This window comes from Equus asinus, chromosome 22, assembly GCF_041296235.1.
Source record: "Equus asinus isolate D_3611 breed Donkey chromosome 22, EquAss-T2T_v2, whole genome shotgun sequence".
NCBI lineage: Eukaryota > Metazoa > Chordata > Mammalia > Perissodactyla > Equidae > Equus > Equus asinus.
In genome coordinates, this window is record NC_091811.1 from 55,262,100 (window position 1) to 55,509,626 (window position 247,527).

The 247,527-nt window shown below is 50.4% G+C and overlaps 8 protein-coding genes and 3 long non-coding RNA genes across 60 annotated transcripts; 5 read left to right on the plus strand and 6 right to left on the minus strand.

Annotated features, from left to right (window-relative positions):
- Nucleotides 1–11,928: 11,928 nt before the first annotated feature.
- SMUG1 (single-strand-selective monofunctional uracil-DNA glycosylase 1) lies at nt 11,929–48,670 on the minus strand. Of its 30 annotated transcripts, none has more exons than XR_011496900.1 (12): nt 42,388–42,501; nt 39,636–39,791; nt 37,593–37,894; nt 36,462–36,581; nt 27,912–28,086; nt 27,693–27,777; nt 17,600–17,872; nt 14,742–14,868; nt 14,411–14,635; nt 14,153–14,221; nt 13,307–13,510; nt 12,287–12,991 (listed from the first exon to the last, which is right to left on the minus strand). XR_011496900.1 is itself a non-coding variant. In XM_070494285.1 (5 exons), exons 4-5 carry the CDS (start codon nt 37,881–37,883, stop codon nt 36,054–36,056), a joined length of 819 nt encoding a protein of 272 aa, XP_070350386.1. In that variant the 5' UTR covers nt 37,884–37,894; nt 38,937–39,093; nt 39,636–39,791; nt 42,388–42,501; the 3' UTR covers nt 33,908–36,053. The 30 variants fall into 30 exon arrangements, 5 of the variants coding, with proteins under 5 accessions (XP_070350386.1, XP_014691936.3, XP_070350387.1 ...); XR_011496901.1 differs by having other exon boundaries at nt 12,290–12,991; nt 14,153–14,208; nt 14,485–14,635; XR_011496911.1 differs by adding an exon at nt 16,463–16,646 and having other exon boundaries at nt 12,150–12,991; nt 13,307–14,635; nt 14,742–15,662.
- A 15,181-nt stretch (nt 48,671–63,851) lies between these two features.
- Nucleotides 63,852–65,979, plus strand: LOC106828192 (uncharacterized). The gene is made up of 5 exons (XR_011496942.1): nt 63,852–64,092; nt 64,198–64,243; nt 64,374–64,865; nt 65,227–65,551; nt 65,716–65,979. It is a non-coding gene; the product is annotated as an uncharacterized lncRNA (long non-coding RNA).
- A 9,250-nt stretch (nt 65,980–75,229) lies between these two features.
- Nucleotides 75,230–111,929, minus strand: CBX5 (chromobox 5). Of its 4 annotated transcripts, none has more exons than XM_014836517.3 (5): nt 111,656–111,929; nt 94,002–94,179; nt 88,688–88,874; nt 85,561–85,661; nt 75,230–83,912 (listed from the first exon to the last, which is right to left on the minus strand). In XM_014836517.3, the coding sequence occupies exons 2-5, from the start codon at nt 94,136–94,138 to the stop codon at nt 83,762–83,764; spliced, it is 576 nt and encodes a 191-aa protein (XP_014692003.1). In that variant the 5' UTR covers nt 94,139–94,179; nt 111,656–111,929; the 3' UTR covers nt 75,230–83,761. The 4 variants fall into 4 exon arrangements, with proteins under 4 accessions (XP_014692003.1, XP_014692012.1, XP_014692030.1 ...); XM_014836526.3 differs by lacking the exon at nt 111,656–111,929 and adding an exon at nt 95,999–96,165 and having other exon boundaries at nt 81,842–83,912; XM_014836544.3 differs by lacking the exon at nt 111,656–111,929 and adding an exon at nt 95,758–96,119 and having other exon boundaries at nt 81,842–83,912.
- Nucleotides 111,930–112,271: 342 nt separating this feature from the next.
- HNRNPA1 (heterogeneous nuclear ribonucleoprotein A1) lies at nt 112,272–118,826 on the plus strand. Of its 4 annotated transcripts, XR_006518452.2 has the most exons (12): nt 112,323–112,473; nt 113,017–113,133; nt 113,432–113,578; nt 113,669–113,879; nt 113,978–114,070; nt 114,157–114,249; nt 114,532–114,606; nt 114,809–114,967; nt 115,524–115,679; nt 115,900–115,965; nt 118,369–118,447; nt 118,683–118,826. XR_006518452.2 is itself a non-coding variant. In XM_014836475.3 (11 exons), exons 1-10 carry the CDS (start codon nt 112,459–112,461, stop codon nt 115,953–115,955), a joined length of 1,122 nt encoding a protein of 373 aa, XP_014691961.1. In that variant the 5' UTR covers nt 112,323–112,458; the 3' UTR covers nt 115,956–115,965; nt 116,196–116,902. The 4 variants fall into 4 exon arrangements, 2 of the variants coding, with proteins under 2 accessions (XP_014691981.1, XP_014691961.1); XR_011496941.1 differs by lacking the exon at nt 114,809–114,967; XM_014836475.3 differs by lacking the exons at nt 118,369–118,447; nt 118,683–118,826 and adding an exon at nt 116,196–116,902.
- Nucleotides 118,827–121,419: 2,593 nt separating this feature from the next.
- NFE2 (nuclear factor, erythroid 2) lies at nt 121,420–129,518 on the minus strand. Its single transcript, XM_014836559.3, has 3 exons — nt 129,228–129,518; nt 124,665–124,834; nt 121,420–123,483 (listed from the first exon to the last, which is right to left on the minus strand). Exons 2-3 carry the CDS (start codon nt 124,776–124,778, stop codon nt 122,476–122,478), a joined length of 1,122 nt encoding a protein of 373 aa, XP_014692045.1. The 5' UTR covers nt 124,779–124,834; nt 129,228–129,518; the 3' UTR covers nt 121,420–122,475.
- Nucleotides 124,238–134,033, plus strand: LOC139041558 (uncharacterized). The gene is made up of 3 exons (XR_011496943.1): nt 124,238–124,355; nt 131,175–131,390; nt 133,572–134,033. It is a non-coding gene; the product is annotated as an uncharacterized lncRNA (long non-coding RNA).
- A 10,398-nt stretch (nt 134,034–144,431) lies between these two features.
- COPZ1 (COPI coat complex subunit zeta 1) lies at nt 144,432–162,970 on the plus strand. 3 transcript variants are annotated; one of them, XM_014836577.3, is made up of 9 exons: nt 144,432–144,537; nt 154,236–154,304; nt 155,634–155,715; nt 156,337–156,428; nt 157,604–157,659; nt 158,972–159,049; nt 159,208–159,259; nt 160,727–160,765; nt 161,568–162,970. In XM_014836577.3, exons 1-9 carry the CDS (start codon nt 144,520–144,522, stop codon nt 161,613–161,615), a joined length of 534 nt encoding a protein of 177 aa, XP_014692063.1. In that variant the 5' UTR covers nt 144,432–144,519; the 3' UTR covers nt 161,616–162,970. The 3 variants fall into 3 exon arrangements, with proteins under 3 accessions (XP_014692063.1, XP_044611951.1, XP_070351145.1); XM_044756016.2 differs by having other exon boundaries at nt 144,452–144,537; nt 161,337–162,970; XM_070495044.1 differs by lacking the exons at nt 160,727–160,765; nt 161,568–162,970 and adding an exon at nt 160,106–160,150 and having other exon boundaries at nt 144,452–144,537.
- A 9,448-nt stretch (nt 162,971–172,418) lies between these two features.
- GPR84 (G protein-coupled receptor 84) lies at nt 172,419–174,455 on the minus strand. The gene is made up of 2 exons (XM_014836590.3): nt 174,319–174,455; nt 172,419–173,839 (listed from the first exon to the last, which is right to left on the minus strand). The coding sequence occupies exon 2, from the start codon at nt 173,818–173,820 to the stop codon at nt 172,636–172,638; it is 1,185 nt and encodes a 394-aa protein (XP_014692076.1). The 5' UTR covers nt 173,821–173,839; nt 174,319–174,455; the 3' UTR covers nt 172,419–172,635.
- Nucleotides 174,456–177,259: 2,804 nt separating this feature from the next.
- ZNF385A (zinc finger protein 385A) lies at nt 177,260–198,197 on the minus strand. 13 transcript variants are annotated; one of them, XM_070495052.1, is made up of 9 exons: nt 192,212–192,304; nt 191,405–191,465; nt 190,978–191,114; nt 183,570–183,680; nt 181,769–181,931; nt 179,688–179,930; nt 179,143–179,312; nt 178,804–178,899; nt 177,260–178,648 (listed from the first exon to the last, which is right to left on the minus strand). In XM_070495052.1, exons 3-9 carry the CDS (start codon nt 191,062–191,064, stop codon nt 178,418–178,420), a joined length of 1,101 nt encoding a protein of 366 aa, XP_070351153.1. In that variant the 5' UTR covers nt 191,065–191,114; nt 191,405–191,465; nt 192,212–192,304; the 3' UTR covers nt 177,260–178,417. The 13 variants fall into 13 exon arrangements, with proteins under 13 accessions (XP_070351153.1, XP_070351146.1, XP_044611508.1 ...); XM_070495045.1 differs by lacking the exon at nt 192,212–192,304 and adding an exon at nt 192,150–192,200; XM_044755573.2 differs by lacking the exons at nt 191,405–191,465; nt 192,212–192,304 and adding an exon at nt 198,079–198,197.
- A 9-nt stretch (nt 198,198–198,206) lies between these two features.
- LOC139041638 (uncharacterized) lies at nt 198,207–204,247 on the plus strand. The gene is made up of 4 exons (XR_011497148.1): nt 198,207–198,454; nt 198,717–198,919; nt 201,441–201,559; nt 203,928–204,247. It is a non-coding gene; the product is annotated as an uncharacterized lncRNA (long non-coding RNA).
- On the minus strand, nt 201,798–222,763 carry ITGA5 (integrin subunit alpha 5). The gene is made up of 30 exons (XM_044755571.2): nt 222,259–222,763; nt 215,920–216,050; nt 214,443–214,555; nt 214,205–214,325; nt 213,946–214,007; nt 213,810–213,855; nt 213,423–213,548; nt 213,171–213,215; nt 212,986–213,029; nt 211,175–211,231; nt 210,938–210,990; nt 210,416–210,624; nt 209,693–209,884; nt 209,426–209,471; nt 209,154–209,255; nt 208,901–208,956; nt 208,643–208,797; nt 208,208–208,345; nt 208,011–208,078; nt 207,485–207,635; nt 207,308–207,400; nt 207,086–207,165; nt 206,899–206,979; nt 206,683–206,788; nt 206,122–206,274; nt 205,174–205,260; nt 204,950–205,063; nt 204,244–204,345; nt 203,549–203,671; nt 201,798–202,903 (listed from the first exon to the last, which is right to left on the minus strand). Exons 1-30 carry the CDS (start codon nt 222,636–222,638, stop codon nt 202,820–202,822), a joined length of 3,318 nt encoding a protein of 1,105 aa, XP_044611506.1. The 5' UTR covers nt 222,639–222,763; the 3' UTR covers nt 201,798–202,819.
- Nucleotides 222,764–247,527: the final 24,764 nt, after the last annotated feature.

Below are 247,527 nucleotides of genomic sequence, written 5' to 3' on the forward strand. Positions count from 1 at the left end.
AGAGATCCTTATAAACCAGCGTGGGAAGGCCCAACAGTGGAGGTACACCCAGGCATCATGGGGCACCACACACACCTGAACCTCTCTGGGGAAAGGGGAGAGGAGAGGACAGGGAAGACGTCCTGAAAGGGGGGCAAATGTAAACTGTAAGCCAGTGGTACCCCTTCTCCCCACACCCCTCCCAACTGAAGGTCACCTTCCACCCCAAGAATAAACCAGTGACTTCTTAAACCAAGGTCACAGTGGGGTGTCCCAGCACACTCTCTCACCCATCTTTCGGGCAGATGATCCAAGTGCAAACTGGGATTCCAGCTGACTCGGGGGTGCCTCCCTGACCCATCTGCCCCACAGTCCATCCCATGCCAGCGTGGCCACTGCTCTGATTCCCGGGACTGGAGGAGCCTGGGGAGCAGGGAGGGAGGGGCTCCGGTCTCCTAGAATTTCCTGCCCTGCAGCCGTCCTCACTCCCGCCTTTGGGGAAGATGCCCCTGCTTCCCCCTCATCCTGCCCCCACAGCAGCTGCTCCCTCCTCCCCACCTGGGAAGAATATGCACCGCTCCCTCAAGCTCTCCCTCCACAGGCACCCGAGTGGGAGGGAGGCAGCACATGGCCCCATTTTCCTGGGCCTGGGCAGGCTATTTTGGAAGCGAGAAACCCCCCTTGCCCTTTCCTCTCCTCTGGAGAGCACCCTCCCTCCCCTCTCCACATTCCCCAGAAGTTCTCAGACTGGGATCCAGTCCTACGTCCTACGTGCTGTTATGTGGTGAAATCACCCTTTCCTGCCCTGGAGGCGCAGAAGCCTAGAAGGGAGCCTACTCGACCTTTGATGTAGGCACGTTTTCAAAGAGCCACCTGTCCCCTCTCGCTCCCCATCTCCCAGCCTGAACTGCTGGAGCCTCTTGTCCCACTTTAAATGCCAGGCTACCTGCACATGGCCAGGCTCAGGTCACACCCGCTCCCGCTGGGGGCCAGCGGACCCAGCCGCGCTCACGCAGGACGTCTGTCTCTGGTGAGTAAGAAGTGATCCCCAACTGGAGGGGTTCTGTGACACTTAAAAGCTTCAAGCAGGAGGATCTGCAATTTCTCTTGGAGCAGAGCCTGTGGGGAGGGTGGCTCGGAAGCCCTCGTTTGATGTTGAGCTTTCATGGCTGTGGTTTGATCCAGATGTTCCCCACTTGTGGGATTTTCTCCCTGGGAGGGAGGGGCCCTTCGCTGTGAAGACATTTCCATCATGTGCACATTTGGACCGAGGCCGGCTGGGCAGGGGCTCCCTTCTAGCTGATACCACACCCTGCTCTCGCCAACCCTGCCCTTTCCCCCAGGATCACATCCTTTTCCTTCAGATCCAAAGAAGAGAAGACATTCCCATTAAGGGGGCATTCCCAACTCCTTGTAGGTTTGCTGTGTCCCTGTCCAGAAATGGCTCTACCTCTCTGTGCTTCTGGCTCCATAAAATGGAGCTGGAGTCAGTTCCCAAAGATGGTTCCCAGATCAGGGGGAGACTAGGAGAGGGAGTTCAAGAACCAGATTTCTGGCCAAGGAACAAACGATTATCTAAGGAATTGTGAATGGGGTTGCACTGAGAGAGAATGGGGGAGCTCTTGAAAGAGGAAGTAGCAGTCCCTCTTTTGGGTCATTGCTATAAGGATGGATGTAAATCTTTCCAGACTCACAGGCCCCTCTGCTCCCAGAGAGCTTGAAACGTTCAAGGTCATCCCTCTCCAAAGGCTTCACTGAAGCCCTGGAAATCTCTCCTTCAACCTTAAAAGTCTTGAGACGTTCTTCCTGTTGTCCAGCCTCAGTCACTACTTGCAGTAGCAGGAGGTGGCTCCCCCAGGGGGAAGTGCATCAGTCACACTCAGCAGCCCTCTAAGTCCCCTCAGCCTCCTTCCAGACACTTCTGCCTCACGGAATCAAAAGAAAGGCTGTCAGATCTATCAGAAATCAGATTGCTCCTAGAGCTGTGCTGGTGACCGTGTAAACGCTTGGATCCTTGCCTGCATTGTGGAGTTCACAGCCTACATTGGACATGTGGATGTTGAGTGATAGAGGATGGACAGCAAAAAAAACTCCAAACCCGCTGGACCAAGGCACCTGCCCACGAGTGGATCCTAAAGGACTTGCATCAGCCGTGAGTTTGGGTGAGCAGACTTTTTTAGGGGGAGGGGCGCGCGTGGGGAGAGCCTGGAGGCTTCTTGCAGGAAGGTGAGTTTCAGAGGAGCCAAGAGAGGGTGGGAGCCACTGAGCAGACAAGGAGGGCCCAGTGCTGGCGAGAACCATGAGAGGCAGGCCAGTGGGAGAAGACCGCGCTGGTTCCCCATTGGACTAGAGAGAGGGGAGGGTTGGAGAGAGGGGAGGGCTGGAGAAAGGGCAGGGTCAGGGAAGGAAGGAGGAAGATGAGACAGCACCGTACCACCTGGAGAATTTGAGCGCCATTCCCAGCTCCCTTTGCTCCGTGTGACTTGGGGGAAATGCACGTTTTGGGGATCAGCTTTTCCCCTGGAGGCCCTGAGGGTCAGTTCTCAGGCTTCCCCCTCCCCTTGGACTTTAATCAGTCAAGCACAGATGGGTCAGGTTGCCATGGTGATGGGATGGTGGCGTTGGGTCTCCCTGGCTTGGAATTTTTTCTTATTCCCCCACATCCTCTCTCTTTGAGGCAATAATTTCTCATTTTGCTTGGTATTATATACCCCATATGTCTCTAGCTCAGAGAACTAAGAAGCACTCCATCATTCTTAAGCTGGGCCTTGCCACCTGTGGGCTCCTCCCCTCCCACACATATGTTCACACAACTGGGGCAAGTGGTTAGCTTCCCCAGGGCCCCTCCGGCCCCTCTCCCTCACCCACCCACCCTTCTCATCTTTCCGACTAGCATTAGAGCCTTCTCTCCTGCAGGGGGTGGGAGAGTCATGGTCAGGGATCCTCACAGCTGGATAGCAGCTGGAAGAGCCCCACCTGTTCTATGTACTCACAGTGGCTCTCTGGAGGGGACCAATGACAAGGGGAAAAGGCCCTGGGAAATTGTGCGGGGAGTAGGGAGAATGAGGGGAAGGCTGGGGCTCATGCAGTGGGATTCTCTACCTGGTCTGGGGGAGATCAGATGCTCAACAATGTGTCCTGCATCTCGGGCAGGGGCTGGCAGTGGTGGAGCACCAGGCTGCTCAGGGCATCTGAAGACCCATCTTCCTTACCTCCCTCTCCCCTGCCTCTCCCACTCACCATTACTGCGGAGTCCAAGTGAGGGGACACGCCTGTCACAAAAGTGCTGCCCTCATTGCTCCTTGTGACTCCACTTCTACCACCCTAAACCTTTTCACCCAAATCACCCCCCTGCAGGGTTACTAGAGTCTGACCGAAACTCTCTGCTCTGGAGACAGACCTGTCCCCCAGCTCCCACTGGCGTTGTGGATGGAGAAACTGAGATGGGACTAAGAGAAGGAGACCCCAGTCCTTTCCCAGACCGCCACTCCCAGGCTGAGAGGAAGACCTGAGAGGGGCAGGCCATCATGCTTAAGACCGGGACTGAGGGCAGCAAAACCCCCCACTCTCCTTATTAGAGCCCATAAGCATAGGCCTTCCCCCAAACGTTCGGGTTCTGCTGCGGGGCCATGGAAGGCCCCGCAGCCCCTGCTGCTCACCCTCCTCCTCAGCAGCCCCATCATTGCTGAGACAGAGTTGTGTGGGCAAGCTCTTCCCCAAGCCTGGGCTGAGAAGTTTGGTGGGAGGGCAGAAGTGAGTTTAGTGTCCTCAGTGTTTCCTGCAAACCCTGCCTGGCTAGAGGTGCCGTGATCTGGGCCGTGTCGCAGACCCACTGGTCACTCCACTAAAAACCTCCCCGAATGGATGTGAGGCCACTGGACTCATTGGAGCTGATAAATAAGATCATGGCCAGTGAGCAACCATCATAGAACACCCACTATGTGCTTGGCTGGACTCAGCTGGGGGAGACAGGGCCGGAAGGGCCGTTTTACTAGCCTTGCTCTCCGTAGACCATACTAACACACAGAGGTACATATTAAAACATGAAGACCCTCATGCTTGTACAGAACCCCATAGTCTTACTCTCACCCTGTTCAGACATGTGACCATATGTGGATCTCAGACCTACAAGCTAGACAGAAGAAAGAACTTCCCCGGGTGTGGTTGTCAATGCAGTACCGTAAAAGTATCAGAAGGCCTCTCTTCCTGGAAGGCGGTGAACCAGGAGGGGCCCCGTCTTGCAGCGCCAGGCATGAGGTAAGGCTCCTGTCTGCAGGCAGGGGGGTGGCTGAGATGATCCCTCAAGATCCTACCCGGGACAAGGCAGAGAGAGGGAGGTTCTCCTAGAGGGACGTGAGAAGGGGACACACAGACAGATAGACAAAACGGATGGAGGGACTGGAAGAGCTGGGGAGCAGGGTTGGAGATGAATTATCTCAGCCAGACTGATGGACGACGCCAGGATGGATGGACGGCGGCTGAGGTTTGTTTACTGGCAGCCGCCAGGCCGCCATAGCCGGGAGAGAGGGATGGCGGCCGGCACCTCAGAGGGCTCTTAGGGAAGCTCACGGAGATGATTTAGATGGGAATGAATCAGCTCCATATGGATTAAGTGTCCCTGCAAATCCCAGGATCTTACAGATGAGGGGACGGGGCAAGGGCACTGAGGGGTGGGGTGGGGACCAGTGTGGAGCTGTGCAGGAAGCAGGCCTGGAGCCAGTTGGAGGCACCCTCAGAGGGCACAGGGCCGGCAAGCCGGGCACAGACGCCGTCCTCTCTTGGTCTGTCCATACCACCGGCCCTCTGGCTTGGTACCAGGCTTGAGGAAAAGACGCTGTCTGTTGGAGTGTCCTTTCTGGGTAAGTTTCTGTCTGTCTCCCCTTGCCTCTGTCTCTTTTTCTCTCTGAGTCTTCATGTGTCTTTCCATCTTCACCTTTCTGTCCCTCTCCTGCCCTCTGCACTGTTCCTGTCTCCCTCCTTCCACACTGCCCCCACCCCTGTTTCTGTCTCTTTCCCTAGAGGTGTAACTGGCACAGAGTGACACGCAGTTCCTGTTTCCCACAGCCCTTAGCAACGCCCTCCCTGTGGCTGCACGCACCGTGTCTATTCTCTCACAGGCCCTCATTTTTCGAGCCGTTCGGGGAACTAGGAAGGTGGTTTGAAAAGTGACTGTTTGGCTACAGAAAGTTCTTTCTCTTCCTCTCTGCCCACCCTGGCCTCAGACCAGTGCCAGAGGAAGCTGGGATGGGGATGCCCACACTCTGAGGACTGGGCAGGTTGAGCAGACCGTTCATTCCCAGGCCACGGGAGGCAGTGGGTCATCTGCTGGCTGTGGGGTTACGGGAGGCCCCATCTCCCCATTGCCCCTGTCATGCCCCGTGTAGAGGCCCTGGACCTGACTGTGGTTATGAAGCTGGCTGCCATGTGGACGCCCTGGATCAGAGCACGGGGTAGTCATATATGACAATCGGTTGAAATATCACAGCCGCTCTCCCCCCACCCCCACTGGTGATCTATGGGCTGCGTGCCCTGTAAAAATTATTTATCGGGGCCTCAGAGTGTCCTGATTTAGTGCTGCTGCCTCTGGGGCCGAGGGGCCTGCCTGTCCGCTGGAGCCTAAGCGTTAAACGACGCTAAAAAGTTAAACGGCCAACGTTGGGGGCTCACTTGAGGAGGTGCCATAAAGCTGTCGGAGCTGCTTAAATCAGGAGCAAGGATTCCCCGGGACATCTTCTCACCATATGCCGCAAGCCGAGAAGGCTCTCCTCACCCCTGTACGCTCACCCAAACCCAGCGTCCACATGGGCCACGTGGGCTGGGACCTGGGGTGTAGTGGCAGAGAGGTCAAAGATGCCCTCCTCTGCAGGCATTCCACCAGCATCGCCTGGGCCAGGGCCCAAGAGCCTAACAGGCCATGATGTCCAGCCCTCTGCCTCTGGTCAGGGGTCTCCTTTGTCAGAGCCAATTTTTAAAGACTTCCAGTGACAGGTGATGCAGCAGTCTCTTCCAGGCCCCATGTGGGGCAGTGCTTCCCTGGTGTCTCATTTCAATCCGTGTTTCTGGACCAAATCCACAGGAACTCAGTGTCTTCCTGCTCAGGTTTGAGGAGGGTGTTCTGTGCAAGTCAGCCTGTGACTTCTCGTCTCCTTTGCACCCCACACACCCACTTGCACGGCTTTCTGAAGAACAGAGCCCCATCCTGTGATCACCACCCTCCACCAGGCACTCTGGGAGCCGGCATGATGCTCAGGCTTCACACGCAGTTTTCCCGACTGAACCCCAGTCCATGCTGCCACCGCCCGGCCGCCAAGCAAGAGGGAGGTGGGTCTCGGCAGGCTGTCTATCACACCTTCTTTCAGCAGCAGTAAAACTCGCCTCTTAAAACCTCCGCTTGGGTCCCTAATATTTGCCTGGCTATATATCTCCGGTGATATATGGACAGAAATTGCTCGTAAACGGCTATAAAACCTCGTAGTTGAGCTGGGGAGGAGGCGCGTGAAGGTAGGCATGGCCCAGGCTGCAGGAGGATTGGAAGCTGAGCCATTCCAGTGAGCGCCCCCAAACCTGTCCCCAGGTCCCAGGGATGAGGGCCTGGGTGAGGGGCCCTCAGGAGAAGGATGGCGGAAGGGGACCCACAGGAGGCTCTTCAAGCCCTCAGGTGGTATTATGGGGCTGTCTCACCTACCTGCTCCAGTGATGTGCTGTGTGGCCTCCGGCAAGTCACTCAGAGGCTCTGTACCACAGTTCCCATGGCTAGTGAGGATATGACACGCACCCAGGCTCAGTGAGGAAACACACAGAGAATCAATCAGTGCTTTGTAAACAAAACAGGTTGCATGTATCAGGCCAAACCCTCAGATGGGCATGGTGTCTTCTGAAGGCCTGCTACATGCTGGATACTTTACCTAATTATCTCTAATCCTGACAAGCCCCTGTCATGCAGATATTATGTCACCGTGTTACAGATGCAAAACCTGAGGTTCACAGAGGTGCACAGAAGGGGGCAGTGCCAGGAAGTGATTCCAGACCTGGTGCCATTTCCACACAACAGAATGAAATCCTGGCAACAGGAGGGATGACAGGAAAGATAATAGAGGGACTTCCGTCAAAGATGTGGGGGGGCACTAGAGCAGGCAGCTTCTCTCTGGGTCTCTTCCCTTCCCCAGAGGGCAGACCTCTCCCCCGCGACACTTCTGTTCCAGTCCCTGAAGGGCCTGAGAGTCAAGGGGTTCCTGCGGTCACTACACCCCATTGCCCAGAGGAACAGCTCCCGAAGTGGAAGGGGAGAGCCTGGGCCTTTGCCAGAGGCCAGCACCCTCACCCCGGAGACGGGAGGCGCCTTGGGAGGGAGAAGCCTTCGTGAGGGCAGGTCAGCAGGTACAGACTGAGACAGCTAGAGTCCTGGAGTCCTTGGCCCAACCGCCGCAAGCCCCAGCCCCTGGCTATCCCTTATGGCTATCCCCCGCCCTCTCCCAGCCCCGGCTGCCTCCAGGACTCCCGGCTTCCCCTGCTTCCCACCCTGTGACCCCTCTGGTTACCCCATAGCATCCCTCTGAGAGCCCCTGGCGCCCCTTCTGGCTATTCCTCCCTCCCCTCCCCCTCCAGCCCCTCGCTGCCCTTCCCTCCACCAGGAGCTCTGATTCTCTTCTGCCTCTCTCCCCAACACCTTTCATCCCCTGGTTGTCTCCTGTGGTTGCCCACCCCTTCCCTCCCTCCTGGTGTCTCCCCAGCCCCAGATGCCCCTTCCTTCCATGACCCCCAGCCCTCCCCTTCCCCTAGTGTCCCTCTAGTCTCTTCTCACCTGCTCTCTAGGACCCCAGCCCCAGTCCTGCCCTTTGTCTCCTTCTTGTGACAAAACAGGACAAATTGTAGGAAGGCCACCCTTCTGCCCCACATCTCCCCTTCCCTGGTGGCTCCCACCCCCCACCCCACTTTTCTTTAAGTTTCCAAATCAACCTTCCTCCAATAATAATGATAAAGCAGGAAGCCGGGCCTGAGGACAGAGCAGATTTTTCTTCTTGACACGGAGTTTCCGATTAAAGGCAAAGGGACATAAATCCTCCTGCGTAATTGCTGTGCTCCAGCTCGGAGCCACTCGGAGGGAGGCTCCGGCCCCCTCTGTCTGGCCCCTGGGAGCCCCACCCCCATCCTGAGCAGGGCTTGGTCCCCAGAGCCCGGGGCTGGGCTGGGAAGAGGGAAGGGCTGGTGTCCCCATGGCTGTGGGGAGGGGGCCTGAACCTGAGCCGGGCTCCCTGCATTTCCCCTGCAGGGCTCGCAGCCCAGGTGCGGCCCACGGCCCAGCTCAACACACCTTTGCCTCCCCAGGCAGCCCCTCCACTCCTCACACTATGAGCTGCTTTATATTCTGACAAAGCTTCTCGGCATTCGTGATCTCATTTGATTCTTGTAAGGACCTTGAAAATTAGGGAACAAATATCAGATGGAGGGAGGGGCTGACACTGTTTCAACCTATTAAACCAGGGGGCCCAGCTAGCCTCCTCCCAGGTGTCTTTCCACCCACCAGAGAAGCTTTATAAAAAATCAAGAAAGCTCAATGTTCTGATCCCCTCTTTACAGACTAGAGAAAGAAGACACTACAAGTATGTGAATTGCTCAAGGTCAAGGGTTAAGGGCAGAGCCTGGAGTCCCCAAGTCTCCTGACTCCACCGGCACACTCTACACTCTTTCATTCTCCTCAGAATTTTACACCTGACCTCTGGTGGCTGCAGGTTGGACTCTCAGTCTAGCAAGGAAACCTGCTTCGCAGCCTTAGAAGTAGCTCTCGCGAGGGCCAGAGTCCCCCCAGAACCCTCCCCAACTCTGTTCCTCCCTTCTTTTCTGATCCTGCTGCCCATTCTCCTCCTCCACAAAGCCCTCCTGAGTTGAAACCCTTGATTCCTCCTTCCTCTGTTTCTCCCTGCACTGAAGGACCTCCTCCAGCTATTCCTAAATGGGCTTCTGGGTGTGAGTCTCTTCCCTCTCAGAGACCAGAGAACGGGCCTGTGTGTCCTCCCTCTGGGGGGGCCATTTCCCAACCCTCCATCATCTTCCCCTCCCAGACCTACCCCTGATGCAGGCCCAAAACAGAGGTGCACCATAGACGTGTGTATGTACCTACAGCATATGGTTTCCATGGTCCTGGGACCCAGCAGTCCTGTCTCCTCTTCATTTCTGTGGAAATTTCCACCGACGCCCCAGGATTCCCACATCAGGTGTAAATTCTCAAGGCTCTGGGTTTACCTGGCTCTCTAGGGGACATGATGTCTGCTGTCCTCTCAGACCCCTTCCCCAGCATCTCACGTGACAGGGGGACTTCAGCTGGGACCGAGTGAAAAAAGCTACATCCTCATTCAGCTTACCCATCTCGGAATAAAACTGGACCAACCGATTCAGGCAGGGCCTCCCAAGGTCTAACTTCTAGGTCTTCTGCTTGAGCTCCTTGGACATGCTGACACAGTGGCAGACAACTGGGTCCCTCTACTGGACCCTGACTGACCCATGCTCCACCCAACCCACATCCTCCCCTGTGCACCGCCCTTCCCTCCGCCTTGGCGAAACTGAGCTGGGAGCAAGGTCCAGGGAGGGCTTGGAGTCCTGAAGAAACTTTTCCCGGGCCAGGAAAGAAAGCTGCTGGCAGAGCAGGAAGGCCAGCTTGGAAGGCACAGGTGCTCCTGCAGGGAGCCTGAGGAGGCCCCTGTGCCGTGCCTGGGGTGGCACTGTAGCACTGCCTGAGCCGGGTGGTTCTGGGTGTCACTACAGGGTTTTGGGGTGTTACTGTAGATTCCGGACGTTGATGTAGGGTTTGGGGTATTACTGTGGCATGGCCCTGGAGACCATGGTGGGGTTTTCTGGGCTTTATGGGGTTACTCTAAGACCACAGGCCTGTGCTTCTGCCTGTGCCCAGAGAGGGGAGGGAGCTTTCTGTGAAAGAAAGCATGGGGGCGGGGAGGACAGAGGTGGCCCAGGTGCCCAGAAGTGGCGGTAATCTGAGGCTGCAGGGCAGAAAGGCCCTGCTCCACCCCATCTTGGTATTCAGGTCCCAATCCCTGGCCAACAGCCTTGTTTGTTGATGGCAAAGGGCTGGGAGTGGAGAAGGATCCTGGCAGTGGTTGCAGGCCAGAAACTGCGCATGCCACCAGCTTTCTGGAGAGAGGAAGGACCAGAGAGAGGGCCCAGGCAACAGGATGGTCCTCCAAGGTGTGTGTCCCCAACAACAACCAAGCTCTGAGATCCAAGGTCAATCTTGGAGCCCCGCCTGGGTGTTGCTGAGGCAGGGGACCAACTGGAGGGAAAAGATATAGATGCTTCCCCCTGGAGACCCCAGTCTTCCAGGGATGACAGACCCTCATCTTGGACCCAGGAAAAAAAAATGGAGAATTGTTCTTGCAGCTTAACAATGGAAAACTGCCAGAGAGCTGGGAGTGTGGGGTGAGGACTGTGCAGAGGGGGCAAAGGGAGCGGTCCTGAGCAGGAACAGGCTGAGGACTGTTTCTGAAGCAAGGATGAGGATGAGTTCTAGCCCTGGAGACTTGAGGTAGAGAAAGAAGAGTCATTCACTCTTGTATCCATCATTCACTCAGCAAACGTTTGTGAGGGCAGCCATGGATCAGGCCTGGCACCAGGAGACACGGAGATGAATCGGAGAGGCAGGGACAACTGGGGAGGCTCCCAGAAACTCAGTTCCTCCCCGAAAACTTGCAAAGTCCTTCAGGTGCACACTAGCTAAGCTTCTACCCCCATGCCTCTCCAATCCAAAAGAAGGCCATTATCCATAATTCCAGCTTCCTTCTTCCCCACGGACCTACCCCCCTGCTCCAGCCCTAGCCCTTGTCCCCACCACTCAAATATACCATGCTCTTTCCCTCTGGGCAGACACTGGAGCATCTTTGGGGCCACAGCTACAGCAGGAAGGGCTGGGGCTAGACATTCGGAGGCCTTCCAAGCGTGAGGGAGGAGGAGTGCTGCAGAGTGCAGCAGGAGGCCGAGGAAGAGATGTGCGAGCCTACGCGCGGGACTTTGCCTCGCGCTGGGAGAGGCATCATTCATCCGCCCAGGGGTGGAGATGGGGCAGGGGGAGGGGAATGAAAAACACCCACAGCCCATTAACCTACTTTTGCAACTTCATTAAAACAGAGTCTCCGACATGTCGCCATAAATTGTCTTCTAAAGAAGAAGCCAGATCTAACATCCAGTTCTAGTGATGAAGCATCTGAGAAGAGACTGGAATCATGGGTGGAAGGGACACTGCGTACGGAGGGGCGGGCGCTGAGTGGCTTACAGGCTAGGCCAGTCTGGCTGCCTGTTGCAGGAACTCCTGGGTGGGCAGGCCACTGCGTGAGGGGCAAGGAGGGGATTTTCCATAATATCCTATAGTTGCTGCCCTGATCAAGAACCCTATAGCTTCCCGGAGTCCCTCATAACAAACCTAAAGGCTCCTCTCACTCTTTCAAAGGCTCCTTTAAGAAGCCCTGTTCTGCCTGGAAGCCCCCTTCTCCAAGGTGTGCGCTGAGCATTATGCTGACAGCTCTGAGTCCAGTGGACCCCAGCAGCCTCCAGACAGCCCGAGGCCTGCCCTGCCCTGGCCGAACAGGCAGCCTGGGCCCGTGGAAGGAGCACTGGCCCGGAGGTCAGGCAGCTGGCTCCCACTCGCCCCTGGCTGATCTGGATCCAGTCCTCACGTGGGGAGAGACTGAGGGCCCAGGCCCTGGAGAGGCACTGCCGGGGTTCAGATTCTGCCTTTGCCATCGAAGGACCTCAGCCAAGTTGTGTAACCTCTCTGTGCCTTAGTGATCTCATGGAATTAATGATACCTCATCAAGTTATTGAGTCTTAAAGAGGGATGACTTATGGAAAATGCATAGCCCCTAGGACGTGGCACATTCTAGGGGTCCATAAACATGGGCTGTGGTTGTCACTATTATGTACTTAGTTACCTAGTTTCATAGGCCTGAAAAGGACCTTGGAGTTCGTGGAATCTGATCATCTGGTTTTAAAGATGAAGAAACTGAGGCCCAGAGAGGGGTAGTGACTTGGGTCAGAATCAGAGCCCAGATTTCCTTTCACCCAATCCAAGGATGTTCCTCAGTTTCTTCGTTTGTGCAGTAAGGGATTAGAGTAGACCAGTGATTTCCTTCATCGTCCCTGCTACCATCAGCATCATCGCCTTAGAACCTCTTTTCAAACCATCGTCACTCAGAATTCTAATACATACAGGCGGACCAGCTTTGGAGAAAATACTGCAAGGGGGCTGGTCTGGAGCTGAGCAGCGCTCCCTCACTCTGTCCTAGCAGCAACCCCAGAGGCTGACCAGAGAAACCGGGGGTGTCACAGACCCCAGGCCAAGCCCCTGGCCGCTTCCACCACTGGCACTCCCGCAGGCTGGAGCCCCGGAAAGAGCGAGAACTCTCCAAAGCCCCACCGGGAGTGGAGGAAGGGCCTGCAGACGGGCTTTCTGGGGACAGGGTTGTTTCCACATCATTTCTGCCCAGAAAAGGGGAAGAGGGGGGGATGCAGGGAGGGGACCAGAGGGCCTCCATGCAGCACTAGCGGCCACCGCCTGCCCCCGTATCCACCACCCAGAATGCCTCCACCCTCTGCGCAGTCCGTGCTCTGAGCCGCCCGCACTTCCGCCATAGCTGCAGCCCAAGAAAACATGGCCATAAAACAGACATTTGCTTTAATTTTCACTTGAAGGGGCAATTTAGCACAGGCTGTTTGCAAGCTGTTGGAGTTCTTTATGAGGCTCTATCATGTTTTCCCAAAATGCTCCCCCCAAGCGGATTCCCGGGGTCAAAGTTCATACATAATTTTTTAGGGGGAAGAATGGTTGGAGAAAGCAGGAGAGATGGTGGAGAGTAGAGAATGTATATTTTTAAAAATCAGATCAAAAGTGGCTGGGAAACTACGAGCAAGAGAAAGCCAGGCCAGGACAGCCCCTGGTGAGAGGCAAGTGCTGTGTGACTTCGCCGAGCCCTCCTCCGTCTCTGGGCCTCCCGAAAGCAGAGGCCAGGTCCTGTTATAAAAAGGGAACATTGTGACTCAGCCCCAGCCTCTAGGGCCCTCTCACACTTACTATGACCCGGCTACTCCGACACTTGTATTCACAGCCACAGCCCTCTCACTGAGTCCCAACTAGCCTTCTCTGCTCTCAGCTCTCTCTAGCTCTCATACCCAGCAACTTCAGCCCCCCACAAACTGCTCCTTTCTCTGTCCTCAGTTTCCCCCTCTTGACCCCTCGACTTGTTTTCTAGGGTCCTTCTTCCCTAGGCAAAGTGCTAGACTTCACCAGGTCCTCCCAGCTGCTCCAAGGGGAAAGTCACCAACCCACCTCCTTCCAAAGCCGGGCTTGGTTCCTCTCCTTCCACTTTCCCACGGTCCGACGCCCCTTCCCTCCAGAGCCCTGGGCTAAGAGGCGTCAGTTGGAACAAACCTCCCACACTGTAAACAGAGCAGCCACTCCGCCGGAGTCTGGATGCACCATGGCCCTTGGAGATCAGAGTGGGAAGCAGGACCCTGGGGTACCCTCAGCTCCCTGCAAAGAAAGTTCCCTGCCTCTAAGATCTTGTGGAGGCTGAGGCAAAGGAATTTGGGGGTGCACTCTGCTGCCTGCTTCCACCCCTCTCCCAGGGGTGACGTGGGAAGCAAAGGGGAGCCAGGGGCCGGAATGTATAGGATGGGGCTCCCCTCACTCAAGCTCCCTTCCCCTCCCTCACATTTCTGAGGAATCTTCCAGGCTGCTACGGACAATTCCAGCCTCAGTATTCCCAGGGAAGGGTGATGAGGCAAGGGGGACATGTCTCGGGCTGGGAGAGATCCCAGAGGTCAGATGGGGGCAAGATGTCCTGGAGGCAGGGGAGCTGGGGATATGGGAACCAGAGTGGTGGGAAATCTCAGGACGCCTGCATAGCAGCGTTTGCACAGGAGACTCCACCCGAGGCGCTAACTGGAAGCTCACTGGGGAGTTCTGCAACCCAGACCCTCCCAGCAGGCCGCGGACCAGGGACCCCACCAAGGCCTGATGCCAAGCCCCTGGCTGACTAGAGGAGAGGTGAGTATGGGTTCTCCCGGGCAATAATCAAGGAGAGCAAAAACAGAACAGAGCCTGGACCAGGAGAAATGGGAAGGGAAGGGGACCCAGACACACAGCTCCCCAATAACTGAGTCCTATACGTACTGTGCGCATGAATTCAGCTTCCACCTACTTCCTCTCCTCTAATGCCCCAAAGGAGCCTGCAACACAGACCTATTTTTCATATGAATAAACCGAGAGCACAAGAAGAAAAAGTAGTCCAAGACCTCATGGATCTGTCTCGACCTGACATCAGTCTGCTTTCTCCTGGGTCAAGAACTCTTGAGTTTAATTTCTGTTGATCTAGTGACCGCCCCCAGCCTTCCTGCCCTCCATGTTGAAAGAGGCTATCTGTGGATCTACCTGAGCCTGTCTGTCTCCATCCTCATCCCCACAGAAACACAGAATCTTAGAGTAGTGAAGCCAAAACTCCTCACGATAGCATTGGGAAACTGATGCCCAGAGAAGGTGAGCTGCTTGCTCAGAGTCACACAGCCAGGAAGAGCCAGAGGAGGGACTTGATCCAATTCAGATGAATGCTCTTCCCCTGAGAACAGCCAGATTCTCAGCTATTCACACACACCGATGCTGTGTTGGCACAGGGAAAACAAAGATGAATAAATACCGGCCCCACCTTGAGAGACTCAGAAGTGGGGGGATAGGCCTTCCCATCCCAACCTGTAGAAAGACTTACACGTGTCGAGGTCCGAGCTAAGGAGGAAGTTGCTGTAAGCTGAGGCAGTCAAAAGGGCCTCCTGGAGGAGGCGGGCCTAACTCAGTAGAGATGTGAGGGGGAGCAGGCACATCCCCGGGTGACCCTGCTGGAAAGGAAATGTCAGTGCACACAATCTGTCTTCTTTAGGAAGACACTCCTGTGGGAGGATCACAGGAGACCAGGCTGGGAAGTCACATTGGGACCAGGTCAGAGAAGGCCTTGGATGCTAGGCTAGGGGGTCTGAGCCCCACCCCACGGGCACTGGGGACTCATGGAAGGTTTGCACCCAGGGTAGGAGGGGGACCTGTGCTAAAAGGTCTATTAGGAAATTTACCCTGGAAGCAGCTCCCAGGGCGGACTGTCTGGGAGAAAACCCGCGGTACCAAGCATGTCAGTGTGAGTCTCAGTGTGCTGTCTCTAGGGGGGGTGCATTTGTGCATGTGTGCACACATAAGTGTGATGCTAAGATCAGGAAAGCCTGGTTTCACAAAACCACCCTGGTCTGCTCCAGGGGCGGATGATGGATGGCCAGCTGCCCACCCCTTCTGTCTCCCTCTTATTACCAACCAGAATGGGCAGGAGCGTGGCCACCTCCCCCAGACAGTCTGCGGGCCTGCACCCCAGCAGGCACATGAAGACATTCTCCCAGAAGCAGAGATGCTCACCCGGGAGCAGAGTGGGCACCTCCTCACCTGACACTTCCCCCAAATCTCATGCCAGCAGTGACGGACACTCAGGCGTCATGAAACGGGGAGCGGGGCAAGGAGAGGGCTGACCACCCAGCAGCCCAGGAGCTCAGAAGGGCAGTGAGAGGCAGCTGGGAGGACAGGGTGACGCTGCTGGTGAAGACAGTTCAACCAACGGGGACCCATGTAAACTCAGAGAGGAGGGGAAAATGCCCTGGAGAGAGAGAAGTAGAGAGAGGGGAGCCACTCAGAAGAGGGGGCACTGGGGGCATTAGGAGCCCGCCTGCCCCTCGCCTTCCTGCTCACCACAGCTCTGCCCGAGGTGAGGGGAGACCTGCCTTACCTGGACTGCTGTCTCATTTTGTCCTCCTTTGGGACCCGGGGTGCCAAGGGGCTTAGGCCACCCCTCCCTGTCTTCCCTCAGCAGAGAAACCTCAAAGATGGGGGGACTGTGACTATGAATCCTGGTGGGGCTGTCATTACTGTGACCTCCAGTATCAATTAATAGTGATTAGCAATTATCACAGCCACTCCATCACACCCACCGACACAGGGAAAGGGGCCTGGTGGCCAGGAGTCCTGGGGCAATTCACCAGCTCTCTGCTCACTCCGCGCTGGTTTCCCTTCTTGAAACCCATGGAGAATCCTAACTTGGGGATTTATAGGACCTCGGAGTCAGAACAAATCTCGTAGAGGTCCATTCCCTCCATAGCCCCCATTTGCCCCCCTCCAGCCTGGGCACTCAGCCACCAGGCATCTACTGCGCTGGCGAATCATTGAGACGTGTGTCTGCCCCCTAAGACTCTGGGGCCCCTGTGGAGAAGCCTGGAGGATTCTGACATCTTAACGGTCCTGAGGTCTTCCGGTCCCTCCCCAAGCCAGCCCAGATGTAGAGCCTCCCATGCTGAGCTCTGACAACCTACTAGAACATCCAGTCCAGGTCCCCCAGCGCCACCCCTCCAAGAAGCCATTGCAAGTCCTCCCTCAGGTCCTGCTGCCCTAACTCCAGCCTACTTCTTCTGCGGCTGTCTGCTGTGAGCCTCCCACCGGGCAGGAAAGGGATGATCCGATTCGGCTTCGGAGAAGTCTTCCAAACCTCTGCCTCCGCACTGCTGTCTTTTGCTCAAGTGTATCTCGTCCCTGCTGCCAGGAAGCTCTCCTCCACATTTAACCTGAATCTCACGCCCAGTGGGAAGGACTTGGAGAAAGGTCATTTATTCAAGGTCCTATCCAGCTCCCCAGGCCCCTGATGTAGTAGCTGTGATGTGCTTCCGTTCCCTCTACCAGCCTTCCAGAAGCGCTCCCCCCATCTACACCCCAGGCCGGTGCCCCCGCATCCCCATCACCCCAGAGGAGTCCAAGGAATGCCTTCCTCTAGGCCTGGCCCCAGCTCAGGATGCCAGCCTCAGCCCCCGTGGAGCAAGGCCGGAGCCATCGTCCAGCCCAGCCCCCAGCCCCGGCTGGAGAAGGAGGTAATTAGGATCTGTGCAGTCCCTGTCCCCCAACAGGTACAGCTGAGCCGCCGCATCCATCATCAGGGGCAGTTGTCAGAGAGGGAGAGGGTCACGTGACTCAGCCGGACCAACAGGAGGGCGGGGGGAGGCCGTGGGGTTGGGCATTGGCTGGTCTGCAGCCGGGGAGAGTCGGAGAGGGCTGGAGGGGATAACCTGAGAAGGACCTTGTAGACACTTTAGCCCTGTCTCTGCTCCTCCCTAGACACCCTCCACCTTCCCCTAGTTCCCAGCCCGCAGCCCTACCAGCCACCCTGGCTGTGGCATTTTCTCTCCCCCTTCAATGCCACTTATCTAGGGTACAAGGGCTCCTCTTACTCATTTTTTTTTTTTTTAAAGAATATGGCCTCTTGTGTGCTTAATGGGTCTGAATAAGTGTGTGGGGCTGAGGGAGTCATTTTCCAGCCTGAATAGGGACTGGTGACTCCATGAGAAACACTGTGGTCAGGGTTGATGGGAGAAAGGAGAGGAGGGAGGGAGGGGCTCTGTTTGGAGAGAGGAAGTGTCGGTGCAGGTGCATTTTTCTCTAATTGCCTGTGCTGGTGCCAGGGCGTGAGTGTGAAGGAGCATGTGCTGGCAGTGCGTGCACGGCACAGAGTGTGGGTGCAGCCTGGGACGTGTTTTGCATACTCACACTGACCTGCGTACGTTACCAGGAGCTGCAGAGCACTTGGGCAGGGACGGCGTGTTGACCTTGACCTTCTTTCTGTGCTTGTGCACAGGCTGATGTTCACACACGTACACGTATAGTTGGGTCTGTCCCAGCACACTGACACAATGGGCTTTCACCTTGCCTGTTTCCGACCCAAGGGCAGGAACCACCGCAACTTCCTGCACCCAGGACTCCTCAGCACATCTCCCAGCTGAGTGGGCAGGGATCCCACACCCCCAAAGCCACAGGTCAGGGTGGCAGCTGGCAGGAGAGAAGAGAGGGAAATGAGAGGAGGAGCTGTTTCTCCAACACCTGTGAAGGTTCTTCGTTATATATGCAAATGTCCTCATCAGAGATGCAGAGCTAATAGCTGCAGCCGGTTGTGTGTGGAAGTGCTGAGCAGAAGGAGACGGGGCTGGGGGAGAGGGAGGAGGCAGGACCACTGCCCTCTGGCTGAGCACTGCCAGGGCTCTTATTCCCCAAGACTGGTCCTGGGCTGTCCTGGGGGTGGTGTGGAGCCCATGGTAGGGCGAAGGGCAGGCACAGCAGAATCAGCAGGCCACAGCTCTGACTCTTGGCTTTGACTGGGCAGGTAGGCCAGAGCAGCCCCCCACCCCAACCTGGGTCAGGCCTTGCCAGCAGGGTCCTTTGAGGCGGGTTGCAGCCAAGCACACACTCCCCTGCTCCCCAACCTCTCCATCCACCAACCCCAAAAGTCAGAGTCCCTCTGGATCTTGGAGCAGATGACCCTGGCGTCTGCTCCATAGGATGCTAGGAGCCTCCCCACTCCCACTGGCCCAGCCTGACCCAGAGACAGACTTACACACAGCCTGCTTCCTAGGCCTCGCTTCTTCCTCCTTCACCTCTGCCATGGAACCCAGGAAAAACAGTCTCGCAGTCTTTTTCGGTCAACCCATCCATAGAGGAATAGAGCCTGATTCCAGTCGCTGCTGCCTCTTAGCCCCACTGGACGTCCATTTATAGGCCAGCCATTCCTTGGGGCCGGCTGCCTTATGCTTTTTCAACCTCACTGCCACCAACATGGCACCAGAGACAAACACAAACACACACACACAGACAAGTCACATACGCCGTCGGATGCAGGCAAACACTCCCTCGTCACAGGGGCACGCGGTCCCGTGTGTATTAACTTGCCCTGAGACACACACCCACACTTAAACAGTCCTGCCAGCCTCTGCTGTCCTCGAGCACACACGTCACCCCATTTTTGGGACAGAGTCCACAGAGACCTCCCCTGTCCTAGCCCCCACCTCCCCTTTCTTCTCTTCTCCCTCCCCCTCCCACCCTCCTCCCTGGGCACCCGTTTGCCAGGGTTATTTATAGAAGCAAGCGATAAATTCAGTGTGTTTCTCGGCGCGCAAAGCTATAAATAATGGCACAGATCATTAAACCCCGAGAGCAGGCCCAGCCGCCCCGCAAACAAGATGAAGTACAAACCACCACGTGAGAGGGAGAGAGGGAGGCACAAGGCAGAGCCCCGGACCCGGGGCCAGGGGCCCAGCCTGCACCTCGCAGCCTGGTCCCAGTGAACTTGGGCCTCCCCAGGGCCTGCCTGGGCACCGGGGAAGGCGAGAGAGCAGAGCGGGGCCCCGGCTTACAGGCTGGTGAACAGCCCCTCACCCGATTTCCACACCCTGCCCCCCGCACCCTTTCCCATCTGCCCACCCTCTGCTGCTTGCTCCCTGTCCCTCACTGTTCTTTCATCTTTCCTATATTTTCTTCTTCCAAATTTCTCCTCTTTTCCACCTCCCTCCATCTCTCCATTCTCCTCCCTCTCTCCTTTACCTTCTGCCCTTCCCCTCTCCCTCTCCAGCCAACTGCTCTCCGCCCACCCTTCCTTCCCCCCACTCTGAATCCCCAGGCCCCAGGAGGGGCCCTGATCCCACCAAGGAGCCCTCAGAGGCAGAAAGTCCCCCGTCAGCAGAATGCGGGAGCCGGCTGCTGATTCAGTGTCTGTAATCTCCCAGGCGGAGGCGGCCGTGGCGGGTGTAGGGCGGGGGACGGGGAAGATGGATGAGGAGTGTGCACGAAATGTACGGACACCGGGGACAGGCTCCAGGCTGAGCAAGGTTCCGAGGAGTGGAACTAGAGCCCGGAGCTTCAGCCCAACCCCACCGCGCTGACTGGTCAGCAGAGCGAGAGAAGAGCCTTTTGGGGACAAAGAGACAGAGAGACAGGACCAGGGGAAAGAATAAGGTGAACAGGGGAAAGTGGCTGAGGGGAAGAGGTAGGGCAGCAGAGAGAAGATGCTGGAGGGATCAGAGGAAGGATGGCAGAAGGGAGCCAGGAAGACAAGGGGCACTGACAGAGGATGACCCTACCCACACTGGTCCCCCGAGCCAGCGTAGACCCCAAGCCACCATGTTGTGCTCCTGAGTCTGGACCACAGAGTGGAAGGTTTTGGAGTCCAGGCCACGGCTACAACAACCCTCCCTCCTTCACTTTTAGGAAGTAACTCTAATCTTTGGGGTTCAACCAAGCCAACTCTGGCCTGCTTTCTGGAGGTTTCCCTCAGCCCCTACTCGGGGTCACCTACATTCTGGGGTCTTTCACCCCTTCCTGCTGGGAAGTTCTTACCACCTCTTGCTTCAGTCTGATCCTCTCTCGGAGGGCAGAACTTATGTCCATTATGTGCTGTACAGGGCCCCAGAAAACCAAGCAATGCTCCACTCTTTGAAGCATAATCAAACCCAGGGGTGGCAGTCAGCACTCTCCTTCTCCAGCGACGCCAGGCAAATAGACTTCAGATGGGGCAGCGGGATAGGACTCAACATCACCCAGAACCTGCTGGTGCTGAGGGTTCGTAGACGCCAGGAGGGGGCAGGCAGCTAAATCCTCTGAAAGTTGAGGGAGGACCCGGTGGGCCTGAACGAGGCGCAGCCTGGCCCCGTGGCCAGGGGTGGACAAGAAAGCCGTGGAGCCTTCCCTGGCTGCCCCTGCCCTCCACAGCCCATGGCCAAAGCGGCCATCTGCTCCCGCTCGCACCCCTGTCGGCCACTTTGATGCAGAGCTCAGTTATTTGCCCCAGGATTTATAGTAGGAGCCGGGACAGCAGCTAAATCCCCCAGCCACAGAGGTAAATCAGCCGCCGCGATGGGCCGGAACGCGGGAGCTGTCGGGCTGGAGGCGGCACAGCAGGGCTGGAGAGGAAAACACTTGTCCCTGCTCCCTGGGGGTGGCAGCCAATAAATCCCCTCAGGCACCGATTAGGGCTGGCAGCCTGACCAGACCTCGAGAGCTGTCAGTGCTGGTGGCAGAGATGACACCACAGCGGGCAGTGCCCACAGAAACAAGCTGCAGCAAAGGGATGGGATGGCCCACGAGGACTTCTCAAAGCAGGTGGGCTAGTAATGATGGTTGGGAGACCCCAACCTGTGGTCCCAGGAGCCAGATGAAGCAGCGTCACCGTTAGGAGGGCAGGTTCTCTAGACCCACAAGGCCCGGGCTCAAATCCTGGCTCTGCCACTTATTAACTGTGCGACTGTGGGCAAGTTACTCCCCCGTGCCTCTACTTCTTCATCTGTAAAATGGCGATGAGAACACTAGCTAGTTCGCACAGTTATTGTGATGGTTACAGGAGATGGTGTGCATGAATTGCTTAGGTCAGGGCCTGGCAGTGTGCCCTTAGTGGCACTGTCATACAGAATAAGCTTATGAGGCTGTGTTAGATCTGTGTACAGAGAAAGGAGAAGGCACCAAGTGATCTGGGAGGGCTCTGGGGGCGCCAAGGTCATGTATAAAGAAAGAGGGCTCTCTTAACCTCACTGGGAGAGGAGGTGGGGACAGTCTCCCAGGGCCAGTGTTGATTCCTTAGTCAGACAGGCTAAGTGTCTGCATCCACGTCCCAACAGTCACTCACTGTGACCTTCTCAGGTTAACTTCTCTACGCCTACTGTCCTCATCTGCAGAATGGGGACGATAATACTCTGACCTCACAGGGCTGCTGAGAGGATTACAGGAGATCATATGTCAATGCAGTGTTAGTGGAGCCTTCTCCATAGTAAGTGCTCATTAAATTTTAGTCTCGTTATTACTAGTATTTCATCGAGCAAACAAGGGCTATGCAGTGGACCCTAAATCCAAGCAGAGAAGCTGACAGGGGAGTGCTCTTGCTGAGGGCCAGAGAAAGGGAGGGAGCAGGAGAGTGAAGTTGTGGGAGAGGAGCACAGGGGTCAACAAGGAGAAAAGGAGCCAGAAAATGGAGGAGGAAGATAGAAGCTGGCAGGTAGAGAAAAGATGGGAGACGGAGAGCCAGAAAGAGAGGAAAGAGAATGGCACAGGGATGAGGCAAAGGGAGCACTGCGGGGAGATGGAGGAGACCCCCCCCAAAGGCAGAGGAATGGGTGGCAGAGTGGGGGACACGACAGGAGATGGGGAGGAAAAATGAACAGAGCCTCAGAGCAGGAGTCAGGGAAGTAGCGGGGAGGGGGAGCGGGGGGCTGTGGGGAGGAGTGAGGGGCAATGAAAACGAGGCGAAGTGGCTAGGCGAAGTGGCTAGACCAGAACCACCAACCACCAGCTGAGAGACAAAGGAGGAAGAGGCTCCCTGGAAAGACAGCCAGGGCTGGGGCAGCTCCTCACACAAACGATTCCAGACAGGCACTGCTGGCGCCCCCTCCCAGGCTTTCATTTTCAGCACAGCTTCCCCTGGCCCCGCTCCTGCACCCCTCCTGCCAGTCTCTACCTTCTCAGCACTGCGGCCCAGGGCAGACTAGGCAGCGGGAACGTGAGGGGCTTGGACTCTGCTCACCCGGCAGTGAGAAACTGTCCCCAAAGCAGAACAGAACCCAGGGGTCCACGCCTCCTTCTGGCAGCTGCCCCTTCATCAGCACGAAGACAGGACAGTGGCTGAAAGCACTGGAAGAGTGGAATAATAAATAGCAGCTAAAACATTCGCATTCTGAGTCTCATGACAACCCTGTGATGTAGGCAATATTACCCCCATTTATTATTATCACTACCATCAAGCAATTATATATAATGCTTACTACCTGCTAAGCACTTCACACGTGTTAACACTCTTACTCCTGACAGCAACCCTATTATCCCCATTTTACAGATGACAAGCTGAGGCCTACATCCTATGCCCCTCCCCCTTCGCCTCTTCTCTGCTCTCTCATCTTTGCTTGACCCGCTTTCTAGTCTCTCATCTTCATCGTCGCTTGGCCCCTTAATTCTCCTCTTCCAGTTATGCCGCCCACCAAACTCCCAACTGGCTTTTGTTCGCCCTCCAGGCACTGCCCACGTGACCAGCAGCACCTGGTGTGACTACAAGTGATGGGCAGCCCCTTCATGTGGGGGCCACTGGCCGGTGGCAACCGAAAAGGCATCATCCAGGGGCTGAAGTGAAACATGACAGTATCTCCAGAGATGCTGTTTTTCCCCTACTTTCCTCCCTAAAAGATCTGAGATGATGTACCACATCAGGCACAGACAGAGTGAGAACAGCTAAGTGGAGGTGAGCAAGTGTGCCTGGAAAGGAAACCTAAGAATGCATAGTTACTGCGGGAGAACCCCAAACCCCACCCTCAGCTTCCTAACACTGAAAAATAAACGAAACCGGATCTGGTTAACACTCAGCATTAACCAGAGTTAATACATGAAACTCTCTCATGTGTTAAGAGAGCTAATACATGAGGAGCTAAAAAAGCTTCCCACTCACACCAGTTCCTTCCTTGGTTATCAACCGTGTACTGAGTACCTACCATGTGCCACGTATCAAAGACGTAAGCAACTCCAAGGACACAGACTTTTCCCTTCACCCCACGAGTTCGAGGAGATCTGCCTGAGATGTGCTGGGCACGTTTGCTGTAGAAGAACTGAAGGGCCCTGGGCTGAAAGAGCTTAAGAGCGGTGAGGATGTAAAAGTCGGAGGCCATGGGCCCAGGGAGAGGAAAGGCCCACACAAAGTCGCCCCAGAGCTGAGAAAGGGAGGCTGTGGCGTGTCAGGGTTAGCCCTCGGACCAGACCGGTTTCCTGCCCCCAAGCCCTGTCAGCCCCGGTTCCACTCCAGAATGGCCTATTTGGGACAAAGTCCCTGCTTGCCCATCCATCTATCCACCTTCCAGGCAAGGCTGGTGATGGTTGCTCCTTGCCCATCCATCTATCCACCTTCCAGGCAAAGCTGGTGACGACTGCTCCTGGCTGCTTCCGCTCGTTAGCACATCAGCATGGGGATCATCAGGAACCAAAATAAATCAGATGAAAATAACATCCCACACTTCCCCACAGAAAAAGAACCTGCCCTCTCTGTTGACACGATTTCCAGCCCACAAGAGGAGTGAGAACAAGGAAGAGCGACAGAGGACAGGGACATACAGGAAGGACGGACGTGGATCCTGGTCAGGGAAAAATCTCAGATTTGAAGGGGGACTCCCTCTCACAATCACAAAAATGCTACCCCTTCCTCAGCAGCTAGCAAAAAAGGGTCTACACCCATGTATGCCTGTGTGTGAAATACGTACGTATTAAACTTAAAAGTGGTTCTCAGGAAGGCTGACGCCTGGCCTGGCCAGCACTGGAGGCATCTCAGCAGGACAGCCTCCGAGCACACGGCACTGGTGAAAGGCCCAGGGGCACCCACCCCAAGGTCTTGAAACGCTTTGACGGGGGTTAGAGTGGTTGGTGGGACTGGGGACTGAAATACAATCCTGGGCAGGTAGGTGGGGCCAAGCGTTCACCAGCATGGACCGGTCACGCTCCTACCTGCTCACCTACCAGGAAAAACTGACCTTATTTCTTCCCTCCCTCTCCCTTTCCTCAAGCGGTTTACTTCATCAGGGCCCCTGGGTGAAAGAATCTGAGTGAAGGCAGAAGTTCATAAAACTTCCCACATAACAAAATCAGCTCTATCCCACACTGGGGGAAAGCACCCCTCCCAGCTCCTCCCAAACCCAGGCACCACCCTCTGACTGTCAAAGCCTGACCAGGCCTCCAGTGAGTACAGACAGACTGACGCAACAACTCAGAAGGGTCCCTTCCCCATAGGTCAGCTAAACCGCTAGATGGCAAAGCGTTTCCTGGAAGCACCTCTTCCAAATACCCACATTTCCTCATGGACCTCCCGTCTATGGCTCCTTAACGCACGGAGAATACACTCCTTCCTCCATCACTCCCCCTCACCCCGGCCTCTGGTCCCCTTATGGTTCAAGGAGCGTGCCCTGAGCCATCCTGCTTCCAGCCCACTCTTCCTGGAACGCCCTCTCCACGAGCTCTCGGGGCTCCCATAGGCTATTCGAAGCTCTCTCCATCCTCCAAGGCCCAGTTCAAATGCCGACACCTGTTCCACTCAGGCCAGTCATCTCTCTCCCCGCTGGACGGGCCTCCTGGCCCTTGTTCACCTACGTGCCTGGTGCTGAGAGGCGGTCTGGGTCATGTTCCTGGAATTGAAGGAAAATTCCAAACTTGTTCTCTGCCAAGCTTTTCTCGTGTGACTTACAGGATTCCCAGAAGGAGGCCAATCAGGAACACTGAGGTGGCAGACGTCTCCAGAGCCCCACTCGCCCGAGTCAGAGGGGGCGCCTGGAGGAGCAGGGGCCGCTGCAGTAAATGCCGCAGGTCCTCTAGGCTTCCTGAGACCCTGGCTCAGTACTTCTGAGGGGCTCTGGGGGACGCTAAGCCAGTGGAGGTGGGCTTCCTCTCTTCCTCTGAGAGGCTCCTCTCTCTCTCACTATCTCTTAGTCTCTCCCAGTCTTCATCATTCTCTTTTTCAATTTTAGGCTGGGGTTCCTTCTGCCTGCAAGACACCTCCCCTTAAAGCCTTGCTACACAAAATGGCATCTGAGAACCAGCAGCATCCGCACCCCTGAAACGCACAGTCTCTCAGGCCCCAGCCCAGACCTAGTCGATCCAACGCTCCAGTCTACAGGATCCCCAGGTGGCTCGTGTACACATTCAAGTCAGAAAGTACTGGCTTAAAGAACCAGAAAGGCCAGGCCAGGCCAGGGGCCCCACAGGGAAGCTGAACGCCTAAGACATCCATTCATTTAAACTTTCAGTAAATATTTAATAAGCACCTACTGGTGCAAAGAGCTGTGCTGGGCACTAGGGACAGAACGGTGCTGACTCAGCCGGGATGCCCAGGCTGGAGAGGATGGGAGCAATGTTCCCCAGCAGGTTGCCCCAGCCCAGCCCCGCCCCAGAGGGGCAGGCAGGCTTGGGTCAGAAACAGGGGGAACATTCGACTGGAGAATCTCTCAAGACCCTGAGGCTGGTGAGGGAGCCCTCTCAGGCCCCAATTCAAAGACAAGAGGCAGTCAGTGAGACAGAAGGGAAGGAGCACCGAGAACAAGGGAGAATGCCGAACAGGAAGAAACGAGAAGACGGAAATGAGGAAAAGTGGGTCCGACACAGATGCCCTGAATGCTCCCCGCCACTTCCCAGACACTCAGTCTTACTTCTTGACCTCCCTGTTGAGTACTCCCCTCCAGGACAGCACAATGTCGCCCGGGCAGATGGCTTCCCACAACAGGGGTCTTCCCACAACACCCCCATGAAGGCAGGACAGCCACAGCCCCTCCAGCACCCTCCAGCCTAGGGGCTGAGAGGGGAGAAAATAGGTCACCACTGAGGGAAAGGGGGCCAGCGCAGGGGCTCTGGGATGGAGGACATACAAATAGCAAGAAGCACAGATTCAGGAGACGGTGTAGGGGCTTCAGGTGGAAGTGACTGCTGTGTGAAAAACGGATGGTAGGGGACAAGCAGGGGAGACTCGTCCGGGGGCTGCTGTGGTCAGCAGCGCAGGCGGGAGAAACGGTGCCTTGGCTACGACTGTATAAGGGGGCATTGTGAGATGTGGTCAGGTTCAGCATATAGTCAGGTACTCAGTAAACATTTGTTTCTTATTGAGAAGTGATCCAAAAGGCACTGTGGTGGGGGTGGGGGTGGGGGTGGGGGTGGGGGGCATAAAGGGCACTCAGCTGGGGCCAGCCTGGTGGCACAGCAGTTAAGTTCACACGTTCTGCTTCAGCTGCCCAGGGTTCACTGGTTTGGATCCCGGGTGCAGACCTACGCACCACTTATCTAAGCCATGCTGTGGTAGGCATCCCACATATAAAGTTGAGGAAGATGGGCGCAGATGTTAGCTCAGGGCCAATCTTCCTCAGCAAAAAAAGAGGAGGGTTGGCGGTGGATGTTAGCTCAGGACTAATGTTCCTCAAAAAAAAAAAAAGAGCACTCAACTATGTCTTAGGATCCCTGGCCACCTTCTGGTAGAGGGACCTTGGGCAAGTCACTGTGTCTCAGGGCCTCAGTTTCCCTACTGGCAAAGCAGTAAAGGTAAACCAAGATCTTCAGGCCCTTTCTCGGCACAATTCTCTTTCCCCAGCTCTAATACCAGAATGCAGAGTTTCAGGAGCCCCTGAAGGTCTTTGAGCAAGGATGGCACAAGGTGGTCAGCTTGGCTGGTATGCAGAGTTTGGAGGAGAATGAAGCAGAGGCCTAGTGAGTGGGTTGGGGCCATCTAGATACTGCCCAATGAGGGTGTGCTCACCTGGGTGGCTGAGAACAAAAAAGAATGATCAAGCCAAGAGCCCCCAATACCCCATCCCCAAATCTTCCTCACTGTGATGTCTCAGCATTTTGGGGTTTGTTTTTTTTTTGCAACTCCACAACTTCTAAATATTGAAATGCCTGGACTCGGACATTGGATGTCCTTTATTTTCTATCTGTGTTCATTCCTTAGGCGATCTCATCCAGTGTCACTGATGACTCCCAAATTTCCACCTCCAGCCTGGACTTCACCGCTAAACTCCAGACCCATGTGTCCATCTGCCTACTAGACACCCCTACCTGGATGCTCATCAGGCTTCTCAAACCTAACACGTCCCAAACTGACTCTCCCCAAAGTCACTCCTCCTGCAGGACTCCCCAAATCGCTTCATGACGACTCCATGGTTCTGGTCACTCAGCACCGTGGTCTCAGCCTGACTCCACTCATTCTCACCCTCCATCTGCCCATCAGCAAATCCCTTGGTTCTCTCTGCAAAGTATGTCCAGAACTGGACCACTCGTCACCACCTCGACGGCCGCCTCCCTGACCCGGGCCACCATCTTCTCTTACCTGCCACTGCTATAGGCTCCTAACTGGTCTCCCCACTTCTGGCCTGGTTTTCTCAATCTATTCTCAACGTGGCAGTAAGAATTTTCTGTAAAAATACAAGGCAGATCGAGTCACTCCCCTGCTCCAGTGACTTCCCGTCTTCCTCGGAGTGAAAGCTGAAGCCTCCCTGTGACTTATTGTCCCTACATGGTCTGCTTCCCATCACCCCTTAGACCTCACCACTTATTCTCTCTGCTCCAGCCACATCAGCCTCATTGCTGTTCCTCCAACACGGCAGACATGCCCACATCAGGGCCTTTGCCCCGGCTGTTCTCTTTGTCGGGAATGCTCTTCCCCAGAAATCTGCATGGGCACGTAGCATCTGGTAAATGGCAGGCTCCATATGTTGAGGGGCCTGAGCAGGGATGAGAAAGGGAGGGAAGAGGAAGAGGAGACAATGGAGTTTGGTCCTGCGCAAGAAACAAAAAGGCTCATCTTGCTTTCTCTGTCTTCCTCCTTATGGGTGACTTGCCCCACCCTGGTTCCTCAGGAAGGACCCCATTCTCCACCTGACCCTCAGAAGAGCCTCAAGCTCTGACGGCATCACATCCCTCTGGGACTCTCCTGGACCTCCTGCAAAGGAAACGGCTCACTCCCCTGGCACTGAGTGTGGCGGTCCTCTCTGCTCTGCTCCTGAAGGATGCGGAGAGGGATGGGTCTCCGCCAGCCACTCACTGAGGACACACTTATTTCCACCATCGTCCAGTTGTGAGTACATAGTAAGTCCACCACTGCTCTCCCTCTTCTTAACCCACGCTTCCTCTCCTTCCTCTGCCCCTCCTGACTGCTCCCAGTCATCAGGCCCCGTTTACACACACTAGCAGTCAGGCTGAGGCGGGAATGCTGGAGCCCGGAGGCCCCAACAGCCCAGCCACAGGCCTCTGAGCCTTGGGGAAAAGGCCAGGAGATCTGAGGGGAAGAGTTTGGGGTGGGAGGATGCAAAGGGCAGAAAGACAAGGAAACTGAAGCAAAGAGAAACAGAGGCTCTGATGAGATGGCGATGATGGCACCAGCCAGCAAAAGGGGTCACAGTCAGAGGCAGAAACGGGAGAGAAGCAAAAGCTGACAGATGGCAAGAGCCGGAGACAGGAGGTGCAAGAGAGTCAGACACCTAGAGAGAGAGAGAGAGACAGAGAAAGCCCAAAGAAAGACAGAGAGACGGAGGAGCAGCCAGCCAGAGAGGGAGGGAAGCAGAGGCTACCCAAAGAGATGGAGAGACAGAGACAGAGACGCAGAGGGAGAGACACGCGCAGGGACAGACCAGAAAGTGCAAAGAAGGCGAGGGAGAGCAGAGCGGAGGCGGCGCGGGGCGCGGGGCGCGGGGCGCGGGGCGGGCGCGGCGGAGCGGGCGCGGGCGCCGGGAGCCGGCTCGTAAAAGCCGCGCCGAGCGGGGAAATTGCCGCCAGAATCGCTGAGCTCCACAAAACGCCGCCCGCGCGGCCGCCGCCGCGCCCGCTCCAATCTCCAGCCTCATCGCCGCGCGGGCTGGTTATGCATTTAAATGTTATTTAATTGGATTGCGGAGGAGCTGGGGGCCAGAGCGGCCCCCCGCCCCCGCCCCGCACGCTCCGCACGCCCGGGCTGCTCGCCGCCTCCGCAAATCTGTTTTCCAAGTCACAGATTGCAGCGCACCCCCTCCCAACACGCTCCCCCCACCCCGACGGCTCCCCTTCGTGTCGGGGCTCCTTCTTCTGTTCCCCGCTCCCAGACGGAGCCAGAGGACACTCAGAAAGACACAAGTCCCCTGAAGATGTATGAAAACGCAGAGGCTACATGAAAATACTACAGACACACAAACACAAAACAGCAGCAAAAATGGGTCACCCTAAATTACACGTGTCCATCTGAAAGATTTAAAAAATGAAGAGACAAAAGATACCCATGGATCACAAAAATAACCAAATGCATGTGATACACTGGAGAGCCACACTCCAGCGGGAACATGGCCTTCCCCATTGAATGGTTCTTACAGAGCGACGCTACCACACATGGGAACAAGATCATGCTAATTCAGTGACCTCATGGGTGACACAGAGACCTTCCTCAAAGCCAGGTAAGGAGCAGAACTACATTCACTCTCACACTCAGAGCAAAGCCATCACACTCCGATGGCGCAGCTGTGTGCCTTTCCAGAGTTTGAGGGCAAACCCTTCCTTCAAAGACACCTTGTTCCTCTCCCCATCCACAGCAGAAAGTGTCATCAGACGAGGTTCTGAGAGGCAACAGTCATCAAGTTCCTTAAAACTGAACAAAGAAACAAACAAAACGGAACCCAAATCACAACAGGTAGGCTAGAGGGTAGACACCAGGAAGGCCTTCCTAAGAAGACAGAAAGTTCGTGATCCCGAGGGGTGAGGCTGGGTGTCCGTGGGAAGCTGGCCTTCTCCCCTGTCAACTGCAGTGGGAGACCTCTTTCTGCAGCCTGCACTGGGAGTTAGCACCGTCAAGATAGATGGAAGGACAGAATGACCTGCTGAGGCCTGTCTCCCACACACTCCAAACCAGCAGACAGGAAATTGCTGGCCTGAAATGATCAGGGTCAAGCTGCTTCAATTAATGAAAATGGAAATGGCAACCCGGCTTGGCACAGGCCACCATGGAGGACTGTTCTGGGCTCTCAGCCACCCCCTTTGCGAACCAGGCCTAGAGGCTGCCGTCAGGCTGACATCCTTGAGCGGAAGGTAGGGGCAGAAGAATGGGCAAGGAGGCGTGCAGGAAAACTACTGCAGTTTTGTTTGTTTTGTTTTTGACAGAATGAGGAACAAAACAGGGAGCGAGAGAAAAAGGGAGAGAAATTTTTCCCAAATACATTATAATTCAACCTTGACTGGTAAGCTTGGGCTGGGGCCAGGCTGGCATTAAGGCCTCTGAAGAAGAAAGCAATTCAGCTTCCCCCAAAGCAATTTATTTCTGCATCACTTGATGGTCATAGCTGGGAAGTTTATCCATGTGTCTAACCTCAATGCTGCATGCTCCAGTTGAAATTATTTCCTTCTTTGGAGCATTAGGAAAAAATAGACAATAAGCTTACATTCTCCTACACAAGACCATCTGAGGAGTCAAGACTTAGTCTGGTCTGGGCCACAATCTCTGTTCCCTCCCTCCCTTCCACTTGTCTTCTCTGCCCAGCTCTGCCCAGGCTGTTTCTGCTCTTTTCTGCTCCAGCACCTGGACACCCCCTGACACAACCTGCTGTGGTTTTCCGTCCCAGAGGCTCACAGAACAAGAGATCAAAGAGGAAGCCCCACTTCCCATCCCCCATAGAGCCACGCCCAACCCTTGGTTCCCGCCATTCCTGGCTCCAAGCCCCTCCCCTCAGCCTGTGTCCTATCCCCTTGCCGTTGGGGTTGAGAAATCTTTGGCGATAACTGTCACTGTGGTCTCTTTTTTCGAAAAGCCACTCCATCGGAGGCAGCAAGATTGAGCAAGTGTCGAGAGAAGAACTCTCCGCTCAAGTCCTCTCCACACTTCCCACCTACACTCTGAGGGCTAATCGCCTCCTCGGTCAATGTGCCCAGAACGCTGTGTTTAGAACTTGTTCACAACACATTTTCCCTTTGATTTGTACTATAATTATATGCGTGTATCTCCTGGCACCAGACAGTGAGCAACAATGAGGGCAAAGAATCATCTAATTCACCTCTGTCACTCCCCACAGTGACAGCACACAGCTGACACCAGTAAACATTTGTTGACTTGAGAAAGGTAGGTGAAGGACCACATAGTGGTCGAACTCAAGACCCAATCTTCCTTTAAGCCACCCCGTTTCAGCACAGAGAAAATAAAAGAGTAGGAAGAGTCTCCTTCCTCCCCAACATACTCCATCCGTGTCTCAGAAGCACCCCACCCCAAGGACAGCCTTGGTGTCTTACCGAGTGTGTGAGAGTGTGTGTGTGCATGCCCAGGCATCAGGGTGGGACCGGGAAGCCTTCATCACTCCTCTGGACCAGAACTTGAGTCACCACCCCTGGGCAAAAGCAGCACACGCCAGGGACACCCATGTTACTGGATGGGCACCTTGGGGTAGATCTCCAAAACCTGGCTCATGCATCACTCGCACATTCATCCTGAACCCCCACTCTGTGCCAGGTGTGGGGCTACACACTGGGGAAAGGAAGTGACGAGACCCCTCCTTGCCTTCAAGGCACTCAGTGCCGTGCTGCCTTGACCTGGCTGCACATCCTGGCTCAAAGAGATCCTGTAAAAATAGACACCAGGCTGCCGTTCCAACCTCCCAAATCAAAATCTCTTCTCGTGGAGCTGGGATGCTTGCCTTTTTTAAAACCTCCACGGGTGACTTCTGATTCACAGCAGGGTTGTAAGCCACTGATGTCTAGATCAGTGCTGTCCAACAGAACTTTCCGCAGTGAGGGAAATGCTCCAAATCTGCACCATCCAGTCAGTAGCCACTAGCCAGGGGTGGCTACTGAGCACTTGACATATGGCTAGTAACTGAGGAATTAAATTTATTTTACTTAAGTTTAATTAATTTACATTTAAGTGGCTACTATATTGGACTGCAAAATTCTAGAAGATCCCAAATCCTTTCAGTTCAGTTAGAATCCCTCTCACAATATTGTTTTGTAGCGACTGAAGTCTCCGTTCCCTTTGACTCGGGAAATGGTGAGCCTCTTCTCCCCAAGGACGCTCTTACTGGCACTGAAGAACCTGCTCTAGAATGGGGGCGGGGGCAGTCTGGCGGGATTTCGTCCTGTCAGCTAGCTAACCCACCACACCAGCCTCCATCCCGACCCCTAGACTGGAGAAAAGGCACTCCTGAGGACCCTATTCTGTGAGAGGCTGACATTGGTGGGGGACAGAAAAAGCAGTGACATGACTTCAGGTGCCTGTTATGGACTGAATTGTGCCCCCTCAAATTCATATGTTGACGCTTTAACCCCCATTGTGACTGTATTTGGAGACGGCCTTTAAAGAGGTAATTAAGGTTAAGTGAGGTCATAAAGCTGGGCCCCTAATCCAGTATGATCAGGGTCCTCATAAGAGAGAGATACCAGGGAGGGGTGCCCACAGAGAAAAGGCCATGGGGCAACCACGAGAAGGCAGCCATCTGCAAGCTCAGGACAGGCCTCAGAGGAAACGAACCCTGCTGACATCTGCATCTGGGACTTCCGGCCTCCAGAAGTGTGACAATAAATTTGTCATTTAAGCCACCCAGTCTGTGGTATTTTTGTTATGGCAGCCCTAGCAGACTAATGCAGTGTCCTTGGGAAAATGCAGGCCCAGGACCCTAATCAGCCTCTCCCTGACAAGATGCACCCAAGAATTGAGCACAAGAGCCCCCCTAGAAGCCAGACCCAGCAGTGACTCTGCCACACCTCTGCCTTCAAGTCATCACCCTGGTCACTACTGTTCAAGCGCCTTTATGCACTGCCCAGCTCCAGCCCCACCCTCTCATGACTCTCACCCAATTCTAGGCTTTCACCCACCTCTGCTACCTGCCAGGACATCTGCCCCATACGCCAGTCCCCTCCCTTCCCATTCCTGACCCATGGCACTGCTCCGCCTCCTGTACAGCCTGCCCCTTCATCCCCATCTGGGCGTTTCAAATGTGTGTGTTCTATGCATCTCACTTCCCCACTGGACTTTAAATTCTCAAAGATTAGTTTAGCATTCCAGACCCTTCACAAGCTGGCCCACTCCCTCTCCAGCTTTTTCTCCCAATTGGGCCAAGTCAACTCTAATCTACTCACCACCCCTTGAACATAACAATGCTCTTCTGTAGGATCTCCAAAACTTTCCCAGTCCCTAAGGCCACCTGAAATGCCACCTCCTCCAGAGAGCTTTCCCTGACTACTTCAGCTAAATACATAAGGGAACAACGGCTTCTCTCTCTGTGCAATTATTCCACAGGGCCTAATCCAGGGCTCTGCAATGTGGGGCACTGACTAGCAGTGACAGCAGAAAGAGAGGAAAGGAGTCTGAGGCATGTGGGGGTGCAAAACTGTCAGCAATTCTGATGCTAACGACCTGGAGTTAGCACATACTCCACAGGTTTCAGGGCATAATCGCCAACAAGACTGCCCTCACTTCAGATGCCAGTGGCAAGTACAGGGGTCCCCTGCACTTCTGACCTACTGGTTACAAATCTGGAGGTTCCCATGATCCCCTTAGGTTCAATAATTTGCTAGGATGACTCACGGCACTCAAAAAAGCACTCTACTTACAATTAGTTTTATTATAAAGTTTACAAATCAGGAGCAGCCACATGAAGAGACACACAGGGTGAGGTCTGGGAGGACCCCAAACACAGCTTCCATGTCTTTTCTCCGTGCAGTCAGGAGACATCATCCTCCTGACGCATCCATGTGTTCACCAACCAGGAAGTCCACCAAAGCCTCAGTGTCCAGAATTTTTATTAGGGCTTCATTGTGTAGGCATAATTGATTGAAATCATTGACCATGTGGTGGAACTCAATCTCCAGCCCCCCTACCCTCCCTAGAGGTAAAGCTGATATCACCTGGCTCAAAGTCCCAACCTTCTAACCACATGGTTGGTCTCACTGGCATGGTCAGCCCTCAGCCTGAGTCAAATATTAGCATAAATTCAGGCATGGTCTGAGGGGCCCACCAGTGGTAACAAAGATCCTTCTATCACTTGGGAAACTCCAAGGACTTAAGAGTCTCCCTCCCAGGAACCAAGGACAAAGGCCTGTCAAATTCTTTATTATGGGGCCAGCCCTGAGGCCGAGTGGTTAACTTCACACACTCCACTTCGGTGGCCCAGGGTTTCACTGGTTTGGATCCTGGGCACAGACATGGCACCGCTCATCAAGCCACGTTGAGGCGGCATCTCACATAGCAGAACTAGAAGAGCCTACAACTAGAATATACAACTATGTACTGAGGGGCTTTGGGGAGAAGAAGAAGAAGAAAAAAGATTGGCAACAGATGTTAGCTCAAGTGCCAATCTGTTAAAAAAAAATCTTTATTATACACTTTGGCTGGAGGAGGGGGATACTTGTACTAAAAATCTTAATTTTGAAAGCTGGAGATCACCTGTCCCAAGAGATAGAGCTCGACCGTGTGTTCCTCAGGAAGGTGGTCTCAGGACCTGCTCTGCTCCCAACTCGAAGCACTCTCCTGGCCCCTACCAAAGGGGCCCGCCAACCAGTCATGCAGCAGACAGAAGAGACGAGTTAGCTGGAGATCCCAGGCTCCCATCCACCCACCCCTGCTCCCCGCAGTGTCCCCAAACTGCGGGACAGGCCTCTAACGGAGACCCTGCAGCTTTGGTAAGGCAACTGGTCTGTTTACATCAACGCCCTCAGCTACCCAAGAGAACCCTTTGCAAACAGTGAAGAGGTAAGAGAGAGGAACATCTAAACGACCACCTTCCATCCCTGACATGCAGGAGGGGAAAGGACCAAGACAAAGGGTTTAGGAGCTTTTAATGCTTAAGACTGAAAAATCATAAGCTGGGTTTTTCATAAAGTCATTGGTCCACTGCTGGCAAGGCTAGAATCTGCCCCTCGCCTGGCCAAGGAGGAGGCCCAGACCCCCCAGCAGGGTCTTCAGGGTGGAGGGGCTTCCTTTGTAGTGCAGTGACTCCCCAGCCCGGAGGCAAGAGGTGTAACGAGTACCCCTGTGCCAGGCACTATGCAAGGCACTCTCAAGGGTTGTCTCAGTTAACCCTCACACCAACCCCATGGGGAGGGATCCCTATTTTAGAGATGAGGGTCCTAAGGCTTGGAGAGGTTAATCAACTGGTCCCAAGTCATAAAGTTCACAAGTCTCAAAGCTGGGATGAAAATCCCAGTCTTCGGGCCTTTCCCACTCTGCCACACTGAATTCTTTCTCCCTCTGATCCAGCCTCAGTCTCTCATAAGAAGTTCACTCTTACCATCCTTGCCCCATGCTTTGTCCTGGTCCCTGTGAGGAAAGGGGTCAGCTGAAGCAACCTGTTCTATGAGGACAGGTGGGGATCCTGGCAGGATCTTTTCTCTAAAACAGCAAATATGACCTCAGAAGTCACTGTGTGGGTGACTCTCAGCTGAAGAGAGACTCCCAAGGAAACAGTGAGGTAGAGCAGTTTGCAGGTGCTGACTCTCTGTGGAGCTAGGTACCACAGAGCCAAAGAGGCAATGCTCAAAGGAAGGTGACGAAAGCAGGGATCAGAGGGCAAGCAGGAGCAGTGTCAAGACTGCCCGAGCGGGTCGGAAGACAGCTCCAATGATCAAAGAACGCGGTTCCCGGGAAGCGGGGAGCTGAGGATGACCTTGTTGCTTGTCCAGGAGGCGTGTAGATCTGCGTGCCCAAGAATGACGTGGGGCCTTGACTGTGTCCTATGTGCCCCAGGGGCACTCATTTTGTTAGCAGTGGCAGCAGCCCCAACTCATTCAGTCTCTCCTTGGCCACCGTCTCCCAGCCCCTGTTGGCCTGTGGGCTACGAGGTGAGGGGTGCAGGAGCCCCTCCACCTGGACCTCGGGCATCAGGCCTGCCAGAGCCCGTCGTGCCCGCTGCTCAGCCACCCGCCCCACTCCCACCACCAGCCGCACCCCCAGCAGCTGCACCTGCCGGCAGAGGGCCGTGTCACAGACCCCAAGAAGCTGTTCTCGCTGCTTGGCAGGCAGCTCAGCAGGGGTGAGGTTGCGCCCACTGGGAGCCAGGAAGAGCAGAGGACACAGATTGTGGACAAAGCAGTGACGGAAGAAGGCCTCAGGCTGTCCACAGAGGTTCCGGAAAAAGCCCCAGAATCGGGCACCGCTCACCTCTGACTGTGGACACTCCAGTCCCAGCACTGGTCGCTTAGGGTGCTCTTGGGGAGGGGTTAGCACAGGGCCCCCAATGCCCAACCAGTCCCGCACGACATTCACTTCCCCAAAGGGCACCTGTGGGGAAGGAGAGAGACATGAGGACTTCACACTGGAGACCCGATGCCTGGGCTCTAGACCCCTTTCCACCTTCCAGGAGGATCTAGCCTGCAGACACACACACACACACCCACCACCACCAAAGGCCTGAGACAAGGATTCCTGGCCCTGTGGTTTGATCCTGTCCGTCTCTCCAATTTTTCATTGTGGACTTTGGTCCAGAAGAATCTATTTGCCTCTACCCCACTAGCCTTTGGGACCACATACAGGAAGTACATAGGGATATCTGGCCCTACCCAGGGCGTGATGGGTAGTACCGGGAACAAACAGATGGTCTGACACAGAAAGGGAGCCAGGGTCAGAGGAGGCACAAGGACAGGGCTGACCACTGCTCTCTGGGTGTCCTCTCAGCCCCAAGCTTCAGGCTGTCATTTCCATCGATCATCATTGATCACCCTTCATCCCCCAGTTGAGGTCAATAAAAGCAATTGAGCCTCCTGCCCTGCAGCCTCTTCCCCTCCCCCACCTGCCGAGCAGCCCAACTGAGGGGCAGTCACTCACAGCGAGGTCTGAAAGGAAAGCAAGTAGGTCCTGGAACCTGGCTCTGCTCCAAACCACTCCTCAGCTAAGAAACAGAACCCAGGATGCCTGAACGCCTGGCATCTCTTCCAGACCCACCCCTGTCAAGCAGTCTCCCCTGAGGACATGGTAGCCCTGGTCCCTCTCCTGACCCCAACCACACTCTAGGGAGAGGGGAGATCCGGCAAGGTAAGGATGAGGCTGGCGGAAGACAGGGCTCTCAGAGGCAATTAGTGGACAGCTCACAGGGGAAACGGAACTACCATTAATGTGCTGGGTTAACTACGGCAGTGAGGCCAGGAGACTGTCTGAGAACACAGGAGCCAGTGTGTGTGTTGGGAGGGGATGGGGGCTGCAGCCATGCACATGCTCCTCCTCCACAGCACACGCAGGCAAGCATCCACCTTGGGGCCTCCCACCCCACCCGCCAGGAGAAGCCAAGCCCTTTACCCCAGTCTGGGCCATGCCAAAAGGTCCGGGGTTCATGCCCAGGAAGAGCACTTCCTTAGGACCCTGGCAGTAGCGGGTCACGTAGTTGCGATGTGGCTCCCACGCATACTCCACGGGATTGTAGATGATGCCCACAGGCTCTGAAAACTGCAGTTGGCTCAGCTCAGCATTAAGCCGAAGCTCCTCCTCCAGGAAGCCCTCAGCCAAGCTTCGAGGGCAGGGCTGGGGCTCCATCAGGCCACCTGCAGGCTCATGGAGGGGCCCCAGCAGGAAGGCCTGGGGCACAGCCATGTCACTGTCACCTGGAAAAGAGATGGACAGTAGCCCCATCAGTCCTCAGCCCTAGAGTGGGAGGGATCCAGGCTGGCCAGGGCCCCTAGTACTATTTCTTGAGCTCAAAAGAGACTGTGTCAGTCATCCCCCAACCTCCACGCAGGACTGAGCTCATCTCAGTTCTTGGTAACGAAGGGCCTGTCCTCTCCCCGCTTCAAATATCCTTCCTCTTCCTCTATCACCTGCTGAGAATAGCCCATAACCAGCAACCATCCCCCACTTTCCATCAGGCACAGGTCTTGAGTCACGAGTTCCTAGGCCATGCCAAGCACATGGTAGGCTCTCAATAAATATTTACGGGCGGCAAACTCTCAGCACCTTTACATCATCCCTAATAAAACGAGCCAAGCCAGGATGGCCCGTGTCCTGGAAACGGATGCTGAGGAATGAGAGGCAGGTGCACAGCCACAGCCCAGAGACTAATTAGAGGGCTAATTACAACAGCTTCCAGGTGGCGAGCAACGGCTCTGTGCCAGATACACCTCATTGAGCCTCGAAACAACCCCAGGAGGTGGGGATTATTGCTCCCATGTTACAGGTGAGAAGACTGAGGCTTAGCAAGATCGAGCCACTGGCCCAGAGTCACGCAGTTAGCATGTAATGTAGCTGGGATTTGAACCCAAACTATGTGACTCAAGGCTGTGCTCTTAACCACCCAAACCATCTTGCCTGGGAGACTTCGATCAGCCCCCTGCTAATTCTAAAACCCCAGCCCAGCTTCTTGCCCACATTCAAAAATCCTCAGTAGGGAGCCGGCCCGGTGGTGTAGTGGTTAAGTTTACACACTCCGCTGTGGCAGCCCGGGGTTTGCAGGTTCGGATCCTGGGCATGGATCTACAGACCACTCATTAAACCATGCTGTGGCCGTATCCCATACACAAAATAGAGGAAGATGGGCAAAGATGTTAGCCCAGGGACAATCTTCCTCAAGGAAAAAGAGGAAGATTGGCAACGGATGTAGCTCAGGACCAATCCTCCTCACCAAAAGAAAAAAACAACAAAAAAACCCACCTCAGTGGTGAGTGAGATGACCACCAGACACAGAAAAGACTCTTACAGGGCCGGCCCGGTGGCACAGTGGTTAAGTTTGCACGTTCCGCTTCTCGGCGGCCCGGGGTTCACTGGTTCGGATCCCAGGTGCAGACATGGCACCACTTGGCACACCATGCTGTGGTAGGCGTCCCACATAGAAAGTAGAGGAAGATGGGCATGGATGTTAGCTCAGGGCCAGGCTTCCTCAGCAAAAAGAGGAGGACTGGCAGTAGTTAGCTCAGGGCTAATCTTCCTCAAAAAAAAAAAAGAAAAAAGAAAAGAGAAGACTCTTACAAGCTGTGTAACCATGGTCAGAGCCTCAGGTTTCCTCAACCAAATACAGATCTTCCTCGACTTAGGACAGGGTTATGTCCTGATAAGTCCATTGTGCGCCTGACTTAACCACTAGGCCACGGGGCTGGCCGCCCTCCTAAGTTGAAAATATCGTAAGTGGAAAACGCATTTAATACACCTAACCTACCAAACATAGCTTAGCCCAGCTTACTTTACACGTGCTCAGAACACTTACATCAGCCTACACTTGGGCGAAATCATCTAACGTAAAGTCTATTTTATCATAAAGTGGTGAATATCTCATGTAATTTACTGACTACTGTACTGACAGTGAAACAATGGTTGGATGGGTCCAGAAGGGTTGTAGGCGTACCGGTTGTTTACCTTCATGATCAGGTGGCTGGCTGGGAGCTGCAGATCGCTGCTGCTGCCCAGCGTCACAGGCGTATCCTACCTCACATCGCTAGCCCAGGAAAAGATCAAAATGCGATGTACTGGATCTACTGAATGCCTATCGCTTTTGCACCATCCATCGTAAAGCTGAAAAATCATAAGTCGAACCATCATAAGTCAGGGACCATCTATACTAAGAATAATATCCACTTCGTAAGATTGATATAAAGGATGGAAAGAAATGTTATGTGTAAGTGAGGGGGGGAGAACAAAAGAGGGGAAGGGGGAAGGGAGGGAGGAAGGAAAAAGGGGAAGACAAAGAGGGAAGTAAGGGGAGGAGGCGGGGGGCAGAGGGAGCACTCCAGTGACCTCTGTCACCTGCAAAGGCCGTTCCTTCCAGTCTTCCTTCTCACCACTCCCATGCAAACCCAGTGTTCCAGCCTGATCATTCCACTCACACTTTCAAAATGCCTTTCCTACCCCAACTTCCGAAACTTGGCACATGCCATTTCTACAAACCCAAAGCAAAGTTACTCCTCAAGTCAACCAGGACAGACTCCCCAGCCGCTCCACACATCCAAATCGTACCCATCCTTCAAGATGCAGCTCAAACCGCTCCTTTGGTAATGCCTTCCCTCCTCAGGACACTGCACATTTGCCACAGCTCCTCAACCCCATCCCACACGAGTAGGTCTAGTGAGGCCTGGGAATCAGGATTTTAAACAAGTTTCCCCATGTGATTCTGATGGTTGGTGAAGGCTAAGAACCATCGCGTCACCATGGTTAGTGGCTTCTTCATGAATTCACACCTTGCCTGCCCAACTAGATTTGAGCAGATCAGAGGCCAGGCCCTGTTCGATTTCCCTCCATATCTCCAAGGTCCCAGCTCTTGTTAGTCAACAAACACCTGCTCAGCTCTGTCCATTCCCTTCTTTTTCAATCCTGTTTAAAACTACCTTCTACCAAGGAGCCCTTCCTGATGGACTCCTCTCCATTTCTTTTTTTTTTCCCCTAAGATTTTATTTTTCCTTTTTTCTCTCCAAAGCCCTCCGGCACATAGTTGTATATTTTTAGCTGTGGGTCCTTCCAGTTGAGGCATGTGGGATGCCGCCTCAGCATGGCCTGACCAGCGGTGCCATGTCCATGCCCAGGATCCAAACTGGTGAAACCCTGGGCCGCCGAAGTGGAGCACGCGAACCCAACCACTCGGGCACGGGACCTGCCCCCTCCTCTCCAGTTCTATACCCTGAGTTCACTCAAGGCTCAGCTGCCCACTTTGCACTCTGCCTGATTCCTTCTGAGGGCTTGTCAGGCTCTGGGCATGTTTCCATCACGTCTAGGCCGCCCCCACAGGGCAAGGACCATGGTTCTTCTTTCCTCTCAACCCCTTGCCCAGGTCAAGAGTAACCTCTTCCCCCAGGAGGAACTCCGGGCTGACCCAACAGCTCGATCTATCAACCTGTTCTCTGACCCTGGCCTGGGGGAAGTGAGAAAGAAAAAATCAGGGACCAAACTTAAGAACTCCTTCCTCAGACTGATCTCTGAAGCCTTTAACTGATCTGCCCAGGTGGTTATCCAGGGCCCACTGGACTCAAACAAGCTGAGAAGGGAGATGTGCAGAACTCAGATGTTTCAGGAGCCCTTGCTTTGCTTTGCCCAGGCCGTGCCAACATCAGTGGATTGGCTGCTCCAGCTCTGGGATCTCTCTCAAGTCTTAAGTTGGGCCTACATTTGATCATTAGAGACCTATGCTGCAGACAGCAAGGCTGGTGGTACACAAGATGACAAGGCCTTATTTCCAGTGTTCCAGAGTTTCAAAGCCTGACTGCAAGAGCCACAGGTTAGGTGTCAATTGACTCAAAGTCTAATCCTACTTTCATCTCTAAAAAGAATCTCTTAGCAAATCATTTACCTCTCCTCTCTATGAAATGAAAATAACAAATTCCATCCAACCTACAACCAGTTGTTAACTCATTTATTTTTTCTAATATTTATGAGTCTTTTGCGTGACAGGCACTGTGGCAGTCTCTTGGTAAGAAACAAATCCAAAATGAGTAAAAGGTAGGCCAGGCTCAGAGACTACTGTGAGATGACAGAAGGACAACTGTACATATACTGTGATTCGAGCTTTTAATGTCCTGAACAAAACACTATGGGAGCCCAAAGGAGGCACTTGGAAGTCCTACCTAGAGTGACCAAGAGCCAGAAACTCAAGAAATGTAGATACTTTATAAATCACAGTGTCATATTACACTAACTGCAAAGGAAGCAGAGGGTGATCCAGCGATTATGTCTGGCCACCTAGGTTCTCTGACACTAAACCCAGAAGTGAAGAAGGAATCCAGAACACTCCACACCCCTGTCCCTTGGGGGCACTCCAGGGATCCACAGGGACAATCAGCAAATCCTTAAACGAAGAATAAATAATACACTGCGAATAACAATAACAGCGCGTGGACTCAGAGACCACTACATCCCTCCTCCTGGTTCCGAGGGGGCCGAGGACTAAGGCTCCCTAAGAAACCGCGCCCGCCCGCGGGCTCCGCCCGACGGGAAAGCCGCGTCCTCGCAAGACTCCAGGGCAGTTCCGTGGGCTCGGCTCTCCTGCGCGAGAGAGAGTCCCAGACCGAGCGAGCGGCCCCAAAACACCGGCATTCCAGCTCCCGGCCTGCTGCCGCCCCGGACCCCCGAGGGCCCTCAGCTTGCCCCGGAGCCCCAGGCCTCCAGCCCCCTACTGCCTCACCTGGTCCAGGTCCGCGTGCGGTTTCCGGTTTCTTATCCCACCCACCCCTGGCGCGGAGGACAGTGGGAATCGTAGTCTACTTTGTTTAGGGAAGGAGATTGGCGTAGCCGAGGCCACTTCCGCCGGAAATGCTCAAATCCCCGGAAGGCGAGCCAAATGAGCACTAAGTGATGCTGGGGGTTGTAGTTTATTGTTTACATCGGGGTAAATTGAGAAGTCTTGGGACGAGAGGCCAGGCTCTGTGAGGACCTCGAAGATGCTGGGTTCTAGCTCTAAAGGTCATCACCCTTTCAAAATTTCATTCACAACACTTTTCCCAAAGTGATTGCTAATCAGGGAGCTTCAGCCATCCCCAATCTCTCACCCACCTGAGGGTATTAACAATGGCTGGAGCCTATTTCTGGCCCTCCTGCTGCCCCTGGTATAAGAGACTTCTCCTTTGCAGCCCTGGAAGGGCTGTATATAGAACATCCACGGAGGCACTTCTGGCATCTCCTAACAACTCTTCACTAATGGCTTTGAGACTCATACATCTCTGATTACTGTCCAAACCCCTGTCTCCACAGCTTTACCATTTGACTTCTCTCCCTTCTCTGCCTTGCTTTCTGCCCAGCCCTGTACTCTCCCATCCCCTCAAATACTCTGCCCAGGAGCCTTTCCTGACCATCCTAATCCCATGGCTGCACCTAACAGTCTGTTCCCTCCCTCTTCCTCATCCCAGTACCAATGTCCAAAGCTGTCCACTCCTAGTTTTGTTCTTGTCCTCTGTCTAGGTCTGTTTCTATGTCCTGGCTATAATATATTCGTTAGACTGGAAACCCCCCTAAGGCCAGTTATCTTCTGGCTTCTCCCACCCTCTGCACACCTCAGCACAGCCATGACTCAGATAAGAGAAAAGCAAGGTCTCCCTGCAGGTGGTAAGGAAGGAGACCAATGAACCCCAGAACAGGGAGAGGTGAGAGAACAAGGATGCTACCCTATCCCCAAGCCTCCCATGCTCTCCTACCAACAGACAAAAACTTCATGGGGGCAGCAGGAGCTTCAGGGAACTATGAACAGTGACCTTCTGACACCAAAGGTGAGAAACTACCTCCACCCTTCCAAGACTTTGGAAACTGAATTAATCATCCACCTCACAATGTCCATTCTTTCTTGAGGTTTAATTTGTGCCAGATTTTCTCCCTCTCTGTGTCTTTGCCTCTCTCTGCTTGTGTGAATGTATCTCTATCCCTAATCTCTTGTGGAACTTTCTCTCTGTGTCTCTGTCTCCCTCTGTGTACATCTATCTCCATGTCTCTGCTTCTTCCTCTGGAATGACTGAAATAAGAGTGTCCTGAGCTTCTAGAACCGACTCCCACCTCAGGCTCCTCTCTCTCCGTGGATCTATTCATTTGTGTGTCTCGGAACAAAAATTAGAGAGGAGGTGAAACCACACTGTGGTGTCATCTCATCGTTAAGACTTCTAGGAGCCTCACCATCCCTTGGACAGCCCTCCTGCCCACCCCACGCCTCCCCGCTTGCTTGCCAAGCACTTCCAGTTTATCATCATGGCAGCCCCTCCACACTCCAAGTCGGCTTCTGGCAAGGCAGTAAGGAGTGAAATGACTGACACGCAAGCAGAGATCCCCCAGGACCCCTAGCCCCAATTTCAACTTCCTGGAGGAGTTGAATAACTATTTCTGTAACTGTAAGCCCATTCGCCCCAGGGAGCCCAGAGATAGGGAATGCAGACATAGGAAGAAACCGAGTCTTGGGCAACCCACAGTAAGTCACTGTAGCTGACCCACAGGGGCCTGGGGCCTCCTCTCTGTCTGGTCCATGCTACCCCTCTCCACCTGGGGAGTCCCCCTCAGGGAAGATGGAGATGAGGAGCTCTCCTGAAGTGGGAGTGCTTAGAAACAGACACCCATAGACTTTCAAGAAATAGAGCCCGAGAAATGAAACTTGGGCTGGGGTGGGGCCGTCCCTCCCTGCCTCGTCCATGTCTTAGTCTCCTGGCCCTCTGGGAAGGCTCCGAGGGGCTGGCTGGCTGTGATTTATGGAGAGAACTTGTGGGGCAGCAGCAGAAGTGGACCCAGGCTGTGGCCTGGACAGAGCCTAGGAATGGGTCACTTTCTAGGGGCCAGGCAGGCCTGGGCCAGGGCCCTCTGCCACCCACCAGCCTGCTCCTGGGGCCAGAGCCAGGCGGGAAGGGGTTAACCTGCTGGCTTGTTTTCCTTTGGTTTCCGGGGGCTGCCGGGGCTGTATTGGGCCACGAGCGACATCTATCGGCCTCTGGAGGTCGTAACTCTGACTCTCAGCTTGGGCTTTTAGGTGGATCTTTCAGCCCTTCCCCTGCCTCCAGAGTTAGGGAAGGGGAACTGTCTAGCTGCAGAGCTCCAGCGCAGAAAATAGATACCGGGGATTGGAGAAGGCAAGGGCCATGTTTCCCCTCCCCAGGTAATAGGTGTCACCCTTGTCAGCTCCCACCTCTAGGGAACCCCAAAGGGCTTCTGGTGTTTGACCTTCAGTGTAGCCATGTCCCCCAGCTCCACGCCACTGGGCGTTGCCCTCTCTCAGTCAGCATCATAAGCATTAACAGGGCATTGGAGAGGAGATGCGACATAGCAGAGGCCTGTAGAATGTGGGCTCTGGACTCAGCTGCCTGAATTTGAATCCCAGCTCCACTACTTACCAGTGGTGACCTTTGGGCAAGTTACTTAACTTCTCTGTGCCTCAGTTAGCTCAGCTGTAAAATGGGATAATCATTGTAATCCATGTCTTCTTTTGTGATAATTAAATGACTTAATTACTTAAGGTGCTTAGCACGGTGCCCAGCACAGAATTGGTGCTCTGTAAGGTTAGTTATTGTTATGACCATGTGCTAGGGTGTCAGGCAGATGCTAGTCCGAGGACCCAAGATTCAGGCCATAGAGCTATATCAGACCCATAACACAGAGGACAAGATTGGGCAACTCATCCATGGAGATTTACATGAAGGCAGGCACCCATGTGGGCTAGGTTTGGGGCTAGGTTGAGGCCTGCAAGGAAAGTACTTTTCAGGCCCCTAAGATCAGCAGGAGAGGGGATGAGGGGGTCAGAGAAAGAAAGAACTTGAGGTAGATGTAGGAAGGAAAGGCATTAAGGAAAAGGCATTAACAGGCCCTTAGAAGGCCCTGGATTTAGGGAAGTGGAGAGGGGTCCCTGGTGTGTGGGGTGAGCAAGGGCCACTGCACCCCACGGACAAGCCCTCCTTGGTACAGGCACAAAAGTCTCAAGGTTTGACCAGGCTCCCCAAGCCTCCATAGAGAGATCATATCGCAGCTCCATCCCCACTCCTTGGGGACTTAACCCGCAATGTCTTCCCCCAGCCTGGTGGAGTGGGGACACACAATGGAGAAAGCAATCTGCAGGTCCTTCAGGTCCCACTCCCTCCTCCCTCCAGAACTGGACAACCACAGAGTGAGGCTGTGAATTCATCTATTTGTTTCCTAACGGGTTCAACCATCTTTTTGCCTCTGTGTCTTCAGTATCTCTGCCTTCATCTACCTTCCTGGGAAATGGGTACATAGGATTCTTCTCCAAGGGGTGAGAGTAGGGGGCAGAATGACACCCTATCAGTTAAGTCAGAAATGCACAGCCAGTGGAGTCCCTGGTCCAGCCTCCCCACCTCGGTCCCCAGGCAGCACAGACCAGCTTTATGGATTGATGGCCACTTAACTGGAAGCTGGTGACAGCTTCCAAGTCTCTCCAGCTCAGGTGTTCTCCCTCTCCTGGGGCCTGGACGCCTGGGTCCCCAGGAGAGGAGCAGGGACAGGCCGCATGGGCTGATTTGCATCGCTTACTTGGGAAGCAATTATCGGAGGAGCTGTCAGCTCAGCGCAGCTCTCTCCTCGCTAATCGGATTTCAGCAGAGCCCGGGGCTGGGGGGGGCTGAGTAATTTGGCTTGATGCAGTGGTGGGAGATGTCGGGCCAGGAGGCTGGACAATCTGTCTGAGTGGTGTTAGAGTTGTCCAGAGCAATTATCCTGAGGGGACCACCCAGACTTCAGCCAGCCAGCCAAGGGGACTGGACTGCTCCCCAAGTCCTGCAGTGGGAGGACAGAGGTTACACTTTTGGCAGAGCAAGAGGAACATCTCCCACAGGTTGAACTGAATTAAGCAACTGAGAAGAGGAGTCAAGAGGAGTCTGGAAGAGGGGCCAAGTAGCCAGGTAGGAAGGGGACCCAAGAACCCCAGCTTCCAGCCTACCCAACCCCACCCCGCCCTGCTCTGCCCTCTCCCCACCACCCCCAGTGAACCAGCAACAGAGCAGAGACTTGACGGGCTGAGGATGAGTCTTCCCAGCCCTGCTCCTCCCGCGGCAGTGCTCCCAGACCGCACTTTCCCTGCCCCTGTCTCTGGCTCTGTCACTTGCCTTCTTTTGTCCCTGCAGCCCTCTTGAAACTGTCCCCTCCTTCCTACCCACGCTGTCTCTCCCCAAGTTTTTCTGCAGACTGCTGACCAGTCGCCCTGCCCCTGTCCTCCACCCCACACCTCTCAGGACTGTGATAAGGATGACACCACAATAACTAACCTTGACTGAGTGCTCCTTCGACAGCAGCCACCGCCCCAAGTACTTTATGTGGATGCTCCCATCTAATCCTCACACTGACACTGTGGGTGACAGACTGTATCCCCATTTACTGATGAGGACACTGCTGCTGACCGAACTTCCTGAAGGAGGGACCACCTCTGAGCTTTGCATCCTGAGCTACACGGCAGCCCTGGTGCATGGTGGTGTACCAGAAATGTCTGTTCACTGAATCAATGACCGAATGAATGATTTACCCTATTTTCTCCTGCCGGCGGGCCTCCAGGTAACACGCACACCCCTGCCGTGGCCTCCCAGCCCTCTCATTTCCTGACCCCCACTTAGCATCCCAGCGTGACCTCCCTCACTCCTCCCCACACACTCTTGGCTCCAACACATCGGAGAGCTCCACTTACCCTCCTCTCCTGCCTTTGCACAACAGCCCATCTTGTCCCCCTCATCTAGAACATTCTTCCCTCCCATCTTTAGCACTGAACACATTCTACCCACTCCCCTAGGCCTGTGTCAAATGCCACCTCCCCTTGGAAGCACTCCCTGGCCCTCCCTTTGCTTGTACCTCCCTGGCGCCCCTTGTCACCAACTGTTCAGGGTTTCACTTATGGCTAGATGCCATATAGCCTCTGCTAGACTGTGCGCTTTGAGAGGTCAACACTCAGTCCTCTCTCTCCTGAGCACAGGCCCACTGCCTTATACCTATTAGGTGCTCAACAAATACTTGTCGAAAACATGAGTATCTGCTCTCTATCTTGGTTTACCTCATTCAGAGAAGCTTTCGTGGTGGGTTGAAAGGAACACTGGCCTCTCAGGGCAACTTGGAGTTGGGGGTCTGGCACTTACCAGTGGTGTGACCTTAGGAAGATCATGACCTCTCTGGACCTTGGCCTGATCATTTCATCCTTCACCTGGAAGATACGCTGACAATGCTTACCTTGGAGGATATAGGATGCGTCCCCATCTGACCTGCTCAGGGTCTGCCCCCGAAGCTGTGGTGATCTGTCTGTCTCTCTCCATCTTTCTGCCTCGCTGCCAAGCCTCTGCCTCTTCCACCCCATCAGTTCAGGCACGTAGCTCAGGAGTCCTGCCACTCAGTTCCCTCACTGTCACTCAGGCATGTCATTTTTCCAGAAGCTACCATTCGCGAGAAGGGGTGGCCTTGCCCTTTCCCTGGGAGCCCAGAGGACCAGCCCCACCTTGGCTCCCTCACCCTCTTAGCAAGTGAGACCTTGAGTTCTTCCTCTAAAAATATTAATAATAAAGAAACAACGCATTGGACATGCAACCAGATGCAAATTGGCCCCAATTCTCAATCCAAAATAGAGAATGCCTGAGCTGTGGACCCAGAGAATCCTTGCTCGTTTGCATGTCATTTGCATTATATTTACATGTGATCAATTTCATGTTCAAATGCCCAGTCCTCCCTCCGCAGTTTTTCTCCCCCAGGGTCCCCCGAGGGAGTGGCTGCCCCTCTTCCCCTAGCCCCTGCCCCACCCCTCCTCATCCTCATCCTTCTTCCTGCCAGGGTCCCCAGCCCGCCCCCCTACTTCCTCCCCTACCGGCAAGGACCCACTTGCCCAACACCCAGAATAGATTCCTGGGGTCTTACCCCTTAGTTCAGGAGGGGCATCCCTTCCTGCCCCCTCCCGCCCCGAGCCCAGCGGCCGCAGCAGACAGCAAGCGCGCCTCTCAGCAAATCCCAGCCCCATTCAGCGTGGTGATTAATGGCGCTGCCCTCCCCATGAACCTGCCTTTAATACTGAGGAAGTTATGAAACCGCTATACATCAGCAGCTCCGGCCCCACTGCCCCCGCCCGCCTCCTCCTCTCCTCCACCCCCCACCCTCCAGCTCCCTCTTCAAAATCTCATTTGGGCTCCTGCCGCCTGGGCCCACCCCTCCTCTAGCCTTTGCTGGGGGGAGGGGGGTGTCTGCCCCTGCTGCTGTCCCTGGTGAGGACCCACATCTCATTTTCCCTGCCTCTCTCCCCCCTGCTCCGCCCTCTCTCCCTCCCTGCGCCCCCCCCCCCCCCCCCCGCGGCTGCATCTCCGGACCCATTTAGAATTGCTGACATTTTATCTGCATTACATACATCACTCCGTCCCCAGCAGCCATCTCTCATGGATTGTCGGGGGGCGGGGGCCGGGTGGTCCTGAGCTTAGGAAGATGCTGGGGAAACAGGGTGGAGGTGGGGAGATACACAGCACTTCCTCCACACTCTGTTCCCCTTGGGTTCTCTCCTCAGCCACCTGGGAGGTTGTGCAGGTGGGACCCTCAGGTAGGTGATGGCAGGAGTTGGTATGCTAGTCTCTTCATGCAAGTCCCTGCTGCCTCACAACATCAAAAGACTGTTTCTTAGAAGGTCATGTTGCCCATCTCCTTCCCCTTTCCATGGGGCTCCTCCACAGGATATGATGGAGGTGGTTGTTTAATCTGTTTTAGCTGACTTGTTCTAATATTTCCCACACCGCCCTTTGGGGAAGTCCCTCTGAATGTCTAACCACTGTGCCTCATGCTGCAGTCACTATTTTCTCCTTGCTTTGTCATTAGAAGAATGAAAAGCAGTATTGCCTGTTAAATGAATTAAACTTTTTGTTCCAATGCCTGAGCAATCATAAATACAACCACCCACCCACACTCCTGAGTCTTAGAAACAGGATAGGACGCAGAGGGTGGGGCCACCCTAGAAAGGAGGAAACTGAGACCCAGATTCAGGAGGAGGAAAGGCAAGAACCCATCCGAGACCGAAAGGGAAGGACCTAGGGTCCCAGCAGGCAGTTTTCTCTCCTTAGAGAGATGGACAAGGCAGAGGGCAGCCAGAGATAGAAAGGTCTGGACCAACAGACAGACAGCAGAGGGGGAAAGGGGGAGCGGGGGAACAGGAGAGAGACAGGCGAACAAAGGGACAAACAAACAAAGAGCTAGACAGACAAAGGGACCGTCAGCCAGGGACAAGCAGACGGGCAAGAGGAAGCTGACGGAAGCGCTGGTACGGCATGTCCAGGGCTGGGCACAGGAGATGGGCTCCCTCCGTCTGTCCCTGTCAGTCAGGGGCTCTGCAGGAAGATGTCAATCAGGGTGTCTGGGGCTTCTGCTCACTCAGTCCATTTCTATGCATTTTCCTGGGAATCAGTGTTCCCCTTGGGCCTCTCCACACCCTGTCCCTCACCCTTTAGACTCCCTGTCTGCGCCCCATCCCTGTCACTCCTGTCTAGGCCATATTTCTGACCTGCCCTTCTCTCTCCCTGTCGGGGATGTTCAGACACTTCCTGTGGGCTTTGGGAAGTTCCCACAGGAACCAGGCCAATCCTCCAGGGATGGAAGGCGGGCAAGGGCTCCAGCTCTGGGGGGACAGCTCCCAGGCCTGCAGAAGGGAGAGAGCCATATAGGACTGTGTCCCCGCATCTGGCTGTCTGGCTGGGCTTAGCCAATGAGGCAGGAGGAGCCCCAGCAGGGAAGGTGAAAGAACCCTCTGCCCCAACCCCTCTCCTGTGGCTCAACCTCAGACAAAACAGACCTCAGGCCGTGGGTGTAGGAGGGAGTGGCTGATTTGCATACAGTTTACATCTCATTTGCATGTTCCTGATTCCCAGTCATCCCACAGACGCTGTCCTTCCAATTCCAGGTCTCTCCAGCTCAGTCTGGCCCCTAGGAGGGCTGGGGGCAGAGAGAGGGTTGGTAGGAGCGAGGCTGGGGTTCTCACGCTGGTGCCCCTGAGTCTTTCTCAGGCACCTGCTCCAGCACAAGTCACATTCCTAACCTGCCTAGGGGCCCCACCTCTCCTACCTTAGAGCCAGCCTCTCCACCCCATGGGCCAGCCACACACTGTCCTCCAGACATGCCTTTCACTGTCCAGCCTCTGACCTTTGTCCCCACGTTTCCCCCAGCCTTCCCCACCCGTCTCTGTTTAGCTCAACATTAGCCATCTTTCAAGGCCAGGCGCCAAGCTCTCCTCTTCCATGAAGACTTTCCTGATCACACAGCCCAGAGCAATAATAAAACTACAGTTCTCAATGCTGGAAGGCGCCTCAAGAAACCACCCTGTTTGTCTTACCTGTCTTCAGGTAGATGATGCATCACTGTCCCCATTTTATCGATGAGGCAACTGAGTCCAGGATCAGTTAGGTAAGTTTCCCAGCGCAGTATAGACAGTAAGTAGGGAGGAAGGGACTCTTCTCAATGTCCCCCATCCCACTCTCTCTTTGTCATTCGTTTGGCCAAGAGCAAAGCCCTATTCTGGACCCCTCTTATCTGGCCAGTGAGCTAACCATTAGATATTGTTGCTTAACTGGATTCTTCTGGATTGGGATTTTAGTCTCCCGAAGTTCCCTGGGCTCCAGTCATACACAACCACTGGCAGTTTCCTGAATTCTCCTTACCCTTTCTTAGCAACATGTCTTCGCCCACGGTGGTCCCTCTGCCAGGTCGGCATTTCTCCCCACCCTCTCATGAAGGAGGAAAACTCCAGCTCATCCCTCAAAACCTAGCTCAACTATCACCTCCTCTGAGAAGCCTTCCCTGAAGTCCTTTGGCAGCTCCCTGGCACCACATTTAAGCCTCCTGGGCAGCTCTTGTGACCCTGCTGCTGACAGCAAAGCCTCCCTCCCTAACCAGGAGTCCTTCAAGGGCAGGGATCACCATGTCCTGCTCAGCTCTTTCCCCAGAGCACACATTGTTTAATGGGACCAGATTTCATTACCACCTTCCTTCCCCATCCCAGGTGCACGGAACAGAAGCATCAGTTGGGGAAGTCAAGAAGAAAGACCAAGAAGTTGGTGCAGCATGCAAGAGAAGCCCCAGGAGATGATCCAGGGGTGCTGGGGGTGCATTTCTTGGTTTTCTAAATAATCCCTTTCACCTGACTTAATGCTGAATGAATGAATGAGTGAATAGAGAGAGAAAGGTGGAGGAACAGAAGGATAGAGCTTCAGGGAGAGAAAGAAGAAAAGGAGAACAAAAAAGGAAGAGAAAAGGTGGGGTGTGGGGCAGATGGGAGCAGAGTCAGAGGAAAGAATCAGAGAAGGGCATCAAGGACAGAGGGAGGGAGGAAGCAGAGAGGGAGGGGAAGGAGGGAGCCCAAACTTTCCTTCCTCGCACGCCCAGCAGAGACCCTGGCCTCAGCCTCAGTTCCCTCCTGCCCCCACTTTCCTGTCTGGGAAACGGGCACGTCACCCCCACTCCAAGAACAAGGGAGGCTGGGGATGGGGTGGAGGGTGGAAGCACCTGCCTGCTGTATACCCTGAGGCCCTGCCACTCACATGATCTCACGAAGCTCGCCTGAGACGGGAGATTATCATTCCCACCCCACAGATGTAGGGACTGAGGCTGAGAGGCAGGTCATTTGCCTCCATGAAGTGGGGTCTGGCTCCAGAACCCTACTCTCCCCGAAACCCCAGGGCCCTCTCAGCCGTGAAGACAGGCAAGAGAGAGGCAGACGACATTTCATGTCCCACTTGGAAAGTCAAGGTGCGGAGGACAGAGGGGGGCCACTCCGCCACACCCCGTGGAGGACAGTTAAGTTGTGGTGTCATCTCCCACTCCAGAAAGGCCCCCCTGCATGGACTCAGTCTTCACCTAGTATGTTGATGATGCTCAATCTAAGAATCTGAAGACCTAACAGGGGCTCTGAAGACACATTTGAGTGGATGCAGAAAACCGGCTCTGCCGTTTCATCCTTCCTCTGCCAATGCTCCCCAGCCAGGGGAGGGAGTGGCTCAGGTGTTTTCCTTTGAAAGACCCCACAGAGATCCCCCCCCATCCCCAAAGCCCAAGGATGCAGCAACATCCATGGTTCTCTGAGGCTCAGCGATGCACAGTGGCAAGTAAGTGTACCCAGCTCTCCTCTCTAACTCACACTAGGGAAGTATAGGTGGGGCCTCTGGACCACTGAAGACTCTCCCCACCCCCACAGAACCAGCACCTCACCCCAGGTGAACAGGCAACTCCCCTGTGTTCAGCCTCCCTCAGATACCAAACCCAGTGGCTCATGCTCTGCTCTATCTGGAAGTCCCCTCTAATGTCTAGCTTAAGTCTTTCCCGCTGCTGCCTGTCCAGTCCTCAGTAGTGATGGTAGAGAAGGATCTGAGCTCTAATGGTCAGGGCATGGGGAAGAGAATAAACACTCACTTCAAGCCTTGGGGAATGAGGAGTGGTGATGCAAAAAAAAAAAAAAAAAAGAAGAAGAAGAAGGAGGAGGATGGCTCACTCAGCCCCATCTCTTCCCCCTAGCAGTGATAGAAATGGAGGGTAGACAGCTAGAAGGACTTCCTGACAGAAAAGGGAGGTACTTCTGGAGTAGGATTAGGAAGGGCAAAGGCTGCATTCCGCCTCCGGCAGCTTCCCGGCCTGGCAGAGACCCCTCAGTGGCAGCTGCAGGACGACGGCCAGCACTTCCAGAAAAGCTCAGTGTGCTGGGGCTGCTGGGAATCCTTGCGGCTCCAGCGGAAAGGAGAAAAACCTGGTCCCGGAGCCCCCTTGTGGCCACGAGGAGGCAGGACAGGCAGCCCTGCCTCCCTCTGCCCCAGCCTGGGAGCCTGACCTCCCAGCCCTGGTGCAGGGGAGGCAGCCCTGGGGCCCCACCTTCTGAGAGAGGCCCCATCCACAGCCCCCAGCTCATCACACCTACCAGCTGACCCCAGGAACAGGGTGGAGACAGAGATCAGAAGGGCCTCTGGAGCTCTGGGACAAGGGCGGAGGCCAAAACCGAATGGGAACACCCAGCCTGCACACCCGCCTGGCTCCGCAGATGTAACAACACAGACTGAGGTGGCTCCTCCCAGGCTCTCCATCACCCCGGTCCTGAGAAGGTGAGGGACAGTGGAGTGGATGGTGAGGGCACAGGTCCCAGAGCAGGGACAATGGGCAAGGCCGGGGGGGAGGGTGCCCCAGCCATCCTTCAGCACCATTTGGGCACTGGGTAGCCCTGACCACTGCCCCTTCTGCCAGCATCCACGAAGGGGTCAGAGAACCAGTACAAAGTCACCCTAACAGGGGCCAGAGGGGTGTGCAGAGGAGGGTCTGGGGAGAGGAAGAGGGTCATAAACCTGGACAGAGACCGGGTTCCCCTGGATCCACACGCTCCTCTCAGGACTGCTTCCTTCCGCTATTTGGAAGTTCTTCCAGGCATCTAACCTGAATCCTTCCTGCTGGGATGGGAGAGGGTTTCTCCCTGGGGTTATTATGGCTTTTTGCCTCTCTTATAAACCAAACAAATAATTCTGAAACCTGAAGAGAAAGGAGCGGCAGAAGCTGGCGATGGATGAGAGGGAAGGAGGGAGGCAAGGGGGAGTCGGTAAGACAGGGGACAGCCAGAAAGGTGATGTTTATGACCCTCTCCCCTCCCTATCTATGAGGAAGGAACAGGGAATAGGGACTCCCACTTGGAGGAGGGATTTGGGGCAGATGACAGGGAGGACTTCCCAGAAAAGGATTGAGGAGAACATGCTCTGAAAGTGTTTTAGAATATTAGAAACTGGAGATGACAGGGAGAGGAAGGGAAGATGGCAGGAGAGGGAAAAGGGAAGTGTCTTATCCATAAAAAGAAGAGAAATCAACACAGAGAGAGTGCAGAAAAAAGCCCTAGACCTCAAGAGGCGGGGACCTCAAGCAGCAAACCCTCAGAATCGTTCACTTAGCAGCACTGGGCTTCCGTCTCCTTCCCAAAGTGGGGGTAACAGAGCCGTCTGGGGCTAGATGAAGGCAGCTCGTGCCTGGCTTCCTCCCACCTGCAGGCAGGTGAGTGAATCAGAGCAGGAGGTGGGCAGGGCCCAGGAGGTCTTCCAGCTTCCCGGCGCCACTGCCCATCCCCTGACTGTCCATCACAACCCTGTGGGCTTAGGGGAGCAAGGCTGAGTCCTGATCCCAGAGCTCCTGGATCACTGGGGCCCAGGAACCTGAATTCTAACCAGCCTCCAGGTTATTCTGAGTCAGCCCCAAGACTTGTTGACTTAGCCTCATGCTGTCATTTTTCAGGGGAGGGTAATGAGACCCAGAGAAGCAGAGCAACCTGCCCACGTCACCATCGGCACAGTGGACCCCACATGTGCAGGCAGGGAGGGCTTCTCACTTCTCCTCCGTGGCTCCTTGGCGGCAGACTCCAGGAAAGGTCTTCCTGGCCCTGCCTCTCAGTCCCAATGCAGCTAGCAACTCCCTCCCACTCTCTGGCCCGTGTACAGACCCCTCGTCTTTCTTCACCAGGACCTGAGTTGGGCTCGAGCATCTGATGTCCATCCCAGCCCCTAACAGGTGGGAGGTGTTCAATGGGCATTCGTCAATGAATGACTCATCAGTCAGTCCCTCCTGGCCTCCCCCCAGAGGACAGGAACTTCCCTAGAGTCCCTGGGAAAAGGACTGCTTGCTCCTTTTGCCCCCAGTCCAAGTCCTATAGGGAGCTGGGATCCGGATGCCCTGGCGCCCAGTCCTTCCTCAGCCAGCCTCACCTGGGGCCGAGAGAGCAGCAGGACCCAGCTCTGCTATGTGGCTTCCCTGGTGAGCAGCTGGTCTACTCATCCCGCAGATAAACATGTGAGGTCAGCAGACCCCTCGGGAGGCCAGGCAGTGGCGGTGTCATGAAAAGACCAAGTGTCATGGGTGCTCCACTGCACCCCCAGGGGAAGGCCAGGAGAGAGATCAGCCTGAATGTCGTCACTGGATGCAGGGGTGAGATCCTGGGGGCCCCCATCCAACCTGGCTCCTGCAAGAGGTCCACCTGCAGCCTGAATGGGACCCACTTTCCTGCTCTAGGCCCTCCCAGACAGGCAGGTCCCCCTCTGTCAGCCCCAAGGGGTTTGTCCACCCCAAAGGTCTCCAGCTGGAGGGCACAGATCATGGGAAGATCAGATCGAGCGGGACAAAGGGAGAGTGGAGCTGTCCGTGCAAATCGGGCAATGACCATTCAGAGTCACACCTGGGACTCCGAGTGCTGGCAGGCTGGGAGCAGGTGGGGTAGAGTCAACCATAGAGGGACAGGGATGGGGTGAGATGCCAGGGCATAGAGAGTAGGGACAGCAAGAAGCAGAGAAGGGAGGGGACAAGGAGAGAGAGACTAAGACAGAAAGGATGGCACCAATGAAAAGACGGCATCTTGCTTCCAGGTGCCTCAGTTTCCCCTCTGAAGCTCTTGCCCATAACAAGGTCTCATCAGGCAGCCTTTCATGGGAGCCCCCAGCCCTCCCATTGGCCAGCGGCTGGGCCTCCCTGTGGATTCCTAGAGCGCCCACAGCCCTTTCAGGAAGAGTGCATAGCACCTGACCAGGAGTCAGGCACGTGGGTTCCAGTTCCGTGTCTGCCACAAATGTGCTTTGTGGTTTTGAGGAAGGACTCGCCCCCACCAGCGCCTTAGTCTTCCCAGCTGTTGAAAAACAGGGGGCACACTGGGAAGTCTTTAAGATCACCTCCACTCCTCTGCTCGGAGAGACCAGGACGCCAAGGGATTAGAGATGGTATAAGGCAGTGTGCGGATGGAAAGATCCTGAACTGACAATCTGGACTCATGGGATCCTCTTCTTTTACAGCTGGAGACGCTGAGGACCAGAGAGCCCATCGTGCCAGGACTGGGAGGAGCCACAGACCCTCAGTGCTCAAAGTATGATCCATGCACCAGCAGCATCAGCACCAGCAGAAGGAGCTTATAGAAATGCAGCATCTCAGACCCTGCCCCAGACCTATGAGACCAGAATCTGCATTTTAACAAGATCCCCAGGTGACATAAAGTTTGAGGGCGCTGCACCAGCAGATGGCCAAGTGCATGGGTTTCATGTGGAGCCACACATAGCTCAGACAGAGGCCTGGCTCCTCTCCTCTTGCAACTTCTGTTTGCTCATCTGCCTTTGGAGATGATAAAACCGACTTCACAGGCTTATTGTGAGGATTAGAGCCCACACCGAATGAGAAGCATTTGGTGCAGCGCTTGGCGTGTGGCAAGCACTCAGTCAGCCGTCAGAGTGGTTCCCCAGGCCCACAGGGCTGTGTGATACATTACGCTGAGTGATTGGAGCTTCCTTGGGACAGCCTAGTTACCTGCTTGCTGTGTGATCTCGGGCAAGGCTCTTGACCTTTCTGTGCCTCCGTTTCCTCATGTGTAGACTGAGAGTAGTCAGTGCCTCCCTTGTGAGCTGGTTGAAAGATGAGGTAATTAAATGATCTGATGCGGGTGGCAATAACCACTCCACAAATGATCTTACTGTTGTTATTATTATGAGAGCTCTGATCTCCAGAGACCTAGATTCTAAGGAAGAAGGCAAATCTCCTTCATCCAGCTGGGCCACGAGGAATAGGATGGGGCAGAACCTTCTGGAAGGGGAGCCACAGAAAGGGAAGACAGGACTGCTTCCAGGAGGCAGCCACAGTGGCCAAGGACCGAGCAGGCACTTGTTCCGAAGCCCAAGCTTTTGGACGGATCAGCATGCACACCTAGATCTGGCTGACAGAGTAGGAGTCTGAAAGCTCTGCCACAAATTTGCTGTGCAAGCTTGAACAAACAGCATGTCCTCTCTGGGCCTCCGCCCCCTCATCTGAACAAGAGGATTGGCCCCTTAGACAACTTCTGAGTCTCTTGTGGCTGTAACATGCTGATTCAGTAGTTCTGGTACATTCTAAAACATACACCTACCTCCATACCTGTCACAACATGGGTAACCTCAGGACAGGACAGCCCCTGCCCACCTCCCCCTCACACACAGAGGCACAGGGACAGGAGGAGGCACGGGGGAATCCACCCGGCCTTGCCACAAACACATACCACTGGGTTCTCCTCATGGCCCTCCTGGGCCCCTTCCCCTCAGCAGGGCCAGGTGAGCTCGAGGACACCCCTTCTTGCGCACCACAGTCCAGGCATCTGCTGCCCCCTGCTGGCTAGAGAGGGGATGGCTGCCTTGCCTGCACAGCCAGGCCTCGGGGCCTGGACCTTGGGAGGTGGGATGTCCACCATGAACCCTGTCCTTAGGGCCATCCTCCCCTTTTGCTGCTTCCCTTCCAGGATCCAGAGAAGAAATGAGGAGAAGGAAGTCCGTCGGCTGCCCCGGACCCCACGGCAGGGAAGCAAACTGGAACACACTGATATTTATATTAACAGGCAGATGGCACTTACTATGCGCCAGGCACTGTCCTAAGTGCTTTACAAATATTGTTTCATCTGTCCTCTGAGAGGGGTACTAACATTATTCCCCATTTTACTGATGACCAGAGTGAGGCAAAGAAGTCTCAAAGCCACACAGCCCTCGGGCTCACGTGGGGCTGTACCACCCCTCAGAGGGGAAGAGGCTGAGAGGGACCACGTAGAGGTAGAGACACATGGACACAGCTACAGAAACGTGGGGGGGGGGGGGGGGGACAGGCAAGGAGTGAGGAGAGAGCAGCAGGATGGCAGGGAGAGGGAGGGGAAGGAGCGGAGGGAGGCGTGCTCCCCTTTGACCTCAGGGCCCCAAAGATGCTATCAGGCCAGACCCGGCCGGAAAATCCTTCCTGGATCCCTCCACATTCCAGCCTCTGCCGGGCTGGTTTTACAGCCTCGCGGTGCGGCCGGACACTGTTTATGGCAGCCCCATTCTCCAGCCCTTGTCTCCAGACCCCCAAGGCATCTGGCCAGGCTTCGGGAGGCTTGTGGGGGCAGAGGTCCCCCGCCCAGCCTCCCAACCCCTCCTTTGAACCCTGCTGGGAGCCGGAAGGACAGAGCTGGGTGGGCGCCGCAACGGCCCCTTCCAGGCTCCTCACAGCACGTCCAGGGGAAGGAGGCGGACCCCCAGGCAGGCGCCACCTCACAAGGACCATTGAATCCCAGCTCTGCCAATTCCTTGCTCTGTGACCTTGAGCACACGATTTAACATGATTTAACCTTGCCAAGACTCAGTGTACCCTTCTGTAAAATGAAAATAATAGTACCTCATGGTTATTTTGAGAATTTGACACATTATAAAGTGCCTGCCCCAAATTGCAACTGATATTATTAGCAACTACAGAGTTTGTAAATAAGGCCAAGAACTAGAGATTCCCACCCCATTTGGGGTCCTAGAAATTTTCCGCTACTTCTACGCGCAGGCCAGTCCCTCTGCCACAAGCTGCAGGGTCCCACCTCTCACCACCGGGGCCCCACGTCAGACCCCTCCGCCTCCACACACTCTGCCTGGGCTTGTGTGTGTTGCCCTCTGCTGGCAATGCACAAAACTGCACACCCCTCTCCCCTGGGCTGCTGGAAACCTGAGGCTGCGGAGGGAGAGGAGGCCCAGGAAGACGCAGAGGTTCTCCCCAGTGTCCCAAGTGCCTGGGAAAACCTCCATGGAATCCAGTAAAGCACCGTGGGCGATAGGACCCCAAGAGGTTTTGGAGTGAGAGTCAAGAACTAGACAGCCTGCATTGTAAGGAAAAGTGTGGGCAGATGAAACTGAATGGAAGAGGAGAGATGAAGGAAGGCCTTGATGGGGCTTCCCACTGATTCAGGCAGAGAGAGTTCAGGGGAAGGGAGCTAGGGAAAATATGACGCCTCCTTCCCAGGGATGTCCCAGCCACACAGAGACTGGGGCAGGGGAGGATATGGAGAAGGAGGAATGGCTGTGATGCCCCCAGAGACACACGGAAAGAGGGGTCACTAGGTGTGGGAGGAGGATGTCCCCCCCATGCACACCCGGGATGGGAAGAGGTTAATTGAGTCTGTCTGCAGGCAAGATAAAGACTCTGGCAGAGCTGGAGCTGGTTCCCTGGAGTGTCTTCCAGATAATGCTCAGAACCTGGCTGAAGATGAACAACTCCCGGGGAGAATCGCTAGGGAAGAGAAAGGAAGCTGGCCTGCTCGCCCTCACCCCCTCCTGCCCCACCCCCAGTCCCTTACGGAGGGAGGGGTGGAAGTTAGACCAGAGGAAGAATCTGGGACGGTGGCTGAGCCCGGGCTGCAGTCCCCTTCCTGACCCGAGGTGCTGAGAACTCCCAGATCTCCCCGTCCTCTGCCCACCCACCCATGCCCACCATTGAGTGATTTCATAAGAAGGTAGGTCCGGCTGGGGGGACTTTGGATGCTAGACCTTTCCTCAAAGTCATCAGCAACAAGTCCTTGAGCAATGTCAAGGCCTGCGGTCCCCCCTTTCTGCACCCCCAGACCTTCCAGGTGGCCTGCTCTCCACCCTCCAGTCCCTTTCCTGCCAACTGCCCCCTCCCCACACCCGACCCCACTCCCCTGGCCGTCAAGAATTCCAAACAAGAGGCTGGGTTCCAGGCCCCATGTTTGTGTTTATCTCATGACAGGCTCTGTCTTGTCAGAAGCTGCCCCTGTGCCTGACCCCCTGCCCTGGCCCCAGAGCTCTGCTGGGAGGATACACTGAACAGGGATGCCCAGCGGACAGGCGCTCCAGAGGCCGGGCCAAGGAGTGTGGGGGTCCATATTTTCACAGCAGCCCGAGCCCCAAATGGGTGGGGCTGGGCACCTGAGGACCCCTTCTCCTGAAAGGCCTTCTCCGGACCCAGGGGCCACCTCCAGCTCCCTCCTTTTTGTAGGTAGATGTCCTTACATCAGCCTCCCAGGCCAGGAGTCGGAGCCACCCGGGAGCCCCCTCTCAGCCCAAATGTCTCCTCAAGCTGCAGGGCCCAGGTGCTCCTAGCCAGGCCCTCCCCTCCCCTGAGCCCTCTCAGAGTGGGGGCTTAGGGAAGGGCCTGCAAAGAGGGCACCAAGAGGAGGAATAAACACACAGTGCATGAAGAGAAATTGGAGATACAAAAATGAAACTGACCCCAAACAGGTCATAAACAAAGCAGGACCTACTGTAAATAAAGAGTAAAATTCACCATAAACAGAAAGTGAGATGGGCCATAACAGAGGGGCCTGGGGTGGTTAAAAACATAATCACTGACCCCTCCCCAAGTGAGTAAGGGAAGGGGACCAGGGAGCTCCTGGCCCAGGGAGAAGGAGGCCCTGGGAAAGGGACAGCATGAGGGACAAGAGCTTACTGCTCTCTGAAGGGGACCCGCACAAGAACACGAGTTGATAGGATCTCCAAACAGCACGAGGGATGGAGGTGAGACTTACAGAGTGACTTTCTGGTGTCAAGGGCACATTGTCATCTGCCACCACTTCACCTTCTCTTTTTATCCTCACAGCTCCCCTCCCTCCAACCCCACAGTGGACAGAATCCCAGGAAATAGCCCAGGAGAAAGATTCAGAAGCTGGGGCCCACGCCAGACCTCAGGAGAGAGAAGGTCCTGAGTAGGGTGGGTTGTATGTGTAGAAAAGAGGGCACAAAGGAATCATCAGACACCCCAGCAAGAAAACAGTATGGAATACTGGCGCCGGCGGGACTCCAAACCCAAAGGTAAAGAGCCATTGCCACCCTGCCCTCCTCCCTCCGCTCCTCTCCTGACTCTGCCTCATCTTGCTCTTCTTCCCTCCTCCGGACTCTACCTCCTCTATTTCCCCTCATCTCTGGTAGCGTCTACACCATCCCAAAGCATCAGGTTCAAAGGCAAAAGTGAGTCAATCCTAGCATCGCTCTTATACGTCAACTGACAGGTCAGACTGAGATCCTGGGGACATCTGGCACATTTAGGACTTGCCTCGCTCTGTCTCTTCCCACTGTGTCCCACCCTGTCCTCACCCTGTCCACACACACACACACACACGTGCAAACCCTCTTCCTTTTCCTTTCACCTCTGTGCACACGTCCCTGCCTCCATCTGAACTCTAGAAGTCAGGAGAAGGCCAAAGCTGTGCCTGCCCTCGCCAAGGGATCCAGGTAGACCCAGTTCTGTCCCTAATCTAAGATGGGGTGTGAAGGTGGGGGGAAAGATGGGGCCTGTCAACCTTCCCGAACCTTCCTAGGACCAGAAGAAGGTCCAGACGCTGCCAGACCTTAGAGGCATAACCTGCTCCACCACTGCTCCCCCCCACCCACCACGCAATTACTATTCATAGTGCACAGCTGGGTGATTAATGACCTGATTAATAATTACTCAGGCTAATAAAATAATTAATTAATTTAGCAAGCCATTATTTATCTGTTCATCCTCAACCTGAAACTCTGCAACCAGGAGTTTGGGAATCTCCCCTCCAGGCTCTTTCAGAAATGTGATCGTTAATGGGGGCAGGGGAGGGTGGGGGTGGGACTTCTCCATCTCTCCATCCTACGACGCACCTGGGGCAGGAAGGGAGCGGGCCTGAGGCCTTTCGGAGAATGCAGATGGAAAGGGCTGAGACAAACCAACTGGCAACCTTGAGCCCTGGACGGGCTGACCAGGGAGGTCCCAGGGGGTAGGGGTGGAAGGCACTTTCCTGTGTGCAGGGGAGCATAACAGGGAGCTGGGGGGTGGGGCTGGGCACCCAGGTTTGGGGAATTCTTGGATGTGTTCTCTCCAGCAAATGATTGATGACACCATTTTCAACAAATGATCTTTATCTCGCCTCTTGTCTCCCAAATTTATGATTTTGCCCCTAAGCACCAGGCTAGACAAGCAAGGACCCGGTGAGTTCGGGGGTGGGGGTGGGCTGACTTGGGGTGGGGTCCAAGAATTAGTGGGGTGGCTCCAGGCCCCCACAGCAGGGAGAAGCCGCCCCTGCCGTCTGTGTCTGGGCTCCTGAGAAGGAAAGTTCTGCAAGGAGTTTGATTTGGGTCTCAAGAAGCTAGAGGGGCTGGAGCGCCCCTTCCCAGTAGGAAGGGGAGCAAATGCCAGGAGAAAGAGGGCCAGGCTGGTCTCCTGGGGGTAAGAAGGGAGGGAGAGGCCTGTCCCTGCTGTGAGGGAGGGAGATGACTGGCACGTCCAGTCAGTCTTTAAACAGACGGGTGTCTCTGCCACGCTCCAGGCCCAGGGGCAGACACAAGACACTGATCCCGCATGGCTGGGGCTGAGGCACTGTTTGGTCCCACTGAGCAGCCCTATATCACACTGCCAGGATGTGCAAGGACGAATAAGAGCCCGACCTTGCCCTAGAGGCACTCAAGTACTTGTGAGGGGAAAACAGACTCCCAAATAGATAATGCCCCAGGACAAGTGCCGTAAAAAAGAGGTGTGTATAAAGTCCATGGGAGCACAGAAACGTCCCGCCTGGGGGTGTCAGAGAAAAAATCCCAGAGAGTGGACATTTGAACTGGGCCTGGAGGAATGAGCGGGAATTTGCCAAGTAATGACAGAAAAGTACGTGCAAAGACAGGGAAGAGCAGGATGTGTGTGCAGAACCGTGAGTAGGGAGGCAAGGAGGCAACCTGGTGAGACGGGAGGCCAGATCAGAAAGGATGAGGGGGGCCGAGCAGGAGTCTGGCCCTTTTCTGGCAGGCAATGGGGAGCTACCAGAGGTTTAAGGAGGAGAGTGACCTGCACTGATTTTTGTTTTCGGAGGAGAATGTGGGAGGTGCAGAGGAGAGGCGGTAGGCCCCGCGGCCACTTAGAAGGCGGAAGCGTGTCCGGGCTGAGATGAGAATCCGCAAGGACTGACAGGTTGGGACCAGGCGGCGGCCAGGGAGCTGGGAGCTGGCAGGTTGAATCTCAAACCTCCATCGGTCTGGATAGAGAGACTCTAAGCATGAGGCTGCTCCGGTTTTCCTCACTGCCCAGCGCCGGCGGTCCAGCGTGGGTGTGGAGATGCGCAGGAAACGGGGGACTCTGAGTCACCCACATTTTTGAGGGGTGGGGAGGAGCTGGACCTTCCTCACAGAGCTGAGGGATCGGGGGAGTTAGAGCCAGGCCTGGCTGGAGGGTCGGACGTCTGAGTTGCGTGTGCCATCAGCAGGGGGGCGTGGCCAGGAGAACAGAGATAAGCAGAAACCCGCCCATTTGGTGGCCGAGGGAGGGGGCCGCGGGGCGGGGCCCCCTGTGGCCAGCAGAGGGCGCGCGGGAGGCGGGCCGGCCCTGGAGAGGGCTCCCGCGAGGGCGGCGGCGAGGTGGCAGCGCGGGCCCGGGCGCCCTCTGCCGGGCCGGCCCCGGAAGCCCGGACTCGCCGCTTCCGCAGCGGAGTCTCCCCTCCCGCTCTCCCGCCGCGCGCGCTGGGCTGCGCTCAGAATCCCCCAGGGAACGGGGGTCCCGCCCTGGAGAAGCCGTCTAGGTCTGGGACAGCCAGTTCTGGGGCCACCCGTCGCATTGTTGGGCTCCCTCTCCGGCTTCTCGGACCGTTGGCTCTCCAGCTTTTGCTCGATCTCCTCCGGCGACCCCCCAGCACCCTCAACATGCATGTGTGAGTGTGGGTGTACCTACGCCTGCGCACGCAGGGAGGGTGTGGCTCGAACTCGGCTCTCATTTGCATACAACAAATTGCTTTCCCTTCCATTACTTCACGCAGTCCTCCTTTCAACCGAACAGGACAGGAGTACGGCCCCATTTCACAGGTGAGGAAATGGAGGCTTCAAACGCAGGTCGCAGGGTTAGTAAGTGCAAGACTTAAACCCTGGCTTCCACCCCAAGGCTATATTTGGTGTCCCTACTCTGTGCTAATCAAGGTGTGGTCCCTGTTCACAGAGGGTCACCCAGTGGAAACAGAGGAACGAGAGGACTCCGGCCCGGCTGGCGCAAGCAGGGCAAGGTTCCCGAAGGAGCCCTCGGAACAGGAATAGGGGTACAGGAAGGACGTTTCTGGAAGTGCCCTGAGCGCGCCAAAGCGGGGGGCAGGCGGGCGAGGTGCCGCCGGAGCCCCTCTGCGGATCTTCGAGGAGGTCGGCGCTGCCCATGTGGGGTCCGACACTCGGACTCATCCAGACACAGCCCGCCCCATCCGGCTGGGGAGAGGTCCCCGGCAAGCCCTGGGTGGAGCCAGGTCCCGGGGCCACCCAGGCGTCTGTCCCGGTGGGCGGTGAGAGTGAGAGCACCTGGTCGTTCGCCGCCTACCCCTCGGGCCCCGCAGCCCCTTTCGTGCGGGAAGGACGGCCGCCTCCACCTAGGCTTCCGCCAACTTTAACCATATTATCTCTCCTGCCCCTACGAGTTTCCACAGTAAGGGGGCGGGGGTTGCAGGTAATTCGCCTTCAGCCCCCGGGAACGACGTCATCATTCCTTTACACCATCCCCTCAGGTCTGACTCCAACGGGGAAGTCCTTCCTGGTGTCTGACCACCATTCCTCCTGCTGCAACTTCAGCTAAACCTTACAAGTTCTGTCCTCAGCGGAGCAAGTCGGTGCTTTAACATTCCTTCTCTTAGCTAAATAATCCAAAGCTCCATTCCCTCTTCCACGCTGACATCCCGTTTCCCCATCCTGACAAGGCTTCCCTTTAAGGGCCCCTATCTTTGCTTTCTGCCGGCTTTCACCGTCAAGATAATCCAAGATTGCTTTCTGATTGGCTGCCCCCTCCCTTCCAATTTCCCCTTTCACTACAGGACCTCCCCGGCCGTACCAGTATCCAAGTACCACGCGCCTGGGCGCGTAGATGGACTCAGTTTCCTCGGTGGGAAGTTGCACTGCCTCTGTGGTGCCCCTCTGTTTATGGGAGTTCTGCTCCACCGCACCTAGGTCATCTCACCCACCCCCAGCTTCTGAACAGGACGCCGCCACATTCTGTCATTGATCTCAAAACTATTTGAGCGCCTACTATGCCTCCGGTCCGAGTTCCTCGCCTCAACTCCCAGCCCCTCCGGCGGCTCCCTAGGCTTAGAGGAAGGAGCGGGAGATCCAGGAGTGCCGATCTCCAGTCCAGGGCGCAGGGTAAGAGAGCTGAAGGTCGTCGGTGACTGGGTGAAGCCACTGGGGTAGGGCGGGGGTGGGCAGACGCCGGCGGGTCTGGGTGCTCAGGGGCCGCAGAAAGGACACTGCGCCAGGCGCCGCTGCCTCCCAGCGCTCGAGCCCAGCGCAGGATTTCCCATTCTTAGCGCAAGGAAGACCCCTTGTGGCTGTTGTGAGAAGAGCCGGCGAAGAAAGGAGGCCAGAGCCGGGAGATGACAGTCCCCTGCCCAGCCTCCCTGCTATCCTGCCTGGGGTAGGGACTTGTTCTCTAGGGGGCCTTCGTGGCTCGCTATGCCCCGAAATCCTCCACCCATTCCCATACCATCAAAACCCAATAACTGGGACTTCGGGAATAGAGTCTTCTCGCCAAACCACAAGGAAAAATAAAACACAAACAGTAGCAAGTGAAACTGTGGTTAGATTCCTGGAAGGACTTCTCTCGAAGCGGCTGGGAAGCAGGAGGATGGATTGCGATGAAGGGATGAAAGAAGACAGGCTTTCCGACCCTCCCCTTCCCTGGCAGTGGGGAGAGCGTTCTCCGAGTTCTCCGAGGAATCCTCAGCCCCTGCCCTGCGGCTCCTTCCCGCTCACAGCGAAGGAAGCTCTCCCCAGCCGGGGGCTCAGGTAGTGTCAGCGCCAGGGGCCGTCCCTCTGCCCACCCTTAGGAGGGATGGGGGGTGCGCAAGGTCATCGAGGACAGGGACGGGACCCCACGTTCGTCACGATAGATCGTTGCACTCCTGAGAAGATGCATCCCACCCCCACTCGCGTCTGAGCTCCTTTGGGGAGCGGAAGCGCGCTAACAGTGCTGCGCCCCTTCCCCCACCCTTTGACGCTGTTAGCTACCAAGCCCGGCCCGGGCAATGCAAATGTGCATACATTTGCATCCCCAGCTGCGCACAGCTGCGTCCGGCTTTGGGCCATAAATTCGTGGAGGGAGGCTCCGGGCGAGCGGGTCCCGCGCCGCCGCCGCGCCTGTTCGCGCCCCGGGGGCCGCGGGTTCTCACGCCTCCCTGAGCAGCCGCCGGCGCTGTCCGGCCCTGCCCCGCCTAGCGCCACCTTCTGGGCGTCTGTCTGCCTCGCATGCCGCAGCTGCAGCTGCAGCCGCAGGCCAGGCCTGAACCCCCAGATCCCCCTTCCTCCATCTCTCTTGGACTCGACCGGGTCATTGTCTCCTAAATCTATTCACGTCTCTCTGACGCCTCGGGCCGGGGGCTTCTGGTCAGATTTTCGTGCCAGGACTAGTGGTAGCCTTCTAGGTGGCAGTCCTGCCTCCGTGGGTACCTTGCTAGAAAACAGGTCTGATCATGGTCAACAGCTTAAAACACTGCAGACCCCCTAGGCTTGCAGAATAAAGCTTATATTGCTCACTCTCGCCAAGAAAAGCCCCTCACGTTCTGCCGCATCCCTCCTTTCTTTATCTTCAGTTTTGTCTCCTGCATCGTAGCCAGACCCAGGCCCACAACAGCCTGTGCTTCAGTTACACAAAATTGCAGGCGAGTCATCAGACTCCCCGTGAGCTCTCTCCCTCTGCCTGCCCTTTACCTGCGCCTCGTCTCCACCTGGACCGCCCCTCCCTCTTGTCTGTCCTCTGGGGAGATCTCCCTAATTTCTCTCACTTCGTTGCTGTGTCCCAGTTCCCACAGAGCTTGGTCCCAGGAGATGCTCAGAAATACTGAATGAGTGAGTGAATGAATGAATGAAGAATAAAGCTGCAGTTGTCCCAGGCACTAGGAATATGACACACATACAGACACTCAGGGCTCCACTGGTCCCAAGTGGCCTTCACATGACCTCTGTGAGCCCACAGGAGAGCCCCTCTCCCCGGTCCTTTTGGGTCCTCTCATACCTCTCCAGGCACCCCCAAGGGGGTGAGGGGTGAGAAGCCAGGAGGATTATGAGTGGGGGGAGCTGGCGCAGTGACAGAGCACCTGACTCAGAGTCAAGAGGCCTAGGTTCAAACTCTAGTGCTGCATGACCTTGGAAAAATTAACTTCCTCTTGCTGAGGCTGTTTCCTCAACTGTCAAAATGGGAATAACATTGACTATTAATAGGGATTTCATAATAATTGAATGAATTAGTTCATGAAATGTGTACTACCTGTCAAAAAGGGTTGGATTCCTTGAGGTCCAGACAGACGATTTGGGGATCCATCTTGCCCCCTTCCCCTGGGGATGAAAGCACCTCCACGAACAATCTGAGCCAAGAAGCTAAAGGGATTGAGGTTTCCAGGCCCTCAAATTTCACCAGTATGCCTTCTGCAGGAATGCATAGACAGCAAGGCATTCATCCAGTAGGGTAGAGGTCATACCTGTTTGTTGCCTAAGGGTCCTCACTGCTGTTCCCTCAATGGCTACCAGGGGGCAGCACAAACCCCCAAATCACCTCCAGCAGCTTAATGGCTACTGGCAGGTGAGCCTTCTGGGCCATCCTCTGAGAACTGAGTCCTGGTCGCCGACTCCCTCCCCTGTTCTTCCGGTTCCCTCCCAGGCATGTCTTGGTGTCCCATTCACAGACACCCTCACTCCCACCCCCTACCCCCACCCCTATGCCCCCTGTCTCTTCCAGTGGCTTTGTGCTCCCTTGGCTAATTTACAGCAGGCTCCCAGGGCCCCTAATTGGCCAGTGTGCCCTTGATCATGGCCAATCTTGCCATAAATAGGCATCTCCGGATTGGGAGGGGCACAGCCAAAGCCTCTGCAAACAGAACACAGCAGAGAGTTCTGGGGAAGACAGACCTGCGTTCCAGGCCTGGCTCTACCACTAATCAACTGGGACACCTCGGGCAGATCACAGAGGGCTCAGTCTCCTCTCAGAGTTGTGAGGTGTAAATGCATTCATCCATAGAAAGCTCCACTTTGCTCCATGCTTGTCTGATCCCTCTGACTTTGCCCAGGGTTTGCCCTACCCCTTCTCAGGTCAGAGCCTCCCTCATCCCAGCTCTATTTCCAGTCCGGTGCAAACTTCCTTGAGCTGGTGCCAAACTCCATCATCCTAACCCTGAAATCCCCTTGGACACACACACCCAGTCCTATCTCACCAAGAGATGCAGCCTGGACCCAGCTTCACACCAGACAGGGGTGGTGCCTAACATCGAGGGAACTGATACAGAGTTCCAGCCCACTCTCACCCATAGAGCCCCACCAGGCATCTTCTCTGAGTGAGACAACTGACTACTCAGTTATCTTATAGGAGGCTGACTTGTGTGTGTGTCAGGGATTATGACATCCAACAGGCTGGGCACCCCAGGAATGTCCAGGCCTCTCACCCCATCCCACAGACAGGAGGGCTTGGTGAGGTTGTCCCTGCTGAGACTCCTTACCTTCTTTCATGATGACAATGTCCAGGAGGCGCCCCTCCCTCGTGTGGTGACTTTTCCCTCACTCCCTATCACACCTTATCCTTCTCACCTTTCTTTTCACTCTCTTTTCTTTTCCTCTCCTTTTGTGCAGCCACCCTTTCTACTTCCGTTTCCTCTCCTCTTTCTTCTTGGGCTTAGTTTCTTCCCATCCTTCTCACCCTCTAGAAACCGTATCCTTTCTCCATCCCAGATGTTTTCCCTGGTCTCCCAGGGGAGGTCTCCATCATCTCCCTCGAATTCCCCACCTCTGTCCTCTCTGCTTCCCCTCCCAGGCCTGAGACACCACCAGGGCCATAGTGATTTGAGCCACTTTTTGGAGATCCCACTCAGAAACCAATACCTTCACTTCTTCAAGGGACGTAGATAACGTCTAACCTCCGCTGCTGGGGCAGCCTCACTGATAGGGTATCGAGACCAGGACAGTGCAATGCAGAAAGCAGGAGGGCTAGAGGCAGGACTGTGGGGTTGCGGCCAGAGGTGGCCAGACATTCTGGGCAGGGAAGGTCTTGTGAACTATTCATTGTTGGTGTTCTTGGTGAGTTTCACACTCGTTGGTGATGATGGAGACAAATCCAGCCTCCCTCGATGTCATATCATGTCGTTCTCTAACTTATGTTCACATCGTTGTTCACCGTCATCTTTCCGTAATGACCATCTGGTCATCTGTAATGACCAGAAAATCTGGAATGCCCATCCCCCAGCACCAACTGCATCTTAGACTGTGAGCTCCGGAAGGCAGGGATGACACGTAACCATCAGTAAAGCTCTTTGCTTTGAGAAGTCTCCGGAATACTCAGGAGGCAACAGAAAGCAAGTGGATACAGAGGAAACAGAGAAACAGCTGAGGCCCAGAGGGGTAGATTTGGGGGTCATGAGCCTTGTCATGAGCAGTGGTTGAAATCATCAGAGCAGATGAGCTATCTCAGGAGGAGGGAACAGTGAGATGGGAGCTGAGACTGGAACACTGGAACCACCGCTATTTCAAAGGTATGAGGCTGAGATGAAGCAGCCAGAGAGGTTGAAGGGGGCCTTCCAGACACCAGCTCCTGAGAGCATCCATACATAGTACATTCATAAGAGTTTTAAACAATTGTTGTCAAGAGTACTTAGTGCTACAGGACAATTTTATGATGCTAAGTTAAAAAAATACAAAATGGTACACACACTACGTAAAAACACGAATTTGAACAAAAAACAGCCAATATGGACAAAACCTAGTCAAGCACACAAACATAAAAATATGTATTATATTAATATGCTAGGATTATGCTTTTTCCAATTTTTGCTTATATCAATTTTTGTTATGATTATGAGATAAAATATTTTATGAAAAATTAAATAATTATTCAACATTTGAACTGAGTCTCCTCAGGAAACTGATACCCAGAGAGGCAAATTAATTTACCCAATATCACACAGCCTGTGAATGACAAAGCCTGACTTGAATTCTCACCTAATGATTCTTTCCCAGTGCCTGGGCTGTTCTGGGCTGGTGCTTTGGCTAAGTCTGGAGCAAGGTCAGTTGTGAGCTTATATTGTTTCCTACCCTCTCTCAATCCACACTTTATCCTGCCGCCCTGTGCCCTTGGCCTTCTGCTAGCATGCTGCCCCTGAAGCCCTCTCCGGCCTCCTGGCTTTCCACCTGAACAGACACATCACCTGCAATTTTCTGCTTCCGATCTGTATGGCTGTCCTGGTACAGAGCTAAGAGCAGCTTTCCTCCACCTTCCTTAATGACTTCTTCCTCTTGGCCCTGAGAAGCCCATAAGACATTTTCCACAGCCCATCCAGAGCATAGTCCAAAGCACCTTTCAATCATATTCATAAATGATTTGGGGATTATCTACTGCCTTGAATTACTGAGGCCATTGCTTCCCCTCTATTAGTGACTCAACTTGGACTCAATGGAATTTAATATATTCAAATGAACACAAACATGTATTCAGAGAGTGATATTCAAATTAACACATCCCTCCAACTCGCACACACACAGACCTGCCGTTTTGTGGGGAGGAAAGGGAAGCTCTTTGCCCCATCTCTTTTTGGAGAAAGCAACAGCGACTCAGTTCTGAGAAATCTCTAATGTGCATTAGGGTACCCCTCCTGCAGCCAATGAGACACCTGTACTGCCAACCCCCTAGTTTGCCCCCCTATATATGCTCCCCTCTCATACACTTCCTGGGACCACCTCAGGTGGTCTGGGGATGGAGGGAAGGAAACATCAGGATTCCAGGCCCTCCACCCCTACACCAGGGTGGAAATTAAAGTCATTCAGGATGCAGAAGGGCATCTTAAAGTGATCAGAAATGTTTTTTAGATTTTCAGGGGAGTCATGCAGTCCAGAGCAAAGACTATTCTAACTCAGAACACATGAGGGTAAACGCTAAGCTGATTCATTGCCCAGAGCCCTTCAGAAGTGAAGTTTCAGCCGTCTGTGTCCGGGTGAAGAAGACATTCTGCCTGGAGGCCGAGGATGCAGGCCCTCCGTGAGCTTCCACATTCCCCGCATCTGTGTCTTGGTGTACACACGCACACGCACGGGTCCCCTGCACATCATCTGTTTTTCTAAGCCTTCATCTCCCAAACGTCCTCGTTTCATTCCAGTCTCCCAGTTTTTGACACGGACAAGCTTGTGCCGCCTCCTCACTCTCTTCCACCTCCTTTATCCAAGCTTGCAACTTCGTCCCCAACCACAGCTGACCCACTCCTTAATCCAAACCAGAAACTCTCTTTTCTGCTTTGAGTGAAAGAGACATGGGGAGGGGGGTCAGCAAGATGGTTTCTACCTGCCCTCTGATCCCTTAGGCTGATGAATGGGGCAATGGAGATCTCCAAAGGAGGAAGTTTTTACTCCCATGCTGAAAGGCAGCAAAAGATTGAGGCAGAAATAAGGATCCAATTGTTTTAGCTGGACACTAAAGATGTGGATTTCTAGTCTTGTTACAAGACTCCAGTCATCTCAAGGAGGATTATAAAATTCTCAAAAGTGACTGTCTTGAATTTTTTTTAACAGAAAAATACCACAAAGAGAACTGACTCTGTTTCTGTGGGGATGGCAAGGGTCTCTTTCACATACAAAATCATGAAGAGCACAATAAAAATAGAAATTGCTTTTCAAGGTTAAGAATCCTTGTTTTAGACATCATTGCTGAGAGAATCAGGAGGGCTGAGGATGGGAGACGCTCCATCCCCAAGAAGAGAGATAGGCGGTTTTCCTTTCCCCACACTTCCAAAGGGGAAGAGGAAAATATCTGTGCTTTTCTTTCCCTCTCAACTTCTTCCCTCAAACCCTCTTATTAGCTATCTACTCCTAGAAACCAGGAAATAAAAAACGGAGAGGAAAAAGGGAGAGAGGAATGAGAAGATGGTAGAAAGGGAAAAATGGGAATGGAGAAAGGACGATAAGAGAAAAAGTCAGGAAGAGGCAAACAAAAGGGGAAGAGAAAACAGAGGGAACATCTGCGTCCTGGTCTAGAAGCGGGAGATGTGCCCGCACTGCACCCTCTGCAGCCGCAGATAGTCCCAGCCCTGCTCTCTCCTGGGAGCATCATAGTAGCTCTGTCCCCTCCACCTCCCAGCTCCCTGTGGAGACACGCCTGGAATGGTGAGGCAGGACCTAGAGAAAGGGGGTTCATGGCAGAGGACAAAGGAACACAGTCAGGCCAGGTCTCTGGGAGCTGGGCTCTCCTGGCTCCTGCCGGGAAGAGCTGAAACATAAAGCAGCAGAGGGTCAGGGGGTGGAGGAAGTAAGAGGCGAACAGGCTGCACAGGGAGTGCTGCATGGTTTACAAACAGCGGATGGAATGGTCCATCGCATTCCTACGCAGCACAGGCAAGGGCTCACCTGCCCTTCCTTCCTTGCTGCAGATCTCACCTGCCCCCACACCACCCTTGGTGCAGATGCAGAAGCAGAGGTTCATAAGCTGCAGCAGCTGTGGCCAAGACTTCAGCTTCCCACCGGCTTCCTTCCCCAGAAGAGAGCAGAGGCAGGAAGCGGGGCAAAAAAGGAAAGGGTGCCATAATAACCCCAAACCTTTTCATCTCAACAGCCCCCATATTTATCAACAAGCTCAATTTTCAGCATCTCTTCCTTTCCCTGGCTCAGAACCAAATGATCACACAAGGCTTTCCTGAGAAGAGGCATGAGGCTGTGGAGCCAGCACCGCCTCTTGCCGTCTGGGAGGGGGCATCACATTATACACAGAAAGAGATGCACCTGTTTCCAGAGGTGGCATGGGGTAGAAAGGGCTCGTAAAGAGTCCCAGATTGTTGCAAGAAAGATAATAATTTGATGGGGTGGAAATTAAATGTCCAAATTGAGGCTACTTATGGAATTTAAAGGAGGCGGAGAGAACATGGGGTGGTGAGGCCAGAAATGAGAAGAAAAAAGACAAAGAAAGAGAAAAACACACACGATATAGTAGACAAAGGGGAGAAACCATAAAAAATACAGACGCACAAATAAAGACAGAAGCTGAGAGAGGAGGGAGCTGGCACCTGGAAATCAAGATGTTCCAGCTGCAGAGGGGGTGTGGGAAGCAAGAGAGCAGAGTGGGGAGGAGGAGACAAAGGCCGAGGACCCAAGGAGCTGAGAACCAGACCCTTCCCCTCATGCGCCTTCAGCTTGTCCACGACTTGAAGCAGGTGAGTTCACGAGGTTTCTCACTCAGTCTTCACTCCCCGCCAGTCTGCTGCAATAACAGAGCCCCAGTCCTCAGGTGGCGTGCTCCACACACCAGCTGGCCCCAGCTTTTGCCTTGTTTGCACCCCTCCCCCCACAGGCCACACTCAAGGCTTGGGTAGCGCTAGCTTGGCATGTCCGCAGGCTGTGACAGGCACGCTCACGTGCAGCACACACTCCTGTGCAGCAGCCCTCAACACTAGGGCTTTCACCCCAGCTCACACTTCCTCGCAAAGGGCGGAGGCTGCCTGGGGGCTGCTTACTCCTAACAGGGCGGTTTCGAGCTGTGTGCTCAGCAGTCCAACTAAGCACAGACTCCCACACAGCGATGCTCCATTTTCCCCAGGCTGTCAGCGCTGCATCGATTTCACTAGCACTGCAGCCCTTTAGTGGAGACAAAAGGGGAGGCAAAATTGTCGGGCTCTGGCCTCCTCCAGCACACGGAGAGGCAAGATTCCTGGGAGAAGAGTTATGAGCGATGATGAGCTCATCTGAATGAGTGCCATGCAGGCATACCCTCTGACACACTGGAGGGAAAGAAAAACCAAGACACACTTGTTTAGGAGTTGGAGTGCGGGTGTCAAAACCCTGGAGTCTTGTTTTCCACTGGGCCTGAGGCAGAGACAAAGTGGCATGATGGTGAGAGAACTAGAAAGAGATCTAAAGGGAAAGGGGCAAGCAGTCCCAGGCTTCAGAGGTAGCAAATAAATAATGTCCAGAAGGGTCTGGCTCTGAAGTGGACCAAATGGCTCTCCTGTCCCATGTTTATGAGGTCATGGACCATTAAACCAGCCAACCTACAGATGTCTTTATAAGACTTTATGAGATTAGACTGGGGAGACCCTATAACTCAGCAGCAAGAAGCGACAACAGGGAGAACTGCAGGTAAGAGATGGTGGAATCAAGGGGGCTCAGCCTTCGGAGGAAGGCTGAGTAGGAAGACCATAGTGGGAAGACGTCTGGGTTCTGGGGTCCCTCCATCTTCCTCATTTCTCACTCTTCTGTGAATTTCTGCCCATCTCTGTTAGATTCAGAACTGCATCAGGCTTACATTACCCAATAAATTCTTGATTACCTATCTACATTCTTTCCCTCCTGATCCAACTTTCAATTGCCTGCCCCCTGCCTTATTCCTGACCCACAATAATTTGATCCTGAGAAGATAGTTTCTTTGGTATTTGTGTAGCAAATCAGATAGTAAAAGTTATATTTTAAAACTCTCATTTATTGGGATTTTCAAACCTGGTTTAGATTGTCAATGTGATTTTCCACAAATTCTAATAACCAGGAGCTGACTTTTCTAGGGGGCTCTGAAGGCTATTTATTCTCTGAGCCACAGGGAGCAGGAATGAGCATGGAAGCTAGGAAGGCACAAAATCTGAATTAAGGGAATAGAATACAGAACAGGATACATATTCTCTCATTCCCTCAGAGTTGTGCCACCCTGTGGCTATTTGCAGAAAGTCAGAGACAAAGGATCCTTATAAAAAAGCCTTTGTTCTCCAAGTCTGGCCGCTCTTTCAGAAATGCATGTGTGACTACTGACTGACAGTCCAGGGCCCACTTTAAGGAAGGGGTGTAAGACCTAGATCTTTAAACCACCACTCAGGATCCATATTTGAAAAGCAACCATTTATTAGAACCAATACAAGAGTATGAAAAGAGGGAAAAGAGGAGGGTGGAAGAGGGGGAGAGAATGAGGTCTGCGTTGGATGTCAGTTGTCGAAACACATAAATTGCCTACTTTTAAACATTTACATTTAAAAGGCGAACATATATATATATCACTTATCCTAAAAAAAATCAAAAGCAGACATGTTTGGCTGAAATAGAACCAAGAAACACAACCAAAACTCCCCCACAAACCAAAAAGGTCCATAGAGAATTCAATTTCTCATTTTTCCATTCAGAAATCTGGCTACCAAGTGTGATTTGTTTTGCTATTCAGGATGGTACAGAATGCTGAAAGAAACCCAGCCTCTCGAGTCTCCTAGATCCCATCCTGTGGGAAGGGGTGGGGAGGCCATGGGTGAATCAACTCCTGGCTACTTGGCAGGATGTCAGACTGTGCTCTCTCCATCCTCCAGGACTCCACAGAACCATCTGGTGCCGCCAGTGCTGGGTGAAGAGCAGAGCAGAGTCCACAAAACACGGAGAACCAGAATGTGACCACAGCAAGGGGCCAGGACCTTGTGCTTTTTCACGAGTTACAAATCTAGGGCCAAGGAGAGGGAAAGAGAAAGAGCCCTATTGGGTAGAGGAGCCAGATGAGCCCCTAAACTGAGATAGAGAGTAAGGCTCTTGAGCCCACACCTGGGCAAACAGAAATAGTGTCCAAAGTTTTCCAAAACCAGAGTGAAAAGACATCAATGTCAGGTTCAGACTGTGGACACTGAGAAAGAGGTGACAGATGCTGAATACAGTGAATTGGATGAAGTTTTAAGGAGTACCAATGCCCGATTCTGAGTGTTAAACATATATCTAGAAAAAAACTTCCAATGTGGCTCTTTTCTGGCGGGGGATGGAGGAAATGGTTATGTTTATCGAACCAGCTGGTTCCTCTGGGGAGGCGGAGGCTCAGGTACAGATATCACGAAGTGCTGCAGTGACCTAGATGTCTGGGGATCAGTTCGGGGAGCAATAAGCAACTACATAAGTCAAACCCACTGTGTTTGCTTTGCCCCTGAGACAGCCCCAGTCTGTCCCAAGCCCCTGGGGTATGGGACCTTAATTCCCAACCTGAAGAGAAACAAACAGTAGCATCCTTGCCTCATGATTCCCTAATCCAATGCTCTTGAGTGTGAAACAGCCTCTTTGTGGATGCAAGACATAGAAAATACTAAGTGCCTTCCTCCATAACATCCTACGTCTGGACTATTAAGACTCCAACATTCACGAAAACACTGTCAACATCTGGACTAGCAGCTTTGATGAGGGGTGGGGGGCAGAGATCTTGCCAAGGTCACTAAGTAGTTAAAACCTTGGGACAGCTCAGTGAGGACTAAAGCCTATGTCAGCCCTAGACTTCAGCTCAAGGCATCCTCCATCTAGGACCCTAAAGTATTCTATCAACTTTGATTTACAATGCCTCACAACACCCCTGTGAGGTAGGTCAGTATTATTACCCCCATTTGACAGATGGGGAACTGAGGCATTGAAAGGAGTGACTTGCCCAAGGTCAACCATTATGGATCAGTTGAGGAGGTTGGCACACACAGTCAGCACCCACTCAGTTCTTGTTCCACTCCTTAGAGCATCTGACTTCTTAGAGCACACTTGGGAGCAAAAGGCAGGCAGGCACACCTCTGCAAACTAGATGAACTCAATCAACCCCCAAGTATTAACTGAGGGCCTATTATTTATCTAGCGAGGAACCTTGGAGAAACAAACTGATTCTGAAAGTCATGTATTAACGGACATTTTGAAAATAAAATTATGTTTTAAACATTAAGGGCATGATTCTTTTATAAAGAAATATTCACTTTACCCTAAGAGGTGAAGGACTAAGTCACACCAATTCTCAAAGTTCTGCACTGAGTAATCCAAATTCCTAAAATCCAGAACGACACAAGACCACACTCCAGCAGGAAGGTAAGAACCATTTCCCCAGGGCTGGTGTGGGCAGTGCTGAGCTGCAAGGTTGGTGGGGAAAGGCCAGCAACAGCACCCGCAGCAGCAACATCCTCTAGAGGCTCAGCCAGGAGGTAGGAATCCTAGCACCACCGAACCCCTCCTGCTGCTTCCTGCCCGTCCCCCAACACCCAGAGGGCACCTTCCCAACCTTCCTGCCTCAGCTTGACTTTAGGAGGTGCAGCATCTCCACAGCAGCTGAAGATTAAAGATATAAATGGTGACCCCTATCTTGGCATTCAGGGAGAGGGGATGAAATGTTCTCTATCATTAGTCATAAGACTCTTGTAGTATTTTTTCCTCCTGCCAGAGGCATAAGTCCTTAACAAAAGAAAGGCAAAAGGAAAAACACTTCTTCACCTCCTTTGGATTTACACTGGAATCTGGTGGAAATCATTACGACCCTTATCCTAAAAGGAGAGGGAAAACCCTAAACCCACAGCCAGCCCTGGTTTGGAATCAAATCATAAAGCTACCTGTAAAACATTCACTTGAGACTGAAAAGTGCCGTAACCTGATTAAACTCTATCGTCTCAAACAATCTCCAGGCAGGACACCCTCCTGGCCCCCATACCCATCGGCAGCAGCCAGAGCAGGGTTCCACATACGCTGGAAGCTCCAAGAATGATTTATCAGCACACGATATAACATTCACCAGGGACACTCCAGTTCCAGGAAGGACCCACCATTCCAAGACCTAAATATAAACCTTTTTCCATGTATTGCTGATCACACTGAACAACTCCAGGTGATGAGAAAGTTCAAGACTGATTAAAGCAGCAATGACAGTTCAGCTTCAGTCTGTGGTGGAATTTCTGAAAAAGGGTGATGAACTGGCCACTGGGGCCTGGATCAACTGTGAGGGTCACACCTGCCAATGCCAGGGGACATCACAAAACAGGAAAAAAAAAAAAAGAGGAGAATGACAAGATAAAAAGTTCATTGCATTCAATTTGGCCTAATTTCTTGATAATAGTTTCCTATTAGATTTTCCGATTAATACTGATGGCTCTTACCTAGGCTGTGATAATTAGGTTTTGATCTATTGTGACATTAATGATCACAATCAGTTGACTCTGAAATTGTCTTAATTAATGGCTCTTCCCTTGTCGGTGCCACCAGTGCAGGTTCTGTCCCCTCTCCCACCACCTTGTTTTAACTCCTTCTCTCACTGACCTCAGAGACAAATAGCTTTGGAGGATCACTTTCTTCCCATAAACCAAATTTTAAACTATTTTAAAACACTTCTCTGATAGAGGAGCAATAGGAGATGATGTTAGGTGAAAAGAGGATCAGGATGAAAAGGCAAAAGAACATGCTGTCCATGAGCAGGAAAAATCCCATCTTAGAAAACAACCGAGTCAAGTGTGATGTTAAAGTAGCAATGACAAGGTGAAGCAACTCTAAAAAGACAAGATGAGGTAGTTTAAAATTCAAGAAATCCAGAGCAAGCAAAAAGAAACTGGAACTTTTTATGAAGCTAGCCAAAGAACCATTACACTTTAATTTTCCAAAAGTTACTCTAATTCCTGGGAATTCTGACTTTCAAAGCTAGTCAGCTCTCAATTATCCAGGCAGAGAAAAGCATCTTTTTCATGTCGTGGTATGGGTCAGAACTAAGAAGGCTTTTTCCTAACAAGGCAAGGCCTCACCCTAGACCTCCCTAGATTGACTAAATCTGAAACTCTGGGGGATGTGTATTTCTGGGCAAGGTTTCCACACAATTGACACAAGCATCTGCTTAGAAATTACCATCTTGCAGCGCTGACTAAAACTACTACACTGCCCAGAACAGATGCCCAGGTGTTAAGAGAAGTGCCCCAAGCCTTCTTCTTAGCACACCTGTCATTGGAAAGTATGTCCCTGTTTTAGGCTTCAAGCCAGCCTCATGTTAACTCCTCCAAAAAGGATGAGAAACTGAAAAAGATGTGAGCAGCTCTGATAAAATGTCCATGAGGAAACAATGTTACAGAACCCACAATAATGTAACAACACACCTGCAACACAGTTAATACTTCCCATAAGCAAGAATTAACTGGACCATTAAATTCTTAGGCAGAGAGCCTAAAATAGGGGCAGAAATCAGGTTCTCAATGCCCACTCACCTGCTGTTTCCCCTCTCAGTAACAGCATGTCTAACTAACCTTTAGTTACCTTTATTTCCTGGAGTAAAACAAGCCCTTGTTGTGGTGGATCTATAGCTATTTAGCTACATTCATCCAAGGTCACATGAGCCTTTTCCACATATGAACCAACTGTCACCCTCCTACTTCAGCACCGTGAACTATACCAACCAGTTGCCTCTGCCCCCAAATAAAAAATGTGTACCCATTTATAGCATTTATCACACTGAACTATTAATAGTCAGTTGATCCCACACCAGTATGAAAATTCTTTTAAGTCAGGGACTGCAGCTTTTTGAACTTTGTATCCCCAGAGCCAAAAAGTGTTTGTTGAATGAAATGCTGATGTACACTAAGGTGGCTGAAATATGAATGGCTCAATACAAACCCACCATTATTAATTGGATGGGGGGCACCCAATCCTGAGCATATACTCTTGGGCGCAAGGCTGGTAACATCTCTATTTTCGAAAACATAACTTTGATGACTAGTGATAAAGCCAGCATGAAACCGGAATACACTGGGTCCACACATTTCCTCTCCGTCTCACCACAGGGTATGCTTGCTTGGTGGTTTCATTACGAAGGTACAGACTTCAACACTGTAAGATTTACTCTAAAAATCTAAAGCAAAAGGATGGAGTCATGGTGCAAAATGAGCTTTTCCTGTGACCTAATTTGTGAGAAACAACTGCCACATTTCAAATCTAATGACACAGCTCTTCCTGGGGTTCTCATGTCACTGCAAAGTAGTATTTTAGGCCCTCAAATATGAACCCTAAGGGCAAAGACAATTGCTCCCCAGCCTACAGATCCTGCTGACCCCTCTCTATACCATAGGTGAGCGGGCCTAAACACAGAAGCAACAAAATCACATGATGAAAATCCCAAGCAACTTCCCCAAGGCCCTAGGATTTGGCTTGAATATAAGGAAAACAGACTGCAGGGTGGCTACAGAACAGGACTAACTTCTCATCAACAAGTAGTGCGTAGCTATGGCTCGGGGACAGCCAAGGAGCACAGAGACTTTTGAGCATTAAGGAGCACCACAGGCCCAAACATTTCCTTGTGCAGACAAAAACTGGACTGCAGGAGGAAAAATGATACGGCTCTCTCCAGGTTAAAAAAGGGTGCTTCCATCAGGGCTGACGTTCCCAACAGCTGATTTTAACAGGGGGGCATATGCCCAGCCCAGGGCTCAGAAAAGCAGCTACACTGACCTTGGTAGACTCTGCTGGGCGAAGTTCTGCTATATTCTGTGGAAAGGGAGATCCTTGAATGCTGATTACCAGGAGAAATTCAGCATGAGAAAGATGTTTTGAAAGAGGTCTAAACACAGGAAAAACAGACTTTGAGCACCTGAGACCTAGAGGTTTAAGAGTGCTTACTTAGCCTCCGGCTATTAACTTTTCTGAGAGGAGACAGCCCATGAAAACAGGTTTCTGTTTGAAGTTGCAATTCTCCAAGGGCCAGGACAGCTACTTGGCACTAACAAATGCTGGAGGCACATGCTTGCATCTGGTTTCCCTTCTGCTGAGGGCCAAAAGCAGTACTGGCCTCTGGCTCCCTTTATTCCTGGAGAAGAAGCTGTGGGTAGGCAGGGAGAGAACAAAGTTGTTTCGGTGGCACTCAGTACCAGACCATGATTCAATAAACTGTGGATACAAAAAAATGAGGTGAAAAGCAAGGTATTAAAGGGGTAATGAGTAGTAGATGATACTGGGGTTATATTGTTAAAAGGAAATCAGATTTTGATGAATGCCTTAAATATTACCCATAACCCCAACAACCACGTATCCCAGGTTTCTGAGGAACAATCTCAGCACAAGATATCTGTTGTGTTCTTCATTCACATGCTAGATTTTGGTTTTCAAAATATGGTCACTGTGGTTTACATGCCCACAGTTCCTGGGAGAGACACACTGGCTACGTGGATAAGCTGTCGTTTTCTCCACCTGCAAATTGAGACACAGATCACCTCCTCAGGGGCCCTGGCCTACTTTCGTCCTATTCTTGTCTACTCGAATTGATATCCTTGGTTACTTTATGACAAATCTGTTTCCTGACTATCCTTTCTTTTAGATACCCATCAGATGAAGAACTAACAACTGTCAATTAACTAGCACTTGATCTAGGCCTCTAATTCCTTCAGAGAGTAAAGGAAGATGGAGTTAAAACTTCTACCCACTTGAGGTGTGGGTTATGCATTCTCACCCAATCACATTCCCATTCAGAAGGATTTTCCTGGATGACTTAACCCAGAAGCTTCATTGTTCTAGTCTGTCACGTCACTGCAGCAACAGCTGTCTTCTCAACTGTGCAGTATAATTTCTGACATAATTTATACAAGCACACAGAATTCAATCAGCAGCTGAGCAGGGAAGCAATGTTAACAAATGCTATGAATGGGCATATGATTTGCATATTATTCGGCTCATCTGTGAACTGGAGCAATCTATCCATTCCCCTCATTACTCTGAATAATCCAGAAATGGTTGAATGCTCCTGGCCAGACAGCTATATGTTTTAAAAATCAAAAGCAACAAAAACCTCAATGGCTGGTGAACTCTAGAGTTAAGGCTATTTCAAGCATTTTATTCTTATTTCCTCAGCTTTGGGCTGGGACAAGGATGCTCAAAACCCTGCTATTTCCTTACTTTTAGTCTTGATCCTCTAGCACCCCCTCAACTACAAGATGAAAAGGGTAAAGAGAAGTAGGGCATTTCTTAGAGGACAAAGGCAGGATATGATGAGAAAAATAACCTCTCAGGATAATGGCAAAGCTGGAGGAAGCCAAAAGGGACATATTTTGCTGAGTAGGGAGAGAAGGTTGTGTCAACATATTAATGCCAGGGCTTGTCACTCTCTGAAGTGGTAGTCTTTAATAGAAATGCATTTTAAAAAATAAGATACAACTAAGAGTTTGAGGGTGGAAAAAAGAAAGACTAGGGGCCAGCCCCCTGGCTGAGTGGTTAAAGTTCTGCATGCTCAGCTTCGGTGGTCCAGGTTCACCAGTTCGGATCCCTGGCACGGACCCACTCCACTCATCAGCCATGCTGTGGAGGCATCCCACATACAAAAAAATAGAGGAAGATTGGCAGAGATCTTAGCTCAGGGATAATCTTCCTCAAGCAAAAAAAGAGGAAGATTAGCAATGGATGTTAGCTCAGGGTGAATCTTCCGCACAAAAAAAAAGAGAGAGAGAGAGAATTAATACTTTGGAGACTCAGTGGCAAATCCAGGAGTCAACAAAGCAGGAAATTTATAACTATGAATGTGATGAATACTTATGATATTGTGAACATCATAATTGATATTGTGGCCAATGGCTCCCCTGCAAGAATTCCCCACTGAAAATAACTGCATGGAGGGGAAACTTGGGTCCACTGAGAAGCGAGGGTCAGGTTTGAAGCCTCTTTGGTAACAAGAATGCTTTGGGAGGCCACAAAAGTTGGCAGGGTTGGAGGGTGCCTAGCACCTTGGCACAAGCAAGCACCAGGCAGTCACTCACACCTATAAGAATATATAGTCCAAATGCGAGGGGTGGAAGGAGATAATACATATATATCATACGTGATAATAAAGACAACTGTACCCTACCCCATCATCCTCATGTACCAATAGCTAAAAATCTCCACAGTTAATTATCTCGTCATTTTGTGACAGATTACACCGCCTTGCAGAAGCAGAATCAGGGATTGCTAAGAAAGAAGGCCAAAAGTCCTGGGGCTAAAAGAAGTGCCTTGACAAATTTGAATGCAAAAATTTCAAGTCCTCCAAAGGATGGAGCTATTCTGGGAGGAACAGTGAGGATGAACAACAGAGGGTGGCCCAGAAGACCACACCAGGAACCCTGTATCCTCCTGGGTAGAGCTGAATGAGGTTGGGAAAGCCCCGACAGGTAGGCAGTTGCTATTGGCTTTTTAAAAAGATGGGCCACATCTTTTCCATCCCAGCATCTCAAAACAAAGGCTAGCTGGTCATCAACATGTTCTAAGAATCAAAGCAAGAAACCTAAATTCATCATCATTGTGACAAAATCCCACAATCTAAAAAGTGACCAACCGTGAAAAGATCAAGACTCTAAGGTGGTTAAAAAGTTAAAACTCATCTTGAGGTCACAGGGGAGCAGAAGGAAGAGATCAGGGCAAAGGAAAAAACTGTAGGAATTACAAACAGTATGTAAATGCCTGGTCTTCACAGAGAGACACTTATCATGAATCAGACCACCAGTTATGTTACAAGAGAACCAATACCAACATTTCTCCTGTGGAGCACAGTGATAAGCACATTTTTTATGGATGTGTTTAGGATAGAAGGGGGTGGGTTGAAGGGAGAGGAGGTTGGGAGGTGAATGTATTATGTACAAAGAGAAATGACAGAGACCACCCCCTCCTTTAGCTCTTTGCTGTTTCTTTCTCTTTGTTTTCCGCGTCCTCAGGATATGCATGCCATGTCAGTCTCTCTTCATAAAAGGCTATCACAATCTGTGGACATTTGACGTTAGCTTCTTTTGCAAGAACCAGGTCGGCTTCATCTGTGTCTTTCCTGGAGAGAAAGAATATGAGACTTAGAAGGAGAGGAAGCAAGAGTGAGAGTCTGTCCAAGCACAGGTTTATGTCATTATATGCTTTTAGCTTACTTGATTTCCTAGTGAAAAGGACCCTAAGAGTCCAATATTTGCGAGGAGAAATTTAAGTAAATAAATTATTAGTAAATATCACTTTACTATATCAGATAGAAACAGAAGTCTTCAGCTAGAATTTAGATGGAAAACATAGGCTTAATCAAAAGGCTGAAAACTACATTATATAAATTCTGCTCCTGTAATTTTTATTTGTGTATGAGCATGTGAGTGAACACACAATCAAATCTACATTCAGCCCTATTGATTATGCATAAAGTAATCAATCCAGTTTCTAGATCATCTAAGTGAAAGGGTCCTAACCCTCCTCCTATCTTGTGGCCTTTTAAACACTCATTATCCTTTTGGTCAGAACAGTGGATTAGAACAATAGGAAAACAGAAATGTAAGTAAGCAACAGAAGTTATAAAAGGGAGAGTAAGAGAAAATGTAAAATGTAAAATCTAGTCAGTAAAACAAAATGTAGGAATTAGCTACAAATTTCAGTTATCCAAGTTACACAGACTATACTATCACATATAAAAGATCTAGGAAGTTCCTTAACCAGGATTCCAAATCAAAACAAAATATTTTAAATTAAAATTCCACTGAGATGTGAGCAAAGACAACTATCTCCTTTTCTAGAGAACTGAGATGTTCAATTCATAGAGGTAAGTATTATGGGTGAGGAGAGGAGGGGAAAACACACAGCTGAGAGCAGATACTCAAAAATTTGGACTGTGGTGGAGAGAGCTGGTTAATATATGAATGTAAATCACAAGTACACATATGGCTGAGTGGGAAAAGCAGTCAATATAGCTATACACTTCTGACAGAATACAGTGGCTTCAAATATAGGCTTGGGGTAATTTACCAGCAAAATTTCGATCAGATAAGATATTAAACCTTTTGATTATACAACTTTTAAGGTAATTAGCTTCTTTAGTGGCACTAGCACGAACCCTGTATTTAGAGACCAGATTTAAATCACAAGCCCATAACGCTTGGAAACAGAGAGGTAGCGAGGGCCATCCCATAAATCACCCTGTCTTTAAGAAACCAAATTGAGAGGAAATAACTACACTTTCCTCTAAGAGCCATTCCCTCTACCGGATGAAATAACTTGTGCTTTCGCCACTATGATTCTTAATGCTTTTTGTTGAGATAATTTTTCTCTTTTAGACATTATTCAGTGGTCTGGGTCCTCAGTGATGGCAGAAAGTCTCACTCAACTCCTATCCCACGGCCACAGGCTCACAGTCTGACGGTAAATGATTCCGAACCATGTAAATAAATGGTTAGGTCATGTTTATATGTTTCCTACCTCAAATCTAGCTTTTTCCAGTATATGGGCTAATATACTATAATTTGGCTTAATACCAAAGCTTGAGAATGTCTTAAATCCATTCTGAACTGTAATTCTCATTTGATGCTGACAGTTGGTATCAGTTAAAGATCCTTGGCGAGCAAATTTTTTGGGGGGAATACTCAGGCTTCCCTCCCTATCTTCCACACAAATTCAAGTCACTGGCAAAGAAACACAATCGTAGAGTGAGGCCCAATCTCTCTCACCATTTCATTAGGAACATTAAATCACCACAGGAATCTGTTGCCCCAATGATCTTTTCTGGTTCCAGTCCTCTCTCAAAGCCTCGAGCGATATCATTGCTCTGCTATAAAGAAAAGATGAAGAAAGGTTACAGCTTGGGGAAAGAGTACAAAACCTCCTGGTTTCTCAGCTCAACAAAGCTCAACCTAAGTAAATATCACCTGATACCATTTCTGTCACCAATTCATCAAATTCTTAGAACTTAACAAATACAATACGGGTCAGTCAATGGCAGTAATGCCAAGAGAGCTTTCTGCAAGATGCAGCTGTCCTTCCAGTATTCCTTCAAATGATTAGGAGCGGCCCCTAAAATCCTTTAATATCCCTTAAAATATTCTGGAGTCATCATCTAGGAACTCCTCTAATCTTCTAATCTCCTTAATATTATAAATTGACTACCCCTAAATTGTTGCTTCTGAGATAAGTCTGTTTACCTGAACTAATCCCTTTTCTCATTTTATAAATTTCAAATATACCACCCCCAATCTTTATTTTTTTAAGATTTTCAGTTTACCTTAACACTGACCAATATTTTTAGTACTTCTTTTCACAGTCATTTATATTTATGAAGGAACAGAGATAAGAATGGCTCAAGGTAGTGCCATAAAACAGCATATCTCTTTCAGCACTCACAGCCTACAGAGCCCACGCCCTTGGAGAAGAGGCCCTGGCCTGTGCCTGTCCCCTCCTGATGTGCACGAGGCATTAGCATTCGAGGACAGAATTGGACAGTGATTTAAAACAAACTGATAATTCCTTAGGGGATTATTCAAACTTGGTCAAAATGCAATCATGCCCTCTAGACAAGGAGCTCAGGGTCTGATTCGGGAGTGATGGCAATGGTGAGAGCAAAATGGAAAAATTTTATACAAACCAGGTAATTTAAAAAACTTATTATGAAAGATAATGCAAGCTTATCTAGTGGCAACACATAAAAAAAATTTAGAAAGACTGGCCAAATGAACTAAATCTCTGATGCCTGATTTTCATAATAAAATCTCTTTGATCTGACATTCATCTTGCCTTCCTCTGAGAGATACAAAGCATTCAGGGTCCAGGTGGTCCCCAAAGATACCAGAACCCACATTGAGAAGGAAATTCCATGCATGGATCAGGGGAGACACTGACTCAAAAACAGCGTCTTTTGGGGGCACTTAAGGGGAGGAGGTTCCCAGATGTGCACACAGCTGCTCACAGCTGGAATGCTGGCACTCGAACTGAGTCATAAATCATAGCTGGCGGCTGAAAACAGTTTGCCACATAGGGAGGGAAGGGAAGAAAAATGTTCAAGCTGATGAAAGGGAGCCGAGGCGAGGAAAATGCTAAAATCATCACACAGGCAGTAATCTTAAATCAGGCATAATGCCGACTAACAAATTTCTTCTACAGTGGTCTAAAGAAAGAAACGCAATCCCCTCCTGTACCTTTAAAGCATACAATCACCTATCTTCCCAGCTACCTACCTGACAGCTGCCAGCAGTGCTGAGAATGCTGTCAGGGGCCCCCGATGAACATTACAATGTAAGGGACATGTGGGGGTTGTTTTGAAGGTCAGCAGCATCAGAACCTGGCCTAGGAACGAACTCTCTGCGCTCGCCAGTGGCTCTGAGCCAAATTACTCCTTTTTAAAGAAACCTTAGGTTGAGGAAATACACACTATATGTCACAAATTGCTAGTCAGAAGTCTTATGCTGTGTTGCTTTTTGGTCTCTTTACTTAGCTAGAAAATGAATCAAATGACAAAAGCCAGAATAGACAATAATAATAAAAAAAAAAAAAAAAAAGAAAGAAAGAACAAACCACATCTTAGAGGAGGGAAGGCACTCTCAAATTCTTTATCAGTACAGTACACCATAATGATATACACACCTCACCAGAATAAGGCAGTTTTAAAAAGAAGGCTGAAATAAATAAAATTAATCAGGGAAACAAATAAGGAAATAGACACAAACCAAGTCCACTTTCATTTGCAGCCTCCAATCTTTCACTTTTATTTCAATTCTTTTAGGAAAGCTAGTTTCCCATTTTCTCTCCTATGGAATCACCTGTGTAAGTCTATATAAAATACTGATGCCTATGTCCAACCCACAGAAATCTGAATTTAACTGGCCTGGGGTGCATCTTGGGCACTAGAGGTCTTTTTAAAGTCCCTCCCTTTCCCTGGTGATTCTACGTGCAGCCAGAGCTAAGAACTAATGCTCTAGAAAAATAGGTATCCAAGTAGAATGAAGATAAATAGGGATGCTTATGGCAGTGATGCTAGAAGATTCAGAAGCAGACTTATGCTTTTATTTTATTAAACTTTAAGGATATGATACATCCTTCACCACAAAAGGCTTCACAAGCTTGAAATAAATAAAAGGAGTGGAAGCTGGGGGGAGAAGGGGTGTGTATGTGTGTGCACAGATGGAAAAGATATAGATGAAGAAAGAGAGACAATGACAGTGCTTTATGCTAGTTGCTTGACAGCTGAAGATCAGAAGGATTAAAGCAACCAAATAAAACAAAATTTCATAAACACACTTTCCAAACAGAATGAAAGATTCAAAAGGAAGATGAAAATTAATTTATTTGGAGTATGTAGAAATAATAGGATCAAAAGAGAATATACATGCCACTGAACTGTACATTTTAAAATGATTAAGTGTACATTAGTGAATTTCACCTCAATTAAAAAAAGAAAGAATATAAAGGGTTGAAAATAAGTGCTATTTTTGGAACAAAAGAAAAAAGGAAGTGAACCAGTAAACATTTTAAAGCCCTCTATCCTCAGAAAAATCACCAAAGACCTTCCCTGTCTAAGATAACTTAGCCTTCTATTTATGGAGAAGGCAGAGTGGCTGAATGTTTTACAGGGATTTACTTTTGGAACCTCAAAACAGTACAATCAGTGGACGTACACACATTACATTTCTCACTCAGCCAGGAGGGGGCACTGTAGTTAATCAACATACTTCCCTGGGAAGCTCTTTTGTTCAACAATTTACCCTGCAGGCCACCCTTAGAACAAAAAAAAAACAAAATAAGGTTCTGGGGGGGCGGCTGGTAGCAAAAGAATAGTTTGTGGAACAATGGGGAAAGGAAGCTTACCTCTCTCTTTTTTTTAGATTTGATATCATCAGCACTGTTTGAGAAATTGGATTTCCTCTTGTTACTTTCTGACTTCTCTCTGGGTTTGTTATTTTCACCCTCCTTCATCTTCTTATACTTTTTCATAAACTCAGAAATTAGCTCAGGGCAATCCAAATTTTTCTCAGGTTCCCAAGTATTGTGCTCCCTGGGCAGGAAGAATAGAGAAAAAAGGAAAAGAATGAGGGGGAAAAAGAAATCCAATGCCTTATTTTAAAGAAGATAAGTAGGCAAAAAAGGAAAGAAACCCTTTGCTTAAAGGAAATAACAAATCTGATCCTAGAATCTAAGTGAAATGAAAAAATACATCCACAAAAATACTTGCACAGAATTATTTACAGCAGCATTTCAATAGCCAAAGACACAAAACAAATTCAAATGTCCGTCAACTGGTGAGTAGATAAACAAAATGTGGTATATGCACACAATGGAATACCATTCAGCAACAAAAAGGAACACAGTGTTAATACATGCTACAATATGGAAGAACCTCAAAAACATTCTACTAAGTGAAAGAAACCAGATTAAAAGACTATATATTGTCTGATTCCATTCATATGAAATGTCTAGGAAATACAAACTTAGAGACAGAAAGCAGATCAGTGGTTCCCTAGGGTGGGGGTCAGGATTAACTACAAACGGGCTCAAAGAAATTTTGGGAGGTTATGGAAATGTTCTAAAACTGGAGTGTGGTGATGGTTGCACAGCTTTATAATAACTTACTAAATCACTTAATTGTACATCTTCAATGAATGAATTTTATAGTATATAAATTATACTTCAATAAAGCTGTTAAAAAGTCAAACATGAATTCTGCTTTATAAGTGGGAAAATACTATCAGTTCAGACATATAGTCATCTATGCAAATCCTGAAGAGATGACAATCTAATAAATCATGTACCCCCAGTTTACACTGTCTTAAATACGCTACTTATATTTTGAAGAAATGTCAACAAAATATCGGGAGATTGATAATAGTTATTTAGAAAAAAGGCATTAAGTAAGGGCTTATTTAAGATTTACTTAAAAGTAATGGCTTAACTCATTAGAATATAGGCAAACCATAACGAGAAGACTCAGAGTGGGATTTGGAGTGCCTTAATTCAATGCTCTGGATTCAAGTCTAATGTCACCAGGTAGTCAAATATATTTTTAGATTAATAAGCAAAACAACCCACAAAAAACCCAAACCCAAATTAAATAATTGGGGCTAATTAAACTTGGATCAAGGGAGTTCTACTATGAGGAAAGCAAATAGTTGGTATTCAAAAAGTCATTCTCGGGCCAGCCCGGTGGTGCAGCAGTTAAGCTCGCACGTTCCACTTCTCAGCGGCCTGGGGTTCGCCGGTTTGGATCCTGGGTGCGGACATGGCACTGTTTGGCATGCCATGCTGTGGTAAGTGTCCCACATATAAAGTAGAGGAAGATGGGCACAGATGTTAGCTCAGGGCCAGGCTTCCTCGGCAAAAAGAGGAGGACTGGCAGTAGTTAGCTCAGGGCTAGTCTTCCTTTAAAAAAAAAAAATCATTCTCTGTATTCGTGACATGGGTTTTAGAAAACCAAACCACCAACTACATCATAAGTTTATGGAATCAAAGCAAGAAAAACCTACATGGAAAAAACTAGACCAGGTACTGTCTTCATTCCTGGCCAGTAGCAGAGAGTTTTTTTGGTTATTTGGTAAGGACTAGTTTCTATTAAGATACATCTGTAAATATATCATAGAAGCAGTTTCTACAATCCCTTAATTGACTTGGGAAAATTTTTTTAACGTATGCACTATACATTTTAGGTGTTTTTTTTGCTGAGGAAGATTCGCCCTGAGCTAACATCTGTTGCCAATCTTCCTCTATTTTGTATGTGGGTCACCGCCAGAGCATGGCCATCGACAAGTGGTGTAGGTATGCACCCAGGAACCAAATCCAGACCACCAAAGTGGAGCATGCTGAATTTAACCACTAGGCCACAGGGCTGGCCCTGGTTTTGTTTTTTTGTTTGTTTGTTTTTAAATAAAGATCTAAATCTTTAGATAAGGAATGGTTTGAACACATGCCATAATAACTTGACCCAAGAAGCAGAATGATGGAAAAATCTGAGATATTTACTCCAGACTTAAATAACTTTCTGTAAGAGGACCTTAAGAATGAGGCAAAATTTCTAAATCATTTGAACTAAAACTGGAAAAGCCTCTCCTTCATAGCTCTTCTTTCAGCAAAAAGAAAAAAAGTCCTCATACAGCAACTTTCCCCCAAATCCACAGACCATATAGTTTACTATCCCAGAAGAAATTAAGGCACCAAAATCAAGAGGTATGCCAACATTATAACATAAGCAAGCAAGTGTCGGGGTAGGAGAGTCTCTGCTGATAGCAAGGAAAGCCAGTCCTGTAACAGGATTATCCCTTTTCCTACCATATGGGTATTCTGTTTCTACATCAACCAATTTTCACCCAAAAGACACAGCATGTTATAATTTAAAGAGCCTAGGTTTCAGGGCCAAAGAAATCTGATACTGGATCCTTCTTCTAGCACTTACCAGTTATGTTATCTTCAGCAAATAACTTCACTAATTTCGTCATCTGTAAACTGAAAATACCTCTAAAGGCTGTTACGAGAATTAAAGAGAAAACATGAGGTAGAATCTGACCACTGCCTAGCAAACAGCAGGTACTTCGTTGTAGACAATGCTGCAGGGGCAAAATTTATTCTAGTCTTTAATGAAATCCTGGGCATTTCTGACAAAGAAGAAATGCTTAATCTGTCTACCCCAAGCCTTGTCTTTCCCTCTTTTATCTATTAAGGTACCAGCAGCTCAACTGCAGACATAGTTTCAAGTACCTTCAAAATGCCCAAGACTTCCCAGTGGTGGTGATTCAGTGGGCCCAAGAAATACCTGTAAAATCTTTAGGTGTTATTTTAATCCCTATTTCATAGGCTCTAGGTCTCGCAAACTCACAGTTCCCATCTCCAGACGAGGCTGTGTTACCACTTCTCTTTAGAAACCTGAGGGCATATTCTGATTGCCGTGCTACCCATATCTAGTGCTCTGTGTACTAAGCATCCTGTAGTGCACAACCTGTCCCACCTACACCGCCAACAGTGCTCTGGATGAGAAACCTTCGTCCACGTAATGAAATAACCTTACGTATGTTCCAAATGCTCTTGATTCATACCTTTATCCAAAGGTACTGTCAAAACACTGAATCTTCTAGTATATTTAAAGCCCTACACTTTAAAGCTGTGATGTTCTGTATGGTAACTACTAGCCACATATGGCTGTTGAGCATTTGAAAAGTGACTAGTCCATGCTATAAAATGTAAAATATACATCAAATTCTGAAGACTTAGCATGAAAAAATAATGTAAAATGTTTCAATTTTTTGAAAATTTAAAAAATTTTTCCTTTTTCTCCCCAAAGCCCCCCAGCACATAATTATGCATTTTCAGTTGTGGGTCCCTCTAGTTGTGGCATGTGGGATGCCGCCTCAGCATGGCCTGATGAGCGGCGCCATGTCCGCGCCCAGGATCCAAACCTGTGAAACCCTGGGCCTCTAAAGCAGAGCACGAGAATTTAACCAGTCCGCCATGGGGCTGGCCAATCAGTCAATTTTTATGTTGATTAATGTTGAAACAGCATTTTGATATATCGTGTTAAATAAAACATATTATTAAAATTAATTTCACTTTTCTTCAATGTGGCCACCATAATATTTAAAATTACCTCTGTGACTTGCATTTTATTTCTATTGGACAGCACCAATCTAAGGAGCCTAAACCAGCTCCTCTCAGGTCACTGGGGTTCTGAGAAACCCATTCTTTGTTATTAGGCAATCATAGGAAGGGAATTAATCAGAAATGCCTAATGATTACAAAGCTGCATGTATTTCACCTTTCAAGCAACCTCTTTTATGCTTCAACGTGTCTAGTTCCATTCATTCCAAAGGAAAAAGTAATTTATTTTAGCACTTCAGCGCAAAGCCAGTTACTGCCTAACAGACATTCCAGTCAACATTTCAGTATCATTCTTAAAGCTCATTGACTTAAAAAGGTTTTTCAGGTCTTCAAAATAAAAAAAAGATTGATGGATAAAGAAACAGACGATAGATCATATTAAAATGTTAATTGTAGGGGCTGGCCCCGTGGCTTAGTGGTTAAGATTAGCGTGCTCCACTTTGGCAGCCCAGGTTAATGGGTTCAGATCCTGGGCGTGGACCTATATCACTCCTCAGCCATGCTGTGGTGGTGACCCACATATAAAGTGGAGGAAGATAGGCATAGAGGTTAGCTCAGGGCAAATCTTCCTCAGCAAAAAATAAAAATAAAAAGGTAAAAGTTAATTGTAGAAACTAGATAGTGTGTATCCAAGTGTTTACTCAATTTCTTTTGCCTCAGCTGTACATCTGAAATTTTTAAAAATACATACTGGGAGGAGCCAGCCCAGTGGTGTAGTGGTTAAGTTCATGTGCTCTGCTTTGGTAGCCTGAGGTTTGAAGGCCCACATCCCGGGTGTGGACCTAGCATCACTCCTCAAGCCATGCCATGGCAGCATCTCACATAAAAAATGGAGGAAGGTTGGTACAGATGTTAGCTCAGTGACAATTTTCCTCAAGCAAAAAGAGGAAGATTGGCAACAGATGTTATTAGCTCAGGCCTAATCTTCCTCCAAAAAAAAAAAAAATTGGGGAGAAAAAAATGTGGCCTTCAGATTTAAGTCTCTCATTAAGATAAGTGCTTCATTCTAGGATATTTCTGAGATCCAAGGATCATTTTGGAAAGCTATGGGCTATGGCATTGAGGATGATTTCTGCTGCTGCTGCTGCTTAAATGTATGTATTTCAGCTTAGTTATATCCAAAAGAACAGCAACAACAGTTTATACCTACACTGAGCTTATGTGTCGAGCTCTGTACATCTACCAACATCTCTATGACAAGTATTATTCCTTATCCCTATTTTTTTGAGGAGGAAAAAGGATTAAGGAACTTAACCAAGGTCGCCCAGCTCATATCATAAGTCATGGAACAAGAGTCTGGACCCAGGCAATCTGGCTCCCAAGTCTACACTCCTAACCAGTTCATTATACTGCTTCTCAAAAGCATTATTATTAGAACACCAGCTCCAAGAAGGGGGAGACTTTGTTTAGTTTATTGCTGTGTCTCCTGACTCTTAGGAAGGGGAGGTGGGGAAAGAAAAAGGCAAAGATGGCTGTGGTTCATAGAGAAGTAAACCAAAGGTGCCCACCTTTGCAGTCCTAAAGCCTAAGAGAAGGCACTTACTCAGAAAAACCTTTCCACTTCAGTAGGTATTCCACTTGCCCCTTAACCACGCGCCTGTCTAGCACCTTCTCCACAACATACTCCTCCTCATCCTCTGAAGAAGAACTGTCAGCTGTCCGCTTGGTTTTCTTTCCCATGTCGCACGCTGTTCCACCTGAAGACTAAGGCCACCGGGTTCCTGCAAATGGGAAGGACAAAATGGTCAGTACCCACGTGAGGAGTTAAAACTTCCTGTCTCTTCTTGATAGGATGTGGGAGGTGTAACACAAAGATGCCATGTACCCTTCTCTTGGGTCTTGAAGCATTCCACAGATGAGTCCTAAGAATTTAATCAAAAAATAGGTCAAGCCCCACTTTCCCAACCACAACTTTCTCTTCAGGTAACAAGACCAAAATTATTAGATACTTGTCTAACTCCTCTGATTTCAGATTCCCAAAGACAAGTAGCAGGGTATGCTCCTTCTGGCTACTTCTGTAACTGTTTACAAGCCAGGAACTCAACGAGAAATGTGGAAAACCTTCAGTTAAAAGAACGAAAACCTTTCCCTCCAAAGGGAATAAAGTTCTTTATGAAAATGAAAAAGCAAAAACCACCAAAATGCAACTTTCTCCTGCTCTGAGCGCCTTGACTAGTCTCTTAGAAGCACAAAAAAGGCCTGCTCAGGCACCTTTCACCACATTTTCAGCGACTCGGTACATTTCCCTTCAACAAATTGAGCTTGTCCCTTCAGAGCATCCATCAGCTCACAAAAGCAAGGCTGACATCTCAAACACACTTAGGCCTCCTTTTTCACTTAGGGATAGGAGGGAGGCAGGGAGAAGAAAACATTTTTTTAGTCCTAAAAATCAAAATTAGTCATTGGATTGTTCAGTAATTCTCCAAGTTCAACCAATCCAAATAGCTAAGGAGGTACCTCTCCTCTTAACTGAAGTTGACTTTGGGCCAAAGGAAGAGGAGGAGGAAAACGTAGTCTGGCCCCAGACTCACATCAACATGAAGCCTTGAAACACAGAGGAACCATTCATAGGCCCAAAGAAAGCTGAAGCAAAGCCACACAAATGGAAACTGAGTTAAGCACAGAAATATGCACAACCAGGGGGGACTCAGCAGAGAATCTAGTCTTTTAAATTCCCACGTTGTTGTTACCATAATCATTTTTAAGAATTCTTCCTTAACCATGTTAAATGGTGCCCACAGTCTGGATGATAGAGTAGCAGGAACTGTTTTCTCAGCTGAACTCCATTTTTACTTTGCCGTAATCTTTAGAGATTTTTTTCAGCACTCTCTAAAATATTTCCATCGTGACCAGAAGACCACTCTCAGGAATAGGGAAGGCCACTACTAATCTCAGAATTTTACTTAAGTCCAGCAGCATAAAAAATTGCATTTATCAATTTACTTCAAATTAGCAAAATTTAAGGAATTATTCCAAGAATATACAGTTGGAAACCATATCCCCAGAACTTTCTAGCAATACATCTGCCCTCCCAAAAAACTGTCTATACCCATTACTGTCCTGTAATAAAACTAAGTTTCTTTAAAATACTTTATTTGGAAGAAGGAGTGGGGGGGAAGAAAGTACCTTAGGTAAGGGGTTTCAAAATAATTTTTCCATGAATTTAGGAGACAGTCCTAAGCTTCAAGGAAAAAAAAAACCCTGATTTGATTTATTTAAAATAAAAACAGCCTCCGACCTCACCAGAGACAGGAAATGTCATATTCCAGGGAGAGTACCCCACCCCCACCCCCACTCACCTTGGAATTTCCGGGAGCTGAGCAGTTTGGGTCAGAGCGCTGGGGTTAAAACCAGCCCCGGGTTAGATGCATGCAGTTAAGCATTGTGGCTATGGCCTCCCCTGCCTCACGAGGAAAAACAAGGATTTACATATGTGTTTTTCAGTTTGAGGGAGGGAAGAGGAAAATCTCCCTTTATACCTTCATGCAGAGGAGAAGCCCCAAAGGTAGAAGATGAATGGGGGTTCCCTCCCTTACCTACCGGATCGCCCCAGTTCTTTCTTTCCCTCTGGGCTAACAGGAGGGGCCTCCCCTCCCAGGTCTGGGGCTTGGCGGGCTGGCAGCTCCCCCGCCCCCACCCAGCTGCCTGGGCGCCACTGCGCAGCTGTCCCAGTCCGTTGCCATGGCAACTGGCAGCAGTACTAGACTAAGGGGGGAGAGGCAAACGGAAAAGTTAAAAGGCTTAACTTTCTTTTTCAGTGAAGACTGGGTGGAGAAGTTGGAAGGTACCTCCCTTGGCTTCCAGGCCAGGCATTCAGAGCTCAAGGGAATTGGTTCTTGGGTTTTAAATCCAAAACTTGTGTTTATTCCTCCAAGAGCACTGGAAGTTAATCAATAGCATTTTAAGATCATCTAACAGGATTATAGCTCAACTGGAAAGGGGGAGGGGAAAGGCTAGGTCCTTCCACAACAGGATAAGTACAAACCACCTACCCCCTAATCCAGCCCACAAGAAGCACTTTAGACAAGGCCTTTTCTACCATCTGTCACTGAACAGTTAATTAAAATTGCTTGGGTGGAGGCTAACAGGAAAAGGGGGAAGGGAAGTATTTCAAAGATACATACAACTTTCCTTCTTTGCAGGATTATTAGAAACAGAATCCAGAAAATTGAAGCACTACCAAAGAACCTTTCAACTGAAATTACAGGTAGAAAAAAATTTAACCGTTAAGTAGTTTAAAAAAGGGGAAGGGAGAGCAGCTCAGCCACAATCTTTACTGTTAAATTAAAAGTAAAACCACTTCTCATTAGCTGTTCTTGTAATGTGATAAAACAAATTTTAAAAATAATTACTACCCACATGAAACATTAATATATAATAATTAAAAACCCTGTACATCAATAGTTCCTAATACCTGAGAAACGGAGGACTGAGATAAAGAAAAGAGACACTTAGAGGCTTGCAATCCCATAAATTCTCCTTTCTCCTGGCTCTACAGAACATTTTAGAGAGCGCCAAAATCCTGCTCTGCTTTACAGATAGATATGGGTCTTGAGAGCCAGAGGTTGGTGCCATAGGAGAATAAGAAAAAGGGGCAGGAAAAGCAGAGACTGGTGATTGTTTTGGTTATCAAACAGAAGAAACTACAGGGTATAAGAGCAAAGCAGACATTTTTCAACTACACAGGATTTCCTCAACTTTGAATGGACCCATCAGGAAATCTCTGAGTAAAAACTGCCTCTTTTGTCTCTTCCCAACTTTTTTTTTTTAACTCTTCGTAGTTAAAGGATAAAAACAATGCCAAAGGAATTAGATCAGGGTTCTGATTCTGTGATTAACCTGCCATGTGTGATCTGGAGTAAATAATTTTAGATCTAACCCTGGAATCACTAAAATGGGTCAAATAAATCCCCACTGCCTACCTCCTAGGGAATGAGCGAGTTTATGTCGCAATCAAAGAGCTGGTAAGTCCCCTAAAGAGAAGCTTTTGTAAAAATGTTATAGGGCCGAATACAACAGCAGTAGGAAATACGTGAGCTTCCAAATTCCTAAGCCGTTAAACCATATCACATGCAGTAACTCCTGCAGCTCACCCAACATGTTAGCAGGTAGCAAGAAAGGAGGAGCAGTGCCTGTTAGCTAGGCGCGGGCAAACTAATAAACCTTCAGAGAACAGACAGGTACGTTCTCTCCCAAGGTTAAAAATATCCACTCTTACTCCTTAAAACTCAGAAAAGCACTGAAGATGGCAGAATGAAAAAACTAACTGTAATTCTGTGAAGGGATAAAGGGCAGGAAAGAATGAGAGCAACACTAACATTTTAGTGAAATCTTTCAGGAAAAAAGCGAATTCAATGAGGAAAGAGACAAAAATATTCTGGTGCCCACTCCTCTCCCTAAAACATAAGGAAATAAAGAGTCAGATCAATTCCCTCTTTCCCACTCTTAAGACCTGCCTGACATGGCTGAGGTCCCTTTCTCTTTGGGAAATGGGTAACAGCTGACAAATCAAATTGGGCCTGATGCCAGGAGTCTGAGTCCAACCATAATATTCTGTAAAGAATGGCATGCAATTGTCTTGTAAATCTCCTGGACAGTCACAGATCAGAAGCTGGCAAGGATGACGACATAGTTCTGATGGAATGTGTCTTATCTTAACCTTGAAGTTACAGATCTGCTCAGGAGCAGCAGTAAGAAATGAGAAATGCACTCAGACACTGGAAGCAACATAATTCTCTTTGAGACAGTGCGACCCAGTGCATTAGGGTCAAATGAAACACAAAGCCAGACGGACAATTTAAGGGCTAGAGCCTGGACCAGATAAAGCATCAAGACTGGTGGTTCACGCTGAGCTTGGGAGGAGGGAGCATTCCTGTATGAGAAATGAGACAGGGCTGGCAGGATGATGGAGTGATTAAGGCAGAATCCCGATACCATGACGGAGGAAGAGAGGGTGAGCCTCTAAGCGCAACCTTATCCTTGTGGAAATCTCCATGGGAAGGGGTGAGCAGATTCTCAAGTTTCCAGAGTCTTTCAGGCATAACAGTCTCAGCCCTTTCTTGAATATACACAGGAACTCTCTGGTAAAGGCATCAACAAGTACACATAGATTCTGGCAATTAATTGACCATAAGGATAGAGCAGATCCCACCAACCCTTCATATCAAAGATATAGGGCAAATTCACTTCATAGGCTTCTGAGTGCTGGGGGAAAAACACCTAACCAGGGATCTGGTGAGAAGTCAGCCTTGGAAAAACATCAAAGAGCTCTGTGGTCAGGCACAGTCAGAACCCGCATTCCAAGTCGCTGACAGGAGACTTCTTTAACAGATGAATCCTCCAGAAAAAAGGGGGGGAAGAGGTGAGGAGGTGAAACAGAAAGAGGAGAGGGACAAAAAAATCCCACACATTATAAGGGTAAAAGATAAACATCTAAAACTGCCAGTCCCCCCAAATTACAGAGAGGGCACCTCAGAAAACTGGAGCAACCAGAAGAGATGGAATGATTAGCTATTCAATTAACCCTTCAATCCTGGAACCATGGAATCACAAAGCCACCCATTGGGGTCTCTGCTATCTGTCTGCTCTGTCCAGTTCAGGCTCTGCTCCAGTCCCTCCAGTCACTGCTTTTCAGTGCCAGCTGTCTTAGTGGCTTTTCTTAGATCCTGGTGTAGCACATTTTATTTTCATCACTACTTACGAGCGAAAGCATATATATAACATAATTCTAAATCTTTCTCTAAGCTTTGTGTTTTGTTTTGTTTTGTTTTTAGGAAGATTAGCCCTGAGCTAACATCTGCTGCCAATCCTCCTCTTTTTACTGAGGAAGACTGGCCCTGAGCTAACATCCATGCCCATCTTCCTTTACTTTATATGTGAGACGCCTACCACAGCATGGCTTTTGCCAAGCAGTGCCATGTCTGCACCTGGGATCCGAACCGGCAAACCCCGGGCCGCCGAGAAGCGGAACGTGCGAACTTAACTGCTGTGCCACCGGGCCAGTCCCACCTTTGCATTTTTTTTTTTTTTAAGATTTTATTTTTTTCCTTTTTCTCCCCAAAGGCCCCCAGTACATAGTTGCATATTCTTAGTTGTGGGTCCTTCTAGTTGTGGCATGGGGGATGCCGCCTCAGCGTGGCCTGACAAGCAGTGCCATGTCCGCACCCAGGATTCGAACTGACGAAACACTGGGCTGCCTGCAGCAGAGCACGCGAACTTAGCCACTTGGCCACGGGGCCAGCCCCCATCACCTTTGCATTTTTTAAAAAGTAATGAAAACCAACTGGTAAGTCACCTCACTGAACTGTCTGGAGGTGGATGTCAGACCAAATGTCAAAATGAGCTCTCTCTCCATTTCATATTTCTATATAAATTCTCTAAGTCCATTAAGAAGGCAAATCCTCCAGAAAGAAAACCAGGCTGAAAGAGTAGGAAAGGGTGACAAATAGTCAAAACAATCTTGAAGAACAACAACAGGGGCCAGCCTGGTGACGCAGCAGTTAGGTGTGCACGTTCTGCTTTGGCAGCCCGGGTTCTCTGGTTAGGATCCCGCGTGCAGACATGGCACCACCTGGCAAGCCACTGGCTGTGGCAGGCCTCCCACATATAAAGTAGAGGAAGATGGGCTCGGATGTTAGCTCAGGGCCAGTCTTCCTCAGCAAAACAGAGGAGGATTGGAGGCATATGTTAGCTCAGGGCTAATCTTCCTCAAAAAAAAAAAAACAACAAAGCTGGAGGATTCACACTTCCTGATTTTAAAACCTACTACAAAGCTATACCAATCAAAATAGTACTGTACTGGCAGTAAAGTGTGTTTCCTCATAAAGTTAAACACAGAATTATGGTATGACCCAGCAATTTCACTCCTAGGTATTTACCCAAAAGAATTGAAACCAGGGACTCAAATAGATACTTGTATATCAGTGTTCATTGTGACATTATTCGTAATAGCCAAAAGGTGGAAACAACCCAAGTGTTCATCAACAGATGAATGGATTAACAAAATGTGGTCTATCTATATAATGGAATGTTATTTAGCCATAAAAAGGAATGAAGTACGGATACATACTACACAACGTAGCATATTGATAACAACACGCTAAGTCAAAGAAGCCAGACACAAAAGGTCATATATTGTATGATTCCATTTATATGTAATACCCAGAACAGGTAAATCCAGAGAGACAGAAAGCCAATTGGTAGTTGCCAGAGGTTGAAGGAGGTGGAGGGTGGACAATGGAAAGTAACTGCTTAGTGGGTATGGGGTTTTATTTTGGAGTGATGAAAATGTTTTGAAACTAGATAGAAGTAGTGCTTGCATAACATAGTGAATGTACTAAACGCCACTGGATTTTTCACTTAAAATGGTTAGTTTTCTGTTATGTGAATTTTACCTCAATTAAAAAAAGAAAAACCCGACAGGAAAAAAAGCAGGAAAGGGTGAGGGCATGTGCAAAGCTCCCTAGCATATATATTAATTAAATATGCCACACTGATGGGTGACTTCAGTCTGTCCAGGCTTGAGAAATTCCTCTTTCTCCTCTAAGGCCCTTGGGGAGACCTGGTGGCTTAGGTGAAGATTAAATTGTCAGCTATGGCACTGTCTCCAAGGTGTCCTCTATACAGCCTTACTGTAGCAAATGAAACAGATGAAACGAAACTAAATTTACAGAACCATTTTAATCTGGTCTATGTTCTTTGCTCTTCATGAATCTAGAAGTACCAATGGTTTTAGGTTTGTAACACGTAACGGCATAAAACTAAAATACTCTCTATAAAGATGTTTTCTTCCATTAGATTTATGATTTCCAAAGTATTAGCCATGTGGCATTTTAACAAAAACACAGCATAGAAACGCACATTACAGCTGTCCTGGCTGTCTCAGGTTTTGTTAAATGGGCTGATAACTATCACTCCACCTCTACCAAAAGCCCATGAGCACCCAATTCAAGGGGAGTTAAAAGCTTTTTAAATGTCTATTTAAGAGACTGGATTAGGAAAGGGTTGAGGAGGAAGATTAACTGTGGTCGTTAACACCCCTATCATTAACCAGCCACATATAGACAACACAAACTGTATTAATAGAGAGGAGTGTCGAGAGAGGAAATATTCTCCCTTTGGCTAGCACAGCTCCAGCTCAGCAACCTTTAAAAATCAGGCCAACGCACTGCTTCAACCAGTCATAGAATCATTCTGGGGCAAAGTATCCTGTCTGTTGATTATTCAAGCTTCCTGCTCCAGTGAGCAAGGGAGTAAAGGGCCTTTTGTTCTTTTAGATTAAAACATATATATTATAAATGGAGATAAATGCTGCCTTATAAATTTCATTTGGCTGTACTGTCCTCCAAGTTCTGACCACCATTAAAAAATATAAATGAATGTGTACCACAGCCATTCTCAGAACTGCTGGAAGTTCAAAGTCTGCTTCACTGGTATATTTAGCAGTAACACACAAGTTCTTGTTATCTCATCACCAGATCACAATCCTACAAAATAATCTTACATGGGATTTGTTTTTTTTCATTTATTAAAAAATCTACTGAATTTCTTCTCTCTGGTATCAGTCTCCTTTAAATTTAGTCAGGGCACACCTAAACCCTTACTGGGCATGAGGTCAGATATCCAATTGTTCCAAGATTTATGAGAAAGTACAATTTGGCACCACCGTGGGCAAATGTCTTCCAGATGGCGCTTTCCAACAACTCTATCCTTGGAATGTACTGAACTCATCGCAGGCACCACAGTTTCAGGTGGGTGTTAATCTCACACCCACTCCTCTCTTAATTAAATGTGACGAAGCATAACTAGTAGATCCTGTCATCTTTCATGAAGAACCTGGCAACTTCACCATAAATAAATCTTAAGAAAAATGGGTAATAGCAATGTCTGAGTAGATTACCATGAATCACAGATTTTTACATATCACTTTGGCAGAGTATGTTCACAAAATATGGAAGGATTAAAAGAGAACTAAAGTGTCCACCCCCAAATAAAATTATGGTCATAAAGCATTTTTCAAACAGCCATAAAATTAAGACTCGGTGCTTACTCTGGCATCATCTAGTTTGTACAGATTTTGGACACCAGCAGCTTAAGGGTTACAAAAGCCCCTTCAGATCATTTCAACAATCCTGTTTTAAGGAAGAGCTACTACTATGCCAGACAATTTATGTTTTCTCATAGTCTTTGTTTAACGAAGACATTCAAGAGACATAAAAATTAATTTACATAAGCATAAACATCTCTAATTTAACTGTTGAGATGGTATTAGAATTCAAATCAATATGCTAAAATCTGATTAATACAAGCTAACAGAAAAGGAGTTTTTATATAATTAGAATAAGGAAGATATTTCAGACTGCAAAACTTCAGAGAGTCAAAGAGAGCATTCCTCCAACATATGGCATAATTTTGTGCTCTGCCATTACCTTGGTGTATCTGCAACATGAATTATATTGAAGTCATAGCCTACAATTTAGATAAATAAAATCAAGCCGGTATTGAACTTTTCCCATCCTGTACAACGGTATCCTTGGCAGCTCCTTGGCCATCTATTACTATCCTGACCAATTTCTCTCTGTGGCAATTTAAAAGCTGTAAAAAAATACATAATGGGTGATGACAGGAGAAACAAACCCACACCAGAAATTATTGAACCTTGTAGGTCTTTGCAAGTGTCTCTATTGACATTTAAGTGTGAGTTACTATGCCACAATATCATAAAAGTGTGCTCTACACTTCAGATATATTGATAGTTAAATGCAAAAAAAGGCCACCATCAGATAAACAGCTAAAGGGATGGCCAATTTCAGACCACCCAGCTCTTCCACTAAGCGTTCTGACGTGTTACTTAAGCCAAATAAGATGTTTCTGATTCTCTCTTTGTCCAGTTTCCAACTATAACCCCAACTCAAATTCTATGCCAAAGGGATGATTAATATAGTAATTCTTATCCTTGCTCTAAAATTGTTTGGTTGGTTATGGGATATTTATCAAGGGCCTAGTAAGTGTCAAGCATGGCATGGGCTCTGAATATAGCCCAGTCTTCAATTTAAGGGCTGAGGATTTAACAGTTCCTCCTTGGTTAAGTCAGCACTGGTCTGACCTGTCTCCAAAGGTTGTTACAAAAAAGCTACAAAATGGGTAACTTGTTAACAGTGGCAAGATCTGGACTAAGAACAAGGAGATGTGGGTCCTATCCCAACTAGATCACTGAAAGGTCAAATTGGACAGTTCACTTAACCTTAAGGGTGTTAGTTATTTGCCCTACTCATCTCATAGGTCTGATGTGGGGGAAAAAAACTAGAAAATGCTTTAAAAAATGTAAAGCAAACAGAAGTTAAATGTCTCATAGGAGATGAAGTTAAAAATAATGAATGCATTGGTAAGTGTTCCTTTCTCTTCTATTTTTTTGAAAGTCTGTGTAGAACTGATATTGTATCTTCCTTAAGTTTGGCAAAATTCACCAGTGAAGCCATCTGGGCCTGGAGTTTCTTTGTGGGAAGGTTTTCAACTACAAATTCCATTTCCTTAGTAGATACAGGACTAGTGAGACCATATTTTTTCTGAAGTGAGCTTTGCTAGTTTGTCTTTCAAGAAAGTGATTCATTTCATCTAAGACACTGACTGTACTGTCATATTTGTTTATGATATTCCTTTACTACCTTTTTAACGTCTGTAGAATCAGCAGTGATATCCCTTCTCTTATTCCTGAAATTAGTATCTTCTTTGCCTCAATCAGACTTGCCTGGTTTACCAATTTTATAGCCCTTCTCAAAAAATCAACTTTCAGTTTCATTGATTTTCTCTACTGTTTTATTTTATACTTCATCAACTACTTATACTTTTATCTTTACTATTTCCTTTCTTTGGGTTTAATTCGCTCTTCTTTTTCTAAGTTCTTAAGATAGAAATATAGGTCACTAACTTTAGACTTTTCTGCCTTTTTTTTTTTGGAAGAAGATTAGCCCTGAGCTAACATTTGCGGCCAATCCTCCTCTTTTTTCCTGAGGAAGACTGGCCCTGAGCTAACATCTGTGCCCATCTTCCTCTACTTTCTATGGGGAACACGTGCCACAGCATGGTTTGACAAGCAGTGCCTAGGTCCACACCCAGGATCTGAACGGCAAACCCCCAGCCACTGAAGCGGAACGTGGGAACTTAACCACTGCACCACCAGGCCGGCCTCAAGATCTCTCTGCTGTTTTTTTTTCCAGGGAAAGATTCACCCTGAGCTAACATCTGTTGCCAATCTTCCTCTTTTTTTTTTCCTTCCCTCCCCAAAGCCCCAATACGTAGCCGTATATCCTAGTTATAAGTCATCCTAGTTCTTCTATGTGAGCCACTGCCACAGCATGGCAAGTGACAGACAGGTGGTGTCGTTCTGTGACCTAGAAGTGAACCTGGGCCATGGAAGTGTAAGCACCAAACTTTAACCACTAGGCTACCAGGGCTGGCTCCTTTCTGTGCTTCAAATTGAAGCATTTAATACTATAAACTTCCCTCTAAGCACTGCCTTAGTTACATTCTACAAATTTTGATCTGTCATGTTATCATTTTTATCCAGTTCAAAATATTTTCTGATTTTCTTTGTGATCTCTTCTTTGATCCATGGGTTACTTAGAAGTGTGTTGTTTATTATAATTATAGATGTATATATTTCAGTTCTATTGTCTTTCTTCCATGTATTTTGAAGCTTTATTAGTTGTTGTGTAAAAGTTAGGATTGTGTGTCCTCTTTTTTTTTTTTTTTAAAGATTTTATTTTTCCTTTTTCTCCCCAAAGCCCCCTAGTACATAGTTGTATATTTTTAGTTGTGGGTCCTTCTAGTTGTGGCATTGGGACGCTGCCTCAGCATGGCCTGAGTGGTGCCATGTCCACGCCCAGGATCCGAACCTGTGAAACCTTGGGCTGCTGAAGCAGAGGGCACAAACTTAACCACTCGGCCACAGGCCTGGCCCCATAGGATTGTGTGTCCTCTTGATGAATTGATCCCTTTATCATCTAACCTGCTGTTAAGCTATTTGCCCTACCTACTTCACATCTATTATGGAAAAAGAACAGGAAAACACTTTGGAAAATATACAGAAAACAGAAGGTAAAATATTTGATGACAGAGGAAGTTAAAAATAACTTTAATGAATTTTCTGAACTATCTGTAAGTTTTATCTATGCTTGTCTCCAACTACTCATATAAACAAGGTTTGCCTATGTTTTATCAGATCCTTAAATATACTTTACTGTTGTGAAATACCGAACAAATTAGCAGTATATTAGCCTCTACAACTCGCTGTGAGGTAAGTGAGTCTTACAGATATAGGGTTGAGAAACAAGGCACATGGAGTTCAAGGATTTGCCTCAAAAACTAAACTTAAGATAGATTTCCCAGCCTGTTGGTTGACCTCTTTTGCACAGGGCATTTTGTTCCGACATAATTATGCCCACTGGCTCAGATATGAGCTTGCTTTCTTCTAAGAAATGTAGATTATGATCAGAGAAATACTTGAATTCAATTTAGTTCCTCCTCTCCATGGAAGAAATAAATAATGAGCTATAAAACTCGATCTTGAAATAGTCCTTTCAACAACACCATCTCAACCCCATGCTTTCTAGTGTCCTTCCTAGCAATGAAGCACAAGAGAACAGGCACTCCGTAAGTCTGAAGCACAAAACTGCGTGTGAAGATGAAACTAGGTCCATGTCCTAGTTTAAAGTAGAAAAATCCATCAGTGTTTAATTTTGACAAACTACTCTTACTAGAAAGGAAATCCAAACTACACAGTCCACAGTCTCATCAGGATGAGAGTGAGAAACGGCCCAGCTAGTCCACTATACTCTTTGTAGACAATTATACACAATTAACAAGTACAGGTTTGTCCTCCTGTGTTAATACCCCAAGGAGCTGACAACCAGCCAACAACTGTCTTCCGTCCTCAAGCCCTAGGTGAGACCATCACAGAACTCCACTGGCCCAAAATACTACAATGAGTTCCTAATCTGCATGTAGAATTACTGACTTCATAAATAAACTCCAAGACAATTTGGGAGTCATTTCATAAAAGTCTTAGGCCTAGACGGCTATCAGCTATCATTCATCCCATTCCTTTTGTATAAGATGAAGAAACTAAGGACCAAGGAGGTCAGATGGCTCACCCAAGGTTATATCACTAGTTAATCACAGAAGTGGGAAGAGAACTCAGGTTCCCTGAACGTTTTTGTTTTTCATTTGCCTCTCATTTTTAAAAATAACCTTTTCTTTTTTGAATTAAGTAAAACATTTTTGGATAGGGGTTAGAGAACCAAAGTGTAGTGGTCTGAATGATGCCCTCCTCCCAGAAATCCATGTCCTAAACTCTCAAACCTATGAATATTCCTTATATGGCAAAAGATGTAAAAGAAGAAATTTATCCTGGATTATCCAGGTGGACCTTAAATCCATCACATATATCCTTATAAGAGCGGAAGAAGGAGTTTTGGGACAGATATACAGAGGAGGAGACAATGTGAAGACAGAGCAGGAAGAGATGAGGCCACAAGCCAAGGAATGCTGACAACGACAAGGAGCTGGAAGAAGCAAGAAAAAGACTCCCTTAGGGCCTCCAAAGGGGGCTCAACAACTTGATGGCAGACTTCTAGCCTCCACAACTGGAAGAAAATAAATTCCTATTGTTTGAAGCCACCAAGTTTGTGGTAATTTGTTGTAGCAGTCACGAGAAACTAGTACATAGAGGATATCTAATTTCAAAAATCATAAACTAGACATACATAAAACCAATTACTAATCTAAAAAGAACCGTGCTTCAAGTGACCCAAAGAATGCTTAAAACCTTTAGTCCCTCATTTCAAGGGGTAAACTGAGGCAATCACAGGATGCAATGTACCCAAAAAGATATTGGCAGATCTGAGAAGACAAACTCAGAAAGGTCTAATATTTACATAGCTGCTAAGAAGAACAGTGTAGGTTTTCCCCCAAACATGCTAGCTGGTAGCTCCTGGACAGACTAAACATAGGCAACAGTTGTCACTGTGGGTGTTCTGCCAACACAAGTGTAAAGTTGTCATCAGAAATGAATATGTGGCTTCGAGTGCTTACAGAAATCCAACAAATCTGCGTCTTGGACTCTGCACAAGCCAGCTCTTCTCAGAATGACCTAGACTCCTTCCCATTAGTACAATGATCAGCTAAAGCTATCCTCTATAAGGAGGGAAGGAAAATCAAAGTTTATGTCAGGGAAAAAAAGATAATTGCCCAGAGTCCAAGTTCATGAATAACAATGTGTAAATAGCAGCCATACAAGTGATACCTTGCACTGTAATTTATTACATTTAAAATCCATATCCACAGCACAGAGCTTTAGGCCCAATTTCACATAAGGTGAACAGAAATAAAAATAGACCAAGTAAAAGAACAAAGAAGGACAAGAAATGCTTTACCAGGGGTTGTTAAATGGGCTATTCCAGTAAGACATTTAAATCATGCTATGTGCTTAAATAAAATACCTCAATAAAAAGCAAAAACTACTAGTCTTTGTCAGAAAGCTTTGTACTCTGGTACCTTTCTCTCTTTTCTAGAGCTACTGTCAAAGGCTCTGAAAATCACCAGAACTTTCCTAAACATAATAAAAATCCAGTCAGTTCAGAGATATGTTCTTTCTCTTTCCCCAACCACCATCCTGGTTACCTTGATGGCAGACTTCTAGCCTCCACAATTGCAAGAAAATAAATTCCTATTGTTTGAAGGCACCATGTTTGTGGTAATTTGATAGAAGCTTTCTATGTATTGGTTTTCAGACAGACCAGTGAAGATGCATTATTTTCCATTTTAGTGAACAATGTCCTTTTCTGGTTTGGTTGCAATAGCATGCCTCGAAGTTCTAAGCACAAGTGTCCAAAATTTAATTTATTCAATACAAACTCAACATTTTGTCTTGTTAATGGAGTGGTACAAGTTAACAACCAAACCTGGTTCTCCAAAGGCAAGAAATAAATCTAAAGTCAGGATTTTCAATGTGATCATCTCAGAATTTCAATGAAAAATTATCCACTAAAATTTCCCCACCAGAGAGAAATGTTCATCAGACCTATTACTACGACACTGAAAGAAAATTCACAATAAAACAAGCACTTTTTCCTTGTACACTACAGTAAACCAAGAAGTCTATGTTCAAATCCTGAAATCTTTCAAATTAAAATATATCATTAAAAACATCAAATAAGGGCTGGCCCCGTGGCCGAGTGGTTAAGTTCACGCGCTCCGCTGCAGGCGGCCCAGTGTTTCGTTAGTTCGAATCCTGGGCGCGGACATGGCACTGCTCATCAGACCACGCTGAGGCGGCGTCCCACATGCCACAACTAGAAGAACCCACAACGAAGAATACACAACTATGTACCGGGCGGCTTTGGGGAGAAAAAGGAAAAAATAAAATCTTTAAAAAAAAAAAAAATCAAATAAGGGGTAATTGAGTAATTTGTTTACAAATACAAGTTGCTGGGGCTAGAGATGAGAAGAACTGACTCAGAGAGTAATTTAACATGGCATGATTTGGTTACCTATTCTTCAGATCAGTTATTTTTCTTTTTCCCCTAAACTGTGGGTCTGTACACAGCTGTGAAATCATTTCAGCAGAAACTGATCTGTGTTTTTAAGAAAATGAAATAGTGTCCTGCAGATGAGAAAATATCAGAGTGCTTTGCACATTTATACTTATACCATATTTGTATAGTATATACATTGTTTCAACGTGTATACAGGATCAGCGTAAAATGTATTTCTTGCTGAGGGTCAAGGTCAAAAAAATTTGAGATGCTGAACCAAAAGAATTCCAGTAAAGAGGCTTAAATCAGCTGAAAACATTAAGAAGTATCTGAAGCAAAGTCTACCTTCTTCAAAAAGATATTTGCCATTATTTTAGGAAGCCAAATGAACACAAGATGCAATCAATCATGTTTAAATTGCAAGGAAAGGTAAAAATCTTAATGGAATTTCCCTTTTATCCAATGGAACAATTATTACTCTCTATCTGAAGAGATAATCATTAGGATTTAGTGATCCATTTACGACAGGCCACTTCTTAAACATAAACACTTCAACCATCTTCTTCCTCTATCTAATTTCCAACTAGTAAAATAAAAGATTTTGACAAGATAATCGACTCTAGTGTCTCTCATTTTAGGTCAATGATTTTCAACTGGGGGAGATTTTGTGGGTGCATGTGCGCACCCCCCCCCCCACCCCAGGACATCTGGCAATGCCTGGAGACATTCTGATTGTCGTAAGTCGGGGGGTGGGAGGGTGAAATGCATTTATCTGGCTCAAAATGTCAATAGTGCTGAGGTTGAGAAACCTTGCAGCACATCAAGATTGTATTCCTTTCAAACCTAAGCAAATTAGGGACAAACACCTTAACCTGTGTCACTTTAGTTGCTCTTATAAGGTAAGCAGCTGCATTATTAGCCTACCTACAAATAGTTTCTAACCAAATGTGAAATAGGTTTGTCCTTTGCAAGCACCAGAGAACATGGAAATCTCTCCTCTGTTCATTACAAGCTCAACTAAAATCATCTTCCTTTTGTACAATGTCAGAAAGGTCTCCTATAAGTCTCCTTAGTATGTAGTTGAACTTATTACACTATTCAAAAATTTTTCCCTTGACCCTAAATAAGTCAACAATAGAGAAGTATAGACTCTAAAACAGCCAATACATAATAAAAATTCCTGTATTTTATGAAGACATCTTGGAATAAGCAGAATGGACATTACCAATAGGAGACGGACTGCATGTAAAACAAACACTTTGAAGGAAACCTAATCAAAAGGCAAAGACTAATTCCCCAACACCCTAACGTATCATCACTCTCCTTAACCAACTTTCTTATTATCCAAATTCAGACATCCTCAAAGAACAGCAGAAAGAAGGGCTTAGAGACTCTTTAACGATGTAAAGAGAGAAACATACTAAGGGTTGAAAAGTTCTTCAAAGAGACTAAGATAAAAGGCATTGGAGAGACGGGGAAATTCTTGTAAAGTGCTTAGCCTGATGCCTAGCAGGTACTAGGCATGCAAAAAAAAAAAAGTTACCTTTTTAAATTAACATTTTTATAACAAGAATCACCTTAATTCTTAAAAGGAAAAAGAGTACTCTTTCGAGGTGTAAGGAGAAAAAGGGTGGTAACAAGTACGTGATAATGACTGGAAACAAGAAACGACTTTCTAACTTAATTGTAGTCACGAATTAGCATTATTCCTGAAAGGATTTTTGCATTACAGACCCCACCTTTTTCCCTAGAGGTAACATCCTCGGGTCTGTAGCTTTCCAAAACTTTTTCTATAGATTTACAAATATCTATTTGTCCGTGGAAATATGCATCATTATGATGTAGATTTTTTTCGGGCGCCTTTCCACGGGAGTACATACAGATTTATCCCATTCGTTCTAACATTTCAAGTCAGTCTTCCTAAAGAAGCGAGTTCTTAAAGTCAAAAGACCTCTCTTGCTTCCCGTAAAATCTAAAAAGTGGTGGACGGTGGGAAGCACCGACGTGGGAAAACAATGCCGAACTCGAGGCAGACAGGAGCAAACTTAGAGCTTCCGGACCCGGGAGGTCTGGGGATGGAGGCCGACGGGCTTTGTTAGAGAAGTCATGGTGGAGAAAACACCCACCCCGACGCGCCATCACGGGCATTGAACCCCCTTCCCTCAACCCCAAATCTAAGACCTCCCTCTTCTGGAGAGCTGATTGGACGGCCTGCCCGAGCGCCTTCCGGAGGCTGCCCGCCTACTGGCTCCAAACCGGGTCCATCCATTAACCCGCCCGACTCTCGCGTTCCCCATTGGAGACACACCGCGGCCTCTAGGAGGAGCCCAACCTACCGCGCGCTGCGTGCTCATTGGCTCGGAGAGACGCTGCTCAGGAGGGGAAAACCCGCCTCCCACATTCCGCCGGCCCAAGGACCGAGCAGAAGGCAGCTAAAGGCAGACCCAATTGGCCTATACACTCGCCAGTCAAACTCCTCGGCTGCAAAGCTCCACAGAACCTACGGGGATAAAACATCCCGCCCCTGTCCTTCTATTGGCTGCCCGGACCCACCGCTCCCCTTTCACTGGCCCCCACCTCGCGGTCCATTCATTTCACACAATAACGGGCCCAACTGGAGTGGTTCAAGACCTCGTATGGGTAGGCAAGGCTGTCAGCCACTTACCCGGGATAGAGACCGATCACTCACGCAAACGTCTTCCCTGTTCGTCTGTGGTGAAGCCGGACCACAAGCCACTGCTGCCGCCGCCTTCTGCGCAACGCCAACCGCCCGCCAAAACGGATCCTTCCCTGCGCCTGCGCGACCAATCCTGGAACCGGACCCTTTCTCCGCCCATTACGCCTGCGCAAAACGGGGCACAACTCCCGCCACTACGCAGGCGCTGTAGGTTCGCCGCCGTCTCCCGCCCGCCATTTCACGTGTTCCAAGCGCCAGGCGGAACTTCTTAATGCGTCTGCGTAAACTCGCCATTTTACTACACATGCGCTCACCAGGCGGTCTTCGTGGAAAAAAAAAAAAAAGTCACCCGCTAACTACCTTTTTAATACATAGTATTAATCATGCTTTGCTAAGAGGGCTGAATATAATATCCGGGGCGTGGAAGATTAAAGTTATTTAAATAGCCAAAGTACATTCAAATATGAAAGATTAACTGGCTAGCCAATCAGCCTGGTTAAGAATAATATTACTCGGGAACCAATGGCCCCCCAAGGGGTGGAGACTGCGTAGAACGCCCAAACGGATGACGTTAAACAGCAGTGCGGAACCGCACACCAATAGTAGGAGGAAGCTGTTTCAAATATCCAATCAGAGCTGCCCAGGGGCGGAGTCTACCAATGCCGAAAGCGAGGAGGCGGGATAAAAAAGCGAGGCCGAAGGTAGGCTGGCAGATACGTTCGTTAGGTTACTCCTTTCTGCCCGTGGACGCCGCCGAGTAAGCATCGTTAGTCTCCCCTCCCACTGCAGTCATGTCTAAGTCAGAGGTGAGTAGGACGCTCTCTCCAACTTCAGTTTTTTCCTCGCCCCTCCCGGAGTTCGGTAGGACGCGGCCTGGTTTGGCTGCTTGCACCAGCCCATTCGGCAGCTCTTCTGTCGCTGCCAGGGCCTACCCCTCCCAAAGTTCAGGTCGCCATTTTGTCCTCGTCGTCGCCATGAGGCCGCCGTCTTGCCCTTAGTTATCACGCCGGGCTCTTTCCTCCTGGCAAAACGCTTAGGCACATTCAATGTATTTTTCACCTTGTCTCGGTGGGCAAGTTCCTTAAAGAGTAGCTACGGTTGCTTACTGGCACGTACCCCGCCCGCCGGGTCCTTTTGTTGCGCGTGCGTCGGAGGGAGAGTGGGGACGCATGCGCTCGCGGCTCCCCAGCCCTTGGCCTAACGCCTGCCCTAGTGCGGGGAAGCACGTGGCCCGCTGCGGCCCCAAGGAACAATAAGTGCTGCGTACGTCGTTGTGTAGTTTTGCTTCTCCTAACCGGAAGATGGTTTGTGTTACAGCCCTACTTAACGCTTTTATTTCCTACTCCTAGTCTCCCAAAGAGCCCGAACAGCTGCGGAAGCTCTTCATCGGAGGTTTGAGCTTTGAAACAACCGATGAGAGTCTCAGGAGCCATTTTGAGCAATGGGGAACGCTCACGGACTGTGTGGTAAGGCTCGGAAGACACAAAAACAAAAGGCAGTAGGACCTAGTTGATTCCCTTGGCTTATCTTGCTGGAGTTCCTGTCTGAATGCTTGTGAAGGTTGACAGGATTTGAGTTGGAAACAACTTGGCAAGGGAAGGTGTGGCCTTGTTAACTTGTTAAAAAGCTTCCTCTTAATGGGTTTACCCTAGATGGCTAGAGGGAAACTGAAGAGCTTTGTGTAGTTTCTTTTTACGTTGGTCAGGTTAGAAATGACAATGGCTTCTGGGATCTCAGTGTGTATTAAATGATTTAACACCTCAGGTAATGAGAGATCCAAACACCAAGCGCTCCAGAGGCTTTGGCTTTGTCACGTACGCCACTGTGGAGGAGGTGGATGCAGCTATGAATGCAAGGCCACACAAGGTGGATGGACGAGTTGTGGAACCAAAGAGGGCCGTCTCAAGAGAAGTGAGTGGGTTTTTTTCCCCTTCCCTAAATATTGATGTGGGGATAGAGTTCGCTAATACAATACAACTTAATTGGATTTTCTCCTGTTAGGATTCTCAAAGACCTGGTGCCCACTTAACTGTGAAAAAGATTTTTGTTGGTGGCATTAAAGAAGATACTGAAGAACATCACCTAAGAGATTACTTTGAACAATATGGGAAAATTGAAGTGATTGAAATCATGACTGACAGAGGCAGTGGCAAGAAGAGAGGATTTGCTTTTGTAACTTTTGATGACCACGACTCCGTAGACAAGATTGTTAGTAAGTATCAGATGACTGGGATTTATTTGCTAATGGTTCTGAAGTCTATGTTCTCTAAAGCCTGAGATCATGTTCTCTTTATCTTTGAAATTTTTTAGTTCAGAAATACCATACTGTGAATGGCCACAACTGTGAAGTAAGGAAAGCCCTATCTAAGCAAGAGATGGCTAGTGCTTCATCCAGCCAAAGAGGTGGGTTTGTTGCTTAATTAAATCTTACAGGTTACTTTGAGTAATTCCAACCCGCGTTGCTTAACACTTAACTTTTATGTCTTAAGGTCGAAGTGGTTCTGGAAATTTTGGCGGTGGTCGTGGAGGTGGTTTTGGTGGGAATGACAACTTTGGTCGCGGAGGAAACTTCAGTGGTCGAGGTACGTATGGTTAATAGTTTACTAAGAATTAATAGTAAGCCTGTAGTTTAGTTACCCCCAGATAACTTAATCCTTTTTGCAACCTGTGGTAGATGGAACTACTGGCCCACATTTTATCCAAATGTACTGCTGGTTTCTCACTATCCAGAAGTTAAAATTTGGGGTATGGGAATCAGTTTGCAGTACAGGGAGTGCTTCCTAAAATTTAAGACTTAGAAGACTGATTTGTGTGTGCAATGCATATACTTGAGACATGGTTTATAAAACTCTTCTTTCTTTCAGGTGGCTTTGGTGGCAGCCGTGGTGGTGGAGGATATGGTGGCAGTGGGGATGGCTATAATGGATTTGGTAATGATGGTAAGTTCTTTTCAAGGAATACACAGGTGAAAAATTTCTTGGCAACCTTTAGAATAGGTTAGTAGAGACTAAAATTCTAGTGCATGACGAGCTCAATTCTGACTGTAACAGCATGCTGTGAGCAGGCTTTTAGCCATTACGCTTGCGCAGATTTTGACTGTTGAATACTTTTGTCTTATTGAGAAGAATTGTATTCTTGTAGGTGGTTATGGAGGAGGCGGCCCTGGTTACTCTGGAGGAAGCAGAGGCTATGGAAGTGGTGGACAGGGTTATGGAAACCAGGGCAGTGGCTATGGCGGGAGTGGCAGCTATGACAGCTATAACAACGGAGGAGGCGGAGGCGGCTTTGGCGGTGGTAGTGGTAGGTATCGAGTGATCTGAGTACTTGGTGCAGTAGCTAGATTAGTCTCTTAGAATTGATGCTCGTGTGGGGATTTGGTGCTCTTACAGCATTACATGGTGCACTGCATGGTATCCATTTTTAATGGGCTTGCTAATGCTACCTCCTAGCTTTAAGCTGGGGCCGCCTCACTCCCAAATAGATGGATAAGTGGATAGTGGCATCTTCGATTAGAATTAGATTAGCTTCTGGCAGGATTTAGTATCTTAACTCCTTTGGCACCTTAGGCACTTAGTTGATGTATCCAGCCTGTGTTTGCAGTGTCCCTGAATGGGTAAAGGCCTTAAAGGCTAGAGAGTTTTTGGTAAATTTGATGTTGGGCAAATTTTTACACTACTGGATTATTCAACTGAATGCCTTGCCCACAAAGGATGAAATAGAAAGATAATAATTGGAGCCACCAGAGTTTGGGAGGAAGGCAGGCAGATCATCCATCTTTTTTCTATCTGAATACTAAATAGAATGCAGAACTATCATCTGCCCCAAGTAACAGATGAGGCCCTCTTTCCATTCCTAGGAAGCAATTTTGGAGGTGGCGGAAGCTACAATGATTTTGGAAATTACAACAATCAATCTTCAAATTTTGGACCCATGAAAGGAGGAAATTTTGGAGGCAGAAGCTCTGGCCCCTATGGTGGTGGAGGCCAATACTTTGCCAAACCACGAAACCAAGGTATGGTATATGTGTAATATTGATAGGAATACATTAAATCTTTAGGTGATTTATGTGTAAACAATAAAAACCTAACAATTTAAAGTCTTCAGAAAACTTGAGTGACTGGTAACTTGTAGTCAAATTGGAAAAAAATCATGTGAGTTCAAACTCTTGAATTTTAGTTTTATTGCCCCGATTATAAAAACATTACTATTAAAGGAACACATTTTATTATTAGGTGGCTATGGCGGTTCCAGCAGCAGCAGTAGCTATGGCAGTGGCAGAAGGTTTTAATTACTGCCAGGTAAGTATGCACCTTTTTGTGTTTTGACTTAATTTTTATAATTTGATGAACCCAGTAACCCTAATGTAGCTGAGCAGTACAACATAGTTAACATTAATTGCAGTAAAATTGTGGATCTTAAGTTAATATTCAGATCAGCAAAATTTGTGGGAAACAAAACTTGCTATTGGATTGTAGCCTTGAGTCTTAATATGTTTAGATTAACAACTTTATTCCATATTGTTCAACAGGAAACAAAGCTTAGCAGGAGAGGAGAGCCAGAGAAGTGACAGGGAAGCTACAGGTTACAACAGATTTGTGAACTCAGCCAAGCACAGTGGTGGCAGGGCCTAGCTGCTACAAAGAAGACATGTTTTAGACAATACTCATGTGTATGGGCAAAAAACTCCAGGACTGTATTTGTGACTAATTGTATAACAGGTTATTTTAGTTTCTGTTCTGTGGAAAGTGTAAAGCATTCCAACAAAGGGTTTTAATGTAGATTTTTTTTTTTTTTTTGCACCCATGCTGTTGATTGCTAAATGTAATAGTCTGATCATGACGCTGAATAAATGTGTCTTTTTTAAATGTGCTGTGTAAAGTTAGTCTACTCTGAAGCCATCTTGGTAAACTATCCCAACAGTGTGAAGTTAGAATTCCTTCAGGGTGATGCCAGGTTCCATTCGAAATTTATTTATAACCTGCTTGGGCACAGAAGCCATTGTCTTCAGAAACCTTGGTGTAGTTGAACTGACAGTTACTGTGTTGTGACCTGGAGTTCACTGTTAAAAGGGTCACCCAAGCAAAGTCATGGAGTTCATTTGGTTATTAATATGATTGTTGGCACATCCTATGCAATATATCTAAATTGAATTATGGTATCAGATAAAGTTATAGATGGGAATGAAGCTTGTGTATCATCCATTATCATGTGTAATCAATAAACGATTTAATAATACTTCTTGAATGGAATGACAACTGTATGGATTTGGGACTGGCAGAGCTTTGGACTTTCCCTGCCCACTACCCCTGATCATGTTGACTGCTTCTATCACAATTCAAGTTCAAAACTCTGCCAGAGAATAGAAACCAGCTGCTGGCTAATGCCACCCATAAATCCACAGATTAGAAGCGTTTGGGAGACCTTTTTAAACTGGCCAGCACCAGTAAGAGTATCTTACTCTTAACACGGAAACAGGCTTACATTAAAGGAAAACTGCAGTTTTTATTTTGTTGTGGTTGGGTGGGTCTTTGGAGGTTTATAGATTAACCACATTAGTTACCTATTTGGAAATTAAAATTATTGGAGATGGTAAGGAACCACATTATATACTTCAGTGTTAACTGCAGCTTTCCTTTAAATATGACACAAGATAACACGACCATCCTAAAATGTTAATTGTATAGAAAATGATTTCTAAACCTTTTAATAGTTAATATCCAATCATTGTTATTTGTACATAGGTTCTTTTGAGCCTTCCCTTTGGTACCCTCAATTTCAGTAACAATGTACCTAGCAGCATAGAGATTTTGTTTATCACTAGGACTGTGTATTCCATCCCATGGTGTGTTACTTGGAAGTTTGGGGAGGAGGGTGGGTGAAGGTGGGTGGGAGGTGGAGGAGGGTGGGAAAGCATGGGTGATAGTGCCATGGGTTTGATATTGGCTGAGTTTGCAATGGCAGGTGGAACCTTAACTATTGAGGGAGTTTGCAGATACCTCAGGATTCGTGACAATGCCTTTAAAGATCCAGGAGAGATGTTCAGCTACTAGGAACTGCTAGCAAGTATAGCGCGAATGGCTCCGAGCTCAGACACTCTACAGCTGAGAGTAGACACTTGTGGTATGTGGAGTACAGATAAGCCAGGGGCAGGCCACGCACGCTCCATGAAAGCTAGGAGGGAGTGAAGTTTCAGGACCATCGCAAGGAAGGAGGCAGACGAGAGTAAGGCACACCTGACTCTTAGGACTAGCAGTCAGAACCAGGAGGAAAGGTTTTATTGCTATGCTGGTAGGTAAGAACAGATTTTACTTACATCCATATAGCTATCTATAATCCAGCTTTCTGTTATGTTTTCCTTAATATATTGAGCCAAAACTAGTCCAGTTAAGCTGAACTTGGTTTTTCTGGAGATGAATTGTTTTAAATTGACACCCTTGTCTTGGTGGCTCCCAATTGAAGGAAGTGAGCACTTTAATTATTTCTACTGTGATAGTAGTGCCTTTTTGCCCTTTAATTTTGATTTATTTCTTACCTTCCTTTGACCCATTTCCTTAAAACAATGGCTCAAAGTAATGCATTAGAATCTTCCCCAAAATGGTGGTGGGAGGGTGGGTGGACCATTAATGGGGGTGGGGGGTTTAGCCTGAAATGGGACTTGGTCTTAGAGAAAAGCTGGTACTAAAGGTTGTTTACTTTTCTAGGGAGGAGTCTGCCACTACAGGCTTATCAGCTCTCTTTTAAAAAAACAGAAACTCATCTGTCCAAGTTCATGGCTAAAAGGTAAGTTTTTATGAAGTAATGGTCTGCAAGAGTGCTTGGTATTGCCCAAGTAAAGAGAATAACAAACTGCCTGAGAACCAAAAAACATGGGATCTCATAATCTGGTCTTAATGGAAGACTGTAGCCAGCAAAACCAGTTATTAAAGCAGCTGGGTTCCCAGTAAAGGGAATGGATGTGATTGTAGAAGCTTCACTTGCTTGTGTAAATACTTCATAGACTTTTTTCTTTTTGCAGGAACATCCTTATGAGGACAACCTTTATCTGAGCCACTGCACTTCGTTTTCACTGCCATGCAGTTGTCATTAGCTGCTCTGCAGCTTGAGTTAATCATTCAATTTTGTGAATGGGCTTTTTAAATAAAATGCTTTTTAACTTGTTTTTTTCTTGTGCTGTTTGTGATACTTGTGCTAAATAACTCGATACTGTGTTTTTTGCCATTTCAAGTTTGAGAGTGGGAAATAGAGGAGTTAATGACATACCAGGTGTCTAGTAAACCAGAATAATTGAGTCAAAATCCCTCCCCTTCATGCCTTACCAGTGCTTCCCTGGATCCTTTTAAATTTAAAGGAGCAAGGTGTTATGTAAGTGTATAGTCACTGCATCTTGAAGCTAGCAGTTTAAAGAAGAGTGGAACAATATCAATGCTTTAAACCAAAGCACAAGTTGAAATTGTAAATAGGAAGAGGGCTGGCCTCGTGGCCAAGTGGTCAAGTTCGCGCGCTCTGCAGCAGGCGGCCCAGTGTTTCATTGGTTTGAATCCTGGGTGTGGACATGGCACTGCTCATCCAACCACACTGAGGCAGTGTCCCACATGCCACAACTAGAAGGACCCACAACGAAGAATATACAGCTATGTGCTGGGGGGCTTTGGGGAGAAAAAGGAAAACAATAAAATCTTTTAAAAAAAATTGTAAATAGGAAGGATTGGGTTGTTGGAAGTGGTTCTTATACTGTGTGACTATAATAGATTATCCCATCAGCGTCTTGTTACTATAATAGATTATCCCATCAGCGTCGTGCTTTAGTGAAATCAGAAACTAGCTCTCACTGCAGGAGTAAATCTTCACCCAGTTAGAAGTAAGCTGTTTACGATTGTACCATTTGACCATGTCCTAGCTTCCCTGGCAAGGGAAAACCAAGTTGTAAAACCCAACAGCTGCCGTTGAGCTCAGGGTGTCTCTGGGAGGAGAGCTTATCTGTGCTTATATGTTATGCATAAGCATAGCATAAGAGCCACACTTATCTAGTAGGTTCTGGAGGGACATAGTGCATCTGGTGAACAAGTATTTATTGGCCAGCTATCTCAGGCTTCAGAAAGCTCAAGCCAGGGATGATAACATGAACTGAATATGGAAGGGAAGGAAGTCTTCTCATAGGTAATTGGCCTAAAAATTTGTTTAGAAGCAATAATTTAACCCTTTGGCAAATGCTTATGTTTTTCCCTAGTATTTTCAAGAATAGTTCATCTGGCCTCAGTTTTCAACCTAGCAAAACAGTCATCTTATTGCTGTGATTCTGATTTAAGAATCTCATTTGTTACTTGAAATTACTAGTTTGTTTCACACAACCATAGTTTGGAGGGATAGGAAACTCAAGCTACCAAGAGTTTGCTAAAAGCGTTCCTATTGAAGAAAAGCAGTTATGCATCTGTTACATTCTATGTACTTTGTTAACATTCTTTACATATACAAGATTATTAGTAATTTCTGTTTATTTTAGATGAGGAAATAGACAGAAGGAAGATAATTACCTCGTTGGAGTTCTTGCAACCTGTGGGTCGCATAACCCAGTTCACTCTCCAAAACCGTATTCCACGTTTTGCTTTAGGTAGGCACATAACCAAACAAGGTGTGTGTATGTGATGGTTGGTCCTCACTACAGTGTATCTCCGTAAGAGTAGGGCTTTGTCTTGTTCATTATACCTCCAATGTCTAGAACGGTACCTTAAGCTTATTAGGTGCTCAGTAAATACTCGTTGAAGAAATTAATGTCTAAATTTGCCTCTGAATTTACCACCTTGGTAAATTAGAATGAAAAAATCTTCAGTGTCTGATGTCCCTTAGGTGAACTAATCAAGTTTCTCAATAGCTAACCCCAGGCTCTGCACTTTACAACTTGACCTCACATTTTCAGTTTTTTGAGAAATTGAAATTCACAAGTTGTCTAGATCTTCAGATCTGTTAGGAATAGGAAGCTCTAAGTTGTTTTCATTCCCTATACCTAGGCTAGAGACGATGTTTTTCAGAATATATAGGCATGAAGTTTCCACATCTCTTTTGATCACTTCTGTGCGCTTTTATGGCTCACAACTAGTGTCTATCAGAACTTGAAAATAAGGTTTCCCTGTTGGAATGGAACACGTAAAATTGAATAGAAGTGTATATAGAAGTAAAATACCCCAAAGAGGTAATTTGTGTAATTCAGTGACTGGGAAGGTTGGGAACCACCCAATTCCAAGCAGGAAGAGGAAGGTAATGGTGTCAGGGAGGTTTCACTGGACTTTGATGTGAAGGCTTCTGAAAAGCAATCATGTCTAGTTTCAAGAAAAAATATATATACTAATAAAGGCCCTAGATCTTCAAGGATCTAGAAAAGGAAAGCCCCAAAACATGAATTGGGTAGTGTCTGTTTGTCTGGTTTTTGTTTTTTTTTTTTCAAAGATTGGCGCCTGAGCTAACAACTGTTGCCAATCTCTTTTTTTCCTACTTTTCCTCCCCAAATGCCCCCTGTACATAGTTGTATATTTTAGTTGTGGGTCCTTCTAGTTGTGGCATGAGGACACGGCCTCAGCGTGGCCTGACGAGCGGTACCATGTCCGCAGCCAGGATCGGAACCAGTGAAACCCTGGGCCACCGAAACGGAGCACACCAACTTAACCACTCGGCCACGGGGCTGGCCCTTGTTTTGTTTTTGAAGATTGGCACCTGAGCTAACATCTGTTGCCAATTTTTTTTTTTAATTTATTTTTCTTCTCCCCAGAGTCTCCCAGTACATAGTTGTATATTCTAGTTGTAGGTCCTTCTGGCTGTGCTATATGGGACACAGCCTCAGCATGGCTTGATGAACAGTGCGGTGTCCACACCCAGGATCCGAACTGGCAAAACCCCAGGCCTCCAAAGCAGAGCGCGCAAACTCAACCAGTAGGCCACAGGGCCGCCCCCCTGGGAAGCGTCTCTCTTAACCAGGGAGATAGAAAATTTCACTGAAATGCATATTGTACTCCACTGTGGAGCTGGCTTTACCCAGACCAAGGTGTGAAATCCCCTGAAACTTTGTTGTCCAATCAAATTCTCTCATTCCAATCAAGAGCAGCTCACTCAGTCTTCTGAGAGAACTCTGGCACATCAGAACCCAGGCTGAGGGGGTCCTAGAGAAATAGGCAGAAGAGAGAAAAGGCCCATGGGCAATCCAGGCTTTTCTGTGCTCCAAAGATTGAGAAAGGAGAGGCCAACCCTCTGGGCCTTGCACATAGGATCTAGCCAGCTTTGGTAGCAATCCCAGCTCCATAAATAGGGGGCCACCAGAGAAGGTGGGGTTCCTCAGATCATCCATGGCCCCGGCTCTGAGAAGGAGTATGAAGATGGTGGATCACACTGCTCCAGCCCAAATGTCATGTGCACCTCTCTTACACAGAGCTGTAGGGGAAAGAAATGAGCTTGGCAGGATTCCCTCCCCAACAGCAAGCAGTCAGCTCTGAGGGGTGCTCAGCTTCATCACCCTCCCTTGAGAAGGAAGACACAGCGGAAGGTTATTTCTGTAGAGTGCTTTATATACCAAAGCTCAAACAAGAGGTGGACGTTGGAGACCTGGGAAGCTGAATCACAGAAGAGAGATTCCAGCCCTCCCCTCACATACTTCCCTCAAGGCAAGCCTCACAGAACACACTTTGGACCTTCCCAATGCCAGGTTTCCCACTGTCCCCTTCTGGTCTAGAGAACACAGCTCCTGGGCCTCAGGGTTGGGGAGTACCTTTATCACAAGGGAATGAAGGAAATCGCCATCACCAGTCCCACCCCTCTGGACCAGCTCAGTCTGTGGCCTCCACCTTCGGCCCCCGGGGCACCAGAAAGATGGCCCCATCGGCAGCCTGTTGCAGCACATACTCTTCAGGGGAGTAGTTGTTGCCTGCTTCATCCCGCAGGTGCTGGAAAATGTCCCGGTAGAGCTCCGTCAGCTGTTGGCGCATAACCTCCAGGGTCCGGTCGGCCTCCCCTCGGGCTCGGAGAAGCCGCTCCCGCTCACTGCCCAGCCGCTCCAGTTCCCGCTCCAGCTGCACGATGGTCTCCAGCTTTCTCTTGCGACAGTTCTGGGCGGCCACCTTGTTCTTGCCCCGCCTTCGGATGTCCCGGACTAGTGCCAGCTGGCTCTCTGTCAGCGGGTACCGTGCCAACAGCTCGTTAAAGTCATCTACCGGCAAGTTGACAATCTTGTCCGTAGGGAAGGGGATCTTCATGGCCAGGGCCCGACGTTCATCCCGACTCCCCGCCTCCCCCCTTGCAGTGGGCTTGGCCCGCACAGGGCCTGAAGAAGGCTCTAAGGCTAAGGGGGTCTCAGCAGGTGGCAAGGCATAGTTAGGGTGGGCCAAGGAGTTGGGCATGATCGAGTAGGGGTACTCCACTGGGTACATCTCTACATACTCGCCACGTCGCCGACCAACCTCTGTCCCCTCCAGCTCAAGAGATTCAGCGTCACTATAGTTGAGGGATAATCCTGAGTCAGATTCTGGATCTTCTTGGGGCTTGGGTGGCCCCGCTGGCAGCCCAATGTCCAGGAGGGCCAAGGGGTCTGGGAGGGGCTCACTGAGCAGACCTGAGAGGGTCAGTGGCTTGGAGACTGGTATGGCCATGTTGCAATAGGAGTATGGGGGGTCTTGGACATGAGATGTAGGTGCTGGGAGCTCATAAGGTGGTGGAGGAAGCGGGAAGCCAGCATCCGGGTGGATTGAGCAGGGGCAGTAAGTTGAGGGTGGTGGGGGCCCAGGGTATGGGGCTGGGGCTGGGGGCTCGAATGATGGCTCAGTTGGAGCATTCAGGCCCTGCAAGAAAGACACAGAGAGGCTGAGGAGGAGAACCAGCTCTCTCAGGCCCAAGCTGGGGCCTTCTAAAAGACCCAGTGAGATAATAACAAAGGGAAGAGAAAGGTGTTAACAATCACTGACAGCTTCATATAAAGTTGCAATGCAACTATTCCAAGAAGAAAGCAGCTTAAACAGGTATGGAAGTCTCTGAGGTCAGACTTCAGAAAGGACTATCTAATGTTGCAACAATTATGGAATCTCCTTCTCAGTAGAAATTCTTACTGGGTTGGGTTGAAATGGTTCGTGTTCCTTTATTTCCTTCAGGAAGACAAGGAGTGTTATCCAAGACGACCCCTGGGAACCCTTTGCTGCTGTGGTTATCTAGGGTCAAAGGGTCAAGTTCAGACTCTGGCCATGCCCTGGGTGCCCAGCAGAGGGAGCTGCTGTGTGGGAGGAGGGCTTAGGGCAGATCCTGAGGGCCCAGACATGGTGGCAGGGGAGAGAAAGGGGGCAGGCGCAGATCCAGGTCTGGGGGCTAAGAGGCACCTTGGGGAGCTAGCACAAGTGCTACCCTCTACTCTTCAGTCCCTCTGTCCCTGCCCAGGTGCAGAGAGGAGGAGAGAACATGCTGGAAACAGGGCCCCCAACCCATGTCGGGAGCCACCCTGCTCCAGCCCAGCTGGGGACAAAGGCATCATTGTTAGACCAACAGACACCCCTTTGTCCAACTAGCAGGAGGAGAGGACCCCGGCATAGTCTGACCCCCCTTCCCGAGGCCCCTTACTGCTCTGCTACCTGGGGGAAAGGGGCCCAGCTACGGAGGGCAGGGGGAGGAAATGAAGGAAGAAGATGGACAGGATTGGAGGAGAGGGAGGTCAGAAAGGAAGAAGGTGAGAAAGGGAAGGTGGGGACGGGGAGGTGGGGTAGAGAGATGTAGGCAGAGTAGCCGCTGAGAGCTTACAGCCCCAATCAGATCCTTCCTCCCCACCACTCCTCTCCCCTGCTCACCCACACCCCCAGTCCCTCAGCGTTCTGCTCATCCATTCAGATCTCCTTCCTACTCCAGCCCTTCCTTTTCCAGTGCCTGGAACATTTCCAACTTGAGACCCTGAGCCCTGCTTGTTCCAGCCCCCTGCCTCAGTCGCAGCCAGACTCTCTGCGTCTCTGTGCTTCCCTGCCCCTGCCCCAACCCAGCTCACCTGCAGCTCAGTGATGGACATGATCTCTTGCCAAGTCAGTTCCATCTCGCCCAGCTCTGGAGTGGGGAGCTGTGTCACCCTGTTCCTGCTCTGCTGGGGAGGACACGGGGGCATCCTACTGGGCCAGGGCCTGGTCCAGGGTCCCCCAAAGCCCAAACAGCCCCAGCAACCTGCATGGAAGGAGAAATTGGGGTTAGGGCCTTTCCTGCTAGGGGTCAGCAATTTTGTCCTGCCCCCATGGAGAGGCCCCCTCCAACGTGACCTGAGAGAAAGAAGGACCTCATCGCCCGATTCCTGCTGGACTCATCAACCAACTCCTTAAACTAGAAATCATTTTTCTGCGGTGCAATCTCCACCTCACCTGCTGTGGCTGTAGTCAGCTCCTTTGGGAGCACAGGAGGTCTTTACCTTTTTTTCAGACAAGATGCCTTCTCTTTCTCCTACTTCTTACTCCCCAAAACTATATCACACTGGCTGGAGGAGAAGTCATGTCTTCTGGGGTGGGTTTCCCATTTTCTGGGCAATATCAGGGACCACTCCTGCTTTCCTCTTCTGTCCTGTTCTAGGATCTGGGTCTTTTCTTTCCAAGATGACAGTGAGTGCTTGGGGATCCCCAAGGAGTGTGTTATGGGAAGAGCCAAGCAGACAGCCCCTCCCCTTCTCTAAGATATGGCCCAGGCCTGGTGGCTGATAGCAGCCCTGCCCTCTCCTATCCTGGCCCTGGGCTCCTCTGCCTGAACCAGATAAGAGGTTTATCAGCTGCAGGCAGCAGAAGAGGAATGGTCTCTGGAGACACTGGACCTCTACTCTGTGTCCCTGCAGGGTCATCTTGGCCATACCCCAATCCACACAGCCAGGAGTCTTCTTCCTCTAAGGTAATATAACAACCATAGCAAAGACTCATCAAGCAATGGTCAAGAACTGCACTGGTGTTTTCCAAGCATTAGTTTATGAGATTGATTTTCACAAAGATCCCATGAAGTCCATTCAGAAGTTGAGACCCAAGCTGGTAAATAGCAGGAGCAGGTCTGGAATCTATACTGGCTGACTCTACTAGCCTATACTGCCTTCCAGGTGCCTTCCAATCCCACTCCTGTGTCTCCATACTCCAAGCCTCTATTGGCCTACATCAGCCAATTCCTTCTGTGGAATCTCAGTCTCTTTTCTCTTTTTCTGGGGAGTATCTCTGTAGAGCCTTGAAGACACACTCCCCTCTAGCACCTTTTCTTCTGATCTGGGCTCTAGCCGCAGGTCAGCCACAAAGCAGCAGTGTGATGTTGGGCAAGCCATCACACTTCTCTGAGCCTCTGTTTCTTCATTCGTAAAACCAGGGAGTTGGACAAGTTGAACCCACAGGTCCGTTTCTGCTTGGACAGCTTAGCATTCTCAGCAAACTCTCGCCCCTGCTTTCATCTTCTCCTCTCTGGCAGTCCCTCTCCTTATCCTACCTCCCTACCTCCCTGACACCCAGCTCTCCTGCATCTGTTCACCCTGCCTCCAGCATGAGATTTCAAGTAGATTTGGCCAGGGCCTCCTGATCTCTTAGGGCCAGACACCACACCTCACCTCTGCCATATAAGTAAAGGTGGCCAGCTGAGAGTAGGAGAAACTTATGGAAGGACAGAAGACAGGACTGGATGACCTCAAATTGCATGACCTTAGATAATCACAAGGATGGCATATCACAGCTATTTAATATGGAATCCACTCTTTGACTTACCACAAAATTAGTGAGAATGCAAACTATCCTTTTGAAGGAGGATCTTCTCTAGCCCCTTCCCCCACCCCTTTGTCATACTGCTGTCCCCTGGGAGGGGTGTAGGCACAGGCCCTTGGGCAGTGGGCAGGGTGGGTGGGGTGTTTATGTCTGTCCAGGATGCCATTTCAACACCGGAACCCCACCCTCCCGCACCCAGGTTCTGGCGGAAATTGCCCAAAGGCAAAGTGAATGGAGAAGGGGTTTAGGGGGCAGGGACAATGACTCTTGCCTCATAGTCCTTCACACACGTACCCACCCTTTGTCCCTTTTTACTTGTTCCTGGATCTGACTCTTAGCTGCAGTACAAAGATCCTGCCCTAGGAGGCAGGAGACCAGGTTGTCTGGCCTTCCAGATTCATGACCTTGGGCGAATTGCTTCACATTCAGTCTCCTTCATTAAATGGAGATGGGCCTAGAGAACGTCCTTGCTGTGAGAGGCAGTAGATTACATCTGGCTCAAGCAGTCACAAACCTTACTGTGCACTACATTCCCCCGGGGGGCTTGTAAACACAGAATCCCGAAGGCCTCCCACTGCAGACCTACTGAATTGATTTCATAGGTGCAGGGACCCAGCATGCAGCATTTTAACAGGCACCCTGGTGTTTCCGATGCCAGAGGCCCACCCTGCCTTGAGAACTACTAAACTAGTCCAACCGTATGAATTCACAGGAAAGAACACAAAGCCAGATAGGAGCCTGGCAGTGCTCTCCAGGCTTCTCTTGGTTTCAAACCCTTGGCCCAGGCAAGGCTAGGTTCTTGGCTGCTCGTGTCTCTGAGACCAGATATCAGCCCCTTCTCATGAAGACCAGCAGCTCAATCTCTTCCTCATCTTGGACAGGGAAATGAGAATCCAAAAGGAGAGCAGGGGGAGACAGGAGGTTGGAGAAGGGGGAGTTGAGGAGAACTTCTGGATCAGCTCCAACCAGCTGTCTAGTGCAGTGGCAAGTTTGCACCAGGCCAAAGGGCAATACAGCCATGCATCGCTTAACAATGGGGATATGTTCTGAGAAATGCATTGTTAGGCGATTTTATCATTGTGTGAACATCATAAGAATGTACTAACACAAACCTAGGTTGTATAGCCTGCTGCACACCTAGGCTATGTGGCACTAATCTTATGGGACCACCATCATATATGTGGTCCACTTTTGACCAAAATGTCATTACACAGTGCGTGACTATAGCATGTTTTCCCCTAGACACTCAGAGATGGGTGGTGGTCTGTACACGAGGCATAGGCCCCTCTGTGTCTTAGGAGCCTATCTTCCTGATGATGGGCCAGGAGGCTGGCAGTCCATGGTATCAATCAGGGAGGAGGGTATAGCCAGAAATGGATCAAATAGAATATCACAGAGGGTGCAGAAACTAGAGAGATACTGGGAAAGCGGAGTGGACATCTGTGTTCCTCTTCTTTTATAATAAACAGTTCCCACTTTTCAGTTTAGTCCACACTTTGAGGTCACACAGCCATCTTACTCCCCAACGTTATGTATCAGGTAGGACTGGAATCATCTCCAGGGACTATAGTCTATCCTCTTTACTCTCATCCTGATAGGCCTATACAGAAAGATCTTGTCACAATCCCTGAGTACTCACAGAATGACATGGAGCTTTATGCTTAAGGATACAGGGTGAGGACCATTTAGGGAGGGATGCTGGGGAAAGGAAGGCATTTGGCCTCAACTGCTGCCCCAGGGCTCTAATAGCCTTGAGGAAGAGGGAAGTGGAGAGGGGGTTTGCCTCTGGGACACTGTTCCGAGGCTTATTAGACCACTCCACCTCTCCAAGTGTCAACAGAGGCAGTGAAAGGATGTGGAGGGATCAATGAAACTTGGGGTGTGGAGTGCCAGGTGAGCAACCTATTTAGAAAGATTAGGAAGAATCCCCAAAGAAGGAGGCACATAGAGGTGAGACAGAAACAAACAGAAAAGAGGAAAAAAGGAGGGGGAAGGAGGGAGAGAGAGAGAAAGAGAGAGATTTGACCGGAGCGAGATTCAGTCTCCTGGGGGCATACATGACTCAAACAGGTGTATGGGAACAAGAGAGAGAGGGACAAGTTTCTGCCATCCTGTCACTCGGTCCCAAGACCCCAAACTCCAGTCCTTTGGGGGCCAATGACTAGGGAATCCAAGCCCTAGCAGACCTGATGGCTCCCCTCTTCTCTTCCACTGCTTCCCAGCCCCTACCTTCCAAGCTGCCAAGATATCCAGTAGGAAGGAACTACACTGAGGGTGGGATGCCTTCCTCTCCCTTCCAGCCCCAGCTGATCTCTACAGCCGGGGCCCAGAGAAGAGAGGGGCAGAGGGAGGCAAGAACTGAGCACCCCCTACCTCCACCACCCATCCTGCTGCAACAACACTTCTCAGCCAGCCAAGCATTCAGTGCCTCCAATTCCTCAGCTTCCCCCAGACCTTCCCAGCTGGCTGGACAGGGCAGCATGAAGGAATGGAGTAGGGGAAAGGACAGTACTATACACCTGAGAGTCTACCATGTCCCCAGGGCAGCCAGCCTGCTGAAGTGTTACTCAGTGTCACTCCCCAGCCCCTCGAGGACCACACTCTCTGGTCCCCACCTACAGCCTTTCACCCCAAGACCCCAGAACGCTCAAGAAGCCATCTAGGTCTTCTCCCAGAGGAGTTCCCAGAGATGTCAAATTCCTAAACCAAAGGCACCCTGGGAAGGTCTGAGATCTGCTAGGAATGTGCGGAAAGTTGGTTATTTTCTCCCTCTACCTTCGCTTCCACGACCCCAGCCTGCCCCTGGATCCCACTGAGATCCCTCTCCCACCCCGCCCCTCAGGCACCTGTGGCAGGGTCCGAGCAGAGAGAGGAGAGAGATGAAGCTCCGGGTGCTGTCTCTGGGGAGGCTGAGCCTGGGCTGACACCTCCCGGGTGAGGATCCCTGCTACCTCTGAGAGCCGGGGAGGGCCGTGCCCCGCCCCCGGGCCATTGCTGAGCGCTGAGTGTGGAGGCTGGGCTGAGCGCGGAGCTCGGGGCGGCGCACCCGTCTCCTCTCTGAAGCCCTCGGCCTGAGTTCTCCGTCCTTCCTCTAACCCTCCCCTTTCCCCATGGCCCTCCTCTCCTCCTGCCCTTTCTGGCCAACAGAGGAAACTTGAGCCCGGTGTGGTTTCTGCCCACGCCCCGCCCCCACCTTGCTCCCGGCCAGCGGGGGCACACATGGCTCCGGGCCTCTCCCGGCCCTCCTTTTCTCCCGTGCTTATGATGAATTCCAACCTGATGGTCCACTCCAAAGTGACCTCTAAACTTCATACAAGTTGTAACCTCCTTCCCTCTGTCCCCTGACCCTCTTAGGGACAGGGAAACTGAGTCATGACAAGGTGGAGGGCAGCCGAAGAAAAGGACCAGGTGCCTGGCGTTCCGACTGTTTAGGCAGGTGGGCATTTAGGGGACCGCTTTTATCTAAGAAAAGCTGGATTCTGGGAAAGGGGTCGGGAGCTATTTTGGGGAGGAGGGGCAGCCGGCTGCTTTGATGTGTCCTTTCACCTGTCGCCTTCTCCCCTTCCCCGCAGCTTCAGATGTCCTAGGACAAAGGCCTCTTTCTTGGCCAGGTTTGTTGTCAGTGTGTGAGGGGAGTTGAGGTGGGGGGGGGGGGCACCCAGCAGGGACATTATTCACCTCCCTTAAAGGGGACCCCGGGTGCCCTCTGTCCTCCTTTCTTCCAGGCAAGGCACCCCAGCCACATGGCAGCCACATACCCTGGACAGACCAGGGCACGTGTGTAGGATATCAGGTCCATCCCCCAGCACCCACAACAGCTCTGTGTCAGGCCAATAATTACCACCAGAAGTCACTCATTCATCCCTTTGCCTCCAAAACACACACAACTCAAGTCCCAGGCCAAACAAATCTCTTTCCAGAGACCAGGAGAAAAGAGTCTTGCTTCCTCTTAGCTTTTATTTGCTTTCAGCTCTAAGGAAAGTCCTTCCTATGTCTAGCTTCAGTCCTTACAGCTGCATCTTATACTTTTTCTCTGTTTTTTCTTCTTACTGTGTTCAAGTTAAATTGGAAACAAAGACTGAGGAGGCAGACAGGTGCCCCCCTTAGGCAAGGCTGGCATTCAGCCAGCACTCTCTGATAAGATTGTGTTCACTGTTAAAATAATGAAAACCTTCAGTCCCTGTTGATAAAGAATAGCTGCTGGGAATTCTCCAAGTGTTCCCCACCACTACACCACTATATCAGCCACCCCAGTTCTCTCTCAGGACCCTCCACAACCCAGCAACACAACCAAGCAACTCAAGAGGGAAGCTGACACCGCTTCTCTGCAGCCTGTGTATGGGATTGATCAACGCCCATGCAGAACCCATGGCTAAATGTCTTGAATTTCATCTCTATCCCAGGAGGTCATGATTCTCCATGCATGATCAATGTAGGACAGGAGGTGACCCAAAGCTTCATCGCATGTTACATGTGGGTTCAGAATCTCTCAATGACCTGGGCATGAATCTGGGTCACATACATGGGCATTCACGTATAGCTCTCTCATTTGCATACTTATTTGGGCCCCTCAGAGGGGGATGAGGGGTAATGATAATCACACTTGTGGCTAAATTGTGATTAATTGTGATTAAATAATATCAGGTTACAGCTAGTAAACAAACATTTAGTGAATGAAAAACTACCAATTCAGGACACTGTTTGTGGCACTGCAGATATGCCAATGGATAACACAAGCCTCATCATTCATTCAGCAAATATCTATTGACTGTCTCCTATGTTTTACTTTCCAGGAAAACAAAGATGAATAAGACATGGTCTATGTCCTCATTCACAGTCTAGCTGGGGAATTACGTTAACAAAGGTCCATATAAAGTGCTATGGAGCTGAATTTCTGCCTGGTGAAATTCAGAGAAGGCACCATGGAGGAGGCAACAATGGAGCTGGGCTGTGGAGAATGACGAAGGGCTCACCAGGCAGAGAAGAGGAGAGGAGTATTCCAAGCAAAGGTGTGAAGGCACAGAGGCAAAGACACAGAGTAGTACTTTGGGTTTACTGGGTGGGGTGCAGGGGTAGGAAGTAGTAAAAGATAAGCCTGGGAAGTTTGACTGGGGCTAAGTTGTAAAGTGTTTTGAAAGTCAAGGTAGGGAGGTTGTATCCTCCCTACCTGTAAGCAATAGGCATTCATAGAAGTGTTTGAAGCAGTTTACTACTTATTTAGGGGCACAGATGTGGTCACGTAGGGGGAGCTAAGTGAACAGGCAGCCTTCACTTAGGTGACTGGCCAGGCGGAGGTGTCTCTCCCATGTCACCCCCACTCCCCTCCTGTAGGAAGAGGACTTTACTGCGGTTCCCAGGCTGTGTCCTGCCTCCAGAAGACCCTTTACAGCCCTCAGGGGCGGGAAGGTTCCTTTAGCCCCCTCCTCACAGATTCCTCGTGTCCAGAGTCAACAGCCTTCTACCTTAAGTCTCCTTTGTTTGATGTACGATTAGCCGGGCATTAGGAGCCTGAATGGGTTGGACAGTGCCTGTGGCTTGGCAAGGCAGAATACCTACGATTTTCCTATCCCCAAGATTCTCCCACTTCAGCAAAGGTAGCAGAGACAGAATCTGGAGAAAAACCTGGCCACACAGATTACTGTCATACCATTCTCCATGCCGCTCACCCACCCCTGCAAGGCTGACTTGTTGCCACCCCTGCTCAATCCACCCTCACCCTCACCCTCACCCCAACGCGTGTGCACACCACCACCAGCATCAGGTCAAGCCACAAGCAATGTTGCCAAACACCCCACTAGGTTATGCAACCAGCTTCCCGAGTAGGGCGGGGCAGGTAGAGCTGGAACCAGGGGAGGGCCTGGGTCCCAGAGGGAGCTGGCTGCCTTGCCTGCCTGCTGGTCTGACCACAGTGGCCCCAAGGGGCGGGGGAAGGGCTGGCCCTTTATCAGTGCCCTGCAGGGTTGCACCCGACACCCCCTGGCTTCCTCTCTCAACAGACGGAAAGAGGAGGCAGCCACAGGGGACAAGGGGAGGGCTGGGTGTTATCCTAGGCAGCAGAGCCTGGCGGTTACCCCGGATGGCTGGGGGAGGTGGTGAAGTGGGTCTGGGACGAGGGAATAGTGAGGCCCCTCTTACTAAAGTGAGGGAGTGAGAAGATAGAAACTGAGGCCCAGATGGTGGAGCCAGACCTCCTAAGCCATCCATTGTTTTTTCCTTATGTTCTAGTTTGGGTAAGGATAGGATGAGATAAAAAAGTCTTAGAGGAGCTTCCTTTCCACAGATAAGAATTCTTAGAGGATTGACTCAGGAGTTGTGGGGACACTGAGCCCCACCCTCAGGCCAAAAAGGCTTGCGGCTTTCAAGAGTCCAGGGAGTTGGGTAAGACTGAGGTTCCCAGACCCTGGCATTTAAGAGTTATGCCCTGCTGGCAGAGCCCCACATTGAACCCAAGATGGACGAGGGCTGATAGATGAGTCCAGAATAGCCCAGAAGAAATAACCCCTGGGGTTTAATTCTAAATCTAAAGACAGAAGTAGTTTGCCTGGTGTATGGTAGAAGGAGGGAGGAGGACCAGATCTTGAATCTTGAGTCCCAGCATTTACTGGTTATGTGGCTTTGGACAATGCAACCTTTCTGAGCTTTGTTCCCTCACTTGAAAAATGGAGATAATGATAATAATACTTCTTTAGCGGAGTTGTTGGGAAGATAAAATGAGATCAGTAAGAAAGTGAGTCTGTTATTATTAGGAAATGGCAGCTTAGAAACTTAGAGGCAAGAGTGTCTCAGGGGCTTGAAGAACTGAGAACAGTCTATCTGGAAGCCAGACTCTGGTCGCGAGATGCTTGGGACACACCTGAGGCCAGAGAGCAGCCTGGTCCTGGGAGAGAACCAGGACGAGGATGCAGCAGTGTTGGGTCGGGGGGCAGGGGGTGGCCAGACTTCCAGGAACAAGCCATCAGGCATGGCTCTCCCACCTCAGGACCATTGGGCGGGGCAAGTTTTAGCCACACAGTGGGCAGAGTGCCAGCCTTATGGGCTTCAGTCACCTTCCAGGAACCCCAGAACCCCTACCCCCACCTCACCCTGTTGCAATCCTCTGCAGTGGGTGGAGCTGCCTAGGAAGTCCCACCCTCTGTTCCTTAGAGGATGGAAGGCTTGGTGCCTGACTATTTATTTCCTCCTTTTCACAGGCATCCTGCTCATTCCAGCCTCCTCCTTTTGCTCCTGCTGCTCCCCTCCATCAGAATGCTCTCCTTGACCCTTTCTACCAACCTGAGGCAGGATGGAGTGGAAGAGACATCTGGATTTGAGTCTCAGCTCAACAATTAGCAGTGTGGACTTGGGCAAATTATTTAACCTCTTTGAACCTCAGTTTCCTCTTGGTAAATGGGGAGAACAGAGCTTCCATCCCCAGTTGTTGTGAGGGATCAGATGAGACAATGTACATACAGTGCTTGTTATACAGACAGTACATTAATGTTGGTTCCCTTCTTCTGACCAACACTCCGCAGCCTAGCTCAGGTCCAGTTCCATCTCCACAACACTTTTGCTGGCTACCTCAGCCATACACGTATTTCTCTTCTCTAACTCCTTTTGCAATTATTATATGTAATGGAAAATTAATAAAACCTCATTTAAATATTTTATTTTATAATTAAACCTTATGATTTTGTGTTTCATTATGTCATCCTGTAACAATGATTGGTGTAAACTATATTGTGCATAACTTGTCTCAGGCACCACAGTATAACGGTTAAGAGCAAGAGTTTTAGAGTCAGAAATGCCTGCTCTCAAACCTTGGCTCTGACAGTCACTTTGAGATCTCAAGTAAATTCTTTAATCTCTCTGAACCTAATTTTTCTCATCTGTAATTTGGGGATAATAAAAATATTTATCTTATTGTACAAGTAACTGAGTGAAACACTGAGTATGGGAGCCCACCCAGTGGTGCAGTGGTTAAGTGTGCACGTTATGCTTCGGTGGCCCAGGGGTCACCAGTTTGGGTCCCGGGTGTGGACTTGGCACCGCTTGTCAACCCATGCTTTGGCAGGTATCCCACATATAAAATAGAGGACGATGGGCACGGATGTTAGCTCAGGGCCAGTATTCCTCAGCAAGAAGAAGAAGATTGACAGCAGATGTTAGCTCAGGGCTGATCTTCCTCAAAAAAAAAAAAAAGAAAGAAAGAAAGAAAGAAAAGAAAAAAAGGAAAAACTGAGTATGTATGTTTAATTCAGTGATTCAGTGCCTGGGATATAGTAAACACTATTAAATGGCATACCTATGGTACATCTAATATTATTATTAAGTAATTAAATATTAAATAAGTTAAATTATTGTTAGTTAACTAATAGATAAATTTCTATCTATTCTTGAGAAGGATTGCATTTTATTTTTGTCTTTTTTTGTATGTACCTCAAGGTGTTTAGTTCTGAGTACAAGATACTGTCACTCATTCAACAAATATTTATAGTGTATTTAGCGAATTGCTAAATTTAGAGGATACCAAGATGATTAAGGTGTGATCCTTGCCTTTGGGTGCTCACAGTCTAATGGTAAACTATATTGCATATATTATACGTGCAGGCACATGTATAAACAGATAAATGGATGTGGCCAGTGATGTGAGAATAAATAAATTAAATTTTTTTGGAACAAAGAAAAAGGAGCAACTAACTGTCTCAGGGAAGGCCTCAGAGAGGAGGTAACCTTTCAACTAGTCTTGAAAGATGGAAGAATCTGAATTTTCAAGGGAGAAAAATGGGGCACTGCATTCCAGGCAGAGGAAACGATATATGTAAATGCACAGTTGTTGGGGAAACATCTATAAAGGTTTGATCGGTTATAGTGTATGGGAGTCCGATGGTTAGAAAAGGAAGTGTGGGTGGAGGGGAAGCTTCCTGCAGATTCCTGGGACAGCAGGGAAGGTCATGGTGACCAGACCACTCCCTGCCAGGAGTCTAGCTGCCTATCAAAGTTCCCAGATAGCCCTCTCCCTCCAAGCACTCAGGGGCAGGTGGGCTGACCTGTCCTGGGGAAACTTAGAGGGCTTGACTGAGTTGTTTCCAGTCTCTAGGAGTGACCATCTTGGCCAAAACTAACAAGGAGGGAGCCTGCAGGGGTTCTTTTCACCGTGGTGAGCCTGGGCCCCTTTGATTCTCCAAGTCTCACGCACCGCACATCAGAGATGCAGGATGAAGGGTGTCTTAATTTCCCCTGTGCCTCTGGCCCCCTTCCCAAATTCTCTGGTGTTTAAAGCTCTTCCCAAGAAGGCTGTCCACACCAGGGCCTCACACTCTCCCTGTCAGCAGTTCTTGTCTGTGTTCCCTCTGGTTGCAGCTGAAATCCTGCTCACAACCTGAGTGCTGCTGCCTCTGGCAACGTTTTCCCCAAAGAGACCTCTCTCCAGAGAAGGAGACACCCACGAGAAGGAGACATAGGGCTCCTGGCCTCATCTTCCCCCAACTATCAGCTTTCATTTTCCAGAATGAAGAGACAGAGAAAGAGAGGCAGAGGTCCATACTGAGGATTGGTGGAGAGCCAGCAGCTCAGTCACCCAGACAGAAGTCAAAAGCAGACTACATTGCTTCTTTTTCTCTGGTGGGAGAAGAGGTAGCAAGAAGAAATAAGGGAAAACCAAGAGTTGGAAAGGAAAAGAAAGCTGGAACAATTCAATCCTGATAAAATCCTCGGAAATGTCCAAGCACCTCACCCTCTGTTTGCTATTCTGTGCATTTCCTTCTCCTTCTCTAACACCCCTCCTGCCTCCTAACATCCCCCTCCCTCAAGGACCTCTAAACCATCGGTACTATGTTTTTATTTTATTTTTTAAATAATCCATTTACTCCCCGTTATATCCAGAACTATGAATTTACAGACACTGTTAACCTCCTTGCCCCTCTTCCTCTCTATTGAAATTTTCTGGGGAAAAAAACCCCGATTCTGGTTAAATCCAACAACTTAGCTTTTCCATGTCTAGACCCAGGCAGCTAAATTTTGATGGAGAAAATATCAGAATCTTGCTGACTGGATCACTTTAAAGATTTTATTTTTTTCCTTTTTCTCCCCAAAGCCCCCCTGTACATAGCTATGTATTTTTAGTTGTGGGTCCATCTAGTTGTGGCATGTGGGACGCTGCTTCAGCATGGCCTGACAAGCGGCGCCATGTCCGCACTCAGGATGTGAACTGGCGACACCCTGGGCCACTGAAGCCGAGCGTGTGAACTCAACCACTCGGCCACGGAGACGGCCTCGCAGACTGGTATCACTTTAAATTTATGTCCCCAAATCTGAATACTGCCCAATAATTCTATATTTCCCTGGTAAATTCTCTTTTCTACTCTGCTCGATAACTGTTTCACACCTTCTCTCTTCTGAAATCTCCAGTACTCCCTCCACTTCCCTCTCAGCAGATGACCTTGCCTCATATTTCATTGATAAAATAGATGCAATTAGATGAGACTGCCTTATTTTTCCAATGCCAAATCCAGCAGCTTACTTGCATCTATTCCCATGTACTTGGCCTTCTACCTTATTAAGCTGAAGGAAGTACCCCTGTTCCTAACTAAAGCCATCCCCTCTCAGCTCTGTGAAGAGATGAGAAATTAGATTTTCTGAGTACACAGCTAACATTCAACTCTGTACCACAGCGGGGCTGACTATGTGGATTCAATCCTGGGGAAGAGTGAGAGAACAATTCAGAGGGAGGGCTGAATTGCAAGGTGGCAGTCTTAAGAGTTCACCCCCGTGGCACTTCCAGCCCATCCCCTTGGATGAAAGCAGTAGCTATATAAGCCCAAGAAGCTTCCTTTTTGTGGTCTTAAGTTTCATCACAGTCCTGTGTTGGGGAGATGTGTCCTACACCTCAGAGATAAAGCCAGACTGCTGTTAGGTCAAAAAGATACTCCCTTCTTCTGTTGTCTTCCCAAGACCTGCTTCATTCCAAGGAGTGCCCCACCCACTGAGCACCCAAGACTTGAGGTGTCCTCACCAGTCATCTTGTGGAGGGGATGAGCCACATCTCCAGATCAACAGCTGTGGCCGCCAACACTGCTGTCTGTGATTACCTCTTTTTGCGCTGTTTCTCATTCTGCAAGTGGCTGGAGTAGAAGCAATGTATGATGGCTTTAGCAAGACGCAGAGCAGGCCCTTGGCTGGGAGTCAGAGTGCTCAGCACCTAGTCCAGCTGAACTGTGTGTGGCCCTGGGCAACTTGAATCACTTTTCTGAGTCTCTGGTTTCACTCTAAAATGGAAAAACAAAATAACAAAAAACTCCTCTCACTATCTCTCTAAGTACATGAAATAAGGCTCCTTTCACACCTGGGCTGATGTTAGAGTGACAGAAGATTAACGTTGTTAATTTTTCTTTGGATCCGAAGCTCACTTTGAAGGTGCAGAAGTTGATTTCAGTCAATTAATTCATCTTGGGAGAACTCACCCATGCTGACCAAACTTAAAAGAGCATGATATATAAGCGACATGATTGATTTACGTTGTTCTCCATAAAACTTACAGTGGCCAAGACAGTCCTATTGGCTGATCAAAATAGTTGACGACTTTTGGAAGACAAATATTATAATTAGAAGGGTGCTTAGTGAACAAGTGGAATTAGTTGGAAAATTTTAATGGCTAATAGAACTGCATCCATCTCCTTTAAAAATATGTAAGATATCACTTGTGTCAGCCAAACAGGGAATCCTCTTTCCTAAATGTCACTGGAGGAATATTGACAACATTTCCTGTTGTTTTTTGGTTGGGGAGGGGGGATTCTATCTCCCCCTTCTGTGAAGACCAGGTACCATTCGATTGATTGGGTTTCAGCTCCAGCCAAGTTAATATAATTGATTCAGCTTATGTTCACTTCAGCCATTTTATTATAATGGATTGGGTTAGAGTTTGATTGTGTTAGGGCTCCAGCCATTTTACTTTAAGTGATTAGGCTGCTAGAGCTTTAGATATTTTGATAGAATTATGCTTTCCTGAAACTACACCAGGTCATTTGCTACTTCTACATGTGGGTGATCTCATCCATTACTCTCTGACTTTTCCTAATTTCACCTGTGGCACGCAATCTTTGGGGGGGCATTTTCCTGTGACTATTTTGTGGTCACTGCAACCTGAAGAACTGCCATGGCTTCCTAGTTGGTCTTTCTGCCTTTCATCTCTCCTCCAATCCTTCCTACACACACAGTTGTCAAATTAATAATATGAAAATGTCTTCCACACAAACTACAAAACAGGAGGAAATACCTGCAACTCCTATATCTGATAAGGGTCTAGCGTGCAGAATATATAAAGAACTCTTAGAGCTCAACAACAAAAAGACAACCAACCCAGTAAAAAAATGGGTAAATTACTTGAATAGATATTTCTCCAAAGAAGACACACGAATGGCCAACAAGCATATGAAAAGATGCTCAAATCATTAGTCGCTAGGGAAATGCAAACCAAAACCACAATGAAACACTTCACACCAACTAGGATGGCTGTGGGAAAAAAAAAAAAGGAAAATAAGAAGTGTTAGTGAAGATGTGGAGAAATTAGAATCTTCATATCTTGCTGCTGGGAATGTAAAATGGTACAGCTGCTGTGGAAAATAGGCTGGTGGTACCTCAAAGAATTAAACATAGAATTACCATATGACCCAGCAATTCTGCTCCTACGTGTATGTCCAAAAGAACTGAAAACAGGTACTCAAATATTTGTTACATGAATGTTCATAGCAGCAATATTCACGATAGCCAGAAGGTAGAAACAATTCAAACGTGTCCATCAATTGAATGGATAAACAAAACAGGGTAAACTGAGCCATTGAAAATTATATGGCCACGAAAAGGAATGAAATACTGATACATGCTGAAAAATGGGTGCACCTTGAAAACATTCTGCTAAGTGAAAGAAGCCAGATGCAAAAGGTCACCTATTGTATGATTCCATTTATTTGAAATATCCATAGAGACAGAAAGCAAATTGGTGGTTTCCAGGGGCTGGAGGAGGGGGAAATTGGGAGTGGCTGTTTTACGGGTACCAGGTTTTCTTTGGTAGTGATGAAAATGTTTTGGAACTAGAAAGATGTGGTGGTTGCACAACATTATGAAGGTACTTAATGCCACTGAATTGTATACTTTAAAACGGTTAATTTTTTGTTATATGAATTTTGCTTCAATTAAAGAAATGCTTTCATAATCTCATGTCTCTGCTCAGAAGTGTTCAACGGTACCCAATTATTTATAAGATAATAAACAACAACAGTAGAGCATTTAACAGTTTACACACATTTTTGCACATATTATCTCACTTAATCCTCACTTTATCCCCATTTTGTTACTCACTTTTTGTTTATTAGTTTTTAAACATAAACACATGCATGTTGTAACAAAGTCAAACAATACCAACACATATAAAGAAAAACTTTAATAATCCACTTTTTCCATCTCCTCTTCTAGGGTAATATATATTAATACTTTTCTTCCACATTTTCCTCTATGTTCTATTTGCCTGGAATGCTCGTCCCCCAAATATCCACATGAGTCATTCCCCTGCTCCTTTCAGGTCTTTATCAGATGTCCACTTCTGACCACCCTATTGAACTTCCTCCCTGTCCCACAGTTCTCCCCAGTGTAAATCGTACCACTCTAAATTGTGCAACAGGGGCTGGCTCCATGGCCGAGTGGTTAAGTTCGCGCACTCCGCTGCAGGCGGCCCAGTGTTTCGTTGGTTCAAATCCTGGGCACGGACATGGCACTGCTCATCAAACCATGCTGAGGCAGCATCCCACATGCCACAACTAGAAGGACCCACAACGAAGAATATACAACTGTGTACTGGGGGGCTTTGGGGAGAAAAAGGAAAAAAATAAAATCTTAAAAAAAAAAATAAATTGTGCAACAGAGTGGAATTTCTCCCTGGCTTCCTTTTCAGTTTTAATTTCCTCCACACACTTATCACCTACCCTCCTAGATAGTTTCCCTATTTCTCTGGTTATTGTCTGCTTCTGCTCCCCAACTAGAATACAAGTTCCATGAGGACAGGGACGCTTGTCTGTTTGGTTCATTGTTATACACCCAGTGCTAGAGTGAGTGGCTGGCCCATGGCTGGCATCCAATAAATATTTGTTGAATGATGAATAGAATAGAAACATTTACAAACATTTACAAACATTTGCAAACATTCATGATTAGAGTCTTACTTTTTTAATGAAAAAATGCGGAATCGTATCACATAAATTCCTCTGCAACATACTTTATTTCACTTAACATGCCATTACCATTTCTCCAGGTTAATGCATATGGCTCTAACATTCCTTTTTATTAGTTTCATATTACTCCACAGTCTGGATGTACAACAATTTGTACAACTATTCCTCTATTGATAGACAATACTGTTATTTTTTGCCATCGTAAACAATGTTGCAGTAAGCATTCTTATATATGTATCATTATGTACTGAGTTGTGTTTTTATTTTCTAGGAGGGGATGTGCCCATGTTTAATTTTACAGGACATTGCTCTAACACTTTCCAAGAGAGTGTAACAGTTCCAACTCCCACAATCATCTGGTCCCACTACAGCAGCATTCGAGGCATTTCACAATCTGGCCACAAAGTACCTTTCCAGTTTTATCTCCATCCTCTTCCCTATTTCCTTATTTAAATCCTCTGTCCTATGAAATCAATCCCTCAAAGATTTCTTACACAACTGTGAAGACATTATGCTAAGTGAAATAAGCCGGACACAAAAGGACAACTATTATATGATTTCACTTCTATAGGGTACTAGTATAGTTAAATTCACAGAGACAGAAAGTGAAATAGTCGTTACCAAAGTCTAGGGGGGAGGGGAGAGTGGTGAGTTATTGTTTAATGGGGACAGTTTCAGTTCGGGATGATGAAAAAGCTCTGGAGATGGATAGTGGTGATGATTGCACAACAACGTGAACATGCTTAATGCCACTGAACTGCACACCTAAAAATGGTTAAAATGGTAAATTTTATGTTATGTATAAAAAAATATTTTTATTTATTTTAAAATTTAAAAAGTTTAAAAAAAAAAACGTTTCCTTACACATCCCAACCTCCATACCTTTATTCATCTCAAACTCTACCCGTCATTCCATCACTGCATGAATGAATCAAGGCCTAAATCAACAGCCTCTCTTCTCCCAGACCTCGACCTTCCCTGCTCCAATCCTCAGGGATCACTCCCTTCTCAATATCTGTACCTCTTATTTGACATTTAATCCTAAACTGCCCTTTGACACTGCTCATTCATCTTCATATCTTGTGCTTTTACAAATACTCATTCCATTCAGTAAATAGTTACTGTTTGAGAGTTTACTGTTTGAGGGCTAGGTGTTGAGGAAATAAAATGAATGGGACGAAGCACTGCCTCAGAGAGCAAGTCTGGCAAGTTAGATTGATGTGTTACAACATGATTATGACCTGAGACAACAACGGCAAAAGCAGAAAGTGTCCAGCTCCACCTGGGGACGGCAGAGAAGGCTTCATGGGGAGAAGATGTTGATTTTGTTCTTTAAAAAATAGGTTATTTATTATCACCTTTTAAAATAGCACCCACACATTTTAGAACGCCTGGAAAAATATGGAAACATTGAAAAAAGTCCTAGTACTTCAAAACAGCCACCGGTTACATTTTGGTGTATTTCCTTTCAGTCTTTTCCTCCACTCATTTTTAATAAATTGTTTGTAACCATATATACATGGTTTTATATTATGTGTGTATATACATATATATATAGAGAGAGAGCGAGCGAGAGGGAACATATGCATTTTACATTTGATTGGTTCTTAAAGTTTTCCAGGTGAAGGGAAGATGGAAACAAAAGGTGCAGGAATGATCACAGAACTTTAATGGTAGGTAGGGCCTTAGAAAGCCCTGGTCTGGAGCCGGCCTGGTGGTACAGTGGTTAAATGCGCACGTTCTGCTTTGGTGGACCTGGGGTTCACTGGTTTGGATCCCGGGTGCAGACACAGCACTGCTTGGCAAGCCACGCTGTTGTAGGCATCCCACATATAAAGTAGAGGAAGAGGGGCACGGATGTTAGCTCAGGGCCAGTCTTCCTCAGCAAAAAGAGGAGGATTGGCAGCAGATGTTAGCTCAGGGCTAATCTTCCTCAAAAAAAGAAAAAAAAAAGGAAACAAACAAACAAACAAACAAAAAGAAAGCTCTGGTCTGAGCCTCTTCATTTTCCAGGAGTGGCAGCTGTAGTCCAGAGAGGGTACAAGGATTTGCCAGAAGTCTCCCACCTATTAAGGCAAAGTCATGACAAGAACTAATGTCTCCAATCCAGCCAGTTGTCTTCTCCCTACAGTATAGTTACTCAATAAGCTGGAGAGCTAAGAATCGGCCATTTTCTGGAACAATGTCTGACTGTTAAAATTTGTCAGTTACTCCACAATCAAAGAAAGAGGAGTCCACCCCCACCCCCACCCTTGCAACCAACCACATCACACACTTTTCCTCCTCATGGTCCCTCTAGAACATCTGGCTCTGGTGTAGGGTACTTCAGGTAGGACTGGGATGCAAGAGAGGCTGTACCACAAGTCAGAGGAGTGGATTGTGGGTAAGAACATGGTTTCAGAACCAGACCGCCTAAGCTCAAATGTATGGCTGCCAATTAATAGACGTATGGCTTTAAGTAAATTATTTAACTGTTCCGAGCTCCACTTCTCTCATCTGTAAAATGGGAGTAATAACCATCTACCTCATAAGGGTTTTTAACATATATTAAAGAATGTTTTCAAAGACTTTGCATGTGCCTGGCACATAGTAAGTGGTCAATAAATGTTAGTATCAAACTGCCAAGCCAAAGACAACCTGGTGATGCCAGGCACAGTGCTAAATGTTGGAATAACTCCCCACTCAGAATAGATAAAGGCCAAGTCCTTACTTCTTCCAGATATGAGGCTTGTCACCTGGGACTTCACCAGAAAATCATATACCTTCCTTCATAGCACATGTTAGCTCTGTAATTTGTTTTGTATTGTTCTATACTTTTTTCCTTAGGTCCTCTAACTCTCCTGTGAGATTATTAGAAAAATTCCTGGGCAGGTTTTGATGCTGTTCTTGGAGAGCTCCTAAGACAGAATTGTCAGAGGTGAGAAAAAAAAATCCCTTTGGGGATAATATCAGGCAACAGAAGGGTCCCTGATCTAAGAGCGATCAGGGACCAAGGAACCGAGAGGTAGGCGAAAGTAAACTTCATCAAAACCCTTCCCTATTGTGAAATCCCTGCATTCGGTAAACTTCTCTTTTCTCGTTTTTGCAACGGCTTGTCCCTACTGGAAAACCGCAGACCCTGCTCCCTATACCCTTCCTTATCCTGGACCCTTTACCCCTTTGTCCCTCCTACTCTCTCCTCTCTGGTTTCCAAAGTTCTAACATCCCGTTTCATGTCCGGCCAAAGAAAAATCTGCTTTTAGAAACTCACTGGCTTCTTGTCTTTCCCTAGGCCCAGCAAAGCCTGGGACACCGCGCTCGGGAGATCCCTACTTCAGCAATCCACCTCTGCCGGCCTTAGTTTATCTACTTAACACGCTGGGCATCTCTTGGCTTTACTCTAAGGTCGTGCAGACTTCCTGTGAGGATGCTAAAGTGACCTGAGAGAATCTGACGGGAGAGCTAGCAGTGTTTGCCAAAGCAACCATGGCTATCAGGGACCTAACGGGGGCTCTTGGAATGAGGATTAGGTTAGGATTCTGTTGGGCGCAGCCAGTGTTAAGGGCTAAGGAGACATAGCGCCCCCTAAAGGGAGTGCGGATTAAAGTTACTAAATCAGCCGGACAGTATCACGTGTCCTTCCCCCAGCCAATTGAAAATTAATAATCGCTTCCTCTGTTCCCCATGGAAACAACCCCGCCCCACTGACCCTCCCGCCCCATTCAGTCTTAAGATTTTGGCGTTTTATTGAGTGTTTAAACTGACAATCAAATACTTGCGCCTTCTGGTTGGGCTCCATGCTTCCGCTAAGCAGCCTAGTATTCTGATTGGTTAAGAAAGCAATAGCTGGCATCTGGTAGTCCAATAACCCTCATCCTAGGCGGGGTCTCACGGGGACGTAGGGCCAATCAGCGGCGGCGTTGCTTTTGCTGCTCCACGTCGGCACCAGCTGCGGGGCAAGATGGAGGCGCTGATTTTGGTAGGAGCCGGGGGCGCAGCTGAGATACTGCGGTGTCCACAGGGGCCGGGAGTCGGGGTTCAGCCTGACTGGGAGAGGGGAGAAAGGGGAGTTCCGGGTAGTCCTCGGGGAGTGAAGGTTCTGCTGGCTCGTGGAATAAGCGTGTGGCCTAGCGCAGGAGCTAAAGCCTCGGTTTGAAGTAGGAAGCTCTGCCGGGGAGAGGGCAGAGTCGGTGGAAAGTTGAAGGGAGCACGTGGAGTCTTTGGAACACAGGATCATAAGCACACTGGATTGGGGTCCTTCAGGTTCCCCCTGATTCTAGCGTTGTGGATGATACCCTGATTTGAGTTTCCCCAAACCTCCAAACTCGCCCCAAACTGTAAAAATAGAGGGCAGGTGTTTGCCATCACAGGTTCCCCCTGATGCTTGTCACAGTTTGACTCTCCGTTGATAATTCCGTCACATTCCTTCAAAAACTTATTTTCTTTTTACTTCGGTTTCTGTTAATCCCTTTTATGTAGATTTGTCATGATAAAGAATCAGTATTCCATCAAAGTTCTGGAATACCTGATAGAATTAGCGTGGATTGTGGAATATTTTTCCAGACTCATTATTCTGTTCTCCTTTTCCCTCCCCATTTAAACTTTAGGAATTCTCATTGTAGGATCTGAGATGCTAACTCTCCTTCTGCTTACATGATAATTTTAGTGGCTAAAGGAGTGTGTTAGCTCCCTTGTCCATATGATCCTTTTTGCTTGTTTAAACAAATAAAAGAATGTAACCCCTTGTTTAGAACTGGACCACAGCATTTCTCTCAAAAGTGCCCTGTTTTGCGATTTGGGGTTGTTAACATCCGTGTGTGTAGGTCTTTAGCTCCCAGCTCCTTCCTTGAGTTGAGCTCCGGGCTTCTTTTTTCTCTTATTTTTCCTTCAGTTCTAATACGTGTACATATCCCAATCCTCATCAGGTTAAAGAGAATACAGCTTTCAATTCTCCTCTTTCAAAATGGCAAAGATAGAGAGAATTCCTTCTCATCCTGTGGGTTAGTCAAGTCTAGGTAGAAAGCTTAAAATCTGAGTAGTATCTACTAAGATATTTTCCGTACCAGGCAGTTAACCAGTATTCTTAAACAGTTAACAGACTGGGAGAAATTCTAGGGAATTGGTTTCTTTGGAAGTTCTTAGAAATTTTTAGACTGCTCCCTACATCTGTTTAGAAGGGAGCCTGCTTAGAGGTAAGGAGTGAGAGAGATGATGTTTGGGGAGCCCTTTTAACCAGGGATCTGTGTGTACTGATGAGTTGAGGAAGTTAGGTGTGAAAGTTTCTATTACATTTTCTCTTACCTCATTTCTCTGTTTCTGCTTCCTCAGTGAAGTCTGTTTTAACCTGCTTCTTGCTTATATTCATTTTGATCTGTACCTAAGATGCTGCATTCGGATTCTTGCTAACCTGGTCAGGTACCCCTGAACTTTGCTTTAAAAAACAGACTGATTCTTTGTCATGAGGAACCTATGTAATGGGTTAGGGGAAATTCAGATCTAGGGAAAAGAGCTTGCTCAAGGAAGCACAGTGTCAAAACTAGGATTAGATTCTGATTCCTAGTCCTCCCAGATGAAGTCTTTCTCTGATGTTATCTTCTCGTGGGCTTTCCACCTCTTCAGTATGCAAAACTGTACTTTCAGCTGTCAGTTATATAAAACTTTTGTTGGGGACAAAGTGCCAACATTTATCAGTTCTTGGGCTAGTCTCCAGGGTTCTTAGGATATTAAACTGGTATTTCCTTCCTCTGTGTCAGCTCTGTCCAACATATTTGTTTTGCTCTTTACAATTTGAATATATTTTGGGCCCCCAGAATTTATATACCTTTCTCACCATTCCAGCCCTTCTCAACTGGAGTTCCAGGAGAGAAACAAACCTTAATGCTCTAAGGTATTCATTGTATGTAATGAATCAACGTCCTTCCTCTGTATCCACAAATACATTCTTTGTACCATCCTTGGGAGAAGTGAGAAAATAGTTATTTAAATAATTTTCGGTATTCAGTGGTTCAGATGAAGAACCCTAGTTGAGAATCAGGTGATATTTCCTAAATTTTTATTTCTTTTCTCACTAGACTCACATTCTGGCCCACAAAATTTAGTTTCATCTGATTCATAATCACGCTTCCTCACTGCTCCTTTTAGTCTCATCCCCTCCTCTGTCTACTCAACTGCATCTCCTTATTCTTAGGTCACCATCTTCATTAGGAAAAGCATGAGGAATTCCTGGATCTTACCTTAGCTGTGTGCTGAACTAAGGCGTTTACTCTGGCCAGATAGTATTTAACAAGCCATGCTTTAGAGAGGACAGACACCTTCTAAAGTTCCTTTATGCTTCCTCCTTTCACATTTCTATTTCCTGGTTTGGTTGGACCTCTGAGGAAATCTGATCAAAGCATATTTTTCTGTCCTCACCTCTGCAAGACACACAGCCATATGATATTGAGAAGAAGAGAAGGGTAAGCTAGAGGGGGGTCAAGAAGAACCATCAATCGAAATTTGATCTGATTATGGGAATTTCTAAATATCAGTAGGTTCCCTTCATTTAGATACTTTACAGTGGGTCACATTTCTTTCTTGAATTAAGTAATCCGGTCCTAGCTTTTCAAGCAGATTTGTCTAATCTTTCTCAGATCTTCTTGTAGTCTCTAAGGAAAGAGACCCTTTTGTCTCTATTCGTAGTGCTTGATGATAATGCACCCAGCCTGCATTTTTGGACTCAGCTTCCTCTCTCCTGCTGTTTTCTGCTAGTTCTCCCTTTCTTTAGCTGTGAATGGAGAGGGATCTCTGCAGGCCACCATTCTCCATTAATAACACATGGAATCTTAAAGATAATGACTTATCCCCTTCCTCTCTTTACCTTTTTTTCTCAAAGTGGAATTACTCTAGCAGTCTAGATTCTTAAATCTTTCCTCGTAGGTTTCATTTTTTCTAATCCTCTCTGGATTCACTTTCTGAGTACTTTTCCATCGCTTTACAGACTAGACTTCTTAATTCTATCCTTTCTCTTCCCCTAAATAACATTTTTCTCCTAAAACATTGACCAAATCCAGAAGTCTAAGCCTCATTCAAAAACCAGGGCATCCGAAGTGCACAAGAACATGTGTATATATGGAGGAGGAAACTATGCAGAATACATCAATGACTCTTAAAACCTGATTTTGCTCTATGGCCTTCGCTTCCTGAATCATCTTAATGGGGCTTTTGTTAAATTCCTTTGGCACTAACAGTAGAGGTACTTGGCCTAAATGCCCCCTCCCTCTGCTCTGGGCAAAGGTATCAATTACATTAAGCTCCCAAAGCACTCCCATATCGTTCCTGGCAGTCCCCCGTGCCCCTCTCCCAGCTGCGTCCTTGCCGGTGCCTGGCCCTCCATTTCGTTAGGAGAAGCAATCTCCTCGTTCCTGCACTGTGGAGATATATTTCTCAGCTAGGGCGTGAGCATTGCCAGCACTGCCCCCAGTGAGGTCCCTGGCAGCCATAAAAATTTTTATTGTGATTATGTTGGTGTCGGGGTGTCCATCTGGGTTATTGCACACCTAGTTTAATTGATTGAAGTTTAATTTATTGACACTTCAAATTAAATGATCAGAATAAACTGTGCTGTTACTCTGGCTGGCTTGTTTTAATGGTTGATTGCTGGAAGCAGACCTCGGCTTGAACTAAAACCCCCAAAGAGCAATTGACGCTGCTTCTAACTCTCTCCATGTCTTGCCCTCCAAGAAGACCTCGTTATAGATTTCCGACGTATTTATATATATTTTTTCCCTCTCCTTCACAGTGGTGGGAAAGAGTTGGTCCCCGGCAAGGTATAAATTATATCAAAGGTCTAGGGGAACTGTCACATGGTCAGAAGAGGAGGAGGGGGCCTCCATGTGAAGAAAGCCAGACCCTTGAGAAGTCTTCCCTGAGAGGCAGAGAATGAATGCAATTATCCAGATATTTGAGGGAGCCTAGTGGCAGATTTAGGGTCTTTTTCATCTAGATATTTGCTACAATTTTTTATTTTACGTCATCGACATGAGTTGGTTAGAGTCAGGATATTGACAGGAAAACTAGTTATGGAAAGGGGAACTAGAGAAGAAAATAAAGGGTAGAACAGGAATAAAGAATCAGTGCCCTCCTACCCACTTCAGCTGGAGTAATTAGGGACGGAAGGCAGAGTGCCCATGGGCAGCTGATGAAGATGGATTGGGAGGTTGAGTCCATGTCCGTTATAAGATGCCCATATTGGCAAAGGCCCTCTCACATTCTGCCTCCCCTGATTCTTCAAAGAACAGGCTTTCTCTCGGATCAGATTGTTAGAGGAGTTCTGTCCTTAGATTCCGTAGCTTGTGTCACTTCTTCTGGTGTTTGACCACCCCCATCTCTTCAGGAAGTCTTTCCTGTTGTGTAACCTAAGTCATACATACTGCCCCTGAACCCTGTGTCCCTGTGAACCCTGAACCCTATTTGGCTTTTTAATTTTCCTGCTATCAAAGCAGATATCCTGTCCACAGCTAGTTGACCTGGATAGCTCTGTCTACTGATTTTCTCCAATTCCTTTTCTATTTATGTAGTTTTTAGAGGGAGACTAAAACTGGGGGAGAAGATAGCAATTCTGTCTCAGGGGTTGGTTTGAGGGAGCAAATAGACTGAAAAATGAACACACAGGCTGTCAATTCAATCTTTTAGAGACTAGCTTTTTTTCGTGGGGGGGGCGGCGTGGATGGGAAATAAATCATCATACAAATCATGACCAAGGACTCATCAGAAATGGATCTAGCCCTGTTTGATTTTTCCCTTTGCTGAGTGATATTAAAATGAGAGCTCTTGGATTACCAAACTTGGAAGACCGGAAGTTCTAATGTTGCTCTCAGGCCTCAGGTGTGGAGTACCCTGGTTTCTTCTTGTTCAGTTCCTCTCTCTTCCCAGCAATGCTGCTTGCTTTGTCCCACGTTTCTGTAATTCTTTCACTTCCTTAATAGTTGAAGAATTAGGGACTGTGTGACCCCTGGGCAAAAAATTCTCCGGACAGGCTTTCTGAATTTTAAGAAAGGACCTGAGACTTTGCATTCCTGAAGAGCTTGGGGCTTGGTTCTCTTTGTCCTGCCTATCTCATAGCCAGCAAAGTTAGTCATTGAAAGCTGGAGGGGTTTGGTGCTGACCTTTGCTCCCCCTGCTGGCTATGTTAGTTTTCTCAATCATACTTATTAATTTATGAAGGCCACACACATATTTATTGAAGTCATTTGGTGCCAGACAGGATGGGGTGATTTACAAAAGTATCACTTGTTTTCCCCTTTTTTCCTCTCCTCCTCATCCCATCCTATTATCCTCAGAGAGAATCTCATTTAATTCTTAACCTAGCTCTATGAACTCCTGGAAATCATAAGAATTTGTGAATGTGTATTTTTCTGGTAACAAGGTTGATAGATTTCATCCACTTATCAGAGGGGTCTGCTGCAACTCAAAAAAAGTATTAACTTTAACTGATGTAGGGCAAACCTCTCATTTCTCTGGTGAGGAAGCTGAGTCCCAGAGAAAGGTAGAACTTGAGTTAAGGACTGATCCAGACTATAAGGATTTTAGGAGTTTAGAGACCCATTTTCTCCTGTAGCATCATAATTCTTGGTGACTGTGCTTTCACGTTTTGTATCTGTGTCACATAGGAAGATTCTTTCTAGGTGTCTCTTCCTGCCATCAGTTCTTCCTTCCTAAGACATGTTCATTTTTCTCTTTTTAACCAATATTTGGTCTCATGTTGGCTGGCTAACGTTCTTTGGTACCTGTGGCTCCTTGTCTTTCCAGAGCTGTGCTTGAATCTAGGCAAACCCTGGGTAATATGTGAAAATTGTGCTTCCCTGTCAAAGCCCTTAGCTAATTCTTCTTTTTATCTGAAGTCCCTAGGCCTGTGGCTGGCAAATTGGAGCTCTCAACCCCAGAGGAGCTTTTTATTTTAAGGACATTGGCACAGTCAGGGAGCAAAATACCTGCTTAGCCATGTGGAGCTGGGAGTGGGATCTTGGAATTTCTCCTTCTAGTCTTTACTCTCTTGGTTTTACTTTAGAAATAGAGTTGAGGGAAGAGCATCTTGTTTCTTATGATCAAGTCCTATTGCCAAGCCAGGGTACTACTTTTTGGCATGTCCATAAAGATTTCTTTATAAGTGGAAAATGAAGAACTTTCTAGGAATCTCAAACAGATTCTTTCTTACGCCCTTTCAGCTCTGTGGATAGCATCCTCTAACTCCACAAAGGCTTCTTGGTCCCCTTCTTCCACCCCCAAATGAATCAAATAAAGTAATTAGTCATAGCCCCCAAATATCCTGTCTGCCTGCTCCTAACACTCCCTCAGTCCTCTTCTGGTAGCATACCGTGATCTTACCCCAGAGTGTCCTCTCACTGTATACAGTGTGAACAGACTTAATTCAGTGCTTTTTCAGAGCCCATCTCTCCTAGTTTAACTTACAAGACACACAAATAGCTTTTATCCACAGCTGCCTTTTTAATATTTTTGCTAATGCCTGTAATCCTGAGGAAGCTGCAAGTCATCCGAAGGCCCACAGGGGGCAGCACTAGGAATGACTCTTCCCCTCTGGTCCTCTGTGTGCTGGGGGAGGGCATACTGGGAGATGTTGATGTTTTTCACCAGGCTGCAGAAGCCCCTGATTGAGAGCAGAGATTCCCTTGCAGCAGGCTAGTTACTTGTTCGGTGTTGTTTCAGCTCTCTGAGGAGTCCAGTCTAGTTTTTTTGATAATAAAAATGTACCTGAAAATCTGTCTGAGCCACCCAACCTCCCACACAGCAATCTGCCTATACGTCATTTCCAGGCACAATTAGCATTTGAGGTGAAGTTCTGTTATACACTCAGGCTGTGGCTCTCTGAAAGTCAGTGCATCACAGAACTTTGTCTCGAAAGCTTTCTAGCAGCTACCCATTTGGGAGTGGGAGGGAAGAATAGACCTTTTGAATCTTTTGAACATGGCCCTAAGCTTATAGGTTCTTTCTCAATAATCATCACTTAATGTGTTACAAGTTTAAGCCTAGGCCATTGTCCAGGAGGCCTATTTCTCAATAGCTGGGAGTTGTTTATAAACTTGCCCTTTGCAAAAACTTAAAATGAAATTACATTATCAGTAATGGTTTCTGGAGCCTTTAAACTGGCTGGTTTTATGGTATGAGAGGAACTCCTGGCCCTCCCCTCTGCAGAGAGCTGAAGGCCTTAGGCCGAAGTGGAACCAGCTACAGTCAGGAGGTGGCAGGAGAAGTAAAGGAGAAGCTGCAGGATCCAGCCGCAGCTGAGTGGAGAATTAAGGCAGCATTTAAGCTCTTGCCTAAATTCTCAGCTTTATTTAGTGTGATTATTCTTTTGGAAGTTTTAAATGACCAGCCTTTTCTCTAGTCCCTTCCTGCCCCTTTAAGAGCTCTAATAAGTCAGATCTGGTCTTCTCCTTGCCTTCCTTTGCCTGTCTTTTATCCTTCCCAAGAAGATCCAGTGTTTCTATTTTGGGGGTTTCCTTGAAAACATCTCCTAGGAAGCCAATGAAAAGAGCCAGGAGCAGAACCCAGGAATCTGTTTCTCTCTTTGCCAGCTGTTTTAGGCACTCACAAAGGACACTGTCTCACTCTCCTATTTCGCTGGTGGCCATAAGTGTTTTTCTTTTCTTTGTGATCCTATTCTTTCTAGAGATGCCAGACTCTATGGCTGCAACAACCAGTTACCTCTGCCATATCAATGCCCAATATAAACCATTAGGAAGCTCTCTAAGATTTCTGTGAGTGTGGATAGAGGAACAGAGCCAAAGATTTCCAGGGAAAAGGTTGTGGGAAAAATGATTTCATCTAAATTTTCTTCCCTGTGGACTTCTTTTCCTCTTTTAAGGAGACTCATTCTCATTGGTGTCTTGCTTTTAGTGATTTGAGGATCCAACTTGCTATTGAATTGAGTCTGCCTTATGGGAAGATCTTTCTGTGGGGAATTAGGAGTTAGGAAAGATGCTCTATTTGTGACCTTTTAGATGGACGCTAGAGGACTTCCTGCTACTAGACACAGAGTCCCTTAGGTTGAGAGAGTGTTTATTCCAGAGAGAAAAGTATATAGGTTGGGCATCTCTAAGGAGTGTTTATCAGCGGAGAGAGAAGTTGGTAGTAATAGCACCCAAAGTGGCCACACCAGAAAATCTCCCTATGCTATTAGCGGACTCTAATTATAAGAGGGTCCCCTAGATGCTTACTGCATCAAAAAATTTTTACTTTCTTCCCCAACTTCATTTATTCTCAGAATCATTCAGCAAATATTGAGAGTTAAGTATGTGGCAGGCGTTCTGGAAACTTGGAATAAATCAGTGAACAAGACACAGAAATTTTTGTCCTAAAGAATTCAAGTGGGGAAAGCTTACAGTCTTCATCACCGTGTTGTCAAAAGACAAGGTTCTCTTTACTCTCATTCTTAGCTCGCCAAGCTAGGGTTGGTTCTTTGCATGGGATCATAAAGCTCCTGGAGGCTCACGGGACAGTTTACCTTTGTAGAGGCTGCAGTTTCTGGATCCTTGGCAGTGATTCTTTCCTCCTCACTCTTGGGTCTTTGTTAAACACATGCTTGGAGAATATGTTTGGCCCCTCCCCTGGGAGGACTGGCGGTTTCTCTAAGTAAGGCCAGGAAAGAGGGGTAGCAAGGCAACAGCCTTGTCTCATAGCACAGGGCAGAGATAGCAATGGTAAGGAATGTTGGTTAGAAAGTCAAAGAATGTGAGCCTGCAGACACCTCCCATCCACATACCACTGCCTCCCCCCTTCCTCTTCCTCTCCTGGTTCGCTGGCTCCCTGGAAGTTGCAGGAGTAGAGGATCTTTTGCAAAGTAATGTGCTCTGCAGTTGTTTGAGTTTGTGTGTAACGGTTAAGGCTGAGGCTGTGATTCCTTTAGAACACTCCCCTCCTGCTCGTTATCTCTAGGACCGCCCCCCCACCCCCACCACAGAGTGTTTCTTAGATGGATCCTCTTCTTACTGCTTAACTCTCCCAAAATTCAGATTGGTTTTTGCCTTGGCAAGTTGAGTGGTGGTGGTCGGGGGTACACTAGAGGAATTGGGATCATAGGGAAGTCCTGGAAGATGGATGTCTCACTGGGCTGCATTCAGAACTGGTGTGTCTGTGTGTGTGAGTGCGCGCGCGCACATGCGTGCTAATTTCCCTCTGCTCAGTGTGTGGGTGGTTTAGGGAAGGCTTGCTTTATGCCTCTGCATTACTACTGCATCCGGACTGCAGAAACTTCCAAGTACACTAGAGCATTCAACCCTGTTTTCAAATAGCCTCGTGCAGTGCCTCTTAATTAATCTGGTCATATTCCATACCCACCTGTGTATAGGAGACCAGGGAGGGAGGGTAATTTGGAAAATAACTGTCGCATAATATTTGGAAGTAACAGCATGACCTACCTTGATTAAGCCCTCTGTGAATCTGGCTCAGAGAAACTGTTGCTGCTCTGGAGTCCTTTGTTGAAATGCCCTCTCCCTTGCTTCAGTTCATTCACCACTTGGTCATTCTCAGTGGGAAATGTCAAAATCTAACCAGGTTAGGATAGGGGACGTACAGAGGCACCTCTGTACCCCCTTGCAGCCCCAGTGGGACTAGGGGAAGGTATCTGGTTTGCTAGTGGTGGCAGGAGCCTTCAGGACTGAAGGTATGTTCATATCTCTTCAGGAACCCTCCCTGTATACTGTCAAAGCCATCCTGATTCTGGACAATGATGGAGATCGACTTTTTGCCAAGGTGAGATTCCCTTTCATGTTAGTTAGGAACAAGACAAAGACTTATTCTGAGATTTGGGTCTTGGGACTGACTCTATTAACTCATATTCCTCGATACTGTAATTTTAAGAATTCTTCTACCTTCCCACGACTACTCCAGAGGACAATCTCAACTGCTTCTGTCTCTTAGTCCCCTGCTTCCCTCTTGCCATCCTCAGACTCCGACTTCCACTGTTGTCAGCAGCAGAGCAGGGAACAGGTTTGGAACCTTGGTTTCTGAACAAAGCAGTGTCTAGATTTGAGAAGCAGCCTGCCCATGCCCACACTCCCTTTCCCTTGCACCTTGTCACCCTGCCTGGGTTTTTCCAGGGAATTCTCTTGCAGTTCCAGGGTTCTAGCCTTAGGTCTGCAGTCACCACCAAGCTTGTTACCTCCTGACTTCCCCAGTGTGACGTTTCTAACTTTGGATCTATTGAAAGAAAGGAGAAAGGACACCCCTCTCCTCTCCCTCCATATTGCCCCCCTCCTGTAGAAATTTTTTCTGTCCCTGGTGTATTAACTCCGGGTGAGCATAGCATAAATCAATCAGCAGGTAGAGATTAGTTTAGAATTCACCAGCTGTTCCTCCCTGTAATTGGATGTAACTATGCAGGACACCTTTTGAAACAGTTATCCAGTTACTAAATGCCAGACCTGTCATAGGTCTTCAGCTGACTGCGACGGATTAGCCCCTAAAGAGCAGAGCGATTTAGCAGCCTGCATGTCCGCCCCTGTGCCAGGGAGAACTTGGGAGTGGGCTCAGCAATGTGGTAGATTGCCTCCTGCTTCTTTCGGTTTGCAGAAAAGAAAGCTAAGATATGAGAGCATCGGGGAGGGCTTGCCTTTCTTTAGATGAGGTTTTTGCAGCCTTTCCCCCTTCTGAAGCTTCATACAGTGAGTGAGGGTCTGAAAGAAGTGCTCTGTGCCTCTGGTGCCTTTTGTCTTCTCTAGCACTGCTCCCTGAGGGGGTAGCTCCTAGGAAGCACTTGAGGGGAATGGTCTCAGGATTGCTGTCCTAGAATGCAGACAGGCAGAGCCTCGTCACGTCACGGGGCTGGTAGGCCTCTGCCCTTACAGTCTTAGAAATGTGAGGTGGGGTTGCTTACAGCAGGGTCCTTAAAATTTTTTTTTTATATTTGATTACTCACTGCCTATTCTCTGCCTCTATAGTTCTTCCTCCTTCATGTCACTATTTCTCCCTCACCCCAAGCCTTGAAGGAGAGAAATCCAAGATCTAGGGCAAAACACAGTCACTAATCATTCTGGACTCCCAGCTCTGATGACCCAACCTGTCTTCTTTCCCTCTGATCAGTACTATGACGACACCTACCCCAGTGTCAAGGAGCAAAAGGCCTTTGAGAAGAACATTTTCAACAAGACTCATCGGACTGACAGTAGGTGGTTTTCCTTTCACTACTCCCTGTGTTGGGGGAACCGTGGTGGGGAACGGGTGGCGGCAGGACTGCGGAGAAAGGATAAAATGACTCTGCCTCCTTTTTCTCTTTTTCCCTCCTCCCCTCATATAATAAACTCTTCAGAAATGTAATGGGGAGGTGAGTGTACCTCACGCGGGAATACCGTGCTGGAAGGTTGGCTGTTAGCTACCTGTCTAGTCCCTGGATTTATGAGCCTCACTTGACAAATTTAACTGCAGCTCTGCTTATTGTACCGCATCCATTAGGGCAGGTAAATGGAAGTCTGTAAAGGTGACCGCTCTGCATTTTCACCTCTGAAGGATCGACTAGTATCCTGTCTCATATACAAGGAGGGAAATACGGGTAATGGGGGGAGGAGGGTGGTTAGAGGAGAAGATACATTTAGATGCCCCCAAATTTATTCTTCCCTTCTTCTGCTACCACCTGAAAAGAAAAAGCAGGTCAACTTCAGTCTTTGGGAGTCATTATGACCTACCTTACCTCAGCCCCAAATAGCTGGGTACCAGGAGTTCATGGTAACTCCTTCTGTCCTACTTCCTTGTCTCAGGCTGCCCACTGTTTCCACCTTTTCACTCCCAGGTGAAATTGCCCTCTTGGAAGGCCTGACCGTGGTATACAAAAGCAGTATCGATCTCTATTTCTATGTGATTGGCAGCTCCTATGAAAATGAGGTGAGAATCCCCAGCCCTCTTTGCTGTCTCTGATCCTACTTCCTAAACCACAGGCAGGACACAGTTACTGGTTCTGGGCCCTAGGAGTGCCATGTCCCTCTGGCTTCTGACTGAGCTAATGAATTTGTCAGACATCCCTGCTGGCCTCACAAACATGGCCTAGGCAAAGGAATCAACCTAGAATGGACGTTTTTCCAGATCTTTCTTTTATCTCCATGTGGGAGACACCAATATCTGTTTTAATACATACTAACATATAATATCAATGGCCTTCCCTGGATGTTGTTTTTTAAAATGGATTTCTGAGGTGTGGTCAAGGTTGGGGGCATGTTTGCTCCTGCTGTGAAGGGTCCACACCTGACTGAGTTTGGGTTGGTTAGCCAACATTCTGTGTCGTGTTGAAGCCATATATTTTGAATGGGTCACTTGAGAATACTGTTGACGTAGTCCTGACATGTTTCTTAAATGCAGGAAGAGCCATTTACCTCAGGTAGCAACCTCTAGGAGAGTAGAGAAGTAAAAATAAGTCCCTACATAATTTGAAGCAAAAGTAAAAGTTTGAGAGAACCAACTCTGAGCCTGAGCTCTTGTTGCTGTAAGTCATTGTTATTTAAACCTTCAGCAGTTCTATGAGTTGTGGGCATTAGTGCCCTTGTTTTATAGATGAGGAAACCGAACCATGAAGAACCTGTGAAATTACTTGTATTTGACCACTGATAAACTACAAAAGTGGCAGTTTCATGTGGTTCAACCTAATAACTTTCCCAGGTCACACATCTAGAAATGGCTCAGCTGGGATTTAAGCCTAGATCTGTTTAACATCAAAGCCCACGCTCTTTCAGCTGACTCTCTGACCTCAGCTATTGCTTGATTAATGATTTCTCTACCTAAGACATCAGGTAACACATATACAATTGGTAAAGGCACATAGAGGACTATGACAGGAAAGTTCTGTTTGAGCAGTCTGCCTCAAATTGTGGGATCATGTAGCAGAATTTATTTCTGTGAGAAACCACAGGTCCTCTTCCTGTTTTGCTCTCACTTCCACCCTATTCTTTTAGTCCTTTATGAAAGCCTGTGTCTTTTGATGCTTAATGAATTAGAGAGTTTTGTTTTCAGGTAGCAGCTTTCAGGGCCTTGAACCTTATCCTTCTGCTGCTTCTGTCTCCCAACAGCTGATGCTTATGGCTGTTCTGAACTGCCTCTTCGACTCATTGAGCCAGATGCTGAGGTGAGCAGGCCAATCTTGACATCTGTTTGGGAGAGAAAGTCACTATCTTTCAGGCCTAGGGATTTGTGGGGGATCAGCAGAGGCTCCAGGGAGTTGATTTACCTTGAGAAGTTGGGCTTATTATTTCATACTAATTCACACTGATGGTGAGGACTGGATGGAGAGAATGTCCTTCCCACGGAATAATTCTCTTAAGAAAGGGGATGGGAAGGAGCAGAATTTCACCTCTGTGTCTACTCTTGTATCCCCCAGTGGCTCTGCTGTCAAGGTGCTTTCCTGGGCTTCATTCTTTACATTAGAGGTGTGGAAAGGGCAGGCATGGGGAAATGTCCCAGATGAAACAGCAGTACCTTGGGAACGGAGGCAACACTCCTGATTTTTCACTTCTAGCACTTAGTTTTTCCCTTCTATAGAATAGGAAGAATATGCCATTTACCGTCTCTTTCCCTTCCACCTCCCCACCAGCCCTCTGTTCCCATGTAGATGGACAATAGAAAAGATATAAGATACTTTTCTGGAAAACATCTAGGGCCCTGAACTTCATTCCCCCAGCAGCTCCCCAGTGAACTCAGTACAGACAGCCATCCGGAGCAGAACAGCAGGCGCTCTCAGCCCAACAAAATCAGCAGGGTGAATGGCTCAGATTTCCTCAGGAAGGGGATGATTTATTTCTTAGCCAGGTGAATGAACAGACTTCATTTCAGTGATCTAGTGAAAGAGTCAAACTGACGGATGTGACTGGCCACATGCACCAACCACCGGATCCAAGGCTGGTGGATGTGGGCCATGACCGTTCCCAGCCCCCTGGTTGGGCTTCTTTTCAAGGCCTGAGCAGAGCTGGTGAGGGGGGCAGGAGGGAGAGCTGACAGAGGCTTGGAAGGTTTGTCAGAGCTTTCATACAAATAGAGTTTGCACTCAACCCCTCCCCACCTCCCACTACTTCCAGATTGAGTTTTAGCTCTGTTTATTTCCTTTTTCCACCCACTGATGTCAGTGTTTATGAGCAATATCATGAGCAGCAGCATGGCAGGTAGGAAAGAAATAGTAGCTCTGGATAATCAACCCTTGAATTGTCAGAAATTGACTGTATTTTTTGAATCTCTTTCCTGACATTCCTGATCCTTAGTCAGCAAATAAGAGTAGGAAGGGGTTTAGTGTGGATTAGTGAAAAAGTTCTTATTTTCTTATTTACTTCTTTGTCTTTGTGATTAGTGGAGACATTTATTGGTTTAGTTTAGGATTTCCAACTGAGACAGTGTTCTAGGATTCCTTTCACACACAGGCTGGTTTTTCTCTTCTCTTGGGGACTCAGGAAAAATGTAGAAAAGCGAGCTCTGCTGGAAAACATGGAGGGGCTCTTCTTGGCTGTGGATGAAATCGTAGATGGAGGGTGAGTTCTCTGACCTGCCCGGACCTCCCTGGATCTGGGGTGAGGGGCTGGGGTAACTCTCCCTGTCCTAAGGTAAATGGCCTGAGTGAGCAGAGTATCCCCATAGTCAGTTGGTCCTTCAGGACAGAGTGAACTATGGTCTCTTCTTGTCTTTTTAGAGTGATCCTAGAGAGTGATCCCCAGCAAGTGGTGCACCGAGTGGCATTAAGGGTAAGCTGGGGTTGCTCCCCTCCATCCCCCCACCTGCTCACTCTTCACAGCCAGACCTGCTAAATGTATCTAAGAGTTGGGGCTTATAGAATACATAGAGCTGTCTCCTTCCCTTTCAAATTCTCATTGTCTCAAAGGAGGGAAGCAGAAGGAACATATATCTGTCCCTAACCTGGTATCTCGTACAGTCCTTGCACAGAGTGGACATTTAATACGTACTTATTATTTTATTTATTTTTTTTTAAGATTTTATTTTTTTCCTTTTTCTCCCCAAAGCCCCCCAGTACATAGTTGTGTATTCCTAGTTGTGGGTCCTTCTAGTTGTGGCATGTGGGACGTTGCCTCAGCATGGCTTGATGAGTGGTGCCATGTCCGCGCCCAGGATTTGAACCAGCGAAACTACGGGCTGCTGCAGCAAAGTGCACAAACTTAACCACTCAGCCACAGGGCCCGCCCCTAATGCGTACTTATTAAATCAAGGATGAAGTAAAAGAAACTTTAATATTGATGGTTCTGAAACTATAAAGGAACTTGAGGCTGGCTTATTCTTCCTTTGGAGATGGATCCCAATCATCTGAGGCAGAGGAGTGTCTTCCTTGTCTTTTAAAGTCTTATACAACTGAGGACAACATCTCTCCATCAGGAAGTACTTATGTGCCATAACCTCAGTCTTCTTTGGTGCTAGTGATATCAGAAAGGGGCCTCTGCATAAAAGGCTCCAAGTCTGCTGGGGAGATAATGGTGGGAGAGGCTCCAAGTCTGCTGGGGAGATAATGGTGGGAGAGTCCACCAGCAAATTGTGAGGGTGCAGAGATGTCTAAGCAAAGCAAATCTCCCCATTCACAGAATGTCCCGGCTCTGACCTCCACAGAGTGAAGGCTGACAGTGCCGGGTAATGGGAAATCTTCTCCCTTAACTGCTGTGGGCTCTATTTGCATAGTTTAATCTTCTCCTCTAACATATGTCTCTATATGGCAAGAGAGAGGGTCCCCCCACCAACTCCCTCCTTCCTCTTCTCAGGCTGCTGTTGTAGCAGTTTATTTCTTCAAATTAACATGCTGTCGTTACCCATCAGGCCTTGCGGGATCCATTAAACTACCCCTGGCGCCCCCTCATCCTTTCCCTAGCGATATTGATATTCAGAGAAGGTCTTCTCTGACTAGGGAATCAGGTCCCCCACCCCCAAGTTGAGGATCAGATAACCTGCTGATTACTTGGAATGGAATAAATCTTTTAAGAAGACCTCCTGCCTTAAAACAGAGGATGGATGAAATGACCCTTTTTTGCTCACAGTCCCTCTGGCCAAGTAAAATTATGGCTGTTCTAGTCCTAGAAGGGACTGAGAAGTTGAGGGCATCTGTCCTTTGCTTCAGTTTAAAGGGCCACCTCTTCCTTCTCCACTACCAAACTTCAATCAGGTCTTCCTCCAGCTTTCTCCCACGCTGAATATTTGTCTCTCCACTGTAGGGTGAAGATGTCCCCCTTACAGAGCAGACCGTGTCTCAGGTATGACTTTCTCTTCCTCTCCAGATGGACTGGGTCACTAAAGAGGCTAGAATAGCATTCCATCCCAACCCACCAAGTCTGAATGAGACTAGGGACTGAAGACACTTCTTCCTTGGTTCCCTCTTATTCCAGAGAACTGGGACTCATGCAGTCAAATGCTGCCTACCCCACCCCAACTCCTATCCCAGTTTCCTGTGAGCAGCGGCTGTCAGCCTTGCTCTGTACCCTTCAAACCCTCCCTGGCTGATGCCTCATTCAGTGATTTATTCCCCAGCAGAGGCTTGCCTTAAGCAGATGGTCTGTGTGCGTGTGCACGCACATACTCTCTCTCTTTCTCTTATTATTCAAATGAGGGCTAAGCTGGAAATGCATTTTCTAGAATATGCAGGTTTTGCAGATCCATCCTGCTACTTTGCAGATAGATTGTCTACCTGATGCGGGGGCAAGGGAGGGATTCGGTTTTCTGTTGACTTGGAATTCTCACCAAGAAGTCCATCTAGATGTGATAACCGCCCCCCCCCCCCTTTTTAACATACGCCCAGTAACCCCCAGTTTTTTTCTCTCCTCCCAGGTATACCTCTTCTCACTTCATCCCCCCAGTGGATTTGAATTTTTTTGGAATTTCCCAAACTGACAATCCTCTAGGGCTTTAGAGAGCTTCTTCCCATCCCTCTACCCTTGGGGATTTTCTATTTGCCATTCTTCTAAGGACAGGGAAGGCAAGTGAGGGGAAGGAGAACCCCCATCCCCATCCCCACCCTGCCCCCCAGCAAGCCCCTCAGTGCCGCCCTTGTCCCTGCAGGTGCTGCAGTCAGCCAAAGAACAGATCAAGTGGTCACTCCTTCGGTGAAGACCTCACTGTTCCCGGCTCCTCACCCCCTCAAAATCCACGTCTGCTGTGACTTCTCATCCAGTCCCCCAACTCATGTTCTCAGGGTCATCTTGGGGATCACAGTAGATCCTTACATCTTCATCCTGTCTGTGGTTCCCCCCCTCAAACTCCTACACACTTCCCATTCCTTCTCACTCTTTTTTTGCAGTTCTGGGAGTAAAGCTCCCAGCAGGTTTGGATGCAGGGCAGGGCAGCCCCGTCTTCCTTTCTAGAATGGACTATACTCCCATGCTTTCCAACCCCCCATATTTTCTCCTCAACTTCTGTGCCCTTTGCTGCAGCTACACTTCAGATCAAAGCAGGAGAAAGAATGTGCTGAGTGTTTTCCTCCCTTGCTTCTTTACCCGGCCTTCATCCCCACAGCCCATATGTGCAGCAAGGGAGGAAGAGAGAGAATTCTTTTCTGTATGAGTGTGGATGAGGAGAGGTATGTCCAGTCTCATCCGCAGCCCCACTTACTGGCCTCAGCATTTCTCCCATTCCTTCTTCCTGCCCTGTTCTCCAGTCCTGGAAAAAAGACTGGGAACGGCTCATAGGCACGGGACAGAGTGGAAGAAGCAGTGATTTAAATTTTATGGGCTAGAGCTTATAAAATTCTGTATTTCAGTCACAGCTGCATTCCTTACCCTGATCCTGGCTTATAGCTTCAAAACTGCTGTGGTCTGTGGAGTGTTCATTGTGGGAGTGTCCATCTCTTGGTCTGCTACCTTAACTCTCTACCTTCACTACCCGTGGGATATTTGCCTAGCTTGTCCTCTCTCTACCCTGGAGCAGAGCCAGTCCCTGAACTACAACTCCATTCTAGTCTCAGGAAGAAGAGTTTCTGCTCAGAACTGGGGAGGGGGTGGAATTTATGACTTGGGCCCCTTTGCTCCCTTACATGCATTTCACTCCTCTGCCTCGGGTCTGCAATCTCTGCTACTTAACCCTGTTTTCTCTCTGCCTCAGCCTTACATCCAGGCAGTAAGTAGGTCCGGGCTCTTCCCCTCCCTAGGGCGCTGAGAGAAGTGCCTTTCTTCAGAAAACCTTTGGGATTGGGATTTCCCCAGGCAGGAGGAGGATGGAACACCCACTCTTGGATCTAATCTTTCCCTTTGACCCAAAACTTCCCACAAAAATGTCTCAGAAAATGTCCTGAGACTTAAGCATTCTGCCCTACCCACTAACTGCCAATTCTCCAGGACTGAAGTGGGGCGGATAACAGGGCATATTTGAGGGGGCATTTTTGTGTAAGAGATGTATGGAGTCAGGAGGTAGCCACCTTCATATACTGCTCTGTGCTAAGAGAAATAAAACAGATTTCTTTTTCCAAACTGCCTTTGTGTGATGTTTCTGTTCCTCTTCCTCTCTTTTTGGCAGCTGCTCCTATTCCTCTAGCCCCCCCCCCTCACTCCCCATCTTATAATATTTCTTCCCTCCTACCTCAGAGACTCCCCAGCATTCTCCCCCACCATCCCTAATTTACGGGGCTGTTTGCCTCCTTGGCATCTCTCCGTCCCCTCGCCTGGAAATTGGCGCCAGGGGTGGGGTGGGGATGGTATTTTCTCAGTGGGAGTCCCAGGGAACTGAGTTCTCCCCCCCCACACCCCCAAAGCCAGCTGCCTGCTCCTGCCTCTGCCATTAGTAACCCGGAGACGCGCACCTGCGTGGGGGCTCTCCTCCAGCCCCTGCTCCCTTCCTGCACCTCCCACTCCTGCTCTGAAATGGCGCTGAGCGGGTTATTTATCGGAGCCAGCGCTGCTCCAGAAGGTCAGGACGGTGGTGTAAATAACCTCTTCTCGCCATTTCCCCATCCCTCCAGAGCCTGCTCCCCTCCCCCTCCCCCACCTTTATTCGCACAAATGAATGTGGCTGGGCTGGCGCAGAGCCTGGCCCTGCATCTTAATGGGGCGGTGAGCTCACAAGATGGATTTAGCTGGGGGTTTTATGGTTGCCGCGGCGACAGGAGAATGCTTTGGTTTTCTTTCCCCCTTCCTCTGCAAGATTTTAAGGAGGGGGGAGTGTGGGGAGCCCTCCACTGCACTGCAATTTGAAGGGTCTCCTCAGTCACCTCTACTGCTCATAAGGTGGGCCTGCAATTCCAGGATTAAGAGTGACTGCATTAGGACCTCAGATAGGACAGGATAAGAAAAGGAAGGTACAGGAGTGGAAGAGCCTCTCCCGCGTCCAGATATGACACTGAGAGTTACCCAGTCCTGCCTGCTCTTCTGTGAGAACCTGGCAATTCAGCTCAGCTACTGTGGGCACCTGTGTCCGAGATCCCCCTCAGCAGATAAGAAAAAAGAAAAATGCTTGGGTATACCACCCCTGCAGTCCTGCATTGAAAGTTGGGGTCGAGGGGGCTAGATATCTTTGACTGTCTGAACTGGGGGAAAGCAGTGTGCACACTTACCACCCTAATCTTCCTACTCATCACCCAACATTGACCCTGGGGTAGGGGTGGGGGGTGTCAGTGTGAGAGCTGGGGGATGCTGATGAGTGACAGGGTGGAAAATGGAGTTCTATCCTGTTCTCAAACTTGGAATTCTCTGAGCTTGTTTACCCAGCCTGGCCTGGTTTGAACTTTTCCTGCCTTCTCTGTTTCCCACTAGGAATGGAACTCTGGTGTCCTGGCCTACCAGTCCTCTGGCCAACAATTTTCTTTCAGCACTATGAGCAGACCCATCCCCAGCACCAACTGAAGCAGAGATGGGGAGCAGGGTCTGATTATCTCCCTCCCTTGGTCTCCTTCTGTCTGATTCTGGGCCTCTGTCTCTCTGTTTGTGAGCCTTTCCCTCCTCCCCAGGGGACACTGGGAAGCCCCTCCTCCCCTCTCCCCCTTCCTCCCCTTTGGCTGGGAAAGTGACTGCAGCCTGAACAGTGCCAGACACCTGCCTGCCAGATGTGGCGATTCCCCATTCTTCTCTCCCGCCTCCCCAAATGTCTATCCTTTCCCCACCCCACTGAGCTCAGGCAGACAGCTCCCCCACAGGGTGATTTAGTGCTGCAGCCCCTCTTCCTCAAGTGCCCCCCTCCAGCTCCTCTCCCTCCCCCTAGTGCCCACCCCACCCCCCTTTTTTATTCCACCCTGTTCTACAGAGGCCTTCCTGGTACGGCCTCCTCCCACTCCCACCCCGGGGTGCTGGCTTATGTAAGCCCCAGCTCCTGGAATAGAGAAAGAATGGGTGCAGCAGAGGTGATTGACCTCTGTTTCACCCATGGGAGAGTACATCAGCAAGGCTGAGGACAGTAGCAGCCAGAACTGATGTCATTCTCTCTTGGTAGGGAGGGCAAGTGGGAGGGGAGGAGGAGGTGAGTAAGGACTCCAACTGTCTGCAGAGAAGGAGGTCTGTGAGACCTTCCCAGGTAGGTGAGAGAGCTCAGAATTGTGGCTGCCTGGTGGGCATCGCATCTTTGTTTTTTTGGCTGGGTCTCCAGATGCTGTCTCTGGATCTCTGTCTCAATGTGACTTGGTAGATGCCCCTCAGCTCTTCCTCTTCAGACTGACCCAAAACACACTCTTAAATTAGGAAACCCTTGGTCCTTCCCTTCTCTCTTTAGTGTTTGCCCTTCTGTGTCTTTTCTCTATCAGTCTCTGTTCCCTCCCATTTCAACTCTCCTCCCTTAGTTGAGCTTCTCTCTTGGTCACTTGGCCTCCCCCCCCCCCCGCCCCATCCCATATCATAACACAGTATGATCCCAGCCCTCTCACCAAAGCAGAAACTGATTCAGAGCCTCTTTCTCCTTCCTGTCCCTCCTTGTAACCCTGCTGTCCTGGGCCAGACAGAGGGCTCGGGGTAAGTGGTGAGGTAGGGAGGTGGCTGGCTGCAGAGCAGCAGAGGCAGGACAGATGGAGAGTCCAAGGAAGTAGGAGAGGGAGGAGGAGTGGGACAGAAAGACAGAAAGAGAAGCACAATGAGAGAGAAAAAGTGACCGAGAGACAAAAGGCAGAGGCTGAGAGTTAGCAGACAGCCAGCATAAACTGGGAGAGAGAGAAACCCGCACAAAGAGAGCAGCAAGGCTGGGAGCAGAGAAAAAGAATGGAGAGATGGAGACAGGAAAGTCACAGCAAGAGAAGGCAGCTGGGGATGGCCCAGGCCAGGGGCTGGCTAGCTCTCCTGGGCTCCCTCATGCTGATGGGCTGTAAATCTTGGGTGTGTGTGCGTGTGTGTCTGTCTGTCCGTCTGTCTGTATGCATACGTGCACACATGTAGGGGTCTGTGGTGGGGACAGGGATGATTTACACAATATTCTCATTCTCCCATTTCTTTCAGCAGCCTCCTTCCTTGAGGCGCCCCACACCAACCCCCATCCTGCAGTATTCCTGATGCTCCAGGGGCCATTTCCAAGGGATTTCCATATCTCAAGAATCCTGGCTTTCTCACGTGGAATGCAGGCCTGCTGGAATGTGCAGTCAGGGTCTGTAGAATCAAGAGGCCCTATCCCCTCACTACCCACCCCCCATGCCTGCTCACCAGCTGCTCCTGTCCATCTTCTCCTCCCACTCTCCTTGTATCTCTCCCTCCTCCACACTGACCCCTCCCCAAGCCTCTGACCCCCAGCCGCCTGGGGCCAGGGTTGGAGGGAAGACAAAGGCAGGATTTATCACCAGGATAGAGAAGCAGCCAGAGACCAGGGCTGAGGGCAATGGCTGACCTCCTCAGGATGGGTTGCAGTGCTTGGCCAGATGCTGGGAGGCTGGAAGCCTGGGTTCCAATGGCCCCTGCTCGCAACCCCCACCTTTTCCCACTCCAACCTTGCTCTCTCTCTTGTCCCTGAAGACTTAGGAAACAGAGAGAGTGGCTTTGAGGGGATTTTAGGCCTCTGAAGGAACCTCTGGGAGGAGCGAAGAGATGAGGTTGATGTCTTAGGGTCATTCTCTTATGGTTTCTGAGGAGGATTCAGAAACCAGGGAGCAATCAGGCACCAACTGTTTCCAGGACTAGAAAGGAGTTCAGGTTTAGCACTGCAACAGATAAGATGGAGAGGATCTTCCTCTAATATAGAGGGACTTCTCAAGAACAGGCCCTGATTGCCAGTAAAGGGGGAGAAAAGGGTGATTACAGGTCCTGAGAGATGGGAGATAAGGTCTCCTTTAGAAGCAAAGGAAGAAATGGAAATCCCCAAGAGTTACTAGCTCCAGCCCTCTGAAGGCCTTCTCTGAGATCTCCCACTGCCTCTGGAGAGCTACGAGGAGCCGCGGGACCCTGCCTTTACAGTAAATAGATGATTGGCCAGAAATTGTCTCTGCTCAGCAGGCAGGGTGTGTGCTCGGGAGAGGGAACGGTGTGATCCAGGAGTTTCCGAGAAACCAGACCATATATCTTTCAGTGGACAGCTCCTGTAGCTTCCCTAGCTGCCCTTGGAGGCCCACTAGCCCCTCAAGAATCTCAGTGTCAGGCCTCCGCAAACCCAACTCTGAAGCTCTTGTACCCCTTCCAGCTCCTGGAACTCAACATCCTGCTTCCTGCCTTCACTTTCCTGTCCTGGGAGAAGGCAGCTAGAGTTACCTCCAAGTGAGAAGAGGGTGGAGGGAAGAGAAACTGAGGCAACTGGGAGCTTCCAGGCTAGCAGTCTCTCACCATAATCCCACCAACCCATTCCCACCCGGGCCTGGTGAGGGAGACTTTCTTGTGGTTTCCTTTTAAGTTCTTCTGCAAGCTGAAGCCATTCCCTGATGGAAAGCCAAAAATTGGAAATATTAGTGGGAAGGGGGTCATGGATTTTGAAGAGAGATTGGGAAAGGACAAAAGAACTGGAGGGGTGGGGGTGGCACAGGGTAAGGAAAAAACAGGAAAAGGGAGAAGAGAGCATCTCGTTTTTCCTCACTCCCCCTTCCCCCAATTCAGAAGGCAGATTTACGGCCTTGGTTTTGGGGGGGGGGGTGGTGGTGTGAGCATAAGGAAGACAGATCTGCAGTTCTGCCCTCTGAGTGTCTGGGTACTTAGCTTTAACTCCCCCATTAGCATCAATCCCCATCTTGCTGCCCATCCGTCTTCTGACATCAGCTCCTTCCCCTCTCTGTAGCCCAGGCTTTCTGACCCTAAGTGGCTCTTAAAGGGCCAGTCTAGACCCTTTTCTCCCTCCCTTTTCCTCCCACTCCAGGCAGCACAGTCTAGGGGGTGTGTGTGTGTGCGCACACATATTCACATGTACTCTGGCCTTCCTTGCTAAGGCCATAGTGTGTGTGTGTGTGTGGGGGGGGGCGACTCTTCCCCAGCTCTCTCTGTTCTCTTTAGACACTCCTTCTTTCACGGACCCCCACCTCTGTTCACTACCTACCCAGGCCCAGAGCAAGCCCTCTGACTGGGCCAGGGGTCACAGACACATGGCTGCTGGAGCTGAGGGCTGGAGAAGGCATGTGGATCCCCGGGACAGATCCTCTCTCCCTCCCTCATTTCCTGGAGGCCCAGGAAGGGCAAGGAGTATCCAGAACTCCTGGCAGTTTTTAATTCTCAGCCAGCAGTGGGGGTGGACAGGTTGGAGGTTGAGGCTCCTAGGAGATGCCCTGAGCCTCACATTCCTAGCCTCCTTTCCCAGGGACCCAGGCTGTGGTCTGCAGGGGGTGGCAGATTTCACATCTTCCTCTCCCTGTGAGGGAGGTGACATGCCAGAGAAACCTGCCTCTGAATTTCCTGGCTTCTCTCCCCTATTCCTCAGCAACTGAGCTTAGACGGACAGAGGGGAAACTGGCTTCTCCTCATTTCTCCCCATCTTCTGCAGAAATGCTGTAACTGCCCTCCAGGGGCTATCAGACTGCCAGGATGCTTGGAAAGTTCCTCCCCCTTCTGCCTTCAATCCTTTCTGCTGCAAAGCTCTGCAGTCCTCTGAGGGGCCCTCCAGGATAGTCAAACCCTCTTCCTGATACCTGAAACCCATTCCCCACCTCCCTCAGTGCTCCCTCTTCAGGCTCAGGATGAGAGGGAATTGGTGGGTGGGGGCCTTGGGAAAGTGGCCACGCTAAAAATAGGAGCCCCTAGCTGCACCCCCACCCCACGGCCCCTTATTTATCACCTTCCAAACCTCACTCTCAAAGAAGCATAAATATTCCTAATTCCTGAAGGCCAGCCCTGAACTCATAAATTTAACCGGGGAGGTGGGCAAGGGGGAGGAGTGAGGTGCAGGGAGAGCGGAGCCCAGTGCAGCCTCGACGAAGCAGAACATCTCCTGGGGGAGGTGCCTGACTTGTCCCCACTGCAGACGCCAGTGGGCCTCCACTGACAGGAGGAGTAGCCGTTTCTCTCTCCAGTTCCGCTGGGGATGAGTCTTTTCTCACCAGCCCCCAAACAAAAACCAACCTGAGTTCTGTCTTCTCCCTTAGTTCTCTATCCTGCTCCCTCCCTCTTATCTTCGCTGTTACCTTCCAGTTCTTCCCTGCTCCTCTCAGCTCTCCCCTCTCTATGGCGCCTCTCTCTCTGGCTTTGCTCCTCTAAGCCTCTCCCTTTTCAGAGCCATTGTCTGAAGAGGACATTTCCGTCTCTCATTCAGTCTAGAGAGAGGTTGGGAAAGTCTCTCTCGGTGCCCGGACCTCCCGCCTCAGCCCCTCAGCCGCGCCCTTTGAAAGTCTCTCCTTCTTCCTTCTCTCAGACCCCCACCTCTTGCTCTCCCTCAGCCTTCCTTTTTTCCTCTCACCCCTTTCGCCCCGTTTCCCCTTCTCTCTCCAACCTCCTTTTCTCTCCTTACTCTACCCCCACTCGGCCCCTCGGACTCTTCCGCCCATGTGTACCCCTTCAGACCCCCCTCGGCTTCAGTCCCCCCACGCACCCCATTTTCCCCTCCCGCTGGGTGAAAGAGAAGGGAGGAGGGGGGTAGGAACAGGTAGAGGGAGCGCGGTTCCTCGTGGGGAGGGAGAGAAAGAGGAGAGAAAGCAGGGGAGGGGAGGCGGAAGCGGCGGCGAGGGGAGGGCGGCCTCACCCCCCAGCTGCGCCCCCCTCCCCGCAGCCGCCGAGCCATCAATCAGGGCCAAGGCCGTTCGGCCAATGGTAGAGTGACTCGTAAATCGGCCTGTCAAGCTCAGCCAATGAGAGGCGGCGTTAAATCAAGTGCTGTCAGCGCTTGGCCAATGAAAGGCCCTGGGCTGACCATAAATCTGCCTGTAAGAGACAGCGAAAGAGAGAGAGTGTGCGAGCGAGCGAGCGCGGCCAGGGCTGGGGGCCGGGCGGGGGGCCGGGCGGGGGGCCGGGCGGGGGGCCGGGGAGGGGGCGCGGGGAGAGCCGAGCGCGGGGGGGAGGGGGGGGCGGAGAGAACGAGCTTAGGAGAAAGAAAGGCGATAACAGAGGTACCAGAGATGAAGACAGCCTACAGGAGAGACGGACAGATGGAGAGAGACAAAGAGAAGCCTTGAGAGGGAGCGTCAGAAAGTCGGGCAGGAGACTGACAGAGATGGAGAGCCAGAGCCAGACACTGACTCACGCTCAGGAGGGCCTCCAAGTGCAAACACTTCCCCGAGACACGCGTGAGCTCCTCACCAGGAGGGACTTCGTGCGTGGACACCCACGCGCCATGCACACCTGCAAGAGAAAGCCTGAGAGATAATCTGCCGCCCCTTTCCCCAACCCTTATCGAAATTAGGGGCGGGGGTGGGTGTGTGGGCTGTGGAGGGTGAGAGAGGAGGGGGTTGCTTTCTTGCTCAGCTCTATCCTCTCTGGTCGCAGACTCTGGGGTTTCCTCCTGTGTCCCCTGAGTCATTTTTTCCAGCGACTGATAATTGGGAAGTCCCTCCTGGTGTCTAACCTCAATCCCTCTTGCTGCTCCTTTCTACTCGCCAAACCTTTTGAATTCCCTTCAAGGACTATGAAAAGTGAACCCTTTTACAGCCCTTCAGAGAATTGTCAACTTTCAGAACCTTAGAACGTCTGAGCAGGAAGGACTCTTAGAGATCATCTGGTCATTTGATTCTAGTTTTACAAAGGCTGCTGCCCTGTAGTGGTTAGACGTGTGTGCTGGCTCTGGAGTCAGACTCTCTGCCCTCAAATCATGGTCATGCCACTTACTAGCCCTTGACTTTGGACAAATTGCTTAACCTATTTGTGCTGCAATTTTTTCACTTGTAAGCAAGAGATTATGGTGAATACTTCATGGTAAATTCTGTGGGGATTACATGAAATAATATATTTACAGGAGTTAGGACAGCACTGGGTACAAGATAAGAGTACCCCCTGCCCCATCTTTGTACAATTGATAAAACCTGAGGCCCAGAAAGGTCTAGGGTCCTGCTCAAGTTCACAGAGCTAATCATCAGAGAGCCTTAGCTGCACCCTGCTGTCTACACTCCCAGGCTGATGTGCATTGTTGGTCCTCCTGTTCACCCCACCCATCAGGGCCCCTGCCTCAGTCGCCTGGACTTGGCTCAGTTTAGGCTGCTGTGATTTTTGTGGAAGGAGGACGGTGGGAAGCACACGTTCCAGATTAGGAGGCAGGATTCCTGGGCCCTGGGAGTGTGTTGAAGGTGAGGGCATCCGTCTGTCCACCGTGACTCTGGTTCTTTCTGCCCTTGTCTGAATCTCTCTGGACTTCACTTTGTTCTCTCCAGCTGTGGCCTTGAGGGCAGGGAAGGGACAGCATGCAGCCAGAGTAGCGTCACTGTCAACATGACTATCACATTCCATCCCCAGTGCCAGCACAGTGCCCACCCTGCGCTTGTGGGCTCCCTCCACCCCGGCCAAGTAGACAATAAATATCTTATGAATAATAAATGTCTAATTCATTTTTCTTCCTAAGCTTTGGGCCAAAGGGAGGGGTGCAGATCCCTGGGTCTCCACCCCTTCTGGCCTGGAGGGGGTGGGTGTCTCTGGATTCCCAGTCTCACTGACACCTTCTGTCCTCAACAGGGAAGCCAGAAAGGAAACACAGAGAACCAGCGCCACCTGGTGGCCACAAGTGCTTTAAGTTTGCTCATGCGCACGCGCAAGGGCACTGGCACGTTGGTCATGCTGGAGGAAGGGAATGCTATGATCCCCCTCAGCCTGGCCCCTGAGCACTCTCTCTCTCTCTCTTTTTCTTTTTGGTGAGGAAGATTCACCCTGAGCTAACGTCCGTTGGCAATCTTCCTTTTTTTTTTTTTTTGCTTCAGGAAGATTCCCCCTGAGCTAACATCTGTGCCAATCTTCCTCCATTTTGTATGTGGGTCACCACCAGAGCATGGCCACCCATACAAGTGGTATAGGTCCATACCCAGGAATCGAACTGGGGCTGCTGGAGCAGAGCACACTGAACTTAACCACTAGGCCACGAGGCCAGCCCCTGAGCATTTTTAACTGGAGTTTCTGTTCTGCTTTCATAACCCAGGATGACAAGAGCAAGTCTAGGGGAAGTGGGGGGCCAGGCCCCAGGTGAATTAGCTCCAGCCAGTATGACCCAACTAGGACAGCTAGAAGTCCTGCCTGCCATTGCCCCAGCTAAGGTCACTTCCATTTCCACAGAGCAAGGAGTCCTTTCCATGGCCATTCTCTTTGGGTAGGGTGAGGGCCAGGGGGCTAGACTCACTGGAGTGGCTGTCAAAGCTGGATCACAAAACTTTTTTGAGTGAAAAATCCTGTTTGTAGGGATAGGGGATCCTGGCAGCAGTAGTTAGGGGCAGGGGCTATTTCAGGGAAGTTAAACAAAAAGGCAGGCTGATCCTCTTAAACCAACTCACATGTTTTAGACCTGGAAACCACTCAGCTGAAGGCTCTGTCCTGGGCCCACTGCTTACGACCTCAGTTTCCCCTAAACCTTCAACTATTAGGTTCTAGCTGCAAACCAACCCTGGCCTGTTTCCTTCTTCCACAAAGACCACATATGAGCATTAAAAGGAGGAAATTCATTTATTAATAATTAGTAATGCGCCTTGGGCAGCCTAAGGCTAAAACATTGAGCAGGGGATGGAGATGCCTGGTTTGGGGGTTACTGGAAGGTTGTCTGTAAAAATGTCCACAGACATTTCATGTACTCCCACAAGAGCTGGCTGCTTTAGTTCTGGAGGAGACAGTCCCAGATTCTGGTGACTGGGGACACAGTTCTAATGGAACCGACGGAAACTCTGGGGCCCTCTTTTTAGGAGGGAGCCATAGGCTTGGCGGAACTGGCGGTTCATGGCTGCATAGAGCACAGGGTTGATGCAACCATTGAGCCAAGTGAGGTTGGCAGCAAGCATATGGACAACCCGGGGGGCCTGGGTGTTGGCATCCAGGATGTTGAGCACTAAGAAAGGGATGTAGCTCAGGGCAAAGCAAAGGAACACAGCAAAACACATCTGAGTCACCTTCCCAAAGTCTGATGGTGAGTCCTGAGCTCTCTGGGCTCCTTTAGTTGGCCTGGCCTTGGCAGGTGCTCTTGGAGAGCTTTTCTCTGCCTTCTGCTTAGCTACCTTGCTGTTGCTCTGGTCCCCCACTTCTGAGGAGTCCCCTTCCAGGGTAGTGGCAGCACTGACTGGCTCAGAAGAAATTCCTTCGCTGGGCCCTCCTGATGCCAGCCCGCTGTCCAGCTCTTGGAAACGACCAGGAATGGCGTAATCTGTCCCAGCCACATGGTTGGAGCGGATGCTTGCCTGGCGCAGCTTGTACTGGTCCAGAGCCTGTGCTGCTCGCTTCACCTGGCGGTGGATGAGGCAGTAGAAGATGCCGATGCTGCTGAGCCCAAGCACAAAGTAGATGCCCATGAGGATGGTGGTGTAGGGCCGGCCTCGCTTGCGGTCAAAGCTGCAGGTGCAAACTACGGGCACCAAGATATAGATGGGCCAGAGAGGGGCAAAGCTGGCCACACCCACCACCCAGGTGCCCACCAGTGCCAGCACTGTCCCCTTGGCACTGAAAACTTTGGGAAAGAGCTTAGGGTGGGCAATGAGGAGGTAACGTCCCAGGGCTATAAGGCAGAGGGTGAGGATGGAGACAGAGTTGGATGCAAAGAGGAGGAGCCCAAAGACTCTGCAGAAGGTGGCGCCGGTGCGCCAGTACAGGTGGAGGTAGGTGTCCACCGAGAAGGGTTGGAGAAGGGTGCAGTAGAGGAGATCGGCCACTGTGAGATTGGCGATGAGCAGGTTGAAGCGGGTACGCAGCTTGGGCTGGATGGCCAAGGCCAGCAGGGTGAGCACGTTGCCCACGGTGCCTGTCACAGCCACCACCACCCCCCAGCTAACTGCAACGTAACGATAGCCTAGCACAGACTCGTGGTAGCAGGAGAAGTTGGCATCAGAGTTGTTCCACATGATGCAGGCTGAAGCGGGGCTGGTGGAAGAGGAAGAGGGAGTCAGAACCTGACCTTGAACTTAGATCTCTTGAACAACTCTGGGCCCCTGGACACTTGATCTGCTCCGGGAGCTCACCTGCCTCCCAAGCCGTTCCCAGGGCTCTTGATCCCAAGATCTCCAAACCCCTCCCTAGATAATCTCAGTCCTTTCCCATTGTCAAAGATTTCCCCAAATTCTTATCTAAATATCTCTTAGTCTCTGTTCACTGCAAACTCCAGGCCTCTTCAACATCCATCCAAATACTCTCAGTAACCCTAGTGCCCTCCAACCTTTCTAGATTCTTCCCCTGTCCCCTAAGACCACCCAGGATTCCCCTCTCTGTATTCACCATGCTGTTATAGCCCCCTCTGCCCCTCTCCACTACACACACATACACACTTCAGTTTTTTTGTTTTTACCACCTGGGAGATGAAGAGACAGAGAAAGTAAAAGTATGCCCACCACAAAGGTACTCACCGGAGTCTGTCAGCCTTCAGTTCTCTCTCCAGGGGAAGAAGTCCAGCTCACTCAAAGAGCAGTACTTTCTGTTGGGCAGTCAAGCTTCAAACAGGAGGTCCCCTGTTCTCAAGTGTCCTATTTTAATAGACTGTAATAATAAGAAACTCCCCAGTTACCCAACCTCAGCCACTTCCTCCCTCGCCTCCGGTCCTATTCATTTTGCTTTGGCTAGTGAAATCTGGGCTTCTCTGTTGAAACTCCCCCGCTACTTGCCTCAAAGTCGTCTCACTCTTTCCTTTCTCCTTCCTGAGACCCAAGCTCCCTTTCCTTCCTCTCTTTGCGTGGCAGACACCTATAAGGTCATTGCTGAGAGGTGTCGAGACAGGGGGACAAGGGTGTCCGACTATCTGGGCCACTTCTCAAGGGGCCAGAGGGCAAGACCAAGTTGCAGGAGCAACTCTAGGCACCCCAGAAGCCTTGAGTTTGTCTTGGGGGAACACCACCTCCCCTCTCTCCAGGACTTGGAGGTGGTTCAAGTCAGAGGGTCCCATGTGATACTTTAGCACGTCTGAGAAAAGGAGTCAGATGAAGGAAAGTGGGAAATGAAGCCTCCAGGATTCTGGCTCACTTCCCACAGGGGCTCAGGCTCCTGTTCAATCATTCATTCATTCATCCATTCACTCAACAAATCTGTACTGAGTGCCTACTACGCACCGGGCTCTGAGCTAGACACTGGGGATACAAGAAGTTTTTGTTTTTGTTTTTTTTGGTGAGGAAGGTTGGCATGTCTGTTGCCAATCTTTTTCCTTGAGGAAGATTATCCCTGAGCTAACATGTGTGGCAATCTTCTTCTATTTTATGTGGGACACCACCACAGCATGGCTTGATGAGCTTGTGTGTAAGTCCATGCCTGGGATCCGAACGTGTGAGCCTCAGGTTGCCAAAGCAGACTGCACTAACTTAACCACTATGCCACTGGGCAGCCCCAAGAAGTTTTGATACCCGAGCTTGTGCATCGTTTAGCAGAGGAGACAGATATGTAAATATATAAATGCTTAATTGGTTCTCTAAAGTGGCGGGGGGGGGGGAGGGTGTCAGCAAACTTTAGCTTTGGGCCAAATCTGGCCTACCATCTGTTTTTGTGTGGGCCATGAGCCAGGGATGTTTCTTCCAGTTTAAAATGGTTACATTTTGGGGCTGGCCTGGTTGCACAGCAGTTAAGTTCGCATGTTCCCCTTCAGCGGCCCAGGGTTTGACAGTTCAGATCCTGCGTGCAGACCTACACACCACTTGTCGAACCATGCTGTGGCAGGCATTCCACATATAAAGCAGAGGAAGATGGGCACGGATGTTAGCTCAGGGCCAGTCTTCCTCAGCAAAAAAGGGGAGGATTGGAGGCAGATGTTAGCTCAGGGCTAATCTTCCTCAAAAAAAAAAGAGGGAATGTGAGAAGTGCAGTAGGCTTAGGGAAAGAGTTTCGTCGTGAATTCAGTTTTAAACCAGGTTTGAGGTACCTGTGGTGCATGCTAGTGTCTCAGCCCCTCTAACCCCAATTTCTTTCTTTCTTTTTTTTTTTTAGTGAGGAAGATTGGCCCTGAACTAACATCTGTTGCTGATCTTCCTCTTTTTGCTTGAGGAAGATTGTTCCTGAGCTAACATCTATGCCAGTCTTCCTCTACTTTGTATGTGGGATGCTGCCACAGCATGGCTTGATAAGAGGTGTGTCAGTCTGTGGTGCCCTGGATCGTAACCCCAAAACCCTGGGTCACTGAAGCAGACAGCATGAACTTAACCACTATGCCACCAGGCTGGGCCCTAACCCCAGTTTCTTTCAGCCCCAACTCTGTGTCAGACTTCTGGATCTCTAGTCTCTGCCTTTTTTGGAGCTAGATTAACCTGAAAAAAACCTGAAAACTCCTTGTTCCATTTCTGAACCCACAGTGAACTCCCACCCCGCACTTCACAGTTGAAAACCCAGGAGGCCCCTATTCCCTCCTCCTTCCTCTTTAACAGTCCTCATCTCACCTTCCCTCCCCCTTTCGTCTGCAAGATTGGGAAGTGGGTACAGAGGGGGGAAGTGAGCAAACAAGATGCAACTCAGGAGGACCCCTTGGGGATGCTGGGTTCTGGTCTGACCTTTCTGTTTGAACTTCTTGCCACCCAGTGGCTAGAGGGAGGGGGTCACAGAGTCACTGGCTGCTCTTGGGATTGTGTAGTTGAACTGAATTCTGGAAATAAAGAGACTCCTTCCCGCCACATCAGGCGAGAGTCAGCTGAGCAGAGTGTGCTCCCCTGTCCCACAGACCATTTAAAGGATCAGATGAGAAGGTATGCTAGCTTATCTGTAAATGGCACGGCCCCAGTTCTTTAGTCTTGGATAAATGAAGTCTCAATGAATTTTTAAGAGAGACCCAAACCTGCTCATTTTGCAGATGGTGAAACTGAGGTCCAGAGAGGGGAAGGACTAACCCAAGATCACTATGTACATGAGGCCCAGCAGAGCCTAGAACCTAGATTTCCCAGTCCCTGCCCCATTTCTTCCCATGCCTTGCGTGTCTTTGGCGTGGGTTTCCCACCAGAGGCACAAAAGCCTGGATTCTTTCCTTTGTCCGGATCTGGGTCTAGACCTGTCTCTCTAGATCGAGACACATCACAGGAGCGCCTTAGCCTAAGGGAGACGTCTTTTCCATGTCGTTGGCGCCTCCTGGTGGACTCGCCCAGAATTATCAACAGCCCTGGCTGCGATCCGAGACCCGGACTCGAAACAATTCCCCAGGGCCAAGTTTACACTTGAGCTGGGCGGGAGGGAGGGAAGGTGGGTGGGGCCGGGAGCCTCTGCTCGTTTTGCACAAGCCTCGGGTCCCCCTCCTCCTTCTGGCCCCTTTCCTGGGTCCCGGCCCCCCTCACCATACGAATACATCTCCCCATGGAATTGCTCCCAAAACAGCGGGCAAAGTTGAGAGTCTGAGTCTGGGGGGCGGAGGGCAACGAATCCAGACTTTATTGTCAGGGAGGGGGAAAAGGGAAAGACGAGGATGGGGGGCCGGGGTTGCTACATCGTCAAGCAGAAAGAGTTGATGGGGAGGGGAAGGCCAGTGGGGGCCCGTCCCGCTCCCGGGTCGGCGGCTGGAAGGGCTGACGATACGGAAACCACAGAGGTGGGGGGTGGGGGGGAGGTCACGCCCCCGCCCGAATTGTGCAGTGGAGGTGTCTGGTCGGAGGGGACAGCCATGAGGTCTATAGGATCTGGGATGGGGGAGGCTACAGACTCTGCGAATCCTGCGGGAAGGGGAGGGGCGGGGGCGAGGGCGAGGCTTCTATTGCTTTTTGCTCACAGTTTTGCGGAAGGCGAGGCGGGGGTGGGCTTGGACTGGACACCCCTTGCCCCCCTCGGTACCCCTTGGGCGATGGGTGCTGGTGAAAAGAATGGAATCCAGACTGGGGAGGAAGAAGGTGAGGGAAGGGTCTATAGGGGCATCTACTTGGTCCCACCCAAGTGCCAGAGATGCCCCCAAGTACTGCCCCCTGCGAGGGGTCCGGCTAGACCTGGGGCTGGGGCATGGTGCGGGGCGGGCACAGTGAGGTTGCAGGCGGTAAAACCAAAGTGCTTATGAGGGACCGAGGATCCCGCCTGCTCCCCTCCCCCTGCGGAGGACGGGGGTGTTCACGGAAGCGCTTCAGTTTGGGGATAGGGGGCCGGAGTCCCAGAGTCCGCTTATTGCCAAGAAAATCCATTTCTGTCCCCCGGACCCCGACCATGGCTTGTGAACCCCGTTTTGTGCTAGGTTTGGGGGGGAAGGGCTGGATGGACATGGCTTTTGGGAGGGGGGGTGTCTCCAAGGGGACTTGGGGGTGAGACGGCCCCCCCTTTTCTAGGGAAAGGGAGAGGGAAAAGGGCAGGGGGCGGGGTTCCCTGAGATCTGGGGTGTTCCCCCCCCTTCTGAAGCCCCCCTTCCCCGCTACCCCTCCCCTTTCCTGGAACCCCGTACCTCGGGGTGGGGGGGAAGGAGAGAGATCATTCAGGGAGTGCCGGGAGGAGGGGCGGGCTGGGAGCCCGGAGGCCTGGGTCCCGGCTGGAGGTGGGGGGGGTTGAATGGGAGGGGGTTCATGGTTCAGGTCAATAGGGGGAGAAGAGGATGGGTCCATGCGCAGTTCGGATGGGCCCGGGGGCCGGGTGGAGCAGGGGGTGGGTGATCGGCGGTCCCTGGAGGAGAGGTGCGGCTGGGGCCGGGCGCAGGGACAGCGGGGAGCCTGCTGCGGCTGCCATCACCGCAGCCACCGCCAGGGGGCTGGGGAGCAGGCCGCCGGCCAGCGACTTGGGGAGCTCCTTGGAGAAAGTCAGCGTGCCCTGCAGGGGGGAGAGGGCGGGGAAAGAGAGAGAGGGAGAAGTCATTCTGTGGTCCTGCGAACCGCCTCCTCTCCTGGGCCCACTCGCGTCCGCTTCGCCTCCCCGCTCCAGTCCCTCTATTGCCGAGTCCTGGTTCTCCAGCACCCAGGCCTCACCGTCAGCTCCCCGGCGCCCCTAGGCTTCTTGTGACGGCTCAGTAGCGGGTTGGGCTTCCCGGCCACGCCATCTCGGTGCCGCCGGCTGGAAATGTGCTGCAGGGGCGAGTGGGTAGGGGGCTGTGAGCCACTGGGAAAGGAGCAACAGCCAGAGGGCAGGGCCATGACACTGGTAACTGGTAATGCCCCCCGCCCCCACCAGCCCAAGCACCTGGCCCCGCCCCTTCTGTGGCACCAAGGGAAGATTCTGAGGAAGACCCCTCACCCAAGTTCCCTGTTCACCCTCCCCCCTTAGCTGGTGGAGCTGCCCAGAATTCCTGGGAAGGGCCTTGCAGCCACCTGTTTCAGTTGGACCTCCGAGTTGACCTTGACATTGCAGATCTCACAGTGGAAGGTTCGGTCCTGGGCAGGGGCCTCGGGTTCCCCGGGAGTGGGAGGCCCCAGCCGAGGGTAAGCTTTGATGGGGCCCAGCCCACTTCGGGCCTCCAGAATTGTCTTGTGCTTGGTACCTGAAGCCCACAGAAGGCAGGAGATAAGGGGTGGAGGAAAAATTCTCCAGGCCTATTAGGCCTCAATACCCACATTCCCACTTACAATGGCGGGGGGGGGGGGGGGGGGGGGGGCGGGCATCTAGTGTGGGGGTTCTCCAAGCCCCTTGGGATCCTCCCAAACACAAGGTGGGTCAAGGGAGCGAAGTAGGTAAAAGAAGTAAGGTAGGGGGACTGAGGAAGGAAGGGGCTAAGAAATGGGGGAGATGATTAGGGAGGGAGAAAGGCAGGTAGATCTTAAGGGTCCAAGGATTGTGGAAGCCAGGGGAGTTGGGATGTAGGGAGCAGGAGTGGGCTGAGGACAGGGGCAGGGGGTGGGGGCAGGGGAGTCCATACCTTTGTTATGTGCCTCGAGCTGGGACAAGGAGTTCACTGCCACCTTGCACAGAGCACAGTAGAGCAGCCGCTTGGCCTTCTCCTCCTCTTCCTTGCTACCACCAGGCAGGGAAGCTGGGGCTGGAGTGCCCCCTTCCCCCTTGGTTGCACCCTGACCAGTCTCCGGAATGCTGGGAGGGGATGGGGAGCCAGGCTGTTTCTCTGGGGATCCTGGGGCGGGACCCAGTCCGTTCTCCATGGAAACTGTTGTTGGGGGAGAAACACAGGGGTCACCCCAGATGGCTTTTGGAGAAGATTCTTTATGTGGAAGAGACCCACCCCCATTTCCTGGAGGGCAAGGGCCCAGGGATCCCCACCCTGTGACAACATGCATGCTCTCATGCCCTGGGCCAGAGCCAGATGTGGTCCAGCTGCCATAGGCTGGGTGTGAGACTCTTATGCCTTGCTCTTTCTCCATAAGCTGGGAATGCCTGAGGGGTCCAGCCCCACCAACCTCCCTTCAGGGTAAAGCTGGCAGCCAGCCTAGCCAGGGGGAGAGGCATGGAACAAGGATTCACCCCCCAATGGCCTGCCAGCCAGCCCCTTCCCAGAGTCCTGCCCAATCCCCAGGGAGGCATGCCAAAGAGCTCTAGGAAGGGGCAGAGGCAGGGTGAGGAGAGGCTGGGAGAGAGACAGACACAGACATGGCAAAAGGGAAACAGAAACAGCAGAACTGGAGAAGGAAGAAACAGGGATGCAGGCTGCTCTATAATTCATGGCTCGATTAAAGATGCACAGGCCCCAGGCCTCAGCACTGGGTTCTGGCCTCTGTACAGGGGAAACTCTAGCGCTCCCATTCTTGCTCCAGCAGCTGATCCAGTTTCCGGGTCATGGGGAGGCTGGCAGTAGGGGTGGGGAGCTGGTGGGAGGAGGCCTCCTGACCCCTGCAGGTGTCCATTTGCTTGTCCATCCTGTGATCTTTCCTTTTAGTTCTCTTACTCATTTCAGACATCCTTTACCTCCATCCTGATCCAGACAGCACATTCACATCTCAATCTGGACAGGACTTCATGGCTTACAAAAGCAGGGCAGGTATTATTAACTCCTTTGAGAGATACTGTGAGAACTAAACGAAGTAACATGTGTACAGCACCGAGAACAGTGCTATTCCAGAAACGTTAGCTACAACCATCATCACCATTTCCAGATACATTAACAAGTTAATCCAAGACGATCAGGCTGAGAAGCAGTCAGAGTACAATTAGAACTCAGCCCGCCTGACTGCCGTGTGTATGAGTGTGTGGTGAGAGTGGGGGTCTGGTTCCCAAGCTGGTGGTGCGTATGCTTGGTTCTCATCCTACTTAGGGTGGGGCAGGGAGGACAGGCAAGGATAAGGAGGAAATGGGGATGTTGGGTCTCTCTGGAATTGGCCATGACTGACATCTGATGTGGCAATCCCAGGGTGGGAATGGCTCATATCTTCTTGTCTTGATATTCCTTCTTTCGAGTTTCTTGGCTGGGAGGATGGTTGAGGATGGCCATCAGCCATGAGAGAGAAAGAATCTCAGAGCTGCTTTTTGTAAACCCGGAAAAGACCTCAAAGATCTTAAAGGCTCACTCCCCCATTTCCCAGGAAAGAACACTCAGGCCCAGAAAGGTCAAAAGATCCACCCAAGATCAACAAGGGGTTGCCTGGGTTTTTGGACTCTCGGTCATCCTTGAAGGGAGCCCCATTGGGCAGGCCCTCAGATATCCTGATTCCCTCCTCTGTCCCCTCCCCAAGATGAAGGGGCCTCTCCCTGGATGTGATGGCTCCCTTTTTCTTGAGGAAGTTTGCCAGGTGGCCTCACCCTAGCCCCTCTCTGAGTCACTGGGAGGTAGGGAGGACAGACAGTGGGGACTCTATTGAGAGGAGCTGGGGTGGAAGTGGGGGGTGACAGGATGGAAATTTTGCATCGCTGTGCTTGGTCCCAGGACTTACCTCAGAGGGGGGTGGGGTGGGGGATGAGGAAGGAGAGGAAAGCAGAGGAGAGTTCTGGGAAATGGAGGAAGGACAGAGGAGACAAAAATCAGTGGAAGAACATGGGGGGAGTCAGACACACCTGGACGGGGGGCTACACCATCCCCATTTGGGGTGGTGCTGCCTGGGGGAGCTGGGTCTCCAGGTTCCCTGATGCCAGGCTCCCTGCCCCGGGTCTTGGCAGCCTCGATGCCTTTAACTCTTCGGGCGTGGCGATTACCCTTGTAGTGCGCCTCGGCCTGGCTCTTTAGGGATGGAGGAAGAGAATGGAATCTGAGATCACCTTTCATCTGCCCATTCTCCTCAAGAGCTCCTTCAGGTCCTGGGGTGGTCCCAGCAGGCTGCAGTGAATCTCTCCGGACACCAGCGAGATGTAAAGCCCCATGCGAAGGAGCCCTGGTTGTTCCTAGGGTTCAGACTAGCTTCTCAAACTTGAGTCGCTGGGAACCTGGATCCCCACTAGCCAGCTCCACCGCACCACCCACCCGGGGCCTGGCTGCTGTCTCAGGCTTCCCACCTAGTCCTGGGGTGAGGGAGGGGCACCCCAAACCTATAGTAGACTCCTAAATGGGTAGGGCCTAGCAGTACAGCCAGTCAGCATCCTCTTAGACCCCCAGCCTCTTGGATCCCCTGGCCCAGGATACAGCCTTCTCTGCTTCTACCCTTAGGCTGGGCGTCCCAGGAGCTCTGAGGCCCGGGCTCTACCCTTATTACTGCCCCCTGGATCTCATTTTCCCTGAAGCCTCTGCGGACACCCTGGAGGACCCTGGCCCTAAGCCCAGCTCTGGAGACAGAGACAGCAGCAGAGACAGCTGTCAAAACAGAGCTGCTTAGTGGGGGAGGGAAGGGGGGAGTACAAAAAGCAGGGAGGGCTGCCTGCTGTTGGCCCCCCACCCCTCCAATCTTCCACCCTCCACCAGTGTGTAGAGCCAAGGTTGGGAGAGGGGATGCCTGCGGTTGAGTTAAAGGGAAGGCCTAAAGCTGGCTGGTCCTGGTTCCACCCCTCCCCCCCCCACATATGCACCCCCTGCTGAGAACATACAATCCTGGAGCCACAAGGTCACCCAGAGAGGGTAGAGTAGAAATAAAAGGTGTGGATAGGCAGGAAAAGAAGAGTGACAGCCCAGGGGTGGGGTGGTGGTGTGCAGAGCCTGGCAGCATGGTGTGTGTGTGTGTGTGTGTGTGTGTGTGTGTGTGTGTGTGTGTACTGGGTAGAGAAACAGAACATGCTTTATTTTCCCCTACTCAGCGGAATGAGGCTCTGCTGTTTTTCTCAGAACCTACACCCCACAAAGCCCCCTTTAGACCCACACAGAAGTCCCAGGGGAGCCTCAGAGGGAGGAAATCTTGGAGGCCAGACACCTAGGTTCTGAATTTTGGGTGGCTTCTCCCCATGTGAAAGTCCCATGGGAAGGGAGAGGGGCCCAGGCCTTGTGTGTGATTTGGAGGGAGAAGGATGGAGAGAGGAGGAAGCTGGGAAGTTAGAGGGAAGTGGGTGGCAGAGGGCAAGGAGGGCACAGGCTCTGTGGGGGGGCCAATGACCTAACTCAGCCCTGCACCCAAGGACCAGTGGGCCAGAGGCCACACTGCCACCCAGACACTGATGGCCACCTATATTCCAAGAAGTTCTGAGCCAGGGATGCCCCAGTCCCCAAGGAGGGAAGGGCCAGCCTGAGAAGACTGGTCTATTTCGTGTCAAAATCTACAGCCACCTCTTGTCCCTCTCAGGTGCCTTCCCTCAGCTCCTGTGCTTCCTGCAGTATCCCCATTCCCTGCTCTTCCCCTGACACCCCCTTAATCCCTACCCCTCACCAGAGCTCCCCCAAGATCCCCTGGCTGCCCCGGCCCCACCTGGTGGGTGGGTGAGCAGGTGGGTTTCTTACCTGAGAATTGAAGCGGATCTGACAGACATTACAGGAGATGATGGGCCGCTTGGTCTTGAGCAAGGGTCCCCCAAAAGTGTGGGAAAGCACAGCCTTCTGCACAGGGTCCATCTGTGGAGGCAGGCTGGGGTGAGCCAGGAACCCCAGCACAAGCTCATGTCCATCATACCCCCACTGGCAGCAGCTGGGTTGAACCAAAGTCCCCAGAGCCCCCTCCCCCTGACCCCCGCATGCCTCTGATTCCTTATTCCTTCCCAGCCTAGTCTTCACGGCACTGAAAGGGACCTGAGGGATCAACTGGCCCAATGCTCCCATTTGACAGTAAGTAGAAGTGGTTTGCCCAAGGTCACACCATGAGTTAATAGCAGAGCTGGAACTTGAACTGGGACTGCTGTCTCTGTTCATCACACCATGAAGATCCGACTCTGTCCCCTTGACCTATCTCCTATAGCTGGGCTGACCCGCTAGAGGCCCACTGACGGGAAGTCCCAAAGCATTCCAGATTCTAGGGCCTTCAGTTGAGGCCTTTGAACTCTTTTGGTCCCCACTCAGGCAAGACTGTCTACCAAGCCAAGCTCCTGGTCCCAGGAGACAGATGTTCCCAGCTTCCCATCTCTGGGCCCCAGGTTGCCCTAACACACTCCCTCCCTGGACTTCTTTAAGGCAACAGCTTCTAAAGGGAGTAAAAGAACTCAGGAGAGAGTAGGTGGCTCTAGCGAATAATGGGGAATTAAGTAGGGGGAACTGAAGAACCTGGGCTGGCCTGAGGCAGCCCAGAGATCTTCTGAGCTCTCTCTCCCTGATCGCAGGGCTTCTGGGGCAGGGCTCTGGGGCTGGGCGGGATTAGGAACAGTCTCTGCCCCCACCCTGGGTCAGCAGATGTCTTTGCAGTCTCCTGCCAAGAGTTCACACGAGGAGGGGAGAGGATGGGAGTTTCTCTCTGAGGCCTTCTGCTCTCAGGGGATGACGCCAGGGGCCAGAGGCAAGAAAACTGCCTCCCTGCACAGTCCTCCTCCCTTCTGGCCCCTAGGCGGCCAGGGAGAGGCGAGACTGGAATGCAGCTGAGGCTGAGGAGGATTGGGTGATGGCTGGGACCTCTCATAAGAAGGAACCAACTTAGAGCTGAAGCCTTATCTTCCAGGTGGAAGGATCAAGTGAAAAAGAGTTTCTGGGGACTTGGGGGTCCTGAGATCCTCAGCTGAGCTCCTCTCTCTACCCTAGGTCTTCATGTTTCCCAGTGAGACACAGGAACAAGAGGCAGGGGGAAGAAGGTGGTTGGAGGCTGGAGAGCCCACACGTCCTGGCTCTGCTCTGCTCCCCTGGCTGGTTGGGGCTAATGTCAGGAAAGGGCTTTAGCATCCTGTGACATGGGCTGCCTCAGTAGGTAGTAATGGAGGCAGGAGTCACAACCAGCTTCAGGTAACTGGTCTGGCTGACAGGTGTCCATTTCTTGGCCTGCCCTTGGCTGGAAGTAGCCCCTCTCAGTGACTCACTTTTTACCTCCTGGAAGCCCAGGTCCTATTCAAAGAAAAGCCAAACAGGGGAAGAAGGGGTGTGTCTGTGTGTGTCTAGGCAGGCTGTGATCAATCTGTGCATGGGTGGAGTGTGAAGGAGTGTCATGTGCTGTGTGTACATCATTTGTGTATCAACATTTCTGTGTCGGGGGCTTTGCCGACGCCATGAACGGTCAGGTTGTGTAATCTTCAGCTGTGTGTTTATCTGTGTGAATGTATGATGTATTTGGCAGAAAGAAAGACAGACCAAGTTGGAGACAGGCTTTAATCAGAAAGGGGAGACAGATGACTGCTCTCAGCTCCCAGTCTCCAGGCGTCAGTCCTCCCTTCCAGAGACCCCGAACTCTGTTCCAGGGCTCTCCTCAGCCCCTGGGCTTCCTCACATGCTGGGTGGGGAGTAGAATTCAGCCCAAACAGAAACCCAATCTGGGCCAGGAAACCTAAGTCAATGAAAACAGTAGGGAGAGAGGAGTGGGATGGAGAGGGGAGAGCAGAGGCCCCTGGTTCTCTCTGTGCCCCACCCCATCACCTCAGCCTACTGCCCAGAGTGGCTGAGGACCCAATGCCCTGAGGTGACTCTCGGGCTGACCATCCCAACATCCATCCTCTGGTAATGGTCCCTGCCTCACTTGGGTCCTTCCTCCAGGGCGAGAGAGCCTTTTCTCTCGCACACCCCCCTCCTCAGGTTTAAGTACAGAAATACCAACTATGGGTGGGGGTGGGCGGGGAAGAGGGCAGTAACCTAGTCAAGTGGGTCCTCCCACCCTCTCCTCCAGGAACTGAGGAGACTTCAGGCGGAAGGTGAGTGCTCCTGGGCCCAATCCCTGCGCAGGTGGAACGTGAGCTACTAAAGTGCCGCTCCAGGCCAAGGTCAAAAGGCCCTGGTGACCTAGATGAGGGCTCTCTGGGGAGGGGTGGAGGCCAGCATCTCCCAGAGCCCATCTCACTCCAGAGCCCCTTCCCTAGGATTTTGGCCTAGACACTGCCTGGAAATGTCCACAAAACAGTCCCCTCCCACCTGCCCTCCAACGGCAGACGTGAAGGGGAATCGTCCCAGAGCTGGGGCAAAATGAATCAGGAAGGGCAAGGGGGAGGGAAGGGGGGAAACCAGATCAGGAACAGAAGGGGGGGATGTGATTATATTTCCTTCCATTGCCCTTTATCTGATGGAACCGGCTGCCCCTTGTCTGACCACCCCACTTCCCCATCCCCCCAAAATAAAGGCGAAAGGGAAGGGGGTGGAATCTCCGGGGTAGGAAGACCTGAGGGACAGGAAGGATTGAAATAGGAAAGAGGGAGCTAGGGGGTGTCTAAAGAGCAGGTGGAAGCTGGTGGAGGAGGGATGCTGGGAAGGGGAGAGAGACTGGGATGGGGTCAGGGCTGGATAAGAGGGATCTGAGCGGCATGGTAATTTGAGGGGCGGTGTAGGACCTGATGGAAAGTCTGAAGATTTGGGGGAATCCAGGGATCTGAGAAGCAGAGGCAGGGGTATCCAGTATGGTGGCAGCAGTCTCGGGGCGCCAGCTGGGATCCAGAGATTGCTTGGGGCCGTGCCGGTTGTGGGGGATGGGCCGGATAACCCAAGGACCGGGCGAAGGGAGAGGTCGCCAGCCCGGCAGGGGCGGGCGGGGATGGGGTTGGGGGTGGGGGGCGCTGCGGCAGCGGCGGGAGCCAGGGAGAGAGGAGGGGCCGGGTGGCTTACCCTGCGGGACCCCGGGGGCCGCGGCTCCATGGCCCGGGGTGGCGGACCCGGGCGGGGGACCCGAACCTGGCCGGGCCAGGCAGGCCGGGGACGCGGCGCTGGTTGCCCGGGTGGCTCGGGGCTGTGCGGCCGGGCCGGGTCCGGAGAAGGGGAGGCGGCACCGGCCAGGACCGGAGCCCGCCCCAGAGGCGGGGCCGAGGGCGGGCCGACGACGGGGGCGGGGATAGGGAGTCAGACGGATGAACGGGTGGGGGCTAGGGCGAAAAGAGGAGGAGGGGGTGTCCCTGTCCAGACATTCGTTCCAGGGAAGACCTTGTCCTGGCGAGGGGGCGCTTGGCCCGGCGACGGGGCATTGATCAGATGTCCTCGGCTTCCTCCACTGGGAACCCTTGATGGGTCCAGCGTCTCCACCAATCCTATAGACGACCCTGTTTCTCTAGCTTGGACATTTCTCCTTTCTTTCATCCCTTCCTCCCTGACCCTCACTACCCTGCTGACAGCCTCTCTTCCGAGTTCCCAGACGACCCTTCCCCTGCTCCCTCTGCACCCTCTGCACACGGCTCTTCTGCCCCTTTTACATGTCACTTCCCCTACTAGGGAGGCGAAACCGAATCTAGGTACCCGGGTGTCAGGCACTGCTCTCTCAGTGACTCCTCTGAACGGTGGACCTAGGGGCGCCGTGGGCAGAAGCGACCTCAGATTGGGGACATCGTCCCTAACTTCTTCCCATCTCCTCCCGTCGCCCGCCACCTGCTGGAGAACCAGGTTCCCGAAGCGCTTATGTTTCGTGCACTTGCTGCCCTCTGGCGGTCGAGTGGGGGCAGCACTGGGGGACGATGGGCCGGAGGCAGAGGACCCCAGCCCACTCCCCCAGACGCCTCATTCTCTCTGGACACGTCCGAGGATCCCCACCCTCCCGTCTCTAGATCTCAGCCCCTCCCATCCCATCTCATCTAGGCCAGAGAGATGACGGAAGCAGGGGACTGGATGTAGAGGGGGCTGTCTTTGGGAGACAGTGAGGGACGTCTAAGGGCAGTGGGAAGCATAGTGCGGGGAGGGGTGTAAGGGGTAGGAACTGCCCAAGTAGGAGAAAGATCGGGAGGTATTAGTCCAGGGAGGGAGAGACTCTGCCATGAAAAATGCCACCACCACCACCACCTAATGCTGACTGAGCCCTTGGGAAGTGCCAGCCTCTGTCCTGAGCTCTTTGCATGGATTATCTAATTTAATCTTCACAACCACTATTCGAAGTAAGGACTATTATTATCTTCAGTTATAGATGAGGGAACTAAGGTTTACAGAGGTTAAATAATTTGCCCAAGGTCATAAGCTAGTAAGTGGCTGAACTGGGATCTGAATTTAAACCTGGGCAGCCTGACTCCAAAGCCGTGTACTTAGTGCTGCACAGTTCTGCCAAAGGCCGTCTGCAGCCTTCCTGCAGTCCCCGTTCCCCTGCAGAACTTGACACTATTGATGCAGCCCGCCACACTCTCTCCCTTGGCTTCTCCAACTCTACAGGAACCCAGTTCCGTCCCCACTTGCTCTGTGTCTCCTCCATTTCCTTTGCTGGAGCCTCCTCCTGTTCCCACTGCCTGATTTTGCTTAATCCCCAAGGCTGAGGCCTTGGCCATGCTATCTTTCTCTCTCTGATCCTCCCTTAAATAAAAAAAAATAAGCAATAACATGACAATCACAGCAGCCAATGCTGACTGAACACTTACTTTGTGTTAGGCGTTATGATTATGTAATATGATTCTCACAGCAGCCTGTGAGTTGGTACTATTACTTTCCTATTTTACAGCTGGGAAAATTGAGGTTCAGAGTGGTTAAGTAATTTGCCTAAGGTCACACAGCCAGTACTTTTGGAACATCATTTCAAATTCTGCCAGTTAGAGGCCAAAGTTGGTGCTGCTCAACACCCTGCTGCACTCTCCAGGCTTATCTGTGCACATGGCTTTAAATAGCTCGTCCCCACCTGAGGCGGTGGAGCCCTGAACCCTAGGAGAGTCAGAAACCCTGGATTATCCATGTGAATTGACTAAGTAGCTTTGTGACCTTGCGCAAGTCACTTCACCTCTCTGGGTCTGTGTTTCCTCATCTATAAAATGGGGACAATGATGGGACACCTGAGGGTAAGTGTCATTCAGGTATGTAGATGGGGGCAAGGTATTCCCAGTACCTTCTGCTCCAGTCACATCTAATCAATTGCACTTTCTCCAGTGTTCTTTTCTAGCCCTTGTTCATGCTGAAGCCCTTGCTTCAGTCTGGAATGTTCTCTAAGGTAAGGCCCCTTTTAAAATCCAACTAATAATTCTTCAAAGCCTAAATCCTATGCCTCCTGCTGCAGGGTCAATCCCTCTTTCCTCTGCTCTCTTCTTTCCCTGCTTAGCTTGGGCTGAGGCACCTGGCATCCAGCAAGCCTTTGTTGATGCCCCTTGGGCTCCCGTGCAACCTCAATGCCTCTGACACGGCTCTGCTCACCCTAGAGGGTGACTGTTAACTTAGCTTTCCTACTAAACCGTGAGCTCTCCCAGGGCACAGACTGAGCCCCGTGTTCCCGACACCAGGCACAGTGCCCAGTGCCGACTAGGTGCTCAAAAAGCTTTTTTTGACAATTGAATCTTAGTGTCTCTGTCACAATATTGATCATCCTTCCTCTGTTTTGTATTATGATCGCTACACACGTGTCTCTATTTCTCCCCTAAACCTAAGCTCCTCCAAGATGGGACCATGTCACATTTACCCTCATGTCTCCAGAACACCGCCTTGCTTATAGTCAGTACTCAATGTTCTCACTTGCAAAACGAGGATAAAACAACAGTGACCGCATGGGGTTGCTATAAAGATTGAGCTATGAAAAACACTCTGTGAACTTCAAAGTGCTGTGCAAATGTTGCTTTGGATTCTTTGGGAGAAGTTTGGAGGAAGCAGCTACGGTATGAAGAGAATTCTCTTTGGAGTCAGACGCTATGGGTTCAAATCATGCCTTAGGCACACACTATGTCAACTTAGAATAGTTTCTGTCTTCCCATCTGTCCAGCAGGAATAATAATGCCCACCTGGTTGGGTTGAGGTGAAGATTAAATGAGATCATGTATAGAAGCGTATACTGCCGAACCTGGTGCATAGTTGATGCTCAATACACGTCTGTAGCTGATATGGTTTGATAGTGGATTATTTGAGTTGAATAAGACTGACTTTCCCCAAACCTTTAGCTCTAGGCCACTCGCCAGGCCCCAACTTCCGACTGTTGGACATTTTTGGCTCAATGTCCCACTGGTATACCAACTCACCATGTCCAAAAGTGAGTTCAGCAGCCTTGCCCCAGACCAGCTTCCTCCTCCAGCCCCCGGCCCCGTCAAGGTGACTTCTCTCACCCAGGCACAGAGGCCTAAGTGCTGGAGTCATCCTCTTTCTTCTCCCCCACCCCCAAACATCAGCTGGTCACCATGGCCTGTCAATATTTCCTTGGAAACACCTTGTCCATCCTCTCTTCCTTTCCATTCACACTGCCACTGCCACTGGCCTGGTCTGGCCCTCCAGGCTTCCCTGTAGGCCTGCATGGCTGGGACAGCCTCCTAACTGGCCAGCCTCCTCCAGCCTCTGCTCCCTTCCATCCAGCGGCCCCACTCCTCACCTTCCCAAACACTGTCCTTACCAAGTCACCCCTGCTCAAGAATGGGTCATGGCTCCCTATTTTATATTGTATTAAATATAGACAACTTTGCCAGCTCTCCAGGACCTACCCCACTGACCCTACCCACCCAACTGCAGGCTCCAGAGAGCTGGGATTTACAAACAGGCATGCTTATGCCCCTGCTTGTTCCCTTTTTCTAGATTCAGTACCCATCACCCCTCCCACTTCCCTGCCACCACAACCACCAATCTAGGCCTCGTTGCTTCCCGAGATGGTGGTGCGATTCATTGGAGGACTAAATGAGATGATGCCTTTAAAACGCCCAGCACAGTGTCTGGCCCGTAGCAAGACCTCAGCAAATACTAGTTATTGTTGTTATTGCTAATAGTATCCCAGATAGCCAACAAAACTTGTAATTGTCTAGAAGTAAGGGAGATGGGGTCCTAAGAAGACATAAGGAATCAGATACAAGAGGAGAAGAGGACATGGGGGTCGGAGGGAGAGACGGAGTCCGGGTCACAGGAGGGTGGAGAAGGCAGGCTGGCTGCTACTCACAGTGCTGTAGTTGCTGAAGAGGCCCAGGGTGGGGGCAGGTTCCAGTGGGAAGGGCAGGATCTGCTTGAGGTCCAGCGGTGGCTGCATGATGGGGGGCTGCCGTAGCAGAGGGAGGGGCCCTGCCCGGCTCAGGCTGCCTGAAGGACAGAGAAAACATTATGTGGCACAGAAAGATGGAAGCTCGGGAGCCCCATCCAGCCCTGTCAGTCCCACTCCCCAGCTGGGCCCCCCACACTTGGTAGTGTGACCCCCATGCACACACACTTCCCCTGCTTGCTGGCTCCGGAGCAATGGAGCACGGGGCCCTGTGGGCCTGGGGGAGGGTGCAGACCAGTCCTTCCCTTCTGGGTGGTTTTCACTTCCCCCTTTTCCAGCCTCCCTCCCCCTAGACCTTTAGGCATTTTACAGACCCAGGAAGAGCACAGACCTTCTCTATAGGCTGCTGGCTGGAGCCCTGGCCACTCCCTTCTTTCTGGTTTTGCTTTCCCCTAGGGAATCCCAAAAGCTAGGTCTCACCCCAGAGAAAATAGTCAGGTGGGTGATTCATCCCACTGCCCAGAGGAGAATATTGAGGCCTAGATTTGGAGGAGGGCTACTGAATCTTTCAGGCTCCCCAAACAGTTATGATTTTGTCCCAATCACAACTCTTAATTAACTGTCGACATTTGGTGGCGGTAGGGGGTAGGTAGTAGGTAAGCCGCATTTGCTCTGGGAGGTAGATGGCCTGGGGCCATCCTCAGAGCCCCTTCTCCCAACCTTTCTGGATCCCCAGGCCCCTCTGGTGCACCAGGAGTGTGTGGCTCCAGCTCTGCAGGGGGAACCATGCCGGCCTCTGGGAGGGGAATGCCTAGGTCTGACCCCAAGGGGAAATGAAAATTCAGGCTAGCCACTCCACTACCCTCCTCTGAAACCTTTTTTCCCTCCCCCAAGAAGCATGGGAGGAGCCCTGCCAGGTTCTAAACAGGTGGAGTGGCCGGGTGGCCCAAAGGCCCTCAGGACCCCTCTGGGCTTCCACTGGCCCAGCTCCCTTCAGCGACCTCGCTGTCCACCAGTCAGGGAACTCTGGCTGCCCTTCACTGCTCTAGCAACCCCCCCGCCAGCAACAGCAGTTCCCAGGAACAAAGGCAAACCCAAGAGGCTGCAAGCTTGGCCCCGTCCTCCCTTGACCTTACTGGGCAGAGGGTCCTCCTGGATCCTTTCCTGCTTCCTCCATAGAGACTGCCCCTTTTCATACCTTCAGTTTCTGGTGCCCGCTGCCCGCAGGCAGTGGCCTGGCCCTGGCCCCCCAGGGGCCTGGGCCTGACAGCGTCCCCTTCCCTTGGTTCTGCCCCCTGCCCCCTCCCTTACCAGCCCCCTCCCCCCAGTCCAGTCAGTAGTATCAGCCAATCAGAGTCCTGGAAAAGTGGGGCAGAGGGGAGGGCGGGGGAGCAGGGATTAGGGGAATCGGAGGAGAGAAGGAGGGGGTGGGGAGGGCTCAGGCACAGCTGGGGGCAGGGAGCTGGTCCAGAAAGGTCTGGAGGGGTCTGTCTCTTCCACCCAGTGCTAGGACTAGGTGGCCAGGGTGCCTGAGGCAGAGAGGGGTCAGGGCTGCTGGGAGCTCAGGCTCCAGACATCTAAGGGTGAAGGAGAGGGCAAGATGCTTGGCTTTGGCCTTTGGGCAGCTGGGGGTCTGTACGCCCTGTGTCCATTCCCTCCTCTGCCACCTCAGGGTTGGGATGGGGTAGGGGAAGAGGAGCGAGCGAGCGAGTGAGAGAGACAGACAGACACAGGTGAGTGAGAAAATGGGAAAGACTGACAGAAGCAGGAATAGGCAACTGAAAAAGGGACATAGACACTGAGAGAGAGGATAGAGAACAATGGAGAGATGGAAGACAGTGAAATGAGAGAGAAAAACAGAGACACTGCAGGAAAGCTGGACACACACAGAGCTAGAGACTACGGTAGAAAGATCAAAGGACAGAGAAGAGAGAGAGCAAGACAGGGAGACAGAAGAGAGGGACAGACGGACTGATGGGACAGTCCAACCATCTCCCCTTCCTGGTCTGTCCCCTCATGGCTTCTCCCCTCTGTGCTCCGCCCCGCTCCTGCCTGGCACACAAGACCAGGGCAGCCTTAACGAGCCCCGGGCTGCGGCCTCAGGAATGGTGAGAGAAACCCGAGCGCTCCCAGAGTCCCCGGCACCCAGCACCCACTCCTAGCAGCTGGTTTGGGGCTGGCACTTGCCCTGCCCTAGAGCACCAGAGACAGCAGCTCAGTTCCTTGACTCTCTCCCCGGCTCTAGACCCTCTAGGCCTCCAGGCCTCAACCACCCATCTCAGAGGAGAGAAAAGGCAACAACAAAAAAAAGGGTATGGAGGAGCCGCTATGTGCCAGGTAATGAATTCTAAGTATTACCACATTTCATCTGTGAGGTAGCTATGATTCTATGGGGTAGCTGATACTATTTTTTCCATCTGACATATGAGGAAACTGAGGCTCAGGGCAGTTAAAAAACTTGGCTGATGCCACACAGCCAGTAAGTATCAGAGGTGGGATTTAAATCAAGATCCAGGGGCCTGCCCGGTGGCTGAGCGGTTAAGTTTGTACGCTCCGCTTCGGCGGCCCGGGGTTTCGCCGGTTGGGATCCTGGGTGCAGACATTGCACCGCTCATCAGGCCACACTGAGGCGGCGTCCCACATGCCACAGCTAGAATGACCCACAACTAAAATACACAACCATGTACTGAGGGGCTTTGGGGAGAAAAAGGAAAAATAAAATCTTTAAATCAAAATCGTTCACACTCTGTCGCGAATCCTTTCTCTGCTACATAACCCCAAAGGGCTCTGAAGCAGAGATCTCAGCACAGGCTTCCAACTTGTTCAAGGAGAGGAAGGGGAGAGCAGGTTCCATGTACTTCCAGGGGCTGGAGGAAAACAGGTAGCAGCCACTCCGTTGCCTGTGGCCAGCAACTCATCTTTCCCCCGCGACATGAGCCCTGGTGGGGGGGGCGCAGGGAGGGAAGGGACGCCGGAGAAGGAGTGAAATGAGGAGAGAGTGAGGCAAGGCAGCAGGGTGGGCTACGGGAGGTTCATTTGTCTCCTTCTGGGCTCCGAAGTGGGGACAGGGGCAGGGGGCAGCTTATGGGCTGAGTGGACAGAAGCAGGGCTCCTGGTTTCAGGTGACCCCAGCCTCAGTCCCTTTCCCCCTTTTCTGAGAATAATGATAGCTGTCACTTTTTTTTTTTTGAGGAAGATTAGCCCTGAGCTAACTACTGCCAGTCCTCCTCTTTTTGCTGAGGAAGCCTGGCCCTGAGCTAACATCTGTGCCCATCTCCCTCTACTTTATATGTGGGATGCCTACCACAGCATGGTGTGCCAAGCGGTGCCATGTCTGCACCCGGGATCCAAACCGGCGAACCCCCCGCCGCTGAGAAGCGGAACGTGCGAACTTAACCGCTGCACCACCGGGCTGGCCCCAGGTGTCACTTTTTGAGGCCTTACTATATGCCAGGCCCTTTAGGTACACAGTCTCCCTGCTGATGGTTCCACTGCTCACGAGCTGGGTGACAAGCCAGTTTCTCAGACTCTCTCAGTCTCATTTCTCATTTGTCAATTGAGAACAACAGTACCTGCCTCATGGAGTTGTTGAGAGGATGGAACGAATCCATGCAAAGTGCTGGCGTGCCACGAAGGGAGCTCAATACATGTTCGCTAAATAAATGAATCCTCATCTTATAGAGGACAGCAGTCTGCTCAGAGTGGGGTTATTACCTGACCAAGGTCACACAGCTGCTGAGGGATTTGAATCTGTCTATCCAGCTCCAGAGACAGGCTTGCAAGCACTATACTCTTCTGGGTTGACTAGGGGTAGGAGGGGGAAAGGCAGGAATATACTTAAGGGCCAGGGAAGCAGGAAATGAGGGATGAAATCCAGGGCTTCTGACATCTGGCAGGTGACGGCTTCAGGGGGTTTTGGAGGAGGGGGTGGAGAGCAAACTGGAGTGCGTATGTGTGTTTGCATATGTGTGCGTGCGCGTGGCACACATGTCAGACAGGGCAGGGAGGAGCTGGGGCCTGGCTAGGGCAGGCCACTCCAGAGGGAAGCTCATTAGAGTAATTACCTCCAGCAGATAGAGCCCCACCCAGCTCTGTGGGGAACTGCTAAACGCTGTGTTACAGACAGTTCCCAGTGTACTTTGGAGGGGGCGAACTCTCAGACCCTCGGGTGGCTGTCCATCTGGCCATTTCTGCACCCTACCTAGCCTACCTAGCCCTGGGCATTTGGATCCTGCTCGGGTTTCCTCTCCAGCACCAGGCCACAACCAAGCCACATCTGACTCCTTCCATCCCACTGAGGTCTGGTCTTTTCCTTCCTCTCTTCCCCAGAAATTCTGGGCAGGTCAGAAGTCCCAGCCCCTTGGCTATTTTGGGTTGGGTCTGGGGCCTGAAGCCCTTGTGGTAAAGAATGGGCGTGTCGGCCGTGAGCTGGCTCAGGGAGTAGCCTTGTCAGGGTAGGGACAGGATCCAGGAAAGGTCTTAGGGTAGGGCTGTGGGTTAGCGTTGGTCTGGAGATTGGGCTAGCGTGAGATTCAGATCAAAGAGAGTTATCGGGGTTAGAGTTGCAAATAGTGTTCTCGCCCAAGATGGTGAAAAGCACAGGCTCAGCACTGGGTGAAAATGGGAATTAGACTCTGGGTTCAAGGGAGAATTGGATTGGAGTCTGGACTGGAATCTAATCTGTCTCTTTTCCTCTTCAGGCCTTTTGCCCTCTTCTCCCTCCCCAGAAATGCCTAAAATTGGGGGTTGAGGGGAGAACCTTGAACCCCTGGGTCTCGTCTTCTTGACCAAGTCCCATGTATCTGTCTCCTTCTGCCTCAATTTCCCCCACCTTGGCAGGAGGCAGGCTGGAAAGGCTTTGAAGTCAAAGATGAAAGCAACAAGGGGATGATTATGAACAGCTACTCAAAACATCATCCCTATTAACCCCAGGGTGGATGTGGGTGGGGGCATGGCCTATAGGGAGGAGGCGGACAGGAAGGGAAGGCCCCCTGGGAAATCTTTCCAACCTGACTGAAAGGGAAAGGGCCTCCTCATGCCCCTTCCCCTCCCCGCCAACTGCTCCCAGCCGCACAAACCAGGGCCCAGTTGGAGAGGATGGTAAGAAAGGCCCAGAAAAGGGAACCTGAGCCCAGACCACCACCTTAAGCCTGGGCACACAGTCTAGATCTTGAGCAGGAAGACTGGTCATTCCCTGCTGGGCAGGGGCCCCATGCACATGGACTCAGCATGCCGCACGCACCTGCAAACCTTAGCACAGGCCCTGAGGGTGAGTGCTGAGCCCAGGCTAGCAGTTTCCTCCCTCTCTCCTTCTTTCCTCAAAGAGGGCTAAGGTGTGTGGGCCTCTAGGCTTCCTACTCCTCTGGGGGCTGGGCACAAGGAGGGAGTTAATTACAGTGTCCTCTAGGGAGATGTGGTGGGGGTCCAACTGGTAGATCCAGGCATTTTTCCTATGGTGGGGTCTTGGTTGGGCTTGAGCAGGTCCCTGAGGTCCTCTTTAGGACCTATTGACCAGGAGAAGTAAGTGTGGCTCACAATGGCCTGTTCTGGAGGAGCATGATGCTGTCTCTGGGGCCTGTGCCCAGGGTGGGGCCCGTGCCCAGGGTGGGGCCAGCGTGCAGGGACTGCACAGGTTGGAGGAATGTGGAGCCTGTGCTCTGGGGACCTGCGTCCAGGGTGTGTTGGTGAGGGTCATTCAGGGTAGGGACAGTCTTCACAGTGGGTGGGGAGTCTCTTCCCTGCTAGGGATACTCTTGGGAAAGAGGCAGGCCTCTTTTCCCTCATTTGTTTAATAGATCCGTGGAGTGCCAGGTGGAGGGAGCAGACAGAGTAGTGAGAAAGTGAGGGGACATCGGAGGGGAGAGAAAGAGATGGAAGAAAGAGGGCAGAGGGATGGAAAGACGAGGAAAGTCAACAGGGGTCAAATGAAAGAAGAAAAGCAAAAGAGCCAAGGAGGCAAACAGCCCAGGGCTGAGGCGAGGGCTGAGGCGGGAGCCACGCAAGCCCTCAGGCGCCAGCATGGAGCCAGGTGTCCCCAGTGGGGGGCGGGGAGACCACAGGTGTCTCAGCCTGGTGGGGGTCTCCCACCATAAACAGGGCCCGGGAACCGGCCTAGCCAGGGTAGAGGTCAGAGGTCGGAGGACAGAGCTGGCCTGCGACTGTTTTGGAGGCAGGGGCCGGAGCGAGCAGATGAGGAGTCCAGCGCGCAGCTAGTCCCTGTCCTCCCCCACCCGGGGCTCCCTTCCGATGTAGGTCATGAGGATGGGGTGGCTGTGGCTGAAGGGCTGTCAGAGCCCCGCGAGGGTTCCCCTCCCCCATCCTTACTGTCCCCGTTGCCCCTTCCTCTCCTGGTGCCCCCGGCCCAAGGCAGGGGTGGGGGTGGGGGTGAGGGAAGAAGGAAGAAGAAGGAAGCCGGGAAGGGCCCAGGCAGCCAGAGCAGGGAGAGAGAGGGGCAGGTCCCGGCGTGTTGAGGCAGGATGGCTGCGGAGACAGGATCCAAGCCGCAGGGGCCCTGGGATGGACAGTTTCCCACCCCTTCTTCTCCCCAGCCCCCTTATCTCCGGCCCTCAGGTTCCTACCTCCCACCACACACACCTCGAAGCTCCACTCCCCATCTTCTCCCCCCGCCCGCCCCCCACTTCCTCCTTTCCCTCTTATCCTGGGCCCAGAAGGATGTCGGAGAGTCTGAGCTAAGGGTGGGGGAAGGCGCTGGGGCGGGGGGTCAGAACCTTTCCCTCAACTCTACCGGGCCAGGACCAGCCCCCTCCCCCTGCCTCTCTCAGACTGTCATATAATATTCATGAGCCTCATGAATACGCAATGTTCTCCTTATGGGTCTGGGGTCCCACTCGGCACTGCCTCCCCCTTTACTCCATAGATTACAGGGAGAAGCGGCAGCCTGGGGAAGAGGGGAAGCAGGGACCCCAGATGTGGAGCCAGAAGAAGGGGGAGGGGGAACCGGTCGCTCACGGGCGGCCGCAGTCACCGCGGTGCCGGGAGGTTGGGGAGGTGACCTACTGAGAGGGACCCAGGAGCCTGGAGCTAGGAGCCGCAGGGCCCACTCACCGAGGATCATGCTGGGGACCCAGGCGCCCGGGGTTCCGCGTCGCTCTGTCCCGGGGGCCGTTCTGGCCGGGCTGGGGGTGCGGGGGGAGGAGTCGGGGGAGGAGCAGAGGCCGGCCGAGGCGGAGCGGGGGCGGAGCCCGCAGCAGGTGAAGCCGGGAGGAGGGGGTCCCGGGCGCCCAGGGCTCCAGGAGGGGGCGGCCTGGCGGCTCCTCGCCCCCTCCCTCTGTCTCTTCTACTTGTTGCCCCTGGGTCGCCTGGATTTACGGAGTCACTGCAGCCAGGGCTGGGAGAACAAGACATCTAGAAGAGGTGTTAGAGGAAGCTGGAAATTAAAATGCCTGGGTTCCGGAGAAGGGCTGAGTCTGAGGGTGGAAAGGTCTGGTCATGGGCCCACATAGGGTGGGGGATGTCTGAGTACTCTGGGGAGGGATGGGGCCTGGCTTGAGAGGGACACCTGGGTCCTCTCTAGAGTGATGGGCTGGGCTTGGGGGTGGGGGTGAGGTGGGGGCAGAGAATGTTTAGGGCCTAGTTGTTTCTCTGATTTTGGAGCAGGATGCCTGGGGGCTGGGCCTGAGAGATGAAACGTGGGTTTGAAGATGGATCCCAAGTTGATCTCTGGCTGGGGTCCAAATGCCCAGGTCCTTAGGGAAGGTCTGAGTGAAGAGATTGCAATCAATGGACCCAAAGAGGTGGGAATACAAGCTTGCAACTGAGATCAGTATGGCGAGCAGAAGATGACAGAAGATCCAGAACCGAGGCTCACCCTTGCAGAGATGGCCTGGATTAGGGTGGGGAAGGGAGCGTCTATCCAGGGCCTGAACCCACGGCATTCCCCACTAAGGTGAGCTTGGATTGAAGAGGATTGGTGGGGGTGTTTGGTGAGGTGGAGGGGAAGATGGAGGATGGGACAGAATATACGGGCTGAGGAGAATGTCAGGGGGTGTGGGGTGTGGGACATATTCTAAGGACCAACGGGGGGCTTGGCTGGAGGTGGGCAACTGGGACCCCAGAATGAGGCTGGCGTCTCTGAGTCTGTGAGGTGTCTGGGGAAGGTGCAGCTGCTGCGGCCTGGACCTGTCTGTACCTGCCCCAAGAGGGAGGGCGGCAGAAAGACTTCCCAGAATGCCAAGCAGCCAGCTTTAGGCCAACCCCAGCCAGAGGGGAAGGAGGTATGACTGGGAACTAGAGCACTTGGGATTTAGGGAGGGTGGAGGCAGGGAGGAAGAGGTCAGTGGAAGGGTGGCTGGACTAGAGCCGAGAAACAGTTTAGGAAGGGGACTGGGGACTGGCATTCCTGGCTTCTGCAGGGAAGTTGGGACTAGATGGCTAATTAAGCTACAGGAAATTCAAGTTCCTGTTTCTGGACCTCAACAGTCTCTTGCCCTCACCCCACTGATTTGGGTTGAAGAAAAGATCTGTTTTTGCACCTGTCAAGATGCTCCAGCTCAAGGGCAAGAGAATGCTGGGGGTGCCAAAGCCTTGGTCTTGTTCTGATCTAGAGGCCCAGAGAACTCAGGGGACTGTGGCCTTGATGCTCAAGTCTGGCCTTGGGAAAGAAGGTGAGGTCTCTGAGCCCATCAGAGGACATCTTCTTGTTCCAGATCTGACCTATCACTACACCATTCAACCCTAGTACCACAAAACCTGCTTCTCCTCAGACTCTGTTTCCACCCCCCCACATACACTCCTCCTTGCCTCTGCCCATTCTTTCTCCTTCTGGGTGGACTCCGAGAACAAACAGGAGTCAGCATCAGGAGTGGCTGATCAGTTAGAGACCCCTTTGTCTTCAGCCTTGTCCACTCTCCCACACTGCCCCCAGAGGCTCTGAGTTAGGGAGGTCTCAGAAGAGGGGTTGCTTAGCCTACCAAGGGGAGGCAGCTGGCTGGAGGGCGGGGTGACCTTGCAGGCAGCTGGGCTGGGGCAGTGTGCGGGGCGAATTCATTATTGATGAGCCCTGCACCCTAGGCTACTAATGAGCCCAGGCCGGCTGCTCTAATTGATGTCAAGAAATTTGAGACCCCCAGATCAGCTTCCCGCCTGCCAGCTGCCTCTCCTGAGCCCCCTCCTCCTCCCTGCACCCCCAGCTGCTCTGGTCCCTTCCCAGGGCCTCCTATTCCTCTCCACCGACACAGACAAGGAGAAGGCTCAGGCCTTCTAGCCCCCATCCTCCTGTCCCTCTGGATGATCCAAGTCTCAAGATGGGAGGCAGACTCGCTCTGGAGGCGGGGGAGATTTGGGAGGGCAAACAGACCAGAGCCTGAGAATTATGGCTCAGGGACAGAGAGCCTGGTGCTAGATTACCTCTGCGGCATTTCTGAACCCAAGGAATTCCTTTCTTATATTGTGCATCCTTGGGAGAGACCTTGTCACACTTGAGACTCAGAGGGACAGGCACTACACAGACACACCCATAACACCAGCCAATGTGCACAGCCCACTTCCCCTCCTTGTTTCCTCCTCACAATAGTGTAAGAAATCTCAGACCTGACCCCTGGAGTTTGATAGATGCCACTCTCGCCCCTCCCCCAATTCTCCCTGGAGAATTCCCAGTGCCTTGTTAGGCCACAGCTGCCAGCCTTGGAAATACTGGGTGGCTCACTGCCTCCTCAGGGCTCGTCCTCCCCATTGTCCCTCGTCATTTATGGGTTCTGGACAGAAGTTCCTGAGGTACAGAATTATCAAGAAGTCACAGACTGGAGTGCAGAGCAGGCTTGGTCTCCCAGGAGAGATATTTTGAGGCGATGCAGGTACTGCTAGGCAGGAGCCAAAGTTAATAAGAATAGCCCTGGTGATGGAGGAGGGTGAAGCGGAACTCATACCCTCCCTTCCCAAAATTCCCATAAATTTGTGGCTATGCTGCCCTCTTGTGGCTGAATTCTGGTCTAGCATGACATGGACTCTGCCTCCAACAAACCCGTTAGAATTTCAGCCCTTGTCTGCTTCCTCTTGGGGTACATTAGGACAGGCCTTGAGGAGACAGAGGACCTTGAGGGGCCCCCTTACTTTGATTTCTATTCAAAGATATGAACCCCATGGCATGTTGGTTAAGCAAGACATGGGCTTTCACAGTCAGACTAGGGTGAATGTGACTCTGCTAAGGCACTCACGGAGTGACCTCGGGCAAGTTACATAACCTCTCTGGACCTCAATTTCCCCTTGCGTAAATGGGGCTAACTCTGTACCTACCACACAGGATTATTGATAGAAATTAACTGAGATAAGGTGTGTAAAATATTTAACACCCCTTCTACCCACCAGCATACAATATACAATAAAAACAAAACAAAACAAAAACCTAACTGGCTTCCTTCTGACTTAGTTCTGTGGCCTTCTGCTCAACCCATTTCCTTATTCTGATTTAGGGGAGCCCGAGGAGTCTTCTGGACCATCTTCCCCCACCTTCAACTTGAACATTCCCCTGTGTCTTCCTCCCTAGTCCTCAAACCCAAAGAGAAGAGATTCCTGCCCTTCTCTCTTGGAGGTGAGACCAGATCTGTGGGGCTGGGGGATGACAGGAGTCAAGCCCTCCTTTCTCCCCTTCCATCATCTCTTCCACCTAGGAGAAGGGAACCCAAAAACTAGTTCCACAGTTCCTGGGGGGGTCACACTTCTGGCTCCCAGCGGAAAGAAGCTGCGAGAAACACAGGCATTTCCTACCCACCAAGCTGTCTGGTTCCGGGGTGGGTTTGGAAAGAGTGAGGTAGCACACAGATTCCAGCTCTGGTCAGTGGGGGCACCGGGCCGGGTTTTATTGCACTTGCAACAGAGTTTAAATAAGTCCCGGGGGTCCGGAGCCGAGGGGAGGGGAGGGGAGGGTTGGGGAGGAAGAGGAGGGGCAGCATCAGTGCAGCTGGTAGGCAGAGCCCAAATCCTGCAGGCCCAGGAGGTGGGCTCCCCTTTCTCTGGGGGACTGGGAGGGCCTGCATCTGGCTAGGCTGAGGTTCCAGATCTGTTGCCATCATGGCCCCTTCATGGTCCTGGGCAATTCTTGACTTCTCCCGAGTCAGAGGTGGATTGGGCCTCCAGGCCCAGGTCTGGAGCAGGCTCAAATGTAGTCCTGGATCTGCCCGGTTAGGTTACTAACGTCTGAGTCTGGGTCCCAGATCAACCCCAGGCCCCAGGTTCGATCTGGCCCCATTACAGTTCTGATTCCCCTTGGAGCTGGTTCTGGGCCAGCGCTGATCTTTGTGTGGGATCTGTCCTGAGCTGGGCCTGGGGCACCATCCACGGTTAGTGTTTCTTGTTGGCCCTCCAGGGTGGGGGCTGTCCAGAGCTGCCAGGTCTTACTCCCCAGGTTCCAGGTTCTTAGCTGGGGGCTTCTTGTGGATCTCCGGCAAGGCTGAGGACAGATTTTTGCAGGCTGGAGCTGGATAGGAAGTCCAGAGAACGTCTGGCCCAGAGAACTGGGACTGGACTCCCCAGTTCTGGTTCCAAGTTGTTTTCAGGAAACTCTCTCCAAAATGCAAAGGCTGCAGGGAGGCTGGGGCCTCTGTCCCTGGATCTGGGTTCCCCCATCCATGAGGAGGTCATGTGTAAACGAGGGTCCTTCACAGTGCATGGGGGGAGGAGATCCCCAGCTCCTCACCTCCCGGCTCTGGCCCTTCAAGTATGTCTCTGGGCTGGGGAGAGGAGCTTCTCCCTGGCCCTCAGCACCTTCAGAAAGCGCCCAGCCCCTCCCTGTCAGTAGACTGAAGGTGGGGGGACTGGGCCTTCAGGATTGGGAGTTTGGGATCGGGAGGAGTCAGGCATCAGAGGTGGCTGGAGGCTTGAGCTGAGCTTTTTCCATGGCGGTGCCGTATGGGAGGGAGCGTTTGAAGAATCCGAGCTAAAGGGGGGGAAGGAGGGAGAGTTGAGACACTCTGGCTCCCATTTCTCCCCAGACCTTATCCCAAGAGGGAATGAAGAGGATCCTAGTGCTTCCAATCGCCCCATCTTGCAAAAGTGGCCTAAATTCAGGCTGTTAAGACTACCTCTCCAAGAGGTCCAGTGGGCCAGGAGGACTAAAGCTGGGGGTGCTTTGGTATAAGGGGGCCTTTCATTAGTGCCATCAAAATGCCCCAGTTAAGCCAGGGATGGCACATAGGTTTGAACTCAAGTTCCAACTCTGATTGCCTAGTAGTGGCTGCCTCTTGAGAAGAATTCTGAGGCCACTTCTACAGTTAGTGATGGCTGCCGGTTTTTGGAGGAAATGACAGCACAAATGCCACATATTTGCCACCTGTGAGTAACATTAATTTTGCAAGTATAGGCAAACTTATTAGCTTGCCTCAAGAGACTCTTTCTAAGCTAGAGGCTGTAGAATGAAGGGAAAGATCCTATAGGTAGGGTCAGAATGGGATGCATGTGGCCAGGGCAGAGGTGGGGGCATGTGGCTAGAGAATTGGTCTGGAGGTAGATGCTTGGGACTGTGCTGGGTCAAGGGCAGAACCTGATGAGAGGGTGAGCAAGTCACGGTTAGGATGTGGCTGACCTTGTAGAGGATGTAGATGAGCAGACCTAGGAGCAAGAGGCCAATGAGGATGGCTAGGATAATGATCCACAGTGGGACACCATGGCTGCCTTCTGCCTTGGTCCACTGCACGGCTGTGGCCACCTAGGGAGCAAGTCAGGAGAGGTCACTGAAAAGCCATTAGTTCTTCCCAAACTACACTTGGCCCCAACTTTCCATCAAACCTAGACCCACCTCTCACTTCCCATCTTGGGCTAACAGAATTCTGAACTTCAAAATTTAGATTCCTAAAATGTGCATCATTGTCTTGACTTTGGGCCTTCACAACTGCCAATTCCCTCTCCCCAGAGAATATTCCTTTCCTGACTGGTTAGCCTGGTAGTTCCTATTTATTCTTCAGGTCTCGGCTTAAACATCACTGCTTCCAGGAAGCCCTTCCTGACTCTGCAAGACTGTGTTCAAGTGTCCCTATGATGTGTTCCTGTAAACATCCTGGCACTTGTCGCACTGTGTTCCCATTGCCCACTCGACGTGAACTCCAGGCATGAAGGTACCCTGTCCATCTTGTTTATCATCATATCCCCAGGACCTAGCACAGTGCCTGGCACATAGTAGATGCTCAAAAAATATTTGTTACAATAACAAGGCCAGCCTCCCCCGTGCTCAGCTGTGTCCCAGCCCTAGCGCCAGGCCAGCACTCTGAGCCCTGGACTCACCTGAAGTTCCTTCCGGGGAAGCTGCCGAGGCAGGATTCGGTAGGGCATCTTCAGGGCTTCGTACACGGCTTCACACTGCAGGCTAAATGGCTGGTGCTCTCGCTGTGGGTGGGGGAAAGGTGTTCAGGGCAGCCCCTCTTGGGACCTAGGGGACACAGGGCTCCCCACGGTCTGGCTCAGGTTATAATCTTTCCCTTTTTCAGACTCATTCTCTCCTGAATCTCTGTGTTCCTTATGTGAGATAATAAATGTGTAATTGAATAGTTATAACTAAATAATGTATAATTAGATGACTGTATGTTCAATAAAACATTTTTTTTTGAATCATTAATGTGGGTTGGTTGGGCACCCAGGACAGTGCCTGGCCCATGATATGTGGTCAATAAATGACTGCTCTTTACTATTCCTCCGTCTGCTTGCCTCTCCGCTACGCATTCATCTTCCATCTCTGTTTTTCTATCATCCTCTGCACGCTGGTATGCAGTTTTCCCTCCTCCGAACGGGCCAGGAAAGAGAAGCGGTCACCCCCAGCCTGGCCACTAGGTGGCGCCAAGGTCACAAAGAGCTGCCTGAACAACGGCGAGGAGGGGAGCAGGAGGGCCTGGGTCCCACTTGCCCAGGAAGGTGGCTGGGGCAGTGGGGAAAGGGAGGGACGGCCCAGGCAGGCCAGAAGGTGGCGGGTAGGGGCCGAGGTAAAGCTCCTCACCTGCAGGAAGGTCTTGGCCCAGACGCGGAAATGCAGTTGCAGACTCAGGCTCTCCTGCCGGTGGAGGGGCCCGAGCTCACAGCGCAGCCGGAAACACTCCGCCTCCGGGCATTTCTGGGAAGAAAGAGGAGGCCTGAACCCGGGATTCTGCCCTTCTGGTGGCTCTGAGAACCCAAACGGGTCCTCAACGGTTGGGCCCAGCCCTCATTCCCAGGAGGGCTTACCAGGATCTGAGGCCCTGAGGAGGCAGGGCTGCGGCCTGGAGCTTCCCGTCTTTGTAGTTGGTGGCTCTGGGAACCCTCGGGATCCAACTGGAAGAGGAAAGAGACCGTTAGCTGCCTCTCCCACCTCGTTACAGCTTCTAAGCTGGCCAGCACCTGGCTCCAGAGCAGCTTCAACCTGATGTTTTTATCCATCCAGCTGACCACCTCCTATGGCAAAGCGCCAGGCTTGGCGTTGAAAGACAGAAACAAACAAGAGTTGGTCCTTGGAGTTTATTAGGAGGAGATGTGTAAATAAATAATGAGGTCCTTGCCTTTTAGGGCCTTTGCACCGGCTGTTCCCTCTGCTTGGAATGCTCTTCCCCGAGTCTTCACAAGCAGGTTCATTCTTGTCTGTCAGGCCTCAGTTCAACTCAGTTCAGCTCCTCAAGAGCTGTTCCCTGAGGACTCAGTCTCCAGTCCCGGCCCTGCCCCTGGCATGTTAGCACTGTCGTCACTTTTCCACACTTGCTAATCTCCCTCTCTTTTTAATTTTTATCATCTATTACCCACCACTAAAACGGAAGCTCCACGAGAGTGGGACCTTGCTAGTTTTGTTTGGTGCAATATTTCCTGAGCCTATAACAGTATTCAGTGCAGATGCTCACTTAATTAAATGTTAATAAGTAAACGAATTTTAAAACAGGCATTGGGGCCCAGGGGAAGAGGTCTGAAGAAGACTTCCCAGAGGACGTGGTGCTGAGCAGGGCCCTAGGAGTCTGCTAGGGCAAGAAGTAAGAGTCTTCTTCCCTCCCAGGGCCTCGAGGTGTCTGTGGGCCTTCTGACCCCCTTCCAGTGGCCTAAGTCCCATCTTCAGGCACATGCTCATTGGCTCTTCCAGGCCCCCAGCAGCCTTCTCCAACCTCTCAGGCTTGGTTCCCCCCACCCCGGGTCAGTCTCCAGGCCCCTCACCTCCAGGCCTTGTGGGTTGGGGGGGTGACTGGTGGTGCAGTTGCTGAGTCCTGTAATCCTGGTCACGTAGAGGAGCTGCTGACCTTCCAGAGCCTGGGGACAGCTGAGCTCCAGCACGCCCCGGCTAATGGAGCTGGGGCCCAGGTTGATGAGCTGAGGAGGGAAGAGCACAATCAAAATGAGAAGGAAGAGAATGATTCTGCCCTGCGAGACCCTGGGTCATTGTGGCACACACACCCTGCTGTGAGTCGCCTACCTCAGGAGTGAAGGACTCAATTGGCAGAGGTGAAATCCTTTCCAGCCAACGCTCTAGGAGGCAGCTCCAGCCTTCCTTTCCAAGTCACTCAACTGACCTGTCTCTCGTCTGGCCGTCCCTCACACTGACCCTGCCGGCCTTTACCTGTCACTCCCCACTCCTCCTCGCTTCCTCTCAGGCCCTTCCTTTGGTCCCAGCCATCTGTCACTCACACTCACTCCTCCTTCTCTGTCACTCACTCTGGCCCTGCTTGTCCACTCCCCTCACCTGCCGGGACGGCCCTCCCTGCCTCTATCCTTCCTCACCTCATAAACATGGTGGACAGCAGGGCCCACATCCGCCTCCTCCTGAGGCTGGTCTCGCGGGTGCCAGTCGCTCACCGGGAATAGCACTGCCTCAGGCTTGGAGACACTGAGGAGGAGGGGGGTTTAGAGGACAGTGGGACCCCAGGACCCCGTATGCATCCTTTGCTTAAGTCCGTCTCCCCTCCCAGAAAGGCCCCATTTTGCCCAGGCACTGACCCGTTAAGGGAGACCTGGGCCTGAGCCTCTACTGAGAGCCGGAAGGACACCACGTCGCTTTGCGAGTTGTTGAGATTCTTGCTGTGGGATGGAGGAGAGACTGAGGCCGTGCTGGAGCCGGCGAGCATTCCCCAGCGCCAGGCCCCGCCCCCACCTCCGCCGCAGCCTGGGCCCACCCACTCCCTACCTGAGGATCTGGAAGTCGAACTGGATGGTTTTCTTCGTGTCCCGGAGATGAGGGACTGTGAACCGAAGGCCACCCCAGAGCTGTGGAACAGGGAGGGAGGACGGGGGGCTGTTGGATTGGGCATCTGCCTCACGCCACTTCCAGCCCTCCTTCCCTCTCCCCCAGCTCCGCTCTGGCCGGCTGGCCACTGTCCTCTCAGCCCTCTCTCCCACTCAGACTTACACTGGCGCCTGCCTTCATGGGGTTGCCCAGGTCACACACCAGCAGGCGGCTCTGGTTCACAGCAAAGTAGTCACAGCTCAGGCTGGAGAAGTTCTGCAGGTGGGTGGGTGCAGGTGAGGTTTTGGTGGGTCCTCAGCAGGGTCTCCTCCCAAGCCCCGCCTGGGAATCCCCTCTTACCCCTGGGTGTCTGACGAGTCCTGAGTACTCAGCTTCCGGAGGGGCCGTGACACGCAGCTCTGCCTCGTAGGCACCACCCTCACCCACATTCTGGGCGTGGAAAGTTAGGTTCAGAGAGTTCTTGTCGCCCAGGTACACGTGGTTCTGCTCCCTGGAGGGGGCACACAGGGTAAGGGACAGTGGGGAATTAATCCCCAAACCAGGACAATGGGCCATAATAATGATAATCATATAATAATAATAGACACCATTTACTGAGTTCCAACTCTGTTTTACTAGGCTAGATGCTGTATGTAGATTATTTCATTGAATCCTTCCAAAAGCCTAGAGAAACAGATGTTATTATTCTCTCTATGCAGACAAAGAAGCTGAAGCTCAGAGAAGTTGAGTAACTTCCCGAGTTCACACAGCTGGCTAGTATGTCTCTATTCTACTTTTTCAGTACCAGGTGCTTCCAAGCTCCACGTGTCCTGCTATGAGACCTTGGCATCTGGACTCCCCCAGCTTGATGTCAGCCTTCACTTACCCAAATACTTCCAGCTGCAGGTCTGGCACACAGATGTTGTCTTCTCCACAGTCCAGCAAGATCTGAGCCTGGGGAGCAGGGCAGCCTTGAGAGGGGAGTTTAGATCCCCTCGCAGGCTGTAGGCCCTCTGCTCCAGGGCCCTGTCCCTGGTGCGTGGGCCCCTCCTCTCAGGTCCCGCCTCCTCGCCCTCTCCTCACCTTGTCCTCTATGCGGCTCTTGCTCTGGTAGTGTAAGACTGGCTGGAGGCCGTGGCTGTCCACAGGGGCTTGAGGGTCCAGGGAGAAGTTGAGGGCGATGTGAATTGGGGAGAGTTTATCTCGGAACTCTGACTCATTCTAGGGGCAGGGGAGAGGGATCAGATCAGGGGACCCTGGGGACTTGGTGGCCCTGTTCCTCAGCCTCTCACATCTCCCTTTGTCTGCTCAGGGCCCTCAAGAATCCAGATGTCCAACCTGACCATTCTTATTGCTTCAGAGGCCCTGGCAGCCTGGTTCCCAGCTCCTTCGACAGAAGTTCCCCCAAAGTCCCAAGTCCTTCCCTGGAATCTCCCAATCTCTTTCCATCAGGAGGGGCCCCCAGTTCTGTGTGGCCACCCTTCCCAGGTCAGCCCATAGCCCACACTCAGGCCATACCCGGAGATAGATCTTCATCTCCCGGCAGTCCTCCCGAGCCCCGTTCTCAATGAGCAGGGTCTGGGTCAGGGCTGCCTGTCGGGAGGCCAGGAACAGTGCCCGCCGGACTCCCCCCTTCTGCTTCTGCCAGTCCAACTGGAGCTCCACGGTGAAGCCTGCAGCCGGGGATGTATGTTAAGGAGAATCTGCCTCTTGCTCTTCCTCTATTCAGAGAGAAGGGAGGTACTCTTCCATCCCCTGTACCAGTGCCTCACTCACCAATAGAGTCAGGAACATGTTTTCCAGAAGCATTGAGGCAGAAGCTGAGGTTGATGCTGGAGGAAAACCAAGATGAAAGCTGGTATATCCAAGTGGAACAGGCACCCTATCTTCTACCTACCTCCCGGAGAGTCCCAGACTAGGACAACCCCATTGGTCCCCTTCCTAAGACAGGCCTGGTCTCCCTGCCCACCCCAGGCACAGACTGATGTATCCAGACTCGGTCCCTCCAATGTGCTGGGCTCCAGCTCACCAGGCCACAGGGTTCCCCTCCAAGCTGCAGCTACGCTCCTCCGGGTTGAACATAGCAGGGAAGATGGTGAGGGAGGCACTGGCAGACACGATGGGGCGACCCCTGTCAAGAGTGGGTGTGGGTAAATAGAGCTAAGACTCTGGAACGTGGGCACAGGAAGCTGATGCCCAAACCCTGGATCCCAGGGGCCTTTGTACACTTTCCCAACCTCAGCCCTATTGAAAAGTTCCCCAGTTCCCACTTCTCCCAGGCTGCCCCTCAGGAGTTCATACCTGTACACTACAGCCTTGTCCACACCAAAGGACCCCACAATCAGATCTGTAAGAAGTCAAGAAACTACCCATTAGAGCAAGCCCCAAATCAGGGTCCTTCTGTCTCAACCCTCTGTTTTCATTGCTGGAGGCTGAAGTGGGGGAACAGTGCCACCTGGTGACATTAGCTTAGACCTGCACCCAGGAGCTTAGGAAAGGTGCACAAGAGGGAGTAGGGGTCTGTGACCAGGGACTTCTAGGGTGAAAGGGGCCTCGGGCGCAACTCACCAGGGTATCCGTTGCCATCCAGGTCTCGGCCTCCTCGTAGGGCAGAACCAAAGAAGTCCGGGCTGTGGCCAGCTGCCCACAGGGGCAGCAGAACCTGGGAAGGCTTAGAGCCCAGCCCCCTTGGCCCCCCAGGGAATACAAACACCACTCCCTGCTGGGTCTCCCCACCAAAGGGAGCTCCAATGGCTACATCTGCAAGACACACAACACAGGCAGTCAACAGGCCAGGAATCCAGGAGTCCAAATCTCTACCACCAGCCCCCAGGACCCTATTTTTTTCATTTGTCATTCCCATATTCTAATCTCTTCAAGCCCCAAAACCTAGACATTGGGATTAAAGTCTACATACCTCCTTAGGAAGTCACTGAGGGTCTGGGTATCTTAGTTGACAGGCACCCTGCCCGCCCCCCCCCACCGTTTTTTTAAGATTGGCACCTGAGCTAACAACTATTGCCAATCTTTTTTTTTTTCCCTACTTTTTTCTCTCCAAATCCCCCCAGCACATAGTTGTAGGTCCTTCTAGTTGTGGCATGTGGGATGCCACCTCAGCATGGCCTAATGAGCTGTGCCATGTCCGCACCCAGGATCTGAACCAGTGAAACCCTGGGCCACAGAAGCAGAGTATGTGAACTTAACCACTCTGCCACGGGGCCGGCCCCTCCCAATCCCCTCTGACTCAGGCCCCCGACTCCTCCGCAACTTCAGTCCATCCATGATACTTACCATTGTAGCCATCCTGGTCCAGGTCCCCCAAGGGGGTCAAGGAGCTGCCAAATCGGCCAAACTCATCATGCCCAGTGAGGGTGAGGGTGGGTGTGGGCTCCATGCCAGCTGGGTGCTGCAGGTAGACATAGACCCTGCCTACCTCCTGAGGCCGCCCGTCAGCTGTCCGCTCCATCAGCAGGGGTGCCCCCACCAGCAAGTCATCCAGCCTGGGGTAGGGGAAAACCCAGGCATCTTGAGACCTTGTCTTGCCCCTCCCTTCCCCAATCCTAGTGCCAGGAAATCCCAGGCATCTTGGATTGCAGGCTGCCTCCCACCCAGGTGAGAAGACCTGAGGTCTCCTGGTCCTCAGCTCTCAGCTCTCTCCTTGTCCCTCAGCCAAGGACTCAGGGGACATGCAGGCAGGAGTGAGGATAAGGCAGAGAGAGAGCCCAGAGAAAAACTTTCCTTGCATTTTTCCATCCCCCTCCTTCCCTCCTGGATCTGGGAAGGGCATCGTGGTGCCTCCTTCCCACTACTCACCCGTCCCCATTGACGTCCGTGGCAGCCACTGCATAGCCAAAGTAGGAGGCCATCTGGGGAGGACAGAGGGGCAGCTCTGGGTCAGAACCAGGGGGCCAATAAGAAGGATCAACAGGGGCTGTCTGGGGAGGTCAGGTACTCCAGGGAGCCTGAGAAGTCGGGCTGAGCTTATTGAGTCAGGGTTGGGGTTTGGTTGGCAGAGGGCTAAGCTGGGTTTGGGGGGGGGGCTGTCCTCACCTGTTCCCCTGAGAAGTTGTAGAGGGATCGGATGTCTGAGCCGTTAAGGATGGTGACCTGGGGATGAGGAGACATGCTCATTGGTCCTGGACTCCCAGACCATCCCATGGATGGAGGGCAGATGGGCACAGGATACCCAGGGGCAGGCATTCCTTGGAGACACAGACCACCTGTCCTTTAACTCTCTCCTGAGCTTTGCCCTCACATTCCCATCTCTATGCTGGGTAGCTCCATCCTACGGCTTCTTCACTATTTCTCTCCAGATCACTTATCAACTGCTGACAGATTTCATATTTATCTGTCTGTCATCCATCTCTACCCACTAGAATGGAAGAGCAATGGAGGCAGGAGCTTGGTTTTGTCCTTTGTTTTCTCCCCAGAGCCTACAGTAATGCTTGGAGAGCAAGAGACACTCAATAATTATTAGCCGAATTACTGAATACACGCTGAGGCCTCAGCCACCCTTCATCCTCCAGCCCTTCCAAACCAAACACTGATGTCTCCCCTCTAGTCCTCCTTAGCGGCTGGCCCTGCCAGTCCTGCCACTCCTTGCTGTCTCCCTGCTTCTCGCTGCTGTTGCTCTGGTGGGAGCCCTCTCCCAGGCCTGCTGGACAGCCCCTAGCCGCCTTCCGGCCTGGCTCTGCCTTCCTCATCACACCTTTCCTCCGTGGCAGCAGACCAATCGATCGTCCCAGAGTGCATGTAGCAGGGCCCCCTTGGCTTGGAAACCCGCAGTGGTTCCCTGTAGCCACTGCCTGAAGTCTCCAGCTCTCGGCCATCCTTCGAGGCCCTGGAGAATCTGGCCCCAACCTTCTGGTTCTGCTCAGCCTTTCCTTATTCTCCCCACCCTCAACCAGCTCACATGTCTGCTACACTGGCCTGACTTTTGTTCCTTTTCTTTCATGCCTTTTTTCATGCTCCTGCCTAGGGTACCCTCTCGCCTCGTCTCCCCTGATCCTTCATAGAAACTTCTCTGATCCATCCCTGCCCTAGAAAGGAGGTTTTCCTTCCCCTAAACTGCTATCTCATCTTAACCACTTTTCTGAAATTTATTGTAGTGCAGAAAGAATGCTGGCTTTGGAATAAGGCAGATCTTGTTTTAAATTTCTATCCAGCCATTTACTAACTGGGTGATCTTAAACAACTGCCTTGGTCTCTTAGAGCCTCAGCTTTCTCACATGTAAAATGTGAATGGTAATATCTAGCCCAAAAGTTTGTTGTGAAGAATAGAAATCACGAGTGGACAGTGCCTGACACATTGAGGGGCTCATGAATAGCAGTTCGGCCTTAGATTATAATTTATGTGCATCTTATCTTACATCCTTGATTAGAGGCACCTTATGAGATGGGGTATGATGTCTTATTCATCTGCTTATCTCTTACCTTGCCTTAATATATGTTAATTGACCAAACTCCTAGGGCATTCTTATCTGTCTCCTTTGAAAGCACTTGTCATGGTCTAATAATAACAGCTCCCAGTTGTACAGAGCTGAACAGTTCACTAAGTGCTTTCACGTGCGTTATCTCATTGCCCCTCACAAGAGCCTTGTGAGGTCAGACCTATTATTATCCCATTATACAGAGAAGAATGAGGTTCAGGGGGTGAAGCAGGCTCAAGGTTTTTAGGGAATGAAGTGGGAGAGGAATCAATAACAGAAGTTCCCATCCAGAGTGAGTGTCAGAAATTGAACCCAGGTCTGACTCCAGAGCCCAGGCTCTGACCCACTTTTGAACCCTCACAAACTGCCAGGTGTGGGTCTTGTGATTAGCCGGGGGAGAGGGGAGGGAAGGAAGGTCAGGCTGGGTCTTACATAACCGTAGGTGAGGTTCCCTTTGGGCACGCCTGCAACAAAGTCTGTGAAGAGAAGAGAAAGTTGTGGGCTGGAGGCAGGCAAAGGGGAGTGGGACAGAAATGCCAAGTGTCTGGTTCCTGTGGCCCTAGGCCCTAGGTCTCCACCTGCCCCCACCCTTGGCCCCAGCCTGAGGATACACTCACCTTCTGTGTCGTCGCCACTGAATTCACCCACAGCCACAGAGTATCCTGGGGGACAGGGTGGGTAGACATTAGTATTCCTACTTTGAGGACCCCTCTGCCCTGGCCCACCCTTCAATCCCTCCCCCCAATACTGGGCCTTCATAGACAGCCTGCACATGACAAGTATGGCAGAGAGGTGGGGGTGCGGGACTCGGCAAGGACAGGCGTGCCTGAGATTCCCCTTGCTATTCCAGACCCTCTTTGCTGGCTCACCCAGGTAGCTGTCATCATAGATGGAACTAGCCTGGCGAGTCTGCAGCTGCCCCTGAACCAGGTTGATCAGGTACTCAGGGTAATAGGATTCTGCAATCTGCTCCTGGGTGGCAGACAGGATCTGACCTGGGGAAGGAGATGAGGAGGGGATGGATGGAAGAGGAGGTATGGGGAGGGGGCACTGGGGGCTGATGGGGTAGGATTTTAGAAGTCTGGTCCAAGGAAGGGAAGCTTATGGAGCGTGGTGGAAGAGGACATGGAAGTCTCAAGAAAAGGAAAGGGGAATTGGGACAGGGACAGAGAAGGCAAGGGTGACGATTTCAGGCTGGGAGCGGGGATGAGAGGCCGCATGCTAGGGGACTAAGGGACAGAAGAGGAAGGACTTACCTTGCCAGAAATAGCTCCCTGGCCCACCTAGGACCACACGCCCAGTCTGTGGGGGAAAGCAGGTGAGTTGACATCTGGTCCTGATCCCCCTGTGTCCCTCACCCACAGCCACTTCCCTCCTAGATTGCCCTCTCACCTTGGTGAACTCGGCACTGAAGCCCCCTTGGCAGTAACCCTGTCCTGCCGCCCAGCTGAAATCTGTGAGGGGAGAAGGTGCTGAGAAGGAGCCTGTACAGATGGACCCCACAGGAAAGAAAAGAGAGCTTGGGGAGGGAGGTGGGAGAGGGAACCAGAGAAAGAACCTCCCTGGACCAGATGAGGAACATAAAAGCTGGGGGATGGGGGTGGGGACTCAGAGAGAGCAGATACAGGGCACACGCCCCCTCTTGCCCTACCTGAGCGGCAAGGTGCATACTCCAGAATTCGGGTGAAGTTGTCTGTGGAGAGGTAGCAGGTGCCTACGGGGTCGCTCAGCGGCTCCTTTTCTGTGCGCCAGCTGTAGAGTGGAGCACAGGCCTGGGAGAGCCCGGGAGGAGGGTGCTTCAGGTTGAGTGCAATAGGGCCCCTCCTCCCTCCCTCGAGGCCTGTGCCCATCCCCTAGCCACGACACCACCGAGCCTGCTGGCCCCTCACCAAGATGGAGGAGCCATGGGCTCGAACCGTTGCCCCGAACCATTGCAAGGACTTGTATTCCACAGGCTCCTCTCCCTCTGGGCTGGAAAGGGAGGAATCCAGGATCCGAGAACCTTGGGGAAGTAAGAAAGGGGAGTCGTGCCAGGCCCTGGGCAGCTGACCCTAGAGCGGTGCCCACCCTCAGCCTAGGGGCACCCAAGCACTTGCAAGGCCCAAGCCCCTGTGACTCACTGGGAGGGGGAGTGGCGAAGCGTCTTTAAAGTATGCTTTGTGTAGCCGGACTTACCCCTCCCCTACATACACACACATGCACACATGCATGCACACATGTGCACACACACAGAACTTGGGTTTTTAGAGTTGCCTTCCCCTGGTCCCCTGCCTCCTCACTCGGCTGGGACAAGGATGCTTGTGAGGAGGTGGAGGCAGGAGGGCGGCGGCGAGGAATGGCTGTTTCCCAAGAGGGTAGTCCTCTGGCTGCACTTCTTGGTCTGTACCTGCGCCTGCGTCTCTAACAGCATCTTGTTCCATCTTTCTTGACCTTTCTCACATCCCTGAATACCTGTCCCCTTATGTATCTCTCTCTCTGTACATCTGTCTGTCTGTCTCTTTCCAAGCCCTATCTCTGCCCTCTGTAGAACAGCCTTCTTTATTCCTCTGATTCTCATTTGTCTTTCAGGTTTTTAAAAAAACCAGTCTGTTTCATGATTTTTCCCCCAATGCTCCATCTTTTTCTGCTCTCCTCTCTTTGTCCCTTCATCCCAGTCTTGATCTCTGGAGCCAGATTGCTTGAGTGCACGTCCTTGCTCCACCATTTACTAGCTGTGTGACCTTGGACAAATTACTTAACCTGTTTCCTCACCTATAAAATGAGGATAATAATACCTCCTACAGTTGTTGAAAGGATTAAGTGAGATAATATATGTAAAGTGCTTTCAGCAGTGCCTGGCACAGAGCGAGTGCTCTGGAAGTGTCAGCTGTTATTATTGTTTATCTCTTGTCTCCATCTGTCTCCCTCCCCTCCATCTCTGCACTGACTCCAGACCTTGAGCTCCTTGAGGGTGGTGGCTTCATCATGTTTCAGTCCCCTGTAGCACCAGCACAGGGCCTGGCATGCACTTAGTCAGTGCTTAGTTAAATGAATCAAATAGTCTGTGTGACTCTCCCTGTCTTTGTCTGTGTTACTGCCCTGGCCTCCCTGAGTTGTGGGTGATTCAGGGGAAATGAGAGCCACATGTTTCTGAATCATGCCCGCCCTCCTTGGGCTGGGCTGGACTGGGAACGTGGTGTGAGTGCCACGGGAGCTGCTGCTCCGCTGCACGGCGCTGGAGCACCAGAGCACCAGTGTGCTGGGAGGGCACGTGGCCATGCGGCTGGGCAGGCTCCACTCCTCTCCAGGCACCACCTGGGCCCACCCCCAAGCCACCGTCCCCCTCCAGGCCCTCCCTGAACTTCCCCCACCTAGCAAGGGGGTTACCTTTGCTGTCAAATTCAATGGGGGTGCACGGCGCGGGGCTGGCGCCCCAGGGACAGAGGTAGACCTCGCCGCCTTGCAGCACTCCCGGCTGGCTGGTGTTAGCCTTGGGTGCTCCCACAAGCACGCTGACCCTGTGGAGGGGAAAGGAGAGGCAGTTCAGGGTGGCTCCTAGCTCTTTTCCAGTCTCCCAAGGGAGGAAGGACCCAGGCCTCTGGGCCAGGGGCTGGCTGGGGGTGGGGTAGATGCCCCCTTGCGTTGTATTTATATCTCAGAAGATGCCACAGATGCCAGAGGCACAGGCTGGAGTCAGGCGGTCCCCATGTGCCGCTGTCACTAACACAGCCCCTCCCCTCCTCCCCTCACCCTTTCTCCTCTCCTACCTTCCCATTATTAAAGAGAGGAGGAGCTAGAGTCAGTTCTGGGAAGGGGACAGGAGCCAGAGGGCCTGGATCCTAGCTTCTTCTATGGACCTATGGACCTGCCAAGATCAGATGCGCAGGCTCTGGAACCCCAGGGTCCTCTCACCTAGCCTGTACTCTCTGGTCCCAAGCCAAAGCCCTTCTTGGGCCAAGACTCAGGCGACTGGCTGCCTGGCTGCCGAGCCCTGGGGCGTGTAGGGGGAAAATGTGAGTCTTGGAAATCAGGCAGTAGGAGTAGAGAGAGGAGCTGGGAGGATGGTGAAAACAGCTTGTCCCCTAGGCCCAGGCCTGCCTCCCCATCCTGGCTGGGTCTGTCTCAGCCCCTGAATCCCTTTCCCACACACCATCCCTAGGGGTCTGAACTCGAATTCTGCTCTACTGTGATATTAGTTCCGGACATGGTGCTTCTATTCCTCCTGAGATGAGGAGGCGAAGGTTGCCTTTGCTGGGGGTCCTATATAATGGGGTGGCCATAGTTAAGGTCCTGGGCAATCTCCCTGCCTTCGGCTCGATCTCTACCGTTCCTAGCTCCCTTGCCTCCAAGGCCTCTGTGCAGCTGTCAGCCCTCTTGGCTTTCTCCTCCAGGGTCTCCCATGAGGACTGTATCCGGCAGTGTGGGCAGTTGGACCCAGCCCCTGGGCCAGTAGATCTGGCCCCTGCCAGCCTTGACCTCTGCTCTCCTCCATAGCTGCCTCTGGCATGCTTCCCAATCTCTCTGTCCCTCTGCCCCTTTGACTACTTGCTCTCTTGGTTTTGGTTTTGGGTCCTCTCTCTGTCTTGATCTCAGATCTTGGGCTTCTCCATCTCTATGGGTTTCTGGCCCCTTTCAGTTTTCAACATTCCCAATATCACCCCTTCCCTGATATTTGGATACCTACCTCAGCCTGTCTCACCAGGCAAGAGTCCCAAGTCGGGGATTATGGTAGAGGTCACAAAAGCTTGGGTGTCTTCCAAGAAGACCAGGTAGGGGAAGGGTGAGAGGTTTGGGGTCCAAAAGGAATAGGGGATGGGAACACAAGGCAGCAGGGCCAGGGGGCTGAAATAGAGAGTGAGGAGTGGTTTAGGAGGGCCAGAGGGTAAGAATGGAGGAGGGAGAAGGCAGGGTCCAGAAGAACAGGAGGGGGCCAGAGACTGAGAGTTCCTGGAGTGATGGGGGGTGGGGTGCCAGCCTGGTTACCCTGGGGACAGGAAATGTTTACTGCCTGTGGCTTCCTGTCTGTTTCTAACCTCTCACTTCTCCGCTTGTCTCCCACCCGCCGGGCCCCACCCCTCTCACTCAGGCCTCACATCCAGTTGGGGGGTGGGCACTAGCTATTCCGAAGGCACAGTGACCTGGTCAGTTGTCAGGCCCAGTAGCTGAGGCTAGTGGTAGGGAGCGGTTGCATTGCTCCAGGGCTGGGTGAGGAGAGAGGGGTGCAACGCTCCCTTAGCAGGGGCTGCCCCAGAGAACAGCTGTGGTGCAGTAGGCCGTGAACAGAGCCCTGGACCAGGAGTCAGGAGTTCTGGGTCAGGCACTAGTTCAGTGTAGCCTTGGGCAATACCCTTCCCCTCTTTCTCTGAGTGAAGAGGTTGAACAGGTTATCTCAGAGTCTCCTGGAGCTCTGATACTCTATTTCTAGGAGAGGACAGGGCTGCAGCCAAGGGATCCCTCTCCCCTCCCAATTTTTCCAACACCCTCTGCTCTTGGGGAATAGTTGAGCCTGAGTGCTCCTGGGATGGCCTAAGGAAGAAGGTTGGAGTTTGGCAGGGGTGGAAGGTGAGAGAGAGGCCTTACAAAGCTTGTAAAGTCCACAAGCTCATGGGCCAGTGCCATATGCATTGTGGCTGTGTGAAGTTTCAGGAGATCTGGCATGCAGGCAAGGGACACAGACCCAGACCCAGACCTGTCCCCCACTGCCCACGGCCTATACCTGAGTGTTCAGTGGCCCTTCCATCCCAGCTCCCCTAAGTCAGTCCAATAAACGGTGCCCTCTCCCATGTACCAAGTGAGGCACCTGGTGTCAGGGATGGCCTGTCACATAGTTTATCCTTCTTCTTCCACTCCTGGTTCCTGCTTCCTAAATCCTGCAGCAGTTGGGCCTCATAAGGATCCAAGAAGGTAACAATGGAGGGTTCTTGGGCTATTTTCAATATTTCAGAAAGCCTAACGGAAATCATGCATTCACCTGATAAGACTGTCTGGGCTAATTAAAACCTCGAGTGTATTTTCTTTTGGCTGGAATTATATCAGCTCATGTGAGAGCCTGGTTATCGCATACTGGTCAGAAGCTCTGATTGGCAGCTATAGATGTCTTGTTCTAACTTCCAGTTGACAAAAAATGGGAAAAAGGAATTAATTATTCCTTACTAAATGCAGTTGGGCAGATAAGCTCTTCCAAAATATCGAGTCCAAGGAGGAAATAACTGCTGTAATTTATTTTGAAGTTTAGATCCCTGAAGTTCTGGGGTTGGTTCTTGGAGACCTGGGCTGCCACAACTGGCAGGCGCAGCCGAGAGAGCATCCACTGGTTTGCAGACTTCCCTGCAGACGCCTCAGGGCTGCCACGTGGAGTAAGCGGAGGCTAGTTTGGCCCTCACATTTTTAGAGTCTTCTGTTAGAGCAACTTCTTTTCTCTGTTTTATATAGAATGCCCTGGTAAGATAGCATTTGAATTTAAACAAAAATAATGAAAAAATGTTAATAAAAAAATTGCTCACCTAGTCCCATGTCTTCATTTTACAGATAGGAAAACTAAGTCCCAGAGAAGTTACGGAACATGTCCAAGGTCACTCAGAATCCTTTCCAACATAAGAACCAGAAACCAGGGATTCTGATTCCTCGGCCAGAGTTCTGGTCTACCCTGTTGCCAATTTATCCCCTCCTCTCCTCTCCATTGTCTCCCCAGCCAGGCTTCTGATTAACCCAGCTCCTGTTCAATACACGTTACTGTTTGACTCTGCTGGCCTGACAAGGTCTGGGGTGGAGAGTAGCAAGTGGACCAGGGCCCAGCCCCTGTAGGTCTTACAGCAGCCTTGGCCAGGCCAGAGGAGGACACCGAGTTTTGGGTCTCCCAGTGTATTCTCAAGAGATATGCCTGCCTGGTTGGGGAGGAAGAGCTGCCTCCACTTGTGGCAGCACCGGAAGGAGATAAGGAGCTGGGCTGAGGCTGGTCCTCCTTTCAAGCTCCTGTCCTGGACCAACTCACGTCCCCTCTCCAAGCCTTGGATTCTCTACCCAGCAAATGACGGGGTTGCCCTTGAATGGTCCCTAAACCGACTTCTAGTTCTCGACTTCAGTGACTCCTGAAGCTTCAGTGTATATACATATAAAACGAGGGCAATAATGCTTCCTCTACCTAATGCAAGGGTTTTTGTAATGATCCAATGGAAAAACTGATATAAAAGTGCTAAGGAAAGTGAGGGACTATTATTACTATCGCTGCTATAAGCAAATACTAAAAGCAAGAAATGGGGGAAAACCTAGACAAAGAACCAGGTGGCATCCAGGGAGGAGAGAACTAGAAACAGAAATAAACTCCTTCATGAAAACCAGGCCTCCCATGTATTGATCACCCCCTGTGGACCAGGTGCCTTTTGTATATACTGTCTCATTTAGTCCTCAGAATAGCCTCAGAAGTTAGGTGTCTGATTTTCATGAGAACACCAGGCTCCCAGAGCGTAAGTAACTGGCCCCAGGTCACACAAAGAACAAGTCGGGGGCCAGGACACACACCCAGCTCTGCCTGACTTAAAGGTTGGCCCCTTCCTACCATGTAACCTCTTGTGCTCACCCTGTCCTGTGATGCTCTTTCGGGGTCCACCGTGAGAGGTGATGCAGGGAGACCAAGAACACCGAGGCCCTCCCTCTCCAGTGATGGCCCCAGGTGAGGGGCTATGTTTGTCCCCTGCAGGGAGCTGGGGTTGAAGGCCCAGCTGTGGGAGGATGGGGGTCACTGGGGAGGTAGAATGTTCAGAGTCCTGCTCTAAGACTGTATTGTAAAGAGAAAATGAGAGGGGAGGAGTGCAAGCTGGACACCTGGGTTCTCTTGGGAGGAGAGATGAGCAGATGGGGAGGGGAAGGGACGAGAATGCTGGGTCCTGTTTTAGAAGAGAGCTTTAGGGGCTGAAGGACCAGGCCAGGGGCCAGCAGACACCTAGGGAACTGGGAGTGTGTGAAAGTCCAGATGTTTTAGAGGAGTGTCCTAAAAGGGAGATGACACTCTTGCTGGGTGGGGGTAGGGTAAGAGGAAGGTTAAGAGCCGGCTAACTGGATACCCTGATGTGGGGGAGGATCCCATCCGCTCCCTCCTTCCCTCTACTCCATTTGGGTTGTGGTAAGCAGTTTGAAGGGGCCTGGGGGAGGCCAGGCCTGGCAGAGGCTTCAGGCCAGGGTGATGCAATGGGGTTTGGGCAAGAGGCCAGGGGGGTGGGGTGGGGGTTGGGTGGGGACCTTGAAAAGCCCAGAACCAACAGCTGGGACCTAACCATCTTTCTTTTTCCCCATCCTCAGTCCTCTAGACAAAGGACAAATTTGCTCCCCCTCCCCAATTGAATTAGCTAGATTAATCCTTCTTCTCCAAAAATTAGAGAAAACGAGTACAGACCAGTTAACTATATCATGTGTAAAAACTGCTCACCTCTGACAGAGGTCCCATCAAACCCTGAGATACTAGGGGTTGGGGTGGGGGTGGTGCTGGGGAGCAGCGGGAAGCTCAGAGCCCAGAGCCGTCGGGGAAAGAGGATTACCCCAGTGATTGTGGAGGATCAGGAATCTGGCATCTGGGAGTCCCTGTTCCAGGCAGGAGCAGCTACCTTCCTCTCACTTCCCAACCCCCCACCTTTAAACAAACACCCTTGTTCTAATGTTGCCTCAGCTCTAACTCCAGTTCCCCCAAAGCCTGTGGGCTCCCTATTTTCCAGGCACTCAGGCTCCAGTCTGCTTGTCACCCTGCTGAGCTGGGAATGAGGATCCTCCTTTGAGACGTTCCCAGTCTCTGCTGTCTGTGTTCTGCTGCTCTCGGGCCCAGAGAGCCCGCGTCTCCCCAGCTTCCGACCCCAGCCCCAGAAGTTCCAGTCTCCTTTCAGCTCCAGCCGACAAGCTACAGGAAATAAGCTTTTCTCTTCCTCCCAAGAGCTAGAGGAAGAGGGAAACCGCCCACCCCCCTTCACGCGCGCACACACACCCCTCCCGACACATCCGAGCACCCGCCCTTGGCTGAACCCGCCCCCAGCCCCTGCGCCCCCGGGCCAGGGTCCCGGGACAATCCCTAGGTTCCCGGATCCCCTTGTCTGAACAGAGATGGGGGTGGAGGGCGGAGTAGGAGACGGAGCAGAAAGCAGAGGGAGCCGCCGTCCCCTTCCCGGGTCTTTCCCGGTCTGAGTTGAGGGGGGAGGGGAGGATGAGGCAGGCCCCCATGTAACCTCCGGACCCCCCAGTCTCTGACTCCTCTCTTACTACACACAGCTCATTCTGCTTCGACCCGTTCTCTCTCCACACAATGGCCCTCTGGGGTCCCCAGGTCCCCCGGCACTCCAAAACGCCCTTCCCGGCCTCCGCGCCCCCTCTCCCGCCCCCATCCGCCGCGGGTCCCGGCAGCTCACTGATCTCAGCCAGAGATCCTCCGCTCTCCATTCACGCGCCCTCCTCTCCACTGGCCCCGAGACCCCTGCCCAGACTTCTCCAGCTTTCAGCTTCGAGTCCTCTCCCCACCCCACACATGTCTCCCCACGGATCTCTCTCAAACTCCAGGCCCCCCTCCACGCCGGCCACTGTCCCCTCCCTACTCCAGCGCGGGCCCCCAGCTCTGGCGTGGGCCCCCAACTCCAGCCCTGGTCCTTCCAAACTCCGCCTCCCAAACTCAAGCCTTGGTCCCCTCCAGACTCCAGCCGCGCCCCCGTCTCCAGGCGCCCCCACTTCCCGCCGCCAACCCTCTTCACTCACCCGTCTGTCCCCGGCCGGTAAAACTCCACTGAGAAGCCGAAGAAGGAGCCCGGGGGCCCAGAGAGCACTGCTGGGGCCTCCGCGTCTAAGTTGAAGCCCCCGACCCTGGGTGGCGGCGGCAGCAGCAGCAACAGCAGCAGCGGCAGCAGCAGCGGCAGCAGCGGGGGTCGGCGCCGGGGGCCCCAGCGCAGCTGCACCGCGTGGAGAGGGGACCCTGGCGTCCGGCTCCCCATAGCGCCCGCTCTTCCCTGTCCTGGGGCCACCGACCCGGAGCCGCTTCCTAAACCTCCCAGAGGCGAATGACTCAACGCGGGGAGGAGTTTGCCAAACTCCCGGCTGAGCCCTCCCCCCGCCTGCAGGGGGGGCGGGCGGGGGGGCATTCCTGGGTCCTAGGAACGCTGAGCCCGCGCCCCCCACCCCGAAGGGGCGTGGGGGGGGCCGCACCTCTCCACTCCCCTCTCCCCAGCCCCAGCTGGAGGCCGGTTGTCTGGACTGGGTCAGACTGGACGGGTTTGGGCTCTTCCCCCTCCTTCTCTCTGCTTCCCCCTCCTTCCTCCCCCCTCCTTTCCAGATGTACAACGTAAACGCTCGGAAAAGGAGTCGGAAAAAGGGAGCGGAGAATTTCCTAATGAGGAAAGGAATCACCTCTGGAGGGCGGAGGGAGTCTGTATACGTGTGTGGGGTCTTCCTCACTTCTTCAGGGAGGAGACTTTGGGGTCTAAAGAGGCAGGAGACACCTCTGGCATCTGGCCAACTGGGATTCCCCCTTGCCTTCCGGTGCCACCGGGTGCCTGGGTTCCGGCCAGCTGGATTTGGGACTCAGGAGTTGAGGTACAGAGAACTCAGTTAGCCTGATCTGATGGAGCGCCTACATGGGCTCCTCGAGTCCCACTGCCCTCACCCAAGCTGCTAGAATCGAAAACCCTGGAGTCTGGGGTCTCTCACCAGGAGGATTCTGCTCCAGGCCACCCCCTTCTTGGTTGTAGGATATGGAAACCTCTGCCGAGTCCCTTTCTGGAATCTGGCAATTGACCAGGAACGTGGGGGTGGTGGGGAGGGGGTGTTTTGGCCCCTCAGTGTCTTCTTGATCAAACTGGTTGGATTCCTACAAACCTGGAGAATTATAGGGTGAGGTGGGGAGGGGGTGGTGGTGGTGTCTTGCAAAGGGGCCAGCCTTTAGCTTCTATTTTGTGTAGGCTCTGGGAGCTGGAACCCAGGACCCCATTCTCCCTAGATCCCCTGTGGAAGTAGAGGAAGGGACTCTAGCCAGGGAAGGCAGTGACCCCCTGCCCGCCCCTTCCCCCAGCCCTGGCTCTGTGTGATGAGATCACCTTTCAGGATTCTAGCCTTTATCTTAATCTGGGGGAGGGGGACAAGGGGCCTAGATTGTCTCCTAACTTCTTTCCAGACCCTTTCTTGCCTCTTTCCTCCAGGACGCCTCCCCTTCCAGAATAATAATTTCCCAAATCAAACCCTGCCCCCTCTCTTCCCCAGTCCCCTGCCCCACTCTGGTCTGGGGGACTCAGAGTAAAAGTGCCCAGAATTGATGCTTTTCCTTCGAAGGCTGATGCTCTACTTCCTGTCCCAAATCACCCAGCTGTTTTTTTAAAAGCCCCTCTCCAGAGCCAGCTGCAGCCCAAGGGAGCTGGTTAGACTGTGGGGTGATGCTGGCCCCCATCCCACTCTCACATCTGCAGGTCCTGACCCTTTCTTAGGCGAGGAACCCGAGGAATCTCTGGGTCAGCATCTTAAGCACAGCACTGCCGCAAAGGTAACCTCGAGGAGAAAACTACTCAAGCCAAGGCTGAGGAGCCCCTTGGGGAGGAGAGGAGCTGAGGCATGGCTGCTGTGTAACCCAGAAAGGCACATGTGTGTGAAGCCAACTCTCTCCTTTTTCAGCCCAGGCACAAGCTCTTTAGATTTTCCCAGGATTTGGGAGCTGGGGGTGGGGGCAGGGAGGGGTACAGGGAGGGAGGTGTGTGACTCAGCTCCTCCCAGGAGCCTTGGTGGGGGACAGGGGACATAGCGTCCTGCCCCAGTCCTCCTCCCCACTCCATCCCCCCCAGTCTTGGCCAACTCAAACAGCCCCCTCCCTGTCCATTCCCTGCTCCTGTTTACACCGGGAGCCCCTTAGTCATTCTCTGGCTAGCTTTTCTACTCTCCCCAATATCCCTCCTCTCTTGGCTCTGTCTGCCCTTATAAGTCCTCTCCCAGTGGCCCCAACACCTCCTGCCTTCCCTCTCACCAGGGCTGCCTTTGCCTGGCCCTCCCTTCCTCTGCTCTGAGCCAGGCCTGAACTTAGGGTTCCCTCCTAGTTGGAGCGGCTTCAGCACAGCCCTCCAGGTTGGGAAGCTTCTGGAAGCTGGCCTAGAAAGGTCAGCCAGGAGGAACTCCCTAGAGGTCATCAGCCCAACCCACTCCTTCAGAAGAGGAAATGAGTGTAGAGAGATGAAGTGACTTGTCCAAGGTTACATGGCTAGCCAGTTAGTGGTGAGTCTAGACCCTAAGCGTTCTGACTCTAAACCCATGCCCTCTGCTCTCAGCCAACTGCCCTCCAAATGCCCTGTCTCCTCTCAGATTTTTCTGTGTCTTGTGTGTCTCTCAGCGTGTCTCTGGCCCAGCCTCTGTCTCCAAATGTCTCTGTTTTCTCTCTCAGATCTGACCTCTCTGGCACCCTCTGCGCCTTCATCGCTCAGTAGGAATGATTTGCTGTGATGACTGACTATTATTAATCATGGTCTGCTTGATGGAGGGGCAGAGGGGGTGAAGGGCAAGGGCAGATACTCACCAGGCTCCTGCTGTCACCAGCCTGCCTGCCCTGGAGGCTGGAGCTTTTGAATCAGAAGAGTGAGTTTCCGCAGAGGCACTCAGGATACAGGTGCAAAATCTACAGCCACGAGCCGTGGTGAATTTCAGCAGGGTGGGAGGGGGGTTGGGAGAATGGGTTTATTTAGCGCATGCTATATGCCTGGCTCGGGGCTTAACTTTAACTCATCTTTATCCCATTTAATCTCCCCAGCTCTCCAGCACTGAAGATATTATGATTGTCATTTTACTGTCAGGAAACTGAGGCCCAGAGACTGAAGCAATGAAGCCGAGATCTACAGAAAGAAAGGGGCAGAGGTGGAATCCAAATTCGATCTCAGCTGATTCCAAAGCTGTGGCTTTCCCTTGCACTGTTAGTTTAGCCCTCTGAACTGGGCTGGGTTTCCACAGGGGGAAGATTCTGGAGTAGGGATCTTTAACCTGGGTCCATTGTCCCTAGGGTGGGGTGCGGGAAGATTGGGTACACGATTCATTAATTCTCTGAAACTGGAGGGAAGTTTTTTTTTTTTTTAGGAAGATTAGCTCTGAGCTAACATCTGCCACCAATCCTCCTCTTTTTGCTGAGAAGACTGGCCCTGAGCTAACATCCATGCCCATCTTCCTCTACTTTATATGTGGGACGCCTACCACAGCATGGCGTGCCAAGCAGTGCCACGTCTGCACCCGGGATCCGAACCAGCAAACCCCGGGCCACTGAAGTGGAACGTGTGAATTTAACTGCTGCTGCCACTGGGCCAGCCCCTGGAAGGAAGTTTTCGTGTGTGTGTATGTGATTTCTCTGTGGCAGGATCCATTGTTTCTTTCATTTTTTTCTTTTATTTTTTTGTTTTTTGGTGAGGAAGATTTGCCCTGAGCTAATATCAGTGCCAATCTTCCTCAATTTTGTATGTGGGATGCCTCCACAGCATGGCTGATGAGTGGAGTACATCCCCGCTAGGGATTTGAACCCATGAACCTGGTCCTCCAAAGTAGAGTGTTCGGAACTTTAACCACTAGGCCACAGGGCCAGTCCCAGCAACTCTGTTGCTTCTTTTAGAGTCTCAAATGCCTGGAAGTTCTGAGAGCACTGAGGCTGAATGTTTTGATTTCAAGGAAGAGACTCGAGCCTTGCTGAGCCTGTAAGAAGCCTGGTTGGGTGGCACAGGTTGAGTGAGGTCTTCGTGAAATAAAACTTCCCAATGTGTGTGGTAGCACACACAGACGGGTTGTAGGTGTGCTGAGACAGAGGTCTATCCCCTCAACCCTCAAACCACCCCAGGCTGGTGGCTTCTGGAGAGAGTGACCTCTTTTGCTCATTCCAGGGGATTGTACAAATATAATGTTCTCAATGTGATACGATGCCAAAAAGAGTGAGAAGAGTTCTCTGGACACAGGGCCCAGAGGGGCTTGTTGGTTTGTGGCTCCTGGATTTGACGTCGGGGCCCGCTCCTCATGCCCCGTGGTGGGGTGAGGAGTGGGAGTCAGATCTCAGAGGGAAGGAAAGAGGGATGCGTATGAAGATGATGGAGCTACAGGGGGATCTCTGGAAGTAGAGGGGGAGCCCGGTTACCCAGAAGTCTGGGTCCAGAGCTTGCTAAAGTTGGGGTGTGGATGTGTGTGTATGTGTCTAAGAGAGAGAAATCAAAAAGTACGGGAGCAGACCGTCTGAACCCTCGGGCTCTGTCGTTGCCCTGACTCAGGTCTTGGCCTTGGGGAACTGATGGCTCCATCATCTGTGAGTCACTACCCACCACCCCCACTTCTTGTCTGACCCAGGAGAAACCTCTCCTCCATGTCCCAGACCTAAAATAAACCTAGACTCCCTTCCCCTTTCCACCCCTACTTTGCTCAGCACAGAGGAGGGGTGGGGTGGATGAAGGATGTTTGCTAGGATGACGAGACCAGTCCTGGGAGATAAGATGCTTGGGTTCTCTTGGGGCTCTGGGGCTCTGAAACTAGGGATTGAGATTATGCCCAGATATCCCTGTAGGGACCAAACTGAGAGTTTTTCCAGGCTGGACTAGGTTTGGGAGGGGCAGAGGGACAGGGATGAGGGGAAGGGCACTGACGGGAGAGGGACAGGGCTACAGGGACGCTGGGGAGAAAACTATAAGGCCCAGGGTCCAGAATAAGCAGACCAATCGGAAGGAATTTCCCCTACCCGGCTAGTGTCTTCTTTGCCACACCCTCTTCAGTTTTTCTATTCTTTTTTGGGGGGAATTTTTTGAGGCAATAGAATTCTACAGAGAAATGTAACCACCCCAGATAGGAAGTTCAAAGGGAAATAAGTTCTCTGGGGTGTCCTATACATTGACCTCATTTTATTTGCTCCTCTACCCCACTTCCGTTACTTTCCATCTTTTTCTCCCTTTTGCTGCCAGGTACCTGTCTCTGGAAAGGAAAGGAGTGGCTGAAGCTTCTGGGCTGAAGGGCCTGGAAGCTGGAGGAGAGATCCATCCGGGGTGGGAGCTGTAGGCGGGAGCATCAGTTTCCTGGGATGGCCTTCCCAGATGTACACACATCTGGAGCCCATCAGGAGGGACCTGGAGCACCAGGATTCCCAGTGCACATCCGACTGGGGCTGTGAGGGCCTGAGGATGAGCCAGGCGTTCCCTCCCACCCCCACAAGTTTGCCTGCCATTTCTAGCCCTCTCTTGAAAAGGATTACCAACCCCAGACAGGAAGTTAGGGCACCGGAAGGGGCTGGGAGGAGGGCAAGAGGGCCAGAGATTACACTCAAAACCCAGACATACTGTTTCACCAGCTTCAGCTCTTTCTGGCTTGATAGAGATGACAGCATCTCTGGTCAGTTAGGAATCAGGCTGTGTGTGTGTACAGCATAGGTATGCTATTTGTCCTTGACACAATAATAAATTTGCTGTGTCATCAGTTTAGGGGTGAGGGCCAGCCTGTCCCCCTCCTTGCTTTTCATGAAAAGGCATGAGTCTTCCCCATGAGTTCTCTGGACCTCTGGCACTCCTCACCTCTCCACCCCTAAACAAACACACATGCTCCTTCCTTGGCTGCAAATTCCTCCCTGTCCATCGTCACCTTGTAATGAGCACATTTGTTTTCTAGGGATCATGTGCAGGGCTAAGAATAGGTCCATCCCCTTACCCTTGCCTTCAGGGAGCTCTGACCTGTTGGGGTGCTGATTTAGGGGGTAAATACAGTGATCCCTGCAAGGAATCCAGTTGTTCCCAGCTGCCAGCCCCTGAGGGTAAGATGGAAAGTCTCTGGGGCTGAGATTCACGAGCTCAGTGATACTGAGCACTCCTGGGTACAGAGCTCTTTCCCTTTCTTCCGCAGCTATAGCTTGAGGAGAAACCGAGCCTTAAAAGATTCTTCAACAACCTCTGGTCTCCAAGGTTGTGGCTTACTAAGTTAGGATAATAACATAAAAGAAGGTAGTGTTGTATGCAATTTACAAATGGTTTATTTGTGGATTTAATGTACAAAAATGTATTGGGTTTCCTGTCTTACATGCAGCAGAGGTGGAATGGACTATGCTCTTTGAGCCTCCACCCCTTCTCGCCTCTGGCCTCAACCCTTCATTGGACTGCAAAGCCCTGAGAGAGAAGCCAAGGGGAGGGGCTCCCTTCAATAGCTCTCCAGCAGCTCAGAGGCTGGGCACCAGAGACTTCTTGGTCCCAGTCTCTGTTCTAGGTTTGGCTAGAGGGTCCCAGCTGACAGAACTGTGGGGCTGGGGGGAGGGGGAGGGCTAGGGCCCTCAGGTCCCTAAGATAGAGGAGGGATGTGTGATAGAGATTGACCTGGGAAAGGAAGTTTGGGGTTTGGCTAGCAAGCTGAGTGGCTGATGAAGGGAAAGGTGGGATGGAGCTCTAAGCTTTCACCTCTTGGGGATCTGTCCTTCCTTCAGGCCACACCCTCACACCCAGCCTGCCAGGGCTGGCCACACCCCCACAGCTGGCTGGGAGGAGATCTCAATCCTACCCCCCTCCACAGCCGATTGCTTACAGATGTTCTAGGAAAGGGGGGTTGAAAGGAGGGAGGGTGGATAGGAGGTGCAGGGAAGGAAAACTGAAGAAAGGAGGGGTAGATTCATGGAAGGGAGAGAGGCAGAAGTTGTGGTCAGGTGGGAGGGCCTGTGAAGATGAGGAAGAGTCAGAGGGAAAGAGTTGGAGAAGGAGAGAGGAAATTAAAGAGAGGGTCTCATTTCCAAATTAGTCTTCTTAAATCAGGGCTCTGATGATGTTCCTTCTCAGGTCAAAACCTTCCATGGCTCCAACCTGTTAACCAATAAAGATCTGTCTACTCTAAAGTGCCTAGAACTCTGCAAGGCACATGGTGAGTGCCATTGACCCAAGGCAGCATACATTTTTGAGTGCTAACTATGTACAAAGCTCTGTGGGCCATGCTTGGGGGAAGACAGAGGGGGAAGAAGGAGGGGGAATTGAGCTAGGATGGAGCCATAAATAAGGGCAAAGAGGTGGGCAGAGAGAGAGAGGCCTTAAAAAGAGAGAACACGCAGAGTGACTAGGGAGGGAGAGCCAGCAGTGAGGAGTGGAGAGTGAAAGAGAAGGGGGTAGAGGAAGCAGGAAGGGGGTCCTGGGAAGATGGGAGGAGAGAGGGAAGGGGAAAGGAAAGGAAGGAGAGAGAGAGGGAGAGGAATTCAGAGAGAGGGAGGCAGGGAATGGAGTTGCAGAGAGTGGGAGCTGGATGGAAATGGAGGGATGATTCTTTCCTCTTCCTGGGGCAGGAACTCCCCACTGGCCAATGAGAGGCAGTTTGGAGTGGGCAGGAAGCCTGCAGGCCACCTGGTCTGCTCCCCACCCTCTTCTCAGTTAGGAGCCAGCTTTCTACGTCCTCTGCCATTTTGGGGTTCTTGAATTGACTCTATTCCTCTAGTTGCCTGCCCTCCCCACCCTCACTTCTTGAGTACAGGTTTCTGTAGTCAACTTCCTCCCCACCCATCACACTGCAGGCCAGTCTCCTGTGTCCTTCTTCTCTGGGTTTCTGTCCCTGAAGTGGGTGGGCAGGGATGAAACACACTGGAGGTGCTTCCAGCTCTGGTCTGTTCTCTACTCTGTGTCCCCTCTCCTCTGCCAAACCGATCCAGGGCTAAGATGTTTGCGTCAGAAGTCCCTTTGGCCCCTTTCCGGCTCCTGAATCCCTGGGGTGGTATTTGGGGGTGGGAGGAGGGGTAAGGTCCGAGGTGGAAAGTCTGACGCTGAGTCCAGGCCCCCAGCCCCACTCAGACTGGCTGAGCTCATCTCTCCAAGCAACCACAGCTGGACATTTTCCATGTGATCACCTCAGGGAGGGGGGGCTGGTTCCAGAAACCCAGACAGAGTGACTGAGTTTTACAAGCAGCAGGCTTGGGGATGGAGCACCCTCAGGTACCCCCTTCCCACCTCTGCGGTGCTATGCAGGGAAAGCCCTGGGGGAAGAGCAGGGCAGAGGAGAACCAGGCCTGGAGAAGAGCCAAAGCTGGAATAGATTCTGGGCCCATGTTGGCCCAGGTTTCTTTATCCCTGCACGTGAATGTTCACCATTTGTGTTGGCCAGGCTGGAAAAAGATCCTCTGTGATGTGAATGTTTATGTGAGGTGAACACTTGTGTGTATGTGTATATGTGTGTGTGTGTGTGTATCAGTGTGCATGTATGCAGGGGTGGGGCATCTATGTCCTGAGTGGTCAGTAGGCCAAAGCTGGGAGGTGTGTGTGTGTGTGTGTGTGTGAGGCTGTGCCAACACCATCCCTTTTCGAACCCACGGTCTTCTCTTTCAGTCACAGATAACTGGAGGCCAGAGTAAGCAAGCCATAGAACAGAGAGAGAAAGGGGTCACTTTCCTCCCCAGTGGAAGAAATTGGGGTGAGGGGCTTCTGGGACTGGCTGGAGTGGGGTGATCACCCAGCAATGGATGCAGGGCTGCTGTCAGAGTAGCCCCTGGCCTGCTGCCATGAAGGCTGCTGAGCTGGAAGCCTTAGAGAGTGTCCAGTGTGGGTCTCCACACCCCTTTCCTCCCTCTGCCCCCTCCACCTCCCTGAGGCTGGGGCAGGCTGGAGGAGGTTGGTGGGGAGTGTTAGTGGGGAGCCAGGGAAGGGGGTGGGCAGGAAGCACTTGGCTGTTTGTTCCCTCTCTTTCCTGACTCCTTTGTGGCGGCAGACTGGCTTCCTTCCTCTCCTCAGCACCTTGGCTCCCAGCTCATTTCCGCTCTTATGCCCTAAGCGCAGCTCTCAGCCTGGCACAGTGAGTTTTTCCAAGCTGGGTCTTCTGGGAATGGGGACCCCTGGATGAGTGGGAATACGGGCTGAGGGATGCAGATAAGATGCCAGCATGTCCCTCCCTTAACCTGGTCATGGTCAGTAGCCCGGATTTGAGCGAACTGTGGGAGGGGCTCATTGGCTAGCCCATGGGAAGTCTTCTGAACAAAGCAGGGACCCAGGTGTTCAGTTACCTGGGGCCTGCCTCTCCTTCAGCCTGGGATATGGAAAGGGCAGGGCTGAAGAGACACCCCACCCCCACCCAGCCTAGCTTCCTTCTCTGTGTCCCTACTTGGCTGTCCTTGCCTCAGTCTGCCCCTGCCCCACCTCCCACCTCCATCCACTGCCCTACAAGTCAAGGAATGTAAGTTTCCTCTCTCACTCTCTCATTGATTAGTCATGGGCACCCCGATCCCCGCGGGAACCGTTACTCACCCTTGGGCCCCCCCTCACCAGCAGTCGTCTCCCCAGAACTGGCTGAATTCCTGTAGGAGGAGCTCACAGTGTTGGACTTGGGAGGGAGGTAGTGGGGGTTGTGGGTGGTGGGCAGTGTCCTAGAGATAGCCAAATCGGGAGCCCTTCCCTCTCCCCAACATGCATACACACATGGGGAGGTTATACTCATGTTCTAGCTACTTTAATGGCCACGGAGGTTTAGGCAGATGGAGTGGGGTTGAGGTAGGGACTGTGTGCTGTGACTGTGAAGGGTCCAAAGCAACTGAGCATCTAGTCCCTTCACTGGTGCTGGCTTAGGGGCCAGGATGAGGGCCTGGGGCCCGCTCTTTGGACTTGGCTGAGTGCCCAGGCCTGGCCTCTGTCTCGCAGAATCAGACAGGGGCCTTTCCCAATAAGGAGCCTCCCAACTCTGGGTCCACTCTCCTGCTGCCCCCACTCCCTCTCCCCTCTAACAGCTCCTCTGCCCTAAAATGGCCACATTTTCCCTCCCTCCCGCCTTCCCTCCCCACACCCAGGTTTGGGCCCCAGGGGAGAGCAGGGGGCTGGATAAGGGTAAGACTGCACAGGGGCCAGATGGGCAGGTTTGGAGGAAGGTAACAGGATCCAGAAAGAGAAGGGAATCAGGCCACATGACCAGGTATGTATGAGAGTGGGGTGGAGGCACAGCTTCCTGGAGTTATGGTCTTTCCTATAATAATAATAATAATAGCTTATGCTATTATTATACATACTCTATTATATATGTATACATATACACACAATTATATGTATTGTAATTCATACTATGTATTCTAAGAGCTTTACATGTATTAACTCATTTAATTGGCACTCCCACTCTATGAGGGAGGTTCTGTTGACCTCTCCAGTAAGATGAGGAAACTGAGGCACAGAGAGGTTAAGTAACTTGCTCAGGATAAGTGGAAGAGCTGGGATTCAAACCCAAGCAATCTGGCTTCACTTTAGGAGAAACCGGCCCACTCACTTTGTCTATGGAACACTTGAGCCTCAGTGGCAGAGGCATAAGGAATGCCTCAGTGGCTTATGGGTGGTGATGTTCACAGAAGCTGCCCATCAGATGTGACCCACTATAGACTCTTGGGTGTTTACATGGATTCAGACTAAACACTTCTAGAGAGCCACTGATCCATTGTCTTAAAAAACAAAAAAATTTTAAACAATACTATTCTCGAGTGACATGCAAATGATATGCAGGTTAGCACAGAAGCCAAATAAGTGTGACTGGAGAGGGGGAGGGGATGCAAGCAGGGACTGAAATAAAGAGTTGGGTAAGAGCTGGGAGAATGAAGAAGCCACAGGGGGTGTGTGGAGGGACTTCCTTGAGCCCTTTTCCAGCCTCTGCTTATGTTCCAGGCAGTTAAAAATAGTGATTTATTCTACCCACTGAGGGGGAGAAAGGAAGAAGAGGATGAGAATTTTTCTAGCCCCAACAGCAGAAAGGGACCTCCAGGTATTTGCCTTGGAAGTTCCAGCTTGAGCAGGACTGCCCTTTTCTGGCTCTCAATTTCATCTTTCCTAAACCCAGGGAACTGAGTTGGATGATCCCTGAGGTTCCATCTCCAACACATTCAGATTCCTACATGGGAACTCAGTGGGGAAAACCAGCGTGGGGGCTGGAGTCCTTCGTGTGGGGGCCAGGACTAAACAAACACTTGGTAACTAGGATGAGCTCAGGGCTCTGGGGAGAGGCTCTGCAGGGGGTGATGGGAAGGAAGCCAGGCCAGGCAAGGCCAGACCCCAGAAAAGCGAACAGAGGACGGACTCATTCATTCATCCTACTGTATGCCTTCAGAAATTAAAACCCAGGAATCTGAGCTTCCCATCCACGGAGGCTGCAATGATAGCATGGGCTCTAGATGTCTAGGTAGGACAAACTCTCAGGTCCCTCCTCAGTTTTTTTTTTTTTTTTTGAGGTATTATGGGAAAAATTAGCTAATAGTTACAGATCTAAGCATTTTACATATATTACCTCATTTAACCTCAAATAATCCTATATAGCAGCATTTTATATCTTTCAAATTGATTTCCCAACAAGCCTCTAAAGTTAACAAGGCCACTTGATTGATGAAGAACCTGAAAAAGTAGGAAAGGGGAAATTAGATTTCTAACAAGACTTTCTAACTGGTAAAGGTGAGACACCCTGGAAGGAGTTGGGGGAGCCTCACTTTCTAGGAAGATTTTTTCTGGCTCTGGGTTTCAGGATTGGCTTAACTGGAGGGAGGGTGAGGTGCACTTTCCAGCCCTTGGCAAATGGGGGAGGAAGATATGCACCAACTTCACCTGATGTGTTCCTGATTAGGAGGGAGAAAATGGCACCCTGATATCTGTGAGAATGTTTCCGAGCTGTCTTTAGAGTCAGAAACAATCATAGGGTTGGGATTACCTTAAATCTGCAAAAGGACCTTGAGAGGCCAGAGGCAGAATTCTGCCTGAACTAGCTGCCCTTTGTTTCCAACAAGTACTGGTCTAACAGCAGGAGAGAAGGGAATTAGATATATAGAGGGACTTCCCTATTGTTTGGGGCTGATAGGGGAATCTCGCCTCCTGCGGGTGATTGTAAAGTTAACACGTTCTTCCATCACCAGTCGGCAGGAGGTGGCGGTATGAATCCTGGTGGTGGAGAGGGGGGATGGTAGTGGAGATGGGATGGTTCGCTTGCATGACCTCTGACCAGCTAGAAGAGCCTGAGATTTCAGAGGAGGAGGAGGAAATTTGCCAGAAGGGCACTAGCGGGGAGGGTCCATGTTTTTGGGCTCCAGCCTGGGGTGAAGTCAGAGGCATAAATCACACCTCCCAACTGCCCGTTTCCGTTTTGTGCTCAGTTCCCAGCCAAAAGCTCAGCTATCCTGCCAGAGGAGTGAGTGTGGGGATGGGGGAGGGACCAAAGAGCTGGAAGCCGGTATTTAGAAAGGAGAATTAGTTGGGAATGCGAATCTGGACTCATCAGGGTCATGAAATGGGCTCAGGGTCAGGGCTGGTTGGGCTGGGAGCCTGGAGATTTTCACAGAACTGGGTTGCAGATCTCTCATCCCATTTGGGATACACCCACAGCCACACCCAGTCTGCTGAATTCTCTTCTCCCACAAATAAAACCACTGGGGCATGCCTGGAGGTATAGACACCTGCAAAGACAACCATCCCCGCCCCCCATTCTTCCCTCATCCAGCTGTTGCTCACTTCTGCCAGAAAACCCCAGGTCTTCCAGGGAGCTGCACTAGGACAAAGGAGTGGGGGTTGAGAGAGATAAGAGTATCCCAGATCTTCCTTCAGATCCAGAAACATCCTCTTCTAGTGCTCTCAAAGGCCTGTGCTTTGTCGTCTCTTTTGCCCTTCCCCACTGGGGATAGGTCTGGATGATCTCCCCTCTCACTTTAAGAGAATCTTGGTGGTCTGTTTCTTCTTGGTGTACAGTGCCTTCTAACCACAGCGTTGGAGGAGGTGGAGCAGGAGGCAGCAGATTGAGTATGCATGTTGGGCAGGGTTGGTGTTTGAGGGCAGGAAGTTGAGAAAGCAACTCAGACAATGGCCTTTTCCGCTGGCTTGGGTCCAGGTTGCCCAGGTCCTGTCTGACCCTAAGAGCACCTCCTATTCCCTCCTTTGCTCAGCTTCCCCTCAGTGCTCATTTAGGGGGAAAGATAGGAGAGGCAGTGTCCCTCTGGAGGAAAGGCACCCCTTCCATCAGCCCTTTCCAGGTGACTGTTCTGGATTGACCACAGGGATTTGGGGGCATAAGTAACCTCACTAGCCTGGGACCATCCCTAGTGCTCTATCCCATGCATGGCCCTTCTGTGGTGTAGCTGTAAGCACTTTGACATCTAAGAGGAATCATGATGCTTTTAGTTTGGAAAAATTTTGCCCCATTCTGTTCTCTGAATTGTCTGTTTGCATCCCCATTAGACTGGAAGCTTTTATGGAACAAGGATTGTGTGTTTGTCACTTGGAACAGCCCCTAGACCAGCATTAGGAAAATAGTATATGCTTCCTGATATGCAAAGTGACAATATGATAATACTGGAGGAGGGGAGATCTTGGGGATGCTGGAATATATTTTTTCCAAGAAAAGGGGAGGGGGTAGGGCCACAGCTACCAGGGCCACTTAAATGGGGGAACATTGACATGGAGGCCTTCCCCCTTTCCCACCCATGAGAACCAGAAAAAGCATCCTTCCAATACATTCTCCATTCCAGTCACTGGGGTCTCAGTGATGCGGTACTGTCTCACTGACGTGCCCAGTTTATCTCTAGCTCGACTCCTGTGATTCCAGTGACTGGAACACATTGGCCTCTGTATCATTCATCAAGGCCCCCCCAGGCCCTGCGTAAGCTTCCCAGCTCATTCTAACTCTCAGTAATGTCCCACTCTTCTGAATTCCTCCTCTCATAGTCTGGACTACACAGTCTAGCACTTAATTATACGTATTTATAAAGTCCTTGTGCAACTTAGAAGTTGAATACATTTGGATGTACGTATGATAGAAGCAACTGTAAATATTTTATGAAAGCATATTCCATAGAATTTTTAATGCTAACGTTCATTCTTTGTTAATGTGCTTTTAATTTGCACAGGAAAGTGTATGTTATACTGCAAAGAAGACCTAGGTTTGAATAGTGCCTCTCTCACTTAATAGATATGTGACCTTGGCAAGTTACTAACTGTCCCTGAGTCTCAGTATCTTCATCTGTAAAATGCAGACAATACCTTCCTCATAGATTTGTTGGGAGAATTAAACTAATCTACTATGTGAACAAACACCTACCCCAGCGCTTGACTGCCAATCTGAGAGCCTTATTCATTCTGTCTGATGCATCTGAAATCTATTCCAAGGCTGATGTGCCCTCTGAATGAAATGTATTTTATAGATCAGGTCTCAGCACAGACATTACTTCCCCCACCCACTACCCCAGATTTCACTAGTCATAGCACTTACCACACTTATTCTATCTCCTTGTTTAATTGTTTCCCCCACTGGATTCAGTTCTGTGAGGTAAGGATCTTGTTTACTTCTGTTTTTCCATTTCCTAGCACATTGCCTAGATCAGTAAATATTTGAATAAAATGACCCTTTTAAAAAAGCAATGGTAAACATAACACAGTGATATTACAAAACTAATTTCTGAACTGCATGACAAATAATTTAAGATATTTTTCATAAGATAGTTTTCTAGCAAGATAGCACTTCTTGCTATCATGGTTTTTAATGTGCATCCAATTCCTGAAATGTATCTGCAGATGTGGTCCAATTACCTGTTAACCTCGGTCACCTGACCTGTCCCTACAGAACTTTATTTTGTAGGTGTGGCAGAGACCACTGTCTCCTAGCATCCAGCTCCCTCTTCCTTTTAGTACTATGACCCCTCCACCCTGCCACCCAAACACTGAGTTTTAGCGTGGTACATGGCTTCCAGCTAGATGCTCCTCTGCCCAGCGCCTCTGGTAGTAGGGGGTGGCCACATAACTAACTTCTGGTTAAGAGATTGTGAGTGAAGCAATGTGTGTAACTTCTAGGTCATGTCCTTAAAAACGTCCTTAAAAACGAAAGCTGATTGCCCTCCACTTCCTCTTTCTTCCTTCTGCTTGCTAGGAACTAGGCAGCTACTTTGGACCATTTCATGCAAGCCTTCTCTACCAGTCAAGGACTATCTACCCCATCTACCTCTATTAATTTATTTTAACCACTCTCTTTGTGGGTCTCTTTGATACAGCAGCACAGCCTACATTCTTTGAATAAAGATTAATATCACCAGGCAATCATGAAATCTCTTAGCCTACCCTGAAGAATGTTTTCAAGGAGTTCAAAAATAGAATTGAATGAAGTTTCAATGAAAATAGAAACTGCTGAAGTCTAGTTTATTTAATGGTTTTTTGAGAAAAACTAGGAAATTTGCTCTATTATGAGCATATTCAAATTTCTTACAGGTTTGTAAACATCCTACCTCTTCTATTTAGCCTAATATATTATTTATGATAACCTTGAAATCCCAGATGGATTATGTGGTAGCCAGCTTCCAAGATGGCCCAGTGATCCTCATCCCCTGGTATTCATGCCCTTTCTGTGTTCCCTTCCTACACTGAATCATGGCTGGCCTGTGTGAACAACACAATACCATGGAAGTGACATGTGTAACTTGCAAAGCTGAGTGATAAAGGACATTGCAGTTTCCACCTTGGTCTCGCTCTTGAATCACCTGCTCTGAGGGAAGCTAGCTGCTATTGTCATGGGGACACTCAAGTAACCCTATGGAGAGGCCCATGCGGAGAGGAACAGATGTCTTTCACCAAAAGCCAGCATGAACTTCCCGGAATTTTAGTTCACCCATGTGAGTGAGTCACCTTGCAGTACAACCCCAGTCAAGCTTTCAGATAATTGCAGCCCCCGTTGACATCTTAATGGCAACCTCATGAAGAGATACCAAGCCAGAGCCACCTTGCTAAGCTGCTTCTGAGTTCCTGACCCACAGAAGCTGTGCGAGAGCATAAATGTTTATTGTTGTTTTCAGTCACTACATTTTGGGGGTAATTTGTTACGCATCAATAGATAACTAATATAGACTATTAATTCCTTGAAAGTAGGATTCATGTCTTATACTTATTTTACTTCAAGTTACTGTACCAACCACCTCTCTGCCCCCTGCATACTAAAATATCCGGTGGAATATGAAAGGTGAAATGACATTCCCCTTGAAATTCAGCATAATGCAAGTGGATGAGGAAAAACAAGATGTTAATCAGTCTGACTAGTCTGACCATTCTTTCTTCCCTGATGGTATTTAAGATTCCCCAGAGTGAAGGTGAGGACAAGGGAGTAGAACTCAGGACTCTGGTGAGTATTGTCATTCTGGAATTTCCTAAAACTCTGTTCTCAATTCTTAAGTGGGATATTTGCTTAAGCCTGAGTCTACAGGGAAGCTTTAATAAATGGGGAGTTTCCAATATTCTGTGGAAACTCACCTGGGCAAAGGAAGTGAGACAATGCCTGGAGGGGGGAAGTAAAGGGACGCCTCTCTTCACAGAGTAAGGTCAGGCACAGGTCCTTTCCCAGGGACCAGGTGAACGCTGCACAGGCAGCCAGAACCAACAGTCAGCCCACTGAGAATCTGAACGGTCAGGAAGGGACCTGAAGGAAGAAGGGCAGCTCTGGGGGCATCAGAGATTAGAGACAGACCTGTGTTAGACCCAAACTCAATAGACAGCAATACAATGGATGTTACCCAAATGAGCATCACTCTCTTTTTGACACAGTAGCTGTAGATTCTCTTAGCAACAAGGTCGACTAGAGCCTCCAGCCTTATCAGTATACAGATAAGGAGGTCTGGATCTCTGACCTTCAAATCCCTGTGGTGGTGGGTGCCTAGTGTGGGAACAGAGGTAGTGGGGGTAGGGACATTGGGAACTCAGAACTTTCACTTCCCTCACTCCTCTAGTACATGGTTCCCTGAGCTTAGACATAGCTTATGCCTGGGGTCACGTCATGTGGGGTTCTGTGGGTGCAGGAGTGGTCACTTTTAACAAGGGAAAGTCAATCACTTCTCAAAATTGAATAGCACATGTTGCAGGAGGAAGATATTCAAGATACCATCCAGCCCAATGTCCTCGTCTTACAGATAAGGAAACTGAGGCCCAGGGAACAGAAATGACTTGCCCAAGGTCATATAGCTAATGTGGGAGGGAAGCCAGTGTCCTTCTTCCAAGTCAGCATTTTCCACCATGCCATAGTGCCTTCACTCTACTCCTATCACATATTCCATTTTACCCTACTAACTCCCAACTTCAAGTTCTGAGTCATCTTCAGAAAGGTCCAAAGACTTCTTTTCCAATGGAAAGATGAAGAGCCTCTGCCACCGTTTTTAGGTAAAGTAGGGCATTACCTCCTTTCCCTGCCTCCCTTTCTCCTGTTGCTCTGGTGAGGAACTGAGTCTATTTCTCCATATGCAGGAGGGCTCTCAGAAGTCCCAGGCTCCTCTCAGTTTGTGGCAGAGGACACTGATGGGCACAACACCTTGGGATGCCCTCCACTTTGGCACGCTGATTGTACCCAACTGGTGGTCATGGCCTAGTGCCTATTGATGGGCAGGGTACCCACCCATACATGTCAGACAGCTGGCTGGGTACCTATGCTGCATCTTGCCTGGTCTGCTGGTCCTAGTTTGTGTCACTTTTAGATGTGTACACGTGTGGGAACTTTAGGAGGGTGGTCCTTCCATGGATTTAAGATACTGGCATTTCCAGATGGGCAAGAAGGACACCTCACTGCTAACCTAGAATCTGTGTTCAACAGCACAGGACCTGGACTTCAGGAAAGTCCTTCAGTGTCTCTGACATCCCCCTCGTCCCATCTTTCCCCAACCATAGAGTTCTTAAATTTTTTTTTTTTTATTGTGGTAACATTGGTCTATAACATTATGTAAATTTCAGGTGTATATCACTATGTTTCAATTTCTATGTCCCCCCACCATAGAGTTCTTTGTACCACCCCTTCCTAGCCTGACACCAGAAGCTGACATGTCAGTCTCAGGCCAAAGTTTCTAAGAAAGGGAAGGAAGAGAAACGGGTTGTATGTGGGTCAGGAGGAGTGGGGACTGGAAAGCAGCAAAGGCACCCTGCTCACTTTCTCCCACAGGCTTCAAAGCTACCTATTGCCCGATCATTTCCACTGCAGTCCCAGGCAGCCTTAGACTGCATCTCCACCTGCTGGACACCAAGGAGATTGACAGCTCCGTCTCAGCTCTTCTTTAGAACATAGAGACTAAAACTTCACTAATGGTCCATCTTTATTCCAAGGTTAAATTCTTCCTTTTCAGAATCTGTTGAGCCTACAATTTTCTCTCTTGGAAGATTGCCTTTTCAGGAGACTGGATTCTAGGGAGACCTGGCTACAATTTCCCCCACCTGCTGTCCTTTCCCTATCAAAAAATCTCTCAGGGGGCCAGCCAGGAGCATAGTGGTTAAGTTCATGCACTCTGCTTCAGTGGCCCAGGGTTCACGGGTTCAGATCCTGGGTGTGGACCTACACACTGCTCCTCAAGCTATGCTGTGGCAGCGTCCCACGTAAAGTAAAGCAAGATTAGCACAGATGTTAGCTCAGGGCCAATCTTCCTCACCAAAAAAAAAAAAAAAAAAAACCCCACCAAAAAACCCCCCCAAAAACTTACACAAATCTCTCAGAGGCTGAATATGGAGCTTCGTCTCCTTGCTTCAGTTGCCCTACGTATAGTGTGGTTGAAATCCAGGCCCCTCCTCACAGCGGTTAACTGTGTCCACAGACAGAAAGCAGCAGGTAGGTGCAGTTATACTTGGGCATAGATCACAGCGTTCCTGTTAGCCTTAGGGGCAGGGAGAAGGAAATCCTAGATAAAGAATTGCCCTTATTTGTCTCTCTGCTGCTTACCTGATTCAGATGTGGGAGAGATTGGGGTGTCCTCTACTGTTCTCTCCATACTCACCTGCTGTTCTCCTCTTCCCATGCCCACCAGCAAAGACAACGCCATTAGGACCCATTAGCAATCAATCAGTCCATGTTGAAACTATAGGTGAGCTAACCCCTAGAGTCCCCAGGTTACACCTTCAGAAGTGAAGGTCATTTATAAGTAGAGACAGCTCTCAAACGAATCCTTTATTGGTGAAATGGGACAATGTCAATAAATACCCTCAAAATTGATCAGGATGTACAATAATATACATCCATAAAAGTTACAGGGCTAGGAAAACACCACAGCAGATCCAGAAATCGACTCTCCTTTCCCATCTGATATTGTGATCTACCCAGTTTAAGTAAAAAGCAGTCATTTTTAAATTTTTTTATCTTTTGGATGCCTGACTTTGACTTAAAAGATACCGTTTAAGTGTCTCTCAAATTTTTGTTTTAAAAGAAGAAATCAAGGAGTTAAGACAATGTATGGGGATAATGTTGTGTTGCATGTACTTCCTGTCATCAGGTATCCTCAGCTGGCTCATTACAGCTAAGATGCATTGAGTGCCTCACTGTTAACTCTTAAAAACTTTAGGGGCCGGCCCGGTGGCACAGCGGTTAAGTGCGCACATTCTGCTTTGGTGGCCCAGGGTTTGGGGGTTCGGATACCCGGGTGTGGACATGGCACCGCTTGGCAAGCCATGCTGTGGCAGGCGTCCCACATATCAAGTAGAGGAAGATGGGCACGGATGTTAGCTCAGGGCCAGTCTTCCTCAGCAAAAAGAGGAGGATTGGTGGCAGATGTTAGCTCAGGGCTAATCTTCCTCAAAAAAAAAAAAACAAAACTTTAGGGCATTTTCCCTTATTTATACCTTTCAATGATCTTATGATTCAGATACCTTTATTATTCTCATGTTCTTAATCACTACCATGCTATACTCTTTACTTTGTAATCAGTGTGTGGATTTTTTTTAAGGACCTGGGTCCTTAAAAACTCAAATAGTGTAATTATCTTCCTTGTAAATTCTTAAAAAGCCTTTATTCAAAGTAATATGTGGTTTCAGGAACTTTATTGTACATAAGAATTACATGAGGTGTATTGTGAAAAATAGATTCCTGTATGCTGCTTCCAGATATTCTGATTCAGGAAATCTGGACCAAAGCCCAGGAATCTGCATTTTAAAATAATCACTCAAGTAATTATGATGTAGGTGATGTTTGGATTATGCTTTGAGAAACACTGCCTTTGACTATAAATGGCCTGAGGGTAGGGCTGTCATTAGAATATATCTTCATGTGTACGTCCCATTTCATTTGGCTGCATGTAGTGAGAGATGTGACATTGGGGTTTGTATCATCTTTGGCTAAGGGCTAAAACCCTGCTGATTCACTCTTCTCTTTTTTTCTGCACCAAGGAGAGGCAATCCTGGGGCCACCGTCTGTCTGTCAGAAGCCCTTGGAGAAGAGGCTGTGTTATATGTTAAGTGGCTTTTTCTTTTGCTAACCTGAAATATCTCTGTGCAGAGGTTTGGTGAAGGCTATACAATTTGACATATTGGCCCTGGTGAGTCTGCAGTCTTCGCTGGAGAGGGCTGCGAAGAAGCTCTTATTTTTCTCTACCTTTTGAAATGCACAGCACAGGGGGCGGGGTGAAGGGAGGAGAGCCGAGGGACTAAGCTGGAATCGGTAAACAAGCTTTGAAGCAAATGAAGAAAGCATATTAGCAGGGGAGGAATGAAGGGCTCCTGTAACACCACAGCGTTCTCTGAAGACGGCACCAGTCACTGCCGGGTGTCTCCTATTTTGAGGGAAACAACAAAAAAAACAGTATTGGCAAACTGACCCTTGGCTAACATCTGAAGGTTTGTCTGGAAATAGTGTTCTGAAAAGCAGTTTACATCAGAGAGGCAAGAGAATGAAGCACAAGTCTTGAAGGGAAAAAAAATAGGCCAAAAAATACAGCAAGCACCTCAAACAGCCCAGAGGAGGTTGCAGGGACCTGGGGAATCTCTGTTTAATCTCTGGCCCAGAGGACGCTTTTAATGCATTTTTATCACAAGCCTGGCTTTTGAGGTTGTGATGGGCCCTTCTAGCTCCTAGAATCAGTGATGGCTCTTTGAAGAACTTCTTTCCCCCTTAACTCCTGGGGACAGATTAACCAAAACCTCAAATTGGGAAATAAGGGAACTCCGAAGCTGCTCTGTGTGTTTTAAAAGACATTTGCTTCAATATGGTGAAGGCCAAACCCCTCCACTTTCTAGGTTACTTTCTTCCCCCACAGCTTCTCTTACCTCATCTGAATGGCCTCAGAGAATATTTTAAGGTTGACAGGAAAATTTTACAGAATGATCAAAAGTAAAGCAAGCCCTAGAAATGGTTGCGCAATCTTCCTCCTCTTTGCTTTAATAAATGCTTTTTTTCAACTGAAACTAAAAAACCAAAATTTTAGGGTTGGACCGAAGCTTGAAGGTCATCTAGTTCAATCTCCTCACTTCATAGAAGAGAGGAATGAGGCACAGAAAGTTGAACTGATGTTTCCAAGGTCACAGGGCTGGTCTTGGACTCAAGATAAGTCTGTACTGACTCCAAGTTCAACGTCACCTCTCTCAACTGCTTTCATAACCACTTTTCTCAAGTAGTTGTTGCCTGCCCCTGCCCACTTAGTACTCAAGTACTGTACCAACAAACTTTTGGCTTTTTTTTAAGGAGCAGGGGGAGGTTGGCATGTGGTACCTTTTTCTGTGAATTTTGAAAGTAACTCATTTCCTTAAAAAAAAAAAACTGACCTCAATCTTATAAAAGCAAACATTCAAAAACCCCAATATACCCTAGGGTAAACTCTCAATGCTCCAGGTCCTGATTACCCAGTTTCCTTTTTCCTTCCCCTGCTGACTATGCATTTGGATGTTTACATTAGTCAGTAGCTCTGCAAAAAGTCTGATACTCTCTATGTTGCGGAGATTGTGGCAGCTTCCGGATCCCTGCACTGTAGGCCTGGTGCTATGTTCCTAAACTCAGCATGCCAGTCGTCCTCAGAGGCTGTAGCTCCCTTGGTGGGTTAGCTTGGTAGTGTTCTGGGAGTCATTCCTAGAGGCCCCAGCTTTAGCCTGCTCTTCAAGCTATTCAAATGATTCTGTAAGCACTTGATAATTCTCTGTATTAAATTTTTTTCTTAAAATATTGAGATATCAAGAGCGGTTTCTGTTCCTGTTCTAAACCCTGATACGGGCATTTAGAAGATAATTACAACACAACTCAATAAATGCCATTAAAAATAGCATGAACAGAGGACAGTAGGAGCCTAAAGCAGAGAGCCTGGAAAAGTTACCCAATGAGATAACATTTGAGTTGCAACTTGAGGGTGGAATATGCTAAGCAGAAAAGCCTTGGGAAGGGGAGGGAACAAGTGCACTTTAGGAAACAAGATGTGCCAAGGTATGGTCGTTAAAGAGCACAATGTGTTAGAGAGATGGTGAGTTCACCATGGCTAGACTATGAACAGGGTGGGGAAAGAGGGGGCTGGAGCAATTGTAAAATACAGCGGGATTAAGAATACTGCCTTTGGGGGTAGCAGACCTGACTCCAGTTCTGGTTCCTCCATATAGTAACTAAGTAACTCTGGTCCAGATCTTGTACATTCTATAATCTTCAGTTTCCTTATCTACGAAATGGGGACCTAATATCTACTTACATGGAATTAAATGTGATAATGCATATAAAGTACTTGGCACATACCAAGTGCTCAAAAAGCCTTTGCTATTACTATTCGGTAAACTGGGAACAGGTTACTAAATATCCTGAATGCTGTGCTAAGGGAGGTGGGGGATAAACTGAAATGGGGAAAACCTGGTGGCTGAAAGACTGCTTAGGAGGTTGCTGGAATCGTCTAGGCAGGGATGACTATCTGAAATAAGACAGTGGTAGCGGAGATAAAAAGAACTGGTTAGCTTCAGAAGTCATCTCAGGTATTGAAATGCCAGGACGTGGTGACTGAGGGTGAAGAATTCTGACAAGACAGACTGAAAAGCGACATCAGTAACCTAGGTTATGTATGAGGAAGAGCAGGCCTAGGTGAACCTACCGAAGCTCAAGGTTCTAAGCACCTCCAAGGCCTGTTTGAGGAAAGTGGCCTGGAGAAATTCTTTTGTGCCTAACATTGATATGGCTCCTACCACAAGCACAAGAAATAACCTGCTTCTCCTCGAAGGCCCAAGGGAGTAGGACTAAGATCGCTGGTCCTGCAAATGAGGAGGTTGAGTGGAGACAGAACCGAGTGGGCAGGCTGCGATGGATTGAGGAGGAAGCAGGAACTGGAGACCAAATATAGACAATTCTGACAAGAAATCTGGCACTGAAGGGAAGCAGCAAGCACGCAATAGCTCGAGAGGGAGTGTGGAGTGTTCTACGTATTGGTTTGCTCTATGTGTACACTCTTCGAGCACGCAGAAGCTGAAAGCTAAGACTACATTTCCCACATTCCCTTGCAGCTAGGGTTCAGATGTGATTTAATTTCTGTCAACCAGATGCACTACTCTATCACTTCGATTCTAAAGCCAGCAGGGATTACGACAGGTGCAGCGCATGCATTTAGGGATGCTGACGGTGGCAGAGGAGTGTGCTTCTTGAAGTGGCAGTGGCAGCTTCCTAACTGCAGTAGCAGCAGCAGCTCCCTGAGCAGTCTTTGGGAGTTATTTCTGTGCATCCAGCCTAGTTTGTATCTTCAGCCTTCCCAACAATTCTGTGATTCATTTAATGCCCTATAACAAAGTCCCCACCTGTTTAGACTAGCTCAAATGGATGTTTTCTGCAACCAAATCCTGATCAATGTGGGGGACAGAGTACTTGCTTTTTTAAATAATGAAAGGAACCTTAGCATTTTTGTAGCTTAAAGAGTTAAAGATTAAAGACAACCTATTGGGGCAGGCCGAATGATTTAAGTTTGCGTGCTCTGCTTCAGCGGCCCAGGGTTTCGCCAGTTGCGATCCTGGGTGCGGACATGGCACCAATCGTCAAGCCACACTGAGGTGGCGTCCCACATAGCATAGCCAGAGGCACTCACAACTAGAATATACAACTACATACTAGGGGGCTTTGGGGAGAAGAAGAGAAAAAAATAAAGACAACCTATTTACTCAAGAAAAATATAAAGAAAAAAAGATTTAAAGACAAATAGAATTAAGGTAAAGAGAAAAGAGGGAATAACTTACAGAGGATATCGGAGGACAGAAGTTGGGTGTGTAGCCAGCCTTCAAAATGGACCCCAATGATTCTTGCCTCCTGGTATTCATGCTCCTAAGAAGTCCCCTCCCACGACGAAAAGGGCTCACCAGTATGTAAGCAAAAGCATACTGTGGAAATGATAGAGTGTGACTTCTGAAGCTAGATCACAAAAGAATTTACAGCCTCTACCTTGCTCTCAACTTACTCTGGGGAAAGGCAGTTTCATATTGTGAGGACACTCAAACAGGCTGTGGAGAATCCCATACGGGGAAGGACTGAGGCCTTCTGCCAACACCCAACACTGACTTGCCAAACATGTAAATGAGCCACCTTAGAAGCAAATCCTCCAGCCTCACTCAAGTCTTCAGAAAACTGCAGCCCTGGCTGACATCTTGACTGCAACCACGTGAAAGACCTCAAGCCAGGATTACCCAGTTGAGCCACTTCTGAATTCCTTACCCATAGAAACTGTGAGGGTAATAAATGCTTATTATTGTTTTAATTCACTATGCTTTGGGGAAATTTATTATGCATTGATAACACACTGGGATATAGTACAAGGATAAGGTTAGCCTTGGAGAGGAAGTATACCTCTGTGATAAAGGGAAACACATATGCCATAAGAGTTAAGTCCAGAGATGGAAAAAAGAGGAAGTTTGATGACAAATATTTTCTCTAGAGAGTAAGAGGCAAAGCCATCTGCTGAAAGTAGGGGTGTGAAGGAGGGACTATAAAGTTGAGGAGAACAATAAAAACGAGTGTAAAGGTCACCAGGTAAATCTGAAAAAGCGAAACAGGAATGAATGCCTGAGTTTAGAAATCATACATCTTCAGTGGAGTCAGCTGGCATATTTATAGAATTTTTCTATCATTCTGCTGAATAACCCAGAAGAAAGTGTGTAAGAGATGGTGGGTTTCACTCGACTTGCGAATTGGTGAAGCAGAAACAGTAGAACGACTGAGTTCAGTACTCAGAGAGGGGCCCCTCCGTGGCTGAGTGGTTAAGTTCACGCGCTCTGCTTCAGTGGCCCAGGGTTTCGCTGGTTCGGATCCTGGGCATGGACATGGCACTGCTTATCAAGCTATGCTGAGGTGGCATTCCCACATAGCACAACCAGAAGGACCTACAACTATGTA

What these genes read in the sequence shown, in the direction of transcription:
- COPZ1 (XM_044756016.2), top strand. An exon ending in GCAGCTCCTATGAAAATGAG is followed by an intron (nt 156,429 to 157,603) that starts GTGAGAATCCCC and finishes GTCTCCCAACAG; the next exon opens with CTGATGCTTATGGCTGTTCT. An exon ending in CAGAGCAGACCGTGTCTCAG is followed by an intron (nt 160,766 to 161,336) that starts GTATGACTTTCT and finishes CTCTCCTCCCAG; the next exon opens with GTATACCTCTTCTCACTTCA.
- ITGA5 (XM_044755571.2), bottom strand. Translation starts at nt 222,638, where the DNA reads ATGCCCCCCCGCCCGCCCCCCCTGCAGGCGGGGGGAGGGCTCAGCCGG. An exon ending in GAGGGGAACCCTGTGGCCTG is followed by an intron (nt 208,957 to 209,153) that starts GTGAGCTGGAGC and finishes GTTTTCCTCCAG; the next exon opens with CATCAACCTCAGCTTCTGCC. An exon ending in ACATGTTCCTGACTCTATTG is followed by an intron (nt 208,798 to 208,900) that starts GTGAGTGAGGCA and finishes CCCCGGCTGCAG; the next exon opens with GCTTCACCGTGGAGCTCCAG.
- GPR84 (XM_014836590.3), bottom strand. Translation starts at nt 173,820, where the DNA reads ATGTGGAACAACTCTGATGCCAACTTCTCCTGCTACCACGAGTCTGTG.
- SMUG1 (XM_014836450.3), bottom strand. Translation starts at nt 37,883, where the DNA reads ATGGCTGTGCCCCAGGCCTTCCTGCTGGGGCCCCTCCATGAGCCTGCA. An exon ending in TTGGCATGGCCCAGACTGGG is followed by an intron (nt 36,582 to 37,592) that starts GTAAAGGGCTTG and finishes CCTTCCCCACAG; the next exon opens with GTGCCCTTTGGGGAAGTGAA.
- NFE2 (XM_014836559.3), bottom strand. Translation starts at nt 124,778, where the DNA reads ATGCCCCCGTGTCCTCCCCAGCAGAGCAGGAACAGGGTGACACAGCTC. An exon ending in TGTCCATCACTGAGCTGCAG is followed by an intron (nt 123,484 to 124,664) that starts GTGAGCTGGGTT and finishes TCTTTCTTGCAG; the next exon opens with GGCCTGAATGCTCCAACTGA.
- HNRNPA1 (XM_014836475.3), top strand. An exon ending in TGCTTCATCCAGCCAAAGAG is followed by an intron (nt 114,071 to 114,156) that starts GTGGGTTTGTTG and finishes TTATGTCTTAAG; the next exon opens with GTCGAAGTGGTTCTGGAAAT. An exon ending in TGCCAAACCACGAAACCAAG is followed by an intron (nt 115,680 to 115,899) that starts GTATGGTATATG and finishes TTTTATTATTAG; the next exon opens with GTGGCTATGGCGGTTCCAGC.
- ZNF385A (XM_044755573.2), bottom strand. An exon ending in AGATCCGCTTCAATTCTCAG is followed by an intron (nt 181,932 to 183,569) that starts GTAAGAAACCCA and finishes CCATCCCTAAAG; the next exon opens with AGCCAGGCCGAGGCGCACTA. An exon ending in GCTCGAGGCACATAACAAAG is followed by an intron (nt 179,313 to 179,687) that starts GTATGGACTCCC and finishes TGTGGGCTTCAG; the next exon opens with GTACCAAGCACAAGACAATT.
- CBX5 (XM_014836517.3), bottom strand. Translation starts at nt 94,138, where the DNA reads ATGGGAAAGAAAACCAAGCGGACAGCTGACAGTTCTTCTTCAGAGGAT. An exon ending in AATCTAAAAAAAAGAGAGAG is followed by an intron (nt 85,662 to 88,687) that starts GTAAGCTTCCTT and finishes TTTTCTTTATAG; the next exon opens with CAGAGCAATGATATCGCTCG. An exon ending in TTAATGTTCCTAATGAAATG is followed by an intron (nt 83,913 to 85,560) that starts GTGAGAGAGATT and finishes CTTTCTCTCCAG; the next exon opens with GAAAGACACAGATGAAGCCG.